The sequence below is a fragment of the Loxodonta africana genome, chromosome 22, assembly GCF_030014295.1.
Source record: "Loxodonta africana isolate mLoxAfr1 chromosome 22, mLoxAfr1.hap2, whole genome shotgun sequence".
Classification (NCBI taxonomy): Eukaryota; Metazoa; Chordata; class Mammalia; order Proboscidea; family Elephantidae; genus Loxodonta; species Loxodonta africana.
Genome location: NC_087363.1, coordinates 25,041,987 through 25,293,364, shown reverse-complemented (window position 1 = coordinate 25,293,364; position 251,378 = coordinate 25,041,987). Strand labels below are relative to the sequence as shown.

The 251,378-nt window shown below is 40.5% G+C and overlaps 2 protein-coding genes and 1 pseudogene across 4 annotated transcripts; all 3 read right to left on the bottom strand.

Annotated features, from left to right (window-relative positions):
* Positions 1 to 43,132: 43,132 nt before the first annotated feature.
* CSPG5 (chondroitin sulfate proteoglycan 5) lies at positions 43,133 to 58,807 on the bottom strand. The gene is made up of 5 exons (XM_064274246.1): positions 58,387 to 58,807; positions 56,980 to 58,270; positions 53,877 to 54,065; positions 52,014 to 52,089; positions 43,133 to 45,613 (listed from the first exon to the last, which is right to left on the bottom strand). The coding sequence occupies exons 1-5, from the start codon at positions 58,805 to 58,807 to the stop codon at positions 45,452 to 45,454; spliced, it is 2,139 nt and encodes a 712-aa protein (XP_064130316.1). The 3' UTR covers positions 43,133 to 45,451.
* Positions 58,808 to 65,336: 6,529 nt separating this feature from the next.
* On the bottom strand, positions 65,337 to 238,449 carry SMARCC1 (SWI/SNF related, matrix associated, actin dependent regulator of chromatin subfamily c member 1). 3 transcript variants are annotated; one of them, XM_023547771.2, is made up of 28 exons: positions 238,230 to 238,449; positions 231,420 to 231,539; positions 209,183 to 209,268; positions 190,684 to 190,765; positions 189,530 to 189,622; positions 182,567 to 182,636; positions 173,825 to 173,894; positions 163,388 to 163,463; positions 159,884 to 160,009; positions 157,867 to 157,988; positions 153,615 to 153,739; positions 144,644 to 144,703; positions 138,978 to 139,015; positions 136,938 to 137,059; positions 135,462 to 135,533; positions 133,328 to 133,441; positions 132,553 to 132,706; positions 131,706 to 131,819; positions 127,758 to 127,817; positions 118,583 to 118,841; positions 117,182 to 117,343; positions 106,303 to 106,430; positions 102,280 to 102,394; positions 101,438 to 101,592; positions 96,623 to 96,757; positions 86,892 to 87,153; positions 69,113 to 69,283; positions 65,337 to 67,715 (listed from the first exon to the last, which is right to left on the bottom strand). In XM_023547771.2, the coding sequence occupies exons 1-28, from the start codon at positions 238,422 to 238,424 to the stop codon at positions 67,624 to 67,626; spliced, it is 3,378 nt and encodes a 1,125-aa protein (XP_023403539.1). In that variant the 5' UTR covers positions 238,425 to 238,449; the 3' UTR covers positions 65,337 to 67,623. The 3 variants fall into 3 exon arrangements, with proteins under 3 accessions (XP_023403539.1, XP_023403540.1, XP_003409733.1); XM_023547772.2 differs by having other exon boundaries at positions 101,438 to 101,589; XM_003409685.4 differs by having other exon boundaries at positions 106,375 to 106,430.
* Positions 145,940 to 146,029, bottom strand: LOC135228543 (U6 spliceosomal RNA; annotated as a pseudogene).
* Positions 238,450 to 251,378: the final 12,929 nt, after the last annotated feature.

Genomic DNA, 251,378 nt, shown 5'->3' with positions numbered 1-251,378 from the left:
GGTTAGTTCCACCCCATGTGGAACAATCTAAGGGACAGTACTTGCTCCAGACTCCCCACTGAGGCTTTGCTTCACCTTTCAAGTTCCCACTCTGCCCAATCCTGCTGCCTCCCTCTTCTTTTCACAGGTGTTGACCCCAAGCTCCACTTCAGCATTTGCTTCGGGAGAACCCAACTTGCGACACCGACACCTCAGCACCCCCATGCCCCCCCTTCATTTTTCTTTTAGAACTTATTACCACCTAACTTACAATTCCATCTGCTTACCCAGTGTCTCTCCTCACTAGAATGTAAGCTGGGTGAGGACAGAGATTTTTATTTGTTTTCTTCAGAAAACAGACAAACTAAAAAACCCAGAACCCAGTGCCATTGAGTCGATTCTGACTCATAACGACCCTATGGGACAGAGTAGAACTGCCCCATAGAGTTGCCAAGGAGCGTCTAGCAGAAATCGAACTGCCAACCCTTTGGTTAGCAGCCATAGCACTTAACCACTATGCCACCAGGGTTTCCAGACAAACTAAAAAAAAAAGTAGGTGCTAAATAAATGTGTTGAATGAATGAATGGGACACGGATCTGTGGTCAGTTTGGCACAATTGGAGGAAGGTGTGCTTTCAGAGAAGTTGTAACGGTGAGGGAAGAGCCAGGCTTCCTAACAGGCTGAGCAGAGATGAGGTTACTTACTTGGAAGGGAACTACAGAGTAGAGAGCATGAGATGGAAGTAGGAAAAGAACTGGCAGGGGTGTGTTGTTGAGGTGGAGTGTGCTGGGGCCTCCAAAAACAGGCAGAGTGCCTGCTATAACTGAAGGACAGGTGACTGGAACATTTTTTTATCAGTTTCTGTACCTGCTGGCTTAGGGTCTACCCCAGGAGTGTTGATTGCCCGCACCCCTAAGCCAGTCTGTGTATGAGCCAATCAAGCCTCCTCTCTGATGCCCTCTCCCCACCCCAGGCTGATCTCATGAAGGGATTCAAAGCTGGTATCAGGAGAGTCTGTGAGGTAGTGTGCTCCAAAGAGGAAGGAAGGGGGCCTCGAGTGCCATGCTGATGAGGAGGTGGGAGTGATGAGGTCAGTGTGTGGTCTACACAGAGCACCAAAGCCACAGTACTAGCTGCATTAGAAGGGCTGAAGCAAAATGCTGAGGGGGCTGACCCACGCCTGGCAGTGGGGAAGGGAGAAGTACTCAGGGGTCACTCAACCTGGAGAAGTGACAGGACTCTGGGGCAGGGGTAACAGGCTAAGAGTGGGAGGCACCAGGGGCAACACAGGAGGAGTCGAAGGAAAGGGGTTCAAATGGGTTTAAACTGGAAGCATTTGAGTCACCAAGGGGCTGCACATGGGAATCTGGGGTCCAGTTAAATGGTCTGAGCCAGAGACCAGGTGGGGGATCATCACTGTTCTGGCTGTGGGTGGTAGGAGCACGTGAGAGCTGCCTCTCTGGATCTCTAAAATCCCAGAGAATCTTTAAGGTCCTCTTTAGGCCAGGAAGCTAGTTGAGTTCTGATTTGACTCCCCATACGTGCCATAGGCAGGCAAGGCAGGGCCTCAACTTGCCCATTTGGGCTGTACCCTGTTACTCTCAGGAGTGAATGGATCTAAACCAAATCCCCACCCAGAACCTCCACCTCTGGGCCTGGCTCTGCCTTGTTTGCTGACCATCCAGCTTTGGAGCAGAGGGACAACAGGGAACCCTTGTCAGGCTGTGCAATCCCAAGCATAGATAAGTGTGTTGTTTGGTCTGGGCTGCCCCTGTGGAGCTTTATGAGGCCAAGAGAAAGAGAAGTCATTATTTAAAACCTCAGTTGACACCTGCCACCTGGATTCTGGAGAAGAATGAGTGGCTTTGTGAGGACAGGCAATGCAGGCTTGGACTGAGACCTTGAAACAGAGAGCAGTGCATCTGCTCTTTAGAAGTGAGCTGGGAGAATCTGAGGCCTTGGGCATAGGCACTATGGAGGCAGGTGAGGCCTGCAGCTACCAAAGGACTTTGAAGAACAATGATGTCTAATATTATGCACTTTTTAAGCCCTTCTGTGGTGTAACTCCATAACCACTCTAAGCCCTTGCAACAATTGGCTCTACTCAGAGGCCTTCTATGAGGATGGTTAGGGATTTTGAAAGCAGAGGCTGCAACTCCCATCCGGAGGCGACTGCAGAGAGCTATAGGGTTTGGACATTGGGGCCAGAAGGGGCCATGGCAACAGCCCCTGGGATCTGCAGAGACCTTCAGGAGAGTGTCAAATTTTCCAAGAAGTGGGAAGACTAAGTGAGTGACTGAGAAAGCCCCAAGTCTTTTACCTTGGTTCCCATGTTCTTTCAGTCTGACCATCTTTGTACCTCCATCAACCTTTTTTCCTTCTTAAAGTCCAGTTGTTCTTAGATGAGCTACCTGAGGGTGACACCTAGCCACTGTAGCTCGTCAGTTCTGGGCCCTGGGCCCTGTTTAATGCTGCTTCCATTGTCCCTTTCAGCACACCCTGTACTGAGGTGGGTAGGAAGACCAGAAAAATGGGTAAAAACTGGCTGTGGGAGGGAAGGCCGTATCTAATGCTTTCTGTTTTGGTGGAGTCAGCTGGGACAGACTGCCTCCTGTAACTGTCCACCTGAAGGGCAGGTGACTGGAACATTTTTCTTTCTAAGTCTTTTTGCAATAAAGAACTATAGAACTGCAGAAAATATAAATGCTACTTTGATGCCTACTGACAATCACCTGGTGGTTTGGCATCTTCTCATAATATCCAAACCAAAATCCTAACACCCTTGATAGTTAATTGGAGTTTCATTTCCAGCGTGGCAATATGACAAGCCCAATAGACCTAGTCCCCAGTCAAAATGGTACATATTATTTAAAAATGAAACAAAACAACCACTTAAAGTCTCTGGAAATGGTCCTAAGGGCATATAGCAAATGAATACATATTTATTCAAGAAAATCTACTAAAACTCAGTAGGAAGAGTAAGAGCCTGTGGTATTTGAACCAAGACCTGCTCCTTTGCCTCCCCTCCCAACTCTTCGAGATGGGAACTCTACTTCAGACTGGTGCAGCCAAGAACACAAAGGTCCCTCTACCCCCAGCTCCCAGTCAGAGGACCGTCTTCCCAGGAGGAGAAGGACAATAGCATTTATTATCCTGCACCCAGTTATCTGTTATTACCTGTTATCTGTTGCTGAGGCTAAGGTTTGGGCAAGTGTGGCCATAAGGTGAGGAAATCCCTTTGTCCACCCAGCCCCCACTCAAGGAGGCTTTGATGTGGACGTGGTTCCACTGAGAATACTGAGGCCACAGTTACTTTTGCCCCAGCTTGTAAGGTAGAGGCAAGACAAAAAGACTTGAGGCTACTGCAACCATCCTCCACCAAGTGACAGCTTTTAGAGCAGGGATGTCACCTAGAGAGGTGTATATCATTATCTCCCGCTCAGTTCCAGAGTCTCGGCTTGGAGATTTTATTCAGGTGGAGGGGCAGGCTGTAAAGTCAAGAGCTCTGAATCACTTCTTTAAAAAACTGACTTCATGACAGAATGTGGAGAAGTTCAAGCCTAATAGTACTCTCAAAAACAATGGGGGTTGTGGTAAAAAGAAAGAAGAAATTGGTAGGTTCATTAGAGAGAAAAGCTGAACTACAGGTTGGTTAGTTCAGCAGAGAGAACCAGGAAGAGACAACTAGGGACCAAAACAAATCTCAGACACTGTCCTCAAAAGCTGACCTTTCAAAGAAACCCAAGTTTAATTGGATTGATCTGTGGAGCATTTTATAGCTCGGGTCATTGTTAAAAACAGTAGAACAATCCAATGGCTATTAATGGAGCTTAACAGGTAGGTATGGCAGGAAAAGAGACAAAGAGAGCCCTGCCAAAACTAGTGTCCTGTCATCCCAGGGTGATTGTAGCCGTGCCCCAGGCTGTGCCCTCTGAGGAGCAACATCAGAATTGCCACAATGGGGTGGTGGGGGGGAGGGGGGGAGGTGGGGGGAGATGTCTTACTGATCCATAGCTGCTATAGCAGAAATACCACAAGTGGATGGCCTTCTCACGGCTTAGGAGGCTTCAAGTCCGAAGTCAGGGTGCCCGCTTTAGGGGAAGGCTTTCTCTTTGTGTTGGCTCTGGAGGAAGGTCCCTGTCTCTTTGAGCTTCTGTTTCTGGGCTATCTGCATATGGCTTGGCATCTCTCTTCTCCGTAGCTGTTCACTCCCTTTCTTGTTTAATCTCTTTTATATCTCAAAAGAGGTTGACTCAAGACACAGCCTACACTAATCCAGTCTTATTAACGTAACAAAGACAACCTGTTGTCAATGGAATTATAATCTCAGGCACAGGGATTAGCATTTACAACACACTCTTCTAGGGGAAACAGTTCAATCCATAACAGGGGTTCAGAATAGACTTCGCTAAAATAATCCAGCCAGTCGGTAAACAAATAAACAAGCAAGTAACAATAAAAACCCCAGAATGGGGAGACCAGTATCCAGAGTTGCTATACTATATTATCTAAAATATTTAGTTTCCAACAAGGAATTACAAGACATGTAGAAAAAAAAAAAATGTAGAGCAACAGGAAAATCTGACCCATACGCCAGGAAAAGAGCAAGCAACAGAAACTACCTCTGAGAGCAAGCAGATGTCAGATTTAACAAAGGTTTCAAAGCAGCCATTATAAATATGTTCATAGAACTAAAGGAAACCATGATTAAAGAAGGAAGATATGATGACAATGTCTTATTAAATAGAGGATATCAAAAAATAGATAAAACCAAACCAAACCCATTGTCATTGAGTCAATTCTGACTCATAGTGACCCTATAAGACAGAGTAGAACTGGCCCAGAGTTTTCAAGGAGTGCCTGTTGGATTTGAACTGCCAACCTCTTTGTTAGCAGTGCAGCTCTTAACCACTACTCCACCAGGGTTTCCAATACATAAATAGATAAAAAACTATAAATTCTGGAATTTAAAAGTACAATGACTAACTGAAATGAGCAACAGTAGATTCGAACTGGCAGAAGAAATAATTTGTGAACTTGAAGATATATTGATAGAGATTATATAATCAAAAGGACAGAGAGAAAAAAGAATGAAGAAAAATAAAGAGAGCCTCAAAGAAATGTGGGACACCATTAAGTGCACCAACCTCCTATATGTAATGAGAGTATAGAAGAGGAGAGAAAAGAGAAGGAAAAAATATTCAAAGAACTAATGGTTGAAGTCTTCTCAAATTTGTTGAAGAACATTCATCTACACATCCAGAAAGCTCAATGAACTCCAAGTAAGGTGAGTACACACACACACAAAAAAAGCTGTCTACAAACAGACATATCATAGTAAAAATGCTGAAAGCCAAAGACAAGAGGAAAATCTTGAGAGCAGCAAGAGAAAAATGACTTGCCACTTACAGGGGAAACGCAATAAGATTAAAAGGGGATTTCTCATTAGAAACAATGGTGAGCAAAAAGTGCTGAGATAACATATTCAAAGTGCTCCAGGAAAAAAAAAAAAAACTGTTGACCAAGAACACTGTCTTAGGCTGAGTTCTATAGAGAAGCAAAACCAGTGAATAGTATCTATGTAGAGAAAGAGATTTATCTCAAGTAAATGGCTCACACAGTTGTAGAGGCTGGCAAGTCCCAAGTCTGTGGGTTAGGCATCAGGCTAGAGGCTTCTCCTGACTCATGTAGCTGCAGGGGCTGACAAACCCAAGATCGGCAGGTAAAACAGCAAGCTGCTGACTCACGGGCTGTGGAGGCTGATGAATCCAAGATCAGCAGGTAAGATGGCAGGCTGTTAGCTCACAGGCTGCGGAGGCCAACAAATCCCAAGATTGGCAGGCAATACAGCAAGCCACTGTTTCAAGTCCCAAAAACCAGAAGTCGAATGATGAGCAGGATGCAGGATCCAGAGCAAGCAATTGAGCTTTGCCAGAACATCCATATGTATATATACTGGATCTAGGCCACACCCCCAAGGAAACTCCCCTTACAACTGATTGGCTGATCACATCATGGAGGATGACTATATCATTACATAACTGCCAAACTACTTCATTACAAAACTGCTAAACCACTGAGAATCCTGGACCAACCAAATTGACACACAACCATAACCATCACAAATACTATATCCCACAAAGCTACCTATAAAAAAAAAAAGTGAAATAAAGACAAAATATAAACAAAAACTGGGAGAATTTGTTGCTATCAGAGCCACCTTACAAGAAATACTAAAGAATATCCTTCTGGCTGAAAGCAAGTGCTCCCAGACAGCAGTTTGAATCCACAAGAAAAAAACAAAGAGCACTGTTAACGTAATTATGGAATTATAAAAAAAAGACAGTATAAATGCATATTTTTTTCTCTGAACTGATTTTAAAAGCAATTGTATAAAGCAATATGTATATAATATATTTTGGAGCCCATAACATATTTGCCAGTAACAGCACAAAGGAGGAGAATAAAGCAAAACTATATTGGGCTAATGAACTTACTCCAGATGGTAATTCAAATTCACAGGAACAAATGAAGAGAACCAGAAGTAATAAATAAGATGGTTAATATAACAGAAGCTATAAATATTTACTTGCTCTCCTTTCAGCCTCTTTACAAGACATAAAATTATATACTGTAATAATTATAACAATGTATGGTTGGGTTTGTAAGAGTTATAGATCTAATATGTATAACGATAATACCAAAAAGGGTCGGGGGAGAGGGAAATAGAGTTATATAGGAGTACAGATTACATATTCCACTAGACTTAAGTTAATATTAATATGGTTCTAATTCTGATGCGGTGATATAAGCCATAGGGTAACTACTAAGGAAATAACTCAAACCTATAGTGAAAAAGTCATTAAAGAAATTAAAATGGTACCTTAGAAATTACTCACTTAATGAAAAGGAAAGCAGTAAAGGAGGAATAGGAGAACATCATTTCTGGTTCTCTTAGAGGAACAAAAATGATATGAGATATATAGAAAGCAAAAAGTAAAATGGCGGACTTAAATCCAAGCATACCAATAATATTAAAAGCGAACGAGTGAATGAATTAAACAATCCAATCAAAACAGAGAGACTATCAAACTGGATAAAAAATGAGGTCCAACTATATACTACCTGCAAAAAATACACTTCAGATTCAAAGTTAAAATAGACGGAAAGTAAAAGGACGGGGGAAGACATATCGTGCAAACAGCAACCACAAGAAAGCAGGACTGGCTATAATAATATTAGACAAAATGGATTTTAAAATAAACATTACTAGAAATTAGGAGAGACATTTTACAGTAATTAAAGGGTAAATGCATCAGGAAGATATAATAATTATAAACAAATATGCACCTAACAGAGCCCCAAAATACATGAAGCCAAAACTGACAGATATAAAAGAACAGATAATTCAACAATATAACTTGGAGACTTCAATATCCCACTATCAAAATGGATAGAACAACTAGGCATAAGATTAACCAGGAAAGAGAAGACCTGAACAGCTTTGTAAACATACTAGAATCCCTGAGATGCAAATGGTTAAGCACTGGTCTGCTAACTGAAAGGTTCAAACCCACCCAGAGGGGCCTCGGAAGGAAGATCTGATGATCTGCTTCTCAGAGCTCACAGCCATGAAGACTCTATGGAGTGCAGCTCTACTCTGACACACACACGGGGCTGTAGGAGTTAGAACTGACTGGACGGCAGTTCTGTTTGCTGAGCAAATAGTCTGAGGAGCTGGGCTATATGAAGAAGAATGTGGCGTCAGCGTCACAGGAAGGCTCATTTAACAACCTGTGTCTTAGCTATCAAGTGAATGGCTTTAAAAAACAGAAATTTATTCTCTTACAGTCTAGGAGGCTCGAAGTCCAAATTCAGGGTGCCAGCTCCTGGGGAAGGCTTTCTCTCTCTGTCGGTTCTGAGGGAAGGTCCTTTACATCAATCTTTCCCTGGTCTAGGAGCTTCGTAGCACAGAAATCTTGGTTCCAAAGAATGTGCTCTGCTCCTGGTGCTTCTTTCTTGGTGGTATACGGTCCCTCTCTCTCTGCTTACTTCTCTCTCCTTTTATCACTTGTAAGATAAAAGGTGATGCAGTCTACACCCCAGGGAAATTTCCCTTACATTAAATCAGGGCTGTGACCTGAGTAAGGGTGTTGTATTCCACCCTACGTAATCGTCTTTAACAGAAACTAATCATGCCTCATTAACCACAGGCAGAGATTAGGATTTACAACACATAGCAAAATTACATCAGGTCACAAAATGGAGGACAACTACACAATACTGGGAATCATGGCCTAGACAGATTGAGACATATTTTTAGGGGACACAATTCAATACATGACAACCAGCAATATGCAGATAATAAAAACTTGCTCGCTGAAAGCAAAGAGGACTTGAAGTGCTTACTGATGAAGATCAAAGACCACAGCCTTCAGTATGGATTGCACCTAAACATAAAGAAAATAAAAACCCTCACAACTGGACCAATAAGCAATATCATGATAAACAGAAAGACTGAAGTTATCAAGGATTTCACTTTACTTTGATCGACAATCAATACCCATGGAAGCAAACAGTCAAGAAATCAAATGACATATTGCATTGTACAAACCTGCTGTAAAAGACCTCTTTTGAGTGTTAAAAAGCAAAGATGTCATCTTGAGGACTAATCCAAGGTGCCTAATCCAAGGTGCCTGATTTCCTGTCACCTCATATGCATGCAAAAGCTGGATAATGAATAGGGAAGACTGAAAAAGAATTAATGCATTTGAATTATGGTGTTGGAGAAGAGTATTTCATGGAGAATATACCATGAAATGCCAGAAAAACAAACAAATCTGTCTAGAAAAAGTACAGCCAGAAGGCTGCTTAGAAGCGAGGACAGCGAGACTTCAACTCTGATAACTTTGGACATGTTATCAGAAGGGACCAGTCCCTGGAGAAGGACATCATGCTTCCTAATGTAGTGGGTCAGTGAAAAAGAGGAAGACCCTCAATGAGATGCGTTGACACAGTAGCTGCAACAATGGGCTCAAACACAGCAATGACTGTGAGAACGGTGCAGGACTGGGCAGTCTTTTGTTCTGTTGTGTGTAGGGTCAGTATGAGTCAGAACCAACTCGATAACACCTAACAACGACAACAACATGTTCTCTGATCACAATGTAATGAAATTTGAAATCAATAACTGAAAGAAATTTGGAAAACTCACAAATATGTGAAAATTAAGCAACATACTCCTAAATAACCAATGAGTCAAAGAAAAAACTAAAGGGAAAATTAGAAAACGCTGTGAGAGTCATGAAAATGAAGACACAACATACTAAAACTTATGGGATGCAGGTAAAGCAATGCTCAGAGGGAAAGTTGAAAATGTCTATATTAAAAAGGAGAAAATTAAACCTAAAGGAAGCAGACGAAAGTAGATAATTAATATTAAAGCAGAAATTAATGAAATAGAAAAATTTTAGAGAAAAACCAATTACACTAAAAACTCGTTCTTTGAAAAGATCAACAAAATCCACAAAGCTTTAGCTAGTTTGATCAAGAAAAAAGATAAAAATCTCAAATTACTACAATGAAATAGAAGAGAAATATTGTTACCAATTTTACAGCTATAAAAAGGATTTTAAGGGCATACTATGAACAGTTGTATGCCAATGAAGTAGATAACTGAGATGAAGTGGACAAATTACTATAAAGACACAAACTATCAGAATTGACTCAAGAAGAAATACACTCCGAATAGACCTACAACAAATAAAGAGATTGAATAATTATAAAAAATATAACCACAAAGAAAAGCCCAAGTTCAGATTGCTTCACTGATGAATTCTACCAAACATTGAAAGAACTAACGCCATTTCTTCAGTACTCTTCCAAAAAATTGAAGAAGTGGCAATACTTTCCAACTTGTTCTATAAGGCCAGTATTACCCTGATACCAAAACCAGACAAAGATGTCACAAGATAACAGACCAATATCTCTTATGAATTTAAACACAAAAATTTTCAACAAAATACTAATAACCAAATCCAGCAACATACAAAAAGTATTGTACATCACGAACAAGTGTGATTTATCTCAGGAATGCAAGGTTGGTTTAACATCTGAAATTAATCAATGTAATACAGCATATCAACATGTTGTTGTTGCTAGGTGCCATCGAGTCGGTTCCGACTCATAGCGACCCTATGCACAACAGAACAAAACACTGCCCGGTCCTGAGCCATCCTTACAGTTGTTGTTATGCTTGAGCTCGTTGTTGCAGCCACTGTGTCAATCCACCTTGTTGAGGGTCTTCCTCTTTTCCACTGACCCTGTACTCTGCCAAGCATGATGTCCTTCTCCAGGGACTGATCCCTCCTGACAACATGTCCAAAGTATGTAAGACGCAGCCTCGCCATCCTTGCCTCTAAGGAGCATCCTGGCTGCACTTCTTCCAAGACAGATTTGTTCGCTCTTTTGGCAGTCCATGGTATATTCGATATTCTTCGCCAACACCACAATTCAAAGGTGTCAACTCTTCTTTGGTCTTCCTTATTCATTGTTCAGCTTTCACATGCATATGATGTAATTGAAAATACCATGGCTTGGGTCAGGTGCACCTTAGTCTTCAGGGTGACATCTTTGCTCTTCAACACTTTGAGGAGGTCCTTTGCAGCAGATTTGCCCAATGCAATGCGTCTTTTGATTTCTTGACTGCTGCTTCCATGGCTGTTCATTGTGGATCCAAGTGAAATGAAATCCTTGACAACTTCAATCTTTTCTCTGTTTATCATGATGTTGCTCATTGGTCTGGTTGTGAGGATGTTTATCTGTGTTTTATTGACTATGCAAAGGGATTCGACTGCGTGGCTCATAACAAACTATGGATAACACTGCGAAGAATGGGAATTCCAGAACTCTTAATTGTGCTCATGAGGAACCTTTACATAGGTCAAGAGGCAGTTGTTGGGACAGAACAAGGGGATACTGATTGGTTTAAAGTCAGGAAAGGCGTGCATCAGGGTTGTATTCTCTCACCATACCTATTTAATCTGTATGCTGAACAAATAATCCGAGAAGCTGGACCATATGGAGAAGAACGGGGCATCAGGATTGGAGGAAGATTCATTAACAACCTGCATTATGCAGATGACACAACCTTGCTTGCTGAAAGTGAAGAGGACTTGATGCACTTACTAATGAAGATCAAAGACCACAGCCTTCAGTATGGATTACACCTCAACGTAAAGAAAACAGAAATCCTCACAACTGGACCAATGAGCATATCAACATAATAAAAAAAAAATCACATGATCATCTCAATAGATGCACAACTTTTGGAATCTAACTCATGTTAATGATTAAAAAAAAAAAAAGAAAAGAAAACTTAACAAACTAGGCATAGAAGGGAATGTCCTCAACCTGATAAATGGCATCTACGACAAACCTACAACTAACATACTTAATGATGAGAGACTGAAAAATTTTCCCCTAAGATTGGTAATAAGAAAAGGATGTCTGCTCTCACAACTTCTATTCAACTTTGTACTGGAAGTTCTATGCAGGAAAATTGGACAAGAAAATGAAATAAAAGGCATCCAGATTGGAAAAAAAAGAAGTAACAATAATCCATTTGAAGATGACATGATCTTATGTACAGAAAACCCTAAAAAATCCACACACAAAAATGATCAGAGCTAATGAACCAGTTCACAAGACTGCAGTTTGGATAATTTCAGTTGACCTATCTTCTGGACCAATGAGCAACATCATGATAAACAGAGAAAAGATTGAAGTTGTCAAGGATTTCATTTCACTTGGATCCGCAATCAATAGCCATGGAAGCAGCAGTCAAGAAATCAAAAGATGCATTGCATTGGGCAAATCTGCTGCAAAGGACCTCTTCAAAGTGTTGAAGAGCAAAGATGTCACCCTGAAGACTAAGGTGCGCCTGACCCAAGCCATGGTATTTTCAATTACATCATACGCATGTGAAAGCTGAACAATGAATAAGGAAGACCAAAGAAGAGTTGACACCTTTGAATTGTGGTGTTGGCGAAGAATATCAAATATACCATGGACTGCCAAAAGAGCGAACAAATCTGTCTTGGAAGAAGTGCAGCCAGGATGCTCCTTAGAGGCAAGGATGGCGAGGCTGCGTCTTACATACTTTGGACATGTTGTCAGGAGGGATCAGTCCCTGGAGAAGGACATCATGCTTGGCAGAGTACAGGGTCAGTGGAAAAGAGGAAGACCCTCAACAAGGTGGATTGACACAGTGGCTGCAACAACGAGCTCAAGCATAACAACAACTGTAAGGATGGCTCAGGACCGGGCAGTGTTTTGTTCTGTTGTGCATAGGGTCGCTATGAGTCGGAATCGACTTGACGGCACCTAACAACAACAACATCTTCAGATTCACTGATTGTTTCTTCTGACTGCTCAAATCTACTGTTGAGCTCCTCTAGTGAGTTTTTTTATTTCAGTTGTACCTTTCAACTCCAGAATTTTGATTTGGTTCTTTTATAATTTCTGTCTCTTCATTGATATTCTCTGTTTGGTGAAGGATTTTTTCTCATACTTCCTTTAGTTCTTATGACATTAATTTCTTTGGATCTTTTAACATATTAAAAGAGCTGATTTAAAGTCTTTGTCTAGTAAGTCCAATGTCTGGGATTCCTCAGGAAGAGTCTATTAAATACTTTTTTCTCTGGGTATGGACCATACATTCTTGTTTCTGTGCATGTCTCATAATTTTTTGTTGAAAACTGTGCATCTTAACCAATATAATGTCCCTCCCACTCCGAGTTTTGTTGTAGTTGCTACTTTTTGTAATAGTAGTAGTTTGTTTGTTTAGGGACTTTTTTTTTTGCACTAATTCTGTAATGTCTATATTATTTGTTGTCTTTGGCCACTGATGTCTCTACTTGGTTAGCTTAGTGGTAAGCTAATGATTAAATAGAGATTGCCTTAAATGCCTAGAAGAAATAAATTTCCCAGTCTTTGCTGAAGAGCTCTGACTGCATGTTGGGGCATTCCTTCAACACTCAGCCAGGCAGTTTATGACTCTGCCTTAGCCTTCACTTCCTGCTTGAGCAGGGCCTCAAGGTCAGTCAGAGGTGAGAACTTATGGCCTTCTCAGGTATTTCCTGGGCATATGCATAGCCCTGGGCAGGCACACAGTCCTGCACATGCATGTAGCTTTCTACATTTCCTGGAATATTTTGAAGGTTTTCAAAGCTCCCTATGGACATCTTATTCATCAGCTTTTCTTTTTAAGCTTTCTGATTAGTCTATTGTTTTCCCCAACTGTTATTCATTGTCTCATGCAGCCATGACATTGAAACACTTGCCTGTAAATATTTTTTGACAAATGCCCCCCAGGGAGAGGCTTTTATCACTGAGTGAGCTCCAAGTCAGGCAAAATAAAGAAAAGCCTTTTAAGTGGGACTTTCCAGGAACCACTAGGCAGGTCAATTAATATAATTTTTGAAAAATGAGCTTTGAAAGAGCTTCAACTTTGTTCAGCTCTCTCTGGTACCAGAAATTCAGTCTATTATTATTCAAAGCTATCACTAAGTTTGAGAGCATGGGGTGGGACTGACCAAGCTAAAATACTACAAACTCACTGTTCTTACAGGAATTCAGCCATTTTTCTTGAATAACAACTCCCTGTGTTGCGTCTAGCCTTTGATTAATTTCCAGAGTTCTGAAAAAGTTGATTTTGACATTTTTTTTTTTCATTACGTTATGGTGGAGAAAAATATTCGGAAGTCCTTACTCTGCCATTTTCACTGACACCTCTATAGTAAGTTTTAAAATCAGGAAGTGTGATTCTTCTCTTCCAAATTTGTTCTTTTTCAAGACTGTTTTGTATATTTGGGGTCCTTTGCATTTCCGTATTTAGGGTAAGCTAAAATTTTATGCCAGAAATAGACCACTGGAAATGTATATGGATTTCATTGGATCTGTAGATCAATTTGGGAAGTATTGCCATCTTAGCAATGTAAGTCTTCCAATCCATGTACATGGATATCTTTCCATTTATTTAGGTCTTTAATTTCTTTCAGTGGTGTTTTGCAGTTTTCAGTTTACAAGTCTCACATTTTTTTGTTGTTATTGTTAAATTTCTTCGTAACTATTTTATTCTTTTTGATGTTATTGTAAATGAAATTGTTTTCTTTATTTCATTTTTGGATTGTTTACTGATAGTATATAGAAATGCAATTGATTTTTGTGCATCTTGTATCTTGCAACCTTACTGAGTTTGTTTATTAGCTCTAATACTGTATGTGCATGTGTATTACTCACGATTTTCTATATACAAGATCATGTCATCTTCAAATAGAGTTTTACTTCTTACTTTCCAATCTGGATGCCTTTTACTTCATTTTCTTGACTAATTGTCCTGGCTAGAACCTCCAGTAAAATATACTATTTCCAAATTTACATCTCTAGCCCACACCTCTCTCCAGTTGGCTCCTTGACAGCTCTGATTAGATGCTTAATAGGTATCTCCAACCGACTCCTAATCATTTCCCTATACCTGCTTCTTCCACAGTCTTCCCGAGCTCTATCTCTCCAGTGTTAAAGCCAAGTTATTCTTGACTCTTCACTTTCTTTCATCCCCACACTAGACTCATTAGCAAAACCTGTTATCTTGATCTCTAAAATATGTCCACAGTCTGGCCACTTCCCACCAGCTCCACAACCACCCATGCATTCCAAGCCTCCAGTATCTCCTGCTTAGATCAGTACAACAGTCTCCTGACAAGTCCTCCTGATCCTACTCTTTCTCCATCCTCAGCCAAATTATCCTTTTAAAACTAAGAGCACATCACTCCTCTGCCAAGAGCCTGCTCACCCATCACATGCTGAAAAAATTTTAGGACTTTACGATGACCCACGTAACATTTTTTACCTTACCTCTTTTACGAGTCTCTCCTCACTTGCTCCTGTCCTGCCACATTGGCCTTCTTGCTGGTTCTTGAACATGCGAGGCAGACACCTACCTCCAAATCTTGCTGGTTCCCTCTGCCTGGAATGCTCTTCCCTCAGGTGTATGATATCCACTTGATTGATTATCCCTTCACCTCCTTCAGGCCTTTGGACAAATGTTATCTTCTGTGACAGACTGTATCTTCCAAAGATGACCACACCAGTATCTATCCTGTTCCACAATGTCTTCTCACAGTATGACATTGACACTCCATTGAGAGGTAGGAGCCTATGTTCCCTTCCCTTCAACGTAGGCAAACTTATGTAACTCCCTTGACCAAGAGTATGACAGAAGTGACACTATGTGATTTCTGAGGCTAAGTCATAAAAGGCAATGTAGCTTCCACTCAGCGCTCTTTCAGAATAAACATCTGTGGAGCTCTGATTTTTGTGTAAGAATCTGGCTGCCTTGAAGCTACTCTGCTGGAGAGACCTAGTGGAAAAATCAAAGAGAGACAGAGAGATGCCCAAGGAGCCCCAGCTGTGCTCCAGCTGTTTGTGTCTTTGCCCAGGACAGACACCAGACATGTGAGTAAAGGAGACTTCAAAGTGATGCCCCCAGTCCCATCCACCCTCTGACTGTAACCTCGTGAGAGACCCTGAATCAGAACCACCCAGCCAAGATGATCCTGAATTCCTGACCCACAGAAACCATGGAAGGTAATAAATGATCATTGTTGTTTAAGCCCTGAATTTTGGGGTTATTTGTTACACAGCCATAAGAAACAGGATACCTTCTCAACAGGCCTTCTCTGACCATCCTACTTAAACTTTTAAGCCACTTTCCCCACTGCCGACAAGACATGGTGGTTCTTAAACATACCTCTACTCTAAATATATTGAATACATTTCTAACCTATGACCTAGTAACTACTAGTTATTTACCCAAGAACGATGAAAACATATGTCCACAAAAGGCTTGTCCATGAACGTTCACAGCAGCTTTCTTTGAAAAAGCCCAAAAGCGAAAGCAAACCAAATGTCCATTAGCTGGTGAATAAATTCAGTATGGTGTATACTCAGCAATAAAAAGGAATAAACTATTGACACACTCAACATCCAAAACCATCATGCGGAGAGAAAGAAATCTTATCCAAAAGAGGATATACAGCGTGATTTATAAGGCATTCTTTTTTTTTTTTTAATAATTTTTATTGAGCTTTAAGTGAACATTTACAAATCAAGTCGGTCTGTCACATATAAGCTTATATACACCTTACTCCATACCCCCACTTACTCTCCCCCTAATGAGTGAGCCCTTCTGGTCTCTCCTTTCGTGACAATTTTGCCAGTTTCTAACCCTCTCTACCCTCCTATCTCCCCTCCAGACAGGAGATGCCAACACAGTCTCAAGTGTCCACCTGATACAAGTAGCTCACTCTTCATCAGCATCTCTATCCAACCCATTGTCCAGTCCCTTCCATGTCTGATGAGTTGTCTTCAGGAATGGTTCCTGTCCTGGGCCAACAGAAGGTTTGGGGACCATGACCGCCGGGATTCCTCTAGTCTCAGTCAGACCATTAAGTATGGTCTTTTTATGAGAATTTGGGGTCTGCATCCCACTGTTCTCCTGCTCCCTGAGGGGTTCTCTGTTGTGCTCCCTGTCAGGGCAGTCATCGGTTGTGGCCGGGCACCATCTAGTTCTTCTGGTCTCAGGATGATGTACGTCTGTAGTTCATGTGGCCCTTTCTGTCTCTTGGGCTCATAGTTGTCATGTGACCTTGGTGTTCTTCATTCTCCTTTGATCCAGGTGGGTTGAGACCAATTGATGCATCTTAGATGGCTGCTTGTTAGCATTTAAGACCCTAGACGCCACATTTCAAAGTAGGATGCAGAATGTTTTCATAATAGTATTATTTTGCCAATTGTCTTAGAAGTCCCCTTAAGCCATAGTCCCCAAACCCCCGCCCTTGCTCCACTGACCTTTGAAGCATCAGTTTATCCCGGGAACTTCTTTGGTTTTGGTCCAGTCCAGTTGAGTATTGAGTATTGTCCTTGCCTTCACCTAAAGTAGTTCTTATCTACTAACTAATCAGTAAATAACCCTCTCCCATCCTCCCTCCCACCCCCCTCATAACCACAAAAGTATGTGTTCTTCTCAGTTTATACTATTTCTCAAGATCTTATAATAGTGGTCTTATATAATATTTGTCCTTTTGCCTCTGACTAATTTCACTCAGCATAATGCCTTGCAGGTTCCTCCATGTTATGAAATGTTTCACAGATTCGTCACTGTTCTTTATCGATGCGTAGTATTCCATTGTGTGAATATACCACAATTTATTAACCATTCATCCGTTGATGGACACCTTGGTTGCTTCCAGCTTTTTGCTATTGTAAACAGAGCTGCAATAAACATGGGTGTGCATATATCTGTTTGTGTGAAGGCTCTTATTTCCGAGGAGTGGGATTTCTGGGTTGTATGGTAGTTCTATTTCTGATTTTTTAAGAAAATGCCAGATAGACTTCCAAAGTGATTGTACCATTTTACATTCCCACCAGCAGTGTATAAGAGTTCCAATCTCTCCGCAGCCTCTCCAACATTTATTATTTTGTGTTTTTTGGATTAATGCCAGCCTTGTTGGAGTGAGATGGAATCTCATCATAGTTTTAATTTATAAGGCATTCTTGAGCAGGCAAAACCAGTCAATGGTGGAAACAAATTAGCCTTGGCATCTTCCTGTCGGACAAGGCCCAACTCCCAGGGCAGGTCCTATGCCTCCCATTTCCTGGTTCCAGTCCTGGCTCAGACCCTCAGTCATGGAGTGACCCTGGACAAGTCATGGCCTCTCTCTGGGGCTATTGGCTGAAATGTCGGCAGTGTGAACACGCCCAGAGGTGACTTGGAAGAAAGCCCTGGTGATCTACTTCCGAAGGGTCACAGCCGTTGAGAACCCTAGGGAGCACAGTGAGCACAGGGCTGCTCGGAAAGTGACGAGTTGGAACTGACTCGATGGCGACCGGCTTGGCTTTTTTGTTTGTTTGCTCTTTTTTCCATCCTGACATTCCAGGACTCCATGACTCCCCTGTAAGCCACTGCTGCCTCAGAAAATCCCCTCTGTAAGTCTGCAGATATCTCAGGCCTCCACGGTAAGGTAAGGGTGACCCCCTGGGCCCTGGAGCTCTGGCTTCAGGCAGCCCTGGTTTGGGCTGGATGCCAGTCATCCACCGCCAGTGGGACGGGGGCTCCCAGTGCTCCCCCAAAGTACAGGACCTGGGGGGAGAGGGAACTGGCAAGCCCTCCTCACCTTTTGTTCCCCTGTTTCTGGGGCTTCCCAGGGCAATGAAAACGCAGTCCTGAGAATAAAAGCCCCTTGTCCAGCATTCTGAGCCCTAATCCTCTTACGTGTCACCAGTGGAAAACCAGAGCCAGTGGCAACAGGGTTGCTCTGATTTCCCTGCCAAACCACCCCTCCTCCCACACTCTGGTGCCAACTCAGTTTCATCACAAAGGGCTGGTGCCCCCTCTCCTGCCAAGCAACCGCACAGCTGAATTAATCTCCACTCAGGCCTCTGATGAAGAAGTGGTCAGACTGAGCTCTGGACAGGGCTTGTACAGCCCAGGAAAGTCTGAGCAATCGTCCTGCCCAGAGAGCCATAGGCCAGTTCAGAACCCCCATTTCACCTAGTGTGGGCTGGCTCAGGGGTCTGCCTTCCTCCCCTCAGGACCCAGCTCATTCCTTGAGCAATAGCAGGGTCTGGATTAAGTAGACATGGGGTTTCTCTTGCCCCTGTCCTGCCTGACCCACCTAGGGAAGCTGTGGAAGACTCTGTGGCAGAATTTGAAGAGCGAGTAGGAAGTGGGCAGACATCTGGGGTCAGGTGGGAGAAGAGGAGGGAGATTGGAACTCTCAGGAGGAAGGAGCAGCAGCCCCTGAAGCTGGCATTCTGAGGTTCTGGGGACAGCAGCTGGCAAAGGGCAGCACAGGAACTGTAAAATGACAACTCTGCCCTATAGGCCCAGGTATCTGAAACGGGGCACATGCATCCCCAGAGATAAGGCTTCAGGAATCCATGGGACCGACCAGGCTTCAGTTTTACTTGAATATTTAGTTGGGGAGACAAGTTAAGAGTGTAACATGTAAGCAATATAAAATCAAAGTTTTAAAATTAAAACAAACACAGCCATGCAGTAAAATGCCAAAGTCATGTGAATTTTAAAGATGAAACAAAGAGTCTGCTGGGACATCCAGCAAAAACAGCTCACCTTCTTGCTCCTACAGCTTGCACCCCAGCCCACTGCTAGGAACCCTCCCTTGACTAACCCCATGCTGCACACCTGATACATCTGCCATGCAGTGCTCTGTGGTATTAACATAGAATCCAAAGATGTAGCTTAGAACTGAAAGATTAAAACAGCTCTCCAAAGATTTCTCATTGAACTTAACACTTGTCACATGCTATCATAGGCCTTTGCACTCCTGCTGATTCATTCATTCATGCATGCATCCATCACTCACTCATGGACTCACTTTTCCTGGGCCCATGGCAGACACAACAAGGAAGATGACTACTTCTCAGAGAAACCAGAAAATGAGCACTGGACCCAAAGCACGTTTTTTTTTAATAGAAATTTCAAATACCTTTCTCTAAAGGATTAATACCAACATAAAGATTCTGCCTGAGTGAAGATGTTTGAACAAATGGAAAAGAAGGTTGAGGAAGAAGAAATATTGGTTTGAAATATGATGTCTTTAATGAGTGGCACTGTGGGATAGTCACTTCCCAGCAATGCAATCTTGATTATCTTCTCTGAGCTTCAGGTTCCTCCTTTTAAAAATTAGAAAAGGTAAAGCTTACATTCATCTGAGGGCTGTCATAAGAATGAAATGATATAATGTTGTCAAGGACCTTGCATAGGTACCTGGCTCTATAGCAACTCTCATTAAGTTTATTAATCACAGTTCAGTAAAGCCCCAAGAGGTCTTAAAAGCCTGTGAATGACCATCTAGGATATTCCACTGGTCTCACCCCTTCAGGAGCAAGGAAGAATGAAGAAAACTAAAGACACAAAGGAAAGATTAGTCCAAAGGTCTAATGGACCACATCTACCACGGCCTTCACCAGACTGAGTCCAGTAAAACTAGATAGTGCCCGCCTACTGCTCTGACAAGGATCACATTAGAGGGTCCCGGAGAGAGCTGGAGAAAAATGCAGAACAAAATTCTAACTCAAAAAGAAAGTCCAGACTTGTTGGCCTCACAGAGAATGCAGAAACCCTGAGAGTATGGTCCCTGGACACCCTTCCAGCTCAGTAATGAGGTCACTCCTGAGGTTTACCCTTCAGCCAAAGATTGAAGAGGCCCATGGGAAAAAAAAAAAAGACGAAACAGGCACACCAGCCCTGGGACAGGGACTAGAAGGCAGAAGGGGACAGAAAGGCTGATAATAGGGAACCCAGGGTTGAGGAGGAAGAGTGTTGACGTGTCATGGGGTTGTTAACCAATGTCATAGAACAATGTGTATACTGTTCAATGAGAAACTAGTTTGTTCTGTATACCTTCATCTAAAGTACAATAAAAAAAAAATAATAATAAACCCCAAGAATCAAAGGTTACTGTGAAGGAATATCCTGGTCATCTAACAGTTAAGCAGAAACTTTTCAAGTTTTCTCATCAAATCCACTGTCACCTGCACACTTCTGTCTGCAACCGTGAGGAAGAAGTCCAGATATGAAGCAGGCCCGAAGACAGCCTTATGGGGAGGTCTGGTGCTAAAATGGGCCATTAGGGTTTTCTGGCACTAGGTGGAGATGGTCAGACTTTTATTCCCCCACTTTGATCAGTCATTGGATGTGGGCCACCCTGGGAAGGGATAACCTCAGGTGAGGTGGCTTTCTGCAGGTGAGGCGATCCCTGAAGGGACTGACAGTTGAAGACTGTTCCTCAACCACACTCTGATGTATCTGGGACATCAATCCTTCTCTGAAGTGGGATCTGGGCAGTATGTCTCAGCATACACCACATGGGAGTGTACAGGCTGGAGATGGGCACAAATGATCCTCGGAACTAGGCCACGTGGAGATGAGAGGAATGGGAGGCTGGGTGTGCACTGAGGAGTAAGAGTGACAGGCAGCTTGGCTGTGGTAGGATGCTCAGCGGGCTGCAGTTTGAGAAACTTTGAGGAGGCAGGGGCTGGGGGACCCCTGCCACAGACTGAAGGGCTGCATGGGGCAATGTGCAGTCTAAAGCCCTGCTAAGCTAACAGGCTTGGAAGGAGTCAGCTAGCAACCTGGGAACAGCAGCAGGAGCAGGAGCTTCACAGTTTACAAAGCACTATCCATCCTTCCCTCTATCATTAGCACCTTTAACACTGCTCCCTGGGACCAATTTAGCCCAAGAGGAATGTAACGCCTCAAGAAACAGCTGGGATCTAGAGGAGAGAGATGATTTATGAAGAACTTGGTTAGGTATGCAAATGACACACTCAACAAAATACAGATGGCAGAGACATAAGCAATTAGCCCATGTGTGATTCTGGAGTACAGAGCTAAGGCTCAAATGAATCTTAACAGGTCAGACATATGAAATTCAGTTTTTACAAAGGCCAAGTCCAGCTCCAAAATACAGTTATACAAATAGAGCAGTACATCCCTCAGGAAAATGACATCAGGGACTGTATGGCTATCAGCTAAGGATGACTCAATAGATGGACACATGATGCTGGTTGTAGGAACAAGGCAAATCAGCGAGGCTCTTGGACCCAGGCAAGAAGGGCCCTGACTCTCCTCATGGGGCACGAAGTCCTCAAGCCAAGGGACATGCCTACTTAACCAATACCCTCCTTCCAAGCCATACTTGGGCACCTAGGATTCCAGACTGTCTTGCCCAAATGGCCCTAAGTCAGCTTCCCTGGACCCTCTTTCCCAGGGATGGGGTCTGAGAGGAAGCCAAGGGATGTGAACAAAGCTTGAACATGTGGACTTGGATGTCCACACACAGGTTCACAAAGTATCACACACTGCAAGTGGAGCCAGGGGTAGGAAGGAAAGGGGACCAGGCTAGGAGTAGCAGGGCTGGGATCTCAGCACCACTACATTCTCAAGCAGAGCTGTGAAAAGTCCAATAATTCTAAATTCAAACCTAGCCTTCCAAGTCATTATGAAGGTAAGAAGGTCAGTGTAGGGGTTTGCTTACTGAATGGTGTGTTAGCTTGAATCACAACTTCTAAATATTCAGACATGAACCTTCATTTGTACTCCAGCCCCAGCCCTGTGAATGCTGGGGCCAGCCTGGGCCAAATGAGCCGTGCGTGCCCCACTGGGTTCAGTCCACACAGTACAATGGTCCTTTCTGGATCCACCTAGGATGTTCTAGAACAGCATGGAGGGGCCAGGAGAGCTGCCACATGAGGGAAGTCTGAAGACATTTAACATGGAGAAAAGAAGGTTCAGGAATAGCATTCTGGTTGTCTTTTGGTCCTGAAGAAACCATCAAAGAAAAAGGAACTTACTCATTTATTATAAGTGCTCAAAGAGTAGAACTAGGACCAGAGGGTGATTCAGGGAGGCAGGAAGGCTCAATAAAAAAATTATCCATCTAACAACAAAAAGGGTGGAAAAGGTAGCAGGAAACAAACAAACAAGGAATGGATCACCATAGGAGATCCTGAGAGCCTTCTTGCTGGAGGAGGTCCAACTGTGCTAGGCTCATGATCTTTGGGGATATTCTAGAGGTGACTTAAGCCACAAATAGAGGAGCAGGACCAGCTGACAATTAAGCTCTTTTCTGCTGCGAGAGTCTAAATAAGTATGACCAACAAAAGGCATGTTGCAAGACTCTTACAGACAAGGCCTCCCTGGTCCCTGTTGTCTATTTTCTGGAAAGAGTAAATTGAGGGACAAAGCAGGGACGTCATCATAGTACCTGGCAATCTTGTATTTCCCCACTGTGCTTCAGAGGAGACCTGTCTACTACTCTTGCTCATGCTCTCATCTACTTTTTTGTGAGTTTGACAGGGTTTCTAGGGGTGTGGCAATTCTTCACATGGACATCTCTTCATGAACACTAGAAGCCAGAGTCCTGTGCCTGGTGCTTGCCAGGACCCAGGCATCCATGGGAGCTGAAGGGAGTTCTTTTTTCCTGTGGGAACTCATTCCAGTTGCCAGCAGAGTGAGGAGCAGAACCATGTCACTTGGCTTTCTGATGGTTACTCCTGGCAACCTTGCTTGGCCTTGTTGCAGCCTTGGACAAAAACCCAGTCTGCCCCAGAGTTTCTGTTTCTCCATCTGTAGAACAAGGGTGAACTTCTGCCCTGGCTGGAAGCAGAGCCACAGGACCAGGAAGCATGCTGTCCTCCTTAAGGGGGTGAAGCAGCCGCCAGAGTAAAGAAAAGTAAGAAGCAGGGCCTGCTGCCTCCCAAGAGAGGCCCAATTAGGGCAGTGAGTACTTCCCACCAGAGGCTCTGGCCATCCCTCAAAGTCGGCCGCGTGGGCAAGTAGCAGCAGGCTGTGTGATTAATGATGGCAGCTCCAGCCGCCCACTGGGCCTGCCTTAGGAGCTTCAAATGAGCACATGTAGTGCCAAAGGGGAAGAAGGCCAGCTCCCTTTCTTCCTCAGGCTGGGAAGGGATTAAAGGGAGCCAGCAGCAATAGTACCCAGAAACGAGAGGGCAAAGCCAAAGTGCCGTGCTCTTGAGGGCTCCTGACACCTCTTCACAGGCATCTCCTGGGAATGCCCAGAAAAGAGGGGTGACAGCAGGTATCCAGAGATGGGCTCAGTCAACAGGCCGCCACTCAACACACACCTGCCAGAGGCTCAGCTCTTTTCCAGGCCCAGGGACTAGGGAAGCAAACAAGAAACTGCACTGTCCTCCAGGAATGAGAATCTACCATTCATTCATCTATTCAACAAAGACTGGCTTTTTCACTTCCTTAGTTAAATTTATTCCTACGCATTTTATTCTTTTAGATGCTATTATAAATGGAGTTGATTTCTTAATATCTTTTTAGATTGTTCATTGCTGGTGTATAGAAACACAAATGAGTTTGTGTGTCGATCTTGCTCCCTGCAACTTGGCTATACTTGTGTATTAGCTTCAGTAGTTTTGTGCATGTGTGTGTGTGGTTTCTTTGGCATTTTCTATATAGAGAATCTTGTCATCTTCAAATACAGATTGTAATACTTCTTCCTTTCCAATTTTGATGCCTTTTATTTCTTTTTCTCTCATAATTGCTGTGGCTAGAACTTCCAGTAATATGTTGAATGGCAGTTTTGAAAACAGACATCCTTGTCTTCTTCCTAATCTTAGGGAGAAAGCTCACCATTGAATATGATATTAGTTGTCTTTATCCAATAAGTCCAATGTTTGTGCTTCCTCAGCGATGGTTTCTGTTAATAACTTCTGTGAATGGGCCATAATTTCCTTTTTCTTTGCATGTTTCATAATTTTTTGTTGAAAACTGGACATTTTGAATAATATGCTGTGGTAACTCTGGAAATAATATTCTTCTACTTCCTCAGGTTTTTTTTTTTTTTTTTTTTTTTTGCTTGCTGTAGGCTGTCACTGTTTGTTTAGTGATTTTCTAAACTGTTTTGTAAAGTTTGTATTCTTTGTCAGGTGTGATCTCTGAAATCTCTGTTCCTTAACTTGTGTTCAACTACTCTTTTGAATGCTGGAAGTCAGAGAGAGAGAGGCAGAGACAAAGACAGATAAAAAGAAGAAGAGAAGGAGGAGAAGAAATAGAACAAAATAAAATCACAGTCTCCCAGTTTTGAATGTTGGCTCTGTGGGAGTACTGCTTCACCATTTAGCCAGTTTACCATTCTGCCTTAGCTATAATTTTGCTTTCACTGAGCCTGGAGATCAGCAAGAGGTGAAAGCTTAGGGTCTTCTCAGTTCTTTTCCTAACACGAACCCAGTGATGGGCATAGCATCGCTTTCTAAATTCCCCAGTATACATGGGTGTTTTTAAACACCCCAATTTCCCAAAGGAACTTCCTGCCCAATATTTCCTCCTACGCTTTGGGAGCTCTATTGTATACCTCAACCATAATTTTTGCCCCAGGTGACTACAGGTTGGTTGTTTGTCTTAACAACATTTTTGGGGAATGCCCACCCTGAGTGAGTTCCAAATTAGGCAAAACAAAAGCAAGCAAGCACCTGTGTCAGTCCTTCAGTAGACCGCAGACAGACTAGAATAGACAAACACATTTTTTTTTTTTTTATGAATAAGATCTTGTCTGTCCCTATGGAACCATTTCACCCCCACTAGGATGCTATTATCAGAAAAATGGAAAATAGCAATTGTTGGTGGAGCAATTGGAACCTTCGTCCACCGCTAGTGAGACTGTAAAATCATGTAGCCACTGTGAAAAACAGCTTGAAGTTTTCTCAAAAAATTAAACATAGTATTACCATATGATGGGGAAGTGGAGCCAAGATGGTAGCTAGTCAGATACACTGGCCATCCCATGGCAACAAAGACCCAAAAAAACAAGTAAAACAGATACGGACATCAATCCTAGAACCCTAAACCTTAAATGAAAACAGGAAACTAGAGATATCAATCTGTAAATGACGACAATGTCAGAACAATAAAAGGGGGAAAACACGGTACAGATTTAGAACTTTCAAATGGAGTGGAAGTCAAGGCAACATCAAGTAATAAAGGACTGGTTCAAACTTAGTAAGATAAGGGTAAATTTTAAGGTAACCACAAAGACAGTTAACAAACCTACTCATCAAAATAAAGAAGAAAAACATAAAGTTGCAGTAAACACAAAATCTACAATAATGAAAGAAAGGAAAATAAATTTCACAAACAAAAGAAACTCAGCACAGGAGAGTAAAAGGAACAAAGAAGATGTCAGCACCACACACACAAAAAAAAGCACTACAAAATAACAGCAATAAACTCATACCTATTGATAATCACACTGAATGTAAATGGCTTAAAGGCATCCATAAAGAGACAGAGAGTGACAGAAAAGATAAAAAAAAAGACCCATCAATATGCTGCTTACAAGAGACACGGTGTCTTAGTTATCTGGTGCTGCTATAACAGAAATACCACAAGCGGATGGCTGTAACAAAGAGAAATTTATTCTCTCACAGTCTAGGAGGCTAGAAGTCTGGATTCAGGGTGCCAGCGCCAGGAGAAGCCTTTCTCTATCAGCTCTAGGGGAAGGTCCAAAAGACATGCTATTCTTGTTTCTTGGTGCTATGAGGTTCCCTTGTCTCTCTGCTCACTTCTCTCTTTCATATCTCAAAAGAAATTGACTTAAAACATAACCTAATCTTGTAGATTGAGTTCCCACCTCATTAACATAACTGCCACTAATCCTGCCTCACTAACATCATAGAGGTAGGATTTACAACACGTAGGAAAACCACATCAGATGACAAAATGGTGGACAATCACACAATACTGGGAATAATAGCCTAGCCAAATTTACACAAATTTTGGGGGGACACAATTCAATCCACAACACACACCTTAGACACAAAGATATAAATGTATTAAAAAATCAAAGGATTGAGAAAATATGTTAAGCAGACAGCAACCAAAAAAGAGCAGCAGTGGCAATACTAACCTCAGATAAAATATATTTTAAGGCAAATCCACCATAAAAGACAAGCAAAGATATTATATAGTGATTAAAGGGACAGTCCACCATGGTGATATAACCATAATAAATATCTATGCACACGATGACAAGGCTCCAAAATACATAAAGCTCTAACAGCACTGAAAAGAGAAATTCACAGTTCCACAATAATAGCAGAAGACTTCAACATACCACTCTCAATAAAGGACAGAATATCTAGAAAGAAACTCAGCAAAGATACAGAAGATTTTAAGGCCACAATCAACCATCTTGACCTCACAGACATATATAGAACACCCTACCCAACAGCAGCAAAGTATACATTCTTTTCCAATGCACAGCACAACCTCCAGAACAGACAACATCTTAGGCCACAAAGCTACCCTCAACAAAACCCAAAACACTGAGATAATACAAAGCATCTTTTATGCTCACAACACCATAAAAGTAGAAATTAATAACAGGAAGAGCAAGGGAAAAAAAATCAAATACATGGAAACTGAATAACGCCTTGCTTAAAAACCACTGGGTAAAAGAAGAAATGAAAGATGGAATAAAAAATTTTCTAGAATCAAATGAAAATACATCATACCAAAACCTATGAGACACAGCTAAGGCAGTGCTCAGAGGTCAACTTATAGCAATAGGCACACACATCAAAAAAGAAGAAAAGGGCAATATCATAACATTAGCCTTACGACTTGAAAAAATAGAAAGAGAATAGCAAAAGAAGCCTACAGCCACCAGTAAAAAGGAAATAATAAAGATTATAGCAGAAATAAATGAGATAGAGAAGAAAAAAAAAAAATAGAAGTATTAACAAAACCGAAAGTCAGTTCTTTGAAAGGACCAACAAAATTGACAAATTACTGGCCAAACTGACAAAAGAAAAACAGGACAGGAAGCAAATAACCCAAATAAGAAACAAGATGGGGTACATTACAACACATGGAACTGAAATAAAAAGGATCATAACAGACTACTGTGAAAAACTACTCTAAAAAATTTGAAAACCTAGAGGGAATGGACAAATTTATAGAAACACACTACCTACCTAAACTAACACAAACTAAGGTAGAAAATCTGAACCAACCCATAGCAACATAAGAGATTGAAAAGGTAATTAAAAAAAAAAAAAAACTCCCAACGAAAAAAAGCCCTGGCCCAGATGGCTTCACTGGAGAGTTCTACCAGATATTCAAAGCAGAGCTTGCACCAGTACTACTCAAACTATTTCAGAACATAGAAAAGGAAGGGATACTTCCGAATTCATTCTATGAAGCCAGCACAACCCTGATACCAAAACCAGGCAAAGACACCACAAAAAAAGAAAATTACAGACCAATATCTCTCATGAATATAGTTGCAAGAATTCTCAACAAAATTCTAGCCAGTAGAATTCAGCATCACATAAAAAAATAATACACCATGACCAAGTGGGATTCATATGAGGTATGCAAGGATGGTTCAAAATTAGAAAACCAATCAACGTAGTCTACCACATAAATAAAAGAATCACATGATCATCTTAATCAATGCAGAAAAGGCATTCCATAAAGTCCAACACGCGTTCCTGATAAAAAGTCTCAATAAGATAGAAATAGAAGGGAAATTTCCCAGCATAATAAAGGGCATCTTTACAAAACCAATTGCAACATCATTCTCAATGGAGAGAGGCTGAAAACTGTCCCCTTGAGAACATTCCCCTTGTTTCCCTTGGGAACAAGACAAGGATGCCCATTATTACCACTCCTGTTTGACATTGTTCTAGAAGTCCTAGTTACAGCAATAATGAGACAGAACCCCTCCACAGTGCTGTGTTCTTTACCTGGCCTCCTCCCCTACAGCGTTCTCTTGCAAAATTGTTTCCTTTTCTGGGCTCCCTCTCCCCTCAGCTTTGCATTTGTTGCTTGAAGGTTATATGTAAACCCCGTTGCGCCTGCGTAACATGATTAAGAATATTGCTGACGTAACTTGTATGAGGTCCCTACTTGTAAACCCCCTTCAAAAGTAACTTACCTGCCCACCCTTGGCAAGCACTCTTGGCAGCTGTAAGCTCCAACTAACTCCATTTCCTTGTAGAATGAATTAAATGTGCATTTTTTGGTCTTCCACCTTGGTCTCTCATTTATCGGCCAATACGAGTCACGCTGAGCAGGAACCTGGGGTTTCCACCCAGTAATAATATGGCAAGAAAAAGAAATAAAGAGCATCCAAATTGGTAAGGAAGAAGTAAAATTATCCCTATTTGCAGATATGATATTATACATAGAGAATCCTAAAGACTCCACGAGAAAACTAGCAGAACTAATAGAAAGATTCAGCAGAATAGCAGGATACAAGATAAACATACAAAAATCAGTTGGATTCCTACACACCAATAAAGAGAACTATGAAAAGGAAATCAGGAAAGTAATGCCATTTATAACAGCCCCTAGAAAATAGAATACTTAGAATAAATCTAACCAGGGAGGTAAAGGACCTATAGAAAGAAAACTACAAAACACTACTACAAAAAACCAAAAAAGACCTACATAAATAGAAAAACATACCATGCTCATGGATAGGTAGACTCAACATCGTGCAAACGTCCATTCTACCTAAAGCAATTTACAAATGCAATGCAATGCTGATCCAAATACCATATGATCCAGCAATTCCACTTCTAGGTATATTCACAAAAGAACTGAAAGCAGGAAAGCAAACAGGTACTTGTACACCAATGATCACGACAGCATTATTCACAATTGCCAGAAAGTGCAAACAACCCAAGTGTTCACTAACAGATGAATAGATAAATAACAAAATTTGGTATAGACGTGCCAAAACCAAAAAACCAAATCTGTTGCCGTCAATTCTGACTCATAGTGACCCTATAGGACAGAGTATAACAACCTCATAGGATTTTCAAGGAGTGGGTGGTGGATTCAAACTGCCGACCTTTTGGTTAGCAGCCGAACACTTAACCACTGCTCAACAAGGGCTCCTGTACACATACAGAGGAATATTATTCAGTCTTAAGGAGAAATGATGTTCTGATATATGCTATGACATCGATGAATCTTGAAAACAATATGCTAAGTGAAAAAAGTTAGAAAAGGACAAATATTGTATGATTCCATTTATATGAAATATCTTGAATAGGTAAATATATACAGAAAGTAGATTAGTGGTTACCTAGGGCTAGGGGAATGGGAGAATGGGGAATTAATGCTTAATGGGTACAGATTTTCTGTTTGGGGTGAGGAACGTGTTTTAGAAACAAATAGTGGTGATGGCTGCACAACATGGTGGATGTAATTAATGTTACCAAATTGTACACATAAAAATGTTAGAAATGTTTTGTTATATATACCCCATCACAATAAAATTAAAAAAAAAAATAAGGTCACTATTGCCTGGTGCTAGAACTGTTAATGCTTTAATAAATGAGTACATATGGTATTAAAAAAAAAAAAAAAGAGTAGCACACTGTGTCTAAACTGTTTGCAGAAACCATGTTGTTTATGCTGAACGCCTGCTTTCCTTCTGAGAGATTGAAATTTTGGTACATGTTAGGCAGAGGGTACAAGTGTGACCAAAACCAAAACCCAAACCCGTTGCCGTTGAGTTTATTCTGACTCATAGCAGCCCTATAGGACAGAGTAAAACGGCCCCATAGAGTTTCCAAGGAGCACCTGGGGGATTCGAACTGCTGACATTTGGTTAGCAGCCGTAGTACTTCACTATGCCACCAGGGTTTCCCCAATGTGACCAGCCCCCAATAAAAACCCTGAACATTGAGTTTCTAATGAGCCTTCCTGATAGAAACATTTGCACATACGTCACAATTCATTACCAGGGGAATTAGTGCATCCTGTGTTGACTCCAGGGGGAGAGAACTCCTGAAAGCTTGTGCCTGATTTCCTCTGGACTTCACCCAACACACTTTTCCCTTTGCTGATTTTGCTTTGTACCTTTTTGCAGTAATAAATCTTAGCCATGAGTATGACTGTATGTTGAGTCCTGAGTCCTCTAGCAAATCATCAAACTTGGGCGTGGTCTTGGGGATTCCCAATATAAGGTATACTTTATATTCAATAAAATTCACCTTTCTAAGTGTATAGTTTGATGTGTTTTGACAAAGGTAACAGTCATGTAGCGACCATTACAAGTTATAGAACATTTCCATTACTACAAAAAGTTTCTTTATGCATCTTTGCAGTCAATTTCCTCCTCCAACTCTAAGCCCCTGGCAACCCATGATCTATGTCTCTATAGTATTGCATTTTCTAGAGTGTAATTTAAACAGAATCATACAGTATGTAGCCTTTTGTATCAGACTTCTTTTGCTCAGCATGATTTTTTGAGATCCATCCAAGTTGATGTTTATATGAGTAGTTCATTCCTTTTTTGTGGCTGAGTAGTACTCTATTGTTATCCAAAATTTGTTATGATCCATACAGTCAAATGCCTTTGCATAGTCAATAAAACAGGTAAACGTCTCTCTGGTATTCTCTGACAACACCAGGATCCATCTGACATCAGCAATGATACCCTTCTTTCCAAGTCCTCTTCTGAATATGGCTTGAATTTCTGGCAGTTCCCTATCGATGTACTTCTGCAGCTGCTTTTGAATGATCTTCAGCAAAATTTTGCTTGTGTGTGAAATTAATGATATCGTTCAATAATTTCTGTGTTTAGTCGGATCACCTTTCTTGGAAATAGGCATAAATATGGATCTTTTCCAGTTGGTTGGCCAGGTAGCTGTCTTCCAAATTTCTTGGCACAGACGAGTGAGCACTTCCAGTGCTGCATCCATGTGTTGAAACATCTCAGTTGGTATTCTGATGATTCCTGGACCCTTGTTTTCGATAATGTCTTCAGTGCAGCTTGGACTTTTTCCTTCAGTGCCATCGGTTCTTGGTCATATGCTGAAATGATTGAACACCAACCAATTCTTTTTGGTACAGTGACTCTATATGCCTTCCATCTACTTTTGATGCTTCCTGCATCATTCAGTGTTTTGCCCGTAGAATCCCTCACTATTGCAATTTGAGGCTTGAATTTTTTCTTCAGTTCTTTCAGCTTGAGAAATACCGAGCTTGTTCTTCCCTTTTGTTTTTCTAACTCCAGGTCTTTGCACATGTTATTATAATACTTCACTTTGTCTTTTCAAGCCACTCTTTGAGAAAGCTAGGCAATAAATAAGGAAGACCAAAGAAGAATTGACATCTTTGAATTATGGTGTTGGAGAAGAATGTTGAATATACCATGGACTGCCAAAAGAATGAACAAATCTATCTTGGAAGAAGTACAGCCAGAATGCTCCTTAGAAGCAAAGATGGTGGGGCTTTGTCTCACATACTTTGGACATGTTATCAGGAGGGATCAGTCCCTGGAGAAGGACATCATGCTTAGTAAAGTACAGGGTCAGCGAAAAAGAGGAAGACCCTCAATGAGTTGGATTGATACAGTGGCTGCAATAATGGCCTTAAGCATAACAACAATTGTGAGGACGATGCAGGACCGGGCAGTGTTTCATTCTGTTGTACATAGGGTCGCTATGAGCCGGAACCGACTCAACAGCACCTAACAACAACAGTGGCTAGCTGTACCACAGTCTAGTTATCCATTCACCGGTTGATGGACATTTGGGTTGCTTTGTGTTTGGTGCTTTTGAATAAAGCTGTAATATACATACCGATATACATACAGGTTTTTGTATGGACATATATTTTATTTCTGTTGAGTAAATACCTAGGAGTGGCATTACTGGGTCATATGTATGCCTTCCTTTATAAGAAACTGTCAAACTGTTTTCCAAAGTAGCTATACCAATTTGTTTTCCCAGCATCAATGTGTGAGAGTTCCAGTGGTTATGCATCCTCACCAGTTCTTGGTATTGTTGGTCTCTGGAATTTTAAAAATTCTAGTAGGTACGTAGTGGTATCTCAGTGTGGTTTTAATTTGCATTTCCCTGTTAATTAATGATGTTGAGTATCTTTTCATGTGCTTATTTGCATACTTAAAAAATTAGGTTGTTGTCTTATTACTGAGTTGTAAATGTTCCTTATATATTCTGAACATTTCAGATATGTGTTTTGCAAATATTTTCTCCCATCTCTGGCTTGTCTTTCCATTTTCTTAATAGTATATTTTAAAGAGTACAAATTCTTAGCTTTTCTGAAGTACAATTTATCTCTTTTTTTTCCTTTTTATGGTTCATGTTTTTTAGTATTCTACCTAAGAAATCTTTGCCTAACCCAAACTCATGAAGATTTTCTCCTTTGTTTTATAGGTTTGGCTCTTGCATTTAGGTCTATGATCCATTTGGAGTTAATGTTTGTAAATGATGAGTGGGTCATTATTTTGTAAAGGATGCCCTATTGCTCTAGAACTATTTGAAGAAAAATAGTATTTTCCCATTGAACTATTTGGCAATTTTATGGAAAATCAATTGACCATATATATAAAAAAATGTGGGGATATTTCTGGATTCCATTTCGTTTCATTGATCTTCACATCTATACTTTTGCTGATAACACACTGTTTTGATTTCTTTAGCTTGATATCAGGTACTATGAATCCCCCAACTTTTTTTTTTTAAGTACTGTTTATGCAAGATCTTTGGCATTTTCATATAAATTTTAGAATCAACTTGTCAATTTCTAAGAAAAAGCCTACTGGGATTTTCATCGGGATTATGTTGAATCTATAGATCAATCTGAGGAGAACTGATGCCTGAAAGATATTGAGGCTTCTAATCTATGGACATGGTCTATCCTTCTTTTTAAATCTTTAATTTCTTCCATCTGTGTTTTGTAATTTTTTTATTGTCAAAATATGTAACACGTGTTTTGTAATATTCGGCATATAGAGATTGCAGATATTTTGTTAGATTTACCCTAAAGTATTTTATGCTTTTTTAATGGCATTGCAAATGGTAATGTTTTTAAAATTTCAACTAAGTTTTATTTCTCCTTTTCCAATCTATATGCTTTTATTTGTCTAGCCTTATTGCACTGACTAGGACTTCCAGGACATGTAGAACACATAGAAAAAAGCGGACTCTTTTTCCAGGTTCACAGTTTTAGAATAGAAACCATTCTGCTTTTCATGGTGATGTCTGATGTTAGCTGTAGGTTTTCATAGGTGCCATTATCAGGATGAAGAAATTCCCTGCTATTCATAGTTTGCTAATTTTATCATAAAAGAATATTGGATTTTGTCAAAGGATTTTTCTGATTCTTTTGAGATGATTATATGGTTCTTTTTCTTAGTCTTGATATGGTGAATTACATTGATTGATGTTCAAATGTTGAACCAGCCTCACATTCCTGAGAACCCCATGTGGTTATGATATACTATCCATTTTAATATCACTGTATTTAATTTGCTAATATTTTAAAGAATTTTTGTGTATATGCTCATGAGGGAAATTGGTCTGTAGTTTTCTCGTACGATCTTTGGCTGGTTTGGCTATCAGAGTAATGGTGTCTTCATAAAATGAGCTGGAAAATATTCCCTCTGCTTGCAGGAAGATTTTTTGAAAAAGCATTAATTCTTCCTTAAGTGTTTGTTAGAATTAAAGAGCAAAGCTATATGAGTTTGAAATTTACTTTTGGGGAAGGTTTTAACTACAAATTCAATTACTTTGATATAGGATTATTTCTTCTTGATTGAGCTTTAGTTATTATTTGTCTTTCAAGAAATTTTTTCATTTCATCTTAGTTAACAAAGTTATTGGGATCAGGTGGTTTGTAATATTTCATTATTATTTTAATGTCTGTGGGATCTGTAGTGATACCCCCTCTTTCATTCTTCATTATTGTGTAATTTGTGTCTATTCTCATTGTTTTTCTTGATAAGCCTGACTAGAGGTTATAATTTATTAATATTTTCAAAGAGCCAGTTTTTTGTTTCTTTTCTTTATTATTTTCTCATTTTCTGTGTCATTGTTCTCTGCTTTGAATTTTTTTCTAGTTTATTAATGTGGAAACTTGGATCATTAATTTGATTTTTTTAAAAAAAGCATTTAATACTATAGATTTCCCTCTAAGATTTGCTTTAACTGTGCCCCAAGAATTTTGTTGTATTTTCATTTTGATTCATTTCAAAATATTTTCTAATTTTGTCTGTGGTTTATTTTTGAACGATGGGTCAAAATATGTTGCTTACTTTCCAAATAATTGGGGTGGGAGTTTTGAGACATCTTTGTGATCAATATCTAGTTTGTTTCTATTGTAGTCAAAGAACATGCTTTGTATGACTTCAATCCATTTAAATTTTTTTGATTTTATGGCCAAGAATATCATCTATCTTGATTGTTGTTCTATGTGCACTTGAAAATAATGTATGTTATGCTGTTGTTAAGAGGAATGTTCTATTCGGCCAAGTGGATCAAGATGGTTGTGTTAAAATAATCAAAACCCAAAGCAACTGAAACGTAAGGTTTATTCTAAGCAGTTATTCTATATGCATATAAGAAGGCCATTCTGATTCTTAAAAAAAAGGAAATGGCTTAAAGTAGGCTAGTTACAATGAAGCTTATCTTAGAAGGGAGAAGACTAGAAGAGCAACCATTGAACCAATCTTAATGTGATTGATTGAACCTTGCCTTTTAAATCACAAGGCAATGGTTTTGGAGCTGCAGCTGCTAACCAAAAGGTCAGCAGTTCGAATCCTGTAGCTGCTCCTAGGAAACTCTACGAGGCAGTTCTACTCCGGTTCTATAGGGTCATTATGAGTTGGAATCGACTTGATGGCAACAAGTTTGGATTTTTTTTTGGTTTCTAACAGAAAAAGACAAATGTACATTAATGTGGAGCAGCTTCTGGAGGAAAAAAAAAGTCAATGCTTTTGCAGTTTGAGTCAGGCTTTTTTATGGTTAATATTCAGTTTTATGGCCAAGAAAATCCTTAAAATCAAAGAAAGATGTCTGTTGTTAATTTTTCTCTTTGACAGTTAATAGTATAACTCATCTTTTATATCTTTACTCATTTTTATTTTCCTTGTACTAAAGGAAGAGTGTTGAGGATTCCAAGGGCTACAAGTATAGATTATCTATTTCTCCTTTTATTTCAATGTTTTTGCTTTATGTATTTTGAAGTTCTTATTAGGTGTATACACTTTTAGAATTGTCATGTCTTCTTGATAAATTATCTCTTTAAAATTACATAATGCCCTTCTTCTATCCCTGTGATAGTCCTTGTTCTGAAGTCTATTTTGTTTGTTATTAGTAGTGCTGAAAATTTTCTTCAACTCTGATTTCATGGTGGTCTTTTTGTTGTTGTTTCTAGCATTTTCTTGGCTCCTTTTTGTAGTTTCTTTCTGCTCAAATTCCCCATCTGTTTATGCATAATGTTCATCTTTTACACTATAGTACATCCTTTAACGTATTAGTTATTTTAAAGTCTCTGTCTTTTTGTTCCATCATGTCTAGGTCTGGTTGTGTTGACCACTTTATCTCTTGACAGTGAGTTATTTTTCTTGTCTTTGTTTGTCCTGTAAGTTTTGAATGCCAGATATTGTGTGTAAAAGAACAACAGAAATCTAGGTGAATAGTGTTTATGCCTGGAAATGGACACACCTATTCTTCTGGTAGGCTATTGGTGTAAAGGATTGAGTCAATCAAATTAGTAGTAGAGCTAGGTTTGAATTTTTTTGTTGCTATAATTCCTCCAACGGCAAGCTGCTGCTTCCTTGTGATTAATGTGAGGCCTGAGGTGCTGGAGTGTTCTTCTCAGTGTTCCTGCTGCTGTGTTCCCTACTTTCAGCAGGCCCTGCAAGCCTGAACTACAGAGGAGAAGGGTTTCTCCTTATGTTTTTTCCTCCTCCTCCAGCAGTAAACTACTGTTGCTTGCTAATCAGTGTGAGGCCTGTGGTGGAGCAGGAAGTTTTGGTTTTCCTGGCCCAGGCTCAGCCTTAGGAAGACCTTGTGCATCTGGGTCTTAGGGCAGAGCTTTCTGATCCTTCTTACCTCTCTTTCCTTGATAGCAAAACTCTGATTCGTATCTGTGGGAAATCTTGAGTGGGAGAGTATTTTAGCCTCCCTCAGTTGTAGAAGACCTCTTTTTTGTGCAGTTCTGAGCCCAAGCAGGTTTCCTGCTTCTCCTTGAGAGGCATATAAACCAATAAACAAACAAAAAATGAAAATCCATTGCTGCCATGTCAATTCTGACTCAGCGACCCTATAGCACAGAGTAAAACTGTCCCAGGGAGTTTCCAAGGAGCAGCTGGTGGATTTGAGCTGCGACCTTTTGGTTAGCAGCTGAGCTCTTAACCATTGCATCACCAGGGCTCCCTGAGAGGCATAAAGTTTTGTTTTTATCCCTTCCTCAGCACCAGTATACGTTTGCTTGGACTGATGGCTGAAAAGATTCCTGTTCCTACCCCAATAGTTACTAGGAGGATTGCCAATGGGAGAGAGAGTTTCTTGGCCCTCCTGGAAAGGCAGGTAGCTTTTGCTTCTAGTCCTTCCCCAATGTTTCCTGCTCCTCTCCCAGAAGCTAAGTCTTTTGCTTTGAATGACAGAAAAGCCTGGGAAGTACGTGGTATTTTGTTCCTGTGCACCACTGATTGGGGTGTTCACAAGTCTCATGCCCTGTCCCCAATTGTTTTGTAAAAAAAAAGCACCCAATAAAAGCTTGTGCAAAACAGCTTGTGAATGACTGAAGACTCCCTTCCTGCGTGGTGCTCCCATGGATTCTGAACTGTCATGCTAGTTCACAGTCAGCCTTTAGGAATTTGTTAATATTTTTGCTGTCTTCTTTTCCACGTTTATATCGCTATCTCTGCCTCCTGTGCTCTGCCATAGATAAAATAGTCCATGCTCCCAGTTTCTCTTTGAAAGCGATTGTCACCCTTTGGAGTTCAATTTATCTGGTTGTCTTGCAACCTCAGCTCTCTGATGGGCTCAAAAAGTTATGATTTTGTAGGTTATCTGACTTTTTTTCTTGTTATTAGGGTGGGAGTGGCATTCTTGTGTGGGTCTCAGCACCTTGGGCAGAAGCAGCATCTCATGAATGATTTCATAACCATAAAGCAAGATTGATAAATTTGACTCCATTAAAATTAGCTTTAATATTAATTAACCTTAACAGCATGAAATTGCAGCCACAGAGTAGGAAAAAATATTTGCAACATCATATTTGGTTAAGCAGGTCAGTGAAAACGAGGAAAACCCTCAGTGAGATGCATTGACACAATTGCCAAACAATGGACTCAAACATACCAATGATAATGAAGATGGCATAGGATGGGGCAAAGTTTCTTTCTGTTACATATAAGGTTGCTATGAGTCAAAACTGACTCGATGGCAACTAACAACAGCAACATGACCAATCCAATTTATATAAACAGGATATATAAAGAATGCCTATGACCTCATCAAAATAATCACCTTTTGTTTATCGAAGGACTTTACCAAGGAAGTGAAGAGACAACCTACAAACTGGGAAATTGGAAATGATTTTCAGATAAAGATTTAATATTCACAATACATAAAGAACTCTAACAACCTAACAACAAAAAGACAAACAATCTGATAAAAAAATATGCAAAAGACTTTTTTTTTATTGTGTATTAGGTGAAAGTTTACAGTTCAAGAGTTTCTCTACAAAAATATATGCATACATTGTTATGCAACCCTAGTTACTATCCCTATAATGTGACCACACATTCCTCCTTTCCACCCTGTTTTTCCTGTGTCCCTTCAACCAGCTCCTATCCCTTTCTGCCTTCTCATCTCGCCTCTGGGCAGGAGCTGCCTATTTAGTCTCATATATCTACTTGAACTAAGAAGCACAGTCTTCACAAGTATCATTTTATGTCTTATAGTCCAATCTATTTTTTGTCCGAAGACTTGGCTTCAGGAATGGTTTTAGTTCTGGGTTAACAGAGAATCTGGGGGCCATGTCTTCCGGGGTTCCTCCAGTCTCAGTCAGACCATTAAGTCTGGTCTTCTTACGTGAATTTGAGTTCTGTACCTCGCTTTTCTTCTGCTCCGTTATGTTCCCTGTCAGGGTGGTCATTGGTGGTAGCCAGGCACCATCTAGTTCTTCTGGTCTCAGGCTGATGGAGTCTCTGGTTTATGTGGTCCTTTTTGTCTCTTGGGCTAATATTTCCTTTGTATCTTTGGTGTTCTTCATTCTCCTTTGTTCCAGGTGGGACCAATTAATGACTATGATCTTAGATGGCTATGCAAAAGACTGGAATAGACATTTCACTGAAGAAGAAAATTAAAATGTCCAACAAGCACATGAAAAGATGCTCAACATCATTAGTCATTAAACCAAATAAAAACCAAACCCACTGCCATCGAGTCATTTCCTACTCATAGTGACCCCATAGGTCAGAGTAGAACTGCTCCTCAGCCTTTCCAAGGAGCAGCCAGTGGATTCAAACTGCCAACCTTTTGGTTAACAGCCAAGCTCTTAACGATTGCACCAATTAGTCATTAGGGAAATGCAAATCAAAACCATGAGATATCACTTCACACCCACCAGGATGGCTATGATTAAAAAAATAGAAAACAACAGGTGTTGGTGAGGATGTAGAGAAATTGGAACCATTATCTATTGCTGGTGGGATTATAAGATGGTACAGCTGCTGTGGAAAACAGTCTGACAGTTCCTCAAAAAGTGAAACATAGAATTACCATATGATCTAGCAATTCTATTCCTAGGCGTATACCAAAAAGAATTAAAGGCAGCAACACAAACAGATATGTGTACATTTTCATTGCAGTACTAGTCACAGTAGCCAAAAGGCAGATGCAACCTAAATGTCCACCAACAGAGGAATGGATAGACAAAATGTGGTACATACATACAATGAAATATTACTCAGCCATAAAGAGAAATGACGTCCTGATACATGCTACAACATGGATGAACCTTGAAAATACGCTGATTGAAATAAGTCAGTCACAAAAGGACAAATATTATATGATCCCACTTACATGAAATATCTAGAATAGGCAAGTGTATAGAGACCAAAGTTAATTAGCAGTTACCAGGGTGGGCAGGAGGAAGGGGGAAAGGAAGACACAACACTTAGGAGACACTGAGCTTCTGTTAAAGATGATGGAAAAATTCAAGAACGGTTAGTGGTAACGGATGAACATGAGAGCATATTTAATATCATTGAACTATACATGTGAAGGTTGTTGAAATGGCAAATGTTTTCTTATCTATATATTTACCACCATAAAAAAGTATAAATAATAAAGAAGTTGTCACATTGAGGGAAAAAAAAAAAAAAGAATGCCCATGAATCAATAAGAAAAAGATAACCTAATAGAGATACAGGTTAGAATTAAGCAGGTGTTTCACAAAAGTAGAAATCCAAATGACTAATAGACATAAGAAAAGGTGCTCAATGTCATTAGTTATCAGAAAAATACAAATTAAAACTACAATTACATACCGCTGCATGCCTACAAGAATAGTTAAAATTGAAAAAGTGTGAGAATATTAAGTGGTGACAAGGATGTGAAACAAAAGCAACTCTCATCCATTGTTGGTGGGAATTAATAACTGATGCAATCACTTTGACATTATCTTGTAAAGGTAAAAATAGGCTACAGTCCATCCTAGCAATTCTGCTCCTTAGTATATATCTCAGAATTGCATGCAGATGTGCACCAAAAGGCTAACCTCTCTGATTGACACATTTTTCTTTTAGCTTTGATAAATCTTTGGTCAGGGTACTGTTTAGTCTGATTCCTTAGGGTAACTTCATATATCTTTGCTCCCATCTACATTGTTTTGTGTAACTTCACGGTTATACAGTCAGGGGACGATATTATTTCCAAGTTCGCCTTACTTACTCTTCTCCCTAAGCCTCTCACATACCTCTGATGAGCTTCTGGGCTGGGGAAAGAGCCTCTGATACAGTACTTGGCAACGTTGGTGTTCACACATCTCCTTGCTCAATCGACCAGTAAAGCTGCCTTTATTTCCCTGCAGAAACTTACTTTTTTTCTTGGGCCATAGGATGGGTTTCTACAGCCACCTCTCACTTCTCAGAATATTTCCATACATATATTACCTTGTACGAATTTCATGACAGTGGAAAGTAAGCTCCACAAGGCAGGCTTTTGTCTGTATTTCTGATGCTAGATAGTCCTGTGCAAAGGTAAGAATTTCACAGATGAAGAAGGAATGAATAATTTCTAAGAATCAGCACAAAGCTGGTTCCTATAAGGTGGAGGTTAAAAAAAAAAAAAAAATGTGCCCCAAATGTCGACCTTTTCCAAACTGCTGTACCACTGAAACATATCTAACACCAACTGCTCCTCCTCCCCTCAGTACTCTCCCTCCTGTCTTTGGGTTTCCTAATTCACTGCAGTGTCCCACAGAACTCCGAACTGTACTTAGAGTTAAGTGGTCTATTAGGGAAGTAACACGGTACAACTCAGGATCGGGATTAACTCGAAAGTTAACAGGAACAACTCAGGACACAGTTCTTTGATCAGGACAGTTTGTTCTAGCCCCCAAGTGTTACAGATCTTAGCTCCATGGGTTAGCAAGCCCCAGCGCAGCCTCTTGTGTCACTATCGCTCTTGTTCCTCCTGTGCAGCTGTCTCTCGCTGTCTTTGGTGTTATAACATTGTCTTTCTCTTACTCCATGTTCCTCCTAAAACCTCTGTCAGGTAAGCTGGCTATATAGCAAGCTCCTTATCAATTTCAAGGCATGCCCCTCCCACTGCCAGCAAGACCACAAACTGAGCAATCCCCTGCAAGGGTTCCATGTACCCTATTTGCATTCGATCCCCACACTTGCCTTATTTGCATAATACCACCCAGTCATTTAATGGTAATTACAAGACCATGCTTGGCTAGAAGGGCCATATTAAGTAACTCACTGAATTGCAAAGAACCTGAAGTTCAGAGAGGTCACAAAGCTCCCAAATGGAGAGGCCTTATACCTCTGAGCTCAGTGCTTGGTGCTGGTTTTTGGAGTGCAGGCTAACCTTTTTACATCTATAGATTATTTGACAAAAGGACAAGGAACTGTTAATCAAGTATCAAGTGTGATGTGATGTGATGCAGGGGGAAAGGGCACTGAAATAGAAGCCCAAAGTCTAGGTTGTAATGCTGCCACTGATGCTTTCCAGTTCCAAAACTCAGCCTCCAGGGTTCTGATGAGGATGTGATGGGCACTTGAAGAGGAAACTGTACTGTAAAAGGTTAAAGAGTGATGTATGTGCAAAGGATGTGTCTTGTGTGGACAGATGGGTCAGCATCACATGTACGCTTCTCCTGAGTGAAATGACCTCATCAGTGCTGACAGGGTGCTCAAATGATTTTTCCTCCATGTTGCCTAAGATCCCCACATTTTCGGTTTGTCCTTTCTTTAGAGAGGAGGGACTTAGAGCAGGATATGGAGTAGGGTGGAAAAAGAGAGAGGGGAACAGAGCACACTTGTCTGAAAGCCCTAGGGCTCTGAAGTGGGAATGCCCAAGCTGGCAATCACTGGGAGGAGGCGGCGGGAGGGGGGGGGAATTAATAGAAGAGCTGGAGGGTCCCCAGAGATGATGCTGGCCAGCCCTATGGATCACAGTCATCAAGATGCACAATCACTCTGGCAGGAAAGGGGACTGGCCACAGACATCAGTATATCTGATTCTAACACTTCAGCTCCTTTTTGGGCCAAAGAGTCTTGATAACATCTGGTAACTCTGTTCGATAGACCTCCACTGTCTCCTGTTCCCCTACTGATCTGGGTTTTCTTATCCTTCCAGCATGTGCTGAGAAGGTGGGACAGAGCTACAGGCACTTCAAAATACTCCTTGCGGGAAAAACAAAACAGTAACAACCCTGAAGTCTGAATACAGATTTAGAATTGACAAAGTACTTTCATATACAATCTCTCTTGGCCTTGTGAAAGGAGTCAGAGAAGCCTACCCAAGATGGATCCCCTAAATCATACAATACAGAAGGACCTAAGTAGAATCATACCAAACTCCCCAAAGTGGGTGAGAATCAGGTTGAAAGCCATTAACACACATAGGCTAGAACCCAGCACCCCAATATATAGTCTCACCCAATAGCAAAGAGCAGACTGAGCTCATGGTGCCCCTTGAACACCACCTGGGCAAGAGTCCCAAGATGAAAACAGAAGACTTCTGTTGTCAGTAAATGGAAGATTAGGTAAATTGCACCAACTCTTCCACTAAGGATAACCCAAAAACTGTACAGACATCTGAAAATCATCAAACAGCTAACAAGATATTTAAGAATTACTAGGCTGACATCCCAGAGAAGGCTGAAATCCAGACAGGTGAACCTGGCATTCGGGGCCACTTTGGCCCTGGGAGCACTTGCCCATTTGGAAGAGGTGGCTCAGAGAAAAAGCTGTGTTTCTGAAAGTCTTTCTAGATTGCGGGTGGGTGAGGGAGTTGGAATACAGGGCCCACCAAAGGTGACACTGGTAAACCACTGGCTGCTTTGGGCTGTGACCCCAGAGAACTGTGCCCTGGAGGAAGCGTGAACCAGAAGTGAACGGGCCCTTGCATAGTCTGCAGCCTTGCTTAATTTTGCCCAGAAAATCTCCAGTCTTAAACCTGGATTAAGGTGACACTGGAATTATAGTGCCCCCAGGTGCCTACGTGGGGGTGAGGGGGGTGGGGGCGGGGAGAAAAAAAACCTCTCTAGAGAAAGCAATCATCCTAGGCCTCAAATTATTTCTATTAATATTTTTAAAACAATGTCCAGCATAAAATAAAAAATAATGAGGCACATGAGACAAATCGAGGAACCAACAGAAATCAGGCAAAAGAAACATGCTTATAGGGATTCCAGTTATTAGAATTATCACAGATGGATCACAGGCAAATTCTAGAAAATGCCCCCCATTCCAAATAGTAAATCTGGCTATTTAAATTGTTAATTCTTTTAATCCATCCCTATTAAACTTAAAAAAACTTGTTCCATAATATCTGAGGAATCTGACCTCATAAATGGGATAAATCTATAACAAATCTGATTTAAATAGCTTAGGGCAAGGACATGTTCTACATATATCAGGTTCTGGAATTTATAGCCTCTTTTGTTTTTAATTGTGCTAAGAAAACAACTAAAAACCCAAATTCTGCAAATCCCAAACCTTGACTTTTATTATTTATTGTACAAAGATTTTTCTTGGGAAGTATGTGAAATATTTTGAAATTTAGAAAACAGCCACAAATCTGATTCATATAACCTATACCTGAAAATGAGGATCCTTGGTGATGCAATGGTTAAAATGCTCACCAAAAAGTTGGCGGTTCGAACCCACCAGCAGCTCTTCAGAAGTAAAGATCCAGTGATCCCATAAGGATTATTGTTGTTGTTAGGTGGTACTGCCCCGTCCTGTGCCATCCACCATCCTCACAATCATTGTTATGTTGAGCCCATTGTTACAGCCACTGTGTCAATCCAAGGTGAGGATCTTCCTCTTTTTCCCTGACCCTCTACTTTATCAAGCACGATCCTTCTATAGTCTTCGATCTTCATCAGTGCTTCAAGTCCTCTTCACTTTCAGCAAGCACGGTTCTGTTTATCTGCATAATGCAGGTTGTTAATGAGTCTTCCACCAGTCCTGATGCCACATTCTTCTTCATATAGTCCAGCTTCTTGGACTATTTGCTCAGCATATAGATTGAATATGTATGGTGAAAGGGTGCAATCCTGACGCACACTTTTCTTGATTTTTAAACCGTGCCAGTATTCCCTTGTTCTGTTCTAATGACTGCCTTTTGGTCTATGTACAGATGCCACGTGAGCACAATTAAGTGTTCTGGAACTCCTGTTCTTCACAAGGTCATCTGTAATTTGTTATGATCCACAGGTGAACGCCTTTGCATAGTCAAAAAACACAGGCAAACATCTTTCTGGTGTTCTGTTTTCAGCCAAGATCCATCTGACATCAGCAATGATATCCTTCATTCCACATCCTCTTCTGAATCCAGCTTCAATTTCTGGTAATTTCCTGTAGGTGTACCATAAAGATTACAGCCTTGGAAACCCTATGTGGCAGTTCTACTCTGTCCTATAGAGTCACTATGATTTGAAATCGACCTGACGGCAACAAAAAAAAAGGTTATATTATTTCCCTGGATTGCTGCAATCCCCATCTTCAAATCTGCTTTCACTACTATCTCCAGAGATAACTTTTTAGAAAATAAACCCGACCCTGTCCTTAACTGGCATTCAAGGCTCTTCACAATCTGCTCGTCCTTTACAGCCTTATCCACCTAGGACCTCTCCCTCTCAGTCTCTAGTCATGCATGTCGCACTACCTTCCTAACTTTCGGAGTGCTCTCCCTCTAATATTTACTTGCTATATTATACTTGTTTATAAGTCTGTTTCTCAAGTAGACAGTTAACATCTTGAGGTTAAGATCTATCTTATTCATTTATTATTCTCGGGATTTAGCATAGTGCCTGGCTCAGAGTAGGTGTTGAATATTTATGAAAGAATAAAAGAGCACTCTTAAGAGTTGGTGATATAAACCATTTCTGGAATTCCAAACATATTTAAATAAACATACATCTTCAATGAAGGCAAGAACTCAACTCAAAGTGACAAGAATGGGGAGGGAGTGGACATAATGACATTAGGAAAATGGATAACTTTTTAAAAAGTTTTATTTCAAGAACTTTGTTTTTTACTGGTATCTCAAAAAAAGGTGGGTCAAAGTACAAAAAAAAGTCAGTTGAGTAACAGCACAGGTTTAGAAATCACAGCAGCAGAAGCACTGTACAGACGGCACAGACAGAACAGTCCAACGGATGTAATTCCACTCAGGTTCTTTGCTTTTTTTTCCCTCCTGTACAAAATACACCAAAGCATGCCATGAGATCAGAAAAGGAAAAGGGCTTAACAAATGGTTACAAGAAATAGACTCTGTACAAGAGGAGGCAACATTTCCCCCCGCCCCCGTCTCCTTTCTTCTTGCTCTGCTTCAGGTTAAGTTATTCTGCAGACAGTTCACGTCCAAGTCCGCCTGGTCACCTTTGTTACTCTCAAGTTTGGGCGACGTGGAGTTCTGGATGTTAAAGGACTCCTCCTCTTTCAGGCAAGACTTGAGAACTTCCTGGATTTTGTGGGGTGCACTTGTATCATCCTGGAAGAGAAAAAAATTTGTGGGGTGGGGGTGGGAGTAGAGGGAAAGAGACAATGATTACAGCAATCGACAAAACTTCTACCTGGCTGAAAGAAGCATCACTGAAAAAAGGAAGAAAGTTTTAAGACTTGAATGAACAAAAATAACCGATTAGCAGCTACTTTTTAGGAAATTCACCCTTAAAAGCAATGGCCAGAATAAATGAAAGTTTGCCAAGTAACTGGATTGCAATACTTTTAATTTGGGCCAGTCCACGGTTTTCTCTTGGACAGAGATGGGGGAGAAATAGTCCCTTTTACTACCGTTCCTTTAGAGGGGCCTTGTTGTTGTGTGCCACTGAGTCAATTCGGACTCACAGCGACCCCATAGGACAGAGTAAAACTGCCCATAGGGCTTCCCAGGCTGTAATCTTTGCAGGAGCAGATCACTAGGTCTTTTCTCCCTAGGAGCCACAGGTGGGTTCTAACCTTTTGGTTAGCAGCTGAGTGCTTAACCATTGCACCACCAGGGCTTCTGAGGCCCCATAAAGTCTTGCATGTTGATAAACTCTGGAGGGCCTGCCTAGCCCCTCCTTCCTCTGGCTCTCCAGTATGTTGTGTTCTGCTCTCCCAGGCAGGTCTCGGACAGGAAACACTGGTGAATATACTGGTGGACTCACAGAGCTATGGTCAGGTGCGGGGCTGCTCCTGGCAAAGCCAGGGCTCCTCCCCCCACAGTAAATATACATTTTCTGACTAGAAACCAAAGATGTGTGGGCCTTTTACCGTTAGGCCTTTACCTACTAAAAAAATGATACCTAAAAAGGTGTTTCCTCAACCCAAGTGCCATGTCCGAATAAGTCCTGCTGCCTCAATGGCCTGCCATATTCTCCATCAAGTGGCACCCATGCTGCTGGTTCTTCAGCGTGCCCATGCCCTCTCACCAATCCATGTCATGCTGCCTTCAGCCCTATGCAAGCTCCTGAACCTGAACTGAATTTGCTTGTTAAGAGTTTTCAGGAAACCCTCATGGCACACTGTCCTCCGAGGTCACATTCTGGGCATTCAAAGAACTTTTATGGCAACTCCTGCCTTCCCACTACTCTTTTCCTAGGGCTTACTTGAGGGGATTAGAACCGTGGAGAGTCAATGTGTCTAAGTTCTTTCTTTGGTGCCCCAAATAGCTATTGTAAATGCTCACAACTCTGCTAATCAAAGATGTTGTGGAACTCTTCAGGCCGATTCATGGGTGGCAAGAAGAGAGAATGTTTCCTTATCTGGCCAGCAAGCTAAGACTTCTTGCTTTAACCACTTCTACAAATCAACTCACTACCAAGGACTAGAGCATTCTCCATAAAACTCTAGTGAGCTCTTGTCCATGCTGCCTGCTACTGAGTTTGACCCATAGGAGCACTAGATTAGGGTAGTGATTGGTTGGAAACAAAGTAGGGAATGACTCCAGGCTTTTCCACGATGCTTGTATGATAGTGCACTAACCCAAAACCAAACCCACTGCTGCCGAGTTGATTCCAAATCATAGTGACTCTATAGGACAGAGTAGAACCATCCCATAGGGTTTCTAAGGCTGTAATCTTTATGGAAGCAGACTGCCACATCTTTCTCCCACAGAGCGGCTGGTGGGTTCGAACTGCCAAACTTTTGGTTAGCAGCCGAACAGTTAACCACTGTGCCACCAGGGCTCCTTACAGTGCACTAAGGGAGCTCAAAAGTACTGTACATACAGGAATCACTGTCACCTGCTCATTACTCCCAGGGTCAGTTAGCACTTTTCCAGAGAACCAGCTTGAGCAGAGTTATTTAATAGTGAGTTTCAAAGATTTCAGACATGATTTACAGACAGTGAGGCAAAAACCAGAGGAAATGAACTTCATACAGCACTGAGGCAGACTGCATGCAAGGCAGCCACGCAAGGCACCCACAGGCACTTGGTATTTTCAATCACTTCTTGGAGAGAGTGAGAAAAAACTTTTTAGTAACATAAATCTACACTGCTGAGATGGAAAGATCTCCATGACATAAGCATAAAAAAGTAAGAAGTAGACCATATATATAGTAAGAGCCTATTATGTTTATGAAATATAATGATATACAGATGTATGTGTACACAATTACGTACATATTTTATGGGGAGGGAAGTGGGTGTGGTAGAACTGCACTTTTTATTTCCTGTACTTCTGTATTGTTTTGGGGGAAGACGATGGGCATGGAGGCTTGAGAGTTGGGCCATTAAAATCCTGGGTAGGATGGACTTTGAATCATAGCAAAACTTGGAACAAGGTATCAGCACCTATACTTGGCTCTCCTCTTTGGGTATACTTAGCACAAGAACAGTCTCATAATGTGAAAAGAAGTGGATTTAGTCACTCATAGGCCTGGGCATCAAAGCTGTGATGCCATGAAGGTAGGGGCCCCTTAAACCCGGCCCCTTGAGGGCTCACGAGATTTGGACAGATGAGAAAACTGCTTCTGGGCCAAGGGGTGGGAGGAACATAGTCTAAAAGTAAGGAGCACAGATATCCAACAATCCTATTAGACAAACTAAGTACCTCCAACAAACAGAACTGCTAACCTAAGCGTCTCTGCAAGAACTTGATCCTGTTAAGCCTACGGTTGCTGAATCCCATGACAGAAAGCCCCATCTGCCTTTGCTTTGGCAGAAGTCCCTCATCATGGGAGAGCTGGACTGCCATCTGGCATAAGACCTGGGAACTACTGTGCCCTCTGCCCTGGCATTCTACCCCAGCCATATGAGCACCCTTCAGCCCAGGGGTAATGTGGGTTCAGGCCTAGACCCGTCCTTGTCCAGACACAAACCTCTATCAGAGAGGTGGGCAGTTAATGCTTTATCAGTCACAGGAAAAAGAGACAGCCTGGAAAGTTGGAAAGATGTGAATTGTAAAAAACAAAGCACTAAGGGATGCCATGGAGAAATCCTAGTAACAAACTGAAATGTCCCAGAAGGTCTGTCAAATTTTAGGAGGACCCAAGTTATATCTACAACATTCCCTCAATTGCACAGCTTTGAGGACCTACAGGGCAGCTCTCGGTGTTTGGGCAGGCTGCCTGTGGGTTTCAGGTGACTTCACTCATGCGGTGCACCTGGAAAGTATCCAGCTTCCCACACGCTCAGCATTCCTCCTGGAAAGCTTACAAACCTCCACAGCTGTGGCTGAGGAGTCGCAAACCTTTCCCTTTTCTCTAGTGTTCCCTTTCGAGGTTGGCTGGTCAGCTACACAAGAGACTCACTCACACACAGATTCAGACAATGGCCCACTGGCTCCAGTGCCTCACAACTGTTCGGGAGGGCCGGAGGAGCGGGCAGCACCAGAAGCACTGAACAGCAGAGAAGAAGGAAGGGAAGTGCCACCAACAGGGACACCAGCAACTGACCCACCCCACCACAGACCCAAAGCAGCAGATTTTTTTGTTTGAAATCTTTTCAGAGTGTGGCTTGTAGAGATGATTGGAACTGGGCAGGAAAATGACCCAATCAACCTGCCTTCTATAAAAGAAATAACTCCTCCATTAAGATAAATACAACTCTCTAAAATTTTGGGAAACACCAAATACCAAGCAAGTAAATCTAAGGAGGAAAGGGAGGGGGACAGGGAGAGACCAAACCAGCAGGCCTGACACTGATGCCCTTAGTTGCACTTCTCTGCTCACCCCAGAGGCTTTCTCACTTTCACTCTGCTGCTAACACCACTTGTAAGCAATCAATGTGGTGGCTGAAGCAATGAACTTCACATCAAAGTGGCAATCATCTTAACTGTCAGCGTTCACAAGATCTTGACTAAGTTTGACCTTCAGACTAGGTGGAAAGAATTGGAGGTGAAGGTGAAAATCACCGGTACCCTCCCTGAGGGACAGTCACTTGCCCACCTCCCAGTGCCTTGGCAGAGAGCAGAGCCTATCCCCTGGGGCACAGCCTGAATGAAGGATGCCAGCTGAGAACGACCCGTGAGATCCCAGAGGCAGAGGAAACCACCACAGCCTGCTGCCCCCTTCCTCCCACAGTCCCTCCTCAAGGTAGAGTCCACCACGACTGACGACCCCGCTCCACTCCATTTTTAAGACTTGTTGTATTCTGATGTCAGGTGAGTGGTAGCTTTCACATACAAATGCCTTGCTTTCCACAGAGCTGGGTCAACTGAGGAGGATAAGAAATCTTTGTATTAGCTCACGCAGTCACGCCCTCCAAGAAGAGCTACTTCTTCCCCCTCCCTCTTTATAAAGGGAAAAGGTATCTGTACCTGTGGTAGGGATGCTGGACCAGAAATGCATGGGTCAGAAACTTTCCTAAGGGCCCTTGAGCTCTGTCAGGCTGGAGTGGTAGGAGGAATTAACAATCGACAACGAATACCCTGACTATAGGAACTGCCATACCGGTCAAACCAGCTACCTCTCAAGTACAAAATGGCAGACCAGATGGTGGAAACAAGATACTTTGTGGTAGACCATCATTCACTAATGTTCAGTAAATGCTGACTGAGTGCATATTAATTACTGCAATGGGCTGGGTAAGGTAGGGATGTAGTGTATGCCAAGATGAGCAAGACGCTGACCTGTCCTGAAGGTGCTTATGTCCTTGTGAGTTGACTGTGGTTATCAATCTTAAAGTTTGTAAGACATTTTGTTTCCTTGGTTATTATAGCCATCTTTAGTTTATTCATATCTTGGGACACACCAGCTGAAATAATATCTGTTCCTTTTCTACTCTTTATATCGACTTTAATTATCCTAAATTTACCTCTTTTATTTCATACTTAAATAGGTCTTCTTTATTTCACCCCCACCAGGCCAAGTTTTCCTTTTCTACGATGTGGTAAAAAAGGTCATACTTATTATTTTTCTCTTTTCCTCCTTCTGGAGCCACAGTTTCCCCATCCATAAAACGAAGACAGTGGTGGAGATATGTGCTGCCCAGTGCTGCAGCGCTAGCCATGTTTTAAAAGCGCAACAGTCACATGTAGCTAGTGGATGCTGTGGTGGAAGGCGCAGATATAGAACGTTTCTATCTCACCAAACATTCCACTGGACAGCACTGCTGTAGACCGTTAAGGCTCCTATGAGTTTTGATACTCTATTATTTCAAAGAACTTCCTCAAAATTTTCTCCTAAATTCCATTGTTGCAGTGTGAAGAATCTCAGTTTAGCTTCCTAATCTGTGTAATAATGCATTTATCTTGAGGCATGGGCTATAAATTATGTGCAGGATTCTTGGATTTTGATGTGACATGATCTGGGGCTGGGATGGTTTCTGTCTTATTTTCAAAATTCTCTCTGATGTTGCCCAGTATTTTACTGGCCAGTCTATTTCAGGTAACACACTAGACCAAAAGTGGTCTATTGGGGTCTGCTGTTATTGTTGTTCGTTGCTGTCAAGTCAGCTGTGACTCATGGTAGCCCCACATACAACATAAGGAAATGCTGCCCAGACATGCGCCAACTTCATGGTTGCTGGCATGTCTGAGGCCATTGTTGCAGCCATTGTGTAGCGCCTTCCAACCTGGCAGGTCATCTTCCAGCACTATGCTGAACAAAATTATGTTGTGATCCATAGGGTTTTCATTGGCTAATTTTCAGAAGTAGATTGCTAGGGCTTTCTTCCTAGTCTGCTTTAGTCTGGAAGCTCTGCTGAAACCTGTCCCCCATGGATGACCCTGCTAGTGCCTGAAATACTGGTGGCACAGCTTCCAGCATCATAGCAACATGCAAGTCACCACAGCATGACAAACTGACAGACAGGTGGTGGCTATTGGGGTCTATGGGCCATTTATTGGGTCTCAGCTGGTATTTCTGAGCCCATCATCCTAACAACAGAATTTGACTTTTATCCTAGACTTATGTTCTATGGTTCCACCAGTGTTCTGTGCTCACCTCTGGCCCTATCCAGTTGTGTATAAGCCTGACTGTTCTTAGGGTCCACAAATAGAGTCAAGAACCAGAGGTCCTATTCCACCCATCCCAGGCAGCAACTACCATTTGCTTCACTGACCATTGGGAAATTCCCCAGCAATAAAAGCAGAGCCCTTTCTCCTTGATATGAAAAGGAGAAACACAATAATCAGATTTCTGAGGCCTTCATGAAGCTGAAAATTAAGTCATCCTAGAAAAAAATCTTTTCTACTACATATAACTCTTCTTGCCCAGGAAGTGATATATCATCAAGCCTCTACTTCCACCTTCAATGCCCCAGCCCATTGCTCTAAGCTGATCTCCAGAGTTCCCATGAGGCTATACACTCTGAAACAGACCAAAGACATGAGAGAAGAGAGCTGAAGCATGCATTAAGGAGAGATGTGAAGAAGACAAGTTACCTGACAGATAGTGTTATCATAGTGAGCCAAGGCACGGGCATGGGGGGAGGAGGTACGGGGAGTGTCGCAAAGTTTCCTTACATTTGGGTGAGAGCCCTCAGCAATGGTGGAGAGGGAGAAGTTATCGTTGTGGAGCTCAGATGGGGTCCGGAATTTGCTGATTAGGACAGAAAAAGGAAAATATAAGTGAAACAATCATAGCAAAATTTAACAATAGTAGTAATGCCTCAGCTTCATGGGTCAAATACCGTATTTCATCAAATGCCATGGATCATAATAAGATGTACCATTAGGAAAAAAACTTTCACCATTTAAATGATTCAATACTTTCTTAGCACCTAGAATTTTTCATTTTATACTTGAGGCAGCTAATTTAGACTTTAGATAAAGAACTGACAATAATGTGGACAGCTATGACCATGCTCCTGCATGCCAGGCAATAACAACTACATCATGACTGCCATCTGGCCAACAGTGATTATAAGGTGCCAGCAAAAGACACAATCCAATTTCAGAGATGTTAATATGTGAAGAAAATGTTTATCTTGCAATCAGTAAATTCCAGCAGTATCTGTAGTGCACTGGACACCCGCAGCACTATCAGAGCAGTAGCTAGGCTTGGGAAAGAAATAAAGTATTCAGAGAGAAATAGGGGAGATGACATCTGAGCTGAAGAGGCGCAGGAGCCATGCTCTGCGCAAAACTCATAGCTGGCTAGAGGAGAAAGGCCTAGAATGAGGACATAGCTCTGGCCACGGGTCTTGTTTCTCCACTGCCCTAGCACCTGCTCCTTTCTCTCCTCCATCCTCATCAGCAGCTGCCCTGATTTAGGTGGTCCCATCCCCCTCCTCTCCAAACATCCCTGCTCACCCAGCTACTCTTGGTATAGGGTCCCGGCTTGTATCTCTTCAGAGTGATCACATGCACAGATACAGCCCTGCCTCAATGCACAGGTACAATGGAGGGGCCCTTATAGCCCCACTACAGTTAGCTGAGAGGCTGCAGAAAGCTGCTGGTATCTGCACACTGCATGCTTCTACCCAGCAAAGGAGCAACAGATGGCATTTTGTCCTCTTCCCAGGACTCAGGGAAAGTCCTTCAGTCTTTCTCTGAAAGGAGTTTCAGGTCACAGGAAGGAGATGAATGGGACCAACAGCTTTGAAGGGAGGTGAGGGCTATTCTGCATAAAGTGTCTCTTGGGCCCAAGGAGGCTGAGCTCCAACCTCCGCCACTTGTGACTACTGTGACATTTCAGAAGGGTTATTTTCCTTAGCATCAGGAGTGATTCTCTCCTATATATGAGAGCAGGTTCAAGTATTCAAGGCATGGAGGTAAAGAGTAAACACATGGTGCTGCTCACATACACCCAACAGTCACTGCTATACTAAGGGAAAAGCTGAACTGAGCCCTTAAAATCCATACTGCAGAGGGTTAACTCTAACACCTCCACCAAATTTTACTCAGGAGAGGTAGAAAATTTCCTTAAGTTTCTTGCACTTCTGTTTGCATCAGGGGTTTGCAAGCTTTTAAAAAGCCATGCATTGTGGTGTGAAACCTTTTCTCTTTAGCATTCATTGAGAAGGAGCTGGTATTGAGGTGACAGCAGATTTGAGGAAGATGGAGTTTCTTCACATGGACTGTGAGCGGAATCCTTATACTGGCCTAGTCTAAAACCAGGGAAGCCTGTGCAGGCATGGGGTGGTGGTGGCAGGGAAAGTTGAGTACAGTATCTTACTTGGGAAATATAGGTGAAAGTTGCTATATGCTGGCTGTCTTTTCTTTAAGCACCCTCCTTCCCATGTGGGGAAGGGCTGTGGTGACGGTGTTCGGACTGTTGGTGGGCTGCTGGTGCCAGAGACCCTTATGATAACATCCCTGGATCAGATGGAGGGGCACAGTGGGGTCAGGGTGCCTTCCATCACGTGAGGCTGGTGACAGACTTACTTGGTCCTACGCAGCTTGGTATTCTCCGTCTTGAGCAGATAGAGCTTCTTGGCAAAGAACACCGTCATCATGAAAAGCAGGAGCAGCACAAGGGCAGCGGAGCCGACGGCCACACACATCACCTGGAAGTCGGTGATGATGGACTCACAGCGCATCCCCTTGTGCCAGATGTAGTCCTGCGTGTTGCATCTGCAGCAGGGACAGGGGGAGCCTGAGGCGATGGAGCCAGCAGCCACAGCCAGGATCTGGCCCCTGACCCCAATAATCATCTCAATAGCCTGTTCCTATGACAATCTAGAGGGACTGGAATGCTCCATATCTGTACAGCCCTTCTAATTGATATTCTCACCCCATCTTTACAACCCACCTATGAAGTGGACCAGCAACTCAGAGGTACACGATATAAATGAGGAAACCAAAGTTACACGGCCCTTAAGTAACCGAAGAGGGAAGGGAATGCTGGCCTTCCGCCTCAGAGTCTCAATGAGGACAATCCCAGGATTCTCTCAGGCCCCTCCCTGCCCTGGGCTCTGGGCAAAAGACAGATGAAAAACAAGATGAATAGGAGCTATGGCTACAAAATGCTAGGACCTGCTCTGCACATGAAAACCGATCTGTTGCTTTGCAGTCCCATCTAGCTCACGTGGCTAGCCAGACACTGAAAAATAAGGAAGTGGCAGACAAGGACAAACACAAAGATGGATGTATATTCTCCTCCTACCTCTGCAGCCCCATGTACAGCCCCTAAAACTCTTTATGCAATTACCATGAGAATGGTCATGGAAGCAGAGTGAGAATCACCCCTCTGGGTGGGTTTTAGTCCTTTTGTTGAGTGACTTTCTCCTGCCCTTGGGGACATTCCCAGGCTCCAACTCTTCCAATGACATTGCTGTTTCCATGGCAACCAGGCTGCTTCAAAGAGGAAAGATGTGGAAGGATACAGAGGCAGGCAAAGGAGGAAGGACAGGAACCTCAGGGTGGATGACAGACAAGAGAAAGGGGTCCAGAAATGGGGAAAATATGCTTGGAAGATTGGCTATTCTACATCCAGAATTGGGTAGGGAGACTTGGTTAATAAGGAATTCCCCTTTCTTTTCCAAATGAACCCCTTCAGTCACAGGGAGCCTGTTTGAAGATGCCAGGGAACGCATCTCCCTCTAAGAGGGGCCCTCTAACTCACTGTTCTAGAGAAGTTCCGCAATAGCTCTGATCGTTTTCCTGCAGTGGGTCAGGGTGACAGAGACAAAGGCAGGCTGCAGTCTGCGACTAAAGGTTCAGCAGTCCCCTGTGAGTGGAATGCAAAACAGTTCTCTAGCCACAGCTGAGAGTACACAGCCAGGGATCTCTGCAGGAAGGCCCGTGTGACCCTGGGGTGGAAGCCGAGCAAGGGTGGCTGAAGTGGACTTCAGTTCTCTAGCCACAGCTGAGTACACAGCCAGGGATCTCTGCAGGAAGGCCCGTGTGTGACCCTGGGGTAGAAGCCGAGCAAGGGCGGCTGAAGTGGACTTGAGAAGCCCTTCTGAGGGAGTGACACACTGGTGGACTTATTAGCAAAGCCATGCAGTTTAGTGAGGAGGACAACCTTCCTCTTCCACTTGGGAACCCCCTGAAAGCTCCAGGAGACTCTGGGAACCCCAGAGGCACCAAGGGCTCAAATCTCATCCTCTCATGGGCAGCTCACTTTGAAGGAGAAAACTCCAGGCCTCCAACAGGATTAAAGATGATGATTTGGCAGAGATTCCACAGCTTCCAGGCTGAAATTATCACTATAGCACCCCAAGCTGGAGTCTGCAGAGCAGAATCCCGGGGTTTCCCCATATTTCTGTTAGCCCTTAACCAATTGGCAAGGTTCTTGTTGCCATAATTTCTTGATCACATTCCCTCTTCTTGGCAATGGCTGGATGATTCCAACCAGAACTGTGTGGTCACTTCCTGTATCAGTGACCCTAATGTCATGACCATTTATTAAAAAAAAAAAAGAACAAAAAGAAATTTTATAAAAAGAACAGGAACTCCAGCTTCTATGCCAAAGGTTCAACATTCATTGCTTTTATGTGTTATTCTCTTATTGGAACATCAAGACCTAAAGAATGTGAATTCCTGATATACCTCCAACTTAAGACTCTGAAAAAAATATCGGAAATGACACAAAACAGAGAGACTCATGTAAGAGGAGTGCTCCTCCTAGGGCCTGAGGAAACAAGACCCAAAGGAGTGTGAGGGTTCCACTTCACTCCTATGGCCAGTACAAGACAGACAGACAAGGGAACCATTCACATCACCTCTGACTTGTGATTCTTCTAGAATAAGTCAGCCAGCTCTCCAGCACGTTAAATACCTCGCTGTGAGGGCAGTTCCCAAGAATGAAGGTGAATGGGGAATTACCTCAGGAGGCATGGGATGGCAGCTGCAGACAAAGTTCTCAGGCATACCAAGCTCTCTGGATCTTTAAAAACATTAAGGGTTGGGTATCCCAAGGAAGACAAACATTAAGGTAGAATGAAAAAGCCACCCAAAGTTAAGAAACCAGCAAAGACTCTCTGCTAAATTTTACCAATTTGAGTGGCTGTTCTTCTGGGTCTGCTCTCAGTGACAGGGTCTTCTGAGTTTACATGTCTACTCCCCACACACCCCACTCAGGCAGACTAGGCCCTCCTGCCATACACATGACTTGGAGCATTCAGCAGCAACCTTTCCTACAGAATAGGTTCATGGGCCTCGCCTCTTTTTGCTAGTACAGCCAGAACTAAATTCTCCATCAAAAATTCCCTAACCCTGCAAAGGCCTCTTTCCAAAACCCTTAAAGAAGTCCTTTTATTTTGCCTTTACAGTTTAGCGCTTTGGTAAAGGACACAACACCTAAAGAAAATAGAAACTCTTATTTCTAAGGAAACTCTCCTAGTGACGAAATTCCAAGAAATACATTTTAACAAGTAATTCTGTAGAAAATATCCCAGTGAACGTTTCTTGATCTGGGAATCCTGTGAATGTATAACCTTTTAGAAGGTGTGCCTGTCATCTCCCTCGTAGCTGGGTCTGCCTTACACACACTCTTCAGGTGCTCTTTTAGAAGCCCCTGGGCACCTGTCTGCCACACCCTTACCTGCAGAAGGCCCCTATGTTCTCCACTAGGTAGCACTGGCCGCCGTTGTGACAGTAACTGGGGAAGAGGTCGCATACCGACCGGCAGGAGCCATTATGTCGCACAAAACCACTGCGACACTCAGTGCCATTCTCGCCTGGGGCCAGGCCCCTGACTGGCTCTCCTGGGCGGGGCCTGAGGGCAATGCTGCTGCCAGGGACTATCCCCAGAGTATGTTGTGGGGGGACAGCATGCCACCGACTAGTGGGCTGGCCTGCCCCTGGCCCCTGGCCAGGCTTCTTGGTGGGCATTATAGGGTCATTTTCATCTTCCAGGTCTCCACCTCCCACTGCATCCTTATCATCCTCCTCTTCTTCCTCCTCTTCATCTAAGTCGTCATAGAACGAGGTGGTAGGGTAGAAATCAGATTCATCAAAGGGGGTAAAGTCATCGTATAAGTCAAGCAGGCTCCATGAAGGTGTCTCTCCGCCGGTGTCAGTATCGGGGTGGTGCTCCGAAGTTCCTAGTGAGCCTGGGAAGCTTCCCAGGTCGGCACCACGGCCCTCCCCGTCCAGTCCTTCGAAGTAGTCGATGTCAATTATATCTGAGGCTGGCTGGGGCTCCAGCGTGCCCTGAAAAGGGTATGTGGGTTCTAGCCCATGAGGGCCAGGTGTGCTGCCTCCCAAGTTCAGCCAAATCTCTAGGGAGCTCTCCTTGGGGAGTTCAGGGCCTGGGCTCGGCTTGTTGCCAGGGGTGGAGGAGGGTGGTCTGATAGCCTCGGGGGTGGCAGGGGGTACTGACGACTGCCCGAGGGCCTCATCGGGAGCAGGGAGTGTGGCTGGGAGGGCCTGGGCGTCGCCACTGCCCACCTCGGTGGTCACCGCGCCCAGGCCAGGGCTGTCAGTCTCCAGCCAGGAGGCGCCCGTCACCGCGGCCGAAGCCTCCAGCGCCTCTTCTGGGCCGACCCGGGGGCCAGCCGCGGCCTGCTCGTCGGCTGGTGCCGTCCACGCGGTCTCGTCTTCCCCAGTCCCTGACGGGGCGGCCCCGTCCCGCGTATCGTTGGCGCGCGGCTCCCATGCCAAGACGCTCTTCACTGGTCCCTCGGCCTCGACCGCGCTGCCCGCCTCGCGAGCTGTGGGCGGGAGGGCGAGGAGCGGAGAGTCAGGGTGGCGCCGCGCGCGCAACGGCTCTTGGGCTCCGCCCCACCGCGGCTCGCCCTCCCAGACCAGGGACAACCGCGGCAGCCGCCACCAGGTATCCCAAGGCCACGCCCCCACCTTTAAGCTCAGTCCCTGGGTCTGGCCTCTCAGCCCTGGGAACACGGTACACCCGATCCAACATTTCCCCGCTCAGGCTCCCCACTCCACCTGCAGTCTAAAAGGCCAGGCCAGGGCGGCCTCCAGCTCGAGTCCCGTCTTGCAGTCTTACTCCCCCCATAGCCCGCCCCCACCTCCAGGCCCCGCCCCGAAGTTCCACTCAGGCCCCGCCCCATCTCCAGGCCCCGCCCCATCTCCAGGCCCCGCCCCCATCCCGCACCGCGGTCCGCAACCCTGCGGCCGGCACCGCCCCCGCGCCCCGCACGCCCCCCACCTTCTGGCGCGCCCCATCCCCCGCCCTGGCCGCGGCCCAGGCGCTGCCCCGCCCCCTTACCACAGCTCGCGGACTCCGCCGGTACCCGAGGGCAGCCAGACCCCCGCCCGGAGGTGGGGCGCGAGTGCCGCCCAGGTCCCGGTCGGTACCCACCTGGCGCGGCCCCGGCGGCGAAAACCAGCGTGGCTCCCAGAAACAGCAGCAGCGGCGGCGGCCCCCGGCCCGGGCCCCCGCCCCCGGCGGCCCCGGCTCGGCCCATGGCGCGGCGCCCCGACCGCTATCCGCGGTCCGCCCGGCTGGCTGCGCCCCCGGCTCGCCCGGCCGCCGCGCCTCCCGCCCCGTGCTGCGGCCGCTTCAGCCCGCGATGGGCAGCGCGCGCCGCGCCTCTCCGCCTCCCGCCCCGCCCGCCGCGCCCGCCCCGCCGCACGTAGCGCTGACGCGGGACCCGCTCAGTCCGCCCGCCAGGAGGACAGACAGACCCCCTGACCGGGACACGGAGACAAACGGCCTTAGAGTTGCGCAGGGGCAGGCGCACAGCGCCGCGCGTGGCGGTAGCCCACAGGTGCACCGGCTGGGGGCCTGCGGGGCGGGGCGGGGCGGGGCGCGGTGCCGCCCTCTCCGTGCAGGGGCTGCACGGACCCTCCCCCTCTGGAGGAACCCACCCGCCATGCGGCGAGGCCGGAGGCGGGGACGCAGCGGAGCCAGACACCCGCAGACTCGGCAGGGCTGGCAAGGCCGCGAGAGGGGTGGGAGCCTGAGCCCCGCTGTAGAAACGAGCGGGACCCGGGGCGCACGGTGCCTTTCGGATCTCTGCGTTCACTCCCGGCGCAGCGCCTGCCTCGCGTTCGGGGCTTGCAAGGTGCTTGGGGAGGTCGCCAGATCGAGGTGGGGCGGGCCCTGGCAGCGTCAGGGGAGGGGGCGAAGCTGACGGCCTAGGCTCTAATCCGATCAGATGTAATCCGTGTGCAGCCCAAACCACTAGCCCAGTCCGCGCAGAGCCTGACCCGCTCGGGGACGGGGGCAAGACCCTCTCCGGGGCTGCAACTGTCCCGCCCCCGATCTCGCCTCCTCGGTGCAGCCTGGGGAGCAGCCTTTAACTCTCGTCCCTCCCTCTCTTCTTGCCTTCCATGGAATCCAAACCAAAACCAACTGCTGTCGAGCCGATTCAGACTCAGAGCGACCCTATAGGAGAGAGGAACTGCCCCACAGGATTTCCAAGGCTGTAAATACTGTGACTCCGCTATCGCCTCGCAGGTGTTCTGGGCCACCAAAGCACAAGTTCTCGGGTAGACCTAGGTGTTCTAGTTCGCAGCCCAGGGACATGCAGGCACCAGTCAAACGTTATCGTGGTCTGTGCGGCCCTGTCCACCGCTCACAGGGCGACCCAGGACTACTTCCAAAGCCTTACTTATGTGGGGAGGCAGAGCCACGGCCTTGTCACCTGCTTATCCCCAAAACCGACCCGCCGGAGTAGAACTCTTGGCTGGGAACCCTTATAAATGGAGGAAGCCCAGGACAGGCTGAGGAGGATCTCAGTCCCCCTTTCACCTTTTGGAGGCTCCCTGATGTACTACCCAAATAATGACCTTTGGCTTCACAGCCCGCAGAGATTCTGCAACTCTAGTATTTGAGAGACGCTGCCTGTTTCTGCCCCAGGGGACCGTTTTGGTGACCAAGATGGGAGCTCTTACCTTCTGATCTTTCATACATGTCCCCGGAGGGATTGTTATGGTTGACAGCCTGTTTCTTTCACTTGAACTGCTGAGCCTATTTTCTTTGCCGGGCTTTCCCTCCCATCCTGGTCTTTCTAGCAAACGCCTCCTTATGGCTAGGAAAGCTCAATTCTTATCACCTTCCCCTCTATGAAGGAAGCCTTCTCAGCCTGCCCCAGGTGGTTAGCTGCTTATGCCCTGACCTCCTGGCCTGTCTGCAATAATTCCCCACTGCAAGGCACTTAAGTGCATAGCACCAGAGGCTCAGGAAGGTACAAACCTTATAAATGAACAGCCCCCACCTGACCCCAGAACCGTGGGTCTGGAGCCTTTTACAAACGGAGTTGACGTCCTGAGACTTTTCCATGGGTCCATACAGCCTTTGGGGATCGAAACACAACCTCCTCTGAGCGGAGGGTTACTCAGGGCTCTGCACTCACCTGTTGGCCACAGAGGCACCCAAGACACCCCTTTGTCTCCACCTGCTTCCCTTCTCCGTAGCTTGTCACTTTTTTTTTTGCCTGTATGTACAAGTTTATGTCCCTCTGCTTCTCAGTGTCTCCCTGATTTTTGGGTGGTGGTTGTCAGAGGGTCTTGGTGGACATGTCTCCCTCCTTTTCCCCTTCCTGAGGCACGTTTGGGAAGGTGCCTCAGTGATGGATCCCTTTATGTTTAGCGCATGACAACCACTCCAACCTCTTTCACAAGAGCAATCTGGATGGGGGCCTTCTCCCACCTCTTTGTTAAAATTCTCCCTACTCCATTTAAACTTATTTCGCATTTTCTCTTCAACATATTACTCAAATAGTGTTAAATATATTCTTTAAATTCGATTTTTGAGTTAAGGAAAACAAGCATATGGTACAAAATGAAGAAAATGTGAAATGTCTTCTCCCTCAATGTCTGTTCCTCCACCACCTTCTTCCCTTTCATGGAGACAAATTCTGTTACCACTTCAATTTGGGATTTTAAATCAACTGTTTCCACTCAAACAGTTCTATTCTGATCCTTCCTGCAGATCTTATCAGCAGCTTTGGAACTGAGCACAGCACACCTGGGGGTGACACCTCCACAAGACAGATGGGAGTGCATTTAGGCAGGTACGCGTCATGTAGGATTGAGCATCTGATCTAGCCGAGCGACCTTGGGAGAGTCAGTAACCTGCGTTTCACAGTATTTGTGGAAGTGCTTGGTAACCACTGTGTCAAATGCATATAATTTTTTTTTTTTCTTCCTAGGTACAGGGACTGGGGTGGGCTGAAGCGATTAAGATGTATGAATTGGAGAGTGAAAAAAAAAAAGGAACCTGACTTCTATCTAGAGCTTACACCCATGTCTCCACATTCAAGTCTCATGTGTTTGGGCATCAGAGCTGCTTTTTGTGAGGCAGTGGCTCCTGCATGCCTCTGAGGTCCCTACTGAGTTTGGCCACCTGCCTCCAGGGCCAAGGCAGGCACAAGGCCCATTTCTATGGCTACTGCCTGCCTCCCCGCACATGTAAAGCCCCTGGCTTCACCAAGGGGCAGCTGTCCAGGGCGGAGCTGCTCCAATTGCCATGGCTGGGTGCAGTGTGGTCTGGACAGGAAGCAACACAGCTCCCAGCTTTAAGTTCTCAGAATTCCTCAGTATTAACTACTAACACTTTAATGAGTTTTCAGTTTTCCTAATACTCTAATTTGCCTTACTCTTCACAACTATACTATTGAGTCTTATTGGTCCCGTTTTAAACATCTGCAAAGTGATACTAAGAGAATTAACAACTTTGTCCAAGATCATGCTAGTGAAGTGTTAAGGCCAGTACTTGGAACTAAGATCCCGATTCCAAATTCTTTCATTTTAATGCAGAGGCTTTTTATTCCTGCTTTTGAAACTCAGAAAGGGAATCAGGATGCAGACCTAAGGCCCCACTTGGCAGAATGGAAGCCCTACTTCCTCCAAAAACCAAACCCGCTGCTGTTGACTCTATTCTGACTCATAGCAACCCAACAAGACACAGTAAAACTGCCCCATAGGGTTTCCAAGGAGTATCTGGTGGATTCAAACTGCAAAGCTTTTGGTTAGCACCCTGCTTTAACCACTACGCCACTACCTCCTCCACATGCTTCAATGCTCACCCAGACGTTTAAATTAATGCTGCGATCTCCTTAATAGGAAATACTGGAGATGGGTATAGACTCAGGAGCAAGAGTCGGAAAGGGACAGCTAGCATGGCCTCTGTCCTGCCAGGGTGCTGGCAGAGATGCATGGTTCTGGGCTGCAGGGAATGAATCTCCTTGGACCATTCCCAGGAAGGAGGAAAGGGCCATAAGTCAGGGGCTTGAGTTCTCTGTGCTGACCACCACCTCGTTTCTGGGACTCTGGATTCTCAATTGAGCAAGTGCTGTCAGCTCAGCAAAGGACATCATAATCTAGAGGTGGTCATCTTGTCCAGGCAGTTTGAGTGTGCCACCAGATTGGAAAGGCCTCTGGAATGTCATTACCCCAAGGCCAAGTCAGTTGGGAGGAAGCCACATAGCATCAGACAACCCAAGATTTGTAGCAGCTAGGCTTGTCTGCAGAAGAGATTTGCCTCAGCAGGTGGCCTCTCTAAATGCTTCTCGGGGACCCTGTAGCTAACATCCTTCAAAGGAAGAGACAGCAGAATAAGCTTACCAGAGCAAGGAATGCCACAGGCATTCAGTCAGTCATGGGGGACCCATCACTGTCCGGGTTAAACCGGGCACAGAAATCAGCCTATACAAAGGGGTAATACTGTGCAAGAGACTGCTCCTTCCTAGTCCCTTCCTGGACCCTCATAAGCCCTTAGATGGTGATTTGTCACAGAGCACCAGGAGACATTTTCTTTTCTCAGTGGTCCGAAGGTGATGGTCACCATACTTTATTAAGGCATGGCTGTTTTGCTAAGGCATGCAAAAGCTGTATCCTAAGGGTGGGTGGCAGGGTCTCCCCTGAAGGGTGAGGTCACTACTAAAATCAGTCATCTAGTAGCTCTCAGCATGGGGTTGGAAGGGCCTGGAAAGGTCTCTGGAGCAGTGGGGAATAAAGATGGTTTCAGTTCTGCAAGGCAAGAGCAGAGAGGCACCAAACTTCACTCTCCTCTCTTGGGACAGGGCTGGGGGACCTAGAGGGAACTAGCTATAGTTTGTTTTGAAACCTCTGTATAGGTTGAAATTTATAGAACTTTCATCTCTTCCTATAGTCACCCTTTGTGTATGGCACTGTTGTCTCAGCTCTGTCACCAAAGAGTTCAGAAGCAAAGGTGGTAGGCACTGGTGATATGCCTGAAAACAAGCTGCAGCACAAGGTGATTGCAAGGAGATTCAATACTCAGGGCTAGCCTCAAAGGTACAAGGAGCCCTGGTCATGCAGTGTTTAAATGGTTGGCTGCTAACTGAAAGGCTGGCGTGGTTCAAACCCACCAGCCAGGATTACAGCCTAGGAAGCCCTATGGGGCAGTTCTACTCTGTCCTATAGTGTCGCTGTGAGTAGGAATTCCTCTAAGGTACTGGGATTGAAGGAGGGCAGCATTTCCTTCAGTGATACACCTTTCCATCCCATTCTGAAAGACGACTTCCTTAAATGGGGAATAATCCATTAACAGAGAATTAAGGTGCTTTTACACTGTTGCCAAGAGGAAGTCCCCTTTTGACACAAGCAGCTAAAAAGGGCTATGTTCTTCCAAATTATAAAGCAGGGGCTTTAAAACGATCAGTCACAGGCAGAGAGGTTTTCAGAAAGACAACCTCTCAAGCATATTGTGTCCAGAAGATATTCTGGGTTATTCGGATGGAAGTTTTCCTGGAAAACCCTCTAGTTATCATACCCAACAGGACAGATATCACAGAAGACCATCCGATTCAGACTATACACCTTATCCCCCCTCAAGGTTGTCCCCAGAAAACTCTTGATTACATTGTTTTTAACAATCCTTAACACTATCTAAAATATTTATTAACTATTCATGGTCTAGACCCCACCCTCCACCCCACTAGAATGTAAGTGCCCTAGGGACCCTGCTTACCTTATTCAGAAAGATGACTTCACTGTATGCAAGGTTCAATGCCTGGCACACAGCAAGCCCTCAAATGCTTATTGAACAAATGGTCTCAAAGAATGAGTTACAAGGCGCTGCAGAGATCTTGCACTAAGACTGCTTACCAAATAACTTTCTCAGTCTGTACTTCTCAAATGGTAGGGATCAGTATCCCCTGGGAACTTGCTTCAAAGGCAAATTCTCAGTACTCACTCCAGACCTATTCTGAATCAGAAGCTATGAGGGTAGAGCCCAGCAGCTCGTTTGTTAACAAGCCTGCAGTGATCGTGGTCCATACTGAAGTTTGAAAACTACTGTTCTTAATCCCATATGGTGGAATTACCCAACAGGAAGAACCTGGGAACCTCAAAAAATAATTTCTCACTCAAATTTATCAACCAGCCTTTACTTAGCTTCCATCAAGGATTAACCCTCCTCCTCACCTTTAGAAAAGGAGAGGAATCCTGTGAGACCAGCTAGCTCTAGCTCGCTTTACTACAGGAAGGAAGGAGCTGCAACAGGTCAGAAGGCAAAGCTCAACCTGGAACACTTCTGTGAGGAGCTGGGTGGGCATTTTATCTCACTACAGATACTAGAACAGCTTCTTTTGCCTCACTGGGTTCACAAGCATCTTGATGGCAATGGCTTCTGTTTCCTGCACAGGGTTTACACTGGTAGCTGCTCAAGCACTCTCTCTGGAATATGTCATGGTTTATGGGATCTTCTGTCCTCCAACTTGGGCTGTCTGCAATGAATCCTGACAAGCATTCTCCAGCTTACCAAGTGAACCTATTCCTCCCTTGGAGGAACAGGAATATTACCCACCCTTCCTGAAAGACTTCCACTCATCCTTCTTCACGATGCCCACAGAAACAAACAGTGGGTAAGGCACATTCCCAACCCTATTTTCCTTAAGCATCACAAAGGAAGTCCTGGGTCAGTAAATTTTAACTGATGACCAAACCCAGGTGGGGCTGAATATGTAGGTTCTTCATAGGACACATGAAGAAACTGGTATATGAATGCAGAGAATGGGAACAGAATTCAGAAATGGTGTTCCATTTATTCACTGAAAAAGGAGATCAGCCTTCTTGATCCATTTCTTTCATGTCCCAAAATCCTTTCCCCTCATTCTTCTAAAATAACAACACACTGGGAACACACATTCGTACAAAAACCACATGTAATTCCCCCCTCCTCACAAAATTGGGTGGCTCTATTTTAGGAATGAAACTAGATCATAGACATGGGAAAAAAAAAAAAGTCACCACTTATACCAAAACATAACAGTGTTAAGAATTCAGATATTCTGTAGATTACCAACATGTAAAAATATTTCCACCTGGATCTTTTAAATTTGAAATGATCACATTAAAACCTGAGGTTACAAGGGACCACACTATGAACCAGAATTCCATTTTCCTTCTAGGACCCCAGGGGAAAAGGTAAGTATTTGGAATGAGTTTCCTTTGGGCAAGACTGGCAGGAAGTAGGGAAACCCCTGGCCATTCTCAAAAGGCACTGGGGTCTCTCTGGAGGCAAATGTATTGGAACTAAACTCCAGTAGGAACCAGCTCATGTCCACTCCAAGAGTCCAGAACAAACACATAAAAGGAACAAGGTCTCCTCGGTTCCAGTACTCTGATGGTGACCAGGACTACCTGGTTAGAGGTAACACCTGAGGGTTTGAAAGGCAAATCTCAATTGTGGTTTTGCTTTTTTTTTTTTGCTTTCTGATATTAAGGAAAAAAGTTCTAAGGTGTTTTAGAAACACCTCCCTACACCCTCTTACATGTAAAGCTTTATAGAATATATAGAAAAAGTTATCCAAAAGATGTTCCATATTGCATTCTAAATAATGAAATCGCCACTTGAGATGTGAAGTGAATATGCCAGGTGCTTTGGAAACCCAGCTCTACCAAAAACACCCTTTCCCCACCCATGGGAGAAGAGGAGGAGAGAAGAAGGAAGGACGAGAGGAGAATACCAAGAACTCTCAAGTCACTCAGCGACAGGGCTAGAAATGGGCTCAATTTAAGGCAGTTTGCGGCTCTTCCTCTGGAATGGCATTCCTTCCCAGCCTGAGCGCCCCAAATCTCCAAGCATGATGCTCTGACTGCCAGGTGAGCTCCTTGGTTCCCCCAGCATCTCCCTGACAACCCTCTGATAGATGGAATGTGAGAGCTCAGTAAGGGAAAGGACAAGGTATGAGAGGCCGTTGGTCCTGCCCCACTTCTCCAATCCCATCCCAAACCTAAAGTACCGCTTCACTCACCCTGGCTACTGCAAGAGGTAGTTTGGGGACTTGCACCCCCAGCCATCCTATCCTAACCAAGTTCCATAAGCTAAAATGGTTAGCACTATCTACTTTTTTTTTTTTTTTTAAAAGAGGGAGAAAACAGAATGCATACCAAGCAGTGAATAACAGGCTAGATTCACTGGGTATCCATTTGACCCAGACCCCTAAACCTTTCATAGCAAGGCTAAGGGACTAAGGCGTACCTTTCCCCAAGCTCCAACCCTCAAAATTCACACTGCCCTCAGAAAAACAAAAGACCCATCCCCAGCCTGACAAATCATCTGCATAGAAAACCAGACCCAGCAGGCCTGGGGAAAGAGTGGGTTTTTTCTAACGTTTGTGCTCTCCCCCGCCACTTACTTGTTAAAGTAATATGTTCTGCCAGCAGGGTGGAGATCCTCACCAGGGAATAGAATCAGTGGGGTCCCTCTTCCCCATCTCTTAATAATTTTGGTGCAGGAGACTTCACCATCAGCACCGTTCTTAGCTCAGATAAGCAAAAATAAGGTCACTTATAATGCCTTAAAATTTGTCCTCTGTGGCTATCCCCTGCCCATCACCATTTTTTTGGTTCCTATTAACTTAGAATGCTCTCTTTTAAAATAGTAACAGGAAAAAAAAAAAAAAAGATAATGATTATAAAAAGCATTATCAACAGAAGCAAAAGACAAAGGAAAAAACTGCAGAAGAGCAAAAATCATAGATATAGCGTACTAATGTTGACAGGACCTATAGATAAAACTGGCAACCTACCCCCCACACCAGGACAGAGGAGACACCGGTTACTTTTAGGATGACTAGGGCACACTGTCACCACAGGCTTCTCCTTGAGAGCTGGCTGAGGGCCTGATACAAGAGGTGTCGGGGCACAGAAGGGGCTCAGGGAGAAGGGATGAGGAGACACGGGACACGTGCTTGGGGCTGCGAGAAGAAAAATCCTGAAGAAACCCGTGGGAGCTGAGGAGCACAAGTCTTGTCATCCCCACTCCAGCTGGTGGCGCTGGGCATGGACATTCCCTTCATCTTCCAGGCTAGGGAGCAGCTGAGGCTGGTGGGCCGGGAGCAGGAGGTGGAGGAACCCCATCTGTGGGTGGTGGCGGCGGCGGCTGCTGTGGTGGAGGATCTGCAAACATATTCAAGACGAACTGGTCATTGCTGGAAATAAAGGGGGCTAAGGAAAGAGCCCATTCTGAGACAGCTGACAGAGGAGATGATTTCCTTTGTGGCAGGTACTCTGCGAGGCATCTTGCTGCTGTGGTCTGTGTGGGGCAGGTCCAAATCTCCGGGCCACTGCTCATGGTACGTGACCTAGCCCTAGTGGTTGCGGGAGTAGGAGGTGTCTGAGTCTGTCTCACCACCTTCAAGACCCACCCCTTCCAGGAATCACGCCACACTTTTTCAGAACTTATTGGATTTTATTGTATTTTAACAGTTCTGTTAATTTTATCTCTTCAGTTAAATAAAAGGTCCTGCCTAGGCAAGTTTTATGTCTTCTTATTTTTCTTTCTCCCACAGTGCCTAGTCTAGCTGACCACAAAACAGATTATCAATAACTTCTTGCTGACTGTTTCCACCAGGGCCAGAGAGCTTCACCTGAGGCAGCTGCCGACAAGTTGAACATTCTAGAAGGCCCCAGGACTCCTAAACTGTAGTCCTTGGATTTCTGGCCAAAACTAGGTCAGGTCCTGAAGGGAACAATTAGTCTGAGTGTCTTGGGCTCTTTACTATTTCAACTTTAGCTGCTTTAGCATACAAAGGAACCCCAGAGATTATTTAAGGCAGAGTTTTTAAAATGTCTCTTTTGCCAGAAATGAAAGCATATGAAACAAATAATTTAAGTGTGGCCTTGCTCACTGGTCAATCCACCCAACCCCATACCCAGGAGGTTTCTACCAAACTGCTAAGGCTCTTCGAAGCATTTCGCAGTCCACTGATCTCATCTCTCTCATATGTCACCTTACAGTGGAGGAAACTGAGGCCTGAAAAGAGAACACAACTCACCCATGGCGGCTTGCCTACTACTGGAGAGCCATGGCTATACGAAACTTATTTGTTATCCCAGCCCTTAACCAGTTCCTATTCTTGTCTTTACGTTCACTACTTTTGAACTCTGTATCCACAAAAGGCTCCTGTAGGGAAAATAACCAGTATGTCTACCAAGATTGAAACTGGACAGGCTACAGAGCAACGAGGGAGAAATGTCTTTTCGACTTCTCCACATACCTCGGGTGCTCAGGAGAGTGCATGCTATGAAGGCTGTGGTACACAAGCCTGACTGAAGTACTGAGCCTTCTCCACCTGTGTACCTGCTCATCAGGAATGCTAAAGAGCACTGACCAAAAACCAGTCTTCGGAAACCCACTGTCATTGGCTGCACTGTCCACAGATCTCCCAAACCACGGAAAGTTAGCAGGCTGGGTTAGATGCAAAGTCAGGTAGAGAAAAAAAAGACTTCTTCCCTTGTCTAAAGCCCTTCCCTGATGGATCTGAGGTAATATGTTGCCCTACTGTGCTACTTACACATGCCATTAGGTGCTGTGAGGGGCACCCGTGGTCCTAAGATGCTTCCTGGCATTGGAGGCATACCAGGAGGTGTAGGGCCACTTCCAGAGGGGTGGATGTTGGCTGCAATGGTGGAAATCATGCGGCCTGACATGGGCTGCCCAGGCATCATGGAACCTGGTATCTGACCTGTGGAGAAAGATTTAAAGTACTATGACAAGCATACTAGGAAAGGGATTAACTGAATGCCCAAGACGGCTAAATACAAACCAACATGCCTAAGCCTACAAAGGATCTGAAATGTCAATAGAACAATAATCTGTAGTAAACTGTATGTCCAACCTCTTTTGAGGGAGTGAATGGGGACAGGCCTGTGGAATGACTGACTACCGTAAACCCTGGCATAAACGGGTAGCTGTTAAGAAGCAATTACAGAGAAAGCCTCTCCAACAGGAAGCATTTACTCTGGTTCCTCTGGGTGAGCAGTGGATGGTACATGTCCTCTTGGGGACAGGAAATGCAGACCCAGGCCAGAGGGGACGGAAGGAGGACTTTAACAGCAAGTTGGTCCACAGTACAAGGACTACAACTCCCCTGGTCAAGAGCTGAGCTTCACACACTGGCTTAGTCTTGAAGGGTATCGATCAAGACTGTGAAATCACCCTTAAAAAGGGATTCTAATATGAATCCCCAAGACGTGTTCACAAAAAAATCTCGTTCATCTAACCCCACCGTGAAGCGCTGGCCCCAGGGAACCACAGGATGGAAGAAGGTAAGAGTAGAAAAAGAAGACAGACAACACGGTCGTCTCCTCCCATCATTTGATATTAATGATAGGAGACCCTAGGGAAAAGAACAGGAAGATACCTTCTTCTGTGTTCAGTTTCATACTGAGCCTTTAGAGCAGGGTTCACTAAATCTTTTCTGCAAAGAGCCAGAGAGTAAATATTTTAGACTCTGTGGGTCATGTGGTCTCTGTTGCAACTATTCAACTTTGCTGCTGTAGCATGAAAGCAGTCAGAGACAAAACAACAAATGGGCATGGCTGTGTTCCAATAAATCTTTATTTATAGATACGGAAATGTGAATTTCACAAAATTTTCACATAACATAAAAAATAATTCTTTTGACACCCCCCCCCCAACCATTTAAATATGTAGAGAACATTCTTAGCTTGGGGGCCGGAGGCCACATCATTTGGCCTGTGGACTGGAGTTTGCCAGACTACAGCTTTAGATATGATGGTGGATATTTAATTAGGTCTTAAACCTAGTGGTTTGGCTGCTGGGCTTGGTTCTAAACTAAGAATAGTTTAAAGGGTACAAAGCAAAGAAGAAGCTCTTTCATAAAAGGGCAATTATATACTCTACAGAATAAAGAGAGAGAATCTATGTGGTTTCTTTTTTAATCTAGGGACTTAAGTAAGGTCAACTGTATGACACTGAAGACATGTTTCTAGACTCAGTCCCAAGACAGCTGGAATTAAGAGTGCTTGAAGTCCAATCCTGGAGAATTTGGGAGACGAGATCACCTGAGAGCTAACTGGCAATTAAAATACATAGAACAGTATTGAAGATAACTAAAGACTTCTTCCTGTCGCTGTTTAGAAAAAGGCCTATCTTAAGAAAGACACACAAAGCTTCAAACCTCAAACCATTTATCTCCAATGTCTGCTGTTGGACACAGGACTCAGAGGAGCCCTGAGCTGTAGGGGTGTCAATGTAAAGAACTCACTTAGGAACAAGAGTCGAGGGTAGCGCACAGCTGGTGGTCCACTGTCTTTAGGGAACTATTTTAGAAAACATACTATGTCAACATATGCACCAGAATAAACAGGGGAGCAAGTCTGGAGCCCACTGGCCCACTTTTCCATACTCTATAGTGTAACCATGCAAGTGCCCAGCAGAAGGGCCCCAGAGGCCCACCTCCTAGAGAACAGCTTGGTCAAATCACTTCAGAGAAAACAAGAGCAGGTGCTAGACCCACTCCTGGGTAGACACTACCACCACTCTTGGACCAACTGGCCACCATTAGTAAAAGCTGTTGCTTGCCTGTGCCATGCTGCTAGGACAGATACAGACAATGCTGAAGAGTACCAGTGTAGAGCTGACACAAAAACAAAATGGACACGAAGTACACTCCAAGTCACACAAAGGATGCGTACATATAAAGGGATGGCAGGGAAAACCATGGAAGAAGCAAGCTGAAGAAACTGCTACCGTCTAGTCAATCAAGAAAAACCTTGTGAACGATTTGGGATTTTGGATGATGTCTAAATAAAGTGAAAGGAGGGGAATTAGGGATAGGACAACAGCAGACTATTCTAAGCACAGGCCTAGCCTGAGTTAAACAATCAGAAAATTGTGTGGATGTCATGCTTGTTATTCCTGAGAATTACCACTTACTGAGCACTTACTGGCCAGGTGCTTTGTAAGTACCATCTTCATACTTGCACTACCTCTCTGAGGTACCTACATAAAGTAATTACCATCTGTATTTCACTGCAGAACAAAGGGCTTAAAGTTAAAACAAAAAACAAAAAGATAAACAAGCAAGCAAACAAACAAAAGGGCCCAAGTTACAGAGCCAGTGAGTCCATGCTGGGTCTGTCTGATATAACTCAAAGCAAAGGAGACTGGACTGTAGTCTCTGGGTGGTGCAAATGGAAGCATCTGACTATTAACTGAAAGGGTGGTGATGCACACGTGGGGCTGCCATGAGTCGGAATCAACAACTCAAAGGTAACTGGTAAAGAGGGCTGAATTAGCTTGGCGAGATGGTGATGGTGGTACAGGTACGGTGGTAAGGCTACGGGGGACTTGGTGAAATGCTCTGGAGAAAAAGAGGAGCTTGGACCTTATTTGTTGAATGATGGAAAGCTCTAGGAAGGGATGCAGAGAAGTCAGAGCCTAGCGCAGAGAAAAAGAGCTTCTGCAGACAAGCAGTGAGGAGGATGAGGAGACCCGGCAGGAGCTGGGAAACTGAGGACAGCATTGAGACGCTGAGACAGAGAAAGCATTCAGGCTCGGTACCTGACTGGGACTGTGAGGTGAAGAGCAGAGGTGAAGTGAAGAAGAGGGGAGGACTACTTTTGCTTCAGCAACAGGAGATGCAGAACTGGCTGCCATTGTAATGAAAGCACCGAGAGGTGGGGTGAAGGGAGGACAGAGCTCTCAACATTTCAAACGTTAAGAGGGCCGGGGCACACAAAGAGGCTTACTATTCTAAAAACGAGGGCCATTCCTCTGCCAAACTGTCTCGGAGGCATCCTGGTTTTTTAAGAGGTACTCCCCCAGCTCCCTTTTGGAGGGCCCCTTTGTCACTCCCTTCCTACCTCTAGATCACCTGCTAGGCTATTACTAAAAACAAGACAGTGTTTCTCTCTAAGTCTCTACCAATGGTTCTCTAATGGTATTCCAGGAGCTGTGACAGGAGATTTTTGTGTTGTTGGAGGGAGGAGCATTCCTTTTAAGCCTAGCCCTAATGAACTCTAATCTGGAGACCAAAGAACACTACTAAGGGACTCATCGTCATAAAGGCCATGTGCTAGAACCGGTAATGCAGCCCAGGCCTACCAGTAACTACAGGCTGCCTCCACCGATTTTAACCTGGACAGAGGCCTTGAGCAAGTAAGAACATTTTGCCAGTCCTCTGCAGGTCGGTCTCTCTAGAAAACTCAATAATGGAGAAGTAAAGCATGCCTTTACAAAGACGGATGAAGTAAACAGGCCAGGACCAGGACTGGGAAAGGGCGAAAGCAATAAGAAACAGCACACCAGTAGCTGATCAAATGCACAGGTGATGTTAACACACGACTGTTCAGTCCCAATAATTTCTCATTTTCACAGGTGTGAGAAGAGGGTATTACATCCTGGTATCTCAATCAGCGCCTGGGTTGCCAAGCCTTTGGGTGATCAGTGGACCCAGTGGCGATCCCAGTCTGCTGCTACTTGGTATATCCCTAAGGGGCAAAGTACAGATGAATCAGTCTGGAAACCAAGCAGCAGCAATCTCACTTCGCTTCACCTCGATCTAGATGAATGTTCTCGGAAAGTCATTTAAGATGCCCTGAGCCTGCTTCTTAACAATAGAGTGAAGCTAAATATCTGCCCGCCTTTACACAGGGCTCTGTGTGGATCAGGGGAACCGTTTATTTGTTACAGTTCTTTACAAGTTACAAGGCGCTTCACATATATTATGCTGCTGGCTCTTCTAATACCCCTGTAAGAGGCAAAGCAAATATTCTCATTTTATAGAGAGTAAACAGAAGCTCAGAAAAGCTAAGAGACTACTTTATGGTCGTACAGTTAGTAAGGGGAATCAGAAATTAAACCAAGCCTTCTGACTATAAATCTAGTTCTCTTTCCACAACACCACTCTGTGCTCAAATGGAACAGTTCATGTGAAAGGACTTAATATAACAGTCAGCATGATGAAAACTCAGGCACACTCTTCTATTCCAGGTCCCATTTTTTTTTCATTATATTAGCTGTGAGACTACTCTGCATCCTGAAATATTAATTTTTTTAACAATTACTAATTTTAGCACCTTGTAGTAGACTAAACAGTGGTCCCCAAAAGGAGAGGTAGTCTAAGTCCTGATCCCTGGAGCCTGTGAACATGGCCATATTTGACAAGAGAGTCTTTGTAGGTATAATTAAGTTAGGGCTCTTGAGCTGAGAAGATGATCCTGGACTACATGGGTGAGTCCTAAATCCGACAACAAGTGTCCTTCTAAGGGACAGAAGGAGAAGTCACAGAAAGGAGACAGTAATGTGAAGATGAAACAAAAAGAGATGTGGCCACAAGCCAAGGAATACCACCAGCCACCAGCAGGACCTGGAAGAAGCAAGGAACAGATCCTTCCCTAGAGCCCTGAGAGGGATATCAGACTCCCTGGCTTCCAAAATTGTAAGAGAATAAATTCCTGTTGTTTTAAGCTCCAAGTTTGGGGTAATTTGTTATCGCACCCTCAGGAAATTGATACATACCTACTATATTCTAGACACTTAAAAGTTTTACAAATGGTTAAAGCATTCAATCCCCATAACAACACTATGAATCAGGCACTGTTGTTATCTATGAGGAGGAAAGGGAAGTACACAAAGATTGAGTAACTCAGCCAAGGTCAAAAAGCATGTAAATCCAAAACTGACCTAGGTATTCCCGTTTCAAAGATGATGCCTTTAACCACTGTACACCCCTTCGTATCAACGTCTGGTCTGGAGAGAAGTCCAGCCCTTTTCCAGGTGAGGCTTGAGACTAAGTGATGAAACCTTGCTCCCACCAAACTAATGACTATTCACTCCACTCCTAGCTCTGAAGAGAAACAATTCTAACCAGCTGAGAATGTACGTTTCAGCAGAGAAATGAGACATTCCAGAAACAATCTGGCAAAGAGCACCAGGACAGATCAACATAGACCCATGAGGTGACAGCTGACCATCATGCACTGGGATGAGCCCATGGGACTCTTGCTGTCAGGCGGGCAGTGTTACCTCCAAAGCTACCTGCTCAGTGGCAGTGGCCTATTTACCTATTTCCCTACATCTTTATGGCAACACGCCGAGAGAGGACAGCCCAGGGTTTGTCAAGGCTATAAGCCCAGTAGCTGGAAAAAACCTTTCCTTTCTCTTATTATAGATTCTGAAGTCCTCTGAAAAAACCAAGTTCCTCTATTCCCCCAGTCACAAACAGGACCATAAAGCCACTAGAGTATGAGTGTTTAGGGTATGAAAAGACAATGGTTCCTTGAGAGAAGTGGCAGCAAAAAAAAGAAGGACCAGAGGAGAAATCATCTACTTCTTCACAGACAAACACATCTCAGGAAAGCAATGGGGCTGTCCAAGAGTGAGTGGCGCTTCTGTACTGTCCAGAGGTAACCTGTTACCCAATACCCGACTCACTGCACTGGCATACCTAGGGCAGTCGTGGTTTCAGAGAATACACATGAAATGAGACAGGAATTCTGTTGACTTAGGGCCTGCCATTTTGCCAGGCAACATGAAAAGTTATCTCACTGAACTACCAGGTTGTTAGGAAGATGTGAGATTGTAAGGTCTCAGTTTCGAGACTAGGAAATTAAACCTCAGGTCACAAGGAGCAAGAGACTGAGCTGGGATTCAAACCCAGGTCTGTCTGACCCTGAGACCCATTCTCTTCCTCTACACCAACATGCTTCAATGAATATCACTCCCATCGGAAAAGGTGATTTCTAAGAATCAAATTTAAAATGGGGTAGAGCTGAAGAGGACTAGGGAGAGGACACAATCAACTTTTTATAAAGCAAGCCCTGGCCTTTTAAAATCTAAGCATCGTTGTGGTTCTTTTGGTGTCTGATAGATAGGCCTCACCACTTTTAAATGGGTGACAATGTCTGAGAGCATTCCCACCAATTCTTCCTGCTGATCAAGAAGTCTGTCCCACACAAGCCTAATATATATAGGAGCAAGCCTTGTCAAGTAAAATGAAGGGTGAGTGTGTTGACTGTGTTTCCATTAAAAACAAAAGCACCAAAGAACAAGACAAATACTCAGGTTATTTCTTTCCCTGGTAGAGAGGGAGAGGAGGAAGGTAAGAGAGAGAGGGTGAGAGCAAGACGGCTTTAAAACAGCAGTATCAAAGCATAAAATGGTGGGAGTCTGACCTACATACAAGCTGTTTTTTTTTTTTTTTTTTTTTAAATAACAGCAGGCATCTGAAGCTGGAAAAATGGAAAGGGTTGCTAAAATTAGGTTTAGCCTAGTGGAAAAATCCCTCACACTCTCTCAAGTTTTTTAGATCTTTTACTAAAGCATTATGCCTGTCCTGCCTAAAAACAATCCTGGGATGGGAGAGGCAGATGGGAAAAGAAAATGGATCTAGGAAAGGGAATCTCTGAAATTCCAATCCTGGGCACATTTCATCAGTCTGTTTCTAACTGTCCACAGCACATCCTCTGGCTGAATCCCCAGAAGAACGGAAGCAATACAATCAGGGCCACGTGAGGGGAAGCCTGGACTCCTCAGAGACTGCTCCTTCCCCACAGCAGCTTCCTGGAGGCTCCTGTGACAGACGTTCTTTGTTGAGAACTAGGCCCTCACTGCTCTCTTTGTAAGAGTAACCTGGTACTCTGGAAAGTGGCATGGCAGCCTTGTCATGACACGATGCAAGCAGGGCCAAAGCACTGCAGATAATAAAAAGTTGGCTGATTCGATGGGCTAATCCTTCTCCCTTTTCAGCATGGGGCTGTGAGACCAGAGGGTGGGTTGGGAAACGACACTGGTTGTAACCCTTTCCTGAGTACTATTTCCCACAGGTAGGGTTGTGTACGTGGGTGTAACCGGGGGGCTTAAGTTGAGTCCCCGAAGTCTTGGTTGAAATACCCTCAAAGACCCAGTATTTCACCGACCAAGGCAAACTGTTCTAGTTTTATCACTAGAATGTCATCTCTACCACGTCTGATTTCTCAAATCAGACCAATTCCTATTTTGATCTCCTGGGCACCTGCAAAAATTCTTATACTGTCAACAGTGAGGAAAGCATGATGACATTTAAACCAGTATTTCCTTTTCCCTCTGCTTTTCACAAACACAGACACATGCAACGCCCCCCTCCCCAACCCAGCAGAGCTCGCTCTAGATTCATGAGGCAGAAGTACACAACAGTACCTCATTTACTAAGAAGGCCCGGAGCTTACACTACGCACTTACATACTAGATGGCTGTCATTTCCTTTTAACTTAACTCACTGTTAGGTAATCTTGCTTTAGACATGTGCCAAGGCCTTAACAGAGACCCCTAGCAATGAGAAGCTCTCCCCCCTGCTTGAGTAAGTTACCTCAGGAAGCAACAGTTACCACCCAGGCCACCCTGTGCTGTCACGCATACTGTGGCCCAGTGTATGGTGGAGGAACACTTTGTGCAGTGGCTGGAGACCTGGGTTCTAGGTCAAGATGTGCCCTTGCCAGCTATGTGACCCTGGGCAAGTTCTCTGGCCTTCTGGGGCCTAAAGTTACTCATGTATGAAACCAAGGCTCCTTCCAAAAACTCCTTTAAAATTCCAATTTTGAACCTCATGGAGAAGTTACACTCCCCACTCTTGGCGCTCGCAGAGCTTCAGGTCCCATCTATACTCCAGGGTATTCCTGACACAACCTTGTGCTTGTGCCCAAACTATCCTCTTGACCACCTTCTTTACAATTGGGTGGCTTGCCGACTGAGGTTTCTAACCCTGTTGCTCCTAAACCTCACTGCCCCCTGAATTATTGCCCAGCATCACTCTCTAATGCAGCCCAAGCTCCCCTAGAATGTGGGGGGTGGGGTGGGGGTGGGGCCAGACACAAAAGAACCCATCCCAGATTTACGGCCCCAGCGTGGCCCCTCAGGTCTCTCTCTCCCTAGGCTACTGCAGTCATCTTATCGCTGCCCTCAGTCTTCTCCCGCTGCCCTCAGTCTTCTCCCTCTGCTCTCAATCTTCAATGCTTGCACCAATGCAGCAAGAATGAACCTTCTAACAGGTATGATCATATATCCTTGGTTAATAATCCGTCCACAGCTCATCATCAGAAAGTTAAAAATCCAACGTCTTTATAAGATGTACACGGATCTTACATGACTTGGCCCTAGGACCGCCCCCCCACCTTCTCCTCTCAGCTTCGGCCTTGTCCTGCCTATACAGCATGCTCCAGAAGGAATAAATGGCTAGTGGTTCCCCAAGAGGAGCCCTGATGGCACAGTGTTAACAGAAAGGGCGGCAATTTGAATCCACCAGGTGCTCCGCAGGAGAAAGGCATGGCAGTCTCCTTCGGTAAAGATGTACAGCCTTGGAAGCCCTATGGAACAGTTCTACTCTATCCTATAGAGTCACTATGAGTCGGAATCGATTCAACGGCAATGTTTTTTCCTGCTTTAGTGGTTCCCGAAGCATGCAGTGCCTGTCCACAAGCTTTTCTCTGCCTACAGCACACTTCCTTCACTTCAGAGACTCACAGGCCAAACCATCTGGGTAGACATCCTAGGTCTGCCACTAGTGTGTCACGTGGGGCAAGTTACTAATCATTCTGTACCGCAGGTTCGTCATCTGTAAAATGGGAATAACAGGGCCTACCTACTTTAGAAAGTTTTTGTGAAGATTAAAAATGAGGTGATAGAATCAAAAGAATAGGAAATAAACGTTGGAGAGGCTGCAGGGAGATCGGAACTCTTATGCACTGCTAGTGGGAATGTAAAATGATACAACCATTTTGGAAAACAATATGTTGCTTCCTTAGAAAGCTAGAAATAGAAATACCATATGATCCAGCAATCCCACTCCCAGGAATATATCCTAGAGAATAGAGTTGGCACATGAATAGACATACGCACACCCATGTTCACTGCAGCACTGTTCACAACAGCAAAAAGATATCAACAACCTAGATGCCTGTCAACAGATGAATGGATAAACTATGATGTATACACACAATGGAGTATCATGCAATGATAAAGAACAAGAATCTGTGAAGCATCTCATAACACGGATGAATCTGGAGGACATTATGATGAGTGAAATAAGTCAATCACAAAAGGACAAATATTGTATGAGACAGTTACTATAAGAACTCATGAAAAGGTTTACACAAGAAAAGAAGCAACCTTGGATGGTAATGAGGGAGGGGAGGGGTAGGGCTGGAAAAACACTTAATAGACAATAGACAAGCAGTGAATTTGGTGAAGAGTAAGACAGTGCACAGTACTGGGGAAGCCAGCACAACTTGTACAAGGCAAGGTCATGGAAGCTCCACAGACACATCTAAAATCCGAGGGACCGAACCGCTGGGCTGAGGGTTGTGAGGACCACGGCCTCAGGGAACGTCTAGCTCAGTTGGCATAATATAGTTTATAAAGAAAATGTTCTACATTCTACTTTGGTGAGTAATGTTTGGGATCTTAAAAGCCTGTGAGCTGCAATCTAGGATACTACACTGGTCTCACCCCTTCGGGAGAGAGGAATAATGAAGAAAACTAAAGACATAAGGGAAAGAGAACCACATCTACCACGGCCTCCACCAGGCTGAGTCCAGTACAACTAGATGATGCCCAGTTACCACCACTGACTGCTCTGACAGGGATCACAACAGAGGGTCTTAGACAGAGCTGGAAAAAAATGTAAAACAAAAAGAAAGGCCAGACGTGCTGGCCTGACAAAGACTGGAGAAACCCTGAGAGTACAGCCCCTGGACAACCTTTCAGCTCAGTAATGAAGCCACTTCTGATGTTCACCCTTCAGCCAAAGACTGGACAGGCCCAAAAAACAAAACGAGATGAAAGGGGCACACCAGCCCAGGGACAACGAATAGAAGCCAAGAGGGAACAGGAAAGCTGGTAATAGGGAACCCAAGGCCAAGAAGGGGCAATGATGACATGTCATGGAGTTGTTAACCAATGTCATAAAACAATATGTGCACTAACTGTTTAATGAGAAACTAGTTTGTTCTGTAAACCATCATCTAAATTACAATAAAAAAATAAATAATGCGATATATGTAACGAGACAGCGTGGAACAACATCAACATATTATTTACTTAACTACTTGGCAAATTCTTACTCACTCTCAAGTCTTAGCTAATATGAAACCTTCCTGATGCCCTCCCCAGGTATCTTTTTTCCTATGTAATAGTAACTGTATTCTATCAGTTTTCATGCCAGACTACAAGCTCCTTGAGGGCAGAGCCTATCTCTTTAGCCTTGCCCAGTGTCAACTGCAACGCCTGGCATATAGTAGGTGCCCAAGAAATATTTGGAGAATAATCTGGCTTTCCATTTTATATGCCCTGTTCTTCCTCCTGAGGGACCCATCATCTCCTCCTGAGCCTCGATACCTGTGAATGCACTTTTGTCTCTATTCCCCTGTAGCATCTGTGCCAACCTTATGTTTATGGTACCATAAGTTGGATGTTGTCTCCACATTCTCCTGGGAGATCTTTGAGGGAACAGGTCATGTTCTTACTTGGCTTTGCATCCTTGGCATTGGCACAGAATCCAGAACAGAGCAGGTGCTCAGTGTTTATAGATGCTAAGAGCCAGAGCCTTAGAATATTTCCTCAGAAGAAAATGATAATTAGGTTTCTGCTGAGCCCATAAAACCTACTTAGCCCAGTTTGTTGGTGAAATACTAGAGGCAGTGGTAGCTCTGTGGTCCTGAGTCCTGAGCCTCTTCTGATCCATTCTAAGACCAGCAGAGGCTGAGGTTACACTCCATGTGCGGCCATCCCCACAAACCAGGCTGTGCCAGTTTTAGCAAGAGAGGGTTGCTTGAGAACAATCCTCTATCTGTCCCCTTCACAGACCAATGAATGGGTTAGTACAGCAGTTAATAATCCTGAAGAGTTGAGAAATGTAACTCCTAAGATTAAAGCAAGTTATTACCATATGCTAATTCAAATCATTTGCAATTACAACGAGCCAATTAAAAAATGTCTGAGCCACTGTCAAGGGCTTTATAAGCTAATGAGCCAGACCCTCCTCATATAGCCAATGGATAATGAGAAGCACTGCTATCAACTTGGCAATCTTGACACGAAGGCTCAGTGGTTTTCTAAAGGTTGTATCAAATGTCAAAGAGAATATAAAACTCATGAGAAAACTTCCTGGGACTGACCAGGAATCTGATAACTAGTAACAACCTGACAGTGAGAGCTACACCAGTGTTACCATGGCATGGCTTTGTCGTAACTGAAGGAAATGAGAAAAATTCCCATTTAAAAATAAGCCTGGTTAAATGGACCAAACAAACCAGTGTTAACAAAATAATTAAAAGAAGGGAAGGTAAAAAAAAGGCGATACCATTTACCCCAACAGAAGGTACCACCTACCCCAACAGGAGTGGGGAGTCCAATAAGGCACATATCTTCCTTGTTCTCTAGACATGCTTTCTTACTCCCTAAAATACTAACAAGTTCATTGGCATTAGCACCAGCCTTCATGTGACCAGGTGCCGTTTATCTTGATGCCCACTGGAACCGAGGGAGAAGCAGTGCATTAAAAAGCTTGACCCCAGGGTTGATAAAACTCCAAGTACTAAGGCTTGCTTTATGTCTAAGAAACCACATCAGGTCATCATGTGGTAATATCGTTTTCAACGCTAAATCAGATTTAGCAAATGAGAAGGCAAGGTAGGGTGGGCTAGAGGCAAAGCAGGCATAGGAACTGAGACTATCCAATAGGGAATAGGGAGAATAGATAAAATCTTTAACAAGTGGACACTTCAGGGAAAATTTGGTGTGAGATTCATAACGATAATCTTGAACCATGAAGAATGGGTTAAAATATGTTTGGAGTATTCTATTATGAAAACTGGAAGAATATAATCCATTTTAGAAAATGTTCCATAAAATTTATTTACATAAACAAAAATGCTGAAATTTTAACGGGTAAGCATCAGTCATCTGAAATATTCAATTACTAGAAGGCACTTCGCCTCCTTTCCCCTTCTCTAAGGAGGGAGGACTGAAGAGTATGCCCTTGAACTTGACATGATGCCTGACACACGACATGTGCTCAAGAACTTGTTGTGACTGTGACTACTCATCTTCTGCCATCTGGAATGGCAGCCTCACAGGGAGAACTAGGAAGGCTTTAATTTAAGAACCATTTCATGAAACTGTACTCTTTCACAGTTTAAATGAAAAGGGATGAAACGCAGTGCCATGTATTTTATCAAAGACCAACAAAACCTAAGGGTGGTCTAAAGAGGAATGTGGCCAATCTCCAGTTTCCATTTGCCAAATTAAACCAGAAATGTTCTACTATAGATACTTCTTTTGCCTTTTGTTGTGTAGGAACAAACAAACTAGGGACACTTCGGGGGGTGGGGGTGGGGGTGGGGTACCTAACAAAAGCTTGAGTTCCTGGGTGAATTAGTAGTAGGACCAAATGCTACAAGCTGAGGGAGAGAGAGAGATGCTCACAGACACTATTCTCTACACAAAAACTCTAAGCATTTCTATTAAGTAAAGGTGGTAGGGGTGGAGGGGACACTAGACTGCAGAGGCAGAGGTGCAAAGCAAATGGAACATATACAGGTGGCACTTTAGAAAAGCCACTCTGCTGTGTGGCAAACCGCCCACTGGGTTCAAGGCATTAAGCTCCTATGTTAATAGGCTCTACCACTAACTGCTGCCAGTTATGCTGAGAAAAGATTTCATGTCACTTGTATATACAATTACATAAATTCTAAGAAGCTAGAACCTGGACAAATTAATCACTCTGACCCTTTTCCTACTACTTCCCCAACCCTGCTGGCTTTCAGAGGCTGATTCCCTCCCCACTTCACAAACTATAAATTCTAGCCAAAAACCAAAAGCTAACCAACTGACCCAAATAATTATCCTCAGCTCTAATGTAAACGTCATACATGCCCTATTAATTTTTCGTGAACATAAAAAACATTAACTAGAAGGACCACTGCTCATAGTTCTGCTCTTACCAAAAACCTACTGCCACTGAGTCAATTTAGACTCACAGTGACCCTACAGGACAGAGCAGAACTGCCCCATTAGGTTTCCAAGGCTATAATCTTTACAGAAGCGGACTGCCACATTTTTCTCAAATGAGTGGCTGGCAGGTTCAAACTGCTGACCTTTCGGTTAACAGCAGTGCACTTAACCATTGCACTACCAGGGCTCCTTCTGCTCTTAGATCTGTGGCAAATCAGAGACTAAAGCCAGTCTTCAACCAAAACTCTACAGACTACCTCATCTGCTCTCATCTAAAGGATTCCCTTTACCTGAACTCTAGAACATGGTAGACCAGACTCACCTTTTACAACTAGCTTTTCCTGAACCAGTGACATTAAGGTAACTGTTAAATAGTGAATTTAATTCATTATTGTTCTTTATTTTACTCTGTAACACAGTTGATTTAACTTTATATTTGAACTTCAAAGCAACGGCACAAAAGGGCCAATCATGAGAAATGATTACCTTGAGCTGCCAGGACTCTCACAAACTGCCAAAGAGAGTATAAATTGGCAGGACCATTTTGGAAAAATTTTGGCAGCATCCATTAACGTGAAAATAGACATGTCTTGTGGACCATTCCTAGGTACATATCCAATTCTACTCCTAGAGGCACACTCAACAGAAATGTAAGCAGATGTCTACCAAAAGACGTGCACATGCATATTCACGGTAGTACTAACGCTTCATAATTAAAACCTAAAAACCAATCAGCTTCCATCCACAGAGTGTGGACTAATAAACTGTGGTAGGGCCATACAACGGAGCACTGTACAACAAAGAAAAAACCAATCTCTAACCACTCACAACAGTAAGGGTGCATCTCCCATACACAGTGTTGAATGAAAGAAGCCAGACTCACAAAAATCACCGATTCCTTGTAGACAACATTCAAAACCAGTCACAACTAGCCTACAGTGTTAGACATGGAGATAGTCATCACCCGGGGGAGGGAGGGAATTAGGAAGGATATGATGGGGGCTCCTGGGTGCTGGTTACACAGGTATATTTTCTTAAGATTCACCAGGCTGACTGCTTATGATTTGTACGTTTTTTTCATATGGACATTATTATACTTCAATAAAAAAATAACAAAGAGAATATCTTGTCACAGATTAAAAAAAACATTCTCACCAACTGGATCTTTTCCTTTACAAATTCACTTTAGGAAAACCTATTTCTGTGAGAAACCAAAAAGACAGATAACCTATTTCTCTTCTAAAGACTATTTTTATGAACTTAAGTTTACTGGCACAGCCTCACTAAGGAAACAGCTATGTCCGAGTTGGCATTGTGGCATCAGCCTCACTTTGCAATCGGATGGAGCTCGGTGTCTCCACCAAGCAGCTAGGCTAGGAGGCCTTGCCCTGCATCAGGTCTTCACCTGTAAAGTAAGGATAATGAGACGTAAATGAAGCAAAGTGGGTGAAGGGTCTGGCACACAAACACCTATAACTTCGGGAAGAAGGCAGAGCATCTCTCTGCCCATCTTTTACAACAAGTTAAACAGATGTTAGCGCTCCTCAGAAGTTCTCTTTGAATGATTATGCTTTAACATCATCACAAACCAAACACAAGTAGCCACAGTGAACTTCTCCTTCAACATATCCCAATAGCATCAGGAATTGAATCTTAAAATAACTGTTTCTGAGAAATTACTTTGTGATCGGCACCTGTGAAACATTTCTATCTTTCGAAAGCATAACTTTGGAGACAATCAGACTCCATATAGAGAATTTAAGATCCTTTCAACTGGATAGAAAGGACTGAGGAATAAAGTGTCCTGTGTCCTGAGCATGGCATATTTCTAAGACTATATACAAAACATCACGTAGATCTGATGACGGTACTAAGTCCCACAACTACAAGTTTATAGTTGTGTGTGTGTGAGAAAATGAATATGCCCTAATCAAAGTCAACCTAGCCCAGTTTTTGGGCAAAGCCAATAAAAACCATTACCTAAAACATGTTTTAGGCTGTGAATAAAAGATTTATGTTGATTATACAAGTTTTAGATTATCGTTTTATATTCAATCATGGCTTCCTTAGGCAAACATGCCCAGTTATTTCCATGAGGAGATCTTCATAGAAAATGTGTCCGTTGAGGAAATTAGGTCAACTGAGGTCAGGCTCCCAAAGGTCTCTTTATAGTTAGCTTAGCTTTATGTGCTTCGGCCAGAGCACCTGTATTCCACATCAAGGAGCACTAGCTTAGACTTTGCTTAGGTACTCGGTACATTAACCAACTGTTATGATTACTAAATCATAAAAATTTTATAGGATAAGAACAACATAATTGGGCAGTTAGCACACACCTCTATATACTGCCCTAGAAGAAGAGAAGGACTGTAACAACAACAATAAGTTGGAATTAAAGGTATACTTTAGGTGTTGATGATGTTGGTAGTGAAGTCTGAAAGGATTGTAAGTTTAACTTTCAAGCTGGTTAAGATGTAGTGAACAGGAGCTAACTTGAGAGACTCCTATCAGCTAAAGATGGGACACGCTGAGCACCAAAAATGTCCATAATAAATTGAAACACATCAAATATGCAAAAACATATAAATTTACAGCACTAACATAAACATAAAAAACACGCAACCACTACAACAACAACAAAAAAAAGGGAAAAACCCTCATTGATCACTTTTGGATACTGGAAGGTAACAACCATTTTTCAGATAACAGATAAATAAAGGTAAAGAAGCAGGCACTTATCCAGCCTTTTCTGTATGGACTGATTTTCAGGATAAATGATTACTGCAGCAAAGTTTTTTTTTTTATTAAATAAAAGAATTACTGCCAATAAATGTGAAAGAGGTAATAAATTTAAAAAATCACCATCCTGCAACCCTAATGAAATAACTATCCAGGCAACAATTACCCACAGCAGCTAAAATCATCAGGCGAAGTCTGACGGGAAATTCTGTAATGGACAGATCAGCATCACAACACTGGAACAAATGAGCAACCTTAGTATCACAAGAAGGGACAAGTGACATTACAGAGAAGAATGCTGGTCAACAAAAGTTAACCAGAACCTGATGAAATATCCAGAGCAATCCTCTATTTTATGGAAAGTGGGGTGCAGGGAGCTGGAGAGAAAGATATGTGGAATGACATAATCCATCTGGAATACACAATCAGGCACAGCCAGTGTGGAGGCTTCTAGTGTCTTCAACACACAAACAGTATTTAAAAAAAAGGATGGTGAACTGTTGTGACACATTAGAAGAGATTTAAGGGACATATCAACAAATGTAATGTGTGGATTTCATTTCAATACTGACTCAAACCAACCAAGCATTCAAAGATATTTAACTGATACCAGAAGTTATAGTTAATTTTGTTGGGTATAATGATAAACCCACTGCCGTTAAGTTGACTCCAATTCCTAGCTACCCTATAGGACGGGGTAGAACTACCCCACAGGGTTTCCAAAGAGCAGCTGGTGGTGTCGAACTGCTGACCTTTTGGTTAGCAGCCAACCTGTTCTTAAAGAATAAGATTTTCATCTGTTAAGAAAACATTTTGAAGTTTATCCCCTTCCCCAAAGTGAGGAGTAACAGATAAAATAAGATTGGCAAAAACGTCAATAATTTTGAAGGTGGGCAATAGGTACATGGGGGATTATCATACTATTCTCTTTACTATTGTCTATGGTTGTAGATTTCCATAATGAAAAGTTAAAAGGTGATGGCTACTGAAGCTGGGTCATGAGGGTTCACTGTAGTATAACCAAAAGGTTGGCAGTTCGAATCCACCAGGCGTTCCTTGGAAACCCTATGGGGCAGTTATCCTCTGTCCTGTACGATCGCTATGAGTCGGAATCGGGTTGATGGCAATGAGTTTGGTTTTTTCTGTTACGTCTTCGAAAACGTCGATAAGAAGTTAATATAAAGTGTGCTGCATACAAACATGAATTTTAAGGAACTCTGGGATATATTTGGGAGCCCTGGTGGTGTACTGGTTAGGAGCTCAAGGGCCAACCAAAAGGTCGGCCACTTCTTAGAAACCCTATGGGGCAGTTCTACTCTCTCCTATAGGATAGCTGAGTCGGAATTGACTTGACAGAAGTGGACTTGGTTTTTTGGGGGGGATATATCGCCCATTTGGACACTGACTGATACAAGCAAAGGGCATGTGCAAAGAGAACATAGCAGGCTTTATGTGGTGATGGCTAACACCAGCTCTCACTTGCCTACAGACTTCCTAGATGAAAGCTGACATTTTGAACAGTCCATCAGAAAACATCCTCTGATGCTCTGTGCCCCAGGGACAATCACAAGCCTTCTCCACAAGCAGACGCTTCCTCTCACCTGGCTGGGGTGGATGAGGCGGTGGCATCTGGTGGTGCATCAGAGGGTAGGGAGGTGGCTGCTGATGAGGCATCATGCCGGGGTGCCCTGCTGCTCCAAGTGGGGCCAGGCCAGGTCCTCCTGAATGCTGGTGTGCCTGCTGAGGGTTTTGCCCATGCTGCTGCTGTTCCATTTGCTGTCTGGCTCGTAATTCTGCGTATTTAAGCTGTTCCATGTGGAAGTTCTGGCGTTCCGTAAGCAACTGCTGCCTCTGTTGTTCTAGCTATACGAAAAGGGCAAAAAAGAAAAGTGACACTAGGATAGATTCTCAGAATTGGGTGATACACAGGATCTATCTGATGCCTGGGTTCCCTCGGAACCATCCCGGATAAATGGCCACCCTGCCTCCTGCGATACTCTACCATGAAAAGAGAGGCATTATTTTTTGGGTAGCATATTTCCATTCGGACAAGGTATCACGGTCAAGGTCTTCTCTGTGTAGAATCTAAGATCTGCCTGTCTTTGTAGCCTTTACTCAGTGGGGCTTTTACCCTCTAGATCCACTCAGGACACATGTAATCCCCTCCCTGGTTGGTAGTTCTGCAGAAATTTAAGAATAGTTCCCATGATTCCCTTAGTCTTCTCTTCCCCAAGCTAAGCGAGCATCTCTCGTCGCATTTCAAGTGCCCCCAGCCTTCTCAGGTCCTCTCTTCAGAAAGCTGTACTTTCTGGTTATTGTGTCTTTCAGAACACGACATCACAGTTAAATCCTCTCGATGCGCTGGTGCCCCTTGGCTGCACAGACAGACGTTTCTCTGTGTGGAACTTTGGCAGTGCCACTGTAAATCCCGGCTTTCCAGGATGCAAAGTCATACCGGGCGACACGTGCACAGAACATTTTAGACGCCTGAATAAAAATTTCCAGGAGCCCTGGTGATGCAGTGGTTAAATGCTTGGTTGCTAACTGAAAGGTCAATGGTTCAAACCCATTAGCTGCTCCACAGGAGAAAGCTGTGACAATTTCTGTAAAGATTTACAGCTTTGGAAACCCTATGAGGCAGTTCTACTCTGTCCTATAGGGTCACTACAAGCTGGAATTTGATTCGACAGCAATGGATCTGGTTTTGGTTTTTTGGAAATAAAAATGTGCATAAATCTTGATTTGAAAAATATAAGCATTTCAATATTAAAGATTATCTTTCTGGGACTCAAGTTAAGAGAGAGAAATGAGTTATCATATGTGCCAAGAAATTAAAAACCATATGCCTGGTGGCAGGAGCCCCTGGGTGGCACAGATGGTTAAGTGCTCCACTACTAGCCGAAAGGTGGGTGGTTCGGACCCACCCAGAGGTGTCTTGGAAGACAGGCCTGGTGATCTGCTTCTGAAAAGTCACAGCCTTGAAAACCCTATGGAGTAGTTCTACTCCGCACACAAGGGGTCGCTCTGAGTTTGGAATTGACTTAACAGCAATGAAAAAAAACTGACAATTTCTGAGAATGGAGCCCACCCTAAATGCTACCAAAATTAAAAACTTGAACCTGAAGGAAAACAAAAACCCAGATCTCTGTAAGTAAATAGTATAAAGAGCCTAAAGAGGGTTAGGAAACCCTAGTGGCGTAGTGGTTAAATGCTACAGCTGCTAACCAAAAGGTCGGTAGTTTGAATCTACCAGGCAGTCCTTGGAAACTCCGTGGGGCAGTTCTACTCTGTCCTATAGGGTCGCTGTGAGTCGGAACCAACTCAACGGCAACAGGTTTGGCTTTGGGTTTTGAGGAGGGTTCCGCCCCCCCGCCCCCCCCGCCCCCCCCCCCCGTGTATGTTCCATATTGAGATCTGAGTCACCAGAGTTTCCCAGAGCCGCACTGCCCAGGACAGCAGCTAGTCTGAAATGAGATGTGCTATAAGTGTAAAATACACACTGGATTTCGAAGACTTCATATAAAAAAAGAACACTTCAAGTTTTTAAAATAATGTTTATATGTGAAATATTTTTTTATATAGAGTTAAAGAAAACATTACAATATCACCTGTTTCGTTTAATGTTTTTAATTGTAGTTAGTAGAAATTTTTTAATTATATATATGGCTCACATTACATATAGGACGACACAATTCTAAGGCATTTAATAGCTTAGGGAAATTTAACATTCTAGGTTTGGGAGCAGCCAGCTCTGTAGATGAATACTATATACTTCACTGGACCACTGGTGGTGCAGTGGTTAAGAGCTCTCTTGCTAAACAAAAGGTAGGCAGTTTGAATCCACCAGCTGCTCCTTGGAAACCAAATGGGGCAATTCTACTCGGTCTTATAGGGTTGCTATGAGGAACCGACTTGATGGCAATAGGTTTGGCTTTTGGTATTATTAGCAAGGAGCCCTGGTAGGGCAGCGGTTAGGTGTTTGGCTGCTAAGTTAAAGGTCAGTGACTGAGGACTGACGCTCCATGGAAGAAAAGATGTGGCTGAAGATTAAAAAAAACAGCCTTGGAAATCCTATGGGACAGTTCTACTCTGCCCTATAGAGTGGCTATGAGTTGGAATTCAACAATGGGTTACATTAGCAGGAACTTGTTGGAATATGCATGTGAATTAGCCTAGGAATTGAGGCTCTTGGCAGAGTGCTGCCTGGGGAGAAGTCCCTGTGGGATCAAGTGAAAAGCCTCACTTGTTATCAAAGGTAGCAACCAGGGAATTTCCATGGAAGAATGTAGTGTGGGAAGGCAGGCCATAGACAGAATGAAGAGAAAAGGCACCAGTAGGTAATGAGGAAGATAAAAGGGGAGTTAGATGCTAAAATCTATGTCCTACATGTTGGTCAGGTGACTCAGAGAAAGTCTCCTTAGAGAGAAAGTACAGCACTGAAGGTCTTTCTAAAACAGGGAACTGAACTCAAAAAAACCAAACCCACTGCCGTTGAGTCGATTCCAACTCATTGCGACCCTATAGGACAGAGTAGAACTGCCCTGTAGAGTTTCCAAGGAGCGCCTGGTGGATTCGAACGGCTGACCTCTTGGTTAACAGCTGTAGCGCTTAACCACTATGCCACCAGGGTTTCAACAGGGAACAGAAGGCCCCCAAATTTACAAAGTAACAAGAAATGGGCCAGGGTACAAAAACAAAGCAGTTCCCCAGAACAATGGGGGAGAGTATCAGAAAAAAAAACCCCACAAACTTCTTTAATGTTGTCTTACAGAAGCAGCTGGATAAAATCAACCACAGGGACACGCGCAGAACATCCACCTTTGACCGCTGTGTGACCTTCCATGAGAGGCAGTGAGGGGCAGCAGCAGCAGCTGGGAATCGAACTTGGGGAGAGAGACACTGTGCAGGTGCGACACCCCATAATAACAATGGCTACAAATCCCAGAGGCCTCTTGGACAGGAGCCATTTTAGAAAGCTGCTGCACCCGCACTATAGTTAACATATCCCCGCCTGTGTCTATGAACAAACACGAATCTCTTCCTGCCCAAGAACTTTTATAAACCCAGGCCCATCTTTTGTTCTGTGAGACGGGAGTAAATGTTGCTCTAGGCCCTCTTCATCTCCACTTGTGAGCCATAAAGCTTTGCTCGTGTGGAAAATTCTGCGTGCCTTACCTGTTCATACTTGACCAGTGAGAGGCAAGAACATTATTCCGGTAACATTTCGAAATGAACTGCTTTGTGACAAGCTGAGGGTTATCAGGAGGAAGTGAGACAGGGTTCTATCATAGTCCTAACAGACCTGTGTGGGTTCTGTATTTTCTAGGGAGGGTGATCTGAAGAGGTTAAAGCCTGGCCTGGTCAGCTTCTCCTTGATGAGAAGGGAACTGCAAGATACAAATGGCTAGAGAATCCTCTCGAAGTCCAGCTCTACAAGATGATCATCCAGTGAGATAATATTTAAGAGGCAGACTGATAATATGAGATCTAAAGATTCTGATTACAGGCCCTCAGTTTTGCTTCCTTCTAATCATTCTTTTAAGGAGCACTGGTAGTGTAGTGGTTAAACGTTAGGCTGCTAAACGAAAGGTTGGTGGTTCGAACCCACCAGCCGCTCCTTGGGAGAAAAATGTGGCAGTCTGCTTCCATAAAGATAGTAGCTTTGGAAACTCTATGGGGCAGTTTTACTGGCTATAGGGTCACTCTGAATTGGAATCGACTCAGTGGCAATGTTTTTTTTTTTTTTTTTTGGTTTAATCACTCTTTTAGAAAATTTAAGAATTTGTGATAATTTGCTGAGGCTAGTAGACCTATGAGGCTGCCAAAAGGGACCTCCTACCTATGTGCTTGCTGAGCCACTATTGGTCTGGACAGCTTGGCTGACGTCTGCAGTTATACAATAAATGACAAAATTTAGGTCAAGATTTTCTTTATAAAGAAAAGCTCAACTGTTACCAGAGAAATTTTCTGTCTCTGAAGGGAAATTTTGGGCTTTACATTTCCTAGCTTAGTATTGGTTTTGTTTTTAAACTGAATTAACCCTTCTTTTGGAGCTGACCTTTGCATCAAGGTATTAACCTTGGAAAGAAAAAGAATTTATTGTTAAGAGAACGGGAGAACCAGCTGGGACGAAAAAGTTGCTCAATTTTCCTTGTCTACAGCATGAACTAACCTCAACTGTCCTATTTATGCCTGAGCTTCATCTGTCAATTTCAAAAAGATAATTAAAAGAAATACAAAGGATAAATGATTAAAAACACACACACACACACACACACCTGAAGGAGAGCCCACTTTAAGCCTGAAGCTCCCATGTGGGATGAGCAGGTCCTGTGAGGTGAGAGCGACACTCAGAAGGCAAGCTGCTACGACAGGGAAAGTCTCTGTTCCAGGACAGATGTGCAGGGCTTATAGTCCTGTCCTGGACTCATGATGCAAAAAAAGTATCTGTCTTGTTCTGGACATCTTATTTTTACTGAATACAGTTAAGGAAGGCATTCACTTTTTGTGGCAGTCAGAAAGAATGTCAACGGGGAGTTTCTGGGGGGAATACGGCAGTACTGAACAAATTTTAAATGCACTTAACCACTGACGCAGTGATTCTACCTCTGGAAATCTGTCCTAGAAAAATGTCTGTGTGTACATAAGGACAGTCACTGAAGCATTATTTTGGATGTACAGTTTTGTCTGAAATACGCTCAGCAGTGGAAAAAAGCAAATTGTAACAATGTATAACAAGAGTCCCAATTATATAAAAAACATGTTTATATACACCTTGGAACCGTTCTGGAAGACACCAAACTATTAACAGAGATCCTCAGGAATGAAACTGATGAGGGAAAGACTTAGGAATTTATTATTTTCTTTATTATCCTAACTTTTTATATCACACATATAATTATTTTTATGATGGAAAAATAAAACACTGCAAACTGCCTAAGTTATGTGGCCAACAGACATCTTGTTTTCCTTTCTCCCTTCTCCATTTCCTAGGACTATGGATATAGTCCCAACAGCTAGAAGGCACAGTGTAAATTACTGGTGTAAATAGGGTGTTACCAAATATGTTAACTTTCTTTCGAGGCTCCAACCTGGCTGTAGGGAACCCAATTCATACAAGGCTGTCGTCCTGCTCTGAAGCCACAGCCCTGTCGCATTCAAATCCTGCCTTCCTCCCCCTTCACTGCTACACTGTGTGTGGACAACGCAGCTGCATCTAAGCAGAACCTGAACACAACAGAGCACTCTTCTGCACCAAACACCCAACGCAGACACAGCTGCAAGTGCAGCTCAAGTTCACACGAAGCTTTTCTCCCAACTTCCATTTGCACGAAGAAGGGAGGAGGGGTGGGAAAGAGTGAAAGACGGGGGGATGGACACGGAAATCCACGCACACTGCCAAGGACTGAAATATCAGCTAAGACTTGAGCCTCTGACTATGACTACTTCGCCTCAAAACTGAAGAAAATGATCACATCTTCCTTCTTTAAGTGTTTGTTGTCAGTGACCAGACATTTTTTTAAGAAAAAGCAAACCCCAAAAAGGAGATATATCTGTTCCTTCTTATACCTGTGGAGCAGTGGATGGGGAAACGCAGGCAGGGGTGGAATGCAGGTAAGGTCGAGTGTGTGAGAGACAGAGACAGAGAGAGACTGACTGCAGGCTCCTGAACTCTCATGTGTTTCTCTTCCTCTGTCTAGAATTGGACCACTTTTATAAATCAGATCAATCCCCCCTTCTTCAGGAAGCTTTCTTTGATCATCTCAGCTAACCATGGCTTCCTCCTCTGAACTTCAAAGTCGTTTCCTTATAATATTTGAAAATTATAAGTGACCTCATAGTATTTGTTCTCTTCATGTGTCAATGCGTCATCTATCCCGTAACCTCCTTAAGGTCAGGGCACCAGTTTCTCAGTTTTCAATTTCCTAAAATGTCTCTCTTTTCTAAAGGTATACAATTTCTATACCTAGTCAAATGAACTGCAGAGGCTTCAGGCGCTATAAACGGAATTAGTTCAAAGATCTCTTCTCAAGGGTTAAAAAAAATATCTGAATGGGAATGCCTTAAGCAGGGGAGCCCAGGCACTCCAGTTCTCCACAGTTGGTTCTAGTCCCCAGCACAGTCTATGTCTGAAGCCTACCCTCCTGCCTGGCACTGAGAGCTGCTAGGTCTGGCAGACCCACTAAGTCATGGACCCATCACCTGAACTGGAGTGAATACTTTTTGTCATGCCTACTCCCTGACACACTCTGCAACTTCCTTAAATTGCTTTCTAATTAATAGAGAGGGCTGGAACAATAGCTAATGAACTTTAATTAAAGCTGAATTCATAACTCTGTAATCAGAGATTTTAAAATGTTATGTCTTTATTCTTTATTACTAAATAAGACTCAAGAAAACACCTGGTTTTAAGTCATTAGAGAAAAAAAAGAACATTAATATCCAATTCTAAAAAGCTAAGGAAAGATTTCTGAAATCTACTGCTATATACCAAACTCAAAATCAAACCCATTGATGTCGAGTTGAGTCCAATTCATAGCAACCCTATAGGGCAGAGTAGAAGGCTGTGATCTTTACAGAAGCAGAATGCCATATCTTTCTTCCATGGAGTGGCTGGTGCGTTCGAACTGTCAACCTTTTGGTTAGCAGCCAAGCTCTTAACCACTGCACCAGCAGGGCTTCAGGCTGCTATATAAGCAACACTAAATGTTTAACTCAAAAAATGTATTCCAAAGCTACTGCGTACTGGGTAAAGATGAGCAAGACTACTCACTAAAGTGAATCGAGGCAGTGTGGTGGGCAGAAGAGTGCTAGACGGCAAGTTAGGAGGCTATCTATGGTCCTAGCTGACCTGCTCACTTCCCAGAGTCTCAGCTTTCTTGATTCATAATAGATGGATAGTGATAGAACACTCTAAAAGTTTCTGGGTTAAAATGAAATAAAGAATGGCTTATTTCTGTATGAAGTATTACATAAACAGAGAGACCTGGCTCTGGCACTTAGGAACTGCATGATCTAAGGTATGTAGATTACCTGCTCCCAGCTCCAATCACCTCATTTAAGAAGGGCTAACAATGGAATGTCTGCACATTACCATCCGGCATCACTACTAGACAGATTCTTGTCCACGGAGAAGCAAAGTAATCAGTATTTTCTCGCTTATGGCTCCCTCATCAGTTTTTGGGAAATTAAATGAGAAAACCCATACAAAGTGCTTTAGCACAATAAATGTTCATAAAGCCAACGATAGTTCATAAATATTGGCTTATAGGTATTAAGAATTTAAATACATTTATTACTGGTATAGATATATGGAGGTATAAAAACATTATGTGTTAGGCACTGTGCTGGGCACATGCTATTTTTCTCTCATTTAATCCTCAATGCAGCCCTGTGAGGAAATCATTGGTGGGGAAACAGTCATGGCTTTGCCTGCTCACAGGAAGGACAGAATGCTAGCACTGGGGTGGTGTCACGTCTCAGGTGTGCAAGAAGTGAGCAGATGACATTTTAAAGGATTCTTTGGTTGTAGTGACAGTCAACCTCCAAGCTGCGCTCCAACAATCTTGTTTTCTAGAATTTACCCCTGCTCCCACTGAACCGGGGTTGGTCTGTGTGATCAACAGAGTAAGGCAGAAGTGATGACACATGACTTACAAGTTTAGGTAATGCAAGAGCTTCCATCTTGGGGTGCTCTCTCATGTTCTTGCTCTTTTGACATCACTAACTACAGAGGCAGCCGTTTCATGAGCAATCCTATGGAGAGGCCCAGGTGACAAGGAACTGAAGCCTCTAGGCAACAGCCATGTGCGTAAGCTTGGAAGTAGATCTTCTAGCCCCAGTGGACCCTTGAAAAGGTGAGAACCTCATGAAAGACCTTGAGGCAGAACCACCCAGCTAAGTTGAAAGCAGAGTGGGGAAATGGGGCCTTCCTTCCTGGTTGACAAGCAGGAGGCACAACGGGCAAAAAGAACAATGCCACGAGGGAAGTTTGCACATGGCCTGACATGGTTTGGAGCTATGGATGATGAAGATTTGACTGGGGTGGCTAGCAGCTCCTGGGGCAGGAGAGCCATCAGGGTGAGAGATGCTATAGGGACAGGAGTTCACTGACTGAACATGGGGAGTGGAGTGCGTAAGAGATACAGTGAGTGAGAAGACTCCTCATCAGGGAATGCAAGGGTAGGTAGAAGGTGAGTAGGAGAGTTACTGAGGCACAGAGCAGCCTTTCCCTCCTCATGGGGCTGGAATGCCCGTGAAAGCAGCTGAACTGATCTTGAGACAAAATGAAAAGGGTCTATAGTGATGTTTCCAGACAACTCATCATAGGGATTTATCAGGGTGCTTGCCTGGACTGTCCACTAAGTAACAGTTTAACAAATGCAAACAGATCCTTAGAATGATCACTCTTCCGGAAAGACTTAATATTAAGGATCTACCATTTAGAGCAAAGAACCAGTAACTCTTATTCAGATTAAAAAGCTCAAAATATGATATCAGAGGGGAAAATCCCTGAATAAATACTCAGACCTAGCCCCTGTTTAAGAAGTCACTGGTTCCTTTGGTAATCAACTAATTAAAAAAAAAAAAAAAACTCCCAAAGAGTTTTTTTCCTATTTCTCCTAACATTCTCTTGAGATAACCCAGTGTTCTCCCACTTCCAGGTTTTTCTTACTTTTTGCTGCTCACTGCCTTATCTTTTGCCTTTTTCTTAACTCCCTCAGTCCTGTTTGGTCTATGTTGTTATGTCAAAAGTTTCTGCCCCAGAGAATGTTGCCGAGGAGCTCAGGATAAGCCTGGTTCCACTCACCCTTCAACATACAGGAGAGGGAAAGGAAGGGTGAGAGAGCCCAAGGACTGGACCTGAGGAGGGATTAAGAGCGATCATACAAAGTGAGGCTCCTAGCTCAAGATGAGATTTACAACTACTGTCTGGAATTTATATGGTAGAAGAAACAAAATCAAGAAAATCCCCAAACTAGATACTAGATCAACATATGGATTCTACTTTATTGGTAAGAAGTAGGCAATGAAATAAGTCTTAGGTGTTACTTTTATACAGGGGAGAATTTGATGCACCATGTATGTGGAAACCCAAGAGGTATAAGAAGCTGAGGTTTAAATAATTAGTTTCAGAAAACGAATAGTCTTTTTATCATCACTAGTTGATACTCTTTTTGAAAGGGCAAAGTAAATACAGAAAAAAAAGGACAGAAAAGAACTAAAGAGACCAACAGAGTAGGCTACCACTCATTTTTAACTACTGTGTATCTTAGGAAAGACAGTCAGCGTTTTATTGCCAAAAAGCCACGATGAACTTTCCCTTACTTACAGCCTCCTTCTCTCTGTCCATGATCGTTTCCAGCTCTTCAAAATGCCTAAGTTTGATCTCTAGTTTCTTCATTTGTGTCTCAACCAGGAGGGCTACCAGAGACTTGATCTTTCTCTCTTCCACAGCAGCCAGATGCTAAGGGCAAAATCATTCAAATTATTTAGGTAAACATTTGTTTAAAAAAACAGTAACAAAATGCAAAAAGGTAATATTCAGAGTGGGGATTATGTAATTAAGAATGGTGCCCTAGAAGCTCCCTTTGTGTGTTTCTGCCATATATTTATTTCAACTTAAAATGACAACCGTCACTGAATTTCTGGAACTTACAGAAATAAAATCCCTTCAAACGACTTAAAAAAAAAAAAAAAATCTCTTCTTATGGTAAACTACTCCCTTCAGAGAGCCCATCAAAGATGGAAAGCCGAACCAGGGCCCTGATGGACATCCCCTTTCTCCTTTTATCCCTCCCCACTGCTAATCTTTGGGATTCCTTGATCTTCACAGCCTGGAAACAAGAGCCCTGGCCTCTGACCTGCTGACCGTGGGTTTGGCAGCCCCTGTGGCTACATGCATCAGGAGAATCCTGACCCATGGACTTGGGACTTCCAGCCTCTACAACTGTGTGAGCCATTTCCTTGATATAAATCTCTATGTATACATTTCTGTGCTTTACTGGTTTTGCTTCTGTAAGAAATCCAGCCTAAGACATCTAGTTTCTGGTTTATTCCAATGATAGTTCTGGATCATCCCTTCCCTCTAAACCTAAACGCCCAGATAGAAGGGATCGAGAGCACCCAGCCAGTGGTACTCCTGCTCGTACCCAGACAGCACTCCTTGTTAATAGGTGCAATGAAAAAATGGATATGCTTCTGAAGAGTTCTTCAAATGGCAGGGATGGAGAGGAGCCAGAAAGCATGCTACCCCATCTGTTTAGGAGCTAGATCTAGAACCTCTAATTACCACTCCATATCAGAGTGTGACAATTAAAATGTATCAAGGAAAACTCTTAATAACAAAGCTTCTTATAGACACAGAAGAACAAAAAGAGAATAAGAGAGAACTTGGATGGGCTAGATAAGTTATACTAATTACAGTAATTTAAGTGAATTCTTTACCCCATAATTACTATGTAGCACAAAAATGATTATGTGTGCTGTGAAATGTATCACATCTAGCTGAAAGTGGCATTTATTGTCACACTCAATAGTTTATGTGTGTCAAGTCATACAGCACCAGCATCTGATCCCTTTCAGAAATCAGACGGCAACGTGGGTGTTTTGGGAATGAAGATATAACTTCTCAGTTATCAGAAATAAGAGTAAATGATAACGAGTGAGTGAAAATTCAACGACCTGGAAAGAAAACGTCGTTTGGACACTCTTCAAAACTTTGTATGGCGTATCTAAGGGGTAAGTCAACTGATCCCAAAAAGCAGTTTCTCTGCAGTGAAGGAGTCAAACTGCTGCAGCAAGGTGGCCAGCAGTGCACTCCATGCGTACTTTTGGGCCCAAAGTTGCAAATATTAACAACCACGAATCAGGGGAAAATATCATGAAGTATTCGTGCGACTTTTCAAGGTGGTCTATGATTTTAGTTACTTCTCGGCCAAAATACAATGAAGCACAGCACAGCAGTATAAAGACAGGAAATGCTGAGAAGGAAGAGTGAGAGGCTCTGTGAGAGGGGAGTGGTCCAAAAAGGCCAGCTGTAGAGAAGAGAGTAGGTTCTGTGTGGCAGATCTGTAAGAGCAGTTCAGGAGAAATGACACTGGAGGACTAACAAGGGTCCTGATTGCCACAAAAAAAAAAAAAATCCTGAATTCCCAATTAAAGAGTTTGGAATTTTAACCTGAGAGAGATAAGGAGGCTACTAAAGAAAAGGACACAATATTTAAACTTTTAAATATTCCTGTTCATACTGCATGATTCCATGTATATGAAGTCATAAATAGAAGAAATTAATCCACGATGTTAGGAGACAAGCTAGTTATTCCTTGGGAGAAAGCACAACAACTAGAAGGGAATACGAGAAGTTTCTGGGGAGCTGGATATGTTGTTTCTTGATGTGGGTGCTGTTTACATAGCTGAGTTCAATTTCTGAAAAATTAACTGAGCTATATAGGCTTATACATTCACTTATTAAAATGTAAGTTGTACTTCAATAAAAAAATTAAACAAAAAAGATTACTTTGGCTGCAGGGTAGAGAATGGGATGGAGAGACAGAATATAACAGAGGCTGACCTAAGGGAGTAGCAATGAGGCTGGACAGTAGCAGATGAAGTAAAGCGCCAAGAATATTTAGTAGGTGAACAGCTACGGAAAATGAAAGAATGAGAGACGAAGAGGACTGGAGGGTGGAGACTGGAAGACAGGGCAGACGGCGGTGCAATGCCCTAAGGAAGGGCACACAGGAGTGAAGACCTTGTGGCCTCTAGCTCCTCACTTATAAAATGAGAGAAGATGCCTAAGACAACCTTAAGGTCTCTAAGATCCCTGATGGTAGCATGAATAAGGAAGGAAAAACTTGGGTAGCACAGGCGCTAGGAGATGCCCAAATGATCCAACCTGAGAGAAGACAGAGAGGCTCAAAAGGATCAGACAAACGAGAAGTGAGAGTTCAACTGGCGTCTGCAGCAGATCTTACACCTCAGCGAAAGAGCACCTCAGAAATACCTAGAGGTGGGAGTTGGTAGGGGAGACAGGAAACCTGAAACTGAGCTAAACAACTACAGAGATCAGCTGGTATCTTTGAGACTGGCACATATGAATATGCAAAATCTCAAGCTACTGTAATAATAATAATAATCAATTGGGTTATCTGTCTGGGAGTTACTATATGCACTGATCCTACCAAGGCGGCCTGTAAACACCTACCCTAGCTTTCACCCCTGCAACTTCTGTACCTATGTCAGATGGGTGAACACTCAAAATAGTGGTCTTACTATTATAAGATCTTGAGAAATAGTATAAACTGAGAAGAACACATACTTTTGTGGTTACGAAGGGGGGAGGGAGGGAGAGTGGGAGAGGGTTTTTTACTATTAGTAGATAAAAACTGCTTTAGGTGAAGGGAAGGACAATACTCAATACATGGAAGGTTAGCTCAACTGGACTGGACCAAAAGCAAAGAAGTTTCCGGGATAAACTGAATGCTTCAAAGGTCAGTGGAGCAATGGCGGGGGTTTGGGGACGAGGGTTTAAGGGGACTTCTAAGTCAATTGGCAAAATAATTCTATTATGAAAACATTCTGCATCCCACTTTGAAATGAGGCGTCTGGGGTCTTAAATGCTAACAAGCGGCTAACTAAGATGCATCAATTGGTCTCAACCCACCTGGAGCAAAGGAGAATGAAGAACACCAAGGTCACACGATAACTAAGAGCCCAAGAGATAGAAAGGGCCACATGAACCAGAGACCTACATCATCCTGAGACAAGAAGAACTAGTTGGTGCCCGGCCACAATCGATGACTGCCCTGACAGGGAGCACAACAGAGAACCTCTGAGGGAGCAGAAGATCAGTGGGATGCAGACCCCAAATTCTCATAAAAAGACAAGACTTAATGGTCTGACTGAGACTAGAGGAATCCCTGCGGTCATGGTCCCCGAACCTTCTGTTGGCACAGGACAGGAACCATTCCCGAAGACAACTCATCAGACATGAAAGGGACTGGACAGTGGGTAGGAGAGAGATGCTGATGAAGAGTGAGCTAATTATATCAGGTGGACTCTTGAGACTGTGTTGGCATCTCCTGTCTAGAGTGGGGATGGGAGGATAGACAGAGTTGGAAGCTGGCAAAATTGTCACGAAATGAGAGACTGGAAGGGCTGACTCATTAGGGGGAGAGCAAGTGGGAGTATGGAGTAAGGTATATATAAACTTATATGTGACAGTCTGACTTGATTTGTAAACGTTCACTTGAAGCTCAATAAAAGTTAAAAAAAAAATAGTGGTCTTGTGGTTTGCGCTGGGCCACGCATGGAGAAGTAGTTCATAGCTGATGATGGTCTGGGGGAGTTAAAGAACAAAAAGAGCATCTGTATCAGCTGATCAAGAACAGATGTTCTAGTGACACCAACTCAAGACAAAAGGAGTAGGACAGTTCTAATAACCACTGCTTCTTGAAATGTGGTGACCTACGATGGCAGAAAACCACTTCTGAGGGTAAGATGGAAAAGGGGTGAAAAGGCTTTTTGAAAAGTTCACGTATTCACGTTTGAAATGCTTTAAAAGGCTGATATAACGCAAAGCGGAGAAAATAACATTATCTTGTCTTCTTAAATATGCTGTGCAGCCAATACTATGTTATAAATAGAGAAAACCACCCACAAGAAAGCTGGCAAATTCAAGAAGAAAGAGCTATTTTAGGTTCCCTCTCTCTCTCTCTGCCTTCAGTCTCTAAGAGCAGGGTGAAGTATTTTTACAAGGCAACAGATTTTTGTCTTAAAAATCATAAATATTTCAATCTGGTAGAAATTATTGGAACAATAGTCCAAGATAAGCTTTGCATGCAAATTAAAAACAAAAAGACAATTAGTCCCTTAAAGAGACTAAATCTTCCTTTAGTCTCTCTAAAATTCACAAGGCTGAATGACACAAAGAACTCATTGAAGAAGGTCAACTGCTAGAACAGGATCTACTATTTCTACAATCCTCTTCCTGCCTGCTGATTTTGCAACCTAGAACTGCCATTTAAGCAAATAGTCAACTCCTACTGGGCGCAAGGCTCTTTATTCAAATGTTCCCAATTACCTAAAAACAATACGGCCATTCATGGCTTAAGAGAGCACTGTAAAAGGGCTGTCGGGGGCAAACCTTGGCTTTGGTGGCAGCTGAGGCAAGAGCAGCTGCTGCGGCTGTGGCTACATTTCCTTCAGAAATTTCATGTTCTACTTTCTTCTTCCCAATATCACTCTCTCTTTCTTTACATGTATCAGTGAGTTCCTTGTTCTCTTCAGCCTCCTTTTCTTCTGAAAAAATCAGAAACCTTTATTACCACTGTTTCCGTCTCAATGACCCATCTTATCTTTCACCTCCACAACGTGACGAACTAGGACTGATGTTACAAAGAGATCTCGGTACCTTTTTTTAGTAAGATTTTTCAGAACCATCCACATGCATTTAAATCTGCTTCTGCTTTTTTTTTTTTTTCTGCTTAGGATGGATTTTCTAAATTGTACACTCTGTGTTCCCCTTCTCTGAACTCTGGGTAATCTCCTCGCATATAAAAGAAAATTCAGGTGAACGAAACCGTTAAGACCCACGGGTTTGTGTATCAGTCAATGAAATTTTCTGGGAAACCCTCAGGCCCAGAAGAAACCACAAGCTGAGAATAGAGTACATCTGCAAGCCTCCTGAGAAAGGTGCAATGCGACATGTCGGGAACATACACTAAAAATAATATAGCAGTTCTGTGTAGCGACATCGGTCACAGTGAATGATGTGTTCATCCACATACTACTGAAAATGAAGAGGAAGAAAACCCGGTCACTAGCATTAGCAATGGAACCTACCTGCAAAAGTAAACTCAAATGTGTATTTATTGTTAAGAAACAAACCCAAAATAAATCAGGAAACATTTCTACACAATTGAATTTCCTGTATTTCTCCACTATCTCTTATAGTTTTAGACAATCATTTCAGCTTCCTCAAATTACCTGATTTAATACCATCATTAAGTTCACTATCCTGTTCTTTCTCACTATTTTTTTCATTCTCTCCATCTTGTGCTTTATCGCCGTCATTCATTTCATTTTCGCCTTTGTTTTCTGTCTGAAAGGGATACAAAAGTAGAGAATAGAGAATGAGTAAAAAACAGTATTCCTAAAAAATATCATAGACTAATATAAAGGTGCCACTATTTTTGGCAAAAAGTAGACTACCTTCAGAAGTGCCTTGGAGAAAAAGGTTAAAAAAAAAATTAATAAATTCAGAGAAAAATCTTTCACCATCCCAACACTGACTGCTCACAAGATAATACACATTAACACACTCCCTGCGCTCCCTGCACCTTCTGCTGTAAGGACAAAGCTGTCGTTAGGTGCCACAGAGTTGGTTCCAACTCACAGCGACCTTGCGTATGACAGAACAAACACTGCCTCATCCTGCACCATCCTCACCATCCTTGCTATATTTGAGCCCAACTGTTTGTAGCCACTGTGTCAATCTATCTCACTGAGAGTCTTCTTTTTCGCTGATCCTCTACTTCACCGAGCATGATGTCCTTCTCCAGGGGCTGGTCCCTCCTGATGACATGTCCAAAGCATATGAGACAAAGTCTTACCATCCTTGTTTCTAGGGAGCATTCTGGCTGTATTTTCCAAGACACATTTGTTTGTTCTTCTGGCAGTTTATGGTGTACTCAGTATTCTTCACCAACACCGTAATTCAAAGACATCAATTCTTCTTCAATCTTATTTATTGTCCTGCTTTCACATGCACACAGGGCAACTGAAAATACTATGGCTTAGATCAGTTGCACCTTAGCCCTCAAAATGACATCTTTACATTCTAATAGTTTAAAGAGGTCTTTTGCAGAAGATCTGCCCAGTGCAATATGTTGTCTGGTTTCTTGACTGCTGCTTCCATGGGCGCTGACTGTGGATCCAAGTAAAATGAAATCCTTGACAACTTCAATCTTTTCTCTGTTTATCATGTTGTTGCTTATTGGCCCAGCTGTGAGGATTTTTGTTTTCTTTATGTTAAGGTATAACCCTTACTATAGTCTTCGATCTTCATCAGTTAAGTGTTTCAAGTCCTCTTTGCTTTCAGCAAACAAGGCTGTGTGCGTATCATATCGCATGTTGTTAATGAGTCTTCCTCCAATCTTGATGCCACATTCTTCATATAGTCCAGCTTCTCAGGTTATTTGCTCAGCATACAGACTGAATAAGCATGGTGAGAGGATACAACCCTGACGCACACCTTTACTGATTTCAAATGACTCACTATCGCCTTGTTCTGTTCGAATGACGCCTCTTGGTCTATATACAGGTTCCACATAAATAAAGTGTTCTGGAATTCCCATCCTTCAAAAAGTTATCCGTAATTTGTTATCATCCACACAGTCGAATGCCTTTGCATAGTCAACAAAATACAGGTAAACATCTTTCTGGTATTCTCTGCTTTCAGCCAAGATCCATCTGACCTCAGTGATATTCCTTGTTCCACATCCTCTTCTGAATCCAGCTTGAATTTCTGACAGTTCCCTATCAATGTATTGCTGCAATGATTTTTTAATTATCTTCAGCAAAATTTTACTTGCTTGTGATACTAATAATCTCGTTCGATACTTTTCATATTCCACTGCCTCACCTTCAGAAAGGGCATGTATATGGATCTCTTCTGGTCGGATGGCCGGGTAGCTGTCTTCCAAATTTCCTGGCATAGATTAGTGACCGCTTCCCGCGTTGCATCCATCTGCTGAAACATCTCAGTTGGTGTTCTGTCAATTCACGGAGCCTTGTTTTTTGCCAATGCCTTCAGTGCAGCTTGGATTTCTTCCTTCGGTACCATTGGTTTTTGATCATACCCAGCCTCCTGAAATGGTTGAATGTCGAACAATTCTTTTTGGCACAGTGACTCTGTATATTCCTCCCATCTTCTTTTCATGCTTTCTGCACCCTTCCTTGTTTTCCCTGTAGAACTCTTCAATATTGCAACTCCTGCTCAAATCTTCAGTTATTTCAGCTTGAGAAATGCTGAGGGTTTTCTTTGCTTTGGTTTTGTAACTCCAGGTAGTCTCACATTTCATTTTAATACTTTGTCTTCTCCAACTGCCCTTTGAAATATTCTGTTCAGGTCTTTTATTTCATCATTTCTTTAGCTACTCCATGTTTAAGAGAAAGTTTCAGGTCTCTTCTGACACACATTTTGGTCTTTTCTTTCTTTGTCTTTTTAATGATCTTTTGCTTTCTTCATGTATGATATCCTTGATGTCATCCCACAACTCGTCTGGTCTTTGGTCATCAGTGTTCCATGTGTCAAGTCTATTACTGAGATGGTGGGATACACTCAAGGTCGTAGTTTGGCTCTCATGGACTTGTTCTAATTTTCTTCAGCTTCAACTTGAACTTGCATATGAGCAACTGATGATCTGTACTGCAGTCGGTCCCTGGCCGTGTTCTGACAACTGACGATACTGAGCTTCTGCACTCTCTCTTTCCACAGACATAGTCAATTTGATCCCTGTGTATTCCATTAGGCAAGGTCCACATGTATAGTCGCCATTTACGTTGTTGAAAAAAGGTATATGCAATGAAGTAGTTAGTCTTGACAATTCTATCATGTGATCTCCAGCATTATTTCTAACACCCAGGCTATATTTTCCAACTACCAATCCAAAGTTACAATTGTCAAAGCAATGTCAGGGGAATTAATTGGTATTATTAAGTAAACAGATGAATAAACTTAACAAATAAATAACTGTTCAAATAGCCCAAAAGCATTTAAATTCCAAGACATCAACCAAGAAGCAAGATGATGTTGCTGGAATAAAAAGCTGACCCACCAAAAAACAAACCCACTGCTGTTGAGTCAATTCTAACTCATAGCAACCCTACAGGACAGAACAGAATTGCCCCAAAGGGTTTCCAAGGTTTCAGATCTTAATACCAGCAGACTGCCACATCTTTCTCCTGTGGTAGGTTCGAACTGCTTATCTTCTGGCTAGCAGCTGAGCACTTTTACAGCTGTACCAACAGGGCCCCTAAAAGGCTGCCCAAACCATTTAATAGTCATTTGCTAATGGTTTTTAGGGAGAGCTGCAACAGAACAGTGATGATCATGCTCTGGGGACTGAAAACCTCAATTTCTCAGGTCAGTATTTGATATCATTTGCTGATTTTTATATATCTGTGTCCTTGGACAAAAACAAAAAGGAAGATACTATCATTGACTTGATAAGGTTGTTTCAGGAATTAGAGGAAATGATGTGTGTAAAGCCCAAGGTATAGTACTTGGAACTTTGTAGGAAATGTAATGAATTTTACTATTATTCTCATCCTCTCTCCTTACCTCTATACAATTTCAAAACACTACATGTAATTGAGGCCTTAAATCCTTGCTTGTATATATTTATTGAAACAGTGACTGACAGCTACCATGTACTATGGCAGTGTGGAGGAGGAGGAAAGACCCAGACCCTGGAAAGGCTGTCAAGTCCGGATCTGCCTAGTTCATCTTATAGTTTACAGCCTCTTTGACACAGGAATCAGGTCACAACATACTGGGGACTTTGATGCCTTCCACATACTGACTTTAGTGTCTCCCTCCTCAGCCAAGTGGAGTCTTTCATTCTCTATCCTCTATTTCAAGTTTCATAGTTGTACCTGCTCTTTAAAACCTAGTTCAAACACTGCCTTCTCATGAAGACTTTTCTAAATATTTTTCTGCTGACTGTTAACTGTCATAGAAAATCTCTCATTATTGTGTTATTCTCTTTCGTCACAGGTCTAAATTTACAATTCGGTATTCCTAAGAATCATAACATTTTGTATTCCTATTCCCAACTATGGCTCAGGTTGGATAAATTCTCAACCAACCAACAAATATAAAATGTCCTACTTATGCCTTGGGAGAACTATACCTCAAAGTAGCAAAGTCTAAGTGGCTGATGGAGGACCATTTATAGTCCCCTGCAAGGGGCTCGAAAGATGTGGGGGAGAAAAACAAAAACCCACGCTGTTACGCTCTGAAAGGTAAGCTCTCTGTGGCTTTTCTGTTGTGGGAGAATTCAAATGGACAGACTTGACCTTTTCAGGCTGCTGACCATCAGTGTCTGTTTCCACTTTTTCCTCTTCAGCTCCTTCTACAAGTAAAAGAATAAGAACAAGTAATCCAATATGAAAAAACAATAGTAAAATATATTATACAGCTATGAGAGTGTCTGAAATACAACTACCCACAGAAACAAGGATGAATCTCACAACCATAAGGCTGACAAAAGCAGTCAGATAGAAAACAACACATACTTTACAATTCTATTAGTTTAAAATTTAAAAGCAGGCACAAGTAATCTATGACGTTAGAAATCAAGGCAATGGTTAACTGGGGAAGGGACGAGTAGAGACAGGAAGGAACCCAAGGGGGCCTCCTGGGGTGCTGGCAGGCTGTTTACATGTGGGTGTTCAATTTGTGAAAATGCACTGAGCTGCACCACTTAGGATTTTCACTTTTCTGTATAGAACACTAAAAAGTTTTAAAAAATCAAAAAGCAAAAAAAGAGACAATTCATTATTATTTAACAGATACAGAACAGGTATGTATTTTGAGTGAGGTACTAGGGAAACAATGTTGAGCAAGATCTTCACTGGAACCTCAAAAGCACCACATTCTGGGTGGAAGCACAAATTGCCAAATCCACCAGAGCACAACGGAGTCACCTGCGAGCACACGAGATGGGGGGAAGCACAGAGGGCGAGACTGTGTCAGCCAAGGCAAGGTTTGTGTGATGAAGACTGCACGAGCGTTTTCTAGGCAAAAGGCTGTGAGTACTGGGGGGAGCAATGGTAGTACATGTATAGCGAAAGTCATTTCAACGAAGGAGACAAAAAGCCACAAGGGTGCAAGATAAATCCAAGTTAGAGGTCAGCACTAGAATGGAAAGGACAGAAGGGAGAAATCAGAAAGGAGGAATAACGCTGGCAAGGGATGCATAACGACATGCCCTGAATGTGGTACTAAGGAGGTCTTAACTATACCCTGCAGGCAGGATGTTAATGAAGATTTTTAAAATAAAAACATAAGATAACCAGATAAGTATTTTTGGTTCCAGAACTTTATAAAAAAAACAAGTATTTCAAACGTAATAAAGATCTGTCACAGATTTAAACAAAAATGTTCAAATATCCTACAGCTTAAAGTTTTATATCAGAGTCTTATAAATAACTGGGTAATAGAATTTACCCTAAGAATATTTAAACAGATATACTTACGAATAACAAAGAATGTTCAAAGTATTGAATTAACAGTAAAACCCCCCTTTCTCTAATTTCTGTAGAAGGAATCAAACCTTGCTTTTTGAATTATGGCTCAGTAGGAACTCCAAGAGACCCTTCCACTAAAGAACAACAAAAACCTAGAAAGGATATGATATTTTCAGACATCATGAATCTCACATGAGGTAAAGACGCCTATAAGGATCACCACCTTTCAAAAATTACCAAAAGCCTACTATATAGAACTGGCAACACTGTGTGGCCAACTCAGGGCCAGAACCTGAGCATTGGGCAACTGGAGGGACAGGGTCACTGAGATATAGCTGCCTGTGCGAGCCTACCATCAGGAAACTGAGCTGTGGACTAGCTAGATCCGGGTTAGGAAAGGCTAGGATGCCTGCAGAGTGTCAGCCACAAGGTTGGCCAAGGTGGCCCCAAGTGAGTGCCAATCTCTGGCTACTAGAAGCAGAAGGAAATCCTCGGCAGGATAATTTTTTTAATCTCCAATTTTGGCCAAGAGAGCTTCCAAGTAACAAGCCCAGAAAGAACAAACACCAATAAGATTAGCCACTAAGACCAAGAGCAAAAACATTCATTAATAAACAGATTTATAACCAAAAAGTGCCAATATTAGACCCTGAATATAGAATACCCACAGATGCAATGTGTGAATAAATAACAGACAGAATCACAAACATCACCAATCAACAACAGAATTTATTAAAAGTGATGAGAGACTTAAAAAAATAATCAAAGAATCAAAAGAAATATCTGGAAATGAAAGTCAGATTAAACAGGAGATTAGACCAGGAGAAGAGAAAACATATCTAAGAAATGACCCAGATAAAGGATAGGAAGATGGGAAATATGGAAGCACAGAAAAGGACATGGCAGGCAAAAATGAAACCAAGGAATGGGTGGTCTTTCTATAATACTGTAAGTCAACATGGAGTCCTTGGGGGCGCTAAACTGTTAGCTGCTAACTTGAACTGTGGTTGGAGTCCACCCAGAGGCTCCTTGGAAGAAAGGCCTGGCAATCTATTTCTGAAAAATCTGCCATTGAAAACTGTTTGGAGTACAGTTCTATTCTGACATATATGGGGCTGCCAAGAGTTGGAATTGCCTCAACAGCAAGTGGTTTTATTAGTCAATACAGGCATTAAGAAGAGGGCATTGTTAGAAATAAAGGGTTACAACACAATGAAAAAAAAAAGTTTATTTCACCAGAAAGTTACCATATTTCTATAATAGGAATTACAGGAATCTAATGACATTAAAAAAAAAAAAACTTTTTTTTTTCTAATGACATAGTATCAAAATATATAAAGCAAAACTGATAGAACAGCAGGGAGAAAATGAAAACCTACTATCATAGAGGGGGATTTCAACAAATCCCTCTCATCTAACAATAAAATATACAGCAGATAAGAACACAACTAACAAGATGGTCTAATGTACACGTACAGAATTTTACACACACCAATTACAGAATATACATACATCAATTTCAAGCTCACATGGAATTTTAAAAATATATTAATTGCAAATTGGATCATAAAACAAGTCTTCACATATTTCAAAAAAACAAACAACAACAAAAAAAAATCAATGCCTTAAAGATCAAGCTCTTTCACCACCATGTAATGAAGTCAGAAATTCAAACTAGAAAGATAAAATTCTCTGTGCATGGGAACTTTAATTATAGGATACAGTAGAGGTAGTATTTAGAGGGAAATGTACGACTTATTACATTAGAAAAGAAAGATAGTTCAAAGTTAATTAGCTGTATGTCCATTTTTAAAAAGCATAAAAACAAAAAAAATGAGAGAAGAAATCAAATATAAAACAAAAATACAATAAAGATTGATATACCCAAAAGTTGGTTCTTTGAAATGACAAATAAAATGGATAAACCTGTACTATGCCTGATCAAGAGAGAGAAAAAACAAACTGTATTAGGAATAGGTAGAAACATCCTAAATACTGATAAAGCAAAGGTCTAAAAAGGACGTAACAAAGTACTTTGAAGAACTTCATGCCTGTAAAACTGAAAAATCAGAATAGAAAATCTATTCAAGAAGAAAATATCACTAAGTCATACTATGAAGCCAGTAAAACCTAGATTCACAAATTGGGAAAGACAACATATAAGGAAAATTACAGGTCACTAGTCTAAATCCCACTCATAATCACAAATGAAAAACTCCTAAGCAAAATTACTGGGGAAAAAAAAAAATTCAGTAGTATTTTAAAAAGGTAATACACTATGACAAAATAATATACCATGACAGTAACAGAAGAGTGATTTAATATCAGTAAGTCTACAAATCCATTTCATCAGATACACTGGAAGTATTTGATTAAGCTCAAAGGCCGTCATGATCAAAGTTCCTGGAAAACAAAGGCTGCATGGAAAATTTCTGAGCCCCGGAAAGATTGTTAACAATAATCTATAGCAAATGACATTCTTCATGGAGAGATGTCAACAGTATTCCCTTTAAAATCAAGAGTAAGACAAAGATACCAGTATTGCTACTTCTGATTCATATTGGCCTGGAGGTCCTGGTCAGTGTAGTCAATTGAAAAAAGAAACTAAAGGAAGAGGACTGGAAGGGAAAGAAGAGTGAGGATTTGCAGAGAATAAAACTGTATAGAAGAATCTGCAGGTAAGTTTTTAGAAATAATCACAGGGTTTAGCAAGGTGAATGGCTAGAAAATTAATATAGAAAAGCAAATTCATTTCAATGATTATCAAAATCAATTCTAGATAAAGATACAAACTTTAATAATATCTTTTTTTTGTGGAGGAATATGGATTTTATTCTTATTCTTTAGGGAGGAGATGCCATTTTTAATTCAGCTCGGTAAATTGTTACTGAGCCCATTAAGGTCATCTTGCTATTGATGAAAACATTCTGCAACTTGAAAACGGTTTAATTATAAGACGACAAATAATCCTCAATTCATTACTTCTCTAACAATCATAACAGCTAAAATATATCAAACACTTGTTCAATAAAACAAATATTTACTGAGAACCTATGGTCTTGAATAGTATCTTGAGGACACAAAAAGTGCTAACCTTAAAAAAAGACAGATTTGATGCTACTAAAATCGAGGACGTCTTTTCATTTAAAGACAGCAAAAACAAAGTAGAGACAGGTTAACAAAATGGCATAAGACATGTGCAGCACATTAACTAGTAAAGATTAACACACAGAATTTATAGAGAAAAAGATGAACCTCATAGGAAAAAAGTGAGCAGAAAATTAGAACAGTTGTTTTACAGAATTACTTATGACTAATAAATGCAAGAAAAGATGCTCAACTTAGATATCAGAGAAATATATTATTAATTAAAGAACACAATAAAACATCATTTTACACCACAAGATCAGCAAAATCTGACATTAGGAAGCGTCAGGTCAATTGTTGCTGGTGGGAATGTAACCTGGTCTATCCACTTTGAGAACAAAATTTCAATTTTCTAAAGCAGTGTTACTCATAGGGCCAGGCCATAATAAAGTAAGGAGTTAAGCAAGGACATTAAGCAAGGAGAGTGAAAAAAAACCAAAGATTCAAAGAAACAATTAGTTCAAAGGACTAATGGACCGTGGGAACCATAGCATCCACTAGCCTGAGACCAAAAGAACTAGATGGTGCCTGGCTACCACTACTCACTGCTCTGACCAGGATCACAATAGAAGGTTCCAGCTAGAGTGGGGGGAAAAAAAGTAGAATAAAATTCAAATTAATAAAAAAGACCAGATTTACTGATCTGAGAGAGACTGGAGGAACCCCTGAGACTATGGCCCTTAAACACTTTTCTAACTGAAGCCACTCCTGGAGATCACCTTTCAGGCACATAATAGACAGGCCTATAAAAGAAACAATAACACCCGTGAGGAAAGTGTTCCTTGTAACAATCATCTATATGAGACCAAAAGGGCAACATCTGCTCAAAAACAAAGATGAGAAGGCAGGAAGGGGCAAGAAAATCAGATGAACTCAAGTGGAGAACTCAGGGTGGTAATGAGGATGCTGACGTATTGTGGGGATTACAACCAATGTCATGGAACAATTTGTGTCTAAACTATTGAACAGGAAACTAATTTGCTCTATAAAAGCACAAAAAAGAAAAAAAAATCACGAAAAGAAAAATATACATGTAATATATATAACAGAGAGATCTGAACAAGGAAACAAAAACAAAAAACCCCCCATACAATGGGGTTAAAAAGTCAAATGTTTCACAAATTCAAAAAAAATTGGAGGGAAAAGAAAAGGTTTTCCTAGAGTCAATTCCAACACATGGCGACCCCATGTGTTTCAGAGTAGAACTGAATCCCACAGGGCTGTCATGGCTGTAGCAGTCTTTCAGGAGCCAACCACCAGGCCTTTCTTCCACAGCACTTCCGAATGGGTTCAAATCACCAATAGCTCAGAGCTTAACTGTCTGTACCACCCAGGGACTCCAGCAAAAAGCTTCACAAGTTACTCTGAATTGAATGTGCATTAGGCCAACTTTGTTGAGTTAGCTTAATTAAAGTGAGTAAGTACTATGTGGGAGAAAAGCAGTATGATATTTTTTTTCCCCAAGGTATCTCCTTTTGAAATGACTACCCACAACCCATAGCATCATGTTCCAAAAAATCTACGGACTCGTTTTCTTTATGGTAAGGCAGGTCAAATTTGATGTCAGCTGTTTTATTATCTATGATTCCAACATGAACAGTTACATAAATATCTCTATTAATATGATGCTGCTGCAATTAAGGGCAGATCCTACGTAACGGGAACAACCTGGAGACAGTACTCGGACTTCTAAGGAGACGTCTGCTAAGAGCTTAACTAAGAGACACCAAGCAGAGAACTCAGTTAAGCTGTGCACAAATTTCTGACTCAGAACTGTGAGGTAATAAACACATCTTGTTTGAGGTCATTAACTCTGTAATAATTCGTTATGCAGCAATATGGCACTAATATACCTAACTAAACTGTGAGGTAATAAACACATCCTGTTTGAGGTCATTGACTCTGTAATAATCCGTTATGCAGCGATATGGCACTAATATACCTGACTGAACTGTGAGGTAATAAACACATCCTGTTTGAGGTCCTTGACTCTGTAATAATCCGTTATGCAGCGATACGGCACTAATATACCTAACTAAACTGTGCGGTAATAAACACATCCTGTTTGAGGTCCTTGACTCTGTAATAATCTGTTATGCAGCGATACGGCACTAATATACCTAACTAAACTGTGAGGTAATAAACACATCCTGTTTGAGGTCCTTGACTCTGTCATAATCCGTTATGCAGCGATACGGCATTAATATACCTGGCTAAACTGTGAGGTACTAAACACATCGTGTTTGAGGTCATTAACTCTGTCATAATCCGTTATGCAGCGATACGGCACTAATATACCTAACTAAACTGTGAGGTAATAAACACATCCTGTTTGAGGTCATTGACTCTGTAATAATCCGTTATGCAGCGATATGGCACTAATATACCTGACTGAACTGTGAGGTAATAAACACATCCTGTTTGAGGTCCTTGACTCTGTCATAATCCGTTATGCAGCGATACGGCACTAATATACCTAACTAAACTGTGAGGTAATAAACACATCCTGTTTGAGGTCCTTGACTCTGTAATAATCCGTTATGCAGCGATACGGCACTAATATACCTAACTAAACTGTGAGGTAATAAACACATCCTGTTTGAGGTCCTTGACTCTGTCATAATCCGTTATGCAGCGATACGGCATTAATATACCTGGCTAAACTGTGAGGTACTAAACACATCCTGTTTGAGGTCATTAACTCTGTCATAATCCGTTATGCAGCGATATGGCACTAATATACCTAACTAAACTGTGAGGTAATAAACACATCCTGTTTGAGGTCATTGACTCTGTCATAATCCGTTATGCAGCGATACGGCACTAATATACCTAACTGAACTGTGAGGTACTAAACACATCCTGTTTGAGGTCACTGACTCTGTCATAATCCATTATGCAGCGATATGGCACTAATATACCTAACTGAACTTCTGAATGAACCTCAGGCAAGGATGAGAAGCAAAGTAGCTGGCATCCATGATCAGAGTTTCTTCAGACACCAGAAAAAGAAACTACCATCGCATTCCACTTAGACCCTGCTCTAGCTCTTGCTCCATCTCCCACAAATCCTGACACCCCTAATCTGCTCTGGTGCAGTGGTTAAGCACCCAGCGATTGAAACCCATCAGCCGCTCCACTGAAGAAAGATGTGGCAGTCTGTTTCTGTAAAGACTTACAGCCTTGGAAACCGTACGGGGCACTTCTACTCTCTCCTCTAGGGTTGCTAGGAGTTGGATTCAACTTGACATGAAAGGATTTTTTGGAATCCGCGCTGGGCCTCCTACCCCCGCACTTGTCCCATTCCAAAAAGCACACTTTAGTTTGAGAGAGACCTGCATCTATTTTACCTTTCTGAGAGCTGAGTTTCCATCCATCCACCAGTCCAGAACTCATTCCTTTACAGCCCTACCACACCTTTCTCACAGGATGTCTAGAAACCATTTCCTAAAGAGTTCAAGGAACTGAGAATGTTAGCATGAGGAGAGAAATAAATGCTTGCAAAATAACTGTCTTTAATGAAAAGCGTAACTAATATTTATTATATAACAAAAAAAAAAAAGTAATGATGCTCTCTGAAAAAAAACTATGATTATTTGATGGGAACACTCTCCATTTCCTGCACCTCACCTGTCTACTGCCAGCAGTTACTTTTTAAAACAGACTGAATCATGCTACTTCTATTCTCTGATGACTTCTCAATGATTACAAGGCAAAAAAAAGTTGCTGTCGAGTCGATTCTGACTCATAACGACCTTATACGACAGAGTAGAATTGCCCCATAGGGTTTCCGAAGAGCGGATGGTGGATTCGAACTGCTGACCTTTTGGTTAGCAGCCAAGCTCTTAACCAGTGCACCACCAGGGCTCCACAAGGTAAAAGTCCCTCAAAATTAGCTCAACACACATTTCTACAGCTGCAGTTGGCCACATTACCTGCCCTCCACATACTTCTTGGTACTCTTTCTAGAATATGCGACCTACCTCCATCTTTTTTCCTTTTTCATTCTTAAAGGTCACCACCTCCTTTGTGATGGTGTCCATAATTGAGCCAAACACAACTAGCTGCGTTTCCTCTAAATGTGCCTCTACTCATAGCACATTATCACAGAATATGCCAATTATTTATTTTTAACAACATCTCCCTCCATTAACTGAATATCCTTGAAGGACATGGTCTTTGTTTAATTCAGCGATTCTCAAAGTATTGACTGAGTAGCCCTGGGAGTCCCTAAGGTCAAGATGATTTTCAAGTTAAGATGTTATTTGCCTTTTCACTCTCATTTTCTCACAAGTGTGGAGAATTTCCAGAGGCTACATTATACAAGACGAAGTCATCATTCTGATGGCTCAAGGAATGTGTACTTACATATGCTTATGTTTTAAAAGTTTCTCAGTTTTAATTAATGTAATAAATATCAACAGATATAACTCACATACAAAGAAGCATTTTGGGCTTCTCAATATTTTTAAGACTATAATGGAATCCAGATCAAAAGTTTGAGAATTGCTACTCTAACTGATCTTTTTCTTCTCAGAGAAGAGAATATGGCATACCGTAGGAACTCATTCAACACCCTGGGACTTTGGTCATGTCATTCCCTGTAACTGAAGTTCAAATGTTCCTTAATGCTGGCAATACACAGTTCAAGCTCACAAGCCTTGCCTCAAACTCTGTGTAACCTAGCTCCAACCTACCTTTGTAGGCTGCTCTTTCCATGACCTTATTTAAACCTTTTATCATAGCCAATTTTGTTTACTTCCTACACTCTAAGCAACCTCCCATTTCCATCAATGAGCCACTGTTCACACTGTTCTACAGAATTGAAAACTTGCTCCACCTGTATGGCTCAGTGACACTCTAATCCTCTTCGTCAGGGTTCAATTCAAATCCTAGTTTCTAGGTGAGGCATTCCTCAGTCAAAAATTACACGTGCCCTTCTGCTAATTCTTACAGCACTTCCCAAGTACAGTGCCCCTTCAACAATCACTATGCTTCTCTGTATCTTCAATCCTCCAGCAATGAATTATTTCTCCATGTATGAGGCACAAAAAATAGCCTCAATAATTAGAAGATGTGAACTGTGTTTTATAAGACATATATTAACAAAAGCAAAAGATATATATCAAGTACTCAAAATGCCTGGTTTGATAAAACAGTCTTCCCAAAAGCAGACAACTGTATTATACAGTAAAGGCTGCCAAAGCTGGAACCTGTGTAAGGTGGGCTCTTGTCAGAGAAGGAAAAAGCAAATATTTCTCACTAAAACAAGTGACTGAAAAGAGTTAAGACTGCACTCTGTCAAAAGTAGAAAACTGGCAAGACCTAGAAAAACAAGGCAGTTCCGTCAAGTTCTGGCTCTCACAGGTTTCACCATATAATGGAAGACAATTTCTTCCTAAAAATACACATCCTGCCATCTAATAAACTTGAGTCATTAGGCAAGTCACCTAAATCCATGCCAGTAATAACAAATCCTCAGGGGTTAAATATCCAACTATGAGCTGCTCTAAAGTTTGAGTCTATATTTCAGTGCCCCTTGAAATTGCTCTCAAAGAGCCCTTCGAACCCAACAGTGGCCAAGTTCCCACTCCACATGACGTCAGTCTGATGCTGTTTCTCAGCTTCGCTGGCCTAGGGTGTTCTCACACATGGTGTTTCAGGGCCCCAGGCTTTAAAGACAAGAGTGAAGTTATTTACAAGATATGACTAGAATCTGAAGGAAGAACTGTAACAACCTAGGGCTTTATGTTCCTACAAAGCCACCTTTACCACATCGATGTTGAAATAAAAATACAAAACATAGAGAAATAGAACACTTAAAATATGGGCAGACGACATGAGTAGACATTTTTCTAAAGATATAAAATGAGCCAACAAGTACACGAGAAGATGCTCAACATCATCAGTCATTAGGGTAACACATATCAGAACAACAATGAGATAATATTTCACACCTACTAGGATGACTATAATTTAAAAAAAGGAAAAATAACAACAGTTAACCAACATGTATTACTAGCAGCAACGTAAATCAGTGCAGCCGCTATGGGAAATAATTTGGCGGTTCCTCATTAAGTTAAAGTAAAAAAAGAACCAAAAAACAGAAACAACAATGCGCTTAAGCCTACTCAGCAAAATATAAACTAAAATAACTACAAAAGTCCGCTTAGTATTCTTATTTTTACATATTCAAAACCAACAGCTAAAAATAACCATCATACACTTTACCACTATGACACTATTAAAACAGTTATGAGACAATTTTTTTAGTTCTAGCTACTTAGGGAGAGTTAAGAAGGAACAGAATACTAAAAAAAAAAATCAAACACTAATGTTCAAAGACAGGTTTATACTGATCACTGTACTCTTTTTTGCTTGTAGTCTTAAATGCAAGCAAACCCAATTATTTTAGTAAGCCAATAGGAAAATACCAACATCTATTAACCCTGTCCTTTGAACAATTACGGTTGCAGGACGGACTTACCAAGCTTCTCTGGCTCATCAGGCCCTGTGCCTGCAATGCAGCTGCTCTCCAGACCATAGGTGGGATCTACTTTCCCAGAGGCTCGTGCTGCGTCTTGTACTTTTTTGACGTGAGCTTCAACCAATTCCAATGGTACCTCCTCCCGAACCCGAGAAAACTCCTCTGTGGAAAAAAAAAAAGAGGTAATCAAAACCGAAACCCACTGTCATTGAGTCAATCCTGACACACAGCCACTCTACAGGACAGAGTAGAAGTACCCCACAGGGCCCAAGGCTGTAAATCTTTATGGAAGCAGACTGCCACATCATTCTCCCATGGGGTGGCTGGCAGGTTTGAACTGCTGACCTATCCGTTTGCACTAACTGCTTTAACCACTGAGCCACCAGGGCTCTCTAAAGAGGGAATAGTGACCGGATATTGCACAAACATCTGCTGCAATGTAAGACCACTAGGAAATCTGAAACAACATTAACATTTTGGGCGTAGTGACCTCTGGGACTTGGTCCCTATACCAGCAAAGTGAGAGGGCCAAATGAGATAATCATATATAAGTAATGAAATTCTATGACTCTAGGTTTTACCCTACATGTCACAGTAGCTTGTTCTACAAATTACAAAGATCTCCAAATTTCTGTAAGTAACAATCAAAACCGCTGCCGAATTTTGTCTAGCTATCTGCTGGCTAGAGTGATAAACAAGAAAAATGCAAGGATTAAACAACCCTAAAGTTAAGAAAAAGTTCTATAATGTGAGAACATTCTAGTTATAATTAATACAACTCAAGATTAAACGATTCCCATTACTAAAAAAAAAAAAAATTAAATTAAATGTTAATCACAAAAATACACCATGGCATAGACAATGATACTGGTGAAGAACGGGCTTCTTGGATCGAGTAGGTACATGAGACTATTTTGGCATCTCCTGTCTGAAGGGGAAATGAAACGGTAGAGAGGGTCAGAAGCTGACCAAACGGACTCGAAAAGAAATAGAGGAGGGAAGGGGTGTGCTGTCCCACTAGGGGGAGAGCAATTACGAGCATATAGCAAGGTGCTTATAAATTTCTGTATGAGAGTCCAAAACTTGATTTGTAAACTTTCACTTAAAGCACAATAAAAATTAAAAAAAACATGAAAAGCTCTCCTTTGTGTCTCCAATTCTTAATGAATGCTCTTAATTATTTAACTACAATTTAAGTGCTTTACTTTAAAATGTTAAAATACTTTCATACAGTACATGGTACCTTTACAGGGTAATTTCTGAAACTTTCGTAAATTGTATAATAAAAGTAAATGTAACAGCTGATAACATCTAAATTTGAGATAATTTTAATATGATGTAGTGTAAGACCACCATCTGAAGAGCTTTGCTGCTGGAGAGATGGCACAGCCAAGTCCATACCCAAAGCTGCTTTTGCTGCAGCAGATGCCACACGTGGGTCCACCACAGATGCCAAGAAAGCAACAGTGCTCATGACTGGGTTTCCTGACTGACTGAAGGGGACAGGCTGGTAGGCCAGAGGCCCAAGGGAAGCATCTGAGTTCTCAAGGTACGGGTCCTCAATGGGAAGCCTCAGAAAGTGGAGGATGCATTCATCTTGAGTACGACTTCCAACATGTTCTGACACCTTGTTCCAGTCATCCTTGTACATCTCCAGGGCCTAAAATGGGAAAAACAGGAGCTTTAATGTCAGGTAACAATGAAATAATACGCAAAGAGATCAGAAGCCTGTGACTGTTCTTTAGACAGCTTTACTTTCTTTTAAAACAAAACAAAACAAAAAAACCACTGTTGTCATCGAGTCGATTCTGACTCATAGTGACCCTACTGGACAGAGGAGAACTACCCTAATGGTTTCCAAGGCTGGAAATCTTTGCAGGAGCAGACGGCCACATCTTTCTCCTACAGAGCAGGTGGGGGGTTCAAACTGCCAATCTTTCGGTTAGCAGCCAAGTGCTTAACAGTATGCCACAAAGGCTCCAATACTAAGGGTTATACTGCATACCAGAAAAGAGACAGGTTTGATGGCTTTCCTTATACTAAGTTCTCAATCAGGCAAAAAAAAAAAAGTAAAAGGTAACCATAGTGGAAAGAATTAAGACTGTCTTTTATTTACACAGACATGATTGTTTATACAGAAAATCCTGAAGAATATACCAGGAACGGTACTAAACTAAAAAAGTTTAGAAAGATCCAAGAAGCGAAGGCAATAAAAAAACTTAGCTTTATCTCTGTACCTACTAAAAAAAAGAAAAAAAAACTAGCAGTGAGCAATTTTAAATTGAAAAAAGAGTTGTCATTTACAATAGCATTAAAAATCAAATACTGAGGAACAAATCTAACAAAGAATGTGTAAGATCAATACACTAGGAAAAAAACAAAATACACTGGTGAAAGAAACTAAAGACCTAATGAAATGAACAGATATTCTGTGTTCACACATTAAACGTCTCATTATGTAGGTGTCAATTCTCTCTAAACTGAACTACCGTTTCAATGAAATCCCAGTAAAAATCTAAGCTGACTTTTGAATAAATTGCTAAACTGACTCTAAAATTTACAAGTATATAAATTTCTAGTTTTAAAATTTATAATTTTTCAGTGAAAATCCTAAAACACTCCGAAGAAGACAGTAAAAGGTGTCTCCAAGGGGGAGAAGGGTAAGAGGGTGGGAAGAATACCAGAAATGCGTGCTACTAAGCAAGTCAAGGAATTAACTGGGTAAGAAGACTCTGATGGCTGACTGAAGTTGCTACTCTCCCAAGTTCTCTCTAGGCTAGTAATTCTGCACCACGGGCAATCCCGCCTCCTCAGGAACATCTGGAGACATTTCTAGTTGACACAACTGGGCACATGCTACCGGCATCCACAGTAGGGGCCATGGATGATGTTAATTAAATACCCTACAACACACTAAAAGCCACCCACAACAAAAAACAATCCAGCCCAAATGCTGATAATGTTGCAGGTAAAAAATCCTGCTCCAGAGGCTGACTGGCTGATTCATGCTATGAGATGAGCTTGGTTTGGCAAAAGTTCTCTGAGCTTATATGGCCCACTGAATTCTTAATCCAGGGCTCCAACTGCTGCTCCAGGATTTCATTCTCATAGAAGTGGTCGTCTCCTCAAAATCCGAGCTGGCTAATGCTTGTACTCATTAAACCCCTTGAAAACTGAGGCTACTTATGGGTTTTCTCTGGATAGTCAAAGAACTCTCAGTGGCCTAGAGGAGTTCTACTGGGGCTGTCCTAAATTCCCGCCTATGGGCAGAGATTTCCCTGGCATGCGCTGTCACAATCTCTTCCAATATACTTAACTTTGTTTTTCCTTTATTCACATTTCTTCAGCCAGGGAAATAACAACGTTCAAGGAGTTTTTTCCAGAATAAAGCCAGATCTGGGGAACCCTTTGAGACGTAAAACCTAAGCAAGTCAGCATCCAGAAAAGCACAACTGAGGAAAAACAAAGGTCTGAGCCTGGCAGCCTTTGTCCAAGTCTTCTGTAATGGTAACATTATATAAGAGGAGTGGACTGGAGTTTTCAAAACAGAACATAGTGAAAGACTGGCCAGAAAGGAGGGGTGACAGAGAAGAGCTGTTAGCAGATGTTCTATAATGCTACAAAACACCTTTGTTCTTCCTTCCACAACTCAGGTCCAGGTATTAATCACTGCTTACCTGGATTCTCAGAATTGTCTCTATCCTCACATTCACCCCACCCCTTACTGACAGAGGGAAATATGTTTCACAAAAAATACCATTTACCTGCCTGCAACTATTTCATTGTTCATCATTATCTTATGGAAGAAAGGCCAAACATTACAGGGGCTCTGTCTTCTTTCGAGACCACAGATACTAACCTGCACATCCCACCCAAGAATTGTGGTTTGGCTGAATCCTTCTAGCTTACTAAAAGTGAGTGATCTCACGAAAAATGAAAAATATTTGGTGTATGGCCTATGTAATGTATTTGTCTAATAAAATGCTATGATGCTTTTCTGGAAACAATAAAAACCAATGAATCTACCAGATCCAGCAGGTTGTTAGGGGGAAATTTAGTTTGTTTTCAGTAATAAATCCACTTAAAATTTTTCATCTGACTTCACGTTCTTAAGCTATTAATTACCACTAAATAACTACATAAATAGAAGACGTTAGTGGTAAACACTGATGTTGAGAAGCCTTTTATTTCTTTGTGTAAGTGTAGACAACACCTGCTGATTCAACTGCATAATTTAAAAGAAAAAATCAACCACTGCATAGGTTCCACCTGCAGGGGAAAAAAGTACACTATTGTTAAAGGATATTGTGGTTTTCTTAGATGTGTTCAGAGTAAACAGCAGCTCAAGTCATTCTTACCTCACTCTATACTTACCCATATTTACTACTATCCACTAATTTTAAATGTGGGGCCCTGGTGGCACAGTGGTTAAGAGCTCGGCTGCCAACCAAAAGGTTAGCAGTTCGAATTTACCAGCTGCTCCTTGGAAACCCTGTGGGGCAGTTCTACTCTGTCCTATAGGGTTGCTATGAGTCAGAATCGACTTGACAGTAATGGATTTAATCTTAAATGTAAAAGAGGAAAAAGCTTTTGAGTATCGATGTGCAGCAAGAAACAGCACTGATAATGAGGCTGCTATCCCAGGTGGTGCTGCACAACTAAATTCCTCCCCAGAGGCCAAAGAGTCCAAAACAGGAACAGGAAAGCATGCTATATTCCCCAAGAAGTACTGAGCGCACAATTCTTTTTAATTAACGTTCATGTCGGATTTGACTAGACAAAACAGTACGGGGGAGGGGAGGGGAAGGCAGCTCAGAAAAGAAGCTCTCTGCATAACACTGACACAGAATGGATAGATGGTAATAAATTAAAATAGTAGTAAACATCCAAAAGAAGAGAATTTAAAAAATTCTGAACACAAGACAGTGAGAGGAGCACAAAGAGAACAATGAAAAGCGTAAGAAGGATATAAAAAAGAAAATGAAATAGTGAATGCACTACTTGAAAATTCTTAAGGAACCACAATTGCTGGAATTTAAGAAACCAAGTCTCAGCAACACAGAAATCTGACACATTACCTGGCCCAGTATACCTCCAAGTGTGGTCTGACGGCACAAGATCCTTTCAGGGGGACTGCAAGGTCAGAACTATTTTCATAATAATATTAAGACATTATTGCCTTTTTCATTACGTTGACATTTGCATTGAGGGTACAAAAACAACGGCGGGTAAACTACTGGCACCTCAGCACAAATCAAGGCAGTGGCACCAAACTGTCCTAGTGGTCACTGTATTCTTGACCACCACAGAATTAAAAAAAAAAAAAGCTAATTTCACATAAAATATCTCCTTAATGAAGCAGTAAAAATTAACGTTATTAACTCTAAAAAAATGAAGTATGTCTTTTTAATGTTATGTGTTATGAAACGGGAGTACACACACAGACTTCTGCTAAATATCAAAGCATGGCAGCTGTCTTCAAGGAAAAGCACTTGTGCTATATTGAGCTTCAAGCTCCATCACCCACTTGTTTTTATGGAAAACCGTTTTACTAGAAAGAATGGCTACAAACAGTATCTGCTCACTGTGTAAAACCAGTCTCGAAAGAGAACAAAAGTGAGCTTGTCACTTTAAGGAAAACTGACAGTATGTCGTCAATTATAAAACTTGAGTTTTTATCCAGAAATTGGGATTCCAGAAAACATATGTGCCAGGAAAGCTTGTCCTAGTACTAAAAAAAATTTACAAATCTATATAAACAAAAACTCTTTGAGGCTCTGAAGATAATTTTCAAGTAAATTAATGGGTACTGATATTTAAAAATAAAAAGTCTTGAGAACTGTGGACTGAGCCTAAACACTTATTTGATGCTTGATTTCTGAACTGTGTATCTTATACATGATATATGGGTTTAGATGAGCTGGAATACTCTAGTGCAAGGAAGCTCTCTTCCTCCATGAAAACACTGCTCTACCGTTACAGTTTTAAGAATCAAAACAGTTATTCCTTTCTAAGAAGGTAAAATATGTCTATCAATGATGCACATGCTGTCAGTAAGTCAACCAACAGCAATCAGCACCTCCTTATTCCTGGGTACCTCCACCAGTGAAGCTAGAAAGCCACATTTATGTGTTCCCAGCATCACATGCAGTAATAGGTGCTCAGGAGACCGAATATGATCAATAAGAAATAAGGGGAAAACTGCTGAGGGACTTCTGTGAAAGCTCCTCCTTTCAGGAGGAAGCCAGCAAAGAAACCTCCCCAGAGCCGCCTTTTCCAGCTTTCTTCCTGTCTTGAATGGGGATGTGAAGCCTTGAGCTAATCAGCTATTCTGTGTCTAGATGGGAACAAACAAAGAGGTAAGACATGGATAGCTAAGGAAGGTGAAAAAACAACAGAAAAGCTAGGGAGCTGATGACATAAGCAGTGGGAAGAGCCCTGGAACAGCCAATCTTAAGACTTTTAGTAAATAAAAAACAAATGCCTTTTCGGTTTAATCCACTGCTAGGCAGAAGCATTCCTAACAAACAGAACAATTAATTTCCTCCTTTGGTCTTAATTCTGCCCCCACAAGCACATTCCATCCAGAAACACTAAGTAGTATCATGAAGCCTTCTATTTTTCCAGTAGAAAGACAAATGCTCCTTCTACAGAAATGACTGATAATATAGAATTCAATATTTTCCATTACCTATCCTTTAGAGTAGAAATAACTGCCATGGTCTAGTGGTGTTAAGTATTTACAAGAATATCCAAAGACATGAGGAAACCGAAATAGGCATTCGGTAAGTAGACTGAGATGTTAGACATCATCATTGGTTTACCAGTCTTCACCTTCCATAAACAAAATGTTTTCAATGGCAAGTATCATCAGCTACTTCACGGAACTCCCGTTAGGTAATACGGAGGTTGTACACTCAAATTTGTATAAGCACTAAGATGAATGAAGGCTGATAAATGAAGAAGAGCTGAAATCTGAAGACATGCCCTACTTCAAGGGGAAGCCTGATATTTGTTGTTGTTGTTAGGTGCTGTCAAGTCGGCTTCCACTAATAGCGACACTGTGCACAACAGAACTAATCACTGCCCGGTCCTGCGCCATCCTTACAATCATTGTTAATGCTTGAGCTCATTGTTGCAGCCACTTTGTCAATCCACCTCGTTGATGGTCTCCCTCTTTTCTACTGACCCTGTACTTTGCCAAGCATGGTGTTCTTCTCCAAGGACTGATCCCTCCTGACAACATGTCCAAAGTATGGAAGACACAGTCTTGCCATCCTTGCTTCTAAGGAGCATTCCGGTTGTATTTCTTCTAAGACAGATTTGTTCGTTCTTTTGGCAATCCATGGTATATTCTTCACCAACACCACAATTCAAAGGCGTCAATTCTTTTTCGGTCTTCCTTATTCATTGTCCAGTTTTCACATGCATATGATGCGACTGAAAATACCATGGCTTGGGTCAGGCGCACCTTAGTCTTCAAGGTGACATCTTTGCTTTTCAACACTTTAAAGAGGTCCTTTGCAGCAGATTTACCCAATGCAATCCGTTGTTTGATTTCTTGACTGCTGCCTCCACGGCTGTTGATTGTGGATCCAAGTAAAATGAAATCTTTGACAACTTCAATCTTTTTTTCCATTTATCATGATGTTGCTCACTGGTCCAGCTGTGAGGTTTTTTTGTTTTATGTTGAGGTGCAATCCATACTGAATGCTGTGGTCTTTGATCTTCATTAGTAAGTGCTTCAAGTCCTTTTCACTTTCAGCAAGCAAGGTTTTATCTGCATAGCACAGGTTGTTAATAAGTCTTCCTCCAATCCTGACACCCTGTTCTTCTTCGTATAGTCCAGCTTCTCCGATTATTTCCTCAGCATACAGGTTGAATAGTTACGGTGAAAGGATACAACCCTGACGCACACCTTTCCTGACTTTAAACCAATCAGTAACCCCCGTACTGTCCGAACAACTGCCTCTTGATCTGCGTATAGGGTCCTCATGAGCACAATTAAGTGTTCTGGAATTCCCGTTCTTCGCAATGTTATCCATATTTGTTATGATCCACACACTCGAATGCCTTTGCATAGTCAATAAAACACAGGTAAACATCCTTCTGGTATTCTGTGCTTTCAGCCAGAATCCATCTCACATCAGCAATGATATCCCTGGTTCCACGTTCTCTTCTGAATCCAGCCTGAATTTCTGGCAGTTCCCTGTCAATATACTGCTACAGCTGCCTTTGAATGATCTTCAGCAAAATTTTGCTTGCCTGTGATGTTAATGTTATTGTTAGATCATTTCCACATTTGGTTGGATCACCTTTCTTGGGAATTGGCATAAATATGGATCTCTTCCAGCCAGTTGGCCAGGAAGCTGTCTTCCATATTCCTTGGCATAGATGAGTGAGCACCTCCAGTGCTGCATCTGTTTGTTGAAACATCTCAATTGATATTCTGTCAATTCCTGGAGCCTTGTTTTTCACCAATGCCTTCAGTGCAGCTTGGACTTCTTCCTTCAGTACCATCGGTTCCTGATCATATGCCACCTCTTGAAATCGTTGAACATCTACTAATTCTTTTTGGTATAATGACTCTGTGTATTCCTTCCATCTTCTTTCGATGCTTCCTGCATTGTTTAATATTTTCCCCATAGAATCCTCCACTATTGCAACTCGAGGCTTCAATTTTTTCTTCCGTTCTTTCGGCTTGAGAAATGCTGAGCATGTTAATCCCTTTTGGTTTTCTATCTCCAGCTCTTTGCACATGTCATTATAATACTTTACTTCCCAAGTCGCCATTTGAAATCTTCTGTTCAATTCTTCTACTTCATCATTTTTTCCTTTTGATTTAGCTGTTCGACGTTCATAAGCAAGTTTCAGAGTCTCCTCTGACATCCATCTTGGTGTTTTCTTTCCTTCCTGTCTTTTCAATGACCTCTTGCTTTCTTCATGGATGATGTCCTTGATGTCATTCTACAACTCATCTGGTCTTCGATCACTAGTGTTCAATGCATCAAATCTATTCTTCAGACAGTCTCTAAATTCAGGTGGGATATACTCAAGGTCATATTTTGGCTCTCATGGGCTTGCTCTGATATTCTTCAGTTTCAGCTTGAACTTGCATATGAGCAATTGATGGTCTGTTCCACAGTCAGCCCCTGGCCTTATTCTGACTGATGATAATCAAGTTTTTCCATTGTCTCTTTCCGCAGATGTAGTCAATTTGATTCCTCTGTGTTCCATCCGGCCAGGTCCATGTGTATAGCTGCCATTTATGTTGGTGAAAGAAGGTATTTGCAATGAAGAAGTTGTTGGTCTTACAAAATTCTATCATTCGATCTCCAGCATTGTTTCTATCACCAAGGCCGTATTTTCCAACTACCGATCCTTCTTTGTTTCCAACTTTCGCGTTCCAGTCACCAGTAATTATCAATGCATCTTGACTGCATGTTCGATCAATTTCAGACTGCAGCAGCTGATAAAAATCTTCTATTTCTTCATCTTTGGCCTTAGTGGCTGGTGTATAAATGTGAATAATAGTTGTATTAACTGGTCTTCCTTGTAGGCATATGGATATTATCCTATCACTGACAGCGCTATACTTCAGGATAGATCTTGAAATGTTCTTTTTGACAATGAATGCAACACCATTCCTCTTCAAGCTGTCATTCCCAGCATAGTAGACTATATGACTGTCCATTTCAAAATGGCCAATACCAGTCCATTTCAGCTCACTAACGCCTAGCATATCGATGTTTATACGTTCCATTTCATTTCTGATGTTTTCCAATTTTCCTAGATTCATACTTCGTACATTCCAGGTTCCGATTATTAATTGATGTTCGTAGCTGTTTCTTCTCATTTTGAGTAGTGCTACATCAGTGAATGAAGGTCCCGAAAGCTTGACTGCACCCATGTCATTAAGGTGGACTCTACTTTGAGGAGGCAGCTCTTCCCCTGTCATCTTTTAAGTGTCTTCCAACCTGGGGGGCTCATCTTCCAGCACTACATCAGACAATGTTCCACTGCTATTCGTAAGGTTTTCACTGGCTAATGCTTTTCAGAAGTAGACAGCCGGGTCCTCCTTCCTAGTCAGTCTTAGTCTAGAAGCTCAGCTGAAACCTGTCCTCCATGGGTGGCCCTGATGGTATCTGAATACTGGTGGCATAGCTTCCAGCATCACGGCAACACACAAGACCCCACAGTACGACAAACTGACAGACATGTGGGGGATCTGATATTTAGGGCCACCAACTTATTGCTACATAGCAATGAAGGCCCAGAACTGCCAGCTTTTTCAAATTTTGGTGAGAAGTACAAATCTAGACTTCTATTTCAAAGCTCCAATACTTGTTTTAAATGTTGGCAACAGATTAAACAAACAAACAAAAACGACAAACAGACCTAGGCCAAAAAAGAACATATTCAGGCTTGATCTCTTCTGAGAGTGTGTCCTCTCTCGTGTAATACTTAAAAACAAACAGCTCCAAAAAATCAAGAACTTTCAGGGTAAATTCCATAGGTATTTCAAAAATTCAAATGTCAAATGTGGATAAAAGGGCACCACCATTAATCTACTCACCTCCAGGAGCAGAAGGGTTTCCTGTTCAGTCCATTCTCTTCCAGCACTAGCACCTTTACTCTAAAGACACAAAAACAGAAATTATTTACTAAGCTTTAAGAGGCTGAAGAAAAGGCTCAACCAGATTCTTTTCTAAGCTCAGCAGACCATTTTATGAAAACCAGAAAGTCCCTGAGTAACAGAAATGAAATATTTAAGGAGCTTAAACTTCCAAGAGAAAGACTGCTTTATTATAAAGATCAAAGACTCATGAACTATTTGAATATATTCCTTCCAGTATCTTATTAGATAACATCTTTTATGAGCCAAAAAGGCACAGTGTTCAAATGTTTACCATGAGTTCGCTGTAATATTACAAACATAATTACATTTTTTTGTAACTTAAGAGGAAAGCTTTTTCCAAGATTCAAGAACAAAATATACTACACTGAAAGTACTCTGATGAGGGGAACACAACAGAGAACCCCTGAGGGAGCAAGAAAGCAGTGGGATGCAGACCCCAAATTCTTGTAAAAGACCAAACTTAATGGGACTAGAAGGATCCCGGTGGTCATGGCCCCCAGACCTTCTGTTGGGCCAGAATAGGAACCAATCCCAAAGCCAACTCTTCAGAGAGGGATTGGACTGGACAATGGGATGGAGAGGGATGCTCGTGAGGAGTGAGTTTCTTGGATCAGGTGGACACTTCAGACTATGTTGGCATCTCCTGTCTGGAGGGGAGATGAGAAGGTAGAGGGAGTTAGAAGCTGGTGAAATGGACACGAAAAGAAGAGAGTGGGGGGAGGGAGCATCTCATTGCGGGAGAGCAATTGGGAGTTACGTAGCAAGATGTACATAAGCTTTTGTGTGAGAGACTGACTTGATTTGTAATCTTTCACTTAAAGCACAATAAAAATTAAAAAATAAAATAAAGTACTCTGATGGGCAACACCTCCCCAAAAACAAAGATGAGAAGGCAGGAAAGCATGAAAACTGGATGAATGGACACAGCAAACCCAAGGTGGAAATGGAAAGGGGGAGCATACTGACACATTGTGGGCACTGCCACTAATGTCACAAAACAGTATGTATATAAAATTTTTGAATGAAAACAAATTTGCACTTTAAACTTTCACCTAAAACACAATTTAAATAAATAAAGTACTCTGATGGGTTCTTGTTTCCAATTGCAACAAGTTCATATTGTGTCATTTTTTAACATTTCTTGATGAAAACAATCCCCACACCTCGGATGTCCCTGGGTGGCACAAATGCTTAAGTGCTTGACTGCTAACTGAAAGGCTGGTTGTTAGAGTCCACCCAGAGGTGATGTCAAAGAAAGGCCTGGTGCTCTACTTCCAAATAATCAGCCACTGAAAACCCTTTGGAGCAGAGTTTCTACCCTGACACACGTGGAGTCATTACGAGTTGGAACTGAATGGAGGGCGGTTGGTCTGGATTTTGTTGTATCTTACCATTAGAGTCCACATCTCGTCTAGGGACGCAAGTGATTTTCACTCCAAATAACTTTCTGCGTGTGTCTTGTATAGCTCACAGTTCATGCAAACACAGGAGTGTGACAGTAAAACCAAGTTTGTACTGTGTTAAAATTACAATTATCAACTGATCTGTACTTCTTGATTTACAGATCTTGTTCCATTCAGAGATTTACAGAGGGCTCGATGTGTAGTATGCTTGATGTTACTCTTTAGCTGTAAATGCTATTAATTCCGAATATACAGTTGTCCCTCGGTATCCTCAGGGGATTGGTTCCAGGATACCCTGCAGATACCAAAATCCATGGATGCTCAAGTCCCTTATATAAGATGGTGTGATATTTTTATATAACCTATGTACATCCTCCTGTATACTTTAAATCATCTCTAGATTACTTATAATAGCCGTTGCCATCGTTAGGTGCTGTCAAGTCAGTTCTGACTCACAGCGATTCTCTGTACAACAGAATGAAACACTGCCCACTCCCACATCATTCTCACAATCGTTGCTATGCTTGAGCCCATTGTTGCAGCCACTGTGTCAATCCATCTCGTCAAGTATCTTCCCCTTTATCACTGATCCTGTACCTTACCGAGCATAATGTCCTTCTCCAGGGACTAGTCCCTCCTGATAACATGTCCAAAGTATGTTAGATGTCGTCTCAACATCCCTGCTTCTAAGGAGCATTCTGGTTATACTTCTTCCAAGACAGATTTGTTTGTTCTTTTGGCAGTCCCTTGTATTTTCAATATTCTTCGCCAACACCATAATTCAAAGGCATCAATTCTTATTCCGTCTTTCTTATTCATTGTCCAGCTTTCACATGCGTACGAGGTAACTGAAAATACCATGATTTGGGTCAGGCGCACCTCAGTCTTCAAGGTGACATCTTTGCTTTTTTGTATTTTGAGTGTCTTCCAACTGGATGGGCTCATCTTCTAGCAGTATACCAGACAATGTTCCGCAGCTATTCAAAAGGCTGTCACTGGTCAGTTTTTTCAGAAGTAGACTGCTAGTTCCTTCTTCCTTGTCTGTCTTAGTCTGGAAGCTTCACTGAAACCTGTCCACCCATGGGTGACCCTGCTGGTATTTGAGAGAGCTGAGGCATAGCTTCCAGCATCAAAACAACAATCCACCACAGTACAATAAACTGACAGATGCATGGGGTCTACAAGTTAAACCCCCAGGTGATTATTTTTGTTCAGTCGACATTACTTTGTATTTAACCAAATATTTACCCTTTCCTGTCCTCTTGCTTACTACTCATACACATGTGCTCCCATCTAGAACAAGTTCTCTTCGTTCTTTAGTTTTCTTACAGTATATGCTAGTGATAAGTTCTCTCGCCTTTTGTTTAAAAGGTATTTTTTTTTTTTAATCAGAAGGTACACCTTTACTGTACTTTGTTTTGAAAGGTATTTCCATGGGATATAGAATTCTAGTGTTGACAGTTTTTCTTTCAGCACAAAGATGTTATTACATTGTCCTCTGGCTTCTGTCATTTCTGTTGAAAAGTCGGCCATCAGTTTTACTATTGTTCTTTTCTATTTAATATATCCTCCCTCCCCCACTGACTCATCCACTCTCTTTTGGCTGCTTTTAGCAGGTTAAGCATAATGTGCCTAGGTGTGGTTTTCTCTGTGTCTAAATTTGGATCTGTTCAGCCTCTTATTTTGTGAGTTGATATCTTTTTACTAGTTTTGGAAAATTTTCAGCTTTTTGATCTTTAAATATCGTTTCTGATCCATTCCTTCTCTTTATGTGGGACTCTAATTATAAATATTAATTTTTTTGAATGTATCTCATTTGTCTCTTGGAGCCCTGGTGACGCAGTGGTTAAGAGCTCAGCTGCTAACCACAAGGTCCACAGTTTGAATCCACCAGCTGCTTCTTGACACTCGCTAGACACCCTGTGGGGCAGTTCTACTCTGTCCTATAGGGTCACTATGAGTTGGAATCGACTCGACAGCAACCAGTTTGGTTTTTTGGTTTTTATGTGTCTCTTATACTTTCTTCTCTTTGTCTCCTCCCTTGCCTATAATTTTTCTCTTGGTGCTTCAGTTTTAATGTATCTACTAATCTTTCTTTGAGTTCACAGATCCTGTCTTCTCCTGTGTTCAGTCTGCTGTTATGACCACCCAATGACTTAATTTCAGATATATTTTTCAGTTCTAGAATATTTGATTCTTTTAAACATTCCAATTAATTCTCTGTTGAAATTCTCCACCTTTTCCTCTAATGTTAATCAGTTATTTTTTTAAAGTATCTAGCTGCTAACTGGACTGAAGAAAAAAGGTAAGATGAGTGATTTTTATTTTATAAAATGCCATCAGAATTGAGAAGGAAGTTCTTTCCCTTGCACTATATAAAATAAATTATATTTCTTACGGAAATTGATGTTTACTAAAAAGAATAGGGACAAAGAGTAACTTGCTCAATTTAGTCCATCTGGGGCTAAAGAAGAATCCTTACCTTTGCTAAGGTTTTCTTAGAGTAAATGTCAGTACGAAGCCCAAAGTTCTGCAAATCAATTGGTTTTTCCTTGTTCTTTTCAGGAAAATTTAACATCTGCTGAGCAGCAGGGACCTATGAGTCAGGTAAATGATAAATGGCTGTATTAATCTCCACCAAATCACGAGGATAGAAGTTAAAAAAAATTATTTAATACAGACGCTTAAACCTCTCCTGCTTTTAGACAAAAAATAAATACACCTCCATGCCACACTTCTAACAAAAATTCAACACGTGAGAAACATTCTTGGTGCCTCACTAAGTCACAGAGGAGACAGACAACAAATTTTCTTTAACATAATCTTCTATTCCTCAATGAGAGCAATTTATACCTTAAGTTTGACTTATCATTCTAATTTAACGTTATACATCTCCTGTCTGATATAACAGTCTTTTCAAGAATGTACATATAGACGTCCTCTTTCCAAAGATCAGACTAAGTTACAAAAATTGTTTATTTCCACTTCTAAGACATAAACTGATGGGAAGAAGTACACGTGAATGTTTTTGTGGAATCTGCTTGCAATTAATGTCTTGTCATGACAGAAAGGTAAAGGGGGGTACAAGTATGACAGCAAATTTATAATTTGATACGCTAAGGCACAGAATCTTGGGTAGGAGGAGGCTATAACTTTAACCAGTAAATATTCTTACGGATGCAAACATTTACTGTAGATGAGAAAAATAAAAGAATCAGCAAAGAAACAGCCCTGTCTACTGCATTACAATTGTAATTATTCCTGAGGAGGAGTGCTATAAATGGCTGTCTGTTACCATTCAGACCTGAAGAAATGAAGCAATAATTTACCTGAGGTGATCGAAGGTGAAGCGGCACAAGCCCAGAGGGGGTATCAGCTAATACATTGAAATGAGGAGTAGGAGGAGGTCCCATTGCCATGGGTCGACTTTCAGGATCCACTTGGTAATTAACGAGCCCCCACTGCTCTAAAAAGGCATGAACCCTAAGGAATAAAGTTCTGGAAGTTAAAACCTACAGAATTATCCAACGTCCTCCACAATCACCACGTTACAATAAAAAGCAAAAACCAAAGACAAAGCTAAATATATTTCCTGTAGGCAGTGAACTACCACAAAGTACCTGACGATTTTCGTTTACTGTATGAGGGGCATATTCTACAAACTGAAAGTAATGTTCCCGATACAGCACCTCAAAACCCAATAATGAAGCCCAACAGTTTCAATCACAGAAATCAAAGAACAAAAGCTCATTTACATCCATGATGAAAGAACTAACAAATAAACCACATTTACAGAAGGAGATCCACATTTTGTTTTTTTTCTTTAGACGCATCGAGGGCAAGAGAGCTCATCTACCCCATTTCAGCCCACCATTTATCCTTGGTCATTTTATAATGGGACTATACGATAAAATATGTAAATAGAAAGATCTGAAAGAGAGGAGAAAGTGCCAAGGGATTCAAAATATTCAACCCCTAAAGAAAGACATAAGGTTTAGGTGTTTGATTAAAGTGGATGCTTTCTTGATGAATAAACCAAACATTAGATGGCACTGCATCAGTCATCACCTCAGCGAAATGTCTGAGAAAAGAGGGGCCCTTTACCTCATCACGGCACATACGTCTCCGGTCAAGTTCCTCCGACAAGCAGTGCTGGTTAAATACTCTTGGGGATTCAGGCGATAGGTATCAATCATAAAATTCCGATATGCCAGGTATCTAAAAAGCAATGGCGGAATTCATAGAGTGGATGGAACATCCTCTCATGAACAGTAACTCATAGAGTCAAATATCTTCAGATTCTTCAAGATCAAATACAACAAAAAATTAAGACAACAGTCCAACAAACAACAGTGATACTGAGTTTTTATAATCATGAGTGAAACTCAGGGTAAAAAACTAAATATGTTCCTCCCCCGCCCTTCCCCCAAAAACCTGTTTACTTGTTTCACAACAACAAATAATATAAGCATAATCTGATGAAGTTTAATGTGAAGTAACATAACCAAAAAACCTGATCACGGAGGACAAAAGGGAAAACCTTAGTTGCCTGCAGAATTTGCAACTAACACATGGTTACTTAGGTTGTCTCCCTAACTATCACATATCTAACATTTATTGTGTGCCAGGCACTCTTCTAAGCACTTTCCACGAAGCTGTTCATTTAATCCTCACAAATTGCCCCGTAAGGTAGGGTACATTATCATTCCATTTACACATAAGGAAGCTGAAGCAGAGTGGTTAAAGTTTTTGCCAGGGATCACAGGCAGCTCTAGAATCCATACTCTCAACCTCTGCTCCATCTCATTTCTATATTCTTCCTAGAGCCACACATGCATTTGGTTCTAACAACAGCTGTGCACCTTCTGGCTGGCAGCTTTTTCAAGAGGTTTCCAGGTGGGCAACAAGTAGAACCCATAAGGGTGAACTCATCCATAAAACAAGAACACATAAAAAAGGAGATCAAATGTGAGACTGAGTTACAGCAGATTCCACAAGGTACCCAAGCATTTCTGCCACAAAATACTTAAGAATGTTATGACTGTTGAAACCTAGGAACAGTTCATGGCACACGAGTGAAATATAAATTTGGCAGGTTACGATCAGCTCCATTAGAGTAGGAAAAGTACATTGCTCAAAAAGGCCCACGTGTAAGTACCAGTACATAAACAAAGACGACAGAAAGGCACGTTTACGAAGTAAAATTGCCTAAAATGCTATGTTGTGCTTTTAAACAGAAGACTGTGATATAACTGTAAGTATTTCCAAATGTTTCCAACAGGCAAATAGGCTAGAAGAACACATCAGCGCCTGAACAGGTAGAAAAAATATCATGGCTTCTCATGCCGTATCTTTGATTCCAGTTTTAAATGACTCATTACAGCTTTGTTATGGGAAGGCTGGATTTATCACTGACATTTAAACTTAGAATCTCAAACTACCACGGACAAACTACCACCAGAAAATATTTATTACTCAATGACCTGTTTTACACTACGTGTTTTTTGTGGACAATTACAGAAGTTAGTCCTTGCCTAACAGTTTAAACAAGAGACATCTATTTGTGCAGTCACAGGTCTATAAAAGACAACAGATTAATACCATGATGATAATTTTTGGAAGAGTCTTTATAGTATGATAGATGTGGATTCATTTTAGGGGCAATGGTTTCTCGAAGTGTATACTAACAGGGACACCAGAGAGAGGAGACTTGGCAAAAATAATTCCTAGCAAACTTTATCCTTCTGAATAAATGTTTTTCCATTTCCAATGCAATGCATTCTACAGTTAAGATCAATTGATATGCAGCCATATCATCATATCTAGTCATTAACCAGGAAGATAAAGGCTCCATTTTCTCCTAGATTTTTATACATAAATATATATAATCCATAACACATATACACACGAAAGTTGGAAGGACTTAGAGGAAACCTGAACTCATTTTAGTGTATACCTGTTACTGAATTCAATTTTAATTACAATAGCTAATATGCATGCAGTTCAAGATTTAGGAAGAAGAAAATAGAACTTCCTTTGAAGCAAGGAAGGCTGTGCAGTTGAGATGTGAACACTGTTCTGAATGTAATAAGATAATTGCAAATTTCCAAGAGCCAGTAACAGTTTAGTCAGAAGTGCACTTTCAGAGCCCCCACCACACGCACACAATTTTTCTAAACACTGGTCTCACTAAAGTTTGTTAACGGTTTTACAATTTACATCTTTATAGTTCACTCACATTTCTGGAGTCTTGGATTTGTTTTTTCCATTGAAAAACTCAGGAAGAGCACGCCGTTCAATCACGTGAATACTGACAGAAAAAGAGGATCGGCAGTCTTCGTGAAAAAGCGTATCTTAAGATTTGAACTGAGCTTCTTTAATTTTCAAAGTAAAACTGATAAATCAAAAAACTGAACACTGCTTATCAAAACTGCCTTGCACAAATTACTATGTATTAACAGCATATAATGAAGTTAAAGGACCTGAGCCTTCCCTTCCTCATCCCCAGTAGTTATCATAGGTTACCTATTCCCATAACAGAACTTTATTACTTTCTTGTCATTACTCATGACTACATGAGGAGCCACAGGATATGAAGAGCTCTTTGTAACTCTGCTGACAAAAATCAAAGTAGGACGGCATGGCAAAACAAACTGATGAAATAACGAATAACCAGCCAAAAGACAACAGAATTTACCATAATCAGTTTCCCAGGCTCTTAACATCAACGTGCCTTTAGCCAGCCCCTAGATACTTTGTAGTGAAAAATTTTTTAAGTGATCTACTGCTTTTACTAAGATTATATTGCTAATTTTAAACATTTAGGAAAAAACAACGGTAATTTTGTAAAATGTTATTAATCATTAAGATATATGTACATACAGTACATTATACAATATGTATTTTATTTTTAGAATATATTTTATTCTAAATCCATTTTTTAAAATCTATCTATCCTTAAAGGATGATAATGCATAATCATTGAAAGGTGGCAAAGATCCAAGAAAGAACCCCCAAATTTTAAGTAATGGCCATGTCACTGGAATAAGTACACAAACCTTCAATAAAATTACTTTAGAGAAGCTAACATTTACTTGGAGGGGTAAGTTCTGGTATATACATTTAAAAGTCAAAAACAAGCAAAAAATCAGCCAAATGGGACAGCCCTCACAAGGAACTGATAAATAAGATACCTAGGACTCCACTATTCACAACCGTGCTCGACAGGTGCCAAAGGGTTGCTCTACAGCAGAGGGAGGACATTGAGGAGATGTTTCCCTGAACTCTCTCACCATACCACACTTTAAATCTGAAATGCGTCCTAACGCTAAAACGTTTTCTATAAAAATGTGGCTATTTATGAGTTGTATGATCTATTTTTTCTATGTATATTTCTTTAATGTTTTAAAATCATATAATGAACATCAATTTTTATTAACTATTAAATACTCAAGTACTCTGTCTGAATTGTAATAGATATAAAATGAGTTAGATTCAAGCATATATAATTTTATAACCCTAAGTTACTACACGATCTAGCTTCCGACCCTAGATTGTTTTGAAAAACACATCCAAAGACAAAAATCACTCAGAATCACCCTTTTTTTTCAGTGATTACTGACGTAGAGACTTGAGCAGAAAGACAGAACGTGCTATCAAGGAAAGTTTTTCTACTCCTAAGTACTATGTTCACAGAATGGAATGGGCTACTCACCAGTTATAATCAAACCATGATGCATAGCTGGGAATAATAATGTGATTGGTCTGCTCTGTTACATTATCTTCACCAGGGTCAACTGACCGACTCTGATCACCTTTGCTAGGATCTTCATCTTCCTACAGAAAAGAAGCCAAAGTTCAGAGAAAGAGAACCACAGAGAGATGCATAACAGCTCTGACATTTATCTGATTTCTGGAGGTTTTGCGAATGCATCCCAAGTGTCCCAGAAATGTCCTTTACAGATTTTTCTCCCCAATCCAGAACCTGATCAACGATTCCACATTGCATATGCTATACCTGTCTCTTCAGTTTCCTTTAATCCTTGCCTTCTTTTGGGAGGGAGGTATTTTATGACATTATAATTTTTGAAGAATTTAGACCAGCTGTCTTCTAGAATATCCAATAACCTATTTATCTGATTAATACTTCATAATTAACTTTAGGTTACATATTTTTATCAAGAACAGATTATAGGAAATAAGTTTATTAACATTCAGTTGTTTTTCAGTTCTGTGCAATTACATCTAGCAATGTTTAATCTGTAGTGTTTTTAATCTTATGAAATTCTTATCTATTAAGAAATCAAGCAAATATTATATCATTGATTATAACTGTTCCATAGTTGGATATAGTTCTTCTGCTTAGAAACTTAAGACAGTGGTTTCCTTTCCTTAAGATCAATGAATAATATTTTAAGGATGAAGGCACCAAGCACCTCTGCTTGTTACTAAAATGATGTTGAAACAAATGTGGTAATACTGCTAACAAAAGTAACAAATTTTATTTCCCAAATCAGAGAAGCTACCACAAACTATGTTCAAGGTTAATGCATTTTTTTATTTGGTTTTGTCAATGCATTTCTAAGGTATGGTGTTTCCACAAATTCAATGAGGATGGAAGATTTCCTTTATTTGTCAAGCATTGCAATTACGGAAGGCCAACAGTTTAAGTTTTAGTTATCACAATGTGGAAACAACCAGAAAAATGGCACTGTGGGACAGGGTGTACAGTCAAATACTTCCAACCCCTTGAAGTTAAATTATATAACAGACTTGTTCATAGCTTCAAAACTCCTCATGCCCTTGGTGTAAAAAAATCTTAGATGTAAATTCTACTGACTTTTTATTTTGGACTCTTACTACCATGCAATACTATTTACTCTAATGGTGATGTCATTTTACAAATGTAATGTTCTGTCATGTCTATAAAGAACTCTTTGACTGAAGAAGCATGACTTTTAAAGAAAGAAAATCATAAGAACAATTCAGTTAAGACCTATACATCTGAGGGTTCACTGAAATATTTTTGTTGGAAATCCTATCATAAACATACTCATTTCTTTAATGCATAAAAAAACAATGAAAAATGTCAATTTAGGGCATATCTTTAACTCAATGGGGAAAAAAAACTGACCATTCTCACCAAATAAGGAAGTTATTTTAAGAGAACATTAGGGATTAATTATACTTAGAAACTATCAAAAACGACAGCCTGAAAGATAAATGGGACATTTATTAAAAATAGAAGTAAAATCCTGCCTTAAATCCAACACGTGCCAACAGCATAATTATTGGGGTCTCTACAGCAGAGCTGTGAAACAGGAAGTGGTTGACTGTAAGACTCAAGAGAGGGGAAAAAGTACAATGTGAAAGTGACATGGGTTGTCATTTAAGGCTGTACAATACAAACGGGGGTGGGAACATTGAGGCAAGGCTGGGTGCCAGCTCTCGTGCACTGATAGCACACACCTGGACCACCATGGTCAGTTCTGATTACTAATTTGCAGTTAAGGGAGAAATGAAGCCAGAAATAATGGCATATGATGGACACTACCCAGAAGATGGAGGATGTCCTCATGATAAAATTTGGTGAGCCAAGGAGGACAACTATTGTGGGGGAGTGTTAAAAAGGAAATTAAAAAATAGGGGCCTCAAAACAGAAGATGTCTAAGGACACTTCTGATTCAGTGTTGCCACTACCTAAAATATAGGACACGTAGTGTGACTGCTGCACCAGACCTAGCTAAATTGTTACCTTTCCTCCTGTCGTGACTGTTTCTTCATCTTGTTCATCTGCAATGATAAAACGCAAGGTTTATTAAATGTTGTTTGGATGACCTAGAAATTCTAAGACAAAGAAAAAAAAATGAGACAGATTAAAGCAAAATCACCCTAATAATTCAGTAAGTTAGAATTTTACACAGAAACACCAAGGTGAGTAGAAAGGCAAAGCACAGATAATTAGAAATTTCCAACAACAGGGAATTTAATTAATTACTAAAAAACACAAATTAATTACTGCTTAGGCTAATATCTTAGTCATGATCTTACTTAACAAGAGGTATGAGACTTGATTAGGACTCTTGCCTCCTGAGGTTTGGTCAAACAAAGCAATGACATTTTGGATCCCCACAGGAGTGAGTGAAGAGTAAAGAAAGAGGCAATAACCTGGTAAAAGTGTTAATGCCTTCTGAGGATGGGGGCCTCCCAGACCTAAAAGCTAGCCTTGCAAAACAACAGGCACTATGAAGCTCAACGCGGGGAAGTCACTGATTCAAAACATATTTCTGAAAACCTGCTATTGAAAAAGCAATAAATAAGTGGGTTAGACCAGGGGTCAGAAATTTACTGCCTGTTTTTGCTGTGCAGAAAGGAGTTAACCAAGCAGGCCTGAGACTTCAACCCTTACTATACATAAAAATTAACTCAAAATATAAAAAACCGACATCTATAAAACTTCTAGAAGAAAAGAGGGTAGAAAACCTATGACCTTGAAACACAAGGTTTCTTAGTACACAAAAAGCACAAAGTACAGAAAATCAACAAACTGAACTTCATCAAGATTAACAACTTTTGCTCTTGGAGAAACGCTGTTAAGAAAACAAAAAGGCAAGCCAGAAACTAGGAGAAAACATCTGCAACATATATATGGTGAAGAACTTGTATCCAAAATGTATAAAGAACAACTGTGCAGAAAATTAATAAAATAGGCTCGAGATTATTCTTGGTAAGACATTCTTCTAAGACTGGCCCTTGGCTGGCACCTGGGAATTTGAGTCTCAGAGCGGACCTATCAACAGTTAACTAAGAATGGTTCACTGACCCTAGACTGTTGTGCAAACAATGTGACTTATCACGAACACCTGCTTTCCTCCTGGGAGTCTGGAATTTTGGTACGTGCTAAGCAGAGGGTGCTTCCAGTGAAAATCTTAGGCACAGAGTCTGTAATGGGAGTCCATGGGGAGAAACACCTCATACATGTTGCCACATTTTCCTTGCTGGAGGAACAGTGAAGGAGGGAGGGAACGTAAGGAAAACAGCATATGGATTGCCCCCGACTCTGCCTATGTCTTTTTCTCCTATGATCTGGCTGTGTATCCTTACTAAGTAACTGTAATAAACATTAGTGTGAGTACAACTGTATACAGAGACCTGTGAGTCCTTCCAGAGAATCTCCAAACCTGGGGATGTCTGGGGACCTCCGATGCACCCTCAAGCTAAGAATGGCTTTTACAACTTTTAAGCGGCTAAAAGCAACCTTAAAATAAGAATATTTCATGACATGTGTAGATTAAGTGAAATTCAAATTAAAATACAAGTAATGTTTTACTAGAATAAAGCCATGTTTGTCTACATGTTGCCTATGGCTACTTTTGTGCTGTAACACAAAGCTGGTAAGTTACGACAGAGACCAAACGGCCCACAGAGCCTAAAATATTTCCTAGCTGACCCTTTACAGAAAAGGAACGCCAGCCTCTACTTCAGAGGATATAAAAAGATGAGTCGTATTTTAACAGGCAGTAAAGGACTAGCACTCAATTAGTCAACTAAATTTCACCAAGTGCCTACTATGCGCTAGCCACTTTCCAGGTGCTAAGACTACAATGAACAGGAAAATGTCCCTGCCCTTAGGGAGTTTACATCCCCATTACAAGTGGCACAAGGACAGAACAGAAAATGAATGGATAAAAAGACACCAGATCTTGAAAAATGCTGTACAGAGAATGAAAACAAAGTAATACATTAAAGGGGGACTGGGTGAGTGGCCTCTAAAGAGCAAGTGACCAGGAAGTCTCTCTGAAAATGTAACAGTTAAGATAAAACTTGAGAGATGAGAAAGATGAGGCAAGCATTGCAAGGAAAGGGGGAAGCCCACAGGTGCGGATGGGCTTGGCATCTTCAAAGAACAGTGAGCACGCATAAAAAAAAAAAAAAAAAAAAAAAATTTTTTTTTTTTTTTTAGGCAGAGAGAAATGAGCGCACCACAACAGCAAACTGCAACCATACAGCACATGGGTGCTGAAATTAGACCTAGATCTGAATCAGGGCTCTGTCACGTAACACCTGTATGCTTGGAAACGTTATAGAACCTCTCGAGATCTGTTTCCTCATCAGTAAAAAAAAAAAAAAAAAAAAAAGTAGTAACAGGAACGTTTTAATGGTGGAGAGCGAACACATGTAGACTGATGCGTGGCAGGTACTTGAGCAACGCAGATGATTGCTTTTTAAGTTAAAGACAAATACCTGCTAACAAGAATAGGGGAGTCAGGGTTTGGTAAAGCTTAGCACTAACTATGAACACAAGTCATACAGTTCTGCACAGGGACTATTTTTTCCTAGAAAATAACTAACAGGAGGAAACCCAGGTAAGGTTGCCAAAAACAAACTTGTTGTTTCCATCCTGGTAAGCCATAAGGTAACCGCCTACCACTGGATGGTCAGAGTACAACTTAATCATGTCTCTCTGGCTAGAATATACAATTAAATTGACAGACTTTTGTCCCTGAGCCAATCTTGGTATATATCCTTTTTACTGATCCCTAAATGGTAATACTCAGAACATGTTCTCATCCTCCAGCCAGCCCCTGGATCTTGACCTTTCAAAGATCTCAAGGATGAAGGAAAGAAAAATAGGCAGATTTAGCTACATGGCAGATAGGGCAAAATACGGAAGAGTTAAAACAACAACTCTGAGAACAACAATTCCCCATTGAGGGATCATTGTTGCCTTGTGTTGGTTCAGGTTATTGTTGCTAAATGCCATCAAGTTGGTTCCAACTCATAGAGACCCTGTGTATAAACAGAACGAAACACTGCCTTATCCTGCACCATCCTCACAATCGCTGTTAAGCTTAAGCCCATTGTTGCAGCCACTGTGTCAATTCATCACATTAAGGGTCTTCCTCTTTTTTTTTTTACTTTACCAAGCATGATGTCCTTCTCCAGGGACTGATCCTGCCTGATGATATGTCCAAAGTACATGAGATGTAGTCTCGCCGTCCTTGCTTCCAAGAAGCATTCCGGCTGTACTTCTCCCAAGAGAGATTTGTTCGTTCATTTGGCAGTCTGTGGTATATTCGATATTCTTCTCCAACACCACAATCCAAAGGCATCAATTCTTCTCTGGTCTTCCTTATTCATCGTACAGCTTTCACACGCATAGGAGGCGAGTGAAAACACCGTGGCTTGGATCAGGCACACCTTAGTCTTCAAGGTGATATCTTTGCTTTTCAACACTCTTAAGAGGTCTTTTGCAGCAGTTCAGGTTATAGTTAATACAAAAAGTCAGATTCCTAAATGACACTTTGGATGGCTGTTGGTCCCAGGATGAAAGGCCAGGGCAATGGTTTCAATCAAATTCCACAGACCCTAAATTTCCAGCTGTGATCTAGTAACATCTTTAGCTAGAAAATCCCTGATTTGGACTTCAAGCTATTAACAAACAAAAAGGGAAATACATAACCAGCACTACAAATTTTTTGGACCCATATCCTTTCCTAAACTCGACTTCAATTTGACTCCTTTGATAAAGTCTACTATGAACATACTTTGATAAAGTCTACTATGAACATACTCTAAAATGATTACCTCACTTTTAAAAGAACAATTGCCCACTCCCTTAATGTTACAAATCAATTCCTTTTCAAGATACATACACACTAAAAAGTAGAAATGGCCGTTCTCTTTAACAAATTGTTACCTAGCTTTTGCTTTCTTAGCCTTTGATTCAGTGGCTAACTACCAGCTAGATTAGACAACATAAATTTATTAATATAAATTGTTAAGCTACTCGAGATCTATATTCAATTAATAAGGTTAAAAAACAGACAAAAATAATGTTTTAGAAGCACCTCTTCCATTAACTTTAGTAGCACTTATACCCCTTTTATATGAACTGAGTGTCAACAAGACAATTTTCTGCTTCTACCTTGGACATGATAAAAAAAAAAATAGACATTCGATGACAGGTCATAAGGCAAACGAGTACAATACGTAGTTTTAGTGAATTGAGGTAGAAAAACTCTCCCAAACACCCACTCATACCTGCCATAAAGAATCACTGCGATTTATTAAAAATAAAGAACTCACTTAAATAGGAGATAGAGAAAGCAAGGTCTTATTTTCTGTATAAGGAGATCATGAAAATCTCCTCCAGGTCTAAAACTCTCAGAAGTAAAGAATTTGGTGAATTCTGAAGGCACCAGGTTGTCTTTGATTTTGACAACCGGAAAAAAGTAACCCAGATTATTGCCCTATCTGTAACTCTCAGGAACAAACATGTTTAAAACGAATTCACTTTTCTTAACTGGAATGAGTGACTATATTCCTTTTTGTACTTTCCTAGGTTCACCCAAGAATTATACCTTGCTTGAGTAAACTTAAGGATCCCTGGTGGCACAACGGCTAAGCGTTCGGCTGCTAACCAAAAGCTCGGCGGTTTGAATCCACCAGCCACTCTGGAGAAATATGTGGTAATCTGCTTCTAAGAGCACATCCTCGTTTTTCCATTCTCACCCCTCCCCTCCCTTGTAACCATCAAAAATTGTTTCTTTTTGCATGTAAACTTCTGCACAGTGAATAAAATACAGGTAAACATTTTTCTGGTATTCTCTGCTTTCAGCCAAGATATGTAACATCAGGAATGATATCCCTTGTTCCAGGTCCTCTTCGGAATCTGACTTGAATTTCTGGCAGTTCCCCGTCGATATATTGCTCCAAAAGGTTTTTTAATTATTTCAAGCAAAATTTTACTTCTGTGTGGTATTAACGATAATGTTCAATAATTTCTGTATTCTGTCGGATCACCTTTGGAAGGGGCACATATATGGCTCTCTTCCAGTCAGCTGCCAAATTTCATGGTGTAGATGTGCCAGTACTTCCCGCAATGCATCTGTTTCTTGAAACATCTCAACAGTTGGTATTCGGTCAATTCCTGGAGCCTTGTTTTTCACCAATGCCTTCGGTGCCACTAGGACTTCTTCCTTCAGTGCCATTGTTTCTTGATCATATGCTACTTCCTAAAATGGCTGAAGTTTGACCAATTCTTTTTGGTACAGTGACTGTGTATTCCTTCTATCTTCATTTGATACTGCCTGAATCATTCCACATTTTGCCCATAGAATCCTTCACTATTGCAACTCCAGGCTTGAGTTTTGTTTTTCAGTTCTATCAGCTTAAGAAATGCCAAGCCCATTCTTCCCTTTTGGTTTTCCACCTTTGCACATTTCATTATAATACCTTACTTTGTCTTCTCGAACTGCCCTTTGAAATCTGCTCAGGTTTTTATGTCATCAGAATTCTGTTCTAAATACCACAGCAACTAAAAGCAGTATTTCTGAGTATAGAAAGAAATATCAAGGAGGTTGGAACAGTTGAGAGGGAAAACAACACAGAACGATATACAGATATTTTTGTTTTTACCTAGGTCTGCAACAGTTCCTCCTTTCACAGGTGTATTTTCACTATCTTTCTTTGGGTTTACTAGAAGGAAAAAAAAACAAAGAATCAAGGGACACAATTAAAAAACACACTCATCTCATTGCAACTCCAAAGTCATTCACTATCCACCTTCACACAAAAACCACAAGCTGTTTCAAAACATCAGCAATTGACAGGTAACGTTTTGTAATATATTACACAAGCAGCAATACATAGCTCATTAAAAAAACATAGAAATACTCAGAGCAAAATGTGAGAAGAATTTCTTAACCTCTTCCCAAAAGCATTTTTTAAATAGTTTATACATTCCATTTCTGTGTCATTAATTCAAATATAAAAACTAAAGGAGAACCATTACCCTTCATGTATCTACTTAGACTTCAAAACATAAACTGAGGGTTTTAAAATCTCATATGTTACCCGTGCTGTGCTTACTCTTTTCTCATGTAACCGTGTGCTTCTGTGATCTTTCCATCTAAGGACTTTTAGTTATATTACAACTCCTTTCATTTATAAGAGGTCCACAGGGACCATAAGTTAACTAGTCCTATTTTGATGGAAAATTAAGTTGATTTTCAACTTTTCACTATTTTGTCATCAATATTCTTTTACATTCATCTTTGTGCAGACTTGTAACTTTTTTTAAGATGCATTCTGAAAATTAAAATTGCTACTGAATATCTACATTTTGATATTTAATAGATACAGCCCAACTATGTTAAGCAGCTTCATCAATTTACATTTCCAATAATAGCAATTGAGAGTACTGATTTTGTAAGTTTTGAAAATCTGATGGATGAAAACAATATTTTAATAATTTCCACCTCCTGGGTTAAGTGAGGCTTAGCATCTTTTCACATTTATAGGCTCTGTACATTCAATGAACTGCCAATACATAACACTCTGCCCTGTAGTCTATGGGGTTTAATAATTTTTTTATACATATACAGGATTCTAATCCTGTGTTGGCAAAAATTTTCTCCCAGCCTAACATTTCTTTAAAGTGTGGTAATACTCGAAAGTTTACCTTTATGGTTTTGTTTTTTATATTTAGCACTTTAATCCACCTGAAGTTTAAAATTCTTATATTTGATAGACAGAGCTAAATTGTACCAGAAGTATTTATGGAGCAGTTCAATCCTTCCCCACTAATATGCAATGTGAAATTCACCTTTAAAAAAATTCATAAATAAACATGGGTTAATTTTTTTTTGTTGTTATCGTTATTGCGAAGACACACAGCAAAACATAACCAATTCAACCATTTCTACATGTACAAAAAATGTGGAATACTTCAGGAATTTGTGTGTCATTCTTGCTCATCTTCTCTGTATCATATTTTAATACATGTGCTGCGAAAGCGAGCATCACGGGTCTACTTTTGAACTGGTTTTTCTATTCCATTATTGACTCAGTCATTATTGTGCCAAAACTATAATATTTTTATTATAATTTCACAATTTAGGTACTTACTAGAACTACTTATTAGCACTACCACCACCATAATAGATCATTCTTTAAAAAAAATTTTGATTATTTTTATGAATTTTATCTTCCATATCAACTTAAAACGCATGCTTGTCAAATTTCAGTAATTCTATTAGAATATTTAATTAAATTATACTGACTTACTCAGCAAGTACTGACACTCTTTAATACTGTTTTGTCATTCTTGAAGAATTTATTTAGGTTTCTTTTTTGTTACTCAGAATATTTTATATTATTCTTTGTCATTACACTTCCTAATGCACTGCAAAGAATTTTATGGTTTTACCCCCCCACTATGAATCTGACTTATTTCCCATTATATTTCCTCATTGACTTAAGTGATGGCCATAGATTTTTTTAAGGTTTTCATATTTTCTATGGGGCACAATGACATGGTCTGTAAAGAGTTACATTTTTTATTCTTACTGCTAAGTATTTCTACCTGATTTCAATTTCACATCATAATGCATTTCTAGAATAATTCTAGTAAGTACGAGAGGATATAAAATAGAAAAAATTTCACAATTGTGCCAAATGTAGAAATTCTTGTCTTCTTGCTTACTTCACTGTTGTCACAATCTAGGATTCTGTCCTTTTCAATGTTAAGAAAGGTTTCTTTTATTCTTGTTTATTAGAAATCAATATTATATGTTTTTGAAAAATAATTACTGGAATCAACTGACACGACCTTAAATTATTTTGGTATTAATCAATTATTTAACAACCACGTAAATGGATTTCCTGAAGCTGAACTATCTTTAAGTTTGTTAAAGTTATGATGCCTTTATTCATCACACAATAAATTTAGTTTGGTAAAATCTGTAGTTCTTCTATAGGTAAAGCACACTTTTATTGTATAATGGCTTTAGTATCAGGGTAACAGTAACCTCAACATGAAATTGGAAAATTTCCATCTTTTTGTTTGCTCTAGACTTCATATATATATTCATGGAAGTCATAAATACTAGTTTTATAAATTTATGTATATACACACACACATATAGATTCAGATTTTCTATCTCCTTGGAACAAGTGTTCATATTTATCAAAAATTCACTCATTCTAATTCAATTTTTCAAAACTACTGGCACCGTATTTCCTCATTCAAGAAGCAGACTGTTTTATTCAGACTTTATTGTAGGAACAAAACATTCCCGTATTAGACAATTCTTTAAGAGAAAATAAAGGAAACACACCCATTACATTTATTAGGCCGGTATTCCTTGGATAGCAAAACCTGACAAGTAGCGTACAAAAAGGAGTTAAATGGCAAATTCACTTATGAATATAGATTTAAGGTTGCTAAATAAAATATTAACTTATTAATACTTAGAGCATATCAAAAAGAATATAATGCCTACTAATGTTAATGACCAAGTTTATGATTTAAAGAGAAAAATGAAAAAATTTCAGATGCAATAAAAGCATTTAATAAATAATAACGCCTTATCTGCAATTTGATGCAAACAAAACACCCTAAGTATGGATACAGCTACCTTAACTCAATAAAGACTATCTACGAAATATTAACATTCTCGATGAAAAAACTTTAATTAAATGTACAGGAGAGAAACTTTTCACCAAGGATACCTGCTATCTAAATTGCAACTGAACACAGAAATGGGAAGTCCTGTCCAACGTAAGACGTCAACAAAAAGGCAGCTGTTCACTCCTGAGGTTCACCTGCAGCCAAAGATCAGGCAGGCCCAGAAAATGAGACTAAAGGGGCACACCAGCCCGGGGCAAGGACAGAAAGGCAGGAGGATAAAGGGAAGTTGGTAACAGGGAACCTAAGGTCAAGAAGGGGGGAGTGTTGATATGTCTTGGGGTTGGCAACCAATGTCACAAAACAGTATGTGTATTGTTTAATGAGAAACTAGCTTGCTCTTAAACTTTCATCTAATGTACAATAAAAAATAAATTAATTTTTCAAAACAGGAAGTCAATTCGTCCCTCAAATTCATATTCAGAAACACTATTCCAATAAAAATTGCAGTATGCTTTTTTGTGGAAAGAAAATCTGGTTCTAAATTTATATCAACAGGCTAAGGACTTAGATGAGCAAAAGTAATCTTGAACAAAGTGGGAGGACTTTCACTACTTAATTTCAATAATAACCTGAACCCCATTGCCGTCGAGTCGATTCCAACTCCGTACTCACTAAAAAAGCTATACAGTAATCAAAGCACTGTAGTATTGTCACAAGGATATACAAAGACCAGTAAAACAGAAAAGAGCCTAGAAATAGACCCACACAATGATTTTAAGGCTAAGGACATAGATGAGCAAAAGTAATCTTGAACAAAGTGGGAGGACTTTCACTACTTAATTTCAATAATAACCTGAACCCCATTGCCGTCGAGTCGATTCCAACTCCGTACTCACTAAAAAAGCTATACAGTAATCAAAGCACTGTAGTATTGTCACAAGGATATACAAAGACCAGTAAAACAGAAAAGAGCCTAGAAATAGACCCACACAATGATTTTAAGGCTAAGGACTTAGATGAGCAAAAGTAATCTTGAACAAAGTGGGAGGACTTTCACTACTTAATTTCAATAATAACCTGAACCCCATTGCCGTCGAGTCGATTCCAACTCCGTACTCACTAAAAAAGCTATACAGTAATCAAAGCACTGTAGTATTGTCACAAGGATATACAAAGACCAGTAAAACAGAAAAGAGCCTAGAAATAGACCCACACAATGATTTTAAGCAAAGCCGTCAAGATAATTAGATGGAGTATAAAATCTTTTCAGGAAATGGTGTGCAAAAAAACTAAATATTAATGTGAACGAAATAAACAAACTTGCATCCCTGCATCTAAAAACACACTAAAAAAAATTCAAGTGGGAACGGAAAGCAAATGCATAAACCTTCTAGAAGAAAACAGAAGAACATCTTTACAAACCTAGTTTAGGCAAAAATTTGATAGGACACAAGAATCACTAATGATAAAAGACTGATGATTGCATTTAATCAAAATTAAGAATTTCCACCCCCAAAATGGAATGTGTTAAGAAAATAAAAGGGCAATACCTGGACTGGAAGAAAATATTCACAACAATATGTATACCTCACAAAATGCTCATTAATTATGTAAGACTTCCTAACTTAAAAAAAAAAAAAAAACAAGCAAAAGAATGCAACATACATTTCACAATAGACATATGAATAGCCAATAAGCACATGAAAAATGTGTTTAATCATTAAGAGAATACAAATTATAACCAAACAAAGGTTTTCACTCATGCTCACTAAAATGGTCAAAATTAAAGAGACTGACAGTATGAAATTTTGGAAAGCATATGGAGCAACTGGTGGCTCTCATACTACACTGGTGAGCATATAAAATGGTAACATCCTCTCTGGGTCAGTGTGAATTATAACTTAAAAATAACAAACAATTTATCTAGGTGTAAGTTTCTCTAGGCATCTATAAATTTCTCTAAGCACCAATATAACCAAAAATACCAAACAGCTAATTATGTAGAAAAATATGGTGTTTATGAAGGGAAAACTTAATAAGGATGCAGTTACCCCAAAAATTAATCTATGAATTCAGTGCAATCTTGATCAAATCCCAGCGAGACAGTTTCTGTAATTTGTTAAACTGATTTTAAAATTTATATGGAGAAATATGAAATCAAACTGGTACTTTACAACATATAAAGAAACAAAAGCTAAATGGAATAAAAGATCCAGGTATAAGGATAAAGTTAATAGAGAAAAATTTGAGTATCTATGACACTGTACAAGATCAAGGGCACAAACAGTAGAGGAAAAATGATAAATTTTATTGTATCAAAACTGTTATTGTTGAGAGAGGAAAACCAAAGACACAAAGAAAAGATTAGTTCAAAGGACTAATGAACCACAAGTAGTACAGTCTCCACCAGACATGGCGCCTGGCTACCACCACCGGCTGCACTGACAGGGATCACACAGAGGGTGCCAGACAAAGAAATATGTAGACTGGAGAAATCCTCAGAGTATGACCCCCAGATACCCCTGTAGCTCAGTAATGAAGTCACTCCTGAGGTTCACCTTCAGCCAAAGATTAGACAGGCCCATAAGACAAAACAAGACTAAATGGGCACAGCAGCCCAGGGGCAAAGACAAGAGGGCAGGGGGAGACAGTAAAGCTGGTAATGGGGAACCAAAGGCTGAGAAAGGGAGAGTGCTGACAGGTTGTGGGGGTGGCAATCAAGGTCACAAAACAGTATCTGTATTACCTGTTTAATGAGAAACTAGTTTGCTCTCTAAACCTTCATCTAAAGCACAATTTAAAAAAAAAAAAACAGAATAAATCCCCAAATTTGAGCTGTTGATTCGTAATCACCATCATTTTTACATGGACAACTCCCTGTAACATATTCCAGGATAGGCAGAAGCAGGGGTTTATTTATTTAATAATAGCTAATGATCCCTCTTTGCAGCAATAATGAGACCAGATGCTAATGACTAAATACTGGTTAAACACTATCATGGATTGGATTGTGTCCACCAAAAATATGTGTCAACTTGGCTAGGCCATGATTCCCAATATTTTGTAATTGTCCACCATTTTGCCATCTGATGTGATTTTCCTACGTGTTGTAAATTCTGCCTCTATGATGTTAATGAAGCAGAATTAAACAAAAAAAGAAAAGTCATCATTGTTAGTTGCTATAGAGTTGGCCCCCAACTCATGGCAACCCCACGCACAATGGGATCAGATCGTTGTGATCCACAGGGTTTTTGCTGGCTGCTTTTTCAGAAGTAGATCACCAGACATCTTTCCACAGTCTTCATCTGGAAGCTCTGCTGAAATCTGTTCAGCATCACAGCAACACGCAGGCCTCCCCTGGCAGATGGATGGTGGCAGCGCTGAGGTGTGCCGGCCAAAACTTGAACCCAGGTCTCCCCACGTGGAAGGAAACTATTTTACCACGGAACCACCACTGAGAAATTACAGATTGCTACTCAAGCAGGCAAAACACAGGCTGTGAGAAAACATCTGTAATATCTAAAATTAAAATGAGATTAATAAAATCTTACAAATAAACCAGAAAAAGTAAAAAAACTACACACGATAGACAAATAGGCAAAGAATAAGAACTAGTAAATCAAAGAATGGGGAAAATGGAAAAAAAGGCTAAATTTCCTTTTACTTTTTTTTAATGTAAATCTAGGTACTCTCATTTTAATAGGAATAATACCAAGTGCTAAGGGGGATGTGGAGAAATAAGGTACAGAGGTGTAAACAGATGTAGTAATTTTGGAGAGCTATATTGCTATATTGCTGTATCTAGCAAAATTCAGTGTGTGTGTCTAAGTTTTTTCACCTATGCATACATTTGTCTAATTTTGCAATTACACTTGTGTGTGTGTATGTGTGTATTCTCAATGCCCAGTTATCCCAGGCCTGTGTATAAGGCACAGAAAAACTCTTCTATAGGCTTTTGGTGTCATATCTAAGAATTCATTACCACAATGAAAGTTATAAAGCTTTCCTCTATGTTTTCTTCTACGAGGTCTTATTTTAGCTCTTAGATTTGGGTCTTTGATACACTTTAATTTTTGTGTATGGTGTAAGGTTAAGGGTCCAACTTCTTTGTTTTGTAAGTGGACATCCAGATTTCTCAGTACCATTTGTTGAAGAGACTGTTCTTTCCTCAACAAATGGACTTGGTACCTTTGTTAAAAATCAAGTATCTAAAGAAGAGTTTATTTCTGAACTCTCTATATTTCATTGGTATATATATATCTATCCTTATGGCAGTACAACACTGTTTTGATTACTGTAGCTGTGTGGTTAAGTTTTAAAACTGGCAAGTATGAATCCTCCAACCTTTTCAGTTTTAATATTGTTTTGGCTATGCAGGGACCTTTAAAATTCCATATGGATTTTAGCTATATGCTTAGTCTACATAGTAATCTAAATCTTAGACTATGTTTTGAAAAAACTGTAATTCCAACTTCACCAGATGAAGTTCTAATTTCTCCTATAATTTATTTTAATAGACTTAAAAAAAACTATTAGAAACTCTGACTTAGTTTCTACGCCACAGAATTTTTTTTTTTTTTTCATTTTTGGTGAAAATATGTACAGAAGGACATAGATCCATTCAACAGTGTCTACACACATATTTCAGTGACACCGGTTACATTCTTCACCTTGTGTCACCATTTGCACTATCTCTACCCACACCATTTCTTAGCTTTACTATCTCCTAAACTTAGCTTTACTATCTCCTAAACTTCTCGTCTATGCTTTAGAGTTACTGCTGTCAATCTGATCTCATAAATCATTCATTAAAGGAGCACAATGCTAAAGGTGAACATTTTTTACTAATTTAGCTAAGCTCTTGTCTCGTTTAAAGACGACTTCAGTTCAAGGTTTAAATATTTTCTCAAGCAAAAGGGTCAGGAGTTCCACAAGTCTCAATGGGTCCAGTGAGTCTTAATTCCCTAAGAATTTGTAATTCTATTCCACCTTTTTTTTCCCCCCCCTTTTTGATCAGAGTTCATCTATTGAGTCCTTGATCAAAACATTCAGTAACGGTAGTCGGGCACCAGTTCGTGTAGGCAGCTAGACCTGCAATCCAATTCCTTCTCTGATCCCTGGCTCTTCTTCCTCTGCTGCTTCAGGTGAATAGAGACCAACTGCTTTATACTGGATGGCAGCTCACAAGCTACTAAGACCCCTGGCTCTACTCACCCAACTAGGGGGTAGAACAGTAGACTACAGGTTTTAAAAGCGACATTTTGCATCGTAAAGACGGATGACTGGTATGAGCAGTGGAGTTTACCATGTGATACAGGCAGTCTCTTATGTCTGAGTTACTCCAAAACAGGGGAGAGAGGATGAACGAGATGCTTGTTATATTCCTTTTCCCGTTAAAGTATGTTAGAGCTTATTTTTAAAAATTTAATCACTGGCTCACTGAGGGCAGAAACATTTAAGAACCAAAGAATTTTATGAATATATAAAGTATATTTTGGGCTTCACTGGGTTTTTTTTTTTTTTTTTGAGCTTCACTACCATGAATAGAAGTTACTCCAGAAGTTTCATCACCAATCATTTAGGTTCATCACACTTAACCTACAAAATTCATTACTAGAGGTCTTCAAATTTACATTCACATAAAGCAATGACAGAGGTTTAATAGGTAGAATTGTACACAGATACATATTCTCCTTTATCGCAAGTATATTGATTTTGCTGGGATTTAAAAAACAAAAAATTTAGCAAACTTTTTAGTCACACTGAGTTTTCTCAATAAACAAATAACACAGTGCATCAAAAGACTGGGAATGGGGAATTTTTTAAAAGTCAGCCTTAAAAGGCAGAGATCTAGTCATATTTGAAAGCTGAGAATAGTGGGCCCAGAACATAAAACTGAACCATCCCATGGCATTGCTGAGAATGATGAAATCATGTCTAACAACATAAGACATGCGTATGTGGGAGAATACAAACCATTTTTGGGAAGTACCACCTCCTCTATGTTGGGTACAGGTGTTGGGTCTTCCATGTCCTTGGTAAGATCTTCTTGCTCTTCTTCCTCTTTCTGATTTCTGCGCTTCCCATAAAGACTGGCTTGGCTAAAACATATAAGACATACAAAATATAAACAAGACTGATTAGAGCAAACCCCCTCCTTTCTTACTGTTGTAAAAATATATATAACGCAAGTGCCAATTTAATGTTTTTCACTTGTATAATTTAGTGACATCAATTACATTAACCGTATTGTGTAACCGTGACCAGTATCTATTGCAATTTTCCAGCACCATAAACTGAAACTGAATGCTTCCTAAGCAATGACCTACATACACCCCCACTCCCGGTAACCACTAATAAACTTTGGTCTCCATATAGCTGCCTATTCTAGTCCCTGGGTGGCACAGCAGACTGTGATTGGCTTCTAATCTAAAGGTTAGAGGTTCAAGCCCACACAGCAGTACTACAAAACTGCTTCCATACAGATTACAGTCAAGAAAACCCTATGGAGCTGTTCTATGTGCTGTAACACAGGGAGTCACCATGAGTCTGAGTCTACTCAACTGCAATGGGTTGGCTAAATGACAGCTACTTTCGGCAAACAATTTCTAAAGCTATTCCTTCATTATTGTAAGAACTCTATATTCGTAATCATTTTAAAAGATAAACAGAAATAAAACAAATGTGACACACTCTCCAAATTATATCTAACAAGTCAAAAAGAAAAATAAAAGATATTGGACATAAGAAATGGACACAGAAATCCAACTATTGGAACTGGAGACTGTATCCTAAAGGTGGCTTAAATTAGTGTAATTACACTAATAAATTAGTGTAATAACCATGCTAAGGAAAGATGGCATATTCGCTTTTCTTTCAACTCTGAAACCAAGATCAAAAAAAAATCATCACATAAGAAATTTCCTCAAAGATATGCAGGAACCATATTTTCCCAGCTCTCTGTATCATCCAAATATCGAGAACTGCAAGTGTATATAGTATCAATTAGTATGGTACTCTTCCTTTTTGTAAAAACTACCATTACTCTTTCACTAAAAATTCAACTGAACAGATAGTAACTTTTGAAACTATTACACACCACAAAGCATACTAGGCTTCAAAGGAGAATGAGAACAATTCCTTACCTTGAGGAATTACAAGAGATATAAAAACAGAAAGCATCAAATACCTCACATAATGAATACCAACACTGAGAAATGAATAAAAGTACCAATAAAATACAGCTCCGAGAATAATAAACTCTGTTTTGGAGTAAGAGTCAAATCTGAAGGTAAATTTTGAACTCATCTTGAAAGCTGAGAAACGATTCGCTAAGGAATAACGTATTTTTATGCAAATTACACCTGCCTCCTACATCTGTTTCCCAATCACACCCTCCTCCCAGTGAGCTTATTTTCATAAGTGCACGAGGCTAATTTTTTTACAGCAACCTACAAAAATAAATTGGCATAGCAGCACTTACAAAAACACCTAGTGGGGAGAGGGCACAGTTGACAAACATAGAAGGCACGCATTATTTGCATAAAAATACGGTAGGTAGTATTTCAGGAGGAAAAGTAAAAGCATAGAGGCATAAGTCAAAAAAAAAAAAAAACAAACTTGTTTTGGGAAGGAATGGGTAAAAATCTATAGTGCATTTACAGGTAAGGGTGGGCACGGAGAGAGCTGACCGAATCTGAGTGCTGGGACCATCCTAAGCCCTCACACTGCAGAGAATGCTCAATGTTTTTTTCTAAAACAGAGATGACGTATTGGTAAGATTAAGATGAGGTAAATAGAGTAAAATATTTATTTAAAATAAAAACTACATGATGATTTTTAAAAGCCTATAAAGCTAAAGGGGGAGGAGAGATAAATACTTTCAAAAAGAAAAGATAAGATGCAGGGAAGATAAATAAAACAAACTTAAGGAAAACAGATTTCAGCATGATTTGGTTAAATACGGGATTCTAAGAGGAAAGTTAAAACGAGCAAAGCTCTCGTCATCACAAAGCAGAAGCGTCCCGTTAAAGCGCACGCGCACGTCAGTGAGTTTTACACCACTGTGGGCCTCCCGGGTACCACACACCGGTTCAGCTGACGCCAGGGCCCTGGCGCCCCATCTCAGCTCCCAAATGGAACAGCAGCAAATCTTATTTCAAGCCCAGGAAAAGTTGTTATGGCTTTCCCTCACAAGGATCTCTGCTAGTTCTGAAATCTCTTAACAGCGATAGCAAGATTCACTATCAGAAATTCAAGGAATAATGTTACCCTCCATAATATGTAAAGAAAAATCCATTTTTGCTGCTTAATTTTTATATTTATGTCATAATGCATCTGGCTCCACAAAACACAATGTTTTCAATGACTACAACTGGCTCAGTAATACTATCTGTAAGACAAGAGGTTCTGAAACTTTTCTAAAGGCTTCCCGCACGACTAGAACGCTTCTGATAACTATACGCTTCAGAGAATAACATGATTTGAGGCATATTCTCGGGAGGAGTGAACTTCTTGGATCAAGCAGACGCATTAGACTATGTGGGCAGCTCCTGTCTGGAGGGGAGATGAGAGGGCAGAGGAGGTCCGAAGCTGCCTCAATGGACGAAAACAGAGTGGAGAGAAGGAGTGTGCTGTCTCACTAGGAGAAGAGCAACTAGGAGTACATAAATTTTTGTATGAGAGGCTGACTTGATTTGTAAACTTTCACTTAAAGCACAATAAAAGTTAAAAAAAAAAAAAAGATATATCCGTTGGCTTCTACTATCAACTGTTCTGACCAGGGACACAATAGAAGGTCCCAGGTAGAATGGGAGAAAGATGTAGAACAAAATTCAAATTCCTAAAACAAGGCTAGACCCACTGGACCGATAGAGACTAGAGGAACCCCTGAGATTATTGCCCAATGGTACTTTCTGAACTCAGAACTGAAGCTATTTCTGGAGGTCACCTAAATAATTGATTGGTTTATGAAATAAGCAATATCACCTATAAGTAATGTGTTGCCTTAAATTAAATAATCAACTGTATGAGACCAAATATTCAGCATTAACCCAGAAGCAAAGACTGGAAGGGAAGGAGGGGAGGGGACACTAGATAAATGGAAACAAAACAAACAATGGAAATAATGAGAATGTTGACACATGGTGAAAACTGTAACCAATGTCACGGAACAATCTGTATTAAAATTGTTAAACGGGAGCCAGATTTGCTATGTAAAATTTCTCCTGAAGCACAGGAAAATATTAACAAAGGATTACAGCCATGAACACCCTGTAACAGAATTCTGCTCTGTCAGGTAAGGTCTCTGTGAGTTGACACTGACTCAAAGGCACTCAACAACAACAACAAATACTCTTTTAGAACTCCTTAGGTAGCACAAACAGTTAAGTCCTTGACGACTACCTGAAACACTGGCCTTCAAACCCACCCAAAGAAGCCTCGGGAGACAGGCCTGGCCATCTGCTTCTGAAAGGTCACAGTCTTGAAAACCCTACGGAGCAATTCTACTCTGCACACGTGAGGTTGTCATGAGTTGGAATCAACTAATGATAATACACTCTTATTTTCCAATGTTTCTCAGGGAGCATTTTTCCGTGATAAGTAAAAATTAAACATTAAACTATTATAAATAGTTTTGTACTTCTTAAAAAAAAGACTGAGTTAGGTAACTCTGAAATTATTATGCATCTACTAACCACAGAATAATAAATTATTAAGTAGGTACCATTTATAAACATCTACTTCAAGCTAGGCACTTTACAAGGGCTTTAAAGTCTCATTATTTGACAGAAGCCGTACTCTCCACCGTTTGCTAAATACAACACAGTATTACCCTTCTGCACTTTGTAGAACATCAACTAGTAGGTTCACCTGTTCCACGTGTCCTTTTGATCACAAACAAGGACAGGGGTAAAATTAGAGAGACAGACACTAACTATGGTGGATACAGTTTCTAGGTCTCTTACCAGCCACGCTTCTGGATATACATTTAGAGACAGAAAAAATACTGAATTCAGAGTGATTGTATTTTTTTAATTAAAAACACAACATACGATGCCTGACAAGCACAACAACCTATTACAAGGTAAGCTATCAAAGCAAAAGGTTTCTCGATGTGAGCCAAAGAAGTTCACTTACATTAAGTAAAACTTCCAGTGTAAGTGTAAAAATCTGGAAAGTCTTTGGAATTTGTTTTCTGCCTTTTGAATCACGTTACAGTTCTTACCCTTTTTTCCCACTCTTCTTCCTCGATTCTGCAGGTGTGGGAGGGGGTGGGGAAGGTGAATGTTTCCTTTTTCGAGCATTAGCCGCCGCTTTTCTATCTCTTCTCTCTGGACTTCGGACTGGCTAGGAGAAAGTAAACGGAAATAAATATCAACCAGCTTTGCCCACTCCTCAGTTTCTACAAACCTTGTCCAATCGTGAGTTTCCACAACTAAAGGGCACCATATCCACTAGCTCAGAGCAAATGAAAGGCAGCACTGTAGACCACAATCATGACACTGACATTGAAGGTGATGCATGCCCAGTGGAAATACCAGCACTGATCCACAGGTATTCAACCCATGCCTTAACACAGACATGTGAAAACCTGCACAACAAAAACCCCATTTACATTCTGTCTTTCCAGGATAGGAAAAGCATTTTCAGTAACTACTGGAAAAATGGGAAACATTCCATTAAAGAGATGAAATACAAAGATGGGCTGAATGATCTTATAAAAATGTACTGCTATAGAAACTACTCCTAACTCATCAATAAGAATAGAAGCGGTAATGAGACACAAAAGATATAAAAGACAACTATTTCTACCTGTAAATGTATATGCTTACATAAAAAAAAAAAAAAAAAAAAAAAAACTCGAAGAACCCACATACAAAAAGAACAATTTGACCTTTTAAAAACTTTTAAAAAGATGCAGGATACAATATCAATACAAAAAACTTACCACGTACATAACAACTACCAATTTAACAAACCAACCATAACGAAGAAAAAAAATACCTTAAAAGCATTATGAGGTGCCTCCCCCAAAAAAACCCAGAGATTAGAACACCAAACAAACATTAAGTGCCTCTGGTACCCTCACTATCTCTTATAATTATCTGTTTGTTTTCAGTAACTGTGGTATCAAATTGGAAAACTGAGGCATCATGCAAGTCTGTAAGTACAGCTCAAAAAAATCTAAGCCACATGCTCCTATGAGTAGCATAGTAAGTTTGAAGTTAAATTTTAAAAGGGAGTATCAAATCAATTTTGACATAGCACTCCTAAAAATAAATTAGTAAATAAATAAATAAACAAATCATCTAAGTCTGGATAGGGATAAATATGAATAGCCATTTTAACAATGTGATATGAAACTAAGAATATTCCTAATGACATAAAAGGCTTGCTTTGAAATGCATGAAAGGAAATTAAATGTATATGCATATCTGCCAGGGAAGGTTAAAACAAAAATGTTTGAAGGGTCAAACTCCAAAACAAAATGAAGAACATTCATACAGTCACAAAGAAGTTTTAGTAGCAGAGTAACAGGGCTGAAAGTAGGTACGAAAGAACTATATTCTCTAAGGTAAGGGTTAAAAAAAAAAACTCTGTCTCAAAGACTTGTCAAAAAACTAAAACAAAAAACAACTGACAAAAAGTTTAAGTGTTCCCAATAAATAGGACTTTAAAATCATCGATCTCTTTCTAAAGCTGCCACAAACTCAACACTAACACGTCTAAGCTCTCTCTTCAGACTCAGGTCCTTCCCCAGTGACACACCTACCTCACAAGTCACAGGTTATAAGGAATTATGGATAAATATCTAAGTAGTGTGACTTCTTAAAGGATTACAGAACACTAAGGATCAAAAAAAGACTGAACTGTAACTGAGATCTTTAAGCCCTGTACTTTGTACTAACTCCTGTCAGTACGTTAACAAAGTTATTAAAAAACATTAAAACAAACCAACAGCTAAATAAAATTAGGCTGTGATGATATTTAGTATACAAAACTAAAACTCAGATATAGAGAATAAAGTCAGCTGTACCACTGCCATACTACTTGGGCGATTTTAAATCTTAATAATCCTGTGAGATTTTTATGCCCGTTTTTGGGACTGGTTACAACCATTTAGTAACCTTTACATATACGCAATGGCCAATGCAATTTGGAATTTATCAATGAAGATTCAGTAACATTTAAGCCAAGACAAAATAAGAACTAGTGGAGAAAAACGATGCCAAAGCAAATACCTCTTCATTCTTTGTTGAAATTCGCTGCCGAAAACTCACGGGCTTCCTGTTCTCATCCACCTCATAATCCTCTTCATTCATCCATTCATTGAAAACATCAGTGTCCAGAATCCATTTCGCATGAACCTAAGAACACATCAAAGCAGGAACGTAAACATAAATAATAGTCATTCGGGGTTTTAATACGCCAAAGTATTACAAAGGGAAGAAGCTGGTTTATGACTTTCAAAGCTTCAACTGCAAAAAAACAGATTAAAAACATTAAGACCAGTGATGATATGTTAGTGGCAACTTAACCATTCCTAATTTTTATTCCCTGTTTTTTATGCGCAGAGAGAGTAAGGAAGTACCTACTGCATAGGAAGATACACCTCAGGAACGAGAATACCATGCCAAGAAATCAGACTCTACAAGAGCTTTTAAACTAAATACAGCTTCGGAATTCACAGTAAATAATGTTTTTTTTTTTTTAAAATATCAAATTGTAGAATAACTAGAAACAATGGAACTGAACATTTAATACATCTAAAAAATGAGGCAACTTCATACACCTTGAAATAATAGGAAAAAAATACTTTTATATATCTAAGTATATTTAAAACGAACAGGACAAAAAAAGAGACTGAAGAATACTTCCAACAAAGGAAGTTACATTTACTTTAAAAGCTCCCTCATAAAAAAAAATAATGAAGACCCAATAGTCATTCAATTAACGAGAATGACAATAACAATGATAATGCAGCTAACATCTATTTAATACTGAGGATATGTCAGCCTATTTCCTGCCTCAACTCATTTAACATTCAACTATCATGTTAGAAATGTATTACTATCAGCTCCATACAGCACTTACCATAAATCTAAGAAATCAGATCAATGAATATACATCATTATTTTATGTAGCACTAACACAAAAACAAAGTTGCCAACCTTAACTGTAAGATGCAACTCAGCTATAAACAAAGCTTGATTTCAGATATATTAAAATCTGAAAAAATATACGTTAGAATCAAAGAAATGTGGTGAGTTACTCAGCTAGAAAACGGTGGGTCTAAGATTTAAACAAGGCAGTCTTGGTTCCACAGTCAATCATGTAACTATTAAACGACACGGAGCAAAGCTTATGAAGGAATTTTACTAAAGAGAAATGCAGTCAGTAAACAAATATAAAGAATACATTCAATATTAATACCAATAAAACAATAATACACAATACTAGGCCAATATGCAGTTAACACAATGTTATCCATTCTCTTGTGTCTACTCAACATTTACTGAGGAGTACACTATATGTCAAAAATTGTGCTATCAACGTACTATATGTATTATGTACATATGTGTGTACATACATATGCATATACAGTATGGAAGAATACTATATGCCAAAATTGAGCTATCTACATGTCAAAAACAGAACTATATGGGATCAAATTGACAACAGCAACGCGAAAGATTAGACAGGAACCTTAGGTGGCAGCAAGTTTATGTTAATGAGGGAGGAGCAACTCAGAAAAGGAGGGTGAGAATGGCTGCACAACTTGAAGAAAATAATCAATGTCACTAAACGGTACATGTAGAAACTGTCGAATTGGTATATGTTTTGCTGTATATATTCTCAACAACAAAAATGGAAAAAGAAACACATAATAGAGTCCAGAAACAAATTACTACACATATAGAAAATTTACTTGTGACAGACTAGCAGTGAGGAAAGAAGCTCAGTTTCAGTATTTTTCCTCCTTCAAAGGACAATTAGTTGCTCTACCACCACATGGAGGAAAAAAATTAAATCTCCTACATCATACAATATTTAAAAATTAAAAATCTATACTATAAAACTAAAAATAGGTGGTGTAGGAGATTATCCTGATGACCTCAGGATTAGAAAACAAAAAGACAAGCTACAAACTAGGAAAATGAATTTTTAGTACATATAACTGGCAACAGATTAATACGCAGAATATATAAAGAACTCCTACCAATAAAAGACAATGCAATGGAAAAATGAGCACAAGATGAGAATAGGCACTTCACAGAAGAGAAAATACCAAAGGTCAAAGAATTGGTGAAAAGATTGTACAGCTACTTAGTAATAAGAGAAATACAAATTAAAACCACAGGGAGATGCCACTTTACACCCACTAGACGTAGGCAAGTACTACAAAGTCAAGAAATTGCAAGCATTGGAAAAGATGAGGAGCAACCAGAAAACGTGTGTACTGCTGGCAAAATGAATTTTAACAATCAATTTTGAAAACACGGCATTGTTTAGAAAGGTGAATGTTTGCATTGTCTATGAGCATGTAAAATAAGAGGTATGTTCAAGAAAGTTCACAGCAGCATTGTTTACAATACCCTGAAGTGGAAATGACCACACGCCCATCAACATTACAATGGATATGCTGTGGTATATTTACATAGAAGATTATTTATACTACTACGCCCTATAATATGGATGAAATCTCAGGAATATAATGTAGAAAAAAACTGCAAGTCACAAAAAAATACAGTGTGTTCCTACTGATGATAAAACTGAAAAGTATCTGTGCAGGTACACACACACATGCAGTAAAATTTCACTGAGAAAAAGATGAGCAGAACATTTAGGATAAGATTTACCTCTGAGAGGGCACGGCAAAGGATAAACACAATTGCCTCAAAGTGAATGCTAATTTCTTTTTCACTGAGACAGTGGTGGGAACTCTCCACTGTGTTTGCTTTACTGTAATCCTTTATTACCATGTATTTTATAAAGATCACTAATATTCACAATTTAATTTTAAAAATTAAATGGTGTATTTTTCACAGCAAAATACGTATGTTGTTTTTTAAAATACAGAAAAAGATGTCCAGTTCAAATTTTCACACAAACCCAAATTTGGAGAAATTCTAAAAAACTGGCCTAAAAATGCCAGTGTCACAGAAGATAAAGAAAGGCTGAAGAACTGTTTCAGACTAAAGAAACCTGACAACTAAATGGTACACACGATACTAGGCTGGATCAGGGGAATACTTACTATAAAGGATACTACTGAGATAACTGGTGGAATTGGAATATGGGCGTTATAGTTAAGTAGATAATAGTATTGTTTCAAGAATGAATTTCATGAATGAAATATTAAGAATTTGGGAAACTTTTCAGACATTTTTTAAAATGTCTCCAAATTTGGGGTATAAAAGTAGTACTTTGGATTTTTCTTACAACTTTAAAATTTATTTCCCTTCATGACACTATCAATTATGTTCAACTCCATTCCTCACTTCACACTCTTCTCTCAACTATCTCACACCACAATACGACGTGGCTTTGGAGTCCCCTCAAATATCACTGGAGACATTTCACTTCAGACCTAGATAATGATGTCTTCATGCTTGTGAGTATCTCTCAAATGGATGATAAGAAAGAGAAGCCATCATTCTGTAATTCCTTAAAATACTGTTGCGAACAAGAGTTACTGAGTTTTATCAGGATAAAGTTTTTTTTTTTAGAAAAGGACGATTCACCTTCCAAGGTTTTTCTGGAATCGGTGGATCTTCTATTTCAGCATCAACATCGCTGCTGTGGACCCAAGTATCATAGCTATAAAGGAAATGAAAAAAAGGAAAAACAAATTAGAACCCAAGTTCATTCATGAAAAGGCTTTTATCAAATATTAAAGATACACTTTAGAAATACTATTAGGACCTTGGCAAGTTATCAGACACTTTCGTCTCTATCACTCTGCTAAGAAAAAGCTTCTGTAGGTCATCCGTACCCTTCACAATGCTAAACCCAAAGTTCAAACCTCATTTAATCTACACACAGAATTTTAAACAGTTGACCGCTCTCTCCTTGAAGCACTTCCCCCACTGGGACTATCACACCTGGTGTTCCTTCTAGTCTTTCCTCAGCCTCCATCGCCAGTTTCTCCTCTTCTCCAAACTGCTTCAACACTGGAGGGCCCGAGGGCTCAGTTTTTTGATGATCCCTCTTCTTTATCTACTCATTCTTTTGGTAATCTCACTCAGTCCTATGTCTTCACTTATATACTGACAACTTCTATCTGCCCTCTTCTCTGAATTTTGGACTCATGAATCCAGAGGCCAATTCCACATCCCCCTTCTTGTATGTCTAATAAGCCTGTGAAAGCAAAGACATTTAAAAACCAACATGTAATGCCACCTTGCCCCTCATCAGTATGCTCTAGTCAATCACTCCCATTTCACTCAATGCCAACTCCATCATTCCAGTTCCTCAGGTCAAAACTGGAGACATACTTGACTTTTTTTTTTTTTTTTAATAACTTTTATTAAGCTTCAAGTGAACGTTTACAAATCCAATCAGTCTATCACATATAAGTTTACATACATCTCACTCCCTACTCCCACCTGCTCTCCCCCTCTTGAGTCAGCCCTTTCAGTCTCTCCTTTCTTGACAATTTTGCCGGCTTCCCTCTCTCTATCCTCCCATCCCCCCTCCAGACAAGAGTTGCCAACACAATCTCAAGTGTCCACCTGATATAATTGGCTCACTCTTCATCAGCGTCTCTCTCCCACCCGCTGACCAGTCCCTTTCACGTCTGATGAGTTGTCTTCGGGGATGGTTCCTGTCCTGTGTCAACTGGAGGTCTGGGGAGCATGGCCGCCGGGATTCCTCCAGTCTCAGTCAGACCATTAAGTTTGGTCTTTTTATGAGAATTTGGGGTCTGTATCCCACTGATCTCCTGCTCCCTCAGGGGTCCTCTGCTGTGCTCCCTGTCAGGGCAGTCATCGATTGTGGCCGGGCACCAACTAGTTCTTCTGGTCTCAGGATGATGTAGGTCTCTGGTTCATGTGGCCCTTTCTGTCTCTTGGGCTCTTAGTTGTCGTGTGGTCTTGGTGTTCTTCCTTTTCCTTTGCTCCAGGTGGGTTGAGACCAATTGCTGCATCTTAGATGGCCGCTTGTTAGCATTTAAGACCCCAGACGCCACATTTCAAAGTGGGATGCAGAATGGTTTCATAATAGAATTATTTTGCCAATTGACTTAGAAGTCCCCGCAAACCATGTTCCCCAGACCCCCGCACTTGCTCCGCTGACCTTTGAAGCATTCATTTTATCCCGGAAACTTCTTTGCTTTTGGTCCAGTCCAATTGAGCTGACCTTCCATGTATTGAGTGTTGTCTTTCCCTTCACCTAAAGCAGTTCTTATCTACTGATTAATCAATAAAAAACCCTCTCCCACCCTCCCTCCCTCCCCGCCTCGTAACCACAAAAGTATGTGTTCTTCTCAGGTTTACTATTTCTCACGATCTTATAATAGTGGTCTTATACAATATTTGTCCTTTTGCCTCTGACTCATTTCGCTCAGCATAATGCCTTCCAGGTTCCTCCATGTTATGAAATGTTTCAGAGATTCCTCACTGTTCTTTATCGATGCGTAGTATTCCATTGTGTGAATATATCACAATTTATTTACCCATTCATCCGTTGATGGACACCTTGGTTGCTTCCAACTTTTTGCTATTGTAAACAGAGCTGCAATAAACATGGGTGTGCATATAGCTGTTTGTATGAAGGCTCTTGTATCTCTAGGGTATATTCCTAGGAGTGGGATTTCTGGGTTGTATGGTAGTTCTATTTCTAACTGTTTAAGATAACGCCAGATGGATTTCCAAAGCGGTTGTACCATTTTACATTCCCACCAGCAGTGTATGAGAGTTCCAATCTCTCCGCAGCCTCTCCAACATTTATTATTTTGTGTTTTTTGGATTAATGCCAGCCTTGCTGGTGTGAGATGGAATCTCATCGTAGTTTTAATTTGCATTTCTCTAATGGCTAATGATCGAGAACATTTTCTCATGTATCTGTTGGCTGCCTGAATATCTTCTTTAGTGAAATGTGTGTTCATATCCTTTGCCCACTTCTTGATTGGGTTGTTTGTCTTTTTGTGGTTGAGTTTTGAGAGAATCATGTAGATTTTAGAGATCAGGCGCTGGTCGGAGATGTCATAGCTGAAAATTCTTTCCCAGTCTGTAGGTGGTCTTTTTACTCTTTTGGAGAAGCCTTTAGATGAGCATAGGTGTTTGATTTTTAGGAGCTCCCAGTTATCGAGTTTCTCTTCATCATTTTTGGTAATGTTTTGTATTCTGTTTATACCTTGTATTAGGGCTCCTAGGGTTGTCCCAATTTTTTCTTTCATGATCTTTATCATTTTAGTCTTTATGTTTAGGTCTTTGATCCACTTGGAGTTAGTTTTTGTGCATGGTGTGAGGTGTGGGTCCTGTTTCATTTTTTTGCAAAGGGATATCCAGTTATGCCAGCACCATTTGTTAAAAAGGCTATCTTTTCCCCAGTTAATTGACACTGGTCCTTTGTCAAATATCAGCTGCTCATACATGGATGGATCTATGTCTGGGTTCTCAATTCTGTTCCATTGGTCTATGTGTCTGTTGTTGTACCAATACCAGGCTGTTTTGACCACTGTGGCTGTATAGTAGGTTCTGAAGTCAGGTAAGGTGAGGCCTCCCACTTTCTTCTTCTTTTTCAGTAGTGCTTTGCTTATCCGGGGATTCTTTCCCTTCCATATGAAATTGGTGATTTGTTTCTCTATCCCCTTAAAATATGACATTGGAATTTGCATCGGAAGTGTGTTAAATGTATAGATGGCTTTTGGTAGAATAGACATTTTTACTATGTTAAGTCTTCCTATCCATGAGCAGGGTATGTTTTTCCACTTAAGTATGTCCTTTTTAATTTCTTGTAGTAGAGCTTTGTAGTTTTCTTTGTATAGGTCTTTTACATCCTTGGTAAGATTTATTCCTAAGTATCTTATCTTCTTGGGGGCTACTGTGAATGGTATTGATTTGGTTATTTCCTCTTCGGTGTTCTTTTTGTTCATGTAGAGGAATCCAAGTGATTTTTGTATGTTTATTTTATAACCTGAGACTCTGCCAAACTCTTCTATTAGTTTCAGTAGTTTTCTGGAGGATTCCTTAGGGTTTTCTGTGTATATAATCATGTCATCTGCAAATAGTGATAACTTTACTTCTTCCTTGCCAATCCGGATACCTTTTATTTCTTTGTCTAGCCTAATTGCCCTGGCTACGACTTCCAGCACGATGTTGAATAAGGAATAAGAGCGGTGATAAAGGGCATCCTTGTCTGGTTCCCGTTCTCAAGGGAAATGCTTTCAGGTTCTCTCCATTTAGAGTGATATTGGCTGTTGGCTTTGCATAGATGCCCTTTATTATGTTGGGGAATTTACCTTCAATTCCTATTTTGGTAAGAGTTTTTATCATGAATGGGTGTTGGACTTTGTCAAATGCCTTTTCTGCATCAATTGATAAGATCATGTGGTTTTTGTCTTTTGTTTTATTTATGTGATGGATTACATTAATGGTTTTTCTGATATTAAACCAGCCTTGCATACCTGGTATAAATCTCACTTGATCAGGGTGAATTATTTTTTTGATGTGTTGTTGGATTCTATTGGCTAGAATTTTGTTGAGGATTTTTGCATCTATGTTCATGAGGGATATAGGTCTATAATTTTCTTTTTTTGTAATGTCTTTACCTGGTTTTGGTATCAGGGAGATGGTGGCATCATAGAATGAGTTGGGTAGTATTCCGTCATTTTCTATGCTTTGGAATACCTTTAGTAGTAGTGGTGTTAACTCTTCTCTGAAAGTTTGGTAGAACTCTGCAGTGAAGCCGTCCAGGCCAGGGCTTTTTTTTGTTGGGAGTTTTTTGATTACCGTTTCAATCTCTTTTTTTGTTATGGGTCTATTTAGTTGTTCTACTTCTGAATGTGTTAGTTTAGGTAGGTAGTGTTTTTCCAGGAATTCATCCATTTCTTCTAGGTTTTCAAATTTGTTAGAGTACAATTTTTCATAATAATCTGAAATGATTCTTTTAATTTCATTTGGTTCTGTTGTGATGTGGTCCTTCTCATTTCTTATTCGGGTTATTTGTTTCCTTTCCTGTATTTCTTTAGTCAGTCTAGCCAATGGTTTACCAATTTTGTTAATTTTTTCAAAGAATCAGCTTTTGGTTTTGTTAATTCTTTCAATGGTTTTTCTGTTCTCTAATTCATTTAGTTCAGCTCTAATTTTTATTACTCGTTTTCTTCTGGTGCCTGATGGATTCTTTTGTTGCTCGCTTTCTATTTGTTCAAGTTGTAGGGACAGTTCTCTGATTTTGGCTCTTTCTTCTTTTTATATGTGTGCATTTATTGATATAAATTGGCCTCTGAGCACTGCTTTTGCTGTGTCCCAGAGGTTTTGATAGGAAGCATTTTCATTCTCGTTGCTTTCTAAGAATTTCCTTATTCCCTCCTTGATGTCTTCTATAACCCAGTCTTTTTTCAGGAGGGTATTGTTCAGTTTCCAAGTATTTGATTTCTTTTCCCTCGTTTTTCTGTTATTGATCTCTAGTTTTATTGCCTTGTGGTCTGAGAAGATGCTTTGTAATATTTCGATGTTTTGGACTCTGCAAAGGTTTGTTTTATGACCTAATATGTGGTCTATTCTAGAGAATGTTCCATGTGCGCTAGAAAAAAAAGTATATTTTGCAGCAGTTGGGTGGAGAGTTCTGTATAAGTCAATGAGGTCAAGTTGGTTGATTGTTGTAATTAGATCTTCCGTGTCTCTGTTGAGCTTCTTACTGGATGTCCTGTCCTTCTCCGAAAGTGGTGTGTTGAAGTCTCCTACTATAATTGTGGAGGTATCTATCTCGCTTTTCAGTTCTGTTAAAATTTGATTTATGTATCTTGCAGCCCTGTCATTGGGTGCATAAATATTTAATATGGTTATGTCTTCCTGATCAATTGTCCCTTTTATCATTATATAGTGTCCTTCTTTATCCTTTGTGGTGGATTTAAGTCTAAAGTCTATTTTGTCAGAAATTAATATTGCTACTCCTCTTCTTTTTTGCTTATTGTTTGCTTGATATACTTTTTTCCATCCTTTGAGTTTTAGTTTGTTTGTGTCTCTAAGTCTAAGGTGTGTCTCTTGTAGGCAGCATATAGACGGATAGTGTTTCTTTATCCAGTCTGTGACTCTCTGTCTCTTTATTGGTGCATTTAGTCCATTTACATTCAGGGTAATTATAGATAAATAAGTTTTTAGTGCTGTCATTTTGATGCCTTTTTATGTGTGTTGTTGACAATTTCATTTTTCCACATACTTTTTTGTGCTGAGGCGTTTTTCTTAGTAAATTGTGAGATCCTCATTTTCATAGTGCTTGACTTTATGTTAGTTCAGTCGTTACGTTTTTCTTGGTTTTTATCTTGAGTTATAGAGTTGTTATACCTTTTTGTGGTTACCTTATTATTTACCTCTATTTTTCTAAGTAAAAACCTAACTTGTATCCTTCTATATCGCCTTGTATCACTCTCCATATGGCAGTTCAATGCCTCCTGTATTTAGTCCCTCTTTTTGATTATTGTGATCTTTTACCTATTGACTTCCATGATTCCCTGTTATGTGTATTTATTTTTTTTAATTAATCTTAATTTGTTTGTTTTTGTGATCTCCCTATTTGAGTTGATATCAGGACGTTCTGTTTTGTGACCTTGTGTTGTGCTGATATCTGATATTATTGGTTCTCTGACCAAACAATATCCTTTAGTATTTCTTGTAGCTTTGGTTTGGTTTTTGCAAATTCTCTAAACTTGTGTTTGTCTGTAAATATCTTAATTTCGCCTTCGTATTTCAGAGAGAGTTTTGCTGGATATATGATCCTTGGCTGGCAGTTTTTCTCCTTCAGTGTTCTGTATATATCGTCCCATTCCCTTCTTGCCTGCATGGTTTCTGCTGAGTAGTCTGAACTTATTCTTATTGATTCTCCCTTGAAGGTGACCTTTCTTTTCTCCCTGGCTGCTTTTAAAATTTTCTGTTTATCTTTGGTTTTGGTGAGTTTGATGATAATATGTCTTGGTGTTTTTCTTTTTGGATCAATCTTAAATGGGGTTCGATGAGCATCTTGGATAGATATCCTTTCGTCTTTCATGATGTCAGGGAAGTTTTGTGTCAGGAGTTCTTCAACTATTTTCTCTGTGTTTTCTGTCCTCCCTCCCTGTTCTGAGACTCCAATCACCCGCAGGTTATCCTTCTTGATAGAGTCCCACATAATTCTTAGGGTTTCTTCATTTTTTTTAATTCTTTTATCTGATTTTTTTTCAGCTATGTTGGTGTTGATTCCCTGGTCCTCCAGATGTCCCAATCTGCATTCTAATTGCTCGAGTCTGCTCCTCTGACTTCCTAGTGCGTTGTCTAATTCTGTTATTTTATTGTTAATCTTTTGGATTTCTACATGTTGTCTCTCTATGGATTCTTGCAACTTATTAATTTTTCCACTATGTTCTTGAATAATCTTTTTGAGTTCTTCAACAGTTTTATCAGTGTGTTCCTTGGCTTTTTCTGCAGTTATCCTAATTTCATTTGTGATATCATTAAGCATTCTGTAAATTAGTTTTTTATATTCTGTATCTGATAAGTCCAAGATTGTATCTTCATTTGGGGAAGATTTTGATTCTTTTGTTTGGGGGGTTGGAGAAGCTGTCATGGTCTGCTTCTTTAAGTGGTTTGATATGGATTGTTGTCTCCGCGCCATCACTGGGAAACTAGTTTTTCCAGAAAATCCGCTAAAAAAAAATGCAGTCAGATCCCTATCAGAGTTCTTCCTCTGGCTCAGGCTATTCGGATGTTAATGAAGCCGCCTGCGTCCAGTCCAAATCCCTGCAGGACAGTTCCCCGGCTCGGACGCTGCTCTTTCTGCTCCAAGACCAGTCACTGCCTCCTGGGGACTTCTCCTACCAGCTGCGTCCCACGCCGCCGGTGGAACCGGCTGGTCCCCCTCCCGGGGTTAGTTCAGGGGGGTGGAGCAGCTCTCTGTCCTTGTGCCGTACCTGTCTGGTACGCTGGCTCCAGGCTCTGGAAACAATCGCTGCTTCCCCGTATTAGTTCGTTCTCCGTCTCTAAATCTGTGTTTGTTGTTCAAGGTTCGTAGATTGTCATGTATGTGATCGATTCATTTGTTTTTCCGAGTCTTTGTTGTAAGAGGGATCCGAGGTAGCGTCTGCCTAGTCCGCCATCTTGGCTCCGCCCTTGACTTGACTTTTAATTCCATCCTACAGCCAAACCATCAGCAGATTCTACCAGCTCTACCTTCAAATATGTCCAGGATCTATTTCTCACCTCCTTGATTCTGCTTACTGGTTCCCCTGCTTTTGCTTTTGTCCTCTAGAGTTAATTTTCACAAATCACCCAGGCTGACCCTTTAGAAAATGAAGTCAGACCACATCACTCCTCTGCTCAAAACCCCCCAAAGGCCCCCACCTAAGTCAGAGTGAAAGTCAAAATCATTACAGTGGCTTGCCAAGGCCTCTAGATCGGATCCTATGCCTGTAGCTCTGACCCCATCTCCTACTGTGCTGTCTTCACTCATGTTACTCCAGCCGCTTGGGCTTTAGTGGCATTCTTCCAAGACGCAAGGCAGCTGCTGTCTCATTTCCTTTGCACATGCTGCTCCCTTCTGCCTGGAGTGCCCCCATTCCCCAAATACCCATATGGCTCACTCCTTCACTTCTTCACATCTCTGTGCTCAAAGGTCGTCTCAGTGAAGTTCAGTTCATTGATATAAAACTAAATCACTTCCCCTACTCCCTCTGCAATTGTGCAATAAACATAAAATTATCTACCAAATAAAAATTCTGTTAATGCCACTATACTGGCTGATAAGCTATTATAAAACCAAGTGACATCTAAATGAAACAAGAATATGGTAATAAGCATTGGCTTCTTATTAGCCACTACTCAGAAGTCAGCTCAAAAGCATTTCCAACCAGCACAGCTCTACACATCTATTACTAACACACTGGTAAAAGTTTTATTGGAAGCAAATCTCAAGCAGCTCCACAGGAGAAAAGACCTGGCAATCTGCTTCTGTAAAGATTACAGCCCAGGAAACCCTATGAGGGGGTTCTACTTTGTCCTATAGGGTCACTATGTGTCAGAATCAATAGCATATAACATCATGTTACATCACATCGAATTTTCTAGAACACTTAAACGTGAGCTGGGAGAAAAAAATTTCTTTACCAATTAATTAAGTATGCCAAATAAAGATTACAGTGGTGAAGAGGAAAAAAGTGATAACCTTATATTCGTTTTTGTTGAAAGGCTCAATTAGAAAATGTAACATATGTAGTACAGGGCAAAGGCCATAGTTAATGAAGAAACTGAACTAACAAGGCCTCTTAAGAAGTCAAGACCTGAGCCAGCATAACTAAGTAGAAGGTTAGCATACAGGCTAGAGTGTCTGATATAAAATTATATCAATCTTATATTTATGGAGGTCTCATCATTGAGTTTCCATCTAAAGTGTTTCGAGGGGCAAAGTGCTTTCCTGTAGTAGTTCCTATAATATGGAACAGTTTGTTTAATGCCTTAAAGCTTTGTTACTAGGAAGTTTTATGCAAAGGATTTACTCAACTGCTCCTTTTAAAAAACGGTTAGTTCATTTAAAGTTGTCAGTTATAGTTCAGAAGAGGTTGTTTACCAAGCTGACTTAATTTGGGTCTAATTAATCTGCATAAAGACTGGGCATACGCTCTTACACTTTCAACATTATCTGAACTTGTATTTCCTTCTTTTAAAAATACATTTACAAGAAAAACAAAGCTACTCTAATAGATTAACTGAAAAATAATGTGCAGACATTATGTATCTCTTGATGGAAGAACACACACCTATGCAACAGTCTTATCACTCTCCAAAACCGAACTGGAATCTGATCAATCTCTAAAGCCGACTACCATTACAAACAAACAAAAATTACAGCAAAACCTGTTAAAATACACCACAGTGATGCAAACAAAGAAACAAAAATCCAAAACTCTACTAAACTCTACGGGACAAGCAGTCTGGTTTCTTAAATAATAAATTGCAACAGAGGAGAAAGAGATAGAGGACCTATAAATTAAAAAGTACTTAAGAACTCTATCAACGAATTCTACTTCAAATAAAAATCAGTTAATGAAATGTATCATTTATATGACAACTGGAAATTTGAACAACTAAGTATTCGATATCGAGAAACTATTGATTTTAAGTTTTACAATGATGTTATGGTTACTTTTTTTCTTTAAGAAAACTTATCTTTTAGAAATACATGCTAAAATATTTATGACTGAAATGATATCCTTGGGATTTGCTTCCAATAATATGGGAAGGCAAGAAGTGAATGGGGATAGAGGTGAAAGAAGACTGGGCTGATCTGAAAAGCTCACAATGAAGAGAATCTCCATTTGACAACAGTGAAATGAACAGCAAAGGAACCCTAGTATAAATTTGGGAACATGAAACGTGGAAGGCCTGTCCTATTCCTCATACCCTATGCAGGCATAATATTAACTCAGTAAGGACCACCATTCTCACTAACATCTAGCTCTTATTTATAATATTCCTTATTCATATTTTAGACACTAAAACACATTATGAGTTATGATATATAAAACCAGCAATAGTACTACAGAAACAAATTTCTGCCGAGAAGAAAAAATTCATTTTAGACATAAATTGTTTCACTCTGAACAGTCTAGCATGACTACAACTAACAGATAATTAAGGGTTAAAAACAAATAAAACCAACCAGTCTTAACACTACAGAAAAAAATTTTGTTTTTCAACTTCTTGAAGGAAACAAATCTAAATTATCAGACTACTTCCATATTAAAGGAATCCTTTGGGAAATGTAGCCAAGATACAAGTTTATTAGATAAATAAAGCCATGTGATGTCACTGAATTCCATAATTAAAATAAGAAAACAGTCAATGAAATAATCAATAAAATATGAAAATGACTGATATCACACAAATCAACAAAGTTGTCACTACTCATAAAATGAAATTATATATATAAAATAATTTTAGTTTTCTTTGACAAAAATACTTGTACCAGATCTCAAAACACATCAACATTACCTGTCTGGATAAAAGCCCCAGTGTACTAGCACCTGCTTATCTTTTCTCATCACCGGTCTCAACCACTCTTCTGAAAGGGAAAAACAAAAACACTTTAGTTGAATTGACAAATAAATGAATAGTAAACTACTATACAGCTTTAATTTTTACTTCAGACAAACTTGTCAGTTCACCAATTGGCAGGAAATTGGATAGGTAATTGAGCACTACCTATCATATTCGGGGGAAATTTCTCAGCCTGTGTACCGCTTTCTAGATTCCAGACCTATGATCCATCGCTGTGGCAAAACCAACTGCCCACTATAGTCAAAATGCTCCTCTCCCGCTCACCTGTCTGTCTGCTTTGTTCTCTCTTTTACCACAATCACTATATTCTTTACTGCCTCATTTCCCACGTAGGCTTCACAATTTATACATCTTTCGAGATGTAAGTCATACCTCATCTCCTTGATGAAGCTTAACTGGCTACTCTGCTTCCTCCAGATTCATTTTCTCTGGTATTCTACAGCACTTTATAGCACTACATCAAGGCTTTTACACCAATAACACTATTTTTATTACTCTTTAATTGCCTCATACTTATTAATTTAATCCTCCCAACATGAATGTAAACAATGTGATTACATGCTATAGTTATTTTTCTTTCAGATTTCAAATTACATGATCAAATGATTCTTATTGACTTTAACTAATAAGATGAATTAACTCCACATTTCGGCACTAATTATCACGGGTTTTTTTCTTTGCTAGTCTTAATTCAGATTAGAAAATGTGGTCCTATCAGTAACAGGGAAGTTCTGAAGTAGGCTCCTTGAAATCCATGAAACGACAAAATACCAAAACTAAGGAAAATCAGCTCATAGACTTTTCAGTGCCAGTTTCAACATGAAACAGCCCCAGCTTCACAGACTAAAGCCATGAAGTCCACCTGCCAGTGCTCTTTTTAAAGCACCCTACTTCTCCCCTTACAATCTTGAAAGAAGGTAAAAGTGAAAGCCTCAGATCCATTCCTTAATCTGATATCCTGATGCGGCTGAGGAAAATATGAGAAGGGGCCAGTGGGCATCTCAGAACCCACTCTGTAAAACCAACCTTTCCAGTATCTTAGCTCTTTACTGAATCTATCTTCAAAGACTGAATAGCTTTAAGGGGGGAAAGAAAAAAAGAATATCCATCCTAACCACAGTTAACTTTTATATAGAGATTCTGGCACTGAATGCTGCTATTGTCACTGAGTTGGTTCTGACTCATAGCGATGAACTCTTAAAGTATTATGCTAACTAAAGAAGGCAGGCACAACATCTGTTATCCTTCAAGAAAAGGGAGGGTGACCCTGCAGTTGGTATGGAGACTGGTGGAACTCTGCTGCCACCACAGATCCAGAGGGCAGAGGTCCAGAGGTTATAGGGGGAGAGCCTATTTCCTCCAGGGGGTGGGGGGTGCCACCTCAGTGGACACAGAGGACAAACTATCCAGTTAGGGAGGATTCTCAAACTCTGAAATCTAAAAATCTGCCCTGCTGGATTTCGGACTTGCTTGGGACCCATGGCCATTTTGGTGCCTCAAATTTCTCTCTTTTGGAATAGGGGTGTCCATGATATGCCTGTTCCACCATTATATTGTACAAGCAGGTAAGTTCTATTCTAGGTTTCACAGGTCTACAGATGGAGAGGAATTTTGACCAAGACGGGAACACAACCATACCTAATTTACACGATGCAGAAGATGAGATTTTGGACCTATAACAGAACTGATGTTGGAATGGGTTAAGATTTTTGAGATGCTGAGAGGACCTGAATTTTGGGGGTCCTAAGGGCTTTTTTTAAGGGCTGACTGTTATGAACCAAAGTGTGCCTCCTAAAAAGATATGTTGAAGTCTTTAACCCCTGGTACCTGTGAAGGTGACCTTGTTTGGAAATAGGGTATTTGAAGACATTATCATTTAAGTTAACATGAGGTTAAACTAGAGTAGGCCCTGTTTCCATTAAGTCAACTCTAACTCATAGCGACCCTAAAGGGCCCTGGTGGCACAGTGGTTAAGAGCTTGGCTGCTAACCAAAAGGTCTGCAGTTAGGGCCCACCAGCTGTTCCTCAGAAACCCTATGGGCCAGTTCTGCTGTCCTATAGAGTGGATATGAGTTGGAATCAACTTGACGACAACAGGTTTTTGGTTTAGCGATCGTATAGGATACAGCAGAACTGTCCTCTGCAGTTTTCAAGGGGCAACTGGTAGATTCGAACTGCCAGCCTTTTAGTTAGCAGTCGCGCTCTTAACCACTGTACCACCAGGGCTCCAACTAGAGTAGGATGGGTACTAATTCCATCGGAGTGGTGTCCCTATAAAAGAGAAGAGACACAGAGACAGATGGGGAAGATGGCCACAGGAAAATTAATGGGTAAGCCTAGGGATGCCAAGGAATGCCAAGAAATGCCTGGGCTGCCAGAAGTCAGAAGGGTCAAGAAAGAATCTTAACTTAGAGCCTTTGGAGAGAAAATGGCCCTGCCAACACCCTGAATTCAGAAAACTAGCCTTCTCAACAATGAGATAATAAATTCCTGTTGTTATAAGCCACTCACTTTGTGGTATTTTGTTATAGGATCCTTAGGAAACTAACACACATGCCATACTCACAAATCTTACTAATACTGTAAGGCCCATTACTTTAAATATTAAATCTTCATCAAAGGCATGTTAAATTTTCAAGGGTATTATAGCATGGCCTTTAATGTACTGTAGTTAGTATTGCCATCACCTGCATACTTAACCAAAATGTGTACGTGTAAGGGGTCTAGCTCAGGGCTTTGTAGAGAGTCGACATTTGCCTGATAGCCATTTCCTCTAATGTAAATTCTGTAACGTGTAGAACCACGTCTCATATAAAAAATAGTTTTTTGTTAAACATATTAAAAATTGAATTTACATGCTATCTCCTTACTTTGACTACTGATACCAATACCAAGCAAGCATCAGTATGTAGTAAACGAAGCTATATTACACAAATGAGAATAGCAAAATTAGCAAGAATAAGGAAGGAATCACCAAGTAGCTAGATGTAACAATTACAGTTCTAATCATACACAAAAGGTAGTTCTTTGAAAAAGTCCAGAATTCTAAAAGTTCTCCATACTGGAGAAACAAGAGATAGCCAACAAGAAAATTAGTATTCTAACATACTCAACTATACGCCACTTCCATCTAGTGGAAACCAGCTGCTATTACACAACAGGATAAGGGTTGAGGAAACACTCAATTATAGAGGCAGGGTGAGGTTTCACACTTTACAGAACAATCATAGAGTTAAAATTATAACCATTACAAATAAAATCAAATTTCCAGCTATCAAAATTGAGGATGAAAAGATCCAAATGTAAGCACTAAAACTATAAAACTGTTAGAAGAAAACCTAGACATAATCTTCATGGCCTTCCTTGTACTAGGCAATGATCTCTTAAATCCACTACCCAGGATACTCTCAAAGTAAAAACTTGTCTGCTTCAAAAAACTATCAAGACAGTGAAAAGACAATCCAAGAAACTGGAAAAAATATTTATAAATCATATCTCTAATAAGGAACCAGTATCCCGAACATATAAAGAACTCTTACAACTTAATAAGACATAACCCAACTAGAATATGGGCAAAAAGATCTAAGCAGACATTTCTCTAAAAAAGATAAACTGATCAATAAGCACATGAAAAGATGCTAGACATCAGCACCAATTAGAAAAATGCAAACTAAAACCACTAGGATATCACTTGACACCCACTAGGATGGATATAATCAAAAGGACAGCAAATCAACAAAAAAAATACCACAGGATCACCTTCTAGGGACAGAGCAGAGTGGCATACAAAATAAAGGATACTTCCCATAAGAATGGTGCTCTACTGAAAAAACTATCTGTATGAAACTAGGAAACCCTGGTGGCATAGTGACTAAGTGCTGTGGCTGCTAACCAAAAGGTTGGCAGTTCGAATCCACCAGGCGCTCCTTGGAAACTCTATGCAGCAGTTCTACTCTGTCCTATAGGGTCGCTATGAGTCGGAATTGACTCGACGGCAGTGGGTTTGGTTTTTTTGGTCTGGTATGAGACTAAAAGGCCAGCAATTACTCTAAAGCAAAGATGACAAGGGGGCAGGGAAACTAGACCAATGGAAATGGAACAACTAGAACACAATTAAAGAGAATGTTCACATGCTATTAAAAAGGAACTGTCACTGAACAACACGTGTGAAAATTGTCACATGGAAACCTAACTTACTATGTAAACTTTCACCAAAAACCTAATAAAATTTTATTAAAAAAAAAAAATCAAGTGTTGATAAGGAAGTAGACAAACTAGAACCTCATACACTGTTAGTAAGAATGTAAAATGGTTGTAGCCACTTTGCGAAACAGTCTAGCAGTAACTCAAAATGTTTAAGTATACGGTTAACTTATGACCTAGACATTTTAAACTTGTAAGAGATCAAATTTCATTCTCCAACTGACCCAACAACATTTTACTAAAAAGAGTCTTCCTTCCCCACCACTTACATTGTAAATTAAGCATCTGTATGTGAGCAGATCTGTTTCTGGCCTCTCTATTCTGTTCCATTAATCCTCTGCCAATATCACACTATTTTAATTAATGTAGTTTTATAATAGTTCTTGATATTCAATAAAGCAAGTGTTCTCACCTACATATCTTAAATGTGAACTGGCTATTCTTGGCGCTATGCATTTCCAACTATATATTAGAATCAACTGTCAAATTATACACACACACACATATCCATGCATTGAATATACTGATCAATTTGGGAAGATTTCATTAAAAGATTGACTTTTAATTCCGTAAGAATGTTATATCCCTTAGGTGTTCTTTAATTTCTATCAATAACATAAGACAGTTCTTTATTAAAATTTATGTACATCTTTCATTAGAATCACTTTTGTTGTTAGGTGCCATCAAGTCAGTTCCGACTCATAACGATTCTACATAGAGCAGAACAAAACACGGCCCAGTCCTGTGCCATCCTCACAGCTGGTGCTATGTTTGAGCCCATTGCTGCAGCCACTGTTTGTCAGTGCATCTCACTGAGGGTCTTCCTCTTTTTTGCTGACCCTCTGCTTTAACAAGCATGGTCCCTCCTCATGACATGAACAAAGTACATAAGAATCCTTGCTTCTATTCTAGCGGTACTTCTTCCAACGCAGATTTGTGTATTCTTATGTCAGTCCATGGTAAATTCGACATTCTTCACCAACACCATAATTCAAAGGCATCAATTCTTCTTCTGACTTCTTGATTCAATGTGCAGCTTTCACATGCATATTTTCAGGCAACTGAAAATACCATGGCTTGGGTCAGGTGCACTGTAGTCCCTAAAGCGACATCTTAGCTTTTTAACAATCTGAGGAGGTCTTTTACAGCAGATTTACCCAATGCATGCAAAGCACTGTCTGACTTCTTGACTGCTGATTCCATTGGTGGTGACCGTAGATCCAAGTAAAATGAAATCCTTGACAACTTCAATCTCTTCTCCATTTATCATGATGTTGCTTATTGGTCCAGTTGTGAGGATTTTTGCTTTATGTTGAGATGTAATCCATACCGAAGGCTGTGGTCTTTGATCTTCATCAGTAAGTTCCTCACTTTCAGCAAGCAAGGTTGTGCCATCTGCAGAACGCAGGTGGTTAATGAGTCTTCCTTCAATCCTCCAATCCCAGTGCGCTGTTCTTCATACAGTCCAGAGTCTCAGATTATTTGCTTAGCATACAGATTCAATAAACTATAAAACAAAAAAAAACCAAACCCGTTGCCATCGAGTCGCTTCTGACTCATAGCAACCCTACGTGACAGAGCAGAACTGCCGCCCCATAGGGTTTCCAAGGAGCTCCTGGTGGATTTGAACTGCTGACCTTGCGGTTCACAGCTGTAGCTTTTAACCACTATGCCACCAGGGTTTCCTGAATAAATTATAGGCATATGGATATTATCCCATCACTGACACTGTTGTACTTCAGAACAGATCCTGAAATGTTCTTTTGGACGAATTTGACACTGCTCCTCTTCAATTTGTCATTCCTGGCGTAGCAGACCACATGACTGTCCGATTCAAAATGGCCAGTACCAGTCCGTTTCAGCTCACCAATGCCTAGGATATCGATATTTATGCGTTCCATTTCATTTCTGACGATTTCATATTTTATACATTCCACATTCTGATTAATGGATGTTTGCAGCTGTTCCTTCTCATTTTGAGTTGTGCTACATCAGCAAATGAAGATCTCGAAAGCTTAGCTCCATCCATGTCATTAAAATCTACTCTACTTTGATGAGGCAGCTCTTCCCCAGCTGCATTTGGACCGCCTTCCAACCTGAGAGGCTCATTTTCCTGCATTATATCAGAAAATGTTTTGCTGCTCTTCATAAGGTTTTCACTGGCCAATTTTTTTAGAAACAGATCGACAGGTCCTTCTGCAAATGCTATCCGTTCAATTCCATTTTCTATTTGTTGTTACTAAACAGAAATACATCATTTTATACTGATCTTACACCTAAAAACCTTGTTAAATTCACTTTTAATAGTTTTGTTCTGCAAATTCTTTTTGAGTATTCTATGTAACCACTCATGTTTGCAAATTAGGACAACATTTCTTCCTGTTTCAATGTTTATGCATTTTATTCCTCTTTTCCATTACTGCACTAGAATATTAAACACATATAGTGATAAGATCACAGAGATTCCTGATCTCAAAGTAAAAGCTTTCAACATTTTACTATTAAGTATGATGTTTCCTGTAGGGATTGATTTTTTTTTTTTTTTAAGATACCCTATACTATATTAATAAAGCTCCTTCTCTTTTCCACACTTACCATGTATTTATTTGTAATAATGAGCAGATACTGTATCTATCAAATTTCCCTATATTTACCGAGTTGATCGCATGATTTTTCTCTTTTATTCTGTAAACATACTGACTTCTACAGATCAATTTTTTATGTCCTGAAATAACTTTGCAATCCTGGAATAAATTCGTCTTGGTTGTGATAAACAATCCTTCTTATGTATTACTAGATTGGTTTTGAGAATATTTTGTTTATAATTTCTGCATTTCTGTTCATGTGCAATACAAAAGCAACTTTCTGCAATTTTCCTTCCTCATGATGTCATTTTTAGGTATTGGTATTAAAGATACAACTTAAAAACAAGTTGGGATCTTTTCATTCTTTCTCTGATTTCTGACATAATTAAAGACAAGCTGGTTAATTCTTCACTGAAATGTGTGACAGATTTCATTAGCAAAGTCACCTGTGACTTGAATTTTATTTTGAGGATAGTTTTTAAAACATAGATTCAATTTCTTCAGTAGGTACACAACTATGTGGGATTTCTATTTCATGTGTGCAGGATCTATAGTAATACCCCTTTCGTTCTTGACATTTATTATTTATTCCTTTTTTTGTTCTCACTCATTTTCAGAAAGTATTAGTTTTTTCTAAGAATAATTTCTGACATGGCTAAGCACCTTGGTATTGTGTATTTTCTATTTCATTAATTTTTGCTCTTGTATTTATTATTTATTTCCTTATTTCTTTAGGTTGAATTTGCGTTATTTCTTCAACTCCTTGAGAAAGGTGTCTGGATCACCAATTTCCAGACTTTCTTCTCCTTAATATCTGTATTTAAAGAAGTAAATTTCCTTAGGCATAACTTCAACTGCAGTCTACAAAATTTAATGTTGTTGTACTTTCATTCTTACTCAGTTCCAAAGATTTTCCATTTCCTTTTTATTATTTTTTTGACCCATGGATTATTTAGTAATGTCTTTTTCTTAATTTTTCAGCATATAAAGATTGGTCATTTTTTGTTATTAACTTCTAACATAACTTCACTGGTCAGAAAAACATACTCAGTATGGAGTAATTACAGCCATTCAAATCTGACATAACTTGGCTTCTTACATAGATGTCCTACATGGGTATGTTATGCCCGCCGGTAGACTTGATTGTTGCATCCCTGCTGAAGTTCTATTTCTCACTTTAAATTAATTCATATTTAATTTTGAAGCTCAATGCTTCGAAAGAAGGAATGGTTAGCAAGGATCAGTACCCACAGGTCTCATGAACTCTGGCCGCTGACAAAAATCAACTTCTAGGATCTGCAGAGCTGAAGACCAGAATGTGAACCATTGTAAATTCACCAAAGCAATGTCCAGCTGTGCACTCCTACTTAAACAACCAGGAAGTCGATTTTCCCCAAGATGTCTTTCTATCTTGCAATGTCTCTGACATTGCAATTTTCAGAAAACAAGAGCCACAGCTATCATTCAGCGAGGTTGATACGTAAGGCGTGACTAGACTGAACGAATGGATAACAATTACCAACAAAGAAACAAAAGTCTAACAGGAAGCTGGATGGCACAAAATTAATCCTTCAATAAATTGTCTTTAATTTGTCTGATATGACAACACATAAATTTAGTAAACTTCACCCAACAAATTTATCTATTCAATAAAATTAGTTACTAAATAATAAAATTCTTAGCCCAATTCAGCAAAATGGCATAATCCTTCATTAAAGAAAATAACAGAAAAATGTAAACATAAATAATCTGCGGAATTAAATGTATGTAGTAATACTTGAAGCTCTCTTTTTAAGTAAGCTGGTTTTACTGTTTAAAACTCTTCTGACAGAACTTAAAATCCAAAGGAGGATGAGGTGATCAGTTCACAACCAAAACACTAACTTACCATCCTCTTGTGAGGAAGGATATGGATATATGTGGTGGGAAGCTTTTGACTTCTCTTCAGTATACGTTCCCTGGAAAGGAAATGAATAAGAAATGTAAAAATAAAGCACATGGTAATTATTAACTATGAGATGTCAGATAAAAATTCCATTAAAAGCATTGTTTCACTTATTATACTTACTATAAGAATATTAGGATTATAGTATTTTATTATTTTTAGCCAAGGAAAGGGTAAATAGTGATAAACAACAAGACAAATAAACTGCCAACAGACACAGTTTATATTACTGTACAGAAAAATTATACAAAAACTCTTAGCCAATTCTCTATGTATCTCTTTTTCTAGATATTCCTATCAGTAACGTGGATATCTCTAATTCCAGTGGGGGACATGCAGGATGAGGCCTGATTGGTAGGCAGGAGTGACCAGGATACAGGAAGTGGACTATGCAGAGGTCTACAGTGAGAGCCCTGCAGATGACCCAGTGACAGAAGGCAGATAAAGGGTTGCCAAAAGCTAGAGATTGAGGGTGGGAACTGATTGCAAAGGGGTATGAGGGAATTTTGTTATTGTTGTTGCAAGCCATCAAATAGATTTCCACTCACAGTGACCCTACAGGATGGAGTAGAAATGCCCTCTAGAGTTCCCTAGGCTAAAATCTTTACCGGAGCAGATTGCCAGATTTTTTCTCCCACAGAGCAGCTGGTGGGTTTGAACGGCCAATTTTTCCATTAGCATCCAAGCACTTAACGACTGCGCCACCCGGGCTCCGTGAGGGACTTTAAGGGTTACAGAAATGTTCTATATCTTGTTCACAGTGATGGTTACATAGCTGTACACCCACTCCTCACTTATCAACATGGTTAGGTTCCAAAGACGAAGTAATTATGTGAAAATTAGCGTTACGTGAAAATGGAGGATGGTCACATCAGATCATAAAAATGGACAATGGTTACATTATTACATAACTGCCAAATTGCATCATTACATAACTGCGAAACCACCAAGAATCATGGTCCAGCCAAGCTGACAAATAACCTTAACCATCACAGCGTTTTTCTCACCTCACACCTCAGCATTCATTACTGCCAGACGTATGCTATTAATGCACAAAATAGCTGAATACTAGATTTTTTTACTGCTGTCGTAAATGTCAAATAAGGATACCTGATAAGTGAGAAGTGTTTATAACCGCCAAACTGTATACTTAAAGGAGAAGGATTTTTTCCCTGGGTGGCATGAACAGTTAAACACCCGACTACTGGTGAGATGCTGGTGGTTCCAACCCACCCGGAGACACCTCAGAAGACAGGCAAGGCGATCTGATTCTGAAAGGTCACATCCTAGAAAAACCTATGGAACGGAGTTCTACTCTAACAAAACATGAGGGCACCATGAGTTGGAATCAAATCAACAGCAACTAACAACAACAACAATTCTAAAAGTAACTCCAAAGTCGTTACAAATTATCATTTAAAGTGAACATCGCAGGTCTATGGCCTCGAGCCCTAAGCTTGGGTTACATACACACAGGATTGGCTTTTGACTCAATTACAGCATGTATGTATGCTGCTGTTGTTTGAACCCTTTCGTGCTCATGGGTACCTCAAGTACTTTTTCTGTTATTGAAGATTTATTGGGAGGCTGTTTTTTTTTTTTTGTTGTTGTACCACATACAGTGTGTGCCACCATGAGGAAGAGACTTTTATGACTGAAACTATAGGAACAGGTATCTGCCACAAATAACTGTTTTTACAGAGTACTGTATGAGGTGTCTGAATTTTGGGGAGGAAAAATAGACATTTTGAAAGTTTCTGTTACACATATGTACCAGCAGACCTTGGTAGGGACACTGGGGTATAATTAATGATACTTTTTTTTTTACATATGTACCACTAAATACCTAGGGTAGGCTTGTGGGAGGAGGCAAGAAAAAAAAATCCATACTAAGACGAATGGATAAACAATCTATGGTACATACACACAATGGAATACAACGCAACGATAAAGAACAATGATGAATCTGCAAAGCATCTGACGAGATAAATGAATCTGGAGGGCATCATGCTGAATGAAATTAGTCAATCACAAAAGGACAAATATTGTATGAGACCACTACTATAAAAACTCATGAAAAGGTTAATTAAAAAAAAAAAAACAATCTTTGACGGTTACGAGGGAGGGGAGTGGTAGGGATGGAAGAACACTAAATAGACAATAGATAAGCAGTAACTTTTAGGAAGGGTAAGACAGCACACAATACTGGGGAAGCCAGCAAACTTACCCAAGACAAGGTCATGGAAGCTCCACAGACACATCCAAACTCCCTTAGGGACCAAATTACTGGGCTGAGGGCTGTGAGGACCATGGTGTCATGGAATATCTAGCTCAACTGGCATAACATAACTGATAAAGAAAATGTTCCACATTCTACTTTGGCGAGTAGTGTCTGGGGTCTTAAAAGCTCATGAGCCGCCCGCCATCTAAGATACTTCACTGGTCTAACCACGTCTGGGGCAAGGGAGAATGAAGAAAACCAAAGACACAAGGGAAAGACTAGTCCAAAGGACTAGTGAACTACAACTACCACAGCCTTCACCAGACTAAGTCCAGCACAACAAGACGGTGCCCAGCTACCATCACCCACTACTTGGACAGGGATCACAATAGAGGGTCACGCACAGAGCTGGAGAAAAATGTAGAACAATATTCTAACTCATAAAAAAACAGATCAGACTTTCCGATCTGACAAGAGTCTAGAAAAACCCCAAGAGTATGGCCCTAGACACTCTTATAGCTTAGTAATGAAGTCACTCCTGAGGTTCACTCTTCAGCCAAAGATTAGACAGGCCCGTAAAACAAAACGAGACTAAATGGGCACACCAGCCCAGGAGTAAGGATGAGAAGGCAGGAGGGGACAGGAAAGCTGGTATTGAGGAACCCAAGGTTGAGAAGGGGAGAGTGTTGACTTATCCTAGGGTTCGCAACCAATGTCACAAAACAAAATGTGTAGTAATTGTTTGATGAGAAATCAGTCTGCTCTGTAAACCTTCATCTAAAGTAGAATAAAAAATTGAAAAGAAAAAAAAAAATCCATACCACCTACCAAAAATTCAAACACACTGAATGATTCAGCATCCTTCCATTAATGACAACACAGGGCATCAACAAAAAAATTCAAAGCAGAAAACTGGTTCATGGAAGGGTTAAGTAAATGGTGCATGAATAGTGCATGACATAAAAGCTAAAGTCAAGTTCTAGTTATGCCACAGCTAGATTACTGCATACAGTCTAGAACACGACTTTAAAACAAAAGGTGCTTATTCTGGAGAACGTAAGAATGGTGAAAAGTCTTAAAACCAGGTTTAAGTAGTACCTTAATGCATTTTCTTTTCTTTCTTTTTTTTTTAAAGACGAGAATGCAGAACAGATTTATTGTCCATTGAAATCATATAAAAAACCAATTTGACAGTGAAGATTTCACCTATAATGCTACCTCCAAATTTTTTTCCTTTAATATAATTTTTATTGTGCTTTAAGTAAAAGTTTACAAATCAAGTCAGTCTCTCACACAAAAACCCATATACACCTTGCTACACGCTCCCAATTACTCTCCCCCTAATGAGACAGCCTGCTCTCTCCCTCCACTCTCTCTTTTCGTGTCCTTTTCACCAGCTTGTAACCCCCTTCACCCTCTCATCTCCCCTCTAGGCAGGAGATACCAACGTAGTCTCAAGTGTCCACCTGATCCAAGAAGCTCACTCCTCACCAGCATCCCTCTCCAACCCATTGTCCAGTCCAATCCATGTCTGAAGAGTTGGCTTTGGGAATGGTTCCTGTCCTGGGCCAACAGAAGGTCTGGGGGCCATGACCACCAGGGTCCTTCCAGTCTCAGTCAGACCATTAAGTCTGGTCTTATGATAATTTGGGGTCTGCATCCCACTGCTCTCCTGCTCCCTCAGGGGTTCTCTGTTGTGTTCCCTGTCAGGGCAGTCATCGGTTATAGCTGGGCACCATCTAGTTCTTATTGTCTCAGGATGATGTAGCCTCTGGTTCATGTGGCCCTTTCTGCATCTTGGGCTCCTAATCGCCTTGTATCCTTGGTGTTCTTCATCCTCCTTTAATCCAGGTGCATTGAGACCAACTGATGCATCTTAGATGGCTGCTCCTCACGGATTCCTCCCTGTTCTTTATCTACGTGTAGTATTCCATTGTGTGAATATACCATAATTTATCCATTGATGGGCACCTTGGTTGCTTCCATCTTTTTGCTATTGTAAACAGTGCTGCAATGCACACAGGTGTGCATATATCTGCTCGTGTAAAGTCTCTTATTTCTCTAGGATATATTCCAAGGAGTGGGATTGCTGGATCGTATGGTAGTTCTATTTCTAGCTTTTTAAGGAAGTGCCAAATCCATTTCCAAAATGGTTGTACCATTTGACATTCCCACCAGCAGTGTAGAAGTGTTCCAATCTCTCCACAGCCTCTCCAACATTTATTATTTTGTGTTGTTTGGATTAATGCCAGCCTTGTTGGAGTGAGATGAAATCTCATTGTAGTTTTGATTGGCATTTCTCTAATGGCTAATGATCATGAACATTTCCTCATGTATCTGTTAGCTACCTGAATGTCTTCTTTAGTGAAGTGTCTATTCATATCTTTTGCCCATTTTTTAACCACGTTATTTGTCTTTTTGCAGTATCATATAGATTTTAGAGATCAGGCACTGATCAGAAATGTCACAGCTAAAAGCTTTTTCCCAGTCTATAGGTAGACTTTTTACTCTTTTGGTGAAGTCTTTGGATGAGCATAGGTGATTAATGCATTTTCTGAATTGTTCTTTGACAATGAGTATTTACTAACTGTTACAACCAGAGAAATATAATAATACTATTTTCTACCAGGGGAAAATTCTAAAATTTAAAATATAGAGTTGTCTAAAGATGAACTGGGGTCCTGGTAGCACAATGGTTAAGAGCTTGGCTGCTAACTAAAAGACAGGCATTTCAAATCTACTAACCACTCCTTGGAACCCTATGGGGCAGTTCTACTCTGTAATACAGGGTTGTTATGAGTTGGAATTGACTCAATGGCAACCGTTTTTTTTTTTCTTTTTCCTTTGAAGATGAATTAGCAGAAATTCTCAATCACTGCAGGAAAAGGCTGAAAAGGGGACATCAGCATCCACTGAGTGTACGGCAACAGCTGGAAGACCACAGTGTTTAGAACGTTGGTCTCTCGTGTCAGTCAGACAAACCTATGTTTGAACCTCAGCTCTGCCATTTACTACCTGTATGATAAGGGACAAGTAACTTTTTTGTGCTTCAGTGTCTTCTGTGGAATGGAGTGGTAACAATAATATCTATTTCACAGGAATTTTGTTAGGACTAGCTTAGTAGATGCAATGAGCCAAGAACAGACACATTGTAAATGGTCCATTGAAATGAGTTATTTTCTTTAAAACACTTTGCACAAAGGCCTGATAGTCACTATTTAAAAATGGTACTATTATTATTATCTTCCCTAAGATTCTACTGAAACCAGCCAGAGCCTTACATCCCTCTGGAGGGTATTCCTAAAAAAAAAAATCACTAAGTCAAATTTAAGAAATATGACAATTAAATATTCAGCACAAACTATAGAAGTATATATAAACTGTTCCCAGTATGATTTTGTAGAAGAGAAGGTATTTTCAGCTTGAAGGCAAGAACCAGCAAGTTAATTTGTTCTATTCCTGCTTAACGTTACACACATAATTGAACTACACTGAACAGCCATTCCAACAAACAGTATAACAGAGAACAAAAGTTTAAGTTATTTCTTCAAAGCCCTAATGCTACTGAAAAGAGATAATGGACTTTCAGAGTGGCTGATTTGACAGCACAATTGTTACCTTTCTCTTTGGTAGGGATGTTACAGAAGAGAGAAGGACTGTATAAATCTCTAATTGTAAACAGTATTAGAAACCTTCACTCTAGGAACTTGCAAGATATTTTACTAAATGCTCAAACCATAATTCAACTGGCCATCTCTTTTGCAGCAGAAAAGATAAAGATATTTTATGAGGCTTCTCAACCACTCCTAAGGATTCCTAAAACTTCGCTGCTCAAACTATGTTGTTTCAGAAGTTACCCATGTCAAAGGTTCAAGTCCAGTTTTACTGCCTACACTCAAAAGATAGCCAAGGTCTCAGCCTAAAAATGCAGTCAGAGGAAGGAAGTAAAAATGTCAAGAAGACAGCGCTGGTATATGTATGTCAAGGCAAAGTAAGTTTATGGGGAGGATGAAATTTTTCAGTAATTCTTTTTTAAAAAACTGCATATATAAATATAATACATATATTTGGGGAGAGGGAAGAGGCAGCTTTACTTAAAGTAATACTTGATTTCCTGCCACTAGCAACTGTGTCAGCAACCCTCACTCTATCTGACTTTGTGATCTCCGCGATGCAGAATGCTGTGATGCAGGTACACTGGTCTCCTTAACTCTAGGGGTCTCTGGGTAGCGCAAATGGTTTAACATGTTTGGCTGCTAACCAAAAGGCTGGTGTTCAAGTACACCCAGAAGCACCTTGGAAGAAAGGCCTGGTGACTGACTTCTGAAAAATCAGCCACTGAAAACCCTGTGGAGCACAGTTCCACTCTGACACACATGAGGTTGCCATGAGTCAGAATCAACTCGAAGGCAACTGGTTTGTTCCCCTCCCCTTAACTCTTATAAGGATGCCATTTCAAAAGGCCATTAACTCCAAACCAATGATGTTACTCTAAGATAATGACGCTACTCTATCTAGATAAGAATTGAAGGCAAGTGGAAAGAAAAAACCTGGCACTGCAAAATCCAAAGATAGAAAAGATAATTTTTTAATGCAGCTACATACAGAAATCAGAAGGTATTATGGTTGACATTTATAAGAGGCTGAATACTACTCAATGTTTCTGAAGTGACTGCAGCTATTACCTGATGTCGTTTGATGATATCTTTCAATTTGTTAGCCAACTTCGGATCGATGTCTGGAATGAGGTAGATGTTAGGTCTGGTCAGACAATTGTTCTGAAGAAGAAAGAACAGACTTTGAAAATGTCTTGGTTTTAAAATAATGTCACATTATTTATACATTGTCCTAATGGCACAAGTTGACACTGAAAGTCATACTTGTTAAAATGGGAAGTCATACTTTGGATTGCAATGTAAAGTCTTATCTCAAGATAAAACCCAGGTGTTCAACAGGCCATATAACGCCACCCCAGATCCCTTCTCTGCAGTTAGGTATATTTGGATATAAAATGTTGAGAATCATGACCTAAAGGAATTCAGCATCAAAATTAAGGTTCCAAGTTTCCAGATTAATCCTCCTAACCAATTTTTGCTAAACTCACAGTTTAGCAGTCTAATGTAGTGTCTTTAGTTACACCTTTTATGCTACCATCTTTTATTTGGGAGGAAAAAGAAGCAGCCATTTTAACTCATCATGTATTTTACTTAATAGAAAATAAAGACTGGATTACTGCTCATTTTCCCCCACTTCTAATCTTACAAATAACAATGATTAAAACATGTCTATAAACTCCCCAAACCATGGCCAAAAAAAAAAAAAAATCATCAACAAACAAAAAACATTCAATTATTTCTCTAGCAAATGGTCCACGGGACAAGCCCATTTCAGTAAGGTTAATTCAGTGATCAATGAAAATTACCAAACAATAAAAATACTAGGAAACACAAGTGAAAAAAATTAAGTACACTCTCCACCGGGTTATAATCTAGTTTGAGAAATGAGATCTATATTTACGGCACAACATGGAAAAAAATCCAAAGAAAATGACTATATAAGCAAATGACTAGTAGAAAAATGACTATTAAATATTAAATGAGATCAAAATAATGAATCACGTGATATTAATAAAGAAAAATATCATAGATTATTTCATCAGATGTTTAAGATCAATATTCTTAAAATAACAAGATTATTATACTTTATAGCTCTAATCCCTAAAGTCTTATAATAAAAGATTTAGAAATTTTTCTGTGATCTTTTGACAATCCAATAAAATCAATATTAAAACTGAAAATAAATTTAAAAAAATTTTTTTTTTATTATCTTTCTCAGTTACCTGCACCAATGTTTTTTCAATGTTCATAAACATTTCAACATTTCGATCCATTCGGGATGGATTCTGTAGGTCAAATCTCCGCCTAAAAGAGAAAATATTAATTTGTATTCCACCTTAATCAGAAGTGCAACTTGGTTTTACCACTGAAAGCAAATGAATTCGGATGATTTAGAAATTAAAATAACACCCTATCAAACATGGGTATTCCCTCAGTGGTGTAAGAATGCACAGTGTCAACACCTTCACAAAAACGCTAACACTGAAATCCACCCTAGCAGAATGAAATACCAATTCCCTGAAGCATCTGGATACCTTAAATCTAAAAGATATTTTGGGTCTTATAAATGCTTAAAAGTCATTTGCTCAAACTGAACAGTTAGTGCTCTCTCAGACAAAGAAAACCCTGCTAGATATTTAATTCTGCCATAATCATAATATACATGCATTTATTTAAATAGACAACATTTCTTCAAATAAGATTCCTAACCGGCAGTACTAACGGTCAAGAGTAGAGTTGGATTATTCATTAATCTGAGAGTTTAGGATAACTGGGGGTACCCCGAGCCCACGAGTACTAGTTAATAAGACGTAACACACCCACGATGTCCATGATTTAAGTTAAGATCAGACTCAAGTCCAAGTCTTTCTTCCACAGAAAGTCCAAGGAGCATGCCAAAGGCTACAGAGAAGGCTACACCCCTTTCTTGGAACTGCATAACATACCAAGGCAAACTACAAATACTGCCTGAGTGACTACTGTGTATTATATCAAACAAGGTATCAAGAACTGTGGAGGAAACAACAAGGTATGCCATGCTCTCAAAGTTTTTAAATGTAGGATCTAAGATAAAAACACACAGAGCATTTTAAATGATGTGACAGAGAAGAGGAATAACCTTGAGAAATCGTGTGACTGCAAAACAGAACAGGGATTCATAAAAAAGACCAGACTTACTGCTAGACTAGCGGAACACTTGAGACTATCGCCCTAAGATACCCTTTCAACCTGAATTTCAGCCACTCCTGGAGGTCATCTTTCAACCAATCAGCCTATAAAATTAACAGCAACAGTAAATAATAATGTGCTCCTTTAAATAATCAACTATAGGAGACCAAACAGTCAACATTTACCCAAAAACAAAGATGAAAAGGTAGGAGGGGCAGGGAAACTGGATGGATAGAAACGAGACAGAGGGAGTAGAAACTGTGAGGGGGCTGAGACATTGCGGGGACTGTAACCAATGTCAAAGAACAATCTGTGTATGAACTGTTGAATGGGAATCTAATTTGCTATGTAAACTTTCACCTGAAACACAATTAAAAAAAAAAATAGGACAGGATACACTTGCCACACCACCAAGTGAACAGCAGGACCACCAGCTCTAGAGTTGATCAAATTTGGCACCTCTCACAAGTCTTTCCAGAGCTAGAATAAAAAGTTCCAGAAGATTCCCAGACAGAGCTGGTAAAAAATGTAGAACAAAATTCTAACTCACAAAAAAAGACCAGACTTACTGGCCTGACAGAGACTGGTGAAACCCTGAGAGTAGGGACCCAGAGCACCTTTTTAGCTCAGTAATGAAAAGTCACTCCTGAGGTTCACCTTTCAGCCAAAGATTAGACAGGCCTGTAAAACAAAACAAGACTAAAGGTACAGAACAGCCCAGACGCAAGGACTAGAAGGCAGGAGAGGACAGGAAAGCTGGTAATAGGGAACCCAAGGTCGAGAAGGGCAAGTGGTGACACTTCATAGGGTTGTTAACCAATGTTATAAAACAATATGTGTACTAACTGTTAAATGAGAAGTCAGTTTGTTCTGTAAACCTTCATCTAAAATACAATAAAAATAAAATAAATAAAAAAGTTCCAGAAGACGATTACTCCTCAGCAATCTCCTGCTGTCTGGCCACAACTGGGTTCTGGCTACTTAAATCCTAAAATGGAGCCATTATACACAAATGCCAAGCATCCAACATTCTCATCACCCTAAAGTGGAGAGAAAATCGGCAATAAATACCCTGCCTTTAAGAGCTTGTTGTTGTTGTCACCTGATGCCAACTTTGTTCTCGATTCATAGCCACCCTATTCCCAAAGAAATGAAATGCTGCCTAGTCTTGCACTATCCCCACTATCAGTCGTAGATCAGACTGTTGTGATCCAGAGGTTTTCACTGGCCGATTTTTGGAATTAGATTGCCAGGCCTTTCTTCCTAGTCTGGAAGCTCTGCTGAAATCTATTCGGCATGACAGCAACACGCAAGCCTCCACTGACAGATGAGTGGTAGCTGTGCGTAAGGTGCACTGGCCAGCAATCAAACCTGGGTCTCTGCATGAAAGTGAGAATTCTACCACTGAGCCACCAATGCTTCATTACAGAGCTTAAATACGCCTTAAGGAGATAATACAAAATATCTAGTATTTCTTGCGAACTGTCTGTCCAGTGACTCTAAGACATGGTGGGTATAGTGCCTTTAGATATTCAATATTATGGATGATTATCACAAGAATAGCTGACTAGAGTATTTAGAAAATGCCCTTTTAAAATCTGGAAAACTTAAAATAGTAACATTAAATTTAATGATTCTTGAGATTCTTCCATCAACTAGCTGATATTTTTGACAGAGTTCTACCACCTTAATCCCTTTATCATCTGCTTCCTTGGTATTTTATATTCCTTTCCACCCTTCTATCTCATCTCTTGGTGACCCCATATATGCAGAGTAGAACTGTGCTCCATAGGGTTTTTATAGCTATGACATTTCAGAAGCATATCTCCAGGCCTGTCTTCTAAGGCATCTCTGTGTGGGCTCGAACTAACAACTTTCTGACTAGTAGTTGACTGCTGAACCATTTGCGCCCGTTGGAAGTGACTCAGCATCAACTAATATCATCATCTTATCTCAAGATTCTTCCTTAACCTTCTCCAGGATTTCAGGCAGCCTCCAAATTCTGTAGTGTTCTCGTCTTGCTACCTAATTGCTGGGGAAAACTGACCTTTGAACTTACCGTTGATCTAAATGTGATAAAATTCACCTACTTACCTTTACTTGAAATTTTCCTCAATGCCTCTTTATACAATTATCTAGACATAATGTTTTGCTGTTGTTTTGACCTATTCGTGTCATTTTGATATGGTTAAATCGTTACACATTCTAACGCTTCCTTCTCCATACTTTTCTTCAACACCTACTTTACTTTTGCTCCATTTTTAATTCAGCCTTATGAGCTCTTAACATTCACGTCATCCTGTTTTATCCTGGAAATGCTCCCCACAGCTCTAACCTTTCTAAACTACGCAGCCTTACCAGGATATCGCCACCCATTCAGTGGGTCTGATAATATCCCGTTATATCAGACCCACTGAACGGATGGCGATATCCTGGTAAGGCTGCGTAGTTTAGAAAGGTTAGAGCTGTGGGGAGCGTTTCCAGGATAATAATGGGATATTATCGGACCCACTCCACTTCCTCTGTGAAGTTATTCCTGTCTCCTTTCATGTTCGCAATACATTCTACACACAATGCCATTACAGCTCCCCAATATAGCCATTTTGTTGCTGAGACTGTAACTTCCATTAGATATCTTGAGAAGGATCAGACTGTATCTTCCAATGTAGCCTTAATGGCTAGCACAACGTATGACTTTATAAAGCAAACCACTGGATAAATTAGTATTTATCATGACTAAGGTTTAATGTTATTGTAACTTTTTCATTATTGTGCTAGAAATGATTCCAAAGTAATTGCAATTAAGAAATTGGAGAAAATCCTAGACTGATTCAAGGTGGCAGCCTAGTCAGACGAACCATGCAGTTCCTCTACAGCAAAGACCCCAGAAACAAAGTATAACAGATACAGATGACAACCCTGGAACTCTGCGGATCAAAAGAAAGGGATACAGAATTATATCAAATACCAAATGGAAAAAGAAACTGAATGACAACAGTTAACGGAGAAAGATACAGAGTGAGGGTGCCCTGCCAGCCAGTCTGGCACAGCAGGGCCATTTTGAGAAAAAGCCAGCAGTGACCTTCAGTGAGAAACACAGGAAGACATCATCACAGAACTACCAATAGGAGAGAGAGAAACTGCATAGACATACCAGAGTGAAACAAGGTGAGAAGGACATGAACTGGAGCTAAAAAGGTAAAGTACAGGAAGGAGGATGAAAGCTTCAGGGATCCCAGTGCACACAGGGGAAAAAAAAAAAAAAAACAAACCCGTTGCCGATGAGTTGATTCTGACTCACAGCAACCCTACAGGACAGAGGAGAACTTCCCCATAGGGTTTTCCAAGGAGAGGCTGGTAGATTCGAACTGCCGACCTTTTGGTTAACAGCCAAATTCTTAACTACTGTGCCACCAGGGCTCTGGTGTACACAGAGCAGAGAGGAAATCCAGATCCACAGACAAAGCGACCCTCCAGTGGTAGTATCTCATCAGTAGGGTGGGTGGCAAACATGGTGCAATAGACGAGCCCCCTCCTTTTTTTTCTCTCACCACCACCCTGGCCGCTTACCTCGCCCCTCCCCTGACAGAAAGAGCACATGCACACCTGATGGCCATCTGCCCACCCCCTCCCTCACTGGAGAGAGCACCTGCATGGCCCTCAGCCACCCTTCCTGACCCTCCTCCCCAGGAAAGAGTGCCTGCACAACCCCTACCCACCCGCCCCTCTGCTGCTGAAGAGAGCACCTGCGTACCCCCTGGCCAACTGCCCACCCCTCTCCTGTTGAGAAGAACACCTCTGCACCCCCCAGCCACCTGCCCACCCCTCTCCTGTTGGGAAGAACACCTCTGCACCCCCCAGCCACCTGCCCTGCTCCCTGCCCATAGCCCACCCACCCGGCAAGTGACTGTGAGCATTCCCGTACCGCCATCTAGCACATGCCCAGCACACCCTCAGCCATCTCACACATACAGTGAACAGCGACAAGGGCTGGCCCTGCTCACTGCTGACCTGTCCATTTGGAGGCAGATAGTGAATGCCCTCACGCTGCCAGATGAGAGATCACTGAAGCACACCTGACCCGCTCACTCTGATATATTAAGACAAAACAAAAATCATGAGTAAATAACACATTAATGCCTCAGGAGACAATATCAAATCATATAAAGAAACAAGTGACCAAAATAAAGGGGCAGAAAACTTTCCTGAGAAAGAGACAGTAATGGAATTACCTGGTAAGGAATTCAAAAGACTCATATATAGGGTTCTCAAAGAAAACATTGACAAAACCAAGGAAAACACAGACAAAACCCTAGAAGAGTTCAGGAAAACAATACAAGAATAAGATGACAAATTAGACAATTACAAGTAACACAAAACAAGCAACTAGAAACTCAGAAGATACACAATAAAATATCACAGATAACCTAACCAAAGGACACAGAAGTAGAATTGAAACAATGAAGAATTCACAAAACAGAGAACAAATCCCTTGATACCAATTTGTTTGAGGAACAATCAGAAAAAGAATGAAAAAAAAAATGAAGAAAACCTAAGAATTATGTGGAACACTATGAAGAGGAATAATTTATGCCTGATTGGAATCCCAAAATAGGAGGAGAGCAAAAAAAAAAAAAAAAAAGGCACAGAGAATTTTTGAAGATCTGATGGAAGACTTCCCCCAATATCATGAAAAACAAAGGGTGATCCATCCAAGAAGTGCAACAAACCCTATACATGATAGACCCCAAAAGAAAGTCACCAAGATATATCATAATCAAACTCTCTAAGTCCAAAAATAAAGAATTCTGAAATCAGCTCAGGAAAAATGAAATATCACCTAAAAAGGGACTCCAATAAGACCAGGTTCTGATCTCTCAGCAGAAACCATGCAGGCAAGGAGGCAATGGGATGACATATATAAAACCTTGGAAAAAAAGAATTGTCAATCAATTGTATGTCAGCAAAACTGTGTCTCAAATACAATGGAGAAATTAGGACATTCTCAGATAAACAGAAATTAAGGGAATTTATAAAAACCAGACCATCCTTACAAGAAATACTAAAGGGAGTCCTTCAGACAGAGAACCAATGACATTAGACAACAACCTGAGAGTAAGCCATACGAGTGCATCACCAAGATGTCAACCCAGATAGGGAAATCTGAAAAGTAAGATAAAGCTACAGAACCAAAAAATAAAGATTTCAATCTATAAGTGACGACAACCTCAAAACAAAAAGGGGGAAGGAACGGTGTAGACGTGGAACTTCCATATGGAGAGGAAGTCATGGAGATATCAAGAAATAACAGACTGTTTTAAACTTAGGAAGATAAAGGTAAATGTCAGAGTAACCACAAAGAAAGTTAATAAACCCACTCACCAAAATAAAGAAAACCAAAATTACTCACTAAACTTAAAATCAACAACAAAGGAAATGAAAAGAAAGCACATAAACAAAAAGAACTCAACACAGGAAATTAAACGAAACAAAGAAAATGTCAACACCACAACGAAAAGCGTAACAAAATGACAACAGTAAATTCATACCTACTGATAATCACGCTGAATGTAAACAGTCTAAATTCACCAGTCAAGATAGAGAGTGACAGAATGGATTAAAAAACATGACCAATCAATATGTTGCCTACAAGAGACATACCTTAGACACAGACATGTGTCTAAGGTTAAAAATCAAAAGATGGAAATCAAAGGATGGAAAAAAATGTATCATGCAAATAGTAACCAAAAAAGAGGAGTGGAGATATTAATCTCCGACTAAGAAAAGAAAAAGAAAGAAATCAGAGAAAGCAAAGTGCCCACTAAAGCACAGAAATAGATAATTTAGTACAGGAACAAGTTACAACTTTAAAAAAATGTCATTTACAAATGAGTGGAACCTCTGTCCTAGTGTCCTTGTCTTGATTAACCTTATACATAGAACTTTTCCTTAAATTCTATTTTTGGTTGTTTTTTTTTTAATTTATAGTTTATTTTATTGTTGTTAAATATATATAACATCTGCCATTTTAACCATTTTTCTGTGTACAATTCAGTAACATGAATTACATTCCTCATGTTGTACAACCATCACCATAATCGGTTTCTAAAATTTTTCATCCCAGAAACTAAGTACCATTTAAGCAATACCTCGACATTTCCCCCTTCCACCTACCCCTAGTAACCACTACGCATTTGCCAATTCTAGATATTTCATGTCAGTGGGATCATATGATATCTGCCCTTTTGTTTCTGACTTATTTCATTCAACATGTTTTCAAGGTTTATCCATGGTATAGATGTATCAGAACTTCATTCCTCTTTACAGCTTAATAATATTCCATTTTATATATACTACATTTTGTTTATTCATTCATTGATGAACAAAAGGTTGTTTCCACCTTTTAGCTACTGTGAATAATGTCGCAATAAGCACAGGTGTCTATTTTTGGGTTTTTGAGTATCCCCTTTCCCTATACCCTTCAGAGGAACACTTAGGTTAGAAATTCCAAGCAATTTCCACTAACTGGCAGGACAACACATCATCAACTGACTAATGGGATATCCAGGAGTCCCTGGGTGGCGCCACTAGTTAAGCACTTGACTACTAGCCAAAAGGTTCACAGTTCAAACCCACCCAGATGCACCTCGAAAGGCAGGCCTAGCAATTTGCTTCCAAAAGGTCAAAGCCTTGAAATCCCTATGGAACAGTTCTACTCTGCACAAATGTGGTCACTGTGAATCAGGATTGACTAGACGGCGACTAACAAGACATCCCTATTACTACTGACAGCCTCCCACTGGTTCTCTCAACACAAATACAAGGAGAGACGGGAATATCTTTCCCTTTATAAAGAAGGGGCTACTCTTTCACAGACTTCTGATAACATAAGAACCACAGACAGACGTACATCGCTTACACAAGAGTTTATTCATTACTCATAGAGAAACTTGTTTCCTTAGTAAATGATTCAGATGCTGTGGCCAAAGAAATGTATTTTTATTAGAGAACTAAAAAATAGTTTGAAAGCAGTCATAAGACAAATAAAAACAGAGACAGCTGGATTTATCTGCAAATGAAGATCCAAGTTAAACGAAACCTGTTAAGAGAAAGAATCAAGAATTTATCCTGCCTTTAAAAAAAATTTTTTTTTTTTTATTGTAAATACACATGTGGTCATCATGAGTTGAAATCAACTCAACGGCAACAGATTTGCTTCTTTTCTAAATATCCCTCAAGGTAACCAATTACTAATGAGTGAAGATTCTCTATACAAAAATATTCCAGCTAATGAAGAAATGACAGAAAATCATTCTTTTAACAATAAGAAATGATCACAATAACATTAAGGATCTATATCTACACATTAGAATGTCTACATTCCAATTTTCAAAATTACATCCGTTTTGTGAAGTTGTAACAAATTCAACATAATGAAATAATGACTCTAGACAACGAACATCAATGTCTGCCCATCACAAAGAAAAACAATCACACCTGTGCCTCTGGATAGAGGAACACAACACCATCTATTAAGTATTGTTGCTAAAAACACTGCGCTAAATAATATCAAGCCTCTAGATATAACCACCAATTTACTACAAATTTAGGAGACCGTGTTAAATGATATCCTGGAGACACATTCACAAATTCAGAACATGGGCAACTCTTACAAGACAAACCTAATTTTCTTTAAAAAATAACTTCCAAGGGAAAGACAGAGTGGAAAGGGAAATTACACATTTTTTAAGAGACAAGAGTCGTACCAACCAAACACAATGCATGAACCTTGTCTGGACACTGATCAAACGAGATAAAAAAAATCATTCACAAGACCATCAGGAAAGTATGAACACTAAGTGGATATCTGATAATACTGAGGAATTACTAATTACTGTTCATTTTCTTAGTTGTGATAATGCCACTGTGGTTATGCGATTTTTTCAAGAAGTCTGATTTTAGAAACACATAGTAAAATGTTTACAGGTGAAATTACACAAAGTTGAAGATGGGTGACAGTAAATAGTTCATAGCACTACTTACACACACACACACAGACACGTGCTGCATAACATCCACTCAAGCAACGTCCAACCAGATATACGTCTATGGTCCCGTAAGATCATACAGGCAGACCCCGAGTTAGGAACATGTGACTTACGTACAACCCGTAGTTACAAACCAACCCCCATAAGCAGATTATATTAAAATTTTGAGGCACACACAATGGTTCATAAATAAAATGGGCACTACTTTGCAATGCACATCAAAACATTATTATTATTATACTAAAGATGTTTTTGTGTATCTGCAAGTGTTTCTTTAATGTTTTCGCACATAGGTACACTGTATGCTATATACTAAGACAAACATTTGACTGACATTAAATATGAACCATATCTAACTGCTCTGACCTATGTACAAATTAAACTTAAAGACAGACTTAGGAACAGAACTCGTTCAAAATCCAGGGAGCGCCTGTATATGCTATGGTGTTTGCACAATGTCCAATTCACATGACGTCCTATTTCACAGAACATACTTTGACATTAAGTGACACATGATTCTGTATATTGTTTTCTATAATAAAAATCTAAATTGGTTTGCCAAGCAATGATTTAATAACACGACAGATTAAAATGTTCCTGAATCAGTAGTATGCTATGTACATAAAAGAAGTATTTAAAATATATTGGTAGTGGAATAAAGAAGTCAGATAAATATGGCATAATCTTGAGTAGAAAGGTTTTATCTGACTTATTTTGAAATTATCAAGAACATTTAAATAAGAATTGCTTGTTATAATATGGAAAGATGTTTAAGCCTATCCATAATACAGATGCAAATTAAAACTAAAATTATATATTTTAATCTATCATAGATTGATAAAGATCAAAGGGTGAGGTAACACAAATACACTGCTGGCGAGTCACAGGGAAAAAGGAACCCACAATATATTGCTGGTGGGATGATAACACAGTACAGCTTTGTTGGAAGATGATTTGCAACTACTATTGAAACCATGGAAACCCTGGTGGCATAGTGGTGAAATGCTGTGGCTGCTAACCATAAGGTCTGCAGTTTGAATCCACGAGGCACTCCTTGGAAACTCTATGGGGCAGTTCTACTCTGTCCTATAGGGTCGCTATGAGTCAGAATTGACTCATCGGCAATGGTTTTTTTTTTTTTTTTAATTGAAACCAAAAACATACGTTAACCTAGTGAGGTAGACTGAGTACACCAATGCAATTAAATGGTTTCTCTATAACTCTCTTCCTTTGCCCTGCAATCCCCTAGTCCCTTCTCATCTAAATTTGGGCGATCTTATGGTTTGCTCTGGCCAAGAGAGTGCAATAAAAGTGAAGATGTGCCAGTTCCAAGACTAGGTCTTCCACACTTCTGTTCTGTCTAGACACCTCTGCCTCCACCACAAGATGCAGCCTGGGCCAGCCTGCTCAAGGATGAGAGACCACATGAAGCAGAGGCAGGTCACCCTACTGAAGCTGTACTAGATCACACAACCTCCAGGGGACCTTCCAGCTAACTGTAGAACATAAATGAGCCCAGTTGAGATTAACCAAGTTCAACGAAGATCAGAGCTGCCCAGCTGACCCACAGACTCTCAACAAAAATGAAAGTCTACTGTTGCATGCCACTGAAGTTTTATATTTGTTTATTCCACAGAATTATTGTAGCAACAGATAACTGATAGACCCACCAATGACAGCATTAGGAATTTGTCAGATACACTCACCATGCACCTAAAAAAAACACTGCCATCGAGTCAGTTCCAACTCATAGTGACCCTACAGGACAGAGAAGAACTGCCCCATAGAGTTTCCAAGGAGCGCCTGGCGGATTCTAATTGCTGACCTCTCGGTTAGCGGTCACAGCACTTAACCATTATGCCACCAGGGTTTCCAAAGAACACAGAGTGAACATAAAATGCACACCTCCACCCCAGACTCCTGGTCTTGTATAAAACAGGGCACACTATGGCATTAAACACTAAACAGACAATTAAAAATAAGAAAAAGATGATGATGTATCCACAGAGAAAGACTGCCATACTGACAATACGTCTAAAGAAAAGCCATTACAGAACACATACAGTGTGGTGCCATTTACCTAAAATAATAAAATTAAATTCATATAAACGTAAAAGTGCAGGAAGAGATTTGGAAGAATATAAATACCTGTTAACAGTGCTTAACTAACACAGAAGGGACACACAGCAGGGAAGAGAACAGACATAACTTTTACTTCATATGCTGCAGTTCTGTGAACTTTCTTAAAGTATGTATTCACGAATTACTCTTACAATTAAAATAACAAAAATGAACGGTATCATCTCTCCTTAAACATGCACTACCACTCAGTAATAAATTAAGTCTATTTCAGCTTAGATTACCGTCTTAAGAAAGTTCCTAGTGGCTTGTTTTCAGGTTTCTTACTATAAAGGTGCATCAGAAATAAGGTGGAAAGTTACTAAAATATGCACTGTCAAGAGTGCAGGTGATCCACTCACAAGTGTGTAAGTCACAGGGGATGGGGGAGGGGGAGCACTGCCCCTGGGTGTGTAATTATATCTGAAAGGGGGTAATTCTGGTACAACCTAAGTAAAAAGATAAGGAAAAATTCTTATTCCTGTATCCTTTTAAAGTCTCTATTCCTATCCTTTACTTCCTTTTTGATTCCATTTTTAACCTAAGAAGCTTTTTAAAATCTTACGTATCTTTCTAAACCACCTAAATCCTTTCGGATAAAAATATTTCATTGTGGGTTAACAGTGATGGAAATATCACATTGATTAAGGGTAGGGTTGCACAGTTGACTACTGTAATTGCTGTTAGTAAGTTCTATACCTGTAAAAAGTTAAATTAGCATATGTTGTGTGATAGACATATTTACAACAATGACAAAAAAAAGGGGTGGTTGCTGAGGCTGCTTATGTAAAACCAAAATCCTCATGGGATTTGGTTTTTTTTGGTTTGAGGTTTAGGGTCATGGTTTCACAGGACATCCCAGTTAACTGGCCTAGTAATTTGTTAGTGCTCTTTCTACCTTCTAGCTCGATGCGTAATGCCTGGGGTCTTAAAAGCTTATAAGCTGCCGTCCAAGGCAAAACCAAAACCAAAAACACCAAACCCCGTGCTGTCAAGTCGATTCCAACTCATAGCGACCCTATAGGACAGAGCAGAACTGCCCCATAGAGTTTCCAAAGAGCGCCTGGCGGATTCGAACTGCCGACCCTTTGGTTAGCAGCTGTAGCACTTAACCACTAGGCCACCAGGGTTTCCCAAGGCAAAACAGATCGTGTCCATTCACCTGGAGCAACAGAGGAAGAAGGAGAGTCAAGAGCTGGAGGATGATGTGGACTGTGCAACTAACTGCCTCCATGAACAACTGCCTTCTTTGCCGTGAGACCAGAAGAACTGGAAAGCTACTGTTACTGAACATTTTTATCAAAGATTCTACAAAAGAATCCTGATCAAAAGGGGGGAAATGCAGAAGAGAATTTCTAATTCTCATGGACTCCAGACTTACTGGAGCCATGGAGGGTGGATGAACCCCTGAAACTATTGCCCTGAGATCATCTTTAAACCTTAAACCAAAAATATCCCCTGAATTCTTCTTAGAACGAAACAACAGTTTAGCTTAAATAGTAAAAAATGCCTGCCTTGAGCATATGCTCCTTTAAGAATTATCTATATGGAAGCAAACTGACAACTGCGACTTGAAGGATTAGACAGGAACCTTCGGGGACAGTAAATTTATGTCAATGGAGGAGGAAAAACTATGAAAAGGAGGGTGAGAATGCTCGCACAGCTCAAAGAATGCAACCAATGTCACTAATGGGTACATGCAGAAACTGCTGAATTGGTATTTTGCTGTGTATATTCTCAACAACAACAAAACAAATAATTTTTTTTTTTTTTTTTTTACTATTTCACTGTGCTGCCACTGGGGATGCAAAGTGAATTCCAATATATGACCTAGGAAAAACCATTTTACTTTGAAACTCACAAGAGTCCAGGTCAGGACTTGCCATACAAGCCGAACAATAAAACACAGAAAAGAGTTCCAAATGGGAATCCAGAGTCAACATCAGGGAGTTTGTACCCTACGATTCTAAGTTAGGAAACCCTTGTGGCGTAACAGTTAAGAGCTACGGCTGCTAACCAAAAGGTGGGTGGTTTGAGTCTACCAGACGCTCCTCGGAAACTCTATGGGGCAGTTCTACTCTGTCCTATAAGGTTGCTATGAGTCAGAATCGACTCAACGGCAACGGGTTTCGTTTTGGTATTTCAAGTCAAAGGAGCCCTGGTTGCTCAGTGGTTAAGTGCTCAGCTTCTAACCAAAAGATTTGTGGTTCGAACCCACCAGCCACTACAACGGAGAAAGGTGTGGCATTCTACTTCCATAAAGATTTACAGCCTTGGGAACACCACATGGCAGTTCCACTTTGTCCTAGAGTCACTTTGAGTCGGAATTAATTCAATAGCAATGGGTTTATTCCATGTCAGAGGAGCCCTGGTGACACAGTAGTTAAGCACTCAGCTTCTAGCCAAAAGGTAGGCAATTCGAACCCACCAGCTGCACCACAGGACAAAGATGTGGCATTCTGCTTCCATAAAGATGTACGCCCTTGTAAACCGTATGGGGTGTTCTACTCTGTCATATGCAGTTGCTATGAGTTGGAATTCAGCTGATGACAATGGATTTATTACAAGTCAAAGGGGCCCTGATGGCAGAGTGGTTGAGCACTCAGCCCACCAGAGATCTTGGGAGAAAGATGTGACAGTCAGCTTCTGTAAAGATTACAGCCTTGGAAATCCTGTAGGGCAGTTCTACTCTGTGCTGTATGGTCACTATGAGTTGGAGATGACTCGACACTAATGGGTTTGGTTCCACAGGTTATTCCAAATCAGGGATGCTGTTTGTCTTAGGTCAGGAAACACCCTGGTGGGAGCGAGAAAAGGAACTAAAGAGCAAAAGCTACCTTTGATAACAACAAACTCATATCCATTTAACTAATTAAAAGTCAGGAAAGGTGTGCGTCAGGGTTGTATTCTTTCACCATACCTATTTAATCTGTATGCTAAACAAATAATATGAGAAGCTGGACAATATGAAGAAGAAAGGGGCATCAGGGTTGGAGGACGGCTCATTCACAACCTGCGTTATGCAGATGACACAACCTTGCTTGCTGAAAGTGAAGGGGACTTGAAGCACTAACTAATGAAGATCAAAGACCACAGCCTTCAGTATGGATTACACCTCAACATAAAGAAAACAAAAATCCTCACAACTGGACCGATGAGCAACATCATGACAAACAGAGAAAAGACTGAAGTTGTCAAGGATTTCATTTTACTTGGATCCACGATCAACAGCCATGGAAGCAGCAGTCAAGAAATCAAAAGACGCATTGCATTGGGCAAATCTGCTGCAAAGAGCCTCTTCGAAGTGTTGAAGAGCAAAGATATCACCCTGAAGACTAAGGTGCGCCTGACCCAAGCCATGGTATTTTCAATCACGTCATATGCATGTGAAAGCTGGACAATGAATAAGGAAGACTGAAGAAGAGTTGACGCATCTGAATTGTGGTGCTGGCAAAGAATATTGAATATACCATGGACTGCCAAAAGACTGAACAAATCTGTCTCGGGAGAAGTGCGGCCAGAATGCTCCTCAGAGGCAAGGATGGCGAGGCTGTGTCTTACATACTTTGGACATGTTGTCAGGAGGGATCAGTCCCTGGAGAAGGACATCATGCTTGGCAGAGTACAGGGTCAGTGGAAAAGAGGAAGACCCTCAATGAGGTGGACTGACACAGTGGCTGCAACAATGGGCTCAAGCATAACAATGACTATAAGGATGGCGCAGGACCGGGCAGTGTTTTGTTCTGTTGTGCAGAGGGCCACTATGAGTCAGAACCGGCTCGACGACACCTACCACCACCACCAATATGTAAAAAGTTCCAGCACATGCACACAAAAGCCTACATCTATTTATCTACTTATTATAAATAAACTGTATACTATATAAACTTGTCCTGATTACCGAACTGAATATTTGCATTTCCCAGTTATCATGTACCGAGTTAGCTTAACTTTGAAATTAAAATACCCACATTAGATGATGCTAAGAGTATAAAGGAAACCCTGGTGGTATAGTGGTTGAGAGCTACAGCTGCTAACCAAACGGTCGGCAGTTCGAATCCACCAGGTGCTCCCTGGGAATCCTATAGGGTTGCTGAGTTGGAATCGACTCGACAGCAATGGGTTTGGTTTGGTTTTCTAAGAGTATAAATTGCAAACAGACAACACAACTGAAACCATCAAACAACTTCAAGTACATAGACTCCAGGCCCTGTGAGGTAGCTCCCTCACCACCCTCAAACTCAGCACCATCATCATTAAATACTCAGTAGTCCCAGCAGTTGAATTTCCCAACGGTATGGCAGCCCCCGAGTTTAGGAAAGAAAAGGAAGAAAAAGGACTAGAAAACAGAAAAGGAAGAGTGAGGGGAGAAGCAAAATTGTGGGAACAACAGGGATTCTAGTCTAGCTCCACCACTGACCTGGGCAAGGATCTGTACTTCTAGGATCTATGTCCTGATCCTGATCCTGAGGATGGCAGATTAGATGACCCCTGAAAGCCAGCTGGTAAGAACATTTAAAACCACTGAATGATCAGTTCAATTCTGTTCTGATACCAAATGCAAATACCATATCTCCTCTTACCATAACCACCAGAGACTGGTCATATCTCACAAGTTCGAGGGCACAGGTATCCAGACTGTGAAGTCTGCTCCAGAGTTCAGACACCACCATAAGCCTGAAGGTCCCCACAACATTTCACTTGTGACCTGCTGGCTACAATCTGTGGTTTGCTGCTACCTCCTCAGGATACCAGCCGTAAGCTCAGGGCTCCCCAGGGACCCTCTACTTACGACCTCTTGGCAACAAATTTCGGGGTTCCCTGTATTCCCTCAGGATGCCAGTCGTAAGCTCAGGGGTCCCCAGGTCCCTTTCAGTTCTGATCTGCTGGCTACAAATTTTAGGGTTCCCATTATTCCCTTGGGTATGATAATTCACTAGAATGACTCACACAACTCAAGGAAGCACTACACTAAGAGTTTCATGATAGCAAAAAGGATAAAAATGGATGAGGTCTAAGAAGGTTCTCAGCGTAGGACTTCCATGTCCCAAAGGTACAACCCTTCTCCGCACACTGATGTCTATCACGAGCAAGGAAGCTCATGGAGGTTCAGTATCCAGAGCTTTTACTGAGGTCTCATGAAGCAGACAGATTTGATCTAACCATTGCCCAAATGGTTAAACTCAACCTTCAATTTCCCCTTCCCCTGAGGTCAGGCTGACATCACATGGTAGACCTTTCTGGCATGGCCAGCCCCTACCCCAGACTGAACTCATTAGCATAGGTATGATCTGGAGCCGTCATGGATAACAGTCTTCAATCACTGGGGAAGTCTAAGGCTTTAGAGATTCTCTCAGAAACCAAGGACAAAGACCAAAATCTTTGGGTAAAGTTAATTGTGGGCAGCTGGGTGGCACAAACTCGACTACTTGCATAAAGACTGGTGGTTCAAACCTACCCAGAGGTGCCTCAGAAGACCAGCCTGAAGATACACTTTCAAAAGGTCACAGCCTTGAAAACCATATGGAGCACAGGTCTACTCTGCACATGGGGTCACCACGAGTCAGAATAAACACACTGGCAACTAATAACAACAACATTAATTGTAAACCCCACATCCTGTATATAACATACATCACAATCTCACAAAACATAGCCGTGGTGGCACAAACGGTTCAGAGCTTGGCTGCTAACTGGAAGGTTGGCAGTTCGAATTCCGCCAGCAGCTCCACAGGGAAAAGGCCCAGTGATCAGATTCTGTAGAGATTACCACCAAGAAAAATCTATGAGGCAGTTCAACTCTGACACATGGGGTCACTGAGTCAGAATTGTCTTGAAGGCACCTAACGATAACAACAATATTCAAGGAGTCTAACAAAAGGAGTTTAAAACCCTTTCATAACCTGCAGGATATACAGGTGCCCACTTTCTTCTGGCCCTGGAGTTCTTTGGTAAGGTGGTATCCTGGTTTTAGTGCATTAGCCTCAAGGTTGGTGCCTTTTTAACTGCATGAAACAGAAGAAACCAGAGTGGCGGCCCCATTATTGTGTTGATTGGGTATTGTATTAGGTGACGCATATTGCATGTGTGAATTTGCTAAACTCTTGTCTGATTTGCCTTTTTTGTGAGATAAGCCTCCTCAGTACATTTCCTGGCTACTGCATTCTCATAAGAACATATTTATCACAAGAATAAGCTACTCCTAGCTTTCATTCATTCACAGTTGCCATTTTTTCCCTAATGCCATTTATTGCTTCTACGTGTTGCAGGGGCCCTGCTCAGCTTTGAGCTGCTGCCCTGCAATGTTCCAGGACTGCTTTTCTTGCCTCTGAACTGTAAGTACTGCCTTTCCAATAAACTGCAGTGCTAATTTTCCAGAGACACGAATCCCTGTAAGTTATTCTTAGCTCACATTCATTTTCAGGCCCCACTGGTTGCTTCCACACGTAGCAGCAGGAACGCTCTACTGTGAGCAGTCCTGCAGTATCACCGGACTGCTGTTCTTGCTTCTTAGCTGTAAGTACTCCTTTTGCAATAATGAAGAATACATTGTAATTGTAATTGTAATTTTCCTGAGATACAAACCCTTTGGTTTTCATTTACTTGGGCAGAAAGCTTGACCTATGCAATTTTATCCCCTTGTGTATTTTCATGTTCGCTGGAGGTATGCTATAGGTATTATCCCAGTTTTGCAGAACCACTGTTTTTTTCTGGTACATTCCTCTGTTTTAGAAATGTCAAAATGTATGTAGTACACCATGTTTCAAAAAGTTTCATGAAAAAGGCCAAGAAGGAGGAGACTAGAATAAAATTTATGTGCAGTCTTTGCCAGGTGTCTTCATGTATTACCTCACGTTTTGAAATTTTTCATAAAATAAAATTAAAAAACTAAAGTAAAACGGTCTTATCCTTGCCTCATATCGCCAATATTTACTACCTCAAGGGTCTGCTGGGCCACGTGGGGTCCCTCGGAATATCTATCAAAATCTGTAACTCGTAACAAAAATTCTGAATTGATCCTTGAATCAACACATTTCCCATTAGTAAAAACACACAGCACCAACACAAACTTAAAAGGAGAAAACAATTGAGTTTTGAAAGGGTTATTAAAGAACAAAACGAAGTTATACATCTAATGCTGAATACAACTACACGCTATCTATACACAACCATATATGAGAAATGGCTTGCCTAATTAATACAATAGTAGTTCGATATTTTTCTTGGCTACAGGCAAATTAAACAAGGGCCCCTGATGGAACACAACCTACTTTGCACTTAAATCATAACGTGCTTACAGAGTTTTCTAACACAATACAAAGAAACAGAACTTAACATTAAATAACTTAAACATCACATCAAAATTGCAAATAAATACAAAACTTACCATCCCTGTTCGTTCTTATACTTGTAAGCAGCCCCAAGAACATGACACAAAGTGCCTCCAGCTTTGAAATCCATGAAGCATTTTGCCTAAGAACGACAGAAGTTACACATGAGAAAAACAGAGGTACTGACAAAAAATCTGAATTCTGAGTTTATAAACTCAAAAATACAACAACTGCTAATTTAGTAACTTCCTTAAATACTTTGTGGAACCAAATGAGGCATAAAGACATTTTTCTATAAGTGGATAAAAAAAATTTCTTTTTAAATTCTATTAACATTATTCTTGAAGAAAACAGTCTGTGAGAAACAACACTTATAAAAGATAAATCAAAATGTTGCAACAAGAAACACTAATGGACAGAATAGTAATATAATACGAACTTCAGTGGCAAATTTAAAAACTGATTTTAAAACATATAAAATTATAGCCACACATAATTTTCAATACAGTTTTCCCGTAAAAGAAGAAATATTTGTATACCAAGACATTTTTCCCCATTTAAGTTACAGAAAAATGCTACTTGCATTTTGTTATAATACTTTAATGATAAAACATGGTATAGTTACATACTTAACTACTATATATGTAAATTTGTACCCATAATTTTAAAAACAGCTTGTACTCCAAGGGTTATAAAAACCCGCTGTCATGAAGTCAATTCCGACTCATGGTGACCCTACAGGACAGGACAGAACTGCCCCAAAGGGTTTCCAAGGAGTAGCTGGCGGATCTGAACTGCCGACTTTCTGGTTAACAGCTTGAGCTCTTAACCACTACACCACCAGGGCTCCAAGGATTAGGATTATAAAAGTATAGCTCAAATAAATGCTGAATGACTTCCACATTACAGAAATAAAAGCAATATAAACTCAGCATCAAATAGACTAAGCAAAAGAAAGTGACAGAAACACACCATCCTTTTTTTCCTTTGAAAACTGTTATTACAAAATAATAGATTGAAAAGAACTGCATGATACCAAATATTAAGAACCACTAAGAGGATATCTTCTAAGTCAAACTGCCATCTACACCCTCCAAGTCAGTCTGGTTAACCTGTCACTTTTTAAATACATGGGTTCTCTGAGTTCCTACTTTTTTGCCTAACTCCACACTTTGGCTCAACGCTATACCCAGTACATCCCAAATGTTCCATTATGTATTCCTAAAAAATGTATCTGGGTACAATTCAGATCCACTGACAACTTGTTACTTATCTTTAAAAATGCACAAGCATTACAATTTTATAGTGTTGGCATCTTAAAGTACAATAATGTGCTAGGCGGAGACCTAACAAAGACCAGAATGAGACTAAGTTCTGCTACAAGAAGTGTTCCGTGAAGCCCCATCAACACTGCACCACTCACAACACAGTACTGAAATGACTGGTTTATACATTGGTCTGGGCTGTTAACACCTTGAGGACAGAACAGTGTCTTACTCAAATCTGTAACACCAGTATTCAGCAGAATGACCCACAATATACGTGCTGCATAAAAATTCTCATCAATTCAACTGTATTGAAACCACTTAAAAATCCAGATCCGTGCTGAGACATACATATTGAGCAGACCAGAACAACAACAACAAAAAAATTATATACACAATTCAAGGAAAGGTCAATTTCTTGATAGATATTAAACTTGAGAAATTAAATCGTTACCAGGTTTATACTTAAGACACAAAAATCACTTCTATAAGCCACTATAGAGACTGGTAAAAAGAATGAAAAAGTAGAAACCTGACACCTTCAATTATCCAGTGGTAAGATCTGAATTAAGGAAAGATGGAGACTGGTGAACCTGTCATGGGCACTAGTTCCAGTAATAAAATACAAGAAAAACATCCTTAAAGATGTCCCAGACAATTAATGTAAGCGATGTCAATGAGCTATACACCTGAAAAAATTTAATTGGCAAATGGTGTGCAATATATTAACAACAACAAAGAGCCGCTACTGAGGCTGCTTATAAATAACCAAACACCTCATGGGATCGGTTTCTTGGTTTAGAGGTTTATGGTCATGATTTCATGGGGCAGACAAACCAATTTAATAGGCCTAAAACAATTTTTAGTGCTTCTGTTCTACCTCCTAGTCCTTTGTGTAGTGCCTGAGGTCTTAAAAGCTTGCAAGCTGCCATCTAAGGTACAACAATTGGTCTCTATTCACCTAGAGCAACAGAGGAAGGAGAGTCAGGAATCGGGGGGTGGATATGGAATCTGTGGCTAACTGCCTCCAAGAGCAACTTGCCTCCTTTGCCATGAGGCCAGAAGAACTGGATGGTGCCCAACTACCATTACTGAACATTCTGATCGAAGATTCTATAAAAGAATTCTGATCAAAAGGGGAAAACGCACAAGAGAATTTCAAAGTGTGGAGGCTTTCTGGAGCCATTCAGGCTGGATTAACCTCTGAAACTATTGCCCTGAGATAATCTTTAAACCTTAAACCAAAAACATCCCCTATAAACCAAATAATAGATCAGCTTAATTAGTAAAGAATGTCTGCCTTGAGCATCATGCTCTTTTAAAGAACTATCTAGATGGGATCAAACTGTAAAGAACTATCTAGATGGGATCAAACTGACAGCAGCAACTCAAAAAGTTAGATAGGAAGCTTAAGGGGCAGTGAGTTTATGCTAATGAGAGAGGAACAATTTGGAAAAGGAGAATGAGAATGGCTGTACAACTTAAGAATAAAAAAAGTCAGTGAATTGTACATGCAGAAATCCTTGAATTGTATGCTCTGCTGTGTATACTCTCAACAAAAAATGAATTTAAAAAAATGAACGTGAAAGGGGACACTGAGCTTCCATTAAGGGTGATGGAAAAATCTGGAGATGGATAACGGCGATGGTTGCACAACATGAAAAACACAATGTCACTGTATCGTAAAAGTGAAGAATTCTGGAACGGCAAATGTTACCTACCAAAAATCCATTGCCGTCAAGTCGATTCTAAATCATAGCCACCCCACAGGACAGAGAAGAAGCGCCCCATAGAATTTCCAAGGCTATAATCTTTATGGAAACAGACTGTCACATCTTTCTCCTGTGGAGCAGTTGCTGGGTTCAAACCACCAACCCTTCTTTTGGTTAGCAGCCGAGCGCTTAACCAACGCACCATGAGGGCTCCTTGTTTTGCTACATAGGTATTTACGAATAAAAGAAAGAAAGAAAGAGACAAACTACTGTGCAGGGAAGAATTAACACAGCAGGCCTGAGGCTAATATCCTTGGTAAAGCCTCTTTGCAAAGTTGGCCTTTGGCTGGAGTCTTAGAATTTGACCCTCAAAGTGTTTCTTATCAACAGTTAAGGGGTACGGGTGGTTCACTATGCCTAGATATTTGTCCAAACAATATCATTTATGAAGACGACCTGGTTTTCTTCTGGGAGTCTGGAATTTTGGTATATGCTAGGCAGAGGTACTTATATAACCAGTCCTCAATAAAAATATAGGGCAGGGAGTCTCTAATAGGCTTCCCCGAGCAGAAAGATCCCATTAAATGTTGCCATATTTTTGTTGCTGGGAAAATAATGTACTCTGTGTGACCCCTTCACGTGAGGGAGAGAGCATAAGATTTTACATGGGTTCCTCTAGATTCCACCTGTGTCTTTTTCCCATATGATTTGGCCGTGTATCCCTACTATCATCTTAGCCCAGAGTACAAGTATATGCCAAGTTCCATGAGACGTCCTAGTGAATCTTCAAACATGAGGGTGGTCTTGGAGACCCACACTCAACCTCCTCCCAAAAAATGACTTTAAAAGACAATTCACTTTTCCATTTGTTCAGCTTTCCTGTCTCTTCCTGCCCTCTCGTCTTTGCTTTTTGACAGATGAAAACAAAGAACCCAGGATGGAAAGGCGGACAGTGTTGACACACTGGGGAATTCAACCAATGTCATGAAACAATTTGTGCATAAACTGTTGAATGAGAAACTAAAAAAAAAAAAAGACAATTCACAAAAAAAGATGTACTGTCAATAAGCACATAAAAATGCTCAACAGCCTTATTCACTAGAAAAATGCAGCAAAATCACAATGAGATTCTACTATGCACTCGTCAGAATGACTAAAATTATACACACAAACCATATCAAGTGCTGACAAGGATGTGAACAAACTGGAACTCTCATACACTACAGGCAGTGTATGTAAAATGGTTTTGAACTGGTTCATTCCAGTTTGACCACCTGCTGAGAATTTGCCTTTTCACTCCAGATATACTGAATCAGAACCTACATTTTAACAAGGTCCCATACATACAAATCACCTGGGGATCTTGTTAAACTGTAAATTCTTATTCAGTATATTTGGGGTGGAAAACCAAATTCTCAGCAAGGGGTCAAGCTGGACCAAACCGGTTCAAGGCCCTGACCATCACTTCAGGAAACAGTTCGGCAGTTTCTAGAGGTTAAACATTTATTTACCCTAAGATCCCACAATTTCACACCTAGGTATTTACTCAAGAGAAATGAAAACATGTCAACATGAAGACTTACACACTAACACTGACAGCAGCTTTGCTTACAATAACTCAAAACTAGAAAACACCCAAATACCCAAATTTCCATCAACAAGTGAAAGCGTAAGCAAACTGTGGTTTAGTTATGGAATACTAATTAGCAACACAAAGGAACAAACTACGTATGGAACAACGTGGATATATCTCAAAACCATTATGCTGAGTGAAAAAAGTCAGACAAAAAAGAATATACAGGTAGTCCCTGATTTTCAACAGGGTTCTGTTTCAACGACTTCATTGTAAGTCAGTTCTAACATAAGCTGAGCACTTTTTTTTTTTTTTACTTTTCATTACTGTTATACAGCAATGTTTTGAAAAGTAAATTGTAACACTGAACATCTGCGAGTGAACATCAGAGAACAACAATATCAGCAAGTTACATGGTGCAATACTACAAGCAGTATATATTACTAATGATAAGATGTACAAAAAAAGACAGTTTTAAGTGTGATTCATAACTCAAATACGCCATAAGTCAGGGACTACCTACATACCGTATAATTGGATTTATATAGGGAGTCCCTGGGTAGCACAGTCATGCACTTAACTACTAGCTGAAAGGCTGGTGGTTCGAACTTCCAGAGGTGCCTTGTAAGACAGGCCTTTCGAAAGGCCACAGCCTTGAAGACCCTATGGAACACAGTTCTACTATGACACACATGGGATTGCCATAAGTCAGAATCAACTCAATGGCGACTAACAACAACATCTATATAAAATTTATTGAAACTACAAATGAATCTGTAATATCAACAGCTGCCACGGAACAAGGATGGAGAGGAGAGAGATTACAAAGGCCTATGAGGAAACTTTCGTGCGTGATGAAAACATTCATTACCTTGAATTTACCGTATCAATTTAAATATGGACCATTTTATTGTACATCAATTCTACCACAGTAAAGTTGGAAGGTAAAAAGTAATGGAAAAAGAGGAGATGAGAGAAAAAAGTAAAAACAAAAAAAAAACACTAAAATAAATCAGAAATATGATGCCATTAAACTCAGGTTTCTACTTGTAAATCCACATGGTATGGCATGGGACCACAGACCTGCCATTAACTTCGGTGATACCGCTTTCTGGAGACCTGGTCAACACCTGACCTAGCAAGCCCTTTTCCTGGCGTACAGGCCTCCACATATTAGCCTGTACTCTGCAGCCCACTGAGCTCCAACAGATCACACTAGATCATATAGGCTCTCTGTCCTTTGCAAGTGAATTATAAGGGCCAGAGACTAGCTGAATAGATTTTTCAGAGATTTATTCTTTATCCTACAATAATCTATTTTATGTACAGATATATGGCTAAATGGCTGGACTATCTATCTCATTCTGGCTCAATTTGTTTTTTTCATGTTTGCAAATACTTCCTCCACGGCTCAAGACACAAAAGTATACACACCATGATTCCGTTCTTATAAAATTTAAAAATAAACAAAATTACACTATACTGCTCAGGGGTGCATACAAACATGATGGTACCTCAAGGAAAAGAGTACTTCTGTGGGGACAAAGGGGTTTATGATTGGGGAACGCATACTTAGAGTTTCTAGATTGTTGTCAATATTCTATTTCTGATCTGGGTTGTAGTTTAATGGATGTTCTCTTCATAATTATTTAAGTCAACATTTTTACTAATTTTCTTTTGTATATTTCAAAATAAGAAGTTTTAAAGAAACTAAATCATTGTTGTACAAAGTAAACCTTCCACACCAATTCACCTGAATGGCTGTTTGTATTCCACTTTCAACAAACTCAAAGGGTTGACTTTCAATATATATACAACCTTTATGTTCTACTTTCTAGTTCCACGTTCTCAAAGATAGTCTGTCCATTCCAGAATGTATACGATGGTAGCGCATACGTCAGGCAGCCAAAATGCTTCTTTTTTCCCCTCGGTGCAAGTTATATATATATATTTAAAGAGCAATGACAAATTTAAAACTTTGGAAATCTCACGAACACATTTAAAATCTTCAGCTATTGTGGACTCTGACTTGACCTCCTAGTTTTCTAGTTCTTAAAGATTTGTTTTAAAACCTGGACGTTTATGATCTCCTTTAAAAGGCAGAACACAAAGCTGGCTCTATCTTACCATTAAAATTGTTTGTTATGTATGTGCACAGGCACTTAATGTGGAGGTGAACACCTTTTTTTATGTTTTAATTCATATTTCATTTGCCTATGCAATATATTTTTAGTCTTATGGAATACTACGTTTTTCCAAATTTTCTAACTTCTCAGTTCTCGTTTGATACAACACACCTGCAGAAACGGCACGTGAGGCCTCCTCTAACTTGAGGAGAGAGAATCCACATCGGCATTGGCCCAAAGCTGATTCCTAGGAGGAGGAGGTCAGCTGTACCCCTCTCTCTCCAACTTTTTCACCAGTTTTGACAGCAGCCGTACCTCCCAGGCACTCTCTACATCTCTGCTGGGTTCCGTAATTTGTTGTAATGGCCATACAGAACTCAAACAGACCATACTCAAAATTATGAGGTTTATTAGAGAAGCAACAGGATACAACTAGGGATCAGGAACAATTGGAAGTAAAAGGATACAACTCAGGAAACAGGATTCAGTTCATCAATCAGGACACCTTCTCAACTGCTGCCACCGGGCCCTCATTCTCAGTCTGGGACCTCGCTTCTTAGCCTGGGTCCTCATCCTGCTCAGGCAAGTGTTACAAAGTTCTTTTGCTACACCACTAAGTCCCCAGAGGCACCCCAATCTGCCAGGAAGCCTCCTGTTGGAAGGTGCTCAGCTCTCTATCTCTGTGGATCAGCAAGTCCACGGTAGCCACCTTGCTCTGTGGGCCAGGAAGCCCACTACACCATCTCACACCAGTTTCCTGGTTCTTCTGCCACTGTTTCTCTCCCATGCTTGCCACCACTACTTGCCATCTCACACCACTCTAGTGTTACAGCTCTGTCTGCTTCCTGGGTCTAGGAGGTTCTCAGCACAAGGACTCTGGGTCCAAAAGAAATGTGCTGCTCCTGGATCATCTTCTTGATGGTAGCAAGGTCCCCCTCCAACATCTGGGATTGGCTCTTTTTAAGTCTAGCAGAATAGCAAAACTGACCAATACCCTACAAAGGGTTCCATGCACTTTATTTGCATTAGCAAAACTGTCCAATCTCCTTGGTGGGCCACAAGCACCTTATTTGCATAGTCCCACCCAATCATTTTGTGGAAGCTACAAGACCATGGCTAGAAGGGCCATATTAAAGCAATTCATTGCCCCACAATACCCTATGTTGAGCCAGGTGTTTGATATTTAGAAAGACTTGAGAGGTTAATATATAAAGTTCCACTTTAAAAAAAAAAAAAAAGAATCAGCCTATATAGTGACCTCTTATAGCAGTACTATCTATTCAGGGAAAAAAAAACCTTGAGGTAAATAGCTGACGTGATTCATTAAAACATTCTTTGCTTTAACTGTCTCACTTATCCAGTCTTCCTTTACAGCATTAACACATCAATCCCTTTCGTTTGGGAAAACGCTGAACACTATTTTGAGAAGTACATCTGGTGCCATTGGCACTAAGCCACGAATTATTTTTAATTAAGGCGTACGCCTAAAATATTCTTGCCTAAGCTTTAAAATCTACAACAAACACATGACTTAGTTCCCAGGAGTTAAATTTCCCACAAGTGAAGCCCCCTCCCTGTAAATGCCAGTTTTGAAGGCACTTTATGAACTCATACGTTTCTAATCAGGAATACCAAAATAACGTGAAATCACATTATATGAGACACTTTCTATAATGCTATATGCAATTTCTATTCTAAATGACATACAATACTTGATAAAGTACAACCGATACATATTACACAGTGAAAGCTGCGAAAGCCAGAACTCGGTGGCACTGCCTTGTTTTTCCGGGTCTCACATGTTTTCCACCTCTGACAGGGTGCAGTCTTACCACTTTTCTATTGGCTCATTTTAGTGGAAGATATTTGAGCTGTCCTTCTCTGACAGGTTTCTGCCTTACACAGATTCTGGCTGTCACAGGTTTTACTGTATTACAGCATTTTAAACAACTGAAACCTTCCATCTGTTTCTGATTTGATTGTTCTAGTGGTTTGTAACGTAAGACAATAGGAAATAAACAATCAGTTATTTAGAGGTAAAGGAACACGGAACTTTCAAGTGATTCAGAAAAAAATACGTATATACAGTCAATTCTCATTATTTACGGTGGTCATGTTGCATAAAATCACCATGAATACTAAATCATTGCTCCTAGGGGAAATAAAGGGCTAGTTTCATGACAGTCTTTGGGCACAATATTTTCTATACAAGACTGTTTACAAATGAAGTCCTGAAAGAAAAACATTAAAGAAAGATTAAACATTTAAAATTTTACAAAAATATTAACTAAAACCTTACTTTTGACGAAACTACAGGATGTGGGATGGGACAGTACATTGTGTGGTTAAACCTCTCAACACTGGCTCGCCTCATAAACACCAAGAAAAAGGTTGGTGGAACACTGAAAACTTGCTCTCCCATATAATCCACTTTCTGTATAATACTTAGCAAGTATTTTCTAAATTCTACCAGTCTCCTGATCTACAGAACCCACCTCACCTCCAAGCTTAACATCTTCACGCTGTATAATCTTTGGAAATGTGCAAGCCAGACAGAACCAGCTGAGAAAGATTTAACATTCCCTGTGACTGTAAATCTCTTTGGCTTTCTGACTCACAACAATACTGTCCCCTATGTTCTTTCCAATAGGTCATCATCTCATGAATCCACAAATTTAGTCACTTTTCCACAGCTTCATCACACACTGTAGATGTTACTTTAATACATTCCAGAGTGGCTACTCTTGCAGAAGACAGATTTCCTCTTCCTTTCTCTGGATGTACCATATTACTGATACACTAACATTGAATTCAAGGCCAACAGCACTGTAACTCATGCCTGAGTAAAGCTCATCCCAACACACATATTTTCTCCACATCTAGCCTTCTTGCACTTACGCACAGGAGAGAGCACTTCGGCACTGCATTATGGGGGTCATTTTAATCAGCACAACATCCAACAAAAAGCACAAAAACAAGACTGTGAAAAGGCCACTTGTTTAAAAGCTGAGACAAGGAGAATGGCAGAGCACCGCCTCGTTTGCCCTCAGCTGGGACAGTTCCTGTTGGGCAACTCAAATTTTCACCACTCTGAGCGTGTCTTCCACTGACTGTGAAAGTGCCATAAGTACTGATTTTAGAGGCACAAATAAATTTTCATGAGTAGGCAAATTCATAAATAATGGGAATCAACTGTATATGCGCATACAGAAAAAGACAATAACAAAGCAAATGTGATGTTAACAATTAAGGACTCTCAGTAAAGGCAAAATGGAAGGTCTTCGTACTATTCTCGTAAATTTTTAATATGAAATAATTTTACACTAACAAAAGAATCACCAAAAAGTCTCAATTAGTCAGAGTTCAGAAAATAAAATGTACTGATCATCCAAGAGAGATAATCAGTACATTTTATCTTTCAAACTCTCTAATTGAGATTTTTTTAATCCAAGAGAGGGAAACCCTGGTGGTACAGTGGTTAAGAGCCACAGCTGTTAACCAAAAGGTTGGCAGTCTGAACCCACCAGGCGCTCCTCAGAAACTCTATGGGGCAGTTCTACTCTGTCCTATAAGGTCACTATGAGTCGGAATCGACTCGAGGGCACTGGGTTTTTTTTGGATCCGGAGACAGTGGTTCCTGTTAATAAAAAAAATTGTGAGCATACACCTCCAATATCTGAAAACTTATTTGTAAATTATAAGCATGTACTTACTATAATGCTAATATATATAGTATAAATCATATACACAGCGTTAACCACACTTATGTGTATATATAATACAAATCATACGTGCACGTGTGTATACACAGTACAAATCATATATTACAAATACTTTAAAATGGCGTGGTGACATCAGACCTCCTCCTCTAGAATCATTATCAGCACCAACAGCCCAAGGCTGATACCTATGAGGCGGAGGTCAAACATACTTCTACCCTCCAACCTTTTTACCAACTCTGACACTAGCCATCCCTCCCACAGCACTCTCTACTGCTATGTTGTCAGACCATGCTCACGTTATGGGGTTTATTAGGGAAGTAACAGGTTACAATTCAGCATCAGGAACGACTCAAGATACAGTTCTTCAGTCAGGACAGCTGCTCAGCCGTGGCTGCAAGCAAGCCTCTCTCTTGGCCCCTCAGCTCTCTGCCCCTCACCCTGGTCCCTGCCCTGCTTGGGCAATTGTTACAAAGTCCTTTAGCTCCACCAAGTGCCCAGTACCCCACTCCACCAGGAAGCCTCCTGCCCAAAGGCGCTCAGCTCTGTAGTCACTTGCTCAGTGGGCCACCCACCGTGTCGTCTCATGCTTATCCCCAGTTCTGCTACCGCCATTCCTCTGCTGCCGCTTCTTGCCATCTCACTTCTCGCCATCTCTAATGTTACAGATCTCTCTGTCTCCTGGGTCTAGGGGGCTCTTGGCGCAGGGACCCCAGGTCCAAAGAATGTGCTCCACCCCAGCTCTTCCTCTTGGTGGTAGTCAGTAAAGTACAAAAATTGTTTCTGGGACTGGCTTCCAGCCTAGCAGCATGGCAAAGCTAACCAATCCCCTTGTTAGGGTTCCACGCACCTTATTTGCATTATTAGCAAGCTGTCTAATCCTCTTGGTGGACTACAAGCACATAATTTGCATAGTTTCCACCCAATCATTCTGCGGGAGTTACAAGACCATACATGGCTAGAAAGGTCATATTAAGTAACTCATTGCACTGTAAACCAGTATGCAATAACTACCAAATATTTTCCTCTGGTTCAGTCTCTTCTTTGAAATTTGAGATCTCATTTCTCATGGCTATGAGAGTCCCTGGGTAGCAAAAACAGTTAAGCCCTTGGCTACTAACCGTTAGTGCTGAAGGTATCTGATTGCTCAAGGTAATCACTGTAGTCAATTCTTTCTTGTTCTAGTCCCACAACCAAAAATCACGAAGTTCTATCCCCCTAAAACTCTTGCAATTCCTTTCAGGCCTCTTTGAATCCACTGCTTCTTCCACAGGCCTTCATCACAGCTGAGAGCAGCTTCTTCATGGAGAACTTGCTTTCAAAGTCTCCAATCTCCACCACTTCCAATCCATTCTTCACAATGATTCTGAAGGATTGTTCTAAAACTCAAAATGGACCAAAGCCACTTTCTAATTTCCTACATGCTGTGGTTCCCCATCACAGTTCAAGATAAAACCACTGTTTTTAATACGGTAAACAAGTTCCTTCACGACGTGATTCTAGTTCATCTCTGTCTACTATGCTGTACCCACCCATAGCTTAGGCCTTGTTGAATGAACTATCTGCAACTTCCTTAAAGTACCAAATTTTCTCAGCCCCTTATGCTTTTGAACATGCTGTTACCAATGCCTGAAAATCCCATCCTCCAGCATTCACCTGAAAAACTCATACTCAATTTTCCAGACTCAGTTTAAAAGTCCTTTCCCCTGGAAAATCTTATTAGAAAAGTCAAAGGCTCTATCCATAAAACTTGCTACAGTGTGAGCCTCCTGAGGACGAACTCTTTGTATTCTCAGGACTTGGCACATAATCAAATGATTAATATTTGCTGAGCTCAAAGCAGTGGGGAAAAGAAGCACTTTTAATAAATGCTGCTGGGATAACCTGATACCAAAAAAAAACCAAACGCAGTGCCGTCGAGTCGATTCCAACTCATAGCAATAACCTGATAAAACCAAAAAAACCAAACCCGGTACCATCGAGTCGATTCCGACTCATAGCGACCCTATAAAGACAGAGTAGAACTGCCCTGTAGAGTTTCCAAGGAGAGGCTGGCGGATCTGAACTGCCGACCCTTTGGTTAGCAGCCGTAGCGTTTAACCACTACATACCCAGGGTTTCCCCGATAACCTGATAGCCACATGAAAAAAGAAAAAAATGAATGCACTTCCCACGATTAATACCAGGATAAATTCTAACTGGATCAGAGAGTTAAGTGTAAAAACTGAAACCCATTAAAAAAAAAAAAAAATCAACGCAACAGCATCCAGCTACACAAGTACTAAAGGAAACGTGGCTGAACTCCTTTATAACAGTAGAATAGCAAACAGCTTCCTAATCATGATTCAAAAACCCATCAATATATTTGACTGAATAAAAATAAACATCTGGATGGCAAAAAGTAACATAAGCAAAGTAAACACATTTACAAAGACCAGTAAAACAATAATATTTATTTTAATTTATATTTGAGAGATCAGTTAAAGCAAAATGTTTAGTACAAAAATCAGTGTGTTTCCATATACCAGCAATGAACAATCCGAAAAGGAAATTCAGAAAACAATTCCACTGGAAATACAAGCTAAACGAATAAAATAAAACCAGTTGCCATTGAGCTGATTCTGACTCATGGCAACCCCAAGTGTGTCAGACTAGAACTGTGCTCCATAGCATTTTCAGGGGCTAATTTTTCAGAAGTAGATCACCAGGCCTTTAAGACTTGTACACTGAAAGTATGAAACATTGCTGAAAGAAATTCAAGAAGACCTAAACAAATGAAAAGCATCCTATGTTAACAGATTGGAAGACGCAATATCGTTAAAATATCAATACTACCCAAGGCAACCTACAGATTCAATGCAAAGCCTATCAAAATTTCAACAATCTTTTTTGCAGAAGTGGAAAAGCCAATTGTCAAAATCATATGGACTTGCAAGGGGCCACAAATAACCAAAATAATCTTAAAAATAAGTAAGTAAAGTTGGAGGACTCATACTTCCCCCTTTTAAAACTTACTACAAAGCTCCAGTATTCAAAATAATGTGATGCTGGCTTAAGGAGAGACATACAGGCTAATGAAACAGAATTAAGAGTCCAGAAATAAATTCATATAGGACCAACTGATTTTCAACAACCCACTGCCATGAAGCCAATTCCGACTCACAGCGACCCTGCAGGACACAGCAGAACGGCCCAACAAGGTTTCCAAAGATGCAATCTTTATGGGAGCAGACTACTACATCTTTCTCTCTCGGAGTAGCTGGTGGGTTCGAACAGCTGACCTTTCAATTAACAGCCAAGTACTTAACCACTGTACCATGAGGGTGCCTTGCTTTTCACTGAGGATGCCAAATTCATTTGATGGGGAAAGAAGAGTCTCTTCAACAAATGGTGCTGGGACAACTGGATTTCAATATGCATTAGAATGAAGTTGGACTCCTACCTCACAACGTGTAGAAAAATTAAATCCCAATACATTAAAGACTTAAATATAAAAGCTAACACCATAAAACTCTTAGAACAAAACTTAGGGGTAGATCTTCAGGAACTTGTATTTCACAATGGATTCTCAGCTATGACACAAAAAGCACAAGCAGCAAAAGAAAAAATAAACTGGGCTTCATCAAAATTAAAAGCTTTTTTAGAGAATTTGCAAAAACCAAACGAAAGCTACAGGAAATTGTTTGGTCAGAAAATCAGTAATATCAGATACCAATGCAAGGTCACAGAACAGAACATCCTGATATCAACTCAAATAGGGAAATCACAAAAACAAATTAAGATTAATTTTAAAAAGAAAAAATGCTCAAAACAGGGAATCATTGAAGTCATTATGTAAAAGATCACAATAATCAAAAAGAGGGACTAAATACAGGAGGCATAGAGCTGCTGTATGGAGAGGAAAACAAGGCAATATAGGACGATACAAGTTACGTTTTTACTTAGAAAAATAGGGGTACATATTAAGGTAACCACAAAGAGGTCTAACAATTCCATAACTCAAAATAAAAACCAAGAAAAACATAACGACTCAGCAAACATAAATTCGACTACTATGAAAATGAGGAACACACAAATTACAAAGAAAAACATCTCGGCACGAAAAAGTAAGTGGAAAAATGAAATTGTCAACAACACACACAAAAAGGCATCAAAATGACAGCACTGAACACATACTTATCTATAATTACGCTGAATGTAAATGGACTAAACGCACCAATAAAGAGACAGAGAGTCTCAGACTGGATACAGAACCATGATCCGTCTATATGCTGCCTACAAGAGACACACCTCAGACTTGGAGACACAAACAAACTAAAACTCAAAGGATGGAAAAAAATATATCAAGCAAACAACAATCAAAAAAGAGCAGGAGTAGCAATATTATATTTCTGACAAAATAGACTTTAAAGTTAAATCCACCACAAAGGATAAAGAAGGACACTACATAATGATTAAAGGGACAATTGACCAGGAAGATATAACCATATTAAATTTTTATGCACCCAATGACAGGGCTGCAAGATACATAAAACAAACTTTAACAGAACTGAAAAGTGAGATAGACTCCTCCACAATTATAGTAGGAGACTTCAACACACCACTTTCGGAGAAGGACAGGACATCCAGTAAGAAGCTCAATAGAGACACGGAAGACCTAATTGCTACAATCAACCAACTTGTCCTCAAAGGCTTATACAGAACATGCCACCCAACAGCTGCAAAGTATACTTTTTTTTTCTAGTACACATGGAACATTCTCTAGAATAGATCATATATTAGGTCATAAAACAAACCTTTGCAGAATCCAAAACATCGAAATATTACAAAGCATCTTCTCAGACCACAAGGCCATAAAAGTGGAAATCAATAACAGAAAAATCAGGGAAAAGAAATCAAATACTTGGAAACTGAACTACACCCTGCTCAAAAAAGCCTAGGTTATAGAAGACATTAAGGAGGGAATAAAGAAATTCATAGAATGCAACGAGAATGAAAACACTTCCTATCGAAACCTCCGGGACACAGCAAAAGCAGTGCTCAGAGGTCAAATTATATCGATAAATGCACACATACACAAAGAAGAAAGAGCCAAAATCAGAGAACTGTCCCTACAACTTGAACAAATAGAAAGCAAGCAACAAAAGAATCCATCAGGCACCAGAAGAAAACGAGTAATAAAAATTAGAGCTGAACTAAATGAATTAGAGAACAGAAAAACAATTGAAAGAATTAACAAAGCCAAAAGCTGGTTCTTTGAAAAAATTAACAAAATTGATAAACCACTGGCCAGACTAAATAAAGAAATACAGGAAAGGAAACAAATAACCCGAATAAGAAACGAGATGGGCCATATCACAACAGACCCAACTGAAATTAAAAGAATCATATCAGATTATTACAAAAAATTCTACTCTAACAAATTTGCAAACCTAGAAGAAATGGATGAATTCCTAGAAAAACACCACCTACCTAAACTAACACTATCAGAAGTAGAACAACTAAATAGACCCTCAACAAAAAAAGAGACTGAAAAGGTAATCAAAAAACTCCCAACCAAAAAAAAAGCCCTGGCCCGGACGGCTTCACTGCAGACTACTACCAAACTTTCAGAGAAGAGTTAACACTACTACAACTAAAGGTATTCCAGAGCATAGAAAAGGATGGAATACTACCTAACTCCTTCTATGAAGCTACCATATCCCTGATACCAAAACCAGGTAAAGACACCACAAAAAAAGAAAATTACAGACCTATATCCCTCATGAACATAGATGCAAAAATCCTCAACAAAATTCTAGCCAATAGAATTCAACAACATATCAAAAAATAATCCACCACGACCAAGTGGGATTTATACCAGGTATGCAAGGTTGGTTTAACATTAGAAAAACCATTAATGTAATCCACTATATAAATAAAACAAAAGACAAAAACCACATGATCTTATCAATTGATGCAGAAAAGGCATTCGACAAAGTCTAACATCCATTCATGATAAAAAACTCTCAGCAAAATAGGAATTGAAGGAAAATTCCTCAACATAATAAAGGGCATCTATACAAAGCCAACAGCCAACATCATTCTACATGGAGACAGCCTGAAAGCATTTCCCTTGAGAACAGGAACCAGACAAGGATGCCCTTTATCACCGCTCTTTTTCAACACTGTGCTAGAGGTCCTAGCCAGAGCAATTAGGCTTGACAAAGAAATAAAGGGCATTCGGATTGGCAAGGAGGAAGTAAAATTATCTCTATTTGCAGATGACATGATCTTATACACAGAAAACCCTAAAGAATCCTCCAGAAAACTACTGAAACTAATAGAAGAGTTCGGCAGAGTCTCAGGTTATAAGATAAACATACAAAAATCACTTGGATTCCCCTACATCAACAAAAAGAACAGCGAAGAGGAAATCACCAAATCAATACCATTCACAGTAGCCCCCCAAAACATAAAATACTTAGGAATAAATCTTACCAAAGATGTAAAAGACCTACACAAAGAAAACTACAAAGCACTACTGTGAGAAACTAAAAGGGACCTACATAAGTGGAAAAACATACCTTGCTCATGGATAGAAGACTTAACATAGTAAAAAAGTCTATTCTGCCAAAAGCCATCTATACATACAATGCACTTCCGATTCAAATTCCAATGAAATGTGATGGAGAAACAAATCACCAACTTCACATGGAAGGGAAAGAAGCCCCGGATAAGTAAAGCATTACTGAAAAAGAAGAAGAAAGTGGGAGGCCTCACGCTACCTGATTTTAGAACCTATTATACAGCCACAGTAGTCAAAACAGCCTGGTACTGGTACAACGACAGACACATAGACCAATGGAACAGAATTGAGAACCCAGATGTAAATCCATCCATATATGAGCAGCTGATATTTGACAAAGGCCGAGAGTCAGTTAATTGGGGAAAAATAGTCTTTTTAATAAATGGTGCTGGCATAACTGGATATCCATTTGCAAAAAATGAAACAGGACCCATACACCTCACACCATGCACAAAAACTAACTCCAAGTGGATCAAAGACCTAAACATAAAGACTAAAACGATAAAGATCATGGAAGAAAAAATAGGGACAACGTTAGGAGCCCTAATACAAGGCATAAACAGAGTACAAAACATCACTAAAAATGACGAAGAGAAACAAGATAACTGGGAGCTCCTAAAAATCAAACATCTATGCTCATCTGAAGACTTCACCAAAAGAGTAAAAGAACACCTAGAGATTGAGAAAGAATTTTCAGCTATGACATCTCTGACCAGCGCCTGATCTCTAAAATCTATATGATTCTGTTAAAACTCAACCACAAAAAGACAAACAACCCAATCAAAAAGTGGGCAAAGGATATGAACACACACTTCACTAAAGAAGATACTCAGGCAGCTAACAGATACATGAGAAAATGCTCTCCATCATTAGCCATTAGAGAAATGCAAATTAAAACTATGATGAGATTCCATCTCATTCCAAAGAGGCTAGCATTCCAACGAGGCTAGCATTAATCAAAAAAACACAAAAGAATAAATGTTGGAGAGGCTGCGGAGAGATTGGAACTCTTATACACTGCTGGTGGGAATGTAAAATGGTACAACCACTTTGGAAATCTATCTGGCGTTTTCTTAAAAAGTTAGAAATAGAACTACCATACAACCCAGAAATCCCACTCCTCGGAATATACCCTAGAGAAATAAAAGCCCTTACACGAACATATATGCACATCCATGTTTATTGCAGCACTGTTTACAACAGCAAAAAGCTGAAAGCAACCAAGGTGTCCATCAACGGATGAATGGTTAAATAAATTATGGTATACTCACACAATGGAATACTATGCATCGATAAAGAACAGTGACGAATCTGTGAAACATTTCATAACATGAAGGAACCTGGAAGGCATTACGCTGAATGAAATTAGTCAGATGCAAAAAGACAAATATTGTATAAGACCACTATTAGAAGATCTTGAGAAATAGTATAAACTGAGAAAAACATACCCTTTTGTGGTTATGAGAAGGGGGAGGGAGGGAGGGAAGGTGGGAGAGGGTTATTTACTGATTAGTCAGTAGATACGAGGCACTTTAGGTGAAGAGAAGGACAATACTCAGTAAGGGCAAGGGCAGCTCAACTGGACTGGACCAAAAGCAAAGAAGTTTCTGGGATAAACTGAATGCTTCGAAGGTCAGCAGAGCAAGGGCAGGGGTTTGGGGACTATGGCTTAAGGGAACTTCTAAGTCAATTGGCAAAATAAATTCTATTAAGAAAACATTCTGCATCCCACTTTGAAGTGTGGCGTCTGGGGTCTTAAATGGTAACAAGCGGCCATCTAAGATGCATCAATTGGTCTCAACCCACCTAGAGCAAAGGAGAATGAAGAACACCAAGGTCACATGATAACTATGAGCCCAAGAGATAGAAAGGGCCACATGAACTAGAGACTTACATCATCCTGAGACCAGAAGAACTAGTTGGTGCCCGGCCACAACCAATGACTGCCCTGACAGGGAGCACAACAGACAACCCCTGAGGGAGCAGGAGAACAGACCCCAAATTCTCATAAAAAGAGAAGACTTAATGGTCTGACTGAGACTAGAGGAATCCCGGCGGTCATGGTCCCCAAACCTTCTGTTGGCCCACGACAGGAACCATTCCCGAAGACAACTCATCAGACATGGATGAGACTGGACAATGGGTTGGAGAGAGATGCTGATGAAGAGTGAGCTACTTGTATCAGGTGGACACTTGAGACTGTGTTGGCATCTCCTGTCTAGAGGGGAGATGGGAGGGTAGAGAGGGTTAGAAACTGGCAAAACGGTCACAAAAGGAGAGACTGGAAGGAGGGAGCGGGCTGACTCATTGTGGGGAGAGTAAATGGGAGCATGTAGTAAGGTGTATTTAAGCATATATGTGAAAGACTGACTTGATTTGTAAACTTTCACTTAAAGCACAATAAAAATTATTTAAAAGAAAATCAGAAGCTTTTGTGCATTAAGGACATCAAGGAAGTTAAAAGACAAGCCTCAAAATGGGAGAAAATACTTGGAAATCATGTAAAAGGATTTAACATCTATAACATATAAAGAACTACAACTCAACAACAAAAACGCAACTAAAAAATGGGCAAAACACTCAAATAGACATTTCTCCAAAGAAAATACACAAGTTACCAAGGAACACACGTAAAGACGTTCAACGTGAAGTCATTAGGGAAATGCAAATCAAAGCCACAGCGAGGTAACAACTGACACACACCAGAACGGGTATAATTAAAAAAAAGGAAAATAACAAGTGTCAGTGAGGATGTGGAGAAATTGGAACCCTTGTATACTTCTGGTGGTAATGTAAATGGTACAGCCATTGTGCAAAGCAGTGTGGAGCTAAACATACAACTGCCAAAGGACACAGCAATTCTATTCATAGGTACATACTCAAAAGAACTGAAAACAGGGATTCAAACAGATATTTGTACACCAATATTCATTACAGGACTATTCACAACAGCAAAAAGATGGGAACCTGAATGCCCATCAACAGATGAATAGATAAAATGGGCATACCAACCCAGGGGCAGGGACTAGAAAGGAGGGGACGGGAAAGCTTGTAATAGGAAACCCAAGGTCAAGAAAGGGAGAGTGCTGACAACATTGTGGTGCTGGTAACCAATATAAATATGGGTAAAAATTGTTTAATGAGAAGCTAGTTTGTTCTGTAAACTTTCATTTAAAAGTACAATTAAAAAAACAAATAGATAAACAAAGTATGGTATATCCATACAATGAAATATTATTCAGCCAAAAAGAGAAATTAAGTTCTGATACATGCTGCAACATATAGAAACCTTGAAACTATCATGCTAAGTGAAATAAGTCAGACACAAAAAGACAAATATTTATAACCCCACTTATATGAAATACCTACAATAGGCAAATACACAAACAGAAAGGAGAGTAATGGTTACCGGGGAGGTAGGGGCAAGGGGAAATGGGGAGTTAAGGGGAAAAGATTCACCAAAAACACAGTAAAATATTATTTAAAAAAAAATAAAAGAGAGAGAGAGAAGAGGAAAAAAAGTGATGAAAAAAGAACACCCAATGAGAAGCATTTGAGATTTTAAAAAGTTTATCAATTAGATTCAATAGAGGCAGCGAACAGCAGACTAGAAGCTCACAAACCTAAGTTGGTGAAACAGAAGGTGGAAATTTTAAGAAAAAATACGACAAGTAGCTCCTGGAGATCTAATATTTATACAGAGTTCAAAAATATAAATAAATGAGTACAGGATAGCAGAGAATACTAACAGACTAAATGTTTTCTGAGCTAAAGAAACATAACTGAATCTTCAGATCATGAGTTATCACACCTGGACATATTTCTGAATTTCAAAGATCAGTATAAAAAAGGAAGAAATAAACAGAGAGTATCAAATTTTTCTCTCTACAAAATGAAACATTAAGAAAAAAACCTAAAAAAAAAAAAAGAGGGCATAAAACCTACATGCCCAGCTACCATTATTAAACATTTTGATCAAAGATTCTACAGAAGAATCCTGATCAAAAGGGAGAAAATATAGAACAGAATTCCAATTTCTCAGTAATCCAGATTTTCTGGAGCCATGGAGGCTGGATGAATCTCCCCAAAACCACTGCCCTGAAATAATCTTTAAACTTCAAACTAAAAATGTACCCTGAAGTCTTCTTTAAAGCAAACAATAGTTTAACTTAACTAGTAAAGAATGTCTGCCTTGAATATTATGCTCTTTTAAGATCTATATGGAATCAAACTGACAACAGCAACTTGAAATATAAGATAGGAGCCTCAGGGGACAGTGAGTTTACATTAATGGGGAGGAACAACTCAAAAGAGGAGGGTGAGAATGGTTGCACAACTTGAAGAATGTAATCAATGCCGCTGAATTGTACACGTGGAAACTATTGAACTGGTGTATGTTCTGCTGTGTATATACTCAACAACAACAACAAAGGACAATAAATCATTAAAAAAAAAAAACCCCACAGATTTCAAAAGGAAAGAAAGCAAAATCCAGTACTTATACACTAAGCCAAATGACTAGCCAAAATATCAACTCTAAGGACAGCAGAATTATATTCTCAAATAAGCTCAGAAGATATTCCACCTACAATACATCCACTCATTTATCAACATGGTTAGGTTCCAAAGATCAGGTCGTTATATGAAAATCTGTATTGTGCAAAAATGGAGGATGACCACATCAGATCACAAAATGGAGGATGACTATGTGATTATATAACCGTCAAATTACTCATGACTTAACTGCCAAATTACATCATTACGGAATGGCTAAAACCACTGAGAATCATGTCCCAGCCAAGTTAACATATAACCTTAACCATCACAGCCAACATTTCTCTCACCTCGCATCTCGGCATTTGTTAATGCCAGACATACGTCATTAATGCATACAGTGGTCAGACAGTAGATTTTTTTTACCATTGTCCTAAATGCAAAATGTCAGATAACAAGATAGTGAGGATTGGGTATATATAAAAATTTCAAGAAATAGTATTCTAGTCATAACATCTAAATCAGAAGCATGGAGAAGATTGCTACAGTGTACACTATGGGGAACCAGGACATAGTAGAACCATGACATAGTAAAATGCTAACAGCTGAATCTACCTAACAACTGTTGATATGCTTAATGCAAATGTTGAGTGATTCCTGGAAGAGAAACTTCTTACAATTAAAAAGCAATATATAATATCCTATAGCTAAAATCCTGTTCAGATTTCTGTTTTTTTTTCCATTCTATGGGCCAGTAACAAGAAAGGAAACACCTGTAGGCTGCAGTCAAGAGTACAGAGACCAAAGATATGACAGTGCTATACAAATACACTTACAGGGAGTTTGGTGAAGGCCGGATTGGTGACATGCTTCCCAAAGGCGTCTTCCTGGAACTGAAGAAGCTGTACCACCAGCCCAGCCAGGGTTTTATTGGTAGGAGCATCAGCGTGAACATACTGCAAGATAAAGGCAGGGACTCAAAAACTGATACAAAGGTGCGGAAAAGAACTGCCCTACCTCCCAGTACCTAAGCCCTGGCACTATGGCAGATTTATAGATGAGACATGGACTGCAATAAAGGAGCTTACAATAACAATGTGAAAAGTTATCCAGCATGATGGGGATAATGTCAAGAAGGCCAAACCAGCAGTACAGACAGAAAGCTTGCTTCACAGTAAAGAAAGATAATGGGTAACATGAAGAGAAAGCATGAATATGATAAACTCAATCAAATGTAAAGTTTAATTTGGTACTAAATCTTCATTACCTTAAGAAGCCAATCCATTCCATGTTTTTTAAAAACTTCCAATTTTGAGCAGGAAAAACACCTCTACTATCTCAACTTCACAAAAGACAATGAACAACTAAGTTTTTCTTCCTGAAGCAAACCTCCTTCTAAGTATCATCCAACATATCCAGGTTAACTGGTCTGTTTCTCCTATAATAATTAAGTCATTTGTATACAGCAAAATCACATCAACTGCACAGTCCTCCATTAGTATACATTAAGCTGAATGGCTTCCAATTTGTGCTACTGCCAAATAAATAGCTTAAAAGAGCAATTATCCTTAAAGCTTAGACTCCTCCCAAATTTTGATTTTTTCCAGTACATTAGTTTTCTAACGTAAATGAAACAGCCAGCATGCAGCTAATCTCATTGAAGACTCAGCGTGTCTTAGAGTAGATTTCAACTCTTAGCGGCCCTACAAAAAAAGAGAACTGCCCTACAGGGTTTCCTGGGCTGCAATCCATAGGGTCACTATGAGTTGGAATCGACTCTACAGCACACAACAAGAAGAATCTTTACAGGGGCAGATCACCAGGTCTTTTCTCCCAAGGAGCTACTGGTAGGTTCAAACCACCAACCTTTCGGTTAGCAGCTGAGCTGCTTAACAACTGTCCCACCAAGGCTCCTTGAAGACTGCTTTATTTTACACAAAATCTTCTAGATGACAGGTCAGCAAAATCCAACCTGCTGCCCTTTTTTATATATAGCCCACAAGCCAAGAATGGTTTTCACATTTTTTAAAGGGTTGAAAAAAATTAAATGAATAATATATCGTAACATGTAAAAACTATGATATTCAAATTTCACTGCCCATAAATAAAGTTTTATTGGAGCATAGCCATGTTTATTCGTTTATGTATTATCTATGGTTGCCTTCACGCAACAGCTGAGTTGAGTAGCTACAAAGCCTAAAAATACATGCTATCTGGCCCTTCACAGAAAAACTCCTCACCCTTGCTCTAGATGACTTCTTTTTATCCTTATAAAAGCTTTTCTTTTATAATACTTTAAGGATGTTCTATAAAAATACATTCTCCTATGGCCACAAAATGACACACGTGCCACACAGACATCAAAAACTGGAAGCAAGTCTCCCACAACTAAGCATATAGGATGTCGATTCTGTCGGTCTAAAACAATGGTTCTCAGATTTTAGCATGCATGACATCACCTGATTGTCGGCCCCACCCCCAGAGTTTCTGAACCACTGGGCCTTTTCTTTTTTAATCCATTTCAAATTATTACTAGATATATCTCAGTTAGAGAATAACTTTCTATGATAATTTAAGTTAAAAACCAACTGAACAATTTTTTGAATGTTAACAACTATTTACAATTCCCTTTCCTATAAAATATTGCCAATTCCCAACCGAAACTAGCAAGTCTCCTCTTTTGACTGCACACTTTCAAGTGAAATTTCAACATCATTTGTTCCCAATTTACTCAACATACTTAATCTTTAATAGGTAATAATTAGTAAGAAAGTAATTAGTAATGCTCAACATATTATAACAATCTTTAATAAAGAACAAACTCAAGTTTATTCTACAGACTAGCAAAATAAACTGTACATATCCACATGATAACTTCATAATCTTTAACGAGTACAGGCTTCCCAAAGGGGGAATATAATGTAGTTTTTTTGCATACGGTAATGTAACACAAAAAATTAATAACTACAGTTTTTTAAGTTTCAGATAATTATAGATAACTAAACAATGCCAAATGCTGAAAACAAAAAAGACAACATTCTAGAGGAAGGCTATTCAGCTGAACCCAAATCAAACTTTCAGGCAAAAGGTAATTTTTGATAACTGCAGGAAAATGGTCTTGCATAAGTTCTCAACTTTGCTATTATACATGTTTTCATTCCATATATTCTGTGATTCAGAATAAGAAAGGTTTCATGCAAATAGTCTATACACTCAAAAGAAAGACAGCCAGGTTGAAAGCCAATCAAAGATGCCACCTTAGCTATTTTAAAGTCCAGTTTTTGTTTTTGTTTTGTTTTTATTGTGCTTTAAGTGAAAGCTTACAAATCTAGTCAGTCTCTCATACAAAAATTTTTACACACCTTGCTATATACTAATTGCTCTCCCACAATGAGACAGCACACTCCTTCCCTCCATTCTCTCTTTGTGTCCATTGCACCAGCTTCTGACCCCCTCTGCCCTCTCATTTCCCCTCCAGATAGGAGATACCAACATAGTCTCAAGTGTCCACCTGACCCAAGAAGCTCACTCTTCACCAGCATCCCTCTCCAACCCACTGCCCAGTCCAATCCCTGTCTGAAGAGTTGACTTTGGGAACAGTTCCCGTTAAAGTCCAGTTTTTAAACTATAAAAATTTCACTCTGGTTAGATACCTTTTTCCAAATCATCCAAAAAAAATTACCAAACTAGAAAATGTACTTACGAGGTGGCATATTTAATTCATAAATAAAATTTGACATTAATATATCAGTGTAAGCTACGCCTCACACCCATTCAAAAAGCAGGCAATATATAACTACGGGGTTTTTAAATCAACTTAAAAACTTCAAATTAGTTAACACTGAAATTTAAATCTAATTTAACCAATAAAAATGACGCCAACTGACCATGAGTTATGTGGCACAAATATCACTATTACCTCAAATTTATATAACCCCAACCTCTAGGGATTATCTCATTTGATTCTAACAGTCCTATGGAAGTCAGTCTTACTCCCAACTTACAAATGAAAAAATTAAAACATATAGAAATGAAGTGATCTGCTCAAGGGCCCCAGTTAGTAGTACAAAGAAGTACTGAATTCACTCTTCCAACCTAGTGTAATGTTTATTTCACTATTCCGTACTGATATGAAAGCTGACTTCAACTGCTTCCAAAAATATCACCTAATGCATAAAAAATCCTTAACTTTCAAAATGCTGAATTTTAACCAAGAAAAAAATAAGCATTATATATAGACTCCTTCAGTCATAAACACATCTTTTGATCAAAAAAGTCCAACACCACCATTGTTTTACTTTTAAAAAGTTAACTTCATTAAAGTACTTTGATTAAGCAAGTTAGCTAGACAGGTGTAGGAGGCTTTATCAATAAGTCTGTTTTATATTACGTGTGGCATTAATGAAGTAGCAAAAGTTTAACTTTTCCCTGGGCAATCCTACTACAGCAAATGTCCTGTCAAACAAACAAAGAACAAAGCATTTAACTCTTATTAACTGTTAATTTGTATAAATCACATTAAAACGCCTTCCTCAGGCAATCTAGTCCAACTTTATTCATCATCCTTAAATCTAAATCATTCTGAAATCTTAAATCTTATTTCAGAAATAAGTCAAACTTTGGGAAAACACTCCCTTTGGAGCTTAACACCTCCAAGTTACTGGAATTGAATCCATTTGAGATCAGCAGTGCAAAGGCTTCATCGTCTGAAAATCCCTCAGAAACTACTTACAATTTCCTTTCCTATAAAATGTGGTCAACCTTATATGAAAAGATGTACATCTCTCATCTTTACCAGTTAGGATGAAGGACACGTACCCAATAATACCTGGAAGGCAGCTTAGATAGGGCATGAGCAAGCCTCTGCACTGCTACTGGACTGAAAATGCAACCTCAGGCAAACAGTGAACCTCCCGTGTTTCACTAAGGTTGTCAACTCCTTTCACCCATTTGAAGTTCACCACAGTCAAAAAGTATTCACCCTCCCTCTGTTGCTAGACCAAATTTATCAATAAAGCCTTAAATGAATAGGTTCCTAAGCCTAGTTAATCTGTTCATTTATTCAACAAATACTAACTGAACACCTACTAAGAGCATTTAAAAACAAAGATAATAGAAAGAAGCTCTCTCTTAATTTGAAACTGCCTGGGTTTAATTCACAAGCAGGTATCTATGTGTATCTCTTCCCACAGATTGTGAGTTCCTTCAATCGAGAGATTGCAGGCAGCAAAAAGATTCTGGGCTTTGCAGCCAGGTGGACTGTCACTGAATCCCTAATTTGCGACTCCTAACCATGATCTTGAAGAAGTTACTTAAATCCAGAGCTTCACATTTCTATTATTTGTAAATAAATAAATAAAATCTTTACCTTTCAGGACTGCTGTGAGGATTTAAATATTGGATATGTGACATATGGTAAATGCTCAGTAACTGAATACATGGAAAAAACCATTAATAAAAATGGAACTAGCAATGTCACCTTAATTCATTCAGCTGCTGATATTTAAGTTGTAGCTGCTCTGAAAATGTAGCACTGAAAGCAACAGAAATGTTTAGTTAAAACTCATCAATGTGCATACCAAGCAGAAATATACTGTGTAGAAAAGAAGCCAAGAGCTTTCTAGTTAGTATTTCCATCACTCCAACACCACTCCCAGAGGCTGGTAGGATTCTGGCTGCCAGGCCTGACACGGAATACAACTGCGAATCTGAGCAGGCCCAAGAAATCTGCTCTAGTTTCACAAGGCCCTAGATAAGTCAAGCCTAACTTTGACTCTACCTTTAAGGCCTCAGAGACACTGAGCCAACCTTAGTCAAGTGGCTTCAACATCACAAGGAACCTTTTAGTTAGCCTCTCAGCCATTTTCTCACCCACCTAAACAAATCTCTGAAAGATTATCCAAGTCTAAAGTTGCCCTCCTAAAACTGGGTCCAAGCTGACCCACACTGAGAATTTGGAAAGGTGGAAGTGACTATTTATTTGCCCTTTTCCATTCTCTTCCTTATACTCAAAAGGATAATTCTCCTCAGTATTTTCTTTTTTAAAGCTACACTAAATTTAAGACCCAAAGTATTGGCTGAAGGAAACCTGATAAAAAGAAATATTTTCACAATATACCCAATTCTCTTAGCCACTTCCAGAAGCTCTGTAACCTATCAAAAAAAAGTGACCAATTTATCACTACACAAATGAGTACAATATTGTCTACTTACATGTAGATGAGAAAAACTACAGTCCCAAATACGACTCCCATACTAGAAAAGTCAAATGATATAACTGTCTCTCACTTCCTACAACTTCAGATAAAAAAAAAAAGTCATTTCTGAATGAATCACAGTGTGATGGGGAAGGAACCCAAGACCCCTGCCCATGCCGAACAACTGCCAAAAGCTGGCAGGCTTCACCGCACTGTAGGCCCCAAACGAATAGGTTCCTGGACTAGTTTATCTGTTCATTCACTCAACAAATATTTACTAAACTACTACTAAGGGTGAGGCACCCAACACAAACCGCCTTCCAGAACACACGGTGGTAAACAGGCCTGACAAGGTCCCTGCCCCGCCTTGCTATGGTCCTCAATGAGGGAAATTACAGAACTGAGAGAGAGCTCCAAAAACTTGTCGTGGGCACAGAGAGTGTTTTTAGCTGTTTGCCTCATTACACCTTCTAATGGAGTCATTCCTGAATTAAAAACATTTGTTAAGGGGTTAAGCTGCAACTTTCAAAACCACTTCTTCAGCAGAACTTACATTCCAAAAACAGACGACCATCAGGTAAACGAAAAATAATTTCAGAGAGTGGTAACCACTAGTACGAAAACGATAGGAAGTGGAGTGATCTAAAATAAATGGGGTTCTCTAGAAGGCCACACTGAAGAACACATTGAGTGCAAGTAAACATTAACCTTTGTACTCAGAACCAAAAGCACAATGAAGTAAACACTATCATTTTTAAAAATTAGTTCTCATCAATACTATACTTCATTTTATTGACCTGTTGTTAACTTCCGAGTAAAACCTTCCATGCCCAAACCCACTGCCGTCGAGTCGATTCCGACTAATAGCGACTCTATAGGACAGAGCAGAACTGCCCCACAGATTTCCGAAGAGCGCCTGGTGGATTCGAACTGCTGATCTTTTGGTTAGCAGCCGTAGCTCTTAACCACTGCGCCACCGGGATTACCAAACCTTCCATAGCCCCCCCCCTTTTTTTTTAAACAAATCAACAACAGGTAGTAAAACCTGTGTTACCTCACTAGACTTCGCAGTCTCAGTCTCTAAACAAAACTTGAGCTGCGTTTACAAGGCTGGCTGAGTTTTTAATGATCGTTGTTCACGCATCTAACGCAACTAACAAAAGAGAAAGACTCACACCCTCTGTGCCCTGGGCTCAGCCAGCTCCCGCACACTAGGGAACGCAGCTTTCGCCCGGGGTGCGTGGGCTCGCGAGAGCGTGCCGGCCCCGGCGGGCCCAGGTCGGGCCGCAGCGGAGAGTGGACAGCGGGGGCGTGGCGGCCCCGGCGCCGGCCTTTGTTGTCCCTCGTGGCGCGCGGAGGGGGAGGGGCGGCCCGAGGCCCGCGAGGCCACTAGCCGCTCCCGGTCCCCGGCGCGTGCTCTCCCCGCGCCCCCCGGGCGCGCGAACCCACCTTCTTGTAGTGCTTGCCCAGCCAGACCCGCACCGAGTCCAGCTGGGACACCGTCTCCGGGCTCTCCCAAAACTTGCTGGCCGGGCCCCCGTCCTTCCGCCGATAAACGGCCAGGCCCGCAGCTGCCGCCGTGCCACCCGCGCCCGCGCTGCCCGCTGCCGACCCCGGCCCTCCACCGCCCGCCGCCGCGGCCATCGTGGCCGTCCGTCGTCCCCACCGCCCGGCCTGCCCGGGCCCTCGCGCTGCTTCTCCTTCGCACCCGCGCGCGCGCGCGACGCCGCCACCTCCGCCTCCCAGCCCCGCCCAGCCAACCCCCTTCCGGCGCGGATGCCCGGCCCCGCCCCATCTCGGGCTGGCGCCCTAACCGACGCGAGCACGCGCACACGCATGCGCAGCACTCCCATGCACACAAGCATGCGCAACACTACCACCCGGCGTGCGACTTCGGACGAGCGCTTCTGCCCGCCTCTTCCTGCAGTTTACGCTCTCCGCTTCCCCCGTTGGGCGTCGGCACGCCTCGCTCTTCCTCTGGTTCCGGCGTCGGGTAGCTATGCGGTCGGTAACCGCGTGGCGCGTTTGTCTCATCGTCTGCCACACCGGAGAGGAAAGGCCCGGTGTGAGAAATGCCGAAGGGAAAGCCGGTATAGAGTGCTGAGGGACCCACCTGCGGGTAGGAATTGCACCAACTCCCCGCTTGCCCTCAGACCCTCTAGACGAAGCGACCGAGTCTGCCTTTATAAACGTCCGTCAGGGTCCTTTATGCCCCGGAGCCGCTTCACTTAGCCGATTTGTCCTCCCTTGCGTGGCTCCAGCCACACTGTCACATTCCTGCCTAAGCTCATTTCGGCAGCTAGCTGTTCCTGCGAACTCCACTGCCCTTCTCTGATTTTCACTTACGTAGCTTTCCAAATCTATAACCTGGAGGTGTTCCAGAGAGATCCCTAAGCATACAATCTTCGATTGATGACACTATACTAATAAAAGCTAAAGGTTGTGAAGTTACAATCTGCTGTCTTGCCTGAAAATAAATGACACGTGTTTATACATGTTGTTAGGTGGAGTGGGTTCTGACTCATAGTGACCCTGCAGGACAGAGTAGTACTGCCCCCATAGGGTTTCCTAGGCTGTAATCTTTCTGGAAACAGATCACTAGGTCTTTTCCCTTGCTGAGCGGTTGGTGGGCTTGAATCGCTGATTCAAGAATTAAGCAACCAAGAATTAAGCCATTGTGCCACCAGGGCTGCTTAAAATCTTCAACTCTGGGTAGCACTTATACACCCTGTTATTTTTACTTATTTTCTTATTGTAACCATAAGTTACTAGACCGCCTGGTCTTGGTTTGTTGACAGATGTGCATCTTTCGCAGGTATGTCACAGGAATAATGCTGTGTTCTTTTCATTGCATATTATTAGGTGGCACAAGATTTCATTTCTCCCATTACTTTGGTGATTTGATTTAAAGAGTATCTAACAGTTTTCACTGTAAAGTTGTTCTTTTCCCTTTTATAATTCATAGATTCTAGAAAAGTGTTTCAAAAGTATATAAACCATTCCTCACCAAATTTTCCACTTATATCAAGATAAAATTAAAAAAAAAAAAACTTGCCATCAAGTTGATTCCAACTCATAGCAACCTTATGGTACAGACTAGAACTGCCCCATAGGGTTTCCAAGGAGAGACTGGTGGATTCGAACTGCTCATCTTTTGGTTAGTAGCCAACTGCTCCACCACTGCACCACCAGGGCTACTATACCAGGATAGACTCCTGATTTCCTATTTCATTCGATGGGTTATATTGTCTATTACTATCATTACTGATTTTGTATTGTTATAAAAATACATGCAACACATTTGCCAATTCAGTATTTTTCAGGTGTACAGTTTGATGATATCCATTACATTGATTATGTTATGTAACTATCACCCATAATTGTTGCCAAATTTCCCATCACCATAAACAAACACTCGCTTCCTAAACAATGGTTCCCCTTTTCCCCCCGTCCTTCTCGCCCTTGGTAACCACTAATAAACTTTGGTCTCTACACATTTGCCTATTCTTGTTATTTCACTTAAATGAGATCTTACAAAGGAGCCCTGGTGGCACAGTGGTTAAAGCACTCAGCTGCTAACCAAAAAGTCGGCAGTTTGAACCCAAAGATGTGGCAGTTTGCTTCTGTAAAGATTTAAAAACCAAACTGATTGCCATCAAGTCGATTCCAACTCATAGCAACCCTATAGGACAGAGTAGAACTGCCCCATAGGATTACAGCTTTGGAAACCATGTGGGACAGTTCTACTCTGTCCTGTAGGGTCGCTATGAGTCGGAACCTACTTGACAGCAGTGGGTGGGAGATCATACAATATCTGTCCTTTTGTGATTGACTGATTTCACAGAGCATAAGTTTTTGATGTTCATCCATGTTCATTATTGACTTTTATGTTAAAAATGTGCCAGAGTTAGCCAGTGGGAGACCCCTCAACTGGCATCTGTGTCTTTTTTACAGGACCGCATTATTCTTTTGGCATTGTCTCACCTTCTGAAATAATGAGATGTTCCAGGTTCATCTTGTACTTTCCACAGCCCTGGACTCAGCCATTTCTCAATGTAGGCCCAATTTTGAAGTTTCTAACAAGATAACTTTAGCAGTTCTCATAAGTTTTCAGGAGACTCCTCATGTTTCACTGACCACAATTGGACACTATCTTAGTCTGAGTTCTCTAGAGGAGCAAAACCAGTGAACCCATACATAATTATATAGAGAAAGATTTACTTCAAGGAAATGGCTCGCACAATTGCAGGGACTGGCAAGTCTCAAATTTGTGGATCAGGCAGCAGGCTGAAGGCTTCTGCTGGCTCACATGGTTGCAGGGGCTGATGATCCCAAAATCTGCAGGTCAGGCAGCAGGCTGGAAGCCTCTGCTGACTAACAGGGTTGCAGGGACTCACGAATCCAAAATCTGCAGGTCAAGTGCCAGGCTAAAGACTTCTGCAGGCTTATGTCCCGAGAGTCAGATGTCAGGCGACCAGAAGAGTGCAGGGTTGACAGAGGGAGAGAGATTGAGCACGTGAGCCTTGCCAGAACACACCCACAAGGAAACTCCCCTTTCGACTGATTGACTGATCACATCATGAAAGTGATTATGTTACATTATGGAAGAGTAATCAGTCCAATGTCTGCCAAACCACTGAGAATTGGAGTCTAGTCAAATAGACATATAACATTAACTATCACAGGGACCTTGTTGTTACCTTAATCCTTGGCAAAGAAAATGAAATTAACCCTATAGCAGATGGCTAAAACCTGGATAGTAAACTCATATTCTTACTAACTTGAAGAATTGGAGGAGAGAGTTTGGAGCAACCACAATAAAAAAAAAAAATCCTAGAAGGAGAGAATCACAAAGGGGGAGCCCTAAATTCTGTGTATAAACTCTACTAAATCTCTGAAATATGTATGCATGGAACAGATTCCAAGCAGCTCAACTAAGCTAAAAGAAGTAAACAGAGATTAGTTCCTGTCCATTGCAGAAAAGATAGGGGTTGGAATTAGAGTTCAGCCAGGCTAACCGGCTAACTGAGAAAAAGATCAGTACTCTTCAGAGAAACAGAATTCAGAGTATGTACAACATATAATTCACAAGGATCAGGACATTATCCAAAAATATTAAATATAAAAAGAAATAGAAAAATATGACCCATATTCAAAAGAAAATACAATTGGTGGAGACCAATCCTAAGATTATCCAGATGTTGGAATTAGCAGACAAGGATGTAAAGCAAGTAGTATAATTTACCCAAGGATGTAAAAAAAATATGCTCATAATGAATGAACAAATAGAAAAAACCAGCAGACACACAGAAACTAAAAGAAAACCTAGTGGTAAATCTAGAACTGAAAAATGTATGAAATTTAAAGATATAAAAATTCACTGGATGGACTAAATAGCAGAATAGAGATGGCAGAAGAAAGTGAACTTCAAGATACATCAATAGAAATTATCCAATCTGAACAACTGAGAAAAAAAAAACCAGACTCATGTACCTATGGAACAATATCAAATGGCCTAACTTCTAGGTAATTATATTTCTAGAAAGAGAGGAGAGAAAGAATGAGGCAGAAAAAGTATGTAAACAAATTTTAGTCAAAAGTTTCCCTCATTTAGTGAAAGACATGATTATTGTATGATCCCACTTCTATGAAATATCTAGAATAGGCAAAACTATAGAGACAAGAGAAATAAAAAGATACAGTGAAAAACCTAGTGGGTGCTGGTGGGAATGTAAAATGGTACAACCACTTTGGAAGTCGATTTGGCGCTTCCTTAAAAAACTAGAAATAGAACTACCATACGACCCAGCAATCCCACTCCTTGGACTATATCCTAGAGAAATAAGAGTCTTTGCACGAACAGATGTAAAGGCACACCCATGTTCATTGCAGAACTGTTAACAATAGCAAAAAGTTGGGAGCAACCAAGGTGCCCATCAACAGATGAATGGAGAAATAAATTATGGTGTATTCACACAATGAAATATTACCCACTGATAAAGAACAATGATGAATCCATGAAACATTTCATAACATGGGGGAATCTGGAAGGCATTATGCTGAGTGGAATTAGTCAGCTGCAAAAGGACAAATATTGTATAAGACCACTATTATAAAAACTCGAGAAATAGTTTAAACAGAAAAGAGAATATTCTTTACTGGTTATGAGAGGGGGGAGGGAGGGAGGGAGAGGGGCCTTCACTAATTATATAATAAAAAAAAAAAAATAGATAAGAACTATTTTAGGTGAAGGGAAAGACAACACACAATAAAACTGGATTAAACCAAAAGCAAACAAGTTTCCTGAATAAACTGGAACACTTTGAAGGCCAGCATAACAGGGGCGGGGGTTTGGGGACCATGGTTTCAGGGGACATCTAAGTCAATTGGCATAATAAAATCTATTAAGAAAACGTTCTGCATCCCACTTTGGACAGTGGCATCTGGGGTCTTAAACGCTAGGAGGCAGCCATCTAAGATGCATCAATTGGTCTCAACCCACCTGGAGCAAAGGAGAATGAAGAACACCAAAGACACAGGGTAATTATGAGCCCAAGAGACAGAAAGGGCCACATGATCCAGAGACTACATCAGCCTGAGACTGAAGGAACTAGATGGTGCCCGGCTACAACCGATGACTGCCCTGACAGGGAACACAACAGAAAACCCCTGAGGGAGCAGGATAGCAGTGGGATGCAGACCCCAAATTCTTGTAAAAAGATCAGACTTAATGGTCTGAGACTAGAATGACCCCGGAGGTCATGGTCCCTAGACCTTCTCTTAGCCCAAGACAGGAACCATTCCTAAAGCTAACTGTTCAGACAGGGATTGGGCTAGACTATGGGATAGAAAATGATGCTGGTGAAGAATGAGCTTCTTGGATCAAGTAGACACATGAGACTATGTTGGGATCTCCTGTCTAAAGGGGAAATGAGAGGGTAGAGAGGGTCAGAAGCTGGCTGAATGGACTTGAAAAGAAATAGAGGAGGGAAGGAGTGAGCTGCCTCATTAGGCGGAGAGCAATTAGGAGTATATAGCAAGGTGTTTATAAATTTTTGTATGAGAGTCTGACTTGAAAACTTTCACTTAAACCACAATAAAAATTAAAAAAAAAAAAAAAGTTCTAGTGTACGTGCAGTTGGAGTCCCGGAGGATGAGAGAGAGAGAGGAAAGGCAATAACTAAAGAAACAATGACTGAAAATTACCAAAAAATGATAACACATATTCACAGATTCAGAAAGATTAACAAATCCCAAGCAGGGCAAATAAAAAGAAATCCTCATTTACACTCAATATAGTAAAACCTCAGGAATTCTGAAAGATGTATGTCCGACAGAGGGAAAGTGATTCCACATGAAAATTCTGGTTTGTAAGAAGGAATGAAGAGCGAAGAAAATGGTAAATATGTAGAAAAAATGAAAATTTAAATATGTGGGTAACTCTAATTTAACGGTAACTGTATAAAACAGTAAGAAAAATTTCTTGTGAGGTTTTAGATATGTATATAATTTAAGTATGTAACAAAAATGTAAATTATGAGACGGAAAATAGATTAATGTTCTAAGAACCTAATATTACACAGAAGAAAGGTAAAAATGTTATTAATATTTGATAAATTCATGATACATATTTAATTTCTAGTGAGCCACCAAAAGAGTAGAAACATTTATATAATCTATAGTAGTAGAGGAACCTATAGTAGTAGAGGAAACCCTGGTGGCGTAGTGGTTAAGTGCTATAGCTGCTAACCAAATGGTCAGCAGTTCAAATCCACCAGGCGCTCCTTGGAAACTCTGTGGGGTCGTTCTACTCTGTCCTGTAGGGTTGCTATGAGTTGGAATTGACTTGACGGCAACGGGTTTGGTTTTTTTATAGTAGTAGAACTAAAAATAAAAGAGAATGATAGAGTTTAAAAAAATAGGCAATAAAAAAATTAAAATGGGTTACAGGAACAAATAGAAAACACAAACCACACTTTAGCAGCTTTACCCAAAGCGTATAAGAAATTGCATTACATTTATTATAACCAAAAGGCTTTACTTAAAAGATAAAGATTTCAGATTGGATTTTTACAAATTTCACCTAAACATCTCTCTTCCTTTTCTTCCCTTCCTTTCCAATTATGAACAATTTGTTCCAAAAGTCATTAGGTGAGGGATTCATCCACAGGGATTGTGGGGGGGAACTGTGGTAATACAGAGTGGATGTCACAGCCTCCGCAGGAGGAAAAAGTATCCATGTCGTGGGGGAGGGGCAGCCCCATGTTACCTGTCAAAGTCCAAGAATGGTTAGGAGGGCATCCGTGTGGGACAACCTAGCACAAGGTGTCAGGTCCCAAACATGTTGAGGCAGGCTCTCCTGCAGAGGATGTGACATGTGCCTGGCATGTGGTGTCAGAGTCCAGGTGGAATGAGAAGGATTTCCTCCTGAAAGAGCTGCCTGGTATATTGTATCAGAGCCTGAGCAGGATGAGGAAAGCCTCTAGATGAATAGCCTGGAATGGATGTCAGAGTCTGAGAGGGATTTTAAAACAGACCTACAGGGGCTTAGATAATGAAATTATCAAAGACTTTAAAATTAAGTATCTAACTAGTTTGCGAAGGTAATATGCAAGATTTAAAATTCAAAGAAAGCATTAGAAACCTTTTCCTCAGAGCATAACAGATTTGAAAAGAACCAAATAGAAATTCTAAAACAAAAATGTAGTAACTGAAATTAAGAGCTCAATGGATTTTTGATTTGTTTTGTTTTTTAATTGTAGTGAAATAAATACAATGAAACATTTGCCATTTCGACCATTTTTACGTGTATAATTCAGTGATATTATTTACATGCCACATGTTGTGTGACATCACCACTACCCATTTCTAAAAGTGATGGATGGTGTTAATAGCAGACACAGATGAAGAGAGACTGGATAAACTGAAAAATCAGAAAAACATCCAGAAAGAAGCATGGAGAAATAAAAAGATGGAAAAGAGCAACAACATACAGAATAAACAGTAAGATTCACAAAGGATAGAGTGAGAGGTTCTAACATACATTTAATTAAATTCTCACTGATTACCTGAATGTTGAAGACACTGAGTTGAAGCTGCTCATCACTCTTAACTATAGTTTCAACTCTCTGCTTTACAGACTAGCTACAATAAGATAGACTATTTTCCCACATAATAATTAATTACAATAATAAGAATATAGTATAAAATCTATTGAGGGCTTAGTATGTCCCAGACAATGTTCTAGGTGGTGGGGATTAAGTAGTGAACAAAACAGATCAAAATCTCTGCCATTATAGAACAAGCCAATGTGTATCAGTAAAATTCATACACAGTATGTTAGGGAGTGACAAGTCTGAGGAGGAGACTCTAAAGCATGGAAAAGGGATATGAACTGTTGGGGGAGGGGTAGGTTTTACCTAAGACTTTTAAGGAAAATCTTGGAGAAGGTAGGTGTCTTAGTTATCCAGTGCTGCTATAACAGATATGCTGCAAGTAGGTGGCTTTAACAGAAATTTAATTTTCTCACAGTTTAGGAGGCTACCCACCAAAGACCACTGCCATCCAGTCAATTCCGACTCACTAGAAGTCTGAAATCAGGGCACCAGCTATAGAGGAAGCTTTCTCTCTCAGTCAGCTTTAGGGGAAGATCCTTATCTTTTCAGCTTCTATTCCTTGGCTCTTTGGTGATCTTCATGTGGTATGGTATCTATCTTCCCCTATCTCTGCTTCTCCCTTGCTTATTTAATTTTATATCTCGATAAAGTTTGACTGAAGATAGACCCTACACTAGTACTGTCTCATTAACATAACAAAGAAAGCTCATTCCCAAATGGGATTATAAACACAGGTATACAGGTTAAGATTTATAACACACATTTTGGGGAGACACAATTCAATCCATAATAGTAGGGGAGTAAAACAGTGCTCTGGGGGAAGACTACTCCACACCGAGTGCAAAGCAAGTCCAAAGGCAATCAGAGGGGAACACATCCGGCATGTTCAAGGAACAGAAAGGAGGCCAATGTGTTGGAGTAGCAATAATGAGGGGAAACGTGGAAGGAGATTAGAATAGAGAGGTGACAGACTCAGTTTATAAAAGACTGACAGTCATGATAAGGACTTGGCCTTTCACTCCACCAGAGGGTTGGAGTAGCTGAACTGCCTGGCTACTGTGCTGAGAACTCACTCTGGTGGGACAGCAGCAGGGACACCTGTTAGGATAGATGATTAGGCCAAGACAGTGATGAGGTGGGAAGATTGGTTGAGAAATGGTCAAATGCAGGAAACTATTTGAAAATGTTGTTGATAGAGTTTCTGGCAAGTTGGCTGTAGATTAAGAAAAAGGTGAGGTAAGTATAAACATCAAAATTTTTGACCTGAGCAGGTGGAAGAGGGAAGATTAGAGGAGTTGTTGGTATGAAGAGAATACCAGGAACTCAGTTTTGGCCATGTAAACTTGAGATGCCTGTTAGGCATCCAAGCGTAAATGTCAAGTAGGTGGATGGGCAAGTCCAGAATTGAAGAGTTGTACAGGTGAGAGACTCGCTAATATATCTGAGCTCTTCACCCCAAGCTCTCGATACTCAAACACAGGAACTGAATAAAGATTCCCTTAAATGTGCAGCTAAATCTCTACATGAAATCTTCCTACATATTCTCTAAAACTCAGTAACCACAAAGATATTGGATAATGTGGTACCCCTTACTATCTGAACTCTCTACGATCTGTTCACATCAGGAACTGAAGGGATTTATACAGTGAAGAATACTCATCATTGACAAGATATTTAAAGCCTTGAGACTACATGAGTGAGTGCAGATAGAAAAAAAATTAAGTCTACAATATTTCATGGTCAGAAAGATGAGAAGAAGCTTGAAAAAAAAAAAAAAGGACAGAAGAGGAATGGCCAGGAAACAATTAAAATCAGATTAATATGATGTTCTGGATGGAAGATAAAATGTTCGAAGGAAAAATGCTATCATGTGTATAACACACTATGAATGGACAAGTAAAATGAGGGCTGAGAAGTAATCATCGAATTTAACAACATGGATGTCTCTGGTGACTGTCCTAAGATAGATAGATCGATAGATAGATAGGCAGTCAGACTGATTTTAAGGGATTGGCTCACAGGATTGTAGGAAACTGGCAAGTCCAAAATCTGCAGGTCAGATTCCTGCAGTCTTGTGTTCCAAAATCTGTACGTCAGGCAACGAGAAGAGTGAAGAGTTCTGGCAACATGTCTCTTGATATTCTGGAGCTAGAAAATACTCTAGGAAAAACTCCTTTTTTTTTCGTCTTAAGGCCTTCAACTGGTGAGGCCCACCCACATCATGGAGGGTACCTTAGTCATCTAGTGCTGGTATAACAGAAATATCACAAGTGGATGGCTTTAACAAAGAGAGATTTATTTTCTCACAGTTTAGTAGGCTAAGAAGTCCATTTCAGGGCATCAGCTCCAGGAGAAGGCTTTCTCTATCGGTTGGTTCTCGAGGAAAGTCCTTGTCAACAATGTTCCCCTGGACTAGGGGCTTCTCCGAACAGGAACCCTGGGTCCGAAGGCTGCGCTCTGCTCCCGGCACTGGTTTCTTGGTGGTATAAGGTCCCCATGGTTCTCTGCTAACTTCTTTCCTTTATATCTCAAGATAAGACATTATCTAATCTTGTAGATCTCATCAATATAACTGCCACTAATCCATTTCATTACATCATAGAGATAGGATTTACAACACATAGGAAGTCACATCAGATGACAAAATGGTAGACAATCATACAATAGTGGGAATCATGGCCTAAGTTGGCAGATATTTCAGGGGGACACAATTCAATCAATGACAGAGGGTAATCTCCTTTACTTAAGCCCAATTGACTTAATCACATGTAACTACTTCAACAATAGCAACTAGACTACTGTTTGACCAAACAACTGGGCACCATAGCCTAGTCAACTGGACACATAAAATTAACCATCACAGTGACCTTGAGAAGGGCAGTTCTGGTGGTATAGTAGAAACAAAATGTGACTAATTCCCCCAGAGCACCTTCCTGTATATGTACTCACCATTTCACAGGAGTTTCATAGATCCTAGAAGCCAATTCATGGCCCCACTGAGGATCTATGAATCTTAATTTTAAAAACCTTGGAACTATGAACTGCCTCTAGGTTGAGCATGGCGGGGTAGAGTGGGAAATAAGGAAACTAAGTGGTAGGGTATATCAGGGCAAGACAGAAACCGTTTCCACTTTATATCCTATGCTATCTAAATATTTTAAAGATCTGCATACCTTACTTTTTCAATAAATAAATTAAAGCAAAACTTTATTGAAGCTTCTATCAATACACCTTTAATAGTTAACCATGAGGTTGTTTTTAAATATTCTTTTTAGTTCCTCTAATACGCAAAGCTTTTTGCTGCCTTAGAGTCTTTGCAAATTATTTTTCTCTCTGACTTGAATGTATCTCCCCACTCCAGCTTTGCATTGCATACTAATTCCTTCCTCTTTAGGTCTCAGTTCAAGTCTCACCAATTCAGGGAGGTCTTCTTGGTCAGACACTGTTGTTCACCCTCCCAACAGTCATTCCTTGCTTCTTGCCAGCTAACAGAACCCTAATCTTGTTGAGCACACAGCTCAGGAAGAGCTCCCTATTCCCCAGCTCCAGGGAATGAACCTTTATTGTAAGACTGTCATGATAATCCCATGGAATTGGTAAGGGATGGTCAAGTCACCTAGTGTGGTCATTGAGAAGTTGGAGAAGTGTGCTGAGCTTTCTGGGGAAAAAAAATTTCTCCCTGATTAAAAACTGTGGCAGGAATCTAAAACGATAAAGATCATAGAAGAAAAATTAGGGACAACGTTAGGAGACCTAATAAAATCCAGCGCCGTTGAGTTGATTCTGACTCATAGCGACCCTATAGGACAGAGTAGGACTGCCCCGACCTAATACATGGCATAAACAGTATACAAAACATTATAAAGAATGTAGAAGAAAAACTAGATAACTGGGAGCTCCTAAAAATCAAATACCTATGCTCATCCAAAGACTTCACCAAAAGAGTAAAAAGACTACCTACAGACTGGGAAAAAGTTTTTAGCTATGACATTTCTGATCAGTGCCTGATCTCTAAAAATCTACATAATACTGCAAAAACTCAAATAACCCAATTAAAAAATGGGCAAAAGATATGAATAGACACTTCACTAAAGAAGACATTCAGGTAGCTAACAGATACATGAGGAAATGTTCACGATCATTAGCCATTAGAGAAATGCAGATCAAAACTACAATGAGATTTCATCTCACTCCAACAAGGCTGGCATTAATCCAAACAACACAAAATAATAAATGTTGGAGAGGCTGTGGAGAGATTGGAACACTTCTACACTGCTGGTGGGAATGTCAAATGGTACAACCACTTTGGAAATCGATTTGGCACTTCCTTAAAAAGCTAGAAGTAGAACTACCATACGATCCAGCAATCCCACTCCTTGGAATATATCCTAGAGAAGTAAGAGCCTTTACACGAACAGATATGTGCACACCCATGTTTATTGCAGCACTGTTAACAGTAGCAAAAACATGGAAGCAACCAAGGTGCCCATCAACGGATGAATGGATAAATAAATTGTGGTATATCCACACAATGGAATACTACGCACAGATAAAGAGCAGTGAGGAATCTGTGAAACATTTCATAACATGGAGGAACCTGGAAGGCATTATGCTGAGTGAAATTAGTCAGTTGCAAAAGGACAAATATTGTGTAAGACCACTATTATAAGAACTTGGGAAATAGTTTAAACTGAGAAGAAAACATTCTTTTGTGGTTACGGGAGGGGGGAGGAAGGGAGGGTAGGAGAGGGGCATTCACTAGTCAGATAGTAGATAAGAACTATTTTAGGTGAAGGGAAAGACAGCACACAATACAGGGGAGGTCAGCACAATTGGACTAAACCAAAAGCAAAGAAGTTTCCTGAATAAACTGAATGCTTAGCGTAGCAGGAGCAGGGGTCTGGGGACCATGGTTTCAGGGGACATCTAAGTCAATTGGCATAATAAAATCTATTAAGAAAACATTCTGCATCCCACTTTGAAGAGTGGTGTCTGGGGCCTTAAACGCAACCAGCCATCTAAGATGCATCAATTGGTCTCAACCGACCTGGAGCAAAAGAGAATGAAGAACACCAAAGACACAGGGTAATTATGAGCCCAAGAGACAGAAAGGGCCACATGAACCAGAGACTACATCATCCTGAGACTGGAGGAACTAGATGGTGCTCGGCTACAACTGATGACTGCCCTAACAGGGAACACAACAGAGAACCCCTGAGGAAGCAGGATAGCAGTGGGATGCAGACCCCAAATTCTCATAAGACCAGACTTAATGGTCTGACTGAGACTAGAAGGACCCCAGTGGTCACGGCCCCCAGACCTCCTGTTGGCCCAGGACAGGAACCATTCCCGAAGCCAACTCTTCAGACATGGATTGGACTGGACAATGAGTTGGAGAGGGATGCTGGTGAGGAGTGAGCTTCTTGGATCAGGTGGGCACTTGAGACTATGTTGGCATCTCCTGCCTGGAGGGAAGATGAGA

What these genes read in the sequence shown, in the direction of transcription:
- CSPG5 (XM_064274246.1), bottom strand. Translation starts at nt 58,807, where the DNA reads ATGGGCCGAGCCGGGGCCGCCGGGGGCGGGGGCCCGGGCCGGGGGCCG. An exon ending in GGGGGCGGGCTATGGGGGGA is followed by an intron (nt 58,271 to 58,386) that starts GTAAGACTGCAA and finishes CCGTGTTCCCAG; the next exon opens with GGCTGAGAGGCCAGACCCAG. An exon ending in ACCAAGCTGCGTAGGACCAA is followed by an intron (nt 52,090 to 53,876) that starts GTAAGTCTGTCA and finishes TGTCCTAATCAG; the next exon opens with CAAATTCCGGACCCCATCTG.
- SMARCC1 (XM_023547771.2), bottom strand. Translation starts at nt 238,424, where the DNA reads ATGGCCGCGGCGGCGGGCGGTGGAGGGCCGGGGTCGGCAGCGGGCAGC. An exon ending in TTCCAGAAAAACCTTGGAAG is followed by an intron (nt 160,010 to 163,387) that starts GTGAATCGTCCT and finishes ATGTGTTCTTAG; the next exon opens with GTTCATGCGAAATGGATTCT. An exon ending in CAGCTGCCACCAAAGCCAAG is followed by an intron (nt 96,758 to 101,437) that starts GTTTGCCCCCGA and finishes TTTTGCCCTTAG; the next exon opens with CATCTGGCTGCTGTGGAAGA.